General features: G+C 43.0%; 1 protein-coding gene and 1 long non-coding RNA gene across 9 annotated transcripts; one reads left to right on the forward strand and one right to left on the reverse strand.

The window, feature by feature from the left end:
* Nucleotides 1–33,391: 33,391 nt before the first annotated feature.
* On the reverse strand, nucleotides 33,392–78,641 carry LOC143442422 (uncharacterized). 7 transcript variants are annotated; one of them, XR_013110627.1, is made up of 6 exons: nucleotides 78,434–78,641; nucleotides 46,628–46,717; nucleotides 44,848–44,890; nucleotides 44,260–44,528; nucleotides 33,857–34,053; nucleotides 33,392–33,689 (listed from the first exon to the last, which is right to left on the reverse strand). It is a non-coding gene; the product is annotated as an uncharacterized LOC143442422 (long non-coding RNA). The 7 variants fall into 7 exon arrangements; XR_013110623.1 differs by adding an exon at nucleotides 51,037–51,239 and having other exon boundaries at nucleotides 33,392–34,053; XR_013110626.1 differs by having other exon boundaries at nucleotides 33,392–34,053; nucleotides 78,502–78,641.
* Nucleotides 78,642–79,957: 1,316 nt separating this feature from the next.
* On the forward strand, nucleotides 79,958–179,286 carry Ttc39b (tetratricopeptide repeat domain 39B). Of its 2 annotated transcripts, XM_034502828.2 has the most exons (20): nucleotides 79,958–80,150; nucleotides 104,603–104,637; nucleotides 128,074–128,175; nucleotides 135,200–135,307; nucleotides 136,989–137,120; nucleotides 138,170–138,246; nucleotides 142,860–142,927; nucleotides 146,004–146,068; nucleotides 151,148–151,253; nucleotides 152,171–152,236; nucleotides 153,287–153,395; nucleotides 154,135–154,202; nucleotides 154,288–154,347; nucleotides 155,981–156,142; nucleotides 157,484–157,575; nucleotides 158,762–158,888; nucleotides 161,383–161,491; nucleotides 166,058–166,175; nucleotides 168,351–168,467; nucleotides 172,040–179,286. In XM_034502828.2, the coding sequence occupies exons 1-20, from the start codon at nucleotides 80,109–80,111 to the stop codon at nucleotides 172,128–172,130; spliced, it is 1,854 nt and encodes a 617-aa protein (XP_034358719.1). In that variant the 5' UTR covers nucleotides 79,958–80,108; the 3' UTR covers nucleotides 172,131–179,286. The 2 variants fall into 2 exon arrangements, with proteins under 2 accessions (XP_034358719.1, XP_076790833.1); XM_076934718.1 differs by lacking the exons at nucleotides 79,958–80,150; nucleotides 104,603–104,637 and adding an exon at nucleotides 116,604–116,868.
* The last annotated feature ends 52,215 nt before the right edge of the window (nucleotides 179,287–231,501 follow it).

The following is a 231,501-nucleotide window of genomic DNA, read 5'->3' on the forward strand; positions in this document are numbered from 1 at the left end:
CGTGTGAAGAGTGAAAGTGAAAGGGGACCGCACAGAGATGTGGGGGAGTTCAAGAAAAGAAAATCGCACAGGAGAATGCAGAGTGTGTGCAGCCTCAAGCAGTGAGTGAAAGAGCAAAAGAGAAAGAAAACAGAGAGTGAGAAAGAAGAGAAACTAAGTCTTGAAAAACTGCCTGTCAGCTTGTACTCAATAAAGTAGTCTGTGTATATTTATTATGTGCCTTCCAGATATCCCTGCTTTCAGTTGAGAACTCTGATCCTGTGCTGAGGCTGGACCCCCACAGGAAAGGGTTAGGAGGTATGTCTTTGTTGGAGGAGGTATGTTAACTGAGGTGGGCTTTGGGTTTCAAATGCTCATCCTAGGCCCAGTATCACTCTCTCTGCCTCCAACTTGAGAATAAGATGTGTGGTGGTTTGAACAGAAATAGACTCATGTGTTTGAATGCTTGATCTATAGGGAGTGACCTTAATAGGAGGTATGGCCTTGTCAGAGTAGGTGTGGTCTTGTTGGAGGAAGTGAGTCACTGTGGGGGTGGGCTTTGGAGTTTCATATGATCAAACTAGGCCTAGTGTGAGAGTCTTCTGCTGCTGCCTTTGGATCAAGATGTAAATCAAGCCAGCCCCAATTAAATGGCTTCTTTTATAGGAGTTTGAAGTGGAAATTTTTGGTTTCTTTGGAGACTCAGTTGTGCCATGTGATGTTTTTCTGGAAGCTGTCTTATGAAAGGATGTTTTTGCTGAAGCAGACACATGGGAGAATGTTTTGCTGAGAACAAACACGTAGTGCTTTTCTGGAAGCTGCCTGGAAAAGAGCATGTGCTGTTTTGCTAGAGCAGATGCTGGAGAGAACATGTGATGTTTGGAAAGGGTATAAAAATATAACCCAACAGATAGTGGACGACATGGTGTGGTATTGATTCGCTTTTCTGTTCATTGTTTGTTATGATCTTCATAGAGACTTCATAGAGAGAAACGTACCAAAGAACTTCTGGTGGTGTTCCAGCAGCTTCTTGCTGCTTCCTGGGACTCAGGCCAATTGTCAGAGCTTCACAGTTTCATCTGTATTGAACTGCCTTTGCTGATTCATGAATGGTGTTTGTGAGTGGATCGAACTGCTGATATCCTGACAGTGCAAATTGGATCTGCCCTAAAGAACTATTTCTAAACAGATCCACATTCTCCTTTGCCCTATTAAGTTTTCCTTTTCACTACCTCTGGTGGGTGGTGGGCTAGAAGGGAGGTTAAACATTTAATAACCCTTATTAAAGAAGGTTATGAGCAATATAAGCTTGTATGAGTTGCCTTGGTTATGTTGTCCCTTCACATCAAGATGCTGAGCAAGATGCTGAGCTACTGTTCCACACCATGCTTGCCTGCCTGCTGCCATACTCCCTGCCATGATGGTCATGGACCAACCCTCCAAAACTGTAAGCAATTAAATGCTTTCGTTTCTAAGTTGCCTTAGTCATGGTATCTCTTCGCAGCAATAGAGCAGTAACTAAGGCACCGGCCAAAGTCCTAAGCATTTTTTTCTCGGACAATCTAGACATTCCCAGTCTTTGAAGACATACCCCACTCCCATACAGCTGCTCGGCACGCTCCATTGCTGAACCTTCCAGCTTTCTTCAATCCTGATTTTAAAAAGCATTGACTATCTACCTCCCTCATACCTGTTTCCACTGTCTTAATGGTTGTGGAGATTTGTAGTTTTCCTTCTCTTTGTTTTTTTTTCTACCAAACTCTAATAAAATGGTCCTCACTCTTCCTTCTAATTCCATTTTAAATTTTTACTTATTTATTTTAATTAAAGAGACTAAGAACACACAAAAGAACTTCCCATAACAACAGTCCTAGGTGAGGATTGTGCTGGCTGAGAGCAGACAAGTCTGTGACCCACTATGCTAATGAAGAATTCTAGTTCCTCAGAAACCATGTTGCTAAAAACAATCCTGATTTTAAAAGTCTTAGCAGCTAATTCTGGAGTGATGACTAAGCAGTTAAAAGCACATGTTGTTCTGGCCTAAGACCAGGGTTCTGTTCTTACCCACACAGTGGCTCACAACTATCTGTAACTTTATTTCCAGGGGATTTGATGTCCTCTTCTGACCTCTGCAGACACCAGGTATGTACGTGGTGTACACAGACAGACACATGCAGGTTAAATACTCACACCCAGAAAATAAAATAAATCTAAGAAAAGAATTAAGCTTGAACCTCGTTTTGCATCTCCATTCAATTAGAAAAGCAGCTGTGATTACAGCACGCATGGTCCAAAGCAATACCAGGACTATTTATTTGTATCATAGTTCTTTGTGCCCATTGATTAGTGTTGTTTCCTATGCTACTCCCAGGTTTCAACACCAATGAATGAAAAAAAAGAAATAAAAAGGAAAGGATATGGCTGCTCCCAAGTATAGGGAGGAGAAGGTTTATTGTAGATAAAAGGGAGAGTGTAGTTAGTTAGGGGCAGGGACATCTGGGAGAGTCCAGAGTGGACATGACCCTGAGCTGGGCCAAGTGGGGTTAGTGGGAGGAAAACAGAGAAGGGAAAGAGGGGAATCAGGTAGGTATAGCAGTCCAGAGGCCAAAGTTACAAGGGGAAAGGGTAACTAAAATGGTTCCCTCATAGAGGAAGAGGCAGCTTGGGGAAGGGCAATCCAGTCCCTGTGCTGGAGAAGTTTAGGGCAAGGGTTGGGGTATGCCAGCCAGGAGGGCCCTGTAACAGGTAGGGACTGAGGGATGCTGGAGCATCTGGTGGCCAGTGTCTGCTTTGGTATATTAAATAGGTGCCTCATCTATTTGTTCCAGATTTAAAACGTAACAGTTAGAAATGATAAAGGAAGAGCTTCAGGAGAGGAAGCTCTCAAGGAAATGGGTCTCAAAGATGGGACAGAGGTGGCCTACAGGTCTAGTGAAGAATTGGCTACATGCAGTATTATGAGGAGGAGACTGAAGGGAAGAACCTCCAAATGCCCCAACAAAGGGAATTCTGATTCAGCTTTTTAAGGAAGTGGTGAGGAGTTCCATACTATGAAACCAAACCAGGCCTATGCCAGTGGATCTCAGCATGGAGGAAAAGAACTAAATAGGACCACTAGCTTACACCGTGGTTACAAGAGGAGGAGCTGCATGTGCTTGGTTTTCTGGATGAGGCCTCTGAGCTCACATGCCAAAGCTGGGAGTTAGCATGCTTCCTGATCTTGGAGAACACCTGGGTTCCGTTTTGTTCCAAGCATTCATATGAAGGCTCACAAACACCTAACACTCTCTTCTGACTCTCATGAGCATCTGTATGCATGTGGTAAACATATATACATTCAGGCACACACACATGCATAAAGACATACACATGTACAGATGTGTATGTCCTTTTTTGAAAAACCTTATTTATTTATTTATTTATTTATTTATTTATTTATTTATATGAGTACATTGTCACTGTCTTTAGACATACCAGAAGAGACATTGGATCCCATTACAGATGGTTGTGAGCCACTATGTGGTTGCTGGGATTTGAACTCAGGACCTCCGGAAGGGCAGCCAGTGCTCTTAACCGCTGAGTCATCTCTCCAACCTGTGTATATCCCTTTTTAAAAAAGGGAATCTAAGACAATCCTCTGACAAAGCACTGTTCAGGTGGCTTTCTCACACACCTCTAAATAGCAGGTAACTACTCTATGTTTATATTTTCTTCTGCTGTGTTATACTTAAGGATGCAAAATGAAGACACGTTGGCTTGACATTTCTCCTAAAGACAGAAAGAAAAGAGTAGTAGAGTCCATGGGAAGAGAATTGTATCAACAGGGAGCCAGCAAAAGAGCCCATGGTTATGAAGGCAGGTTAGCAGAGTAATAATAGCCATTCCTATAAGAAGCAAGTTCTAAAGCCACCCAGAAGCCTGACACTAATTATAAGGCATTCTACCCAGCAGGTGGGAGACCTGACTCCAGCCTTCTTCTCTCTTCTGAGCAGTACTTCTCTTACAGCCTGAATAACTAAATAGATAGATATTTGCATAATGACTCTATTTTCTAAATTGCCCTAAAATATCTCCATAGTTCCTTGTTCTCTTACCACAGACATCTCAGCTCCATGGCTAATGTAAAAATAGGAATTAGCTGTGTCAAAAACTACCCGATATACTGTAAGATGTTGAGATTTCAGATTAGCAAGGACGGGGGAAGATGTGGTTAAAACTTACAGAATCAGAGAAAAATATCAGAAAATATTCTAGTTCTACTAAAAAATAGGGATGTTGGATATGTTGTCTGTGTGTGTGTGTGTGTGTGTGTGTGTCTGTGTGTCTGTGTGTGTGTGTAGGGGGAGGATATGGGGAAAGATGCAGTATTTTAAAGATAGGCTTGGACTAAGATGTCTGCATTCCATGATAGGAAGCTAGCCTGGAGTGGCCCAGAGTGAGCGGGAACCCGGAGCGAGTGGGGGCTGGAGCGAGAGGGAAAGGGAAAGAGGGGGAAAAAAGAAATAAAAATTATGAACAAAATATGGGAGAGCCTCATGACACTGTGTACAGACATAACCCTTGAATTATGAGCATAGAAGAAAAATACATACTGAAAGCATAAAGAATATTTTCAAGTCAAGTGTGGTGGGGCACACCTTTAATCCCAGTACTTGGTAGGCAGAGTCAGGCAGATCTCTGTGAGTTCGAGGCCAGCCTGGTTTAAAATGTGAGTTCAGGATAGTTAGGGCTACACAGAAAAACTCTGTCTTGAAAATCCAAAGGGAAAAAAAAATATTTTCAATAAAATTATAGAAGAACAATTTTCTAAACCCATGCAAGTAGAAGAGGTATACTAATACCAAATAAAGAAGATGATAAAAGAAACTCACCGCAACATACTGTAGTTGCGGCACTGAAAACAAGGCATTGAAAGCTGAAAGAAAGGTCAAGTCACTTATAAATGCAGATGCACCAGAATAACCAGATTGTTTGATAGAAACTTAAAGTATTATTTTAAATAATATTTAGATTTTTATTGGATAATATGAAATGCTTAACTTAGGTATAAATGTAATGAAATAATGTAAGAAGTATACACTGTAACTATAAAGTATCACTGACAGAAATTACAGATGTACAGAGGATACATGTATAATGGGCTGTTTTCCTCCTGGTCCCAAGCTCTCAGAATAACGACTCAGACTCAAAATATATTTACAAATACCTAGTCCATATAGCTAGGCTCATTTCCTGACTAGCTAATAATTTAAAATAACCCATGTATACTAAGCTACATTCTATCATGTGGCTGTCGGTTACCTCTGATCAGGTACCATGTTTCTGTCTATCCTCCTCAGGTCTTCCCAATGACTCTTCCCATAGCTGGCTCTATCCTAGCATTCTTTCTGCTTCAGGATGTCCCACCCTCTAGTCTACCCTTTCCTATAGGCCATAGGTTCTTAAATTGACAGGTGATGCAGCCATACAACACACAAGATAGTCTCTCAACAGATATGTATATGTTCAGACTGGATAGTCTTTTTGTTCTGTTTGTGTGTATATGTGTTTACATGTGTGGGGCATGTATGTTCGCATGTGGAAGCTTGAGGCTGATATTGGCAGTCTCCACCTTATTAACTGAGTCTCTCAGTTGAACCTGGAGCTTGCTGATATAGCTAACAGTCTAGCTGGCCAGTTTGCTCCAGGGATTTCTGTCTTTGCCTCTTGAGTGTTAGAATTACGGTGGGCCACCGTGTTACCCAGCATGGTGGATCTGAATTCTGGTCCATGATGACAGGAGACAGGCTTGGTCTGGGGCTTGTGGGAAGGAATGAGCATAGGGCACTGTGAAGGAAGGTTTTTGAGGTGATGAGATATTCCATGATTGTTTGTTTGTTTGTTTTTGTTTTTTCAAGATAGGGTCTCCCCCTGTAGTCCTGGCTGTCCTGGAACTCACTATGTAGACCATGGTGGCCTAGAACTCACAGAGATCTGCTTGTCTGTCTCTGCCTGTCTCTGCCTGTCTCTGCCTGCCTCTGCCTCTCTGCCTCTCTGCCTCTCCCTCTGCCTCTTGCCCCTGCCCCCTGCCTCTGCCTCCTGAGAGCTGGGGTTAAAAGCATACGCCACCATACATTCCATATCTTGATTTTGGTTGTAATTACAGGATTATATACTTAAGATGACATGTCATAGTATATAAATTATATGTTAGTAAAACTACTTTTAGGGAAGAGACAGTTGTACCTTTGCTAGTAGGAACAATTTTATTTCTGTAAAATAAAGTACCTTATAGCTTTTTGGGAAGGAGGGAAAAAGAACAGAAAAAAGGAAGAAAAACTGCCTTATCTTTGTTTATTAGTATGCAGAGTAAAATTCTATCGCATGCACTGGAAAGAAAGAGCTGTATTAGACAGAACGAGAGACTGAGCATGGTAACACTAACCTGGGGAGGTAATACCAAGCACTGGGGAGGTGGAGGAAGGGACCAGCAGTTTGAGGCTAGTTAGGGATACATAAGTCTCTGTTTCAGAAACCAAACCAAACCTGAACAAAATCAAAGAAATAGAGCAGCACAAAACCCACAAAGAGACATTTAACAGGAGTTGCTAGGCACCCCCCTCCACACTTGGAAGAGCCCCAGGAGAGAGCAGCCATGTAAGTGGGAATAAGCTGCATCCAGGCCTGGGTTGTCCTGGGAGGGTTCCTGAGGGACTGAACACACAGACCCAGATTCATAGCCTTTAAAAAATATGACCAAGAAAAGAAAATTTGGGAGGGAAGCCATTTTCCTGACAAGACTGAAATTCTCCTGGACTAAGTAGCTCTGCCCATGACATGTATCTTACTGGTTGTCTTGATGCTCGAGAGAACTCTTAACTCAGGGAAAACAGGATGGTCAGTTCTTCCTTCACAGACTCCAAATAGAACAACCAGTGAGCTAAAAGCATGAGCTAGCAATTAAGGAGGACACACCGAATCTGGTTTCCTCTTCTCACTTGACGGCATAATGCAGGTCCCAGGGGGAGATCTTGCATCTCTCAGCCAAGATCAGTTGTTTGTGGTGTCCAAGCTCGGCTCATGCTGGTGCCAGGCAAGGATGAGGTGTGCGCAGGGTAAAACAGATGATTATCAAAGAAATACTGTTTTCTCCGTTCCGAGGGACTATTTAGTACAGGATGTGGTTTGCGGCCTGAATAAGGCACTGAGTTATTATGGGTTGGCTCTCTCTCCTCCTCTCTCCTCTAAGCATTCTCTTTAATTACAGAAGATAGTAGTCGCCTTGGTGAGCTACCGTGAGATTTGAGGAGCAGGTATGTGGGCACCTAGCACAAGCCTTGTCCTGAGCGAGTGCCTAGGGAATAGTGAATGTTATCTGCAACAGCATCTGGAATAGCATACGTTGAATATTAAGTAGTAAACATCACATGTAAACAGCGAAATCTATGAGCAGTGACCTGTGACCTCTATAGAGGGAAGCTATTGCCATTACAGGACTAACCCCGAAAGGGTTGAGAAAGAGTCTCTTGCCTTCACTGGGAAAACAAATCGAGATTTCCAGTGAAGAGCCACAATGGTTATTCTCTGTCCTCGCATCCATTTCTGTTCTGGGTTCGCTTCCTCAAGCTCCCTTGCTGGCTGGCTCCCAGCTGAATTGGCCCACGTGGGCTCTGGCAGGTTCTCATTAAGCAAGAGGAGTGAGTTTCGGTATTTCTTTCCTGATGCTTCTCTGTATCCCTGCCATGTCTTTGGCAATGCCAGTATCCTTCCAGGATGATACATCTAGGCTGATTCTTGATGCTCTTTATTGCTTTATTAGCGACACCAGGTCTGTGATATTTAGTATAATGCTCATGGTTTCAGTGGTGGGAAAAGTCTTGGTCACCACTAGTTAGTAGCTCCTTCCTTTACGATTTCCTGCCTAGGGCAGTAATGGCTTTCTCTTGTTACAGATCTGCAGACAACGCAGTCCTTCCTGTGTTCTATTTAGTCTGTTTCCGTGATCCATATGGTGGACCCCTTCCTTAGAGTCTATGATGGGACCATCTGAGACATGCACAATTTTCTGTCAAGATTGTGACTCAGGGGTCTCCGAAGAGGTCACAAATTGTGATTATATGGCACTCCCACTGGGTAGCAAGGATCTAAAAAGGTATTACAATCTCTCCAGGAAAGCATTCTAGGGCCAGGACTTTGGGGGATAGAATTGTGGTGCTGTGCTCTGCCTCTCCTTTTGCTGTGTAGACACCACCGATATACAGCCTCGGGGAGGAGAAGGCAAAGTCTGGAACAGGAGTCCACAGTCCAAATTCCCTTTGAGGCAAAAGACTCGGCTGTGTGCCAGGCCCGAAGGAGAAAGCAGATCCTGGTCCAGTTTGGACTGAGTGCCAGGTGTGTGTGGGGGTGGGGTGTGGCGGTGGTGGGGGTGGGGCTTCTTCAAGAATCTTAATGTTACAGTTACATCTCCTTTAGGAGATGGCCTTCCCTATGGCCATCTTTAATGAAGCAACCCTCTGAGACACCCTTAACTTGTTCGTATTTCTTTATTGGTAGTGGGTTTTTGAATGCATATGTTTTATTAACATGGAGAGGCGATCTAAGTAACATGCTTAGATCCCCTAAGTATTACGTGTGATCCCCTAGTTGAGGGGCATGGTTATGTGATCCAAAGCAGTCTTGGAGGCAGGGAGCTTTACTTGTGCCTTCTCAAATCTCTGAGATTCCCAGATCTGAGCATGCTCCACCTCACCATGGCCGTCTGGTGGTACCCTCCACGTGCCCACAAATGGCTCAAAGTCCTGGTCCCAGGAGAGGGACTGTCTCCCCCCAGAAGTTTAAGTAATATGCAGTTGTTCTTGGTTTTGTTTCACATTTTCTATACACTGTAACAGGGCTGTAGGCAACACACAGGGGAGCAGGGAATCTTTCCCTCCCCAGTTCTGGCCCAAAGTGTTAGCATTCTGTCTAAATTCCACCCCACCGTTACCTGGCAACAGTCAGGTATGCTCCTCCCCACAGTTACAAAAGGGGTTCACTATAAAAGGGGCTGCTTGCACCCTCCTCCCTCTCTCTTGATCTCCTGCTCTCTTGCCTGCTTGCTTGCTCCCCCTCTGTCCCTTCACCCCTCCCCCTTCCCTTCCCCCTCTCTCCACGTGCTCATGCCAGCCTCTACTTCTCTACTCTCTCTCTGCCTCTACTACCCTCTTAACTCCCCTCCCGATGCCCTGAATAAACTCTATTCTATACTATACCCTGTGGCTGGTTCCTCACAGGGGGAAGAGATGCCTCGTCATGGGCCCGCTGAGACGTCCCCTTCCCCCATACCTCACCGCACACCCATAGAACGTATCTCATATCTCTTTATCTTTTTATAAATACATCAAAAAGTCTAAATAAACACACTTCCTTTTTTATCAATTTCTATCTCTTGGTTTCAGTCAAACGCTGAGCAGAGAACAGACCGGAGATTAAACAAAGCAACTACATAGCCACGATTGTGCCAGTGAAACTTTTCATGCTCACTAATAATTTTCCTGGAAATGTTAGTAACGTGAAGAAGAAAGAGCAAAAGCCCAAGTGGCAGAGAGAATCTGATAACACGTGATAAAAAAAATCAGTGTGGGAGAGTGGGAAGAGAGGCCCTCCCAGCATTACAAGAAATCCAAATAAGACATGCCCACACTGTTAAAGCTTGGCCACACAGGTTTGTAAGGTAATCTGGAAGGTCTTTGTGGTGGTTTGAATGATCATGTGTTTGACTGCTTGGGCTGCAGGTGGCGGCTGTTGGGAAGTGTGTGGCAATACTGGAATAAGTATGTCACCGCAGGCAGGCTCTGAAGTTTCAGTATACCCAAGGTATTCTGATTTGGCCCTCTCTCCTCCTACTTGCACATCAAGATGTGAGCTCACAGCCGTTCCTGCCTCCTGCTTTCATTCCACCGCTGTGGATTTAACCTCTGAAACCAGAAGTACTTTTCTTTGAAGTTTCCTTGGTACCTGATAGGCATTTTCTCTCCATCAGTCATGCAGATATAGGACAGATAAAAAGCAGATAAAGGCAGGGTTATTAGGAGGCAGCACTTGGGAGGGAGGAGGCCCGTGAGGTCACCCATCTAGGCTAAAGCAAGAGGTTTTTATAGAGCTTAGGCAGGAGTGATGAAGTGCCAGCTAGGAGCTGGGATGGTGCCCATACATTGTCAAAACCTGAGCCCCTGGGAGGGCACTTTTGGGTGGGTTGCTGGAAGGGTGGAGACAAGTAGTGATGGCGTGTTAGCCTAGAGTTTTCTCTAAGTGGGCGGGGGAGTTTTCTCTGTTTGGCAAGGTTGGGGAAAGAAGGGCAGAAAGGGGTTTCCCAGCTTGTACAGGGGATAAACAGGGGTTCCAGCCTAACAATACCTGCTCTCTGTGTGTGTGTGTGTGTGTGTTTCTTTCTTCCAAGTGGAAGAAAAGGAACAGATTTTGATTCAAAAGCAAGAGGAGTTTATTGTTCCAACATGCTGGGGTCATCCTGCATCCAAAGGAGAGGCGATGACTCCTTGTGGGCCGCCAGTCTTTATATAGTTTTCAGGGGTAGAATAGAGCAACAGCCACTAGGCACAATGTGATTGGCAGAACAGTGTGACTTTTAAACTGATTGGTTCTTAGGGAATGAGGTGGCAAGAGCTTTCCTTGTCTGTGGGGTTAGGGGGAGGCAACGATCAGTCTTCCCTGAGTGTGTCTACTGCTCTGGGCTTCTCTTATCTGCAGGTCGTCCCCCCTGTGGTCTTCCTAAGGAATATTGATCAGCCTCTCCATTCTGGAGGGAAGGGATGCCTACATGCTCTAAGGACCAGGACCACTCCCTTCTGGGAAGGGAGGGGACCTGGTAGAATTTTCCAAAGGCTCTGAGATGACCTCTTCAGTAGTTCACTGGTAGAGCTCAGGTTTAGCAAGTGTGAGGTTCTGGGTTCAAATTCCAACAGCCCCCAAATAAAACTCATATATATATACATATATATGCTAGGACCATACTGTTTAGTAGGGAGATTCTGCAGTTTCCATGATGTAACAGTAACAGCACTGGAGAGATTAATCTGTGTTGAGGAGGTAAGTAGCACCTGTTGACATTACAGAGAGTCTCCAGAGATGTCCACTTAGACAGAGATGACCACTCAGACAGAGACTGGAACCACACCCAAGTGTTCAGGAACCTGTGTCTAACCTCAAGTGTTCAGAACTTGTGTTTTTTGGGCTGGAGAGATGGCTTACTGGTTAAAAGCACTGACTGCTCTTCCAGAAGTCCTGAGTTCAATTCCCAGCAACCACATGATGGCTCACAACCATCTGTAATGGGATCCAATGCCCTCTTCTGGTGTGTCTGAAGATAGCAACAGAGTATTCACATTAAAAAAGAAAAGAAAAGAAAAAAACAAAAAAACAGAACTTGTGGTTTTAAAAGGCAGAAAACATATCCTGGTGTTTTGCTGTTTAAACCTGAAGTGGTGTCAGCAAGAATACAAGCTAGAGGAACCTCCACACTGTCCTTCCCTGTCATATACAAACCACACTGAAAGGCAGGCTAATGCCCAGCAGTCGGTGGCCAAGGATTTTGGATGGTTTTGTCTGGTTTTGTCTGGTTTTAACCTTACAGGTCTTTGCTTATATATATGGTTTCTGGTTTTGTGTTTTATGGGAGTTTTCTCTGTGTGCATCTCTGTGTCTATACATGTTTCTTATGCTTGTTCTTTGGCTCTTTTTTTTCCATTTTGTTCTATTTTGTTTTTATTTCATCATCATTATTAAATATGAATTATTATTATTATTAGACTTGAAAATAATAATATGAGAATTTTATAATAAAAGTGCTTTATTAAATATAGTTAGCTCAACAGGGTAGATTTCACAAATATGAAGAACATAAAACTGAAGGAAAAAACAACAAAGGGCTCAGGTTTTCAGGGTGTGTGGCAAGCACGTGGTAAACAGCCTTTTAATGACAGCTGCCCTTAGACAGTACTAACAAAAGTAGTATTCTGAAGTCAATTGCCACAGATAACAAGCCAGAAAAGCATCTCCTTTCACAGAGCATCCAAAGAGAAATGGGGCCAATGAGAAGGCTCCATGTGCTGGCTAATCTCAGGATACCAGCTAGGGTTCTCTGAAAGGGCATCTCAGTTGAGGGAGTGCGTCCATAAGATCTGGCTTTGGGGCATTTTCTTAATTAGTGATTGATGGTGCAGGGCCCAGCCCATTGTGGGTTCTATAAGAAAGCAGGCTAAGCAAGCCGCGTGGAGCAAGCCAGTAAGCAGCACTCCTCTATGGCCTCTGCATCAGCTTCTGCCTCCAGGTTCCTGCCCTGTTTGAGTTCCTGTCCTAAGTTCCTTGGATGATGAACAGTGATATGGAAGTATAAGCCAATTAAACACTTTCCTCCCCAACTTGCTTTTTGGTCATGGTGTTTTATTGCAGTGTTAGAAACCTTAACTAAGACAGTGGTGAAGGTACCTGTGGGCTTAAGTTTGATTCTTAGGACCTAATGGTGGATAGAGAATGGATACCTGCAAGCTGACCTCTGACTTCCACACATGCACTATGGCAGGAATGAACACACACACACACATACACACACACACTTCTTTGGCTGTTACTCTCCTAACCACTCACTGATTTAAGCATAATAATCCTTTATTTAATTGCTTGTTGCAAACATAGACATTTTGCACACCATCTTTTCAAAAAGAAATTACCTATTTTCTTATAATCATAATCATTTTTTGTCCCTTGTAAATCTGTTTCTCTCTTTCTCTGTCTTTGTGTGTCTCTCCATCTCTGTCTCTTTTTTTCACTCTCTCTATGATGCAGTTAGCAGAGTTATAGAGTCAAAGCCTTGACCTTGAAATCCTTAAGAGTCTGTGTTTGACCACTTTCCTCAAGTAGAGCATTCAAGGAGACAGGCAGAGAAAGATTTATTCAGTCTTGCCACTGTTAACCCACAGATGCAAGAAGAAAGGACATGGACCCGAGTCATGGCCAAATTAATTAATGTTAGCAATTGACTAAACAAGCCTTTTCTTTGTGTTCATAAGATTGTCTCTTCTTAAATGTGGGGTTCAAGAGATCAACATTGAACATAGGTAAGATAAGGGTTTTTATAGCTCAGCCACATTGGGAAGAGGAATAAACAAGGAAGTAGAGTGGCTCTCAAAACATGAATTTTAGGGTAAATAATGGGCGAGAGGTATATAAAATCAAGCAGTTGGTTCAGGATGGAGTCTAACTCTGGTTCCTCTTCCAGGATTGTCTGACAAATTCTCAGAGCTGTGTGGACTGTCTTCTTGGGAGAAAAGCTCTGCCTCTGGCTGGCACAAGGGCCACAATCTTTTTTCTCCCTGGGTGATGGTAGTGTATGTGTTGGGGGTGACCATGTCTCAGGAGTCTGATAGCCAAACAAGGAAGGAGCACAAAGTGTCTCCTTAGAACATCTCTCCTTCCAGATAGTTACTGTTCTGCATAGGACCCAACACTGGATCTTGGGCATGTGAAGCGAGTTCTGTAGCATTGCACTAACTCCTAGGCTTACTAGTCATCTGAATTCTCTTCTTTCAAGTGCTAAGTTGTTACACTTGCAGTAATGTAATGTGTATGTAGAATCTGCTTTTGCTAATAAGTATTAAGTCCTCACTTGGGCACTTGAAGTAACTAAAAGAGGCAAGCTGAGGCTGGAGAGATAGCTTGGCAGTGTCTGCTCTTCCAGAGGACAAGTTTTGATTCCTAGCAACCACAAGGCTGCTCATAACCTTCTGTAACTCCAGTTCCAAGGGGGAATCCCATCTTCTGGACTCTACAGGCACTCTGTAGACATGTGGTACAAAGATATACATGCAGGCAAAACCTATACACTTAAAATAAAAATAAATAAATCTAAAAAATGAAAAAGAGGAAGGGAAAGAGGAGAAAGATGAAGAAGGGGAGATGAAGAAGAGGAGGAAGAGGAAGAAAAAGAAGGAGATGGAGGAAGAGGAGAAGACAAGACTGGAATTTCTTCCTATATCTCTGCCTACATTGTGTGCCAGTTCTCTGGATGAAAGCACACAGATTAGTCATTGTCCTTTCCTTTCCTCTTGAGTCACCCTGAAGCCTAGAAAGAAAAAACCTGCAAGGATAAACAATCTTCGATCTAGATAGGGTCAATCCGTGAGGGTAAGCTTACCTGCTGGAATAAAAGCAATCATCTCATAGGACCTGGGTTGATGGCCATCAACAGATTAACAAATTACCAGACCTTGTACTATAAGATGGACAGGACTGAAGGACAGACAATGTGGTGGGTTGTTGCCCTGGTGCTGTTAATTCTGCTTAATTCTGATGTTAATTCTGCTTCCTCACGAGGGGCTGCCCCAATGATCACATACTCAGGTGATTTCATGTGAACCTTCTACCCGTTTTAACTGGTCAAATAAAGGCTAGAGCCTGTGAGTGGGCAGTGGAAGGGAAAGGAGGTTTTAGAGAGTAGAGGAAGAGAAGGAAACATCAGAGGAAAAGAGAAGGAGGAGGAATAGGTAGAAGGAAGATGGAGCAGAACCACATGGCCTGGAGAAGCTGCAAGTAGCAAGGGATTTCACAGCTGGGAATAGATCAGTGTAGTGGTAGATCAGCCCAATCTAGGTGTGTAGCTTATAAATATTATAACTGAGTTGTGTGTTTTTGCACAGGCTTATTGAGGTTGGAGATTTACTGCAACAAGACAAAGTAAAGAGAAACTTGAAGATAGTTTGGGCTTTTTTTTTTTTTTTTTTTTTTTACCCAGGGAAACCTCTGGTGTGGGAACTGGAGCCCACCGTCTGCTTACAGCCTAGAGTCACACAAGACAGAAGTGGGAGGGGTGAGAAGCAGACTGGAAAGTGCACGTTTTGGCTCATGATTGGCCATTGCTAGGGGTCCCCAGGGAGCAGTGAGATCAAGAATGTCAGGTGATGGGTAAGCATTTCACTTGGCTAGCCATTCCTGGGTGTCCATAGGGTGGGAGAGCAGAATCTAGAGAAAGAAGTTGCTTCGGTTTTAGAAACCAAATTACTATCATTTCAGAACTGTCACAATTTCCCCAAAATGGAGGGGCTTTGAAAGATGATGTGGCTTTGGTTAACATCCAGGACCATGTTGTAGAGGCAGATTTGAGCTAAAGATGGGGTGATAACGGGCAGGACCACACTTTGACCAGAACTAGATTATGCATACCCCTTGCTTATAAAGCACATGTCAGTACCCCTAAGATTTGGGGTCACTAGACCCCACTATTTATTCTTCTTCCTTTTTGATATCCTGAGGTCTGATGGCTGAGCCTAGCTTCTTGGGGTTGCTGGGGCCCTGACTTTTACTGTAAAAACTCTGGTAACTGTAAAATTACACAGAATTGTGTATCCTGTTGGAGCTGGAACAAACTTAAAGATGTATTTCAAGACCAGAATGTGTTGCACACCAGCTGTGGCCATACCTGGTTGGTTTCCCATAAACCATACCAGGAGTATATTTCCTTAGAGATATATCTGAGTTGGGTATTTCCAAACTATGTCAGCAATCCCTAGTTGCTGTCTGTCTGTCTGGTTGTATGTATATATGTATGTATGTATGTATGTATGTATGATGCATATATGTGTGTATGTATATATTTAGTAGCATTGAGAATTGAATCCTAGGCTTAGTGCATGCCAGGCAAGCACTTCATCCCTGAACTGTTTTCCCAACTCAAGTTTTACTTTTTATTTGAGACAGGATCTTAGATTCGGGATGGCCTTAAACCTAGACTGTAGCCCAGGCAGTCCCTTACAATCCTCTCAGATCACCCTGCTCAGTAGCTGGAATTATAAACCTGCACCAATGGCCTGACTTTGATAGCTGTGACTTCAAAATGTTTCTTAGTTTCATCCTGTTTGTTTGTTTGAGACACGGGCTCACTATGTAGCCTTGGCAAGCCTGGAATTCATAGAGGTCCACATGCCTCTGCCTCCTGAGTTCTGCAATTAAAGGCATGTACACCCGGCCTCTAATTTCATTCTTAATACATAACAACAGGTAAAGGAAAACTATTCAGTCTACATTTATGAACATTTTAGTGAAGAGAAATTCTCAAATTCAGCAGCTCCCAGAAGCAGGAAAAATTCAGAGCCTCCCTCTTCTCACCCCACAGAGTGTGGGCAGTGTACATGCATGCAGACAAAAACCAGACACATCATCCTGGAGTTAGCCTACTGGGGTGAGGCCTGCACCTTGAATTTGTTCTGATCAGTTGGCTGCATGTGACTGACACTCAGTTCTGTGGTTGGCTGAGACTCCACTATTTGTGACAAAAATAGACTTAAGTTGGGTTTTCAGTCTCCCTATTAAACTAGGTTCCAGTTTGCTATGGTAGGAGCTCCAAGTATGGAGGCAGCCTCAAGCCAAATTTAGTTAACACAATTTCATGTTATAAAACCACCCATGGATGTTGAATAACAAGTACAGCCTGAGGTGAGCTCACCAATAGCAAATTAGCATATACAAAATCTCAGTAGTGTCACCAGCCAGCTACAGTGATCATCTATGCATGGATGAGGTTTCAGGATAAGTAACTAAGGCTAAGCTAATGTGCTTCATTAATAGGTGAGCTCGAAGGGTTTCAAAGAAGAGAAAGGCAACTTGTAAGTCTCACTGGTAAGTCAAAAGCATCTTTAAATATCTCCAAGCTAAAATAAATGAGGATGGTGGGCACCTTTATAAAATGGAACAGTTATATGCCAAGCCCTGAAAGCATTATTAAATTGCATTCCTTATTGACTTTAGTGTAGGGAAAGGGGGGAAGGAGGCAGCAGGTTGTTATGGGCATAAAAATGAGATTACGGTGTGTTGGTCTGGGTTAGCACCTGACTTGGTGTTTTTCTTTCTTGCTTCCTCTTATTTTCCATTCTTTTCTTTCCTATTACTTTATTTCTCTCTCTTTTTTTTCTCCCTCCCTCCTGCCTTCTTCTCTTCCTTCCCTTGTTTGTAGCCAAAAGTGGACAGATCTCAACTGGCCTACCCACAGGGAGCCCATTAGCACAGGACTATCGTTCTATTGCTGATCACCTACATTTCAGAATTTCCTGGAACACGCAGTGTTGTTTTTGTAATATGAAAGCTGCCTTAGCTTTTAAAAAGCCAACGAAAAAGAACATCAGTCAATTCTCTGGACCCTGACATTTGAAGTCTGAACTAGGGAAAGTTTGGCCCTAGCAGAGAGCACAGTGGCAGAGACAGTCTTGATTTCAAGGGGAGCACAGTGGATTGTAAGGTCTGTAAGTTCCCACTGAGAACAGGTGGACTTTTATTAACTTGCAAATTAAGTGACTTTTCTGTTTGGTTGTCTGAGACTAATAACTGGGAAAACTGAATCTAAGTTAGAGAAAAACAATACTATCGTGTAAAAGGTTTGTTTAAAAGTTTTTTCCAGGCCTGGTGGCTCAGGCTGGTACCCCAGTCAGTACTTGGCTGGTAATGTGGGTGGAGCTTGGGGCCTCATGCTGGATCTGGGCTGTCACCAGACTCTTTAGCATAATTCTAGTTCCCTGAGAAACAGAGGTCCACGGATGGGAAGTCACCTTCCTCAATGTCTTGAGCATAGTTTGCCAGAAAGATGGGTGGACACTTTTGTGGCTTTCCACCATGTCAGAATTTATTAAATGGCAAATTCACAAACTACATCAGCTTCTTTGGCTGTGATTTGCCAAGTAGTTCTTTGATTTCTTTCAGAAGCTGGCTGTTGAAAAACAGACTGTTTTACACCAGTCCATGTTACTAATATTAACTTTTAAAGATTAATTTACAAAGACTATCACATTTTACACAGAAATTATATCTGTATGTGTACATATGTGTGTAGGTTATGTGGTGGTTATAGAGTTAAAGAGGCCACAGTAGAGTTCAAGGAGGTTTTTTATGTTTTGTTTTTTAAAGGCCTTCTTGAAGGCAGAGACAGAACACAGATACAGATACAAAGAGAATGATTACAGGAGATTAAATAAGATGCTGTGGATCTCCGTTAGAGTGCTGCTGGCGGTGAGCAGAGCTGAGCTGCAGCATCATGGGGTAAGCTAGCCACAGAGCCCCTTTGGGGGCCGGGGGAGATTCCTCGGAAGAGGTGCAAGACCACAGAGGTGAGGTGCACAACCAGGTCTGAATGGATGAATGGAAAGACAGACTGATACTAAATATAATTGGACTGAGTGAACTAGGTCAAACATTGGGGACTGAGTTGAGCTGAAGCCCCAAGTACAGCTGGACATTGTCTGTCTGTCTCTCGAGGTACATGGCTGTGGTCTTAAAGACGACCCTCTTGTCGTCCCTGGGTAGGCTGAAGCTTTACCTCAGACTCCGATATGTTGATGGCTCTTACCCAAAGTACAAAGAGACTCTGTGCCTCTCTCTTCAACTTTGCTTCCCAAACCTAACACCTGGGAAAGGTAACTTTAAGGAATCAGGTACTATGGGTCCTCTCCTCCTTTGTTGCTGGTCTCTCTGCCTCTAACCCAGGACCTGTGCTACCTTCTGATGATTCTCCCTGGACACTGAGACCTTTCTCTGTCTCTTCCAGTAATTTTGGTACTAGGTCAGAGGTTCCTCTGGGTTTCAGTCTGTTCCTTTGCTTGTGGGATTCAGGGACTGGAAGGGGAACCCGAGGATGTTATCTCCCCCTCCCTCTCTCCTCTTCCTCTAGGCCTACTTGAGTCATCACACTTTAGAATGGCTACTTCTCAGTTTCACTTGCCTGAATACGCACCCTGCTTAGTTGTCTTTTTTTTTGTAAAGTACTACACCCTGAGTGTGATGATCTACCCAGGAAGTTAATCTTCTATTTCATACTATCTGGCTACAACAATACTAACTGGATAATGGCAGTCAGTGGCTTGAAAGTGGTACCTTGGACTTTAAAATTCTTAGAGACATATAAGTTCATTCAGAGCAATGACATATCTAAGATTCCTTACATTTGGGCTCTCTTTTTTGTCTACGCTCAACTCCCTCTCTGTATCAATAATATAGAGTCACCTTCCGAATCCTGGTTAGAGGCAAAACACCCACACTTCTGGTGTGACCTTCTCTTCTGGAAGAACAACTCTGACCCCACTGACAATGCTTGTTAGATTTGGGTTGATGGAGACAACACAGAATAACTGAAGGGCTGTGATCTCTCCAATGAGACTGTGGGGTTTTGGGATCTTATAATATGGAAAAGGGTTCCCCTTGGGGGATGAAAGATTCCATGTGCAAGGTAGTTCACCTGCAGTCTGGAAGTGGCAGAGACCAGCATGTGGCTCTTATCAGAATATTCCACAGGCATTATCAGTCATGCCAATTTTCCTGTCCAGAGTGGCTCAGCCCAACCGAGGCTTTTAGGTAATTAACCCTTTGATGCTCCCTTCCTCCTTATTTCCCTTCAGTGGCCTTCAATTACTTATCCTTACCCCCTCAGAAACAGCCTCTTTGATCCTCTTCCCCTGCTCCTCTGGCCCCACTCACCAAAACTACCACACAGAGCCAGATTCCTCCTCTCCTCCCCTCCAGCACCCACTCCTTACTGCTCTCACCTTCCTCTCACCATTTTCCCTCTGCTATTGACTCAGAATCCAACCTTCACAGGTTTCCAAGACCCTTTCATTATCCACTATCCAGGTCTAATTCACACACCCACACACACCTCATCTCTCCTGGATCAATAAATGTGGTGTTGGCCTTAGCACACACCTTTAATCCAGGAGCTTCCTGTCTGAATATTATAAACAGGATTAAATAAAGTCAACCATAAATCAAGAGGCAGAGCAAGCAACCAGTTGACAGGGAGTGAACATAGGATTATTAAGAAAAAAAAAACACAGAAAGTAAGATGGAGTTGGGAGGACAGATAGAGAGACACACAGGAAGTAGAAGGAAGGGACATTGAGTTTGTAGGATTTTTTTTTGAGATAGAATGAGAGAGGGGCATTCCTTCTGGGATGTAGGCTGAGGAGGGGGGCAGCTGGCTGCTTTCTCTATTTCTCTGAGCTAGCAGGCTTTCACTCCATTGTATAGTTCCTAAGTCTTCATTGATAAAATTGAACAATTGTTGTTTTTGTTTAAAAAAACAACATGTTCCAAGACACTTATGTTGACATTTTCTTCTCTGCCATGCTTGAAAAAACAAAGCTTGTGTCTGTGCTTTGGCAGTGGTTTTGGGGTTTTTGTTTGTTTGTTTGTTTTGTTTTGTTTTTGTTATTGTTTTCCCCAGACTCTCAGTTCCCAGGATTCCCCACTATCACTGTGCTGGGGGTGCGGTGGTCCCCTATAGCAACCCTAAATGGTATTATTATCCAAACTCTGGAGATCTGGTATGCACATCCCTTTCTCACTTGCAGATCCAGGATATGGAAAAGGCTTCCCTTAAGGCAGTGATCTTAGATCTAAGAAATCACCTAGAGGGCTGATGAAAACCTGGTTTCCCTTATGAACTGCTTTACAGAGCCTTGCCACGGATAACAACCTAGATCTGAATTCAAAGGCAGGAAATCTGTTTACATACCCAATCAGTGTATCTCCTAATCCTCCCCAGACATCAGGAAAATGCTCCCCACACTTGAGAATGGCCTTTAGTCTCCTCAAAAGTACCTCATTAAAGTATCCCTTAAAAAATCTTTAATAAAGGGCGTCTTTAATAACCAGACAGCAAGCACAGAAAAAATCAGGTTAAATACCAATTAATTATAACCGAATCCAAGACAGCTGAACAGGAGGCCACCACGACCTTGCTTTTTAAGTATGGTCAAGAGAGACACTGGGTCAAACCTTGCCCTGACCCCATGAATTCTACTGGGACACTAAACAGCATGTACCATTAAGGGACATTGAGAATTAGACTGTTCTGAGTGGAGGCTAGCTGTTCCAAACGATAACTTTGAGCCAGGAGTCCTAATACCTAACTGTGCTGGTTAGTTTTATTGTCAACTTGACACAAGCTAGAGTTGTCCAGTAAAAGGAACCCTCAATTAAGAAAATGCTCTCACCAGATTGGTCTGTTGGCAAGCCTGTGGAACTTGATAAATGATTGGTGTGGGAGAGCCCAGCTCTCTGTGGGGCTGTGCGACCTCTGTGTAAGTGCTCTTGGTTGTATAAAGAAAAGGCTGAGCAAACCACGCAGGGAACAAGTCAGTAAGTAGCATTCCCCCAAGGTCTGTGACTCAGTTCCTGCCTCCAGGTTCCTGACTTGAGTTCCTGCTCTGACTTCCCTTTGTGGTGGAGTGTAAATAAACTTTCTCCTCCACAAGTTGCTTTTGGTCATGGTGTTTATCACAGAAATAGAAAGCCAACTAGAACACTAACCTTTTGGGGCTGGACATTGAAGATGCTACTGCCAAAGGACGAACCTAGAATAAGCATCACAGTTGCAGGTCGGTCAATATCTTTTCTTTTAGACTCATTCATCCTTAACTGAATACTCAGGACCGATGGCTTCATCCTTTGTCTTTTTTGTGGCGATGGATGACCTTATCTCCCAACCCTTTAAAACCTAGCCACTTTCCTGTGTCTGAAGACACATAAATTTTTATTCACTACCCTGTCTCCACTTTTAGGATGAGACATTCCATTCCTTGATGATATCGATTTCTTTTTAATCACACACAACCCATATGTGCAAACAGGGACTGGGAAGTTGGGGGAAAGTGGAGACAGAGGCTACAAAGATGACCGGGATTCAGACTCTGGAGACCAGCATCAAAGTGCAGATTTAACTTTATTGTTTATTACACAAGCTTTTATATAGCTTTTTAGGCAATTAGGGTATGTTTATGCACTCAAGGGCAAATAGAAGTGCAATCTGTGTTGTTTAGCCAAATATGATTCCGTTGTCCATGAGCCTGTAGGAGATAGTCCAATCTAATGGAGAGATTTCCATGAAGCAGAGGAAGCAGCCACTACCCTGGTCTTGGCTCACGGGTATTCGGGAAACATGTCAGACCATACACTGTGTACAGTGGATCAGGATTCTCCAAGGAGTCGCAGGAGCCTCTGGTGCTTTGTGCTCCGTTCCACTTCTTCCTCCACCGGGTTTATCTGCATACCCCCTACATCCAGATAAGGATTCTTCTCACCCTGATGCCTCTTTTTCACTCTCACAGCCTGTCAATCCCATGATCTGGGACACTGAGACTTTCTTGAGGACCATACATCACTCTCCTATAAAAACTCCTCTAAAGATCATTGTCCTGGTTAGGGGTGTTATTGATGTGATGAAACACTGTGACCAAAAGCAAACTGAGGAGGAAAGGAATTATTTGGCTTATACTTCCATATCACTGTTCATCATCAAAGGAAGTCAGGACAGAAACTCAAACAGGGCAGGATCTTGGAGGCAGGAGCTGAGGTGGAGGCCAAGGAGGGGTGCTGCTTACTGGCTTGTTTCCCTTGGCTTGCTCAGTCTACTTTAAAAAAGAACCCAGGCTGGGCAGTGGTGGCACATTCCTTTAATCCCAGCACTTGGGAGGCAGAGGCAGGCGGATTTCTGAGTTCGAGGCCAGCCTGGTCTACAGAGTGAGTCCCAGGACAGCCAGGGCTACATAGAGAAACCCTGTCTCGAAAAGCAAAAAAAAAAAAAAAAAAAAAAACAAACAAACCAGGATTACCAGCCCAGGGGTGGTCAAATGCATTATATAGGCTTGCCTATAGCTGGGGGCATTTTCTTATGTCAAGTTTTCTCCTCGTGGATGACTTTAGCTTGTGTCAGGTTGACACAAAATGTCCAACATAACCATCAACTTTCCCAACTGGTACAATATCCCTCTCCCTGTCAGAGCATTGCAGAGACTCCAACTAACCATGAACAAACTTCTCAATTCCAGTCTCCTCTACACTATGTTCATTCTGGCTTTCAACCATGCTCTGCCACACCTGGGCATACTTACTTGAAGTGGGGAAATACCTGAATTCTTCCTTAGAAGACACACCTGCCAAACCAATGTGATTATTGACCAGATGTTCTGAGGGAATTCTTTTGCTAGGTCACAATGTTTTTTTTAGAAATATTCCTTAAATTTGTTGTTGTTGTTGTTGTTGTTGTTGTTGTTGGTGGTGGTGGTGGTGGTGGTGGTGTGTGTGTGTGTGTGTGTGTGTGTGTGTGTGTGTGTGTTGGGGGAGTGGCTTTGTGTCTGTGCATGTGTATAGGCACACTTGTGCCATGGAACATGTGTGGATTTCAGAGAACTTTCTGGAGCCCGTTTTTTTTTCTTCCACTGTGGGCTTCAGGAATTGAATTCAGATTTGTGCAGCAAGCACTTTTACCCCTGAGCCATTTCACTGGCCTGGAATATTTCTTATACTGGACCAGAGTTTGACGAATGGCTGACTTCCTTCTGGTGGGATAATTTTGTATGCCAGGGCTCCTAGGCATTCCCGTGCCTTTGATGCCATGAGTACTTCAAAAACCCACCCTTTGACTAGCCATGACACAGCCAATCAAACTCCTTCTCTTTATCATCTACTTTTGATGAATATGTGTCTTCACTGTTTTTTAGCTTTGGTTCTTCTCTTGTCTTCTTGACACAGGTCTTGCCATATAGCCCAGACTTCCTTTGAACTCTCTGTCCTTCTGCCTCAGTTTCTCAAGTAGTTGGATGGCATGTATATCTGCTTCTTTTCTGTTGCTCTGATAGAACACCCTAAGAAATCAACTTAAGAAATAAAGGGCGTATTTTGGCTTATAGTTCTGGAGGAATACAGTCATTCATTATGGGGAGGCATATCTGTAGAAAGGTGAGAGAGAACAAGGAGCAGGATCAGGTTGTAAAAATATTAGCCCCATCTTCCTATGATATACTTTCTCCAGCAAGGTCCTTCCCCATCCCCAACCCCATGCCAGACAGGGTTTCTCTGTATAGCTCTGGCTATCTGGGAACTCACAGTGTAGATCAGACTACCCTTGAATTCACAGAGATCTGCTTACCTCTGCCTCTCTGGTGCTGGGATCAAAGGCATGTGCCACCACCACCCAGCAAGGCTTTATCTTCTAATACTTCTATAACCTATTGAACAGAACCACTAGCTAGAGACCAAATGTTCAAACACATAAGTCTATGGGAGACATTTCGTGTTTAAACCACGACATGTATGTGCCGCTACCTTTAGCTTCCTAATGGTTTTTCCAATCTTACTTTTGTCGGGTAATCATGGTTACCACTGGCAACCATCATACTAGTTATACCACTTAGAGACATGAAAACAAAAGCCGTTTCCTACGTCGGTGAAATCATTGGATTTCCCAATCATGTAGGCAAATCAGATATTTGTAGCTTGGGTACAAGTTAGTCTCTGTAGAGTTTATGCACTGTGAATGCCTTGGCCCCAGTTCAGATCAAATGAATCACACTGGAGTCAGGCACCAGTATTTTGAAAGAGCTTCCCAGACAATTCTTTCTGTGGCCAAGGTGGCAAAGTGGTGACTTACATCCTGTTAGCATCTTGCTACTATTTGGCTCAGGGATGAGCTTTTCTTAGTCATTTGGATACAGAACATAATGGTGGGACATATCTGGGAGCTTGCTCTCACCAGTGAAGTTCCAGGATCTGTGTTTGTTGCATGGCTGCTGCACATGGCATACACGTATTTTCATGTCGCTTGCCCATTTAGAGAAAGCTATTCATGTACTTCTTCCACAGATGCCTTTTTCACTAATTTCATAACCATGCTTCTCCCAAGTCCCTGATCATCTAGCCAAACCAGTGGCTACAGCCATGAATAAGTATGTAACCATACATCTGGCCATTTTACCTCTGACTATGCAAAATGTATGTCTATGTGAATTGCCTGGGGTTCTGCTCGCTGTGCTGCTTTCCCTTTGCCAGAGTCTTTGAGGGTAATTCCAGGAAGATGCTATAATACAACTGTCCACGTCTGGATTATTCCTGCCTAGAGTGGAGAACCAACAGTGAACCAGGCCCTTGCATTCTCTTCTACAAATCATGGAGCATCCTCCGTGAAGTCACAGATTCATGTCTATGTACAGAACGCCTTGTGACATAAGTAAGGAGCATAGACATTTAGACAGGTTTATGTAAGTTGTTTGTACCCTTAGGACCTGCTCAGGCCTGATCACATAATATACTATAATATAATAATATTATAATATAATATAATATACTTCCATTTTATAATGGATTGTTACTCTGCACCTCTGACTTTATGGCTTTCTGGGTCTTATGATTCAAACACGTGGCAATGCATTCCATGGAAAACACTGTGGCACCTGGGGTACACTAGTGTGTCATTCTGGAAACATTGTCTTGGGTAACTGTGATGGCTATTCTTGGTTGTCAACTTGACTACATTTGGAACTCACTAAAATTCACATGGCTGGGTACACCTGTGTGGGATTTCTTTTCCTCAAATCATTTGAAGTGGGAACGATCCACTTTTAATCTGTATCTTTTGAGGTGGGAAGATTGACCTTTAGTCTGGGCCACACATTCTGCTGGAAGCCTATATAAAGAAATGGAAAAGGGAAGACTGCTTTTTCTTGGCTTGACTTTCCTCTCTCTTGCTGAATAGTCTATTCCTTCACCAGCATCAGAGATTACTTCTTTTAGATTTTAGCATATACTGAAGACCAGCTGAGATACTCAGCCTTGTGGACTGAACAGCTACTAGATTCTTGGAATTTCCATTGGCAGACAGCCATTGTTGGGATTAGCTGGACCACAGCCTGAAAGCTACTCTAATAAATCCCCTTTCTATATCTATATATAGATGCATTTTATCAGATCTGCTCCTTTGGAGCCATGGTTCTCAACCTGTGGGTCCTAACCCCCTTGGGAATCACATGACCCTTTCACAGTGGTGGTATTTTAGATATCCTGCTTATCAGATATTTATATTACAGATCACAACAGCAGCAAAATCACAGCTATGAAGTAGCAAGAGAGGCCAGAGAAACATGTAGGTGCCCAAGTAGAGAGCATAGTAGGCCAGGACACAGAGAAATGAGGGCCAGATGGTTAGAAAGCAGGTACAGAGAAGTGACAGCTGAAGAATCAGATCCTAGAATTTGTAATTAAATTCTGTGGGTGCAGAAGCCCACAGAAACAAATGCTCTGTAGATGACTTAGGAGAGGACACTGCATGGAGGAGCGGAGAGACACACCAGCCAGTGAGGGATGTGTGTGCCCTGGGGTTGGCCTGCTCCTCTGCTTTCTGCCTTTCCTGCTAGGTCCAGCTCCCAGCTCCCATTTCCCAAAAAACTTACAGATCCTTCAACTGTAACTTGAAGATAAGAAATTTACAAAGTATAGAGGGAGACCAGAAAAACCAAACAGCTTGGAGCAGAGAAAAGAGAAATAGGGACCCTCTCCCCACTCCACATCACTTGCAGAATTTGTAAAGGTCCAAAATAAAGTTGGGATCCAGGGTGCCACATTTGAATTGATTATCTAAGGGATATTGAGGCCAGATTTTATTGCAAAAGTGAATTAAGTGTTCGGCCCTTTGGGTTGGATGCCAGTAGAAAAGCTGGAGGTTTTCTAAAACGCATCCCAAGGCAGAGCCAGAGGGTGTGGATGAGTTCCCATGGATGAGGAAGAGAGGAGGAGTCTAACCCTGTAGCTTAGAGCATCCCCTGCTTTCAGGAGGCCTGGAGGAGAAAGACACAAGCTGTTCAGTGGATCGTCATGAGGAGACTCAGTGCCTGGTATGTCGGCTATTGAGTGAGTGAGCCGAACGGTTAAAAATGAACTCAAAATTAGAGCCTCACTCAATGAAAAGGGTTGGAAGTGAGGTGGGTACCTCTGCCTCCAAGAGTATCAGAGACTTAGGGAAGCTTCTACACTGACTGAGAAGGATCACCCACCAATTGCTGGTGATGGATGGAGGTCAAGCAATCAGTGGACTGGAAGGTGGGTCTACTGTGGGTAAATAAAGCTCCTGGGTTTGTTCAGACCCCAAGGGGGAGCACTGACCCAAGAGGGTCTATTCATGCCATGGACCAATGTAATGATCTTGCAGTGAAAAGGTATCCTGGTGATCAGGGAGCCAAGGAATACCTCAAAAATCACACCAAACAACAGACCTCTTGCAAGAGAATTATTGGGGAAATGGGGAATCAAAAGGCTGCCTTTGAATGGGGATGAGAGAGAGAGAGAGAGAGAGAGAGAGAGAGAGAGAGAGAGAGAGAGAGAGAGAACATGGACTTTATGAGCATGGGTATGGAGCATGTGCATAAGAAAAATACATGGTGACATGGAAGACATGTCAGATTGGCCTTTAGTATTGATTGGCCTTTGGTAATGATGACTGAAGGTGAGGTGGGGGATGGGGAGCACCTGGTTGTGGAATGTGTATGTGTGTGTGTGGGGGGGGCTTCTAACACTGAGTAGGGAGCAGGATCCACTGGTGTGGACATTAGTGATTGTTGACTGACATTGCATTACAGGAACATTGTAAAGGGGAAAGACTGTATTAGTCTTTAGACAAAATACTGTGGCCAAAAGAGACTTGAGGAGAAAGGGCTTATTTTAGCTTAGGATTCTGGAGGGATAGAGTCATAATGGGTAGGAAGACATGGCCTGGGGTCAGGATAGGAACCAGCTGATCACATGCATCACACACCGGAAGCAGAGAGAATGTGAAGTGGATGAGGCTGTAAACCCACAAAGCCTGGCCTTAGTGATTCACTTCCTCCTTTAAGACTGTCTCCTAAAGATTCCATAACCCCTCTAATCAGTGCCACCCACCGAGAACCGAGTGTTCAAATACACCAGGAACATTTCTCATCCAAACCACCACAGTATCACAGTTTGTTTTCTTATTTATTTATTTGAAACAGGGTCTTAATATATAGTCCTAGCCTCCCTGAGACTCATTATGTACAATATTGTGGCTTCAAACTCATAAAGATCCACCTGCCTCCGCCTCCCCAGTGCTAGAATTAAAGGCGTGTACCACCATGCCTGGCCTGTCAGGATTGTTTTAAATTGTATGTTTATTCTCCTTTGTTTAGAGATTATTTGAGGCAGTTTCTAGTCTGGCTACAATAAAGGTGAAAATGTAGAAGGGTCAGAGAACCTTAAAATGCCACTGTGGGCGTGGCCCATGGAAATGCAGTAGAGCATGTGTTAATCCCAAAGACGGGAGGAGAAAGACCACTGACCCAAGCAATCCTGTCCATATTAGTTAAAGCAAATTTTTTTTTAATTCATGTCCACAGGCTGCCTCCCCCTAAGGCAAGGTTCCAGAGACCAGCCTTAGATGTGTAGAAGACAAGGCTTTTACAGTATAGGGGTAGGGGTTTCCAAATTGGTGGGCAAAATAGTCAGCATTACTGGAGCAGAGCAAATAAGTGAGTCCTAGTGACCTCTTGAAACAAAGTCATGGTTGTAAGGTGGGCACAGGCAGAACGAGGTAGTCACAGGTGGCCATACAAAGGCACAGCTGCTAGGTAGTTATAAACAACTTTCTGAAGTTGTTTATAACTATTAATATTTATATGCTATTCCTGGAACAAACAGTACAGAGCCATTTGTAATTAAGGTTACAGATGGGGAACAGCCCAACCCTCGAGGAACAAACAGAGGTTTGATTATAAACAGGAATGAACCCAGCGTATATTTACTATAAGGTGGCTTTTAAGCCTAAGGGGGAGGCGGGCTTGTTCTTCACATGTAGCTAGTACCCAGGCAACACAAGCTACTGCTAGCTGGACAACTCTATCTACCACAACATTTCTCTAAACAACAACATAAGAAATTACTTTTTAGGTCCCTGTCACTAAGTCTGACAACTTGAGTTTCAGCCCCATGGGCCCACGTGGTCTAAGGAGAGAACCAGTGCTGGTGGACTGCTTTCTGACCTCCGCATGGAGACACATGCACTCACATGTACACTAACTCACTCACTCACTCACTCACTCACTCACTCACTCACTCACTCAAGAGCACTTGCTGCTCTTCCAGAGGTCCTGAGTTCAATTCCCAGCAACCACATGGTGGCTCACAACCATCTGTAATGGGATCCAATACCCTCTTCTGGTGTGTCTGAAGACAGCTAGCTACAGTGTACTCACATAAAATACATAAATTAATTAATTAAAAAATATATCTTATGAAAATTGTTAGAAGCTGCCTCCTCCATTTCTGTGTTCACTGTTGATTTTAGTAGGGTTTAAATAATAGCAGGGCCTCCATTCTCCTTGTTCAGCTTCCAGACTTGTTTCCAAAGTCTTGGTAGTTTTACTTGTATTTCTCAGGTGAAATAAGAATTATGTTCCTATTTATGTTGAGTTTTCCAAACCAACAGACCACAAATACCTACTGAGAACCAGCTGGACTTGACTTGAAAAAAATGAGGCTTTCCGAAACTGGCTGGCCACACAGTTAAAGAGTCGTAACAATGTATTTATATTAAACACTAACCGCAAAAGTAAGTTCTGCTTTTGTTAGGCTCTCCATGCTTGCAAAGGTCAGCAGTAAGATTCTCTCTGCTGTAGCTGGGGACTGCTTGCTCACTCCTCACCCTGAGGAGTGCAGGTTGCTCCGGTGTTAATTAAAATTCTTTTGTGGTCTCTGCGAATGTTTGGATCTCAACCCTGATACTATAACACAGATGGCTTTGGAGAGATACTGGGCAGATGATTGTCCTGGCCTCTAGAACACACTCTATATTATTGATGAGGAGGGCTGAAGGAACCCAGGGCTCCATAGGGAAGAAACTTCCTAAGAGAAAGGGACAGGGAAGCACCCTGTGTCATTTCCTAGCATTGCAGAAAGCTGAAAATTCATGTTGTTAACAGGTCTTAGACTTTACCCCAGGGTCCTTCCAGCATCACAGCCCTGTAGAGGATGCTAAACCCTGCCTCTGCTATCAAAAACCAAATCAAACCAATTGTTCAAACAACTCTGAGCAATGAGAACCCAGGTCCTTTGTTATTTCAGGATGGCCTCTCGCTATATTGCCCAAACTGCTCTTGAACGCCTGATACAGGTGATCAGTCCTCGTCCACTGCCTGACTGTTCACCCAGCTCACAGCATATTTTAAGATACCAACTAGGAAGGATTTTACTGCTTCATCTGGGACCCCTTTGCTTTTTTTGTGGCAAACTTTTGTGGATGTTCTTATCATTATAATGCAATCCTTGGGCTGAGAATGTAGCTATGGCAAGGTGCTTGCATAGTATACCCAAAGTTCAGCCTCCTGTACCACATAATCAGGGGTTATAGCTGCATTCCTATAATTTCAAATTTGAGAGGTAGAGACGGAAGGAGCAGAAGTTCAAAGTCATTCTCAGTTATGTACTGAGTTCAAATCTGATCCACGATTTTTGTCTCAACAACCAAACAACCCACAAACAAAAATGTCTTGTTTTGGAGTTTGCATTTTTCTCTAGTGACCTATAATACATAGTCATACACTGGGGACAGAGCTGGAAGGTCTGCTGGGCTTTCTTCTTTGTTTTGTTCCGTGCTTATTTTTGTTAAGGTATAAGGTCAGGGATGCAGCTTCACTGTCATCTGCCACCACAGCTGGTTTATGGTGTGGGATCAGGAACTGAATTTACTCAGGGCAAACACATTGTCTCGCAATGAAGTGAGCAGAGATGTCATTGTTCACAGATGGTGACTAAGTCTGAGTCAACTGAGTGCCTCCTACTCCTGTGTGGTAATAGTTGTGCTTTTTTTTTTTTTTCCAACCCCCCTCAACCATGCCTCATGGGAATCTTAAAACAGTACAGGAGCATAGACATGTGTGTGGGCTGTACCTATGTATAGCAGTCTGTGTTTCTTGGTTAAGATTTTGTGAATCTGCCTTGAATGTATCTTGAAGGTGTTACCAGTAGGTTTAGAACACTCAGAAGAAACAATTCTAGCAAGGTATATTTTAACAAGGTGTATAGTGTATATTTGAAATCCCAGCACTCAGGAGGCTGAGGCAAAAGGAACCAAGAGTTCAAGGGCAACCTGGGCTCTTACAATGTATTGTAAGGCTATGTCTCATTAAAAAATAATAATAAATTGGGATGGGTGGGGTGGGTGAGAGAGGACTTAGCTGTTAGTCAACTAAGAACTACCCACGTTCCAAACTAGGTGCTTCTCCACTCCCTGCCCCCTTCAACGACTCCGTGCTAATGGGCTGTCCTCGTTAACAGCCAATGAGACAGATTTTACCATCATCACCTCTGTGGCCTGTCGCTTTAATTTTTCAAAGCCTACTTATTTTTTTCTTAAATTGAATTGTTTGTTATTGTTTTGTTTTTCAAAGATTTATTTATTTATTATTTTATGCATATGAGTACACTGTAGCTGTCTTCAGACACCCCAGAAGAGGGCATCAGATCACATTGTAGATGGTTGTAAGCCACACCATGTGGTTGCTGGGAATTGAACTTAGGACTATTTGGAAGAGCAGTCAGTGCTCTTAACCATTGAGCCATCTTTCCAGTCCCCTCAAAGCCTACTTTTAATGATGGTTCTTAAAGGCTTTAGCCTCCCTTATGACCCACCAGAGGTAGTGGAAAAGAAAGGATGGGAGTTGGGGGTAAGTGAATCTGTTCAGAAAGGTTCTTTGGACAACTCCCTTCTGTGTTGTCTGGAAATTAGCAGTTCAGTTCACAGGTGAGTGGTGGCAGCTCGATCCACTTGCAAATGCTTTCTGGATACACCAGCAGTCCAGTTTGATAGAGTCAGGATAGCAAACACAAATCAGCAGGAGAGACCAGCCTGTCTCAGGGAAGCAAGGTTCAGTGAAGATGCAAGATCAACAGGCATTGCACAGCTAGCTCTATAAGCAAGCCTAGCTCAGTCTCTGTCACTATCTGTGGAGTTCTTTTTATAGTCCCTCCAAACATCATGTGTCCTCCAAGGGTCTCACCTCAGCATGTGTGTCTGTCCCAGCTGACATCACTCGGCCTATCAGCTGAAGTCTGAGGAAGCAGCAAAAAAGCCATGGCACAGCACCAGAAGTTTTTTGGTGCATTTCTCTCTGTGGAGTCACAACAAATGGAGCTCAACTACACAATGTAAGGCAGATCAATACATGTGTGTTGTCAGCAAGGAATCCTTCATCACGTGTTCTTTCATGTGTTTGCTTTAGCAGAACGTCCTCTCTCCTGTGTCTGCTTCAGTGAAACATTCCTTCATGAGTCTGCCTTAGTCTTTCACCTGTGTCTACTTCAGGACAAAAATCTAACGCGCACCCCGGAGCCTTGCATCCGTGGGAGAGAAAGCACGAGACGCAGAGATCGGGTAGTTACTGCAAAACGAGGCTTTTTAATCTGTATCACACACGTGGAAAAACGCGGAAGGGCTGAGCTGTGGAAGGGGCCTGGCTTAAGTACAGTCTAGAGTGACGTATTCACTTCTGATTGGCTGTTCGCTCACCACCCAACATTCAGTGACTTTGGCACGCCTTTCTGCCTGGCAGCTGCGCAGATAATTGTTTACATCTGGAGAAGACACGAGGCTAGCGCCAACTTGGGGTGGCAGATTATATTGCGGCTCCTTACACAAAAACACTCCTGTCTGTGTTTGCCTCAGCAAAACACCATCCAACACAACCGACTCTCCAAAGAACCCTTAAGTTTCCACTTCAGTGGCCCTATTTTCCCATGCACATGCTCCTACCCCTGATTAAGCCTGCCATCATGACCTTGTCTACCACTGTCTCCATCCCTACTCAGAGGCAGCCATTTTTCACCCCCTATTACCTATAAATCTCTTGCATGAGGTCTGCTATGTGGTGTGATTTTTGTGTCTTTTATTGACTCCAATTGCTAAGATACTCTTTCACTTCAAAACCCTGTCATTAGTGGTTAGGGTTATGCTCTGCTATTCTAGAGGACCGTAGTTCAGTTCCTAGTACCCACACAAGGCACTTCATAACAGCCAAACCTCCAACCCCAGGGTATCTGATACCATCTTCTGGACTTTGAGAGCGTCTGCACTCATATATACATATAACCATCCCCCCCTCCGCATATAGACATAATAAAAATAAATATTTGTTTGTTTTGAGACAGGGTTTCTCTATGTAGCTCTGGGTGTCCTAGAACTCTGTGGGCCAGGCTGGCCTCTAACTCATCTGCCGGCTTCTGCCTCCTGAGTACTGGGAGTGCTGGGATTAAAGGCGTGCACCACTATGGCCCAACAATAAAACAAATAAGAGAGAGGAGAGATGGTGGTAATTCCAAAGACTTGAGAAGAAAGACCCCAGCCCAAATATATCGTCACAGCCAAATTTTAAAAAGCAAGCAATTCATTAAAGCAAGTATTTTAATTCATGTTCATGCCTCCCCCTAAGGCAGGGTTCAAGATGTCAGCCTTGGACATGTATAAGACAAGGGCTTTTATAGGTTAGGGATAGGGGTTTTCCAACAGGAGATTTGACAGACATTATAAATGGGGGGATGGTGGTTATAGAAGCAGAACACAACAAAGTGGTCATAACAACAGGTGGTTTTAATAACAAACAAAGGTAAGGGGTGCAAGATGGTCATAACAACTTTTTGAAACGAAGACATGGTTGCTATTTCCTAAGATGGAGTCAGGCTGGTTCATCAGTGTCTCAAGAGATGGGAACATGTTGTTCTTCTAGAAGACCTGGGTTAAATTCCCATTAGCCACATAGTGACTCCCAAACATATGTAACTCCAGTCCCAGGGGATCCCAGGCTCTCTTCACGTATCCATGGACACCAGGCAAGTACAGGATCATAAAAATGTATGCAGAAAAAATACACCTATAGATATTAAAAACTATTTTTAAAAATAAATAAGGTTAAAAAGATGGAAGAGATGATATTCTTTCAGTAATATATTCATTTTATAGCTAAACATATATTGTGATGCTAAACATTATAAAACTCTGTTTATGTTTTTTTACCCCCACTGGCATGGTGACACATACTTGTAATCCCAGCACTTAGAAGGTGAAGGCAGGAGAACCAGAAGTGTAAGGACATCTCAGCTACATGGGGAGTTTGAGACAATCTTGGTCTATGCAACTTGTTTATGCCTGATGCTTTCAGGAGTGGTTCCTCGTAGTGACCAAATGCACTGTCTTCCTTACATATTATCTTCAGCCAGCTTTTGGTAAAGTCTCTCCTGTTGGTAAACAATATCGTCTTTGAAGTGAGCTTATAGGTTGTATAACTGAAAGCTAAGTACAGAAGTTACAGGGGTGTTACATTTTTAGAGAACTGAGAGAACAGCAGAGTTACAGTGTTTGAAGAGGCCTCTTGCCTTGGACAAAGTCTCACTATGTATCCTAGTTGGTTTAGAAATTAGAGTGTAGACCTCAGACTCAGAGGTCTGGCTTCCTCTGCTTCCTAAGTGCTAAAATTAAAGGTATATGACACCATGCCCAGCCTAAAAATTTACTCTTACAAATATTTGCATTTGTGTTTCAAGTCATTTTTAATTTTTAAATATTGAGCTGAGTAGCCAGTTCTAAAATGATTCTTCCTTCTCACAGTTTTGGTGACTCCTACCCATATAGAATCAGATCTGATCCTACAGGATAGAATGGAACAAGCTAGAAAAGACAGTAATGTTGGAGGGCAGATAATAAAGTGTACCTGTAGCTTCTGCATTCTCTTAGATCACTTGCTCAGTACAAATCTAGCCACCCTCTGAGGATGGATGCTCAGAGGTCCCAGTGGAGGAGTCACTCAAAAGGGAAACTGAGGCTCCTTGTTGTGTGACTTCTCCTGAGGAGATGTGAACAAATGTCCACTTACCTCAGATAGTGCCCCATCAATAATAGACTGAAAAAAATTACTGCACCCAAGTCCAGCTTAATGGAATAGTAAGTTCTCTATGGTTATAAACAGCAGTGCGGTAAGGAGTTACTGGAGTATGGGTGACTCAAGGGTAACTGACCCACCAAAAGCCCGCCCCAGAATGATTGACAACTCACAAAACCTGCATCCATGGCATTCCCTACATAGCTCATAGGCAGGTGGGCTGATGGAAGAGTCTTTTTTTTTTTTTTCCCTCATCAACTGCTTAGGGCTTTTATAACTTTAGGGGAAGGACCTTCTGAGTCATGTAAGTTTCACGCCGGGCGGTGGTGGCGCACGCCTTTAATCCCAGCACTTGGGAGGCAGAGGCAGGTGGATTTCTGAGTTCGAGGCCAGCCTGGTCTACAGAGCGAGTTCCAGGACAGCCAGGGCTACACAGAGAAACCCTGTCTCGAAAAACCAAAACAAACAAACAAAAAAAAAAAAAAACCAAAAAAAAAAAAAGAAAAAAAGAAAAAAAAGTTTCAGGAACTGCCTGGACCTTGTAAGCTGTATGATTTTTCCTCCTCCCTAAAAGGAGGAAGATGTGTCATGGTAGGCAATGTGTCAGTTTAGATGAAATACCTATACAACACTATCCTTCTCTTGGCTCTTCTATTCTGTATGCCTTTTCCCTGCAATGTTCCTTAGGCTTGAAGGTAGTGATATAGTTGCCTGATTGTCCCCTTCATGGCTGAGTACTGAGCTATTATGCCAGAGCAATAGTCACTTATTCAGTTATTCTTAGGATCTTGATCAGTTATGAGTCTTTGTAGTATATTTTCCACTGGGGGGTGGGGGGGAAGTTTCCCTGCCATGACCAACTGAGGATGACAGCACTAATAATCTAAGGGCACAAACACAAATGTTTCAAAAGTAATTAAAAAGTCATATAATTCATATCCATCTAACAAAAGACTGGCAGCCACTTCCCCAGTGTGGCTTATAGTTGGAGGCCCAAAAAGGGAAAGCCATTTCCCTCTGCTCAAAAGAATGAATCAAAAGAGATGTGCCCTGTCTCCTCCCTAAAGAGTTAATCCAGTTGGGTAGGTTAATCACCTGGCCTACCCTCAGAAAGACTGATTCTCCTGGAGTCAAGATAAAGGAAAGATATTTTCTTTTCCCCAAATCACACCCACAGGGTGGCGGCTGTTCATGGAGTTGCAGCCCTGCAGCCAGTTAAGCCTGCCTGCTTTCTGAATCACTCAGGAAATCACAGCTTTCCCTTTTCCTTCTTTTCTGTGTCTTTCAGATGCTGGCCAGAGACCAGGAAAGCTTTCTCTGGGTTTTGTACTCTTCCCCAGAAGCCTCTCTGCCCGCATTGTGGCTGACCATCATGCTGGCTTATTAATTCCAACCACATGCCCTTTCCGCTTCCTTTTCTTCATCTCTTTTACTTGGGAAACTGGATTTGCAGCTGCCCTGTTTTTTTAGTTTTGTTTCTTTGTTTTTTTTTTTTTCTTCTTTAATCTAATAAAAATTACCCTTGACCTTTTTTTCTGAGGCAGTTCTTAATTTCTTTTATTAAATAGACTAAGAAACCCAAGAAGGGACCCTAATTCCCCTGGTTACATGTTAGCTCAGGTGGGACTCCTCAATATTTCCATGAATTCTATGACCCTCCCTGACATTTATATTATAGCATCAATCTTGGGTTATTTCCTGGAGTACAGATTTAAAATTCAATCCAAAAGCAGTTGGTTAAACCATAATAGTTATGCCACTATTGTTAGTATTCTGTCTAAACTCCACCTCCACAGTTACCTGGCAATAGCCAGTTATGCTCCTCCCCACTGTTACCTGGCAACCGCCAGGTAGGCCTGATCCACTATAAAAGGGGCTGCTTGCCCCCTCTTCACTCTCTTACTCTTAATCTCCTACTCTCTTACTCTTATCCTCTTACCCTCTTGTCTCTCTGTCCCCTACCCCCCTTCCTCTCTCTCCACGTGGTCATGGCCAGCCTCTACTTCTCTTCTCTCTTATCCTTCTACCTTCTTCTCCCACCTTTGCCCTATCTCCTGAATAAACCTTCTCCCCCTTGGAACCGTGTGGTCTGGAATGGTCTGTTCTGAACTGCGGTTGGATTTCTAACAACTAACAACTATCCCCCTAGTGAGCACATCCTGCCTGTCATGTGGGTAGCATTATGGTGCTAGTTTGTCTTAGTCGAAATTTTTATTACTGTGAAGAGATACCATGACCACATCAACTCTTATAAAGAAAACCATTTAATGGGGCTGGCTTATAGTTCAGAGGTTTAGTCCATCATCATCATGGCGGGAAGCATGGTAGTGCTCAGGCGGACATGGTGCTGGAGAAATAGTTCTACATCTGGATTCTCAGGCAACAGGAAGAAAACGTGAGGCACCAGGTCTGGCTTGAGCATCAGAAACCTCAAAGCCCACGGCCCTAATGACAGTGAGTCTCCTTCCAACAAGGTCCCATCTACGCCCAACTAAATCACACCTCCTAATAGTACCACTCCCTACAGGGGCCATTTTCATTCAAACCACCACATAGTTCTTCCCAGAAGGCTATGTAATGCCTTTCAGCATAACAAATCCAGTCATCAAAAATAGAGCTTGTAGAACAGTTCCAGCCTGAATTTTTCATGTCCTGCAGCTAGAGTATGTTCTTGTAGCTACTAGTGTCTTCTGGAATAAGAATTTACCATTTAGCTCTGGGCTGCAGTTAACAATAGTGGCAATAATTTTATAGTTTGAGTGTCCTTGGAGAGGCATCTCCAGCCAACAACTAAAAGGGATGTAAGGGTTTCACCAAGCAACCCCATAGCTCAGTGAACTTTCCCACCCACAAAACTTTAAACTCTTTTCCTTTCTGTTCTTCTGAAGAATGAAAAATTATAAAAAATCATTTTTATAGAATATATACATATATAGATGCTTTTTAAGATCTTTTAGGGACATGGAAACTTTTCTCTGAAACAAGCCAGGCCAGTTTCAGGAACTGGCTGTAAAGAATGAAAGTCATTCGGGTGGTAAAAACACAATGACAGGGCTGTGGCTCTACGGCTGGAGCTAGTGAGAAATAGTTAATAGATAGTTGACAGGGTAGGGCAGTGATATGGTAAAACCACATTTTTGAGAAAAATGATTGTACTGAGTAATTTCCATGGCTATTAACCATTCAGGGTGGGTTTCTCTGGAATGTTTCGCTATTCTTATGTTATGTATCCTTGGCAACCCCTCACCCCCTCCTCACTCCCCTGGTTTGTGGTTTTCCTCTTTAAAAGATCCCTTATGCCGCCACTCGAGGCTAAACCTTGCTCTTGAGAGAGAGCTTGTGGTTTGACCTTGATTGGCCAACTTCCTTAATAAAGCCTCTGCTGATTGCATCCAGGTATGGTTTCTTGTGATCTTTGGGTGGTCATGATTTCCTGAGACTTGAGGAAGGGTCTCCTGAGTTTGGGGGTCTTTACTTCCTGATGCTTTTACAAATCTTTAAGACACTCAAAGGTTTATGCTGTCTCTGTCTCTCTGTCTGTCTCTGTCTCTGTCTCTCTCTCTCTCTCTCTCTGCGTAGCAAGGTTAACACTTAATGAAAACACCACATCACTTGTATTGGTTGTTTCATCAAAAGCACACTATTAGGTACAGTGCTGTGTATCGGAGACAACACACCATCTAATATGACTCTACGCTCCAATCATTACACTTTTTCAATTGTAATGTTAACTATAGCTTCTTTGACCTCCAATCACTTTCTGTGAGCTGTCTGGCTTCCTCATCCTAGGGTGCTTCTTTACTCATGTTGGTTTCAGTGACAGGCTTCAGGCCAGAAACATGACCTTTCCCTGTCTGGTAGCCATAGTGGATGTTGAAAGGACTGTAGGTTGGGTGAGCAATCTTCACCCCTAACATACTTTGCTATGTACACCACAAACTCTGGAGGTATAGCTGCCTACACCAGGACAAGTCATGCTTTCTTCCTACATCCCTTCTTCATAGACGACTTCCAGGAACTGTTGCTCGGGTTCCAATGCAGCCCGGAACCTCATTAGCTTAATATTTGCCATTCACCGATTTCCCCCTAGAAACCACGTTGACACAAATCGTGCTGTATTTAACTGTGAATAGTAACCTAAACAGAATCTTGTCTACTTTGTCTTGTTCTCATCCTCTCTTGATGGCTTTAGCACTTTATGAAGCTGGTTTACATGCCAGCCTAAATCATTCACGTCTTCTAGAGCTGCCCTGCCTCAGAAAGATCACCTCTCACTGTGGGGCTCCAGAAACTAACGCTAAAGAACCAGAGATTCCTGGATGAACTCTTTTCCCAAGTCTTCTGTGAACATGATCCCCTCTGGCTAACTGAACGCCAAACACTACCTCTCCATGATGCCTTTCCTTCCACTGTCTTCCAGTCCCTGATACTTAGAGGGCCACAGCCATCAAAGTGTCTGAGTCAGTATATAAAGAGACTAGTTTTACTTATATTCTGTCAGTTTGGTGCCTTGGCCTCAAGGAGGGGTGTGCAGTTGGATTGCATCCTTCCTTGGCCTCAAGGAGAGGTGTGCAGTTGGATTGCATCCTTCCTCTGTTTTCTCAGCCTTGTCTGGCTCCACTCACCCTATGCCTCCAGCCTCAGGAGCCAAATGGTGAGATGCTCTCTCATTTCTTGTTTAAAATCGTTCACAGTTTAGCAGTCCAAGGGCCGAATGACCCTTAAATCATCATTGTTCTGTAGCAGGCCAAAGTTAATGACCCAATCTGGGTGCTGAATCACAGATTTTCTTTTCTCCTTCCTCTGTAGCAAAGGTTGGACCTGAGGGATCTCTCCTATAATTTTTAGCCCATTCTCTTGCTCCTTACTGTCTCATTCTTCCCTTGGGGTCCAAGTCTCTGCATCTCACAAGTGGCTCTTGTATAAACCTAACTTGAAATCTTCTCTTGCACTCTGCCCACTGTAGGAATCGGCAAGCCAAGACGCCCATCTTGTCCTTCTCCTTTTCAACTCTTCCTGCTAAATTAGAGCCCCATGGGGAAGACTATGTATTTATAGGAAAGATGAATGTAGCTAGAGTATTTCTCAAGAGCATGCTGTAGTTTTTCCATTATTCATTTCAGTATTTTAAAATGGCATTAATACAGCAATATCAGGCCAACAGAGTCAGCAGTTAAGGCCACATACTGCTCTTGCAGAGAATCTGAGTCTGGTTCCCAGCAACCATGTTGGCTGCTGGTAATTTCTTTAACTCCAGGTCCTGGGGATTGGATGGCCTCTTCAGGCCGCTGTGGGCATGGACTCATATTTACATAGTTCTGTTGTCTCACCCACATATATACACATAATAAAATATAACTAAAAATAAAAATAACAAGACAAAAAAGCAATAGGTGCTCATTTTATACTTTCATGAAAGAATACAGAAATACAGAGAATAAAACAAAGTACCTTAAGTCCTACGCCTGGAAGATGGCAGACAACTATAGCTGTCACCAGGCTTAGGTCATGTCACCAGGCTTAGGTCCTATCACCAGGCTTAGGTCCTATCACCAGGCTTAGGTCCTTGAAGGCATATGGTTTGGTTTCCTTCTGTCTTTCACATGACAGTGTCACAATTTTATAGAAAATACAGAACAAACCCAAGGAAATATGCACCTGTCAGTTAAACTGAGAGATAAAGGTTCCAAACCTCTCTTGGTGCCAGACATTAACCATTCCCCTCCCCAACATAGGATTCCTAGAGAAATTTCAATTCTTTGGGTTCCTTGTTTTAGAGTTTCTGTTTATAGTTACTTAGTAAGTGAAAAGCAATTAAATTGCCAGAAAATATTCTTATACTTAATGAAACCAAATAATGCCACATATAAATATTATTTTGGTCTACTTGAGGTTGAATAGGAGCCCTCCTGGGGACAAGGGGAAGATATATTGAAAATATGAGGACCAGATTTCTTTTTAAAATTGCATTTTGGGTCTGGTGAGATGATGCAGTGAGTAAAAGTACTTGCCACCAATCCTGGCACCTGCATTGATCGCTGAGACTCCTGAGATTTACATGGTAGAAGGAAAGACTTGATTTATGAAAGTCTCCTGACCTCCCTCCAAACACACACACACACACACACACACACACACACACACACACAAATTTAGAGTTTCATTCTCAAAAGCTGGGTGTGGAGGCGAATGCCTGGAATCTCAAAGTTGGGAGGAAGAAGCAGGAGGATCAGAAATCCAAGGCATATTTAGCTACATAGCAAGCTCAAGGCCAGCTTGGACTATATGAGGCCCTGGGCCCTGTCTCAAGAAGATAGGTAGGAAGGGAGATAGATAGATAGATAGATAGATAGATAGATAGATAGATAGAGCATGTAGTTTTTGCTACCCTGTTTTAAGCTCCAGGCTGACCACGCTAGCGGCCCTGCCCAGGATCTGTGGATGAAACACACACACACATTAACTTATTTTCAACCTGCCTTATTGGCTCAGTTGTTGGGTACGTCTAATCTCCCACTGCTGTTGTGCCCTGCCCAATACTCTTAGTTCAGCACCTCTTAATCTGCCCTCAGCTTCGGTTGCTCAGTTACCTTCAGTCTCAGCTCAACATCCTAAATCTGCCCTCAGTTGAGTTATGTTTCTAACCTCCTGCCTGGAGAAGGAGACTATGGCCACTCCACCCATGAACTCACAAGGCTGATCACCTTTTCTCCCTCCAAAGCATGGCAAAAATCTCTTTTTCCCCTGCATTTCTTAGCCTGCCTTGGGACCTGAAAGCCCCAGCTCTTTCCTTTGGCCTAGCAATTAGCCCCTGGGGAAGAGGACCACCTTCTACAGATAGATAGAAATCTAGCTTAATAGCTAGTTAGCTAGCTAGATTGATTGATTTTCATTCTCACAACTAGTGGGGAAATTGTCAGGCCTTAACTAATTCCAGCAACTTTACATAAAAGACTGTGGCTTCTTCTTGCATAGAGGATAGAGGCAGACATATGTCTCTTCATCAATGCTATCCCATAGTTTGATCATCTTGAAGAGAGAACTCCATTGGAAGCTTTTGCTTATGGATTCTTTCTTACCTCATTGAGGCAAATCAGCTTCAAAGTGACTAAAGACCTTAACATCAGACCTGAAACCCTAGACATAGGCAAGGGGTTTCTCTCGCAGTTGCTCAGGAAATAAGGCTCGCAATTGCCAGATTAGACCTGTGAAATTAAGATGCTTCTATACAGAAAAGGAAACTTTTCTGTGCAGAAAAGTAAAGCAATGACCTATAGAACAAGAGAAAATCATTGTGAGCTGCATATCTGCCAGAGGATTAATATCTAGAATATACTAAAAACCTCAAAGAACTAACTAAACAACAAGAAAGCAAGCAACTCAAGCAACAAGTGAGCTAGTGGACAGGCAGTTTTCAAAAGGAGAACTACAGATGACCAATAAATATGAAAAAGCCGTAAGAGAAATGTAAATAAAAACATTAAGATTCCATCTTGCTTCAGTCAGAATGATAATGATTAAGAAAATGAATAATGGAAACTACTGGTTAATATGTGACAAAAGAAACCGTTATACACTACTGGGGGAATACCAACTGCAAAAGTAACCTTTATTCGTCTGATGTAATTGTCATCTCCAAGGCTTACTGCCTCCATTTGCTAACCTAGGCCTAGTTCTAGAAGCTTCTAGCCTCTGTACAATCTAATCTAGACCTAGAACATTTTTAGCCTCTGAGACTTACTGCTGAATAAGCTCACCCTTTCTAGTTCTTTCTGATCTCTAGCTGGCTGGATCAACTCAGCTGTTCTGGATCAAACTCCTCTCTAAGCTGACTGATTCACTCTGACATCTCTCAGCTTCTCTGAGCTCTGCTTGTCTTCAAACTAACTCTCCAAGTTTGTTCTGGTCTTCTGGCTCCTTCTTATTCTCTGGTTTGTTCTGTCTTAACCTGTGTCTAGCTTGTTCTCTCTTCAACCTGTCTCTGTAAAACTCTCCTGGTAAAACTGCTTCCTCCCTCTCTGTGTACTACTCTCTTAAGTAGCCTCTCTTTTCTACCTGTTCTCATGAAAGCTGGGTATCCTATTCTGTCAAATCTTTCTCAGATTCGTCACTTTGTCTGCCTCTCAATTAGATGTCACTTTCAAACATGGCTGCTTTCTTCTACAAACGAACTTTACCTTCATTGTTTGGGATTCAAGGTGTGTGCTAAGAGTGTCTTATTTAAGCCAGAGTAGCCATGTTGCTGGATTAAAATTCCTCTAAAATCAACTAGTTCAGCCACTATGGAAATTAGGATGAAGGGTTTTTAAAAAAATTAATAGTAGATCGTCAATATGACCCAGCTAGGTCATTCCTTGGTAATTTCTCAGGGGACTCCAAGGAGACACATCACAGAGATATGTATGCATCAATATTTACTGCAACAGTGTACACAGTAGCTAAGTTATGGAACCACCAGTGGTGTTCAACCACAGAGGAGTGCTAAGAAAATGTGCCTTAACCACCCGATGCATTTCTATGTTAACAAGCAATGTCATTTGCCTGAAAGTCATTTGCAGTTGAAAACAATTGCATTAGTAAAAAGCCATTTGCAGAAAGACAAATTACATGTTTAGTCCCACTTGTGTTTCCTGGAGTTAGGTTTTATACAGAGACGTGAAATATGACTTGAGAGTAGAAGGAAAGCTGTCCGAGGGGACAAGGGAACCAACTGGAGAGGGAGGAACAAGAAAAAGATGAGTAGGAGGGGATTGTGGTGAACTATGCTCTCAACATATGACATATACAAAAGCATAACAACAAAAAGGAACACAGGCTAGAAATCCCAGAGACCCCAGGTGATCCTGAGGGACCCAGGTAATTCTGAGGGACCCAGGTGACCCTAAGGGACAGCAGACGTTTTGCCACACCCCTAGATACTAGGATCCTGACACAAGGCTGCAGCCCTCAATAGATTTGTGTCCTTCAGTCACATAAGGGCAATGCCCTTAGACCCACCACAGGTAGAAGAGGTCACATAGCCTCAAAACAGATCTCCCTATTAATGAGGTACCTAAAGGCCAGAAGGGGTTAGCCAATTAAACTTTCCTTCCTAGACACTCCTCCCTGCAAAAGGCATTTAACCTCAGGCCCATCCTGAGAAAACGGGGTACAATTTCTCATCTACTTTCCTCCATGACAATAAACATCTTAAAATCATGGACTGCTTCTTGTCATCGGAATCCTCCATGGGGAACAATGGAACAGGCCTTCACCTACAAAGCTGCCGTCTAATCTCCCACAGAAGACCTATCTTCCGCAGAAGACCTCTCTGCGTTCAAAGAAAGGATTAATTATTTTATTATTTATGTTCCCAGCCACAGCAACCACCAACCCAAGCAAGCTGCTGAAGACCGAGCCAAGCCAAATCGCTGCAACCAGCCAAGGACTTTCCCAGCGGGGCGCAGCCGAGGCATCTCTCCCCCCTCTCCCCTTTAGCCATGGGCCAGTTCAGTCCATGGGCCCCCACTTTATTCTCAGCTCTTTTGTGGCTTCCAGCGGTGCCTGGTTCCCCAAGAAAACCCACCTGGCACCGGTGTGGGGCGAGAGCGCAGTCAAACTTGCAGTCCCGTGTCCTGCCTCCCAGAGCAGCAGCCAGACCTGGGACCCCCACTTTACCCAACGTTCCACAGCACTCCATCCTCTCCAGCAGCTCTCACGTGCTTTCTGCCCCTTCCTCAGTGTTCCCAGAGTCTTGGATGGAGTAATGCATGTTTCCTTCATGGGTAAGCATTCAACAGGAACATGTTCTCAGGACTTTATTCATTTAAGTGTTTCTTTAGTTGCTAGTGCTCACTGCAATAAATAAATAAATAAATAAATAAGCAAGCAAGCTTCTCAGTTCAAAGATGAGAGCATCACTGACCTATGAACATAAACATAATTTGTAAGCAAGCAGTTTGATAAGCATATCATGCTCATTTAGTGTAATAACATGTAGTGGCAACACTCTCATTATGTTCTTTCCAGCCATGGGAAAGAACCTATTACCCTGTTAACCCAGGCGTACAGTGTCAGACACGAATTCCATCCTGTGCAGAAGACTTCAAGATTTGTTTATGTTTGTATGTATGAGTATTTTGCCCCTGTGTGTGTGTGCCCACCATATACATGCCTTGTTCCTGTAGACACCAGAAGAAGCTGTTGTATCTCTGGACCTGGAGGGATGGATAGGATAGTCACATGATATCATGTAGGTGCTGAGAATCAAACCCAGGTCCACTGCCAGTGGAGCAAGTGCTCTAAACCACTGAGACATCTCTCCAGTCCCGGCAGCAAGTTTTACATCCGTTTTTATAAATTAATTTAGTTTTACTTTTTAAAAAAAAAGATTTATTTATTTTATGTATATGAGTACACTGTAGCTGTCTCCAGACACAGCATTAAAAGGCATCAGACGCCATTACAGATGGCTGTGAACCTCCATGTGGTTGCTGGGAATTGAACTCAGAACCTCTGGATCTTAACTGCTGAACCATCTCTCCAGCCCCTAAATCCATTTTTTTTTAAAGCAGTTGTTTATTCCCAATAATACTTATGTTATCATTGTACCAGTGGGCATATTATCAGATAGATGAACAATATAACAAATAGGGACCACAGATGAATAACACTGTTGATGACAACTTTCTTCCAATTGCCCTATGTAGCACCTCTGGCATTATGACTAAGCAAGCCAGCTTATCCCACTTTAATTTCTCTACGTCCAGCAACTAGAGTATGTAAACACGTTGCTTAGTTACGAATGTACGTGGGTTCTTGGGAATAGTTAGTTTTACCTGTACTGCCTAATGTTATTTCTTGTAAAGATATTGGGGAACACACTGTTTCTTCATATTCATTCACTAGAAGAAAAATAGAATGTAGTCACATTGTAATTTTATACTGCTTGAAAGATTTTTCTGGGGTATATAAGCTATGGAAGGAAAAATAAAGTGTGTGTTGGAGCTTGTTCCATTTACCGACTGTGTGTATATATGTATATGTGTATATGTGTGTATGTGTGTGTGTGTGTGTGTGTGTGTGAAATGCTTGGAGCTTGCTTGTTGGAGATTTGCTCCATCCATTAAGTATGTGAATGTGTATATGTCTGTCTATAGATCTGTATGCATGCATGTGTGTATTACTTTGTGAGCGTGTGCGTGTGTGTGTGTGTGTGCGCGTGTGTGAATTTTCTCTTTTTCCTTTCCTTTCTTGCTGGCACTAAGAGTTAAAAGAGTTCTGAGGGTTTTTTTTTTTTTTTTTTTTTTTTTTTTTCTGAGTAATTTCTCTAATAGCTGGCTGACATACACAGCAGCCCCCAGTGGTCACTATCTGGACTGACCCTCATCAGCTTCTCTTAGTGCTGACTCCCCTACTCCCCAAAGTCAGCTGCATTTAGCACTGACCCCATCTGCTGACATCACACCTCGCTGCCTGCCTCAGTTTACCCGCTGGATGTCAAAACTGAGTTTTGACATTTCCACAAACTAATTTTACCTGAAAGGTGTGTGCTAAAGGCATGTCTGTATTTCAGGCAGAGGGATTAACCGTGTCTGGCATGTCTATGCTCCAGCCGGATCACACAGACTTCGCTCTTTCCATGTAATCTCCTGCCAGAGGATCCATGTTGCCGGATTAAAATTCTTCTACCATTGCTCAAAATTTCTCTTTAAACTTTCCTCATTTGTGTTTTTACTACTAGGAAGTGAATACACACTGAGATAATAATGTTAAAAATCAAATTTAGATTACAGACATTTCTTTGTCACCAAACAGCTTGAAAATTTTTAATCTGCTAGCCTATTTTTGGTTTTACATGTGTTACAACATGTCTTAGGGTTTTATTGTTGTGAAGAGACACCATGACCATGGCAACTCTTATAAAGAAAAACAGTCCACTGGGGCTGGCTTACAGTTCAGAGCTTTGGTCCATTATCGTCAAGGCGGGAAGCACAGCAGACCAACATTGTGCTGGAGAGATAGCTGGAGTTGTACATCTGAATCTGTGGATGGCAAGAGACAGCAACACTGGGCCTGGCTTGAGCTTCTCAAACCTGAAAGCTCACCCCCCCACCCCCACCCACACACACACACAGTGATATATTTATTTCCTCTAACAAGGCCACAGCTACTCCAACAAAGCCACAACTTCTAAGAGTGCCACCCCTATCAACCTATGGGGGCCATTTTTATTCAAACTACCACACAATACAACACCAGGTTTGACCAGCAGAAAATGATTTTTTAAAGACAATTTTAGAATTTGAGTTGTTCACCCCTGCCTATTGCAACTTAGTGTGGGACTCTGCTCAATGATCACTCAGAGACCCATGTCTTCCTTTGTCTTGTAGAAACAACATCTAGAACACATGGCCTCCTTTGTAATCTCTGGGAGAAAAGGACTCATCAGAATCTCTTAAAAGGAAGGTGGCTAGGAAATAATCTTCCACATGCCTCAAGGGTAAAAGACAGCATGCGTTTGGTCTAACATAGAAACGAGCTTTTTTTGTGTTTACTTTTGATTGATGGGTTGATTGATTGACTGACTGGTTGTGTGTCTATGTTTGGGCTCAAAGAGATCAGAGAACAACTTGCGGCAAATGATTCTCTCCTTGCACTATGTGTATCCTGGGAATTGAACTCAGTTCATTAGGCTTGTTGTTGTTCCCCACAAAACCATCTTGCTGGTCCTCATTGTGCCTTGTATCTTCTTTTATTGTTTAATTTGGGCACAGAGTCTTTGTGGGGGAAAAAAGGCTTGGGGATCCCAGGGTTCCTCCCGCCATGCTGTGGGTAGTCGGCTGGGAACTCTCTGGGTTCCTCCAGCTGGAAGTTGGGCCCGGCTGTTCATTAACTAAAAGCCTCTCCCTGGCTCCTCACGGTTCCTCATAGCGGCGCAGCCCCAACACAGGAGGAAGCCCTTGGTTTTCCTAAACTGGTTTATTCACATGGCAGATCATGGATGGATCTGGATGCATACCCCATAAACCCAGGATCGACCTGAGTTAAAAGGGGAGGGGAGAAGGGGGAGGGGCTGGGGAGGAATGTTTAATCGGCTCCACCTCTGGCCTTCAGGTACCTCATTAGTATGTAAATCTCTCTAGGGCCTGTTCGCGCCCTCCACCTGTGTACATGACTGAAGGGTGGAGGTGGAATGGAGATTAGACCTCGTGTTAGGCCCAACAAGTCTTGTTACTTTTCTTTAGCTGGTCTCAAAGTCCTGGTCTTGACTTTCATTAGCCTCCTAAGTAGCTGAGATTACATGTCTTCGTTATCATGCCTGACTTAAGCCCATAATTTTAGAACATAATTCTAGTAAGAATGATGACAGGTAAAATGCACTAAGCACTTCTATATTCTATTCTGCAAAGGAGAATTCATGAGCCATGTGTCACCTGGAGAAGAATGCCCCACCCACAATGTGGGCAGATGTTCCAAACAGACTGTGTGATTTACTCTTCCCAACATAATAGATATTGTTACTCCTATTGACTACAGTAAGTGATTAGAATGTAGTTCTTTTAAATGGTTTGCTAGGAGATATGAGGAGGGAGAGCTGAGGTTCTATTTGAACTCACTATTTGAAACCTAGATACTTACTTTCTGCTCTATTGTACCCTAATGAAGAAGTAGCCATCTGTAAAGCATGGAAGTGGAGTCAATAAACCAGCTAAAATTCCAGTGGGGGGAGGGGGGAGGAAAGCTGGGATGAGCATATATGGTATCACTAGCATCTAATTACAGCACCTAGGAATAGTATCTAATTACAGCAGAGGTAGGCTGATCTCTGTGGGTTTGAGGCCAGTCTAGTCTACAAAGAGAGTTTCAGACCAGTCAGGGCTACACAGTGAGATCCTGTTTCAAAATCAAATCAAACCAAACCACCCCCCAGGCCCTGAAAACGAACAAAACAAGATATATCTGTTGCTACTCGAAAGATCCTGGACAGACAGTGGAGACATATTTACAAGTGAGATCACATGGCTCAGATAGTGATCAACTGGGGGTGACATGACTCCCAGTCTCCTGATGGAGAGGGGTGTGTGCACCATGGTAAATGTAGGAAGATGTGTGTCATCTGGCAGATAGAAGCCCAGATTAGGAGATAGGCTGTTGATCTGGTTGGAGCTGTCGACTTGAGAAGCCTACGCAAAGATGACAGTTTGCAAAGGTGATGGCTATTATCCAGAGAGAAAATAACACAGAATAAGCAAAGGGTCAAGAAACTTGTATAGGAGATAAGTTTGGTGAGGGTGGGTATTGGATTCTGTAGTTTAGGGGAAGGAAGAAGAGGAAGAGGTCAGGGACAGAGTGCAGCCATCTGTTCTTTGCCTCTTTCTCTTCTTCAGTAAGTGGTCATGTTTGCAGGTTTCGTTATAATCTAACAGTGTTTAGCTTTGGACATTCTGTGGGATTCATGAATCTGGCACCCAATTTTAATCTCCAGAGGCCTTTAAAAACAGACATTAGGGCTGGAGCAATGGCTCAGAGGTTAAGAATACTGACTGCTCTTGTTGGGAACCACATGGTGGTTCCCAACCATCTGTAATGGGATCTAATGCCCTCTCTGTTTTGTCTGAAGACAGCGACAATGTACTCACATATATAAAATATTTAAATAAATCTTTAAAAAACCAACCAACCAACCAAACAAACAAACAAAAAAACAGGCATTAAAGATCTGAAAATGTGTTCAGTGGTAGAGTACTTACTTGCTTAGAGTATGGATTTCATCACTTGTACTACCAAGAGAAAACAAAACTGAAGTAAAAAAAAAATATTTGGACATATACAAAAAGGGTTAAAATGAAAAAATTCAAGGAAGATCATTTTGATGAAAGATGAATGTAAAACATTGAAGAAAGTCTGTCACCAGGAAGGAGAGACCAATTAGCAAACTGCTTCAGAACCAGAATTGGCAGACTGCAGCTTCTGAGTTATCTATCATCTGGACAAAACCCCCAGCTTCTCTGTCATCATATCCCTTTCTCTGCTGGTCCTTTGCTAATGCTTGTAGGGCTGGGATGTAGCCCAGCAGTCAAATGCTTTTTTAGAATGTAGGAAAACCCCAACTTGTAAGTTTAGCATAATAAGAAAAAACCAACAAGCCAGCCAGTCTTCAGGACTAGGGGTGTGGCCAAGCATAGAGCATGTGCTTAACATTATCCTAGGTTAATTCCCAACACCAAAAATAAAAGCCAGATCACCTTAGACAAATTAAATTTAGCAGTTTGTTTGAGAAAGGGGAGATCGTGCGCCCTGTGTCTCCCAGGATCAGCGAGAACCACCTAGCAACGTGGGCACAAGACACTTGACAGAAAAAGGAAGTGTCCAGAAATGGGTAGACAGGTTTCAGCTGGTTTGTGTGTGTGCACAAACAATGCTGACAGTCTGACAGGAGTCTTAGCTGTTCATCTCAACTATGCACAATGGCAGCGTTTGTCCAAGTCTAAATTCATAGTTAACTGCCCTGGGAAGTCTGGCTTAACTACATCAAAGCTATGACTTTCAAGCACTGTTGAAAGTGCTTTTCATTAGTCTGCCAATACGTGTGACAGACTGGATTTAAAATACCCTGAATGTAACAACAGTCAGACGTGGCTTTGGGAAGTGGACTGAAGACTCCAGTCTCGTTGATGTGTTCATTCATCTGTGGCAATAGATATATATGTGTATATATTGTTGTTGTTTTGTTTTGTTTTTTTTAAGACAGGGTTTCTCTATATAGCCCCAATTGTTCTAGAACTCACTCTGTAGACCAGGCTGGCCTCAAACTCAGAGATCTGCCTGCCTCTACCTCCTGAGTGCTGGGATTAAAGGCGTGCGCCACCACCACCTGGCATGTTGATTTATAATTTGATGGGATGTTGGGAGGTGATGGAAAGTCAGCAGGGTGAGACCTAGTGAAGAGAGGTTGCCCTTGAGGACTGAATCTTGTCCTTAGTCTCTTCCTAGCTTAGCTTTTCTGCCTCATGGCTATTGTGAAGCATGTAGCTTTGGTTAACCTGGAGCTGCATACAGTGATGATTCTGCTTCACTATAGTTTTAATGTAGACTGAGAAACCCAACTGACAGAAAAAGATGGCATCTTGTAGTTTGTGGCTATTTAAGTTGTTTTGGGTTGTTTTTTTTTTTTTTTTTTTTTTTTTTTTGCATTAGGATTGAGACCAGTATTAGTATTAGTATTAGTATTAGTATTAGTATTAGTATTAGTATTAGTATTAGTATTAGTCAGGGTTCTCTAGAGTCACAGGAATTATGGAATGTCTCTTTATATTAAGGGAATTTATTATGATGACTTATAGTCTGTAGTCCAACTAACCCAACAATGAGCTGTGAATGGGAAGTCCAAGAAACCATTAGCTCCTCAGTCCCAAAGGGCTAGTTGTTTCAGCTGGTCTTCTGTATAAGCTGGAATCCTGAAGAAGTAGGCTCCAACAGATGTGCTGGCAAGTAAGTGCAAGCAGGTGAAGAAGAATGAGTCGTCCTTCTCATGTCCTTCTCTTCCAATGTCCTTATGTAGGCCTTCAACACAGGGTATGGCTCAGATTAAAGGCATGTACCACCACTCCTGGATCTGGAACTTGCTTTGTCCCAGGCTGATCTTGAACTCAGAGATCTCCTGGGATCAAAGGTGTGTACTACCTTGCCTGTGCCTAAGCTTTTCATGGCCACTATGCCTTAAAATGTCCATGCCAAGATCCTGGACAGAAGCCTGTGTCTCCCAGCCTCAAGATCTGGATCTCAGGTGTGCCCTCCATTTCTGGATTGTAGTTCATTCCAGATGTAGTCAAGTTGACAACCAGGAATAGCCACCACAGACCAGAACCCACATATTCTACAGTTAAGTTCGTGACAATAGGCTGACAGTAAATCTCTCTTCCCTAAACTACTTATTTCAGGTATTTGACTCGGCAACAGAAAGCTAACAATGACATTGAATTAGCCTGGCACTTCAGTGGGTCAGGCCTCTGGGTGCTAAGGATCACAGGTATATAACCTAAGGGGAGGGAAGCCAGCTAGTAACCAGGTTACAGTTATGACAAAGCCTCTCTGCCACTGGCCCTGTGTACCATCTTTATTACTTGTCACTACTGATCGAAATTTTCAGACTCGACCCCAGTATCTTATCCATCCTTCCATCAACAGGTCCATCCCGGAGCTGTGATTACAGAAGACTCAATAGTGTGCTGAATGGCTGGGTAAAATGAGGAAGAGAGACCCAAGAGAAACTTCTCAGGGTAACGGAGGTCAAACTTAGTAGAAACGACAGTTTTTAATGATCTAATATAGCAGAAGCTGAAAAAAAATAGTATGGCTGGAGAGCCGGTCCCTTGGGTGGTTAGGAGTGTTTGATGCTCTTCCAGAGGACAAGCTGAGCTCCCAGCACTCATGTTGGGTAACTCACAACTGCCTTTTACTCCAGATCTAGGGAGCCCAACACCCTTTTCTGGCCTACTTGGGTACCCATAATGATACAGCATACACACATATAGGAGCACACACATCTGCACATAAGTAAAACTAAGTCTTAAAAATATTTTAGTTTGGACCTTACTGCGGTAAGCTACAAGAGCATAAACTAGATATTCATAGGAAAGGAGATGGAGCTAGTTTACTACTAAATTTATAATTTTCATGCGCTCTTCTGGCCTCTGAGAGTGCATGCATGCACATACAAGAGCAAGCCCCTCCCCCTTATGATAGTAGGGCTGGGGACATGGTTCAGTGGTAGGTGCTAGTTGTGTGAGTACAAAGGCCCAGTTTGGTTCCCCAGCACCTGGGGAGTAGAGTAGAATTGTATGTAGTGCTTAACTCTGGGTGTCTATTTCAAGACAGGTATTTTACTATAGTGTTGGGGGCCGACTTATAGAGAAAGCGGCTATCAGCTTTGCAGCCATCTTGAGCCATATACCCTGACATGAGACTTGGATTACAATAGCCTACAACACTGCGCACACTCCGATAATCTTGGTTTAGATACCTTGAGATTAAAGGTGCGTGAGATTAAAGGTGTGTGAGATTAAAGGTGTGTGACTTAAGAGTATGACTTAGAAGTATAGAGATCAGAGTTAGAGACAAGACCTAAGGGCATGATTAAAGGTGTAACTTAAAGGCGTGGCTTAGAAGTGAGACATATAAAAGGCAGAGACAGAACAGATCAGAATCAGACTGAGATCAGAGAATCAGACACATCAGACATTAGGTAGAAGACACTTGGCTCCAGACAGAATCAGACACAGTAGACAGAGGAGACAGAGAAGGAGACACTTAGAGGAAGAGAGACTGAAGAATAAACGGGATTGAATCACACCCTGTCTGGTCTCCATTCTTCGAGTCTGCCCTCACCCTCGCTCTTGCTGAACCCCTACCCGCAGACCCGAGCGGCAGCTTGGGCCGGGATACAGTGGCCGCCCAAACGTGGGTTGGCCCGGGCCTCAACATTTTGCCTGGGCTTCGACGTTTTTTGGCCGACCCAACGTGGGGCTAGTGTGGACCCCAACACTATAGGTATCTGAAAAGTTGGTCTATCTGTTTTCATGAGGTAGAAAAGCAAAATAAGGGCTGGAGAGATGGCTCAGCAGTTAAGAGCACTGACTGCTCTTCCAGAGGTCCCGAGTTCAATTCTCAGCAACCACATGGTGGCTCACAACCATCCATAATGAGATCTGACGCCCTCTTATAAGGTGTCTGAAGACAGCTACAGTGTACTTACATATAATAAATAAATAAAAACCTTTGGGCCAGAGGGAGCAGGGCTGGAGTGAGAAGGAGAAGAGAAGGGGAAAAAACAAATTTACTGAACTAGATTATCTTCCTTAAAATGGCTTCCAGTTTTAGTCTCTGCAATTGAACATCATATCTCTAATTTAGAGTTCTTTTCATTTTAGTTTAAAATAACACAAACAAATGCAGTGATTTCTTACAGTCATGAGTCTGGCTCAGAAATGGTTCTCTCATGAGGTTATAGTTAAGAGTTTGGCTTCAGTTCTTGACATCTTTAGGCTTGCCTAGGACTTCTGGGCTCTCTGGTGTGGCTATTGGCAGGCAATCTCAGTTTCCACTGGTGTTGGCTGGGAGCCATTTATCCCTGTGTTAGTTAGCATCTCTGTAGGCTGTCGGAGTGATCTAGCAACATGGCAGTTGGCTTCCTCCAGTGTAATGAGAGAGGGCTGAAGCAAGTGAATCAAAGTGCATAAATTGTGTGTGAGCGTATTTACTTCATCTCTTCTGCAGCCAGCATTAGAAACAATGTAGCACCACTTCTGCCTTTTCCTTGTGAGCACGTGTGGCCAGCTTTCAGGCATGTATACAAGCGCTGTACCACTGAGCTACCTGCTTACAACTTCTCTGTATTTAAACAGGTGGAAGTGTCACTGCAGTTTGAAGTATATAAATAACCAAAGGTAACAAACTGACCTAGGCTTTGCTTCACATAGTGGTTTGTGTGGCCAGAATGAGAACACTTGAAATACTCTCGGCAGTTTTTGAGTGTAGGTATGCTGTAACTGCAACTGCCACACTGACACAAAATCTGCTTGTTCCTAACTGGAATTTTACATCCTCTGATCAATACCTCCCCATATCTCTCCTCTACAGCCACACCAGAGCCTGCTGTCCACCACACCACTTTCTACTCCCTCCCGAGAGTATGAGAGTATGCTTATGTGCCGGGGGCTTATCCAGGCACCCAGGTACTGAGGCAGGCAACAAGGGGAGGTACAGTGTTGGTGATCGTGGCCAAACTTGTTTTACCTTTGGCAATTTCTATCAGTGATTGCATGGCCCAAAACTGCTTACTTTTGACAATTTCTGCCTTCTTTCACTCTTTGCTATTCTGTGGCCAAAAGCTGCTGGCTTCTGGCAATTTAACTCCTGCCTTAACTTGTAGTTTTTCAAGGACTCTCTATACTTCGTACTTGTAGACATGTCAAGGAAAAAAAAATTATAGACAGGCATATACATATATACATTTGATGGATGGGGCAGAGCCCCAAAAGCCACACTTTATTTTTTTCTCTCAGTCTTTCTATACCTTCTTAGAAAAAGATCTTTGTAAAATTACCTCATCGATAAAATGTTACACAAAAGGGGAGTTTCAGAAGGATGTCCATAGTGAGTCCAAAGCAGTGTTTCATTCTGTCAGCTCATTATAAGTTCAAAGCAACAGTTTCCCATGGCCTTGATTTATCACAGTGCACACCTGTGGCTTCATCCTTGGACCTGGCTTAGAATGAATACTTTTCCTTGATCACAAATCTGTTCCAAGCCTATTTCTCTTGAAATTTGTGAAAGCTCATTGTATTCCTTATTATGCAGCCTTTACTTACTAGTCTATGAGGGGGAGCACATTCTATTTCTTGATTTTAACTTTATTATATCTTTCTGGCAAAAACAAATAAAACCATCTCTTTAAACTTTCTTCCTAAAATTATTTAAATTCTATAAAGTCACTACTTCATCTAATCAGCATTTATTCATAAAAGTTCATCTTCGGGCTGGAGAGAGGGCTCAGTGGTTAAGAGCACTGACTGATCTTCCAGAGCTCCTGAGTTCAAATCCCAGCAACCACATGGTGGCTCATAACCATCTGTAATGAAATCTGATGCCTTCTTATGGTGTGTCTGAAGATAGCTACAGTATATTTACATATAATAAATAAATAAATAAATAAATAAATAAAGAACCTTTGGGTTGGAGCAAAAAGGGCCAGATCAAGAGGGAGAAGGGAAGGGGGAAAATAGTTCATTTTCTTGTCGATTTGCATGAAATTTGCCCAATAGGGTGGACTGATGCCCAGGAATTGCTAGGCTATGTAATAGTAGCAGAAAAGGTATATTAGTAGTGAGAAGCAATTTTGGGATGAAGTCTGTGGGGCTGTGCCTCTCCAGAGTGCACCCATAGCAGCCATGTAAAACAATGGGCCATCTCCAGGACACTCACTTACCTGCCATAGCCTTTCCTAGATGGCTTCTGTCACTTATGGGATTCATCTTTCTAACATTAAGTTATGCTGTTCATCTTTCTGTGTCTGGCTCATTAGGATAATGTCCTCTAGAGCAAGGCGTGTATTATATACAATGGGATTTCCCTTTTTCTGCACAGAGGATGAAGAAGTGAAATACAAGGATGATGTACCTCAGGTAAAAGGTCAGGTACCTTTTCAGGAAGTTTCAACTACATATACTTATGCTTGCATATTATTGACTAGATGTTAGTCATTGTAACTCTTAGGAAAACAAATCTGAAAAATATAAATCTCTATCTTGAGTGGCCCATATCCTGGCAATAGATAAACTTTCTATTGTTTATGAAGAAGAGGAGAATGATATAGGCACAAAAACTCCATTCTCTCTCACCCATCTTTAAGTTTTATTATCCAAAGAGTTGAACTCAAAATAGTATCTACCACATAGGATAAGTGACTTATAAATGAAATGTTCAAAACTTTAGTAATTATAGTTATGATGGTCAGTGCTAACCATTCGGAAGATGAACCTTTAGGCATGTCAGTAGGAAACTATCTTTGATTGTCTCAACTAAGATAGGACATTCTGCCCACTGTGGGAGGCATCATTCCCTAGGAAGGAGATTCTGGACTGCATAAAAGTAGAGGAAATGAACTGAGCAAGATGCATGTATTCTTTGCCCTTGCCTTCTGACTGTATGTAATGTGACCAGCTGTTTCAAGCTCCCAATGCCTTGACTTCTTCTCTAGGATGGACTTAAACTGTGAGCTAAAATAAACCCTTTCTGTCTTAGGTTGCTTTTGTCAGGATAGTTTATTGTAGTAACAGAAAAGAAATTAATCCAATAGTTAATGAGGCAATGTCTGGAGAAATACAGTGTTAGGTAATTTCATCATTGCAAAAACACTCAGGCAAACCAAAATGGCTTAAGCTGATCACTCAAAGGGGCTTTTTGTTTGGTTTTGAGACAAACTCTTGCTTTGTAACCGGGGCTGTTCTCAAACTTGCAATCCTTATGCCTCAGCCTCTTGGTTGCTGTGATTACAGGCATAAATCATGATGCTTGGCCTCAATATGGCTTTAATGCAGTGAAGGGACACAATAAACATATGTATGAAGCTGTTCTGGCATAACAGAATACTATTTACAGTAAAATAAAAAATAGATGGAATTTACTCTAAGATGATGATAAAAAATGTATGATTGTACATTCATAAGTCAGTAAAATACTTAAATATCAAGTATTATGCACTGAATATAATTATACGAGCTATGTTCTGTGGTTGGCAGTGTGGTGGGTTTGTTTATACCAGTGTGACTAAAAACACACATTGAACAACATGCATTGGGCTATTACATAACTATGATTATAGTATCTCTAGGCAATAAGTGTTTTTCATTTTGGAGTTATTATGCATGGGCGAATAATGCCAATCCCAGAATTTATGGGTTATTAAATAAAAATCCAGTGCCAGGTGTGGATCACCTCCCTATGAATACTGTTGGCCTCATGGACCATCAAAACTATATAGACACATATTATATACGAGTATGAAACGGACAAGGAACATATTTTTTATCTTTTGTTTTTGTTTTTGTTTTTTTGAGACAGGGTTTCTCTGTGTAGCCCTGGCTATCCTGGAACTCACTCTGTAGATCAGGCTGGCCTTGAACTCAGAAATCTGCCTGCCTCTGCCTCCCAAGTGCTAGGATTAAAGGTGTGCTTCACCACCGCTCGGCGGAACATATTTTTTTTAAAAAAAGAAAATTCTTAGGAGACCACTATATATATGGCTCATCACTAAGCAGCATGTCATTATGCAAGGCATGCATGCAGGCATGGGCTATAACTTTGTAACTGAGACTGCAAATCTCCTGTGACCACTGCAACGTCCTTTCAGTTATGTGCTTCTTTGAGTTTGCTTCGAATACAGTTACCTAGTTAGAAACAAGATTTTTCACTTTGCTTTGCACGTGACTAACTTATGTCTGGTGAGATTTGAAATGCATTGTGAACAGCCTCTAGGTTATGTGCTTAAAGGAATTGTGGGGTTTTTTTTCTCTCCACATACTTACCCTGTTTTACAGGCTGACGTATAGATATAACAGTGATAATCTGGTTTTGACTGTGTGGACAACAAGCCCCTGGAGGACACAAAGCAATGAACTCAGTATCAACTCCATTCAAACCTGAAGACCACAAGCCTTGACCTTGAGTCAGAAAATAGGAAATTCTGCCAGAGGTGTAGCTCCCTAGTTCAGCACGTCAGTGTCCCCTAAGTGCCCACAAGACCTGGATTCAGCTCCCAGTACCCCTACCATCACCACGTACACACACCACACTTGTGTTAATCTTATCACTTGATCTTAGCCAAGAAGTTGAGAAGCAATGCTAATATACTTAGAATTTATACTTTTGAAACTTGCAAAATTACGCTCTGTCAAACCAGTGTCTAAGGTAATATGTTGGAGGATACTATAGCTGGTTTTAAAGTCACCATTAGTTAGAATCACCTGCTTAGGGATCCTCACATGAAGAATTGTCCTGACTGCCCTAATTGATGCCAATTATGGGCAGCACCTTGTGGTAACAATACAGGCATCAGGCATGCACATAGCATGTATAGACTCATGTGAGTACACACACATACATATAAAAATAAAGAATAAATAAAACTAATACAGGAACCAGCAAGACAGTAATGCTGGTTCAAAGAAGCAAAGGAGAGACCCAAGTGTCCACATCCAATGTTATTTACTGTCACTGTTCTGAATTGTGAGGGTTAATCAGAGAGAGACACTGCAGGATGAGTTAAGGCCTGGCTGGCAGCAGGGAGATGCAGCCTCTGTGGACTGGAGATGGAGCAGCTATACAAAGGCTTATTTATTGGTGGTTACACAGAAAGAAGTTCTAGTTGAGTAAAACAAGTTCCTCATACCAAAGCCTCTGATCTGATCTATGTTTCGTAAAGGAAAACATCACACCCGGCAACTTTAGTCCTTATTGTGTACCATTTGTGGCACTCAGTAATGTAAGATGTTCCGGGTGTGCCAGGATCGTCATGTGACCAAAGTCATGCAAAGGCAGTAAAGCTCCTCCTGGAAAACTCTGTAAATCACAGAAAAACTTCTTCAAGGTCAGAGCACTTCTAGAAAACAACTATTCCTTCTGATGTTTACCCTGGATACAATGAAAACCAGCTATCTCGTTCTACTGTTTACCCTGGATGCAGTCGTTCTACTAAAACCCCACCATGGTCTACATGTATGAACACTTGGAGGCTGAATTCCCTGCTGTAATCTTCTGAGAGTTTGTGATTTGAGTAAATTACTGCCCTCAATAGGGCTATACCAATGCTGACCTCAGTAACAGCAATAACTCTTTCAACGGAGCATTTTAAACAGTTAACTTTGTTTGAAATTATGTCTGTTTATGTGAAATTATGTGAAATTATGTGGGTATGCCTGTGGAGGCCAGAAGAGGGTGCTAGACTCCCCTGCAGCTGGAGTTATACATGTTTGGGCGCCATCCAACATGGGTGGCAGGATCTGAACTCAGGTCTTGTGTATGAACAGCAAGCTCTCTTAACCACTGAGCCATCTCTCTAGGCCCTCAACAGAACATTCTCTCAAGATTTGTAATCTTCGCTTATCTGATAATTCTGAAATATTAAAAACCAAAACAGTACTGTAGGTCAATCCGTTTGAGGAGCAGCAGGATACCCCACTCCAAGCACACCATTTTGAAAGAGCAGTATTTGGAGAAGCAGAAATAAGAAATAATTTTGGCACTTGCTCACTTGCCTAAAGTCAAGACATAGATGTATGAAGAGTCCACTCTGCCTGCACCAAGGAAATAAAGACTAAATGCTGAAGACAAAACAGACCCTTCGCCTGGCCCAAAGTGTATTTATTACCCAGCCATTGCTTCCCAGTGGTTTCTCTATATTTACCTTTCCCTAGCAGTGCAGTCTTCATTTATTTGTCTTGACACTTTTTTGATTATGTACCGTAGGTCAGGTGCCATGATACATGGCATTAAGCCCAGCACTTGGGAGACAGATGTGAGCAGGTAGGTCGCTGTGAAAAGGCCAGCCTGGTCTACACAGTGAGACGCTGCTTCAAAATAAAACAAAATGTGAATCTCATTCTGGAGCTGGTGATGCAGCCCAGTGGTGAAGTGTCAGCTTAGCCTGTGTAAGGCCCCGGATTTGATCTTCATTACTGCGGTATCAATAAACTATCATTCTTTCCTTAGCACGATGACATATAAATCCGGATCCTCCACAACTCAGCCCTTAAGTGTTGTCCTGTCTCTATACTGCACAGTGCCACAAACTTCCTGTTTGTTTCTCTCTTCTATACCTGCACTTTGTCATCTAATTTTACAGGATCTGTGCCATGGAAAACTAGGATGAACAGATAAGGTAGGAAAAATTCCCAGCAACATGCTTCCTAGGGGAGGGGGTTGGGAAATGGGGTGCCGTGGAGGAGAGGTCAGGGCCTTACTATGCAACCTTGGCTGACCTGGAACTTGGAAAGATCTATCCCCCCTGTCCTTGACTCCTGAGCTGGGATTGCAGGCATTCGAGGACACAGCGAACCCCACCCTACATTTCTTACTTGTGTGTTTGCATATGTGTTTGCTTATCTTTGTGAGGTGAGATCTCAAAGACAAAGTACTGTGTCAAAGGCACGCGCACAGTGCTGCTTTTGATTCTTGATACCAAGCTGTTTTCCCTTGCCCACAGGACAGACAGGAAAGAGAGAATAGCATGCAAGGAGCCCATGTGCAGTGGACGGGAAAATAGCCTTCAAGGGGATTTTTTTCAGGGCTTTGATTTGGACTTCTACATTCTTAGAAGAGCATACAATTAAAACAAAAACAGAAGTTAGCCGGTGGACTTGGCCAAACATGCGTAGTAAATGCTCTTTGCCCTGCTATAGAAGGTTGGTTCTTTTAGCCTTGGCTAAGCAGCTGGGAGTTGGCCCTGTGTGGCTGGGAAGAGCCAGAGGTTGGGCCAGACTCCACCCCAGATTCTACTCCCCCACCCCCCAATCCCCACCCTCTTACCTTTACCCTGGTCCTGGATTTCTTCTCTCGGTTTCCACCTGCTATGGTCACCTGGACTCTGCTTTCTTTGAACTAATGAAGTACCTATGTTGGAGCTGCTTTCAAGCTAAAATCCCTTCACTGTTAGACTGACTTTGGGGAGGGGGGTGTCATTTACAGTAACTTTGGGTGCTTCTTTTCCCCCTTTTATTTCCTTTCCTTTTATTTCTAAGTGTGTAATTGTTAGCTGCAGGAGGGCTGGTCTAGGAGTATCTTAGATGTGACTGGCAATGTAGTGTCCAATATCTTTAGCCTGCTTTCTATTCTATTATTGCGTGCCTGTCTCTGTGTATCATATTATCAATATTGGTGATTGTTTTATTTTCTGACAGGGTCTCCCTATGTAGCCAATAGTGGCCTTGAACTCCTAATCATGTCTTGGCTTCCTAAATGCTCCATTACAGGAATGCTACCTTACCTGGCATTTTTCTCTTCCATACCAGCATGCAAACTTCATGAGGACTGAGTATTTTCTCTGATTTGGGGTCTATCAGTGTCTGTCATAGACATTCTTGGCCAGTCTTCTCTGAGCTGAGTTTTAGTCATCCTTTGTCGCTCTGTTCTGAGGACTGGCTGAGAATGCCTGTAATCCCAGGACTAGGGAGACCAACATATTAGCCAGGGCTCAGAAAGCCAAATCAAACCAAGGTATTTTTGAATTAGCTGGAACTGGGTAATAGTAATGTATAGCTTTTAATTCCAGTCCTGAGGTGGAGATGGGGAGAGGGGCATGCACAGAGGCAGGTGGATCTCTTGAGTTCAAGGCCAGCCTGGTCCACACAGTAAGTTCCAGGAATGCCAAGACTACACAGAGAAAACCTGTCTTGAATAATAAACAGGTAAATAATGAAAGGAAGAAAGAGAGAGAGAGAGAGAGAGAGAGAGAGAGAGAGAGAGAGAGAGAGAGAGAAAGAAAGAAAGAAAGAAAGAAAAAGAAAGGAAGAGCCAAAATGAAGCCTTGGCAACTGGAAACACCTCTAGGTATCAATACCAATACATCCATAACAGTGATTTGAACTGTCAACTTCTAACAGTGTCAATCAACTGAGCTCTCTCTCTCTTTTTTTTCAGCTGTTAGCAAGTGCACTTTGAAAAGGTGGAGAACCCATGAAGCCCAGTATAACTATGATTAAATCTGGACAGAAATCAGTTGCTTTTCTGAAAATATAGGATTGTATTTGTCTCTAAAATTCCTTCCCAGGGAGAGACATAAGCAACGTCTACTCCTTCTCTTAAGGTCCCAATGACAAACCAAGGCATGATTCCACTACCATTCTTTCTGGGGAACCAATGAGATTAATTGGCTTCCTTACATAGCATAGGTGAAGGAGGGTTACTTACAAGAGTGTGGGTGCTCCTCCCCAGCAGATCTGGAAAGCCTTTAAGCAGGACAGGAGCTTTATTATAGCCACATAAATGGAGCCCACCATTCCCAGATCTATATACTTTAGTCCCTACCCAAGCCATGTGCAATTCAGATAGAGACACATACAACAGATGTTGGGAACAGCTGGATACCCGGGTGAGGACCTGTGACTCTCCGAAATCCTCTATGAGAAGCTATAAACAGTCCACAAAATCAGCTGGGATGATCTTCTTCAAGCTGCCACAGCTGAATGTCTCAGGATGGTGGCTGTTTGGCTGGGAGAATAGTCCTGTACAACAACATCTTTTCTACTTTTAAAAATTGATGTGAGACCTCTGTAATGTAAAATCACTGTAAAAAAAATATTCATTTCTAAGTTGAGTGTGGCAGCACACACCCATCATCCCAACACTTGGGAGCTGAGGCATGAGGGTCAAGAGTTTAAGGCTGTATTCTTCACCTCAGAGTGAGTTCTAATCCTGTCTAAAAAGTGTACAGTTCAGCCAGCAGTGATGGCTCATTCCTTTAGTCCCAGCACTAGGGAGGCAGAGGCAGGCACATCTTTGAGTTTGAGGCCAGACTGGTCTACAGAGTGGATTCCAGGACAGTCATGGTTACACAGAGAAACCCTAAAATAGAGTACAATTTAATTCCACTTTGACATTTTCTTCAATTATTACTTTTTTCTAGTTTTTCTAGTTGTATCATCATGTACTAAGTAATCATTCCCCATTTTTCTCTTCCCCAGCCCAAGTATTATTTTCTGTTTTTATGAGTTTACCACTCCTAGATATTTTATTAAACACAATTTTACCTGTTTCAGGGGTTATTTATGCTGTAGTATGCATTAGTGTTTTAAGGTTGATGGATTATTTTCCACGGTATGATTATACCACATTTTTAAAATTTTATTTATGTATGTGAGTACACTGTCACTCTCCTTAGACACCAGAAGAGGGCATCGGATCCCATTACAGATGGTTGTGAGCCACCATGTGATTGCTGGGAATTGAGCTCAGGACCTCTGGCAGAGTAGTCAGTGCTCTTAACCACTGAGCCATCTCTCTAGCCTGAATATACCACATTTTTAGTCCAGTCAGCCACTGAAGGACCTTGAGTCTGTTCTATCATTCTGCAATTGTGAACAAGCGTGCTAGGAACACTCCTATTTGCTTGAACACCTGCTTTCAGTTCTTCCGGTTTTGCACCTAGGAACAAGTTACTGTCTCATGGAAAGCCTGTGTTTAGCTTACCCAAGGACTGCCCAACTGTTTCCCACGGTGCCTACACCATTTTTTATTCCTACCAGCAATTTCTCTATGCCCTTGCTAATGCCTTTGTCCCCCTGCTTTTTTTTTTTTTTTTTTTTTTTTTTTTTTGTTAAACTTAGTCATTCTGGTGGGTGTGAAATGCTACGTTAGTATAGTTTTAATTTCCTTAATGGCTAATGATGTATGCTATTTTTCATATGCTTGCTAGACATTTGTATAGCATGATTGGTGAATTATCAGTTCAGATCTTTTTCCACTTTTCAATTGGAGGTTCTAGCTAGGGAAAGATAATTCTCACACACACACACACACACACTTTTATGTGTTGATCTATATTTTACAATTTTACTGAATTTGGATTACTAGCTCTCATCATTTGTCTGTGGTGTCTTTCATTTTCTCCCTGTCTGATCGTGTCATCTCCGTGTCTGATTGTGTCATCTATGGCTATAGATGGCTTTCTTCTTTTCTCACTTGTGGGTCATTATGTTTTCGTTTATTGCCCTGGCTAGAGTTTCCAGCACAATGTTGAAAAGAGATGTTGAAAGAGAACATCCTAGTCTCTCAATTTTCTTGATGTCAGTAGAAAGAATTCAGTCTTTTGCCATTAAGGCTGGTAAGGTACCTGCCCTGACAGGGGAGAAGGCACTTTAAAGAGAGATACTTAGGATATCAGAACACTGAAACACTGTATCCCAAAGACTTAAAATTTCTCCAGGAATCTCATCTGGAAAGAGAAAAAAGCTGAAGTTAGGTACCAGCCTGAGGAGGAGCTTTCTTCTCTGAAAGAGATGCAATACAAGCTAACTGGACATCTTAGCTGTCCATGCTGCTTGCTTTCTACTTAAATCCAAACCTGGGGCCAGCGTCCTGGAGATGAACCTGGGAGGTGACACAGGCCCCCTCCTTATTTGTTCCTTTTCTAATGAGAACACATTGAATAAATTTCCTTTTTATGATTTTCCTTGTCATTTGTGTCTTTCCAATTGTCATGTTTAGGACAGGTTGTCCAGACCTGTTGTTGAGGTGTCCAGACTTGTACCCTAAAAATTCCAGTAACAGTTCTAATTATGGAGTTTTCACATATGGCTTTGATCATGTTGAAAATGTTTTCTCCTATTGCTAGTTTCTTGGATGTTTTATTTTTATATCATAAAAAGAGATCGGATTTTGTCAAATACTTTCCATGTGTTAAGTGAGATAATCATGCGCGTGTGTTTCACTCAATTCTTACTAGTGTGCTCATATCCTGTAGATTTATTTTTCGAGTAGTGAACCATCCTTGTATTCGTGGAATCAATTTCAACGTATTGCTTTAGTTTGCTAGTATTTTATTGAGAGGCTTTTGCATTTGTAATCACTAAAAATAAAAATATTTATCTTCTGCGTATAAAGAAGTATTGAGCTGAAGATAATTAATAAGCAGAACCCTTCCCCCTGTTTGCCTAAAAACAAGACAAGGCTTCACAAAGTCCAAGACCATAGTTAAAGTCATCTGTAACATTGTGTGTCTCACCCCACCCCCCACCCCCTGTCCACTTTGTTCACTTTGTTTCCCAAAATAATGTCTCTGAGACTTCTTATATATGAATAAATGCCTAGGCCAGCAACCTTGGCTTGTTCCCTGACTAGCTCATAATTTAATCATTCCATTATTCCATCCCAAGTGTGCCGCATGGCTGGTCAGGTTTATGCGCCCACAGAGCTCAGGGTGAACCTCTTGACTCAATTCCTGGAAATCCTCTCTCTGTACCCAAATTTCCACCTCTCTGTTTCCTGCCTAAGATACAGGCCAATAGCATTTTATTGACAGGCGATGCTTCCATACGGTAGGAGAGATTCTCTCTACACACGAGCCTTTCCGTCTTCCTCTTTTTCCTGTTTGATGCCTGGATATAAATCCCGCTTTACAGTGTTTGCTTATCAGAATGACACCAGAGGTTCTGCCGACAGCTTTAAAGTTTACCTTCTGACAGTGGCCCATCTCTGAAGTTTGGGACTACTCTTTCTGGATCCTGTCACTTCTCCAGCATGTACTGTTTGTTAGAATACACACCGTGTAAGGCAGCCTCCCAGGCCACTGCCCTGAGTGACTTTTCTCCCAGGCATGTGAGTAATCTCAATTCTTTTTTCTCTCATTAATTGCATTGCTTTTGAGGACGCTATCTCAGCTAGACGTTTATGAAGGTTGAGGATGAATTATAGCCCTCCTTGGCAATCTATAAGAGAAAGTGTTAATGGGTTTACAGTTTCAAAGGGTTGAATGTGTGATGAGAGCTAAAGACAGGGCTGAGAGAACAGTAGAGAGCTCAGATCCCCAAAAGGCAAGCAGGAGGCAGAGTGCACCAGGAACTTGAAACCTCAGCCTTCCCTGCCCCAACCTCAGTGACACTCCCCCCACCCCCCAACAAGGCCACACCTCCTAATCCTTCCTAAACAGCTCACCAACTGAGAGTAAGCATTCAAAGGCCAGGGCTTGTGTGGGTCATGCTCATGCAAACCATAACACCCCACTTGAGCTATGGTATCAGGACAGTGCTTCTATGTTCTTTTTCCTTTTCACTGTGATTTTGTTTGTTTGAAATCTTTGTTTTTGAAACTTTTGTTTCTAATCGTATTTGAAAATTCAGCCAAACTATCTTTTTTGTTGTTTTCATTTTGAGTGACGCACTTCCTTTGCAGCCCAAGTTTGCCTTGTATCTACCAGACAGCTCAGGCTGACGCCTCCTTTTCTTGCCTGGAATTACAAGTATGTACCACCTTACCTGACTTCAAAAAAGATCTTAAAGGTGTTTCTTATAAATTGGTAGTTTTAACTTGCAAAAACACAAAGAACAAAACAAGCTTTGTCTGTCACATACAGGCCAGATAAAATAAAGTGGAATAAAACAAGGTGATAAATAAAAAATTAAAATCAGAAAATAAGTCTTGAAAGCCGTTGCTTAGGTGTTCTCTGGCTGTACTGACCCATATTAATAGTGAAAACCCGTTCCTGGCTTCTGAGCTTGCTGGAAACTTTTGTTTTTCTTGGCACTTCAGCTAAGATGGTGAAAAAAAGACTTTTCAAAACAGCCCAGTGTGGTTGCTCACACCTACCATGCCAGCACTGGGGAGGCAGATGCAGGCAGATATCTGTGACTTGGAGGTGAGTGAAGTCTACATAGTGAAGCCTGTGAGAACTTATTGCAAAACAAAGCAAATCTACAGTAAAATAATAGTTCAAAGACTTAGGGCAAATGACCTAGAATGACCTGGAGATGTCTGTGTAATAATGACACATAAGTCAAGTCATTCATTGGTTTAAGAGAAGTGTATTTGCTTACTATCTTGTAATGTTTTTCAAGCATAATAGCTAAGAATAAGCTATTATGAGGGCCAGAGACATGGCTCAGTGGGTAAGAGCACTTGCTGTGCAAACACAGGGTCTGAATGTGAATCCCCAGGACATGTGAACAACTAGGCGTGGCTACATAAACCTGAAACTCCAGAGCTGAGGTAAGCAGGCAGATCCCAGGAGTTCCTAGTCAGGCACACACACACACACACACACACACACACCACACACACACACACACATATATATACACACACACAAACACACACACATAAACACAAACATACATAAACACAAATTCACACATACACACACACAAACACATAAACATGAGCACACACATATACAAATACACACACACACACCAGTGCATGCCTGGTTTAGAGGGTATGGCACGACTAATCTCTTACTCTTGCTTCCCTGTGGGCACATTGACACACAGATATGAAACACACACACATAATACAAACACACAAACACACACATGCATATAAACACACAAACACACATACACACACACACACACACACACACACACATGCCTGGCTTAGGGGGTACGGCATGACTAATCTCTTTCTCTTGCTTCCCTGTGAGCACATTGACACGCAGACATAACACACACACACATTCACAAATAATAACTTCTTGTATTTTGTTTTTTCTTAAGTCTTTGATTAGTTAACAGCATTTAATGATAAAGTAATTTATAGATTGATTTTTTTCTACAATTTTGTGATGCCGTACATTTGCTTTTAAAGTCTTTTAATCATTATTCTGGTTAAGTAAATGCTATTCTACAGTAATTTTCAAAATTGTTTTTTATCACATTTTAATTTGTGTTTGAGTGTGTACAACTTATGAGAGTTGGTTTTCTTCTTCCACCATGTGATCCCAGAGATTAAACTCAGGTTGTCAAGTTTGGCCTCAAAGCTATTTGTCCACTGATCCATTTCATAGACTCACACAGTAACCCTTTTAGCAAGTGTTTTAACTTTTTGCTTTATTTGACAATTTTTTTCAAGTCAAATTTTAAGTTAAGTCTTTTTTTTTTTCCCCCTTCCCCTCTCCCTCTTGCTCCAGCCCCACTTGCTCCGGGCCATCACTCGCTCTTATGAGGGCATCCAATCTCATTACAGATGGTTGTGAGACACCATGTGGTTGCTGGGATTTTAACTCATGACCTCTGGCAGAGCAATCAGTGCTCTTAACCACTGAGCCATCTCACCAGCCAGTCTTTTTCTTTAAATCTTAGGATTTTTCACTGGACCCTACGAATCTAAAAGGGATATTAAACCAACTAGGCTTATTTGAAATATTAACTTTAATGAGGAGTGTTATCAAATAAAAGATAATACTAAACTTTGAGCCGTAGCAATATGAACATCTTAGACATATGTGTTCTAAACATAAATGAGGTCCATAGCAGTCTAGAACGTATTTAATGCATACTGCCAGTCACAAATCCTGGTTAGTGTGCTAAAATGTGTGTCATAGAGACAGTCAGGTGTTCTTCATCAGAGTAGACTTAGCATCTGACTGCCTGGCTCATGCTGTCCTAAGGCTTGGTTATTCACAGAGACTGATTTTATTTTCCCTATAAAAGCATTTGGGATCATCGTCTTAATCACTGTTCTACTGTTGTGAAGAGACACCATGACCAAGGCAACTCTTATAGAAGAAAACGTTTGACTGGAGGCTTGCGGGGTAGTGTTGATCGTCATGGTGGGAAGCAGGTAGGACTGACTTTGTAGTAGTAGCAGCCTAGAGCTTTACATCCTGACCTATAGGCGGCAGGTAGAGGGTGGGAGGAGACACTGGGTTTGGTGAAACTTCAAAGCCTGTTCCCAGTGACACACTTCCTCTAACAAGGCCACACCTCCTAGTCCTTCTCAAGTCCCGCCACTCCCTGAAGACTAAGCATTCAAGTCTACGAGTCTCTGGGGGCCATTCTCATCCATATGGAGCTAAAGTGTTAAGGATTTTTATCAACTTGCTTTTTGCTTGGAACATTGATTTTTGTTCATTTTATTTCCCAGGCTTAAGGAGACTTTACTTTCCTGAAAACTGTCCACAATTTACAGCAATGTTGTAAGCATTAGTTTCGGTAAGCAGAATTCAAACATGTGCTCCCCTCCCACAAATTTTTAGTAACAGTATATGGAAATTTAGTTATTTACATCAGTGGAATTAACACTTATTTTCTTTCTGACAAAAGCCAATTGGAAATGCCAGCTGTACCATTAGAGTTTGATTAGCAGCCGCTGTCTCAGGGGCGACTAGATAACTTTAAGGAACTGAATTTGACTTCTTGGTGTCAATTAAAATCCCTTGGGACAATCTGTTATGTTAACTTGTACACTTACTTTATATGGTTGCCTCACAGGAGAGAATGTCACCTCCTGACAGCCATCTTCAGAATATTTTAAGGCCCCAACAAGAGAGGAATTCAGCCAGGTGCTGCAGATGAGGTGTGATGGAGAGCCCTTTGGTTTTCTACTTTCAAAAGGCTTTTAAAAGCCAACTCTGAGCCTCCTTATGGAAGATTCTAGCAAAGCAGATTGGCAATAATCTCTACCAATCGCTCCTTCTAGATGAATTTATGTAAATTCTCAGGCCAGGTTTAACATATTTGCAAACGATTATCTTGCTTTGATTATCTTTAATAAAAGAGGAAAATCGTTGAGTGTTTGGAAACAGTGAAAGTGTCCGTCTCGCCACGCCCAGCACCATATGTCAGACTCACATAGTGGCTGAAGATGAGTGAGCTCTGCCTTAGAGTTAAACCTTAGACTCCCAGAGTCTTAGTTTTTTAGACATGGAAAGTTACATAGTTTATTATTTTTTGTTTCATTTACTCATTATTTTTCTCTCTGTGTGGTTGTAAGTTTATATGTGTGAGTGTATTCATCTGTGGGTGTGCAAAGGCCAGAGATTTCAGGTTCTGCTCTGTAACTCTCTGATGTATTCCATTAAGACAGGGTCTCTCAGTGAACCTGGAGTCAGATTGACAGCTAGCATTCCCTGGTGATCCTCCTGTCTCCACCTTCACAGGGCTGGGGTCAGGAGCATGTGCATCAGTACACTAATATTTAAACAGGTGCAGGGATTTGAACTGAGGTTTGCCAACTTTAGTACCTCATTTTACATTTGATTTACACATGTAAACACCTGAAGGAATTGAAGCAGATTAGATTAAGGTCAATGTATTAATCCCCCCTTTTTTTTATTGCTATAATACAATGCCTGTGGCTGGCTCCCCCCCCCCCCCCCCCCCCCCGTAAAGAAAATGTTTATTTTAGCTAATAGTTCTGGAAGCCCGAAGGTCCAGTGCCCTCATCTGGTGATCGCTTTCATCCTGCTGAGAGGTGCTGAGCATTACAAGAGACCGGAAGCACTCACACACACACACACACACACACACACACACACACACACACACGTGTACTTTCTCTTAAAGCCACCACGATCCATTTATAAGGGTTTTGTTCTAAAGACCTAAGCTAACTCTAATCCGTTCCTGAAGCCCTATCTCTAAATACAATAGTCAGATTAAATCCCAGGCCTCAGAGCACCTCACAGTGGGGATTAAGTTTCAATTGTGAAGCCTGGGGTAGGGAGGGGAGGAATATACAAATTATCTTCAAATCACAGTAGTTAGAAAACAGAAACCTGGTTTTCCTGGGGCAGATGCAGACTGTTTGCAAGTGTTCTGCTGTCTAGGTAGGAATTGGACTGATTAGTTACAATGAGAGCTTAGATTCCCCTACCCTACATTGGTCAACAAAATCAAAGCTTATGAAAACGACACCGGGCATGGGGGTGTACCCCTTTAATTTCTGAGGCAAAGGCAAGTGGATACTTGTGAATGTGAGGTCCAGCCTGGTCTGCACAGAGAAGAATTCCAGAACAGCTGGGGCTATAAAAGAGACCCTGTCTCAAACAACAGCAAAAGTATAAGAAAATAAAATTGTTTCACTGAATCATATCAGAAATGACACAGTCTTACCACTTGGACTGTTTCTCCTATTTTGGAAGAACATCAAAGAGGATACTATGCACTGGATAACTTATAAATAATAGAAATTATTCATCAATATTTTAAAGACAGGGTGGTGGGTCATGTCTATAATTCCAGTGCTTGGGCAGCAGCAACAGGAATGTCATGAGACCAGGCTTGACTAAGTAGGCTAGCCAGGGCTATGGTGAGACACTATCTCACCTTCTGTTTCCTCCTCAAAAAAATTTTAGATGTTGACAAGTCTACAATCAAGGTGTTAGCACATATGGTGTCTGTCATTCACACTTCAATCCTTGCTCCGACCTCACAACCTCCTTAGTAAAGGCGGTGATCCCACCATGAGGGAAGGACCCACCTCTTAGTATCCTCCATGATGAACACTAGATATCAGAATAGAAAGTCTGGGGGACATCAAGATTCAGCCCATAGCACAACACAGAGCATTCTCCCTACGTTTCTTCCTGGATGGTTAGCTGGTAGCGTTCATCTGGAAGCCAGGTATGTCACCTATTCTTGAAGAGCATAGATTTCTTGCCATGCTCAAGAGCAGTGATTTTCACAGGGTGATTCTAGAGTTAACAGTGTCAGCGGAAACTGGCCCTCACTCCACACTTATCTAATCAGAAACCGTGGAACTTGGGCTGTGGCCCACGACCTGTCTTAACATGCTCTTCAGGTGCAGGCTCAAACTTGAGAACCCTCGCCTTAAAGACACTTGGGGCTTATTATTGAAGTGCTAAGGCAAAACTGATGTTAGAACACAGATGTTTCTATATGCCTGTCTTGCAGAAAAAGTTTGTATCATGACCCTCTTCTACGCTAGTGTAGAACCCGCAGCCCAGACAGATAGATGTGTGGTTAGTACTAGGCCTAAAAGATGCAAGCGAGAATACAATTGCTAAAAATGGATAGGGCCAACCAGGCATGGAGCTGTATTCCTGAAATCCTAGTTGAGACAGTACTTACACTCCCTTTGGGCAAGGGAGTGGAGGCTTATGAGCAAAGTCACACACTCAGGTGATTACTCCCTGACTGGATGAATGACGCATAGTTACTTCTCTTGCTGGGAGCATGCCTAATGTGTGTGGACCCTTAATTTTTTTATTTTTTGGTTTTTTGAGGCAGGGTTTCTCTGTGTAGCCCTGGCTGTCCTGGAACTCACTCTGTAGACCAGGCTGGCCTCGAACTCAGAAATCCACCTGCCTCTGCCTCCCGAGTGCTGGGATTAAAGCTGTGCACCACCACTGCCTGGCGTATGTGGACTCTTTATTGGCTTGACCAGTGATGTTCTCTAAGATGACCAGTCTCAATAAAGATGACCTCAGTACCCAGTTCTGGCTATAACTTCCCCCAGGTCACTGGGCAAGACAAGGCGATACTCCCGGCATTCCTCCTTTGGAACATCTACTTCTGACAACTCTTACTTTTCTTAACATACTTTCACTCATGTTTCTCACTCTTGCCCACATTTCCTGTTTCTTTTGAGAATGAGACAAAGCACTCTGAAGCCAGTGGCTTTGGTGACCATTGATTGCTTGGCACCCTGAGTTAGACTCACTAAAAGCTGAGACTTTGCTAAGATTTGGGAGGTTAAATCAAGAGGATCTGAGTTGTGGCTACCCTGGGCTACAAAGCAAGGTCCTGTATCAAATAATCAAACAAAGGGCTGGAGAGATGGCTCAGTGGTTAAGAATACTGGTTGCTCCTGCAGAGGGCCTGGGTTCAGTTCCTAGGACCCACATGGTACCTTACAAACACCAGTAAGTTTAGTTCCAGGGGCATCTGAGACCCTATTCTGACCTCCTCAGGCACCAGCATGCACATAGATGCAGACATGAAAAAGGTCAGACAAAGAAATACATAAATAAATCTAAAATAAAGATAAAGAAGAGGAAGAGGAAGGAGGAAGACGAAGGAAGAGAAAGAGGAGGAAAGAAAGATAAGAGATAATCAAAGAATTATCATAACTATGTATACATTGCCACAATGATGTCTTTTAAAAGATAAGAGTATTTTTCAGAATGTGGGAAATATTTGGAGTCGGGGGCAGTAAGGGACCCTAGCATATGAGGGCAAAGATATCAGAGAAGTCATAATAGAACAGAGAAAGAATTCTTAGGGAGACCTCCTCAAGAGAGAAACTGTGCAGCCCCAGAACTGCTTAAGTTACTTGTTCTGACTGACCATCAAGCATAAGTTCTAAACTGACTTCTCTCGATTGAGTGGGGAGTGGTCCATGCAGTAACACTTTGAATTAGGTTTATTTTGAAATCTTAGCGTAATAATGGCTTGCTGGAGATTGTTGTAGAAAATATTTAGTCTCAATCCAGGCCTTCTACTCGACTTTGACCATTTAGTTCCTGGATAAAAGACACACACGGCCTTTATATTTATAATAAGTCTTTATTAGCATTAAGGTTGGGCAGATATCCACCCTCTATGCTATTAGAATCTACTTTCCTATCCATAACTCTGAGTTATTACTATATTTCATCTGGGCTGCTCTTAACTCCAGTTGGCCAGTCCTTATGGCCATGTTTTCTTGACTCCTAACCCACGACATAACATCTTTCTCTACTCTCCACCTTCTCTCTCTCCTCAGACCCCAAGCCCAGGAACACCAAGCTCCACATAGCTCAGTCCTGCCCAGCTATAGGTTGTAGACATCTTTATTCACCAATCAGCAATAACTTGGGGGCAAGGTCACAAGACATTCAGACTCTCCTTTCTTGGGCAACCAGGCCTTGGGAGCCTGCACTTAGCATTACAATGCATAATAACAGACCAAACAGAGACAGCTACTGGTCCATCATTCATGCACTAGGAAGCTAAAGGATGGTAGTTCAGAGAGACTTGTGTGGCGGTTCCACAGTTCTCAGGAAACCCAACATTTTGTTCAAGTACCCAAACTTATGTCTTCCACTCTGATATTGCTTTATAGGACAATAGGACAGAAGCACCAACCACTGCTAGTGTTTTAGTTGATGAGAGGGAGGCATGGTAGAAGAGAAAGATGGGGTTCATTTTAAACAGCCTTTTTAGACGTCAACTGTAATATTTCTCATTGGTCAGCACTTGTATTTGACAGGTTATTTCTCCACTAGTGAAGTGAGCCACTTCAAGCCAGATTAGAATATATTAAAGGCAGGTATATTGGGAAGCTGCTCCTAGGTGGGTGAGTTCATTGTTCCCAAGGAAGGAGGCCAGGGAAGCTTATGTGGGGAGGTGGGGGAGGGAGAGAGAAGGGCATGCTTGCAGAAAAGAGAAGAAGGAGGAGAAGGGGGAGGCAGGGAGACAAATACCCAGATATGCTGTTTCTTCACCTTTCTCTTGGGAGGGAGGCAGGGTTGCATACAGCTCAGGCTGGCCTTGAACTTCTTATATAGCCAAGGACCATGGAATTCTTATGATGCTGCTTCCGCCTCCAGAGTGCTGGGTATACAGACCCATGCTACCATGTCCATCTTATGCAGTAGTTGGGATTGAACCCTGGCTTCCCTGCATACTAGGTGAACACTCTGCCAGCTTCCAGCCCCACACTAGTTGCAGAGAAGTCCTTGGAAATGAAAGCTTTTAGTAAGACCCTGTGCTGTCTTACATAAAAATCAGCTTCTCTTACTCATGGTTCAAAGGAAACATGGAGGACTGAAAGCAATGAACAGGGTGCTACAGATTTGCTCCTGTTTATTGGTCTTGTTTATGTTTCTTCAACACCATCTGGAAATCACATATTAATGAAGTGAGTCTTTGTATTGCTGCTTTTTCTTCTAAGGGTCTCCTCTAAGTGGGAAGGTGATGGGGGTGGGGGTGGGTGAAGAGGGAGGGAGGAGTCTGTTTAACATATCAAAGTGGACCTGGCCTCCAGGTTCTGTCAGCATCCCTCAGTCCCCACCTGTTACAGGGTGTGGCTGGCACACACTTCTACCTGAATTCTCCAGCCCAGGAGCTTCCCTTCTTCCACAAGCCCTTCCTTCTATATTTCAGACATTTGGTTACCCATGCCGTCTCTTTTGCTCCGTTTGTGCCTTTGGCCTCCTGGCTGCTATACTTGGTTTTCTTTTCCCCTCTCCCCACGTGATTCAGAGTTATTATCACTCTGGATGCTACCAGATCTGTCTGCTTTTGTCTATGCTCTCCCACATATTTGTAATATGCTTTCTCCTCCACCATACTTAGAAGTGTGGTGCCGTTTCCTTTCCTTTTTATTTCTTTTCTTCATTCACTTACTTTATGCTAAATCCTAAGTGTCTCACTTTTCATAATTTAAAAAAGTAGATGTTAAAGACATCTATTCTGTTTAGGAAATAGCATCTCCTGCCTGCTTGCCTGCCTGCCTGCCTGCCTGTAATTCCTGAGTGCTCACATTACAGGTGTGTGCTACCACACCCAGATCTAGCTCCTCCCTTGTGCAAATGCATGCACACTTGTGCGCAGAGGCCAGAGGATGACCTTGGCTGTCATTCAGGTGCCACCCATGTTGTTTTTGAAGACGTGGGCTTTCACTGACTCAGAACTTGACAGGTGTGCTAGGTGGGCCCCTGGGTTCTGCCTATCTTTGCCTTCTCAGCTGGGACTACAAATGCATGCCGGCCACAATGCCTGATATGTGAAAATTGGCTTCTGGGGATCCAACTCAAGTCCTGTGTTTACAAGGCAAAACCTTTACCTACAGAGCTATGGCCCCAAACCTAGCATTCCTTAATTCCCAGCATTATTATGCTAATTATAGGAATTAGCATTGCAAGGTCATAGCAGTAATTTTTATTGTACTATGAACATTTTATACTTCGTGCAATTGCCACTTATTAAGCATACAGCTTACATTATAGTGGAGGGGGTGTTACAGAGGGTCACAGAATTTAAGCAAGCGAACATGTACGTGGATGAAGTAGATTCAGGGAAGACTGGTAAGAGCCTTGAGGACAGCAGGGGGCGGGGCAGAGTGGCAGAGGGAGGGGCTGTTTTAGAAGGAGAAACTCTCCTCCAAGAACCCAGACAAACCCATCCATAAACATGATTTATCACAAGCACTTGCATAGATTTGGTCTACTCTTCCACCAGCGAAAATGTAGCTTGTATTTAAATCCAGCATCAGCAAAATCCCCACACCAGCCAAAGGTAAAGAGTCCATAAGTAGTGAGAATGAAACTGTCCCCAATATAAGATTAATTTTGAAAGAGAAACTTCTTTCAGTGTGTGTGGCTTTAAAATGAAAATATTTTTACAACGGTCTTGCTAACCCTTATGCTACATAAGCCAGGAAATGGTCTATCTGAGTAATCACACTTTCCTACCAGATCATAATGGTTCCTGGCAAGGAGAGTTCTGTTTATCAAATGAACCCATTCTAATTGTTCACAGGAAAGAACTGTTTTATGTTTATCATCTGTGATCTCATGAAGCTACTCATATGCTGAAAAAGAAAGCCGACCTCGGCTAAGAGCAAAAAGCCAGAGACTAGATGTTCCCGTGACTACAACACATTTATTACAATTGAAGCACAAATAGTTGACATGAATCAAGAACATATAGGACTTTAGGTTTAATCTCTGATCTATATATCCAGCAATCTTCCATGGAACCCAAGCTTATAAATAGAAAAAAAAATGTTTTAAAAAAATGAAACTTGATTCTTATTGTGACATAATTAGGTCTCTAATTACTGCCACATGTTTTGAAGTCTCTTGAACGCTAGAGGAGCTGAAAGCAACATGAAGATAACAAGCAAATGGGAGGGGAAGTCACAGACAAGATAATTTCCCATCAAAACAAACTATGTTAACTCAGGAAGCAATGACCTTTAAAAATGAGCATCAGGTATTGGTTCAGACAGGAAATCTAGCTTGCAGAAAGTGAAGCAGAAACAGGAGATAGAGGTAGGATGAGGTGGCTAAGAATGGACAGAAACTTTCATTGTTATTATGATGTTTTATAGGCACCAAATGACATCTAAGTTCTTTCTAGCCCCACATGTCTGTTTCTAAGCAACTTAAGAATGCATGTCTAATACCAGCTTCATATATATGTATATATTTAACTTTATATATCTATATGTAACTATAAAATTTACCCATTCTAAGAGTACAATATACTAATTTCCTTTTGAGTCAAGGTCTACGTAGCTCAGGATGGCCTCTAAATTGATATATAGCGGAAGATGACCTTGAACTTCTGACTTCCTTGTGTCTTCAAAGTTAGTTGAGATAAAAGGCATGTGCCACCACTCTGGGTCTCAGCAGTACTGGGATCTGTCCTCCATGCTAGTGGAGCATTTTCTTGCCTGAGCTACATCTCCAGCCAGCAAAGTGCTTAATTAGTGTCTGTCGTCTCAACCAAATCCATTCTTTTCCTTTATTTATAGGAGCTAGGAACTGTTACCAGCCCCAGTCACGACCTGTGTCCCAGCAAGCCAAGTTCAGTCACCCATATTGCCTAAACCAAATTAATAGTGAAAAGCAGAAAAGGGAGATTAATTCAATATGGCCACATTGAGAAGAGGGACAAAGAGATCTTGAACAACACACTTCCCACCTCCCCTTGCCCCAGGTCCATCTTGGAGAGGAAGATCCTGAAATGTAGTTAAGATTTCAGTAGAGCACCAGAGATATGTGAATCTGGGCAGTCCAGATCAAGGCTTGGTCTTGCCCATCCTTATTTTTGCAAAGTGGTCTGACAAGTTGTAAATCTCTTTATGAGGAAAATTTCCCTTCCAGCTGGCTCCTGCTTTAGGCCAGTGGTTTTCAACCTTCCTAAGGCTGTGACCCTTTACCACAGTTCCTTGTGTTGTGGTGACCCCTAACCATAAAAGTATTTTTGTTGTTACTTTATAACTGTAATTTTGCTACTGCTATGAATTGTAATGCAGATATCTGTGTCTTCTGATGGTCTTAGGCAACCCCTGTGAAAAGGTCATTCTACCACAGGATGAGAACTGCTGCAAAGGCTCTCTCTCCTTCCAGGATGACATTTCTGAAGGCAGTTCTGAGTTCTTGACATCCATTGCTTTGATAGTCTGAGAAACAATTAGAGGGCACACATGCTTGTTTGTTTGTTTGTTTGTTTTAAGGTAATCATCATCCCTGCCAGTCTGGATACAAAATGGTTACAAAGGTGTTACTAAAATTTTTAGGAGTCCCTTCATAGTAGGTAACTGATACTGAGGAAATCAAGGTCTCCTCTTGGGAGATTCTTAGTTTCATCAATAAGATAAATTTAAGAATGAAATTTAAGAATTGGAAGTTAGAAGACAATTTTGTTAGAGTTTTTAAAGACAAACAAACAAACGAAGGAACAAACAAAAACCCTCCAGGGCAGGCCAACTGAAAATCTCAGGTGCTTCTCAGAGGAGACAAAGAGAGAAGAAAAGAAAAAGAAACACTCTTTACGTCATCATGGAAGTGAGACACACGATGGGGAGGAGCTACCTGTAGAGAACATAGGCTTAGAAAAGAGAAGAAAAGGAAAGGTTGGCTTTTCTGAGTAACTCGGAACTCAGAAAAGTAGGCAGTCTCTGTAAGAGACTCTGTGTGTGTGTATGTGTGTGTGTGTGTGTGTGTGTGTGTGTGTGTGTGTGTGGTGTGGTGTGGTGTGGTGTGTCTGGGAAAGAAACGTGCATTATCTCATCAAAGAAAGAAACATTCCACTTACCTCTCTAACATGGCTTCAGGGGAGCATGCCTTTTAAGGGGTGGTGTCTTAGCCAGATGATTGACATACCTCACAGAAATGTCAGTTCTCCAACCAAATCAGATACTGTATCCTCTTGACCAAGAGGGGTCTTCCCTTAACTGGTCTTTACTGCTGCTGTGTCAGAGACACTTGGAGACAATAACATTATGAAGCTGGTATCAAGGATGCCAAGGTGACTCATGGGAAATGTGTGTTAATAGGCCTTCTTCTCTCAGCTAGTCTACTGAAATCCACAGGGAGGAAAAAGAGGGTTGGTTGTAGTTACAGAGAGACCCGCTGACAGCCAGGTGTTGCCGCCAGACTGCTGAGTTTCTGATTCTGGCATCATTGCTGTTTTACTTAGCAGTCCGACTCTAGGAAAGTGACTTAAACTCTGAGTTTCAATTTACTGGTCACTGTCCCTCTTCTTACAGTTCTTATGAGATCGAGTGAGACAAAACATACAAGGGCCCCGGCATAATCCTAGTATGTGATTAGTTCTCAATTAAAATTAGTTTCCTGTTTTTATGTTTACAGACCGACAAGCAGCATTTCATAAATCAGATACTGAGCATGTAAATGACTGCATACAACAAGGAGGGGTGGGAAGTAGCGATAGCAGAGATAGAAGTTTGGTGTCTGGGGACACCACAGAACAGGAAATTTTGGGGGTGCTCTAGATGAGAGGGTGTTTTGTAACACTTGTCACCAAATTACACACTTAGGGGAATTTAAAATAAAACTGATTTTCAACTCTAAGATATATAGTTTTAACTTTTTTTCCAGTTGGATCGCTCAATTATTTTGCAAGTCAGGATCAGGAATCAATTTCTAAACAGTCAACAGATACTAGGAAAGGCACAGGAAGCACCGTTCTAGGTCCTAGGGATACAGCATGGAAAAAGACAGCACCCCCATCTTCATGGATAATTCAAGCACAAATGACATCTATTTGTATTTACAAAAGGGTTGAGTGGGAGACGCTGTAGCTAGAATAACTCCGGCCGTATTGGGACATGTACAGGGCTCTGAGTTACTCTGAAGCCGTTGCTTTGCAAACACAGAGGCAAAACAGAACTCCTATCTCTTGGAGAGGATGTTCTTGACACAGCGACTTGGGCATGTGATGCGTCAGATGCCTCTAGGTGACCAGTGACCCGTGGCTGTCCTCTAGCTGCATCTGTTAGATGCTCTGTCCTCTGGGCGAAGTAAACGCTCTGGTTCCAGACCAAGGACCATGTGGACCACTAGCCTCAGAGGGAGCGCAGCCACGACCTTGAGTTGTCAGCTCTGCGCGCTTCAGTCTGGGCGCCAGGCTCCTGCCAATCCCCTAGGGAGGCCGGTACCCCAGAGGTCCTTTTCCCGAGCACCCGCAGACTCTGTGGGTGACTCCTCCCCACCGAACCTGGTTGGCTGCTCTCTAAGGGGGCCGCGTGTCGGGGCGGGGCTATCCGGCGAGGGGGCGGGGCATTAGCCTGGCATCCGCTTGGGTACTGGGTGCGCAGTGGATACCGCGGCGCCGGGGGCGGGGACAGCTCGGTCCAGTCGCTCCGGGCCGCCTGGTTCCTCCTCCACCAGCTCTGGGCTGAACCCAGAGCCCAGAAAAGAGTCGGTTCTGAGTTCCCTGTGGTTGTGCGGCCGCCGCGGAGGGGAACATGGCGCTCGTAGGCAGCCGAGTGGAATTGGACGCGGATGAGGTGCGAGGACAGGCAGAGCGGGCTGGTCTGGGCGCCAGCGGGCGTGGGAGGGATGCGGAGCCCCGCGGGGTCCGGGCTGGCACCGAGGGTGGGCAGAGCTGTCCTTCACGGCGAGGAGCGTCCCACGGGGCTAGGCAGAACAGCCCGGAGCCAGCCTGAACCTCCTTGGACCCTAGGGGCTTTTGCGGAACCGTTCTGGACCCGACTGTCGCTTTCTGTGGAAGTTCCGCGGGGGTGTCCGCCAGGCGAGTGGGTAGGGCTGCCTAGTCACCCCGGGGCTGTGGGCCGGAGCCTGAGCCCGGCGGCTGGGAAACGTCCCTTGTCCAGTATCGCCGGCGGCCTCGCCTATCTAGGCTACCGAAGTGACCTGCGGGGTCCTCGCGCGGCGCCGGGGTCTGAACGCTCCCGGGCGGGGGCGCCCGACCTGTTGATTCCAGCGCTTCCTTCAGCTGCTGGAAGCGCGCGCTCTGCTCTCAAGTTGAGGGTCAGGCTCCTGCCGTCTCTGCTGCCATTTTACCTGACTTGAATTTTTACAAGTCGCGGCCTGAGAAAGCTTTGGTTTCAAATGATGCAATAAATGGATGATGTGGAGAAGGCGAAAGAGTTAGGATTCCGTCTTTACTGCCAGAAGATCCTGGTAACGAATAAGTACTGTGCTTTAAATGTTGACCTTAAGAACCGACCGAAAACCGAAGGATGATCTTTAGGCTGACAGTTAAGGAGGCGAACCAAAGCTTCCTGAGGACCTGCCTTGCAGTGTGGGCCCCAGACCACACACCAGGGAACTAGCGCTTGCCCAGGGGTCATGGATGTTTTGCTGGCCCTTCTTAACTACACATAAGGCAGACAATGAGATAGCATTTTCTTACTATTTTCTTCTGTGACAACTTTTATTTATAGCTTTAGGCAGTTTTTTGGCATGACCTGTTGCCTGCTTCTTTTAATTTTACATCCCTAAATCTTTTCTGTAATCCAGGTAATACACTACTACAGTACTTTGACCATCTATCACCTCCTCAAGAGTTTCTAATGTTCCCTCTTGTGTATACATCAAATAGCCACAGTCTTGGCATGCTAGAGTCTATAGTACAGTCTCAATGGCTTATCCCAGGCTTGTCTCCAGCTGCTTCCCTGTCCCTAACCATTTAATTTATTTGTATTGAAAATGAAGGAACAGTCCTGAGCCTGGTGATAAAGGTCTGTAATCTCAGCACTCAGATGGTTGAGGCAGGAGAATTACAAATTCAAGGCTACCCAGGACTATGTGGTGAGTTCTAGGCACATAGAAAAATCCGCTAGCATGGATTTTTTTTTTTTCCTTCCCAAATAAAGAAAAAAAAAAAAAAAAATCAAGACCCAGAGCGGCTCCTAACTGTAGAGTGGTATTTCTGACTCTTGCTCGCTGGTGGAGAAATGCAGTCCATAACAGTAGATCTTAAATGGGACTTGCCTGGCATATTGAGACAAAGGTCATTCTGTGCCAACTGCCAATAAAACAAACTCCAGAGCTCATGTGGAAGTTAGGTGTCAGAGCAGCAGAGCGCCTGCCACAAAGACTTGAATACATGTTTGTTAAGTGAATGCATGACTGCAGAAAAGATATGGCTTCATCAGGCCTCAGTTTTTGCCTTATCACTGATTGACTGTAAGCTCCCATTTCATGCTAGGTGTTAATCTTAGGTGATGAACAAGGCACAAAGAAACTCTTTGTTCATGCCAAATCTACTTTTTATCCTCATGGTGGACAGGTATGTGGGCATAAGTTTATCCACTCTCTACTGAGTGCTTAAGTACTTACTCTGTGCTTACTTACATTTGGCTTCTCTTAGAGAGGGAAGGTACAGTTTTGAATTTCTAGACTCTCAGACAGGCCAGGGAGAGAAGTCATGTGTGAACCCACTTAGGGTGGATGAGGAGCTGTGCAGTAGGGTGTTGTAGGTAGTATTCTTGAAGTACTTGTGAAAAGTCCCTAATTGTAAGTGGATTAAAGAACTCTACCCCTCTGGACAGTGGTGGCACATGGCTCTTTAATCTCACAAGCTAGAAGACAGAGACAGGGGAATCTCTTGAGTTCAAGGCCAGCCTGGTGTATAGATCCTGTTCCAGGACAGCCTGGGCTCTGTTATAAAGAGAAACCCTGTCTGGAGGGTTGGTGGGTGGGGAGCTGTTAGGGGAGGAAGAAAGAAAAACCCAAAACAAGAACAAACAAACCAAAACAAACAAAAGAAGAACTCCGCCCTGAGTGTGGAAGGCTGTCAGGCTCACCAGGTGTGTGTGTAGACAGGAGGCAGCTTGCTTATCCAAGGTTTTCATACTCCGAGAGCACTTTGCTTTCTCCCTGACCATTATTTGATGTTTTTGGGAAGTAAAAAGGGACAAAGTGGGCTGGAGAGATGGCTCAGTGCTTAAGAGCACTCAGCACAGAAGTCCTGAGTTCAATTCCCAGCAACCACATGGTGACTCACAACCATTTGTAATGGGGTATGATGCCCTCTTCTGGTGTGTCTGAAGAGAGCAGTGGTGTACTCATATACATAAAATTAAGAGAGACACACAGAGAGAGACAGAGAGGGACAGAGGGAGAGAGACAAAGCATTGTAGCCAAGAAACTCTCATCTCGTTGCCCCACTTTTGTGTATGTGTGTGGGATTAATTTACAGCTGGTCATTCAGTCGTTAAAATGGCAAACATCTGATGTCTTAAGTGCCAAGCCAGTGCTGATTGAGAGATCTAGCCTTGCAAGACTGAAGGGGCCTTATCCTGAATGGTGACCTTGACAGATAAGTCACTCAGCCCCTGAGGGCTTATTCAGTTTCCTGGTCCTGAGGAGTTAGGCCTAGGGATATCTAAATGTTCTAGTGTGGAGGTTTTTTGGGGGTGGGGTGGGAGGGAGGTAGGGTAAGAAGGTGAGTGGGGTGGAATGGTAGGTGGGGAGGTAGATCCTTTTTGAGATCATGACTAATAACTGTGGGAATACTTTTTTTTCCTGAGTACCCACAGAAATGATCATGGTGAGGAAACATAGTAAGTATCCCTTGGGTGGATTTTGTTTTTGAAACAGATTTTTAAATGACTTTTTAAGGGGGAGCTGGAGAGATGGCTCAGTGGGCAAGAGCACTGGCTGCTCTTCCAGAGGACCCAGGTTTAATTCCTAGCACCCATACGGCAGCTCACAACTGTCTGTAACTTCAGTTCCAGAGGATCCAACACATTCACCCAGACAGACATGCAGGCAAAACACCAATCAGTGCTCATAAAATAAAAATAAATTTATTTAAAATGACTTTTTAGATTCTATAAAGAGAAGCATGGTTGCATTTTTTAAACTTATTTTTATGTACATTGGTGATTTCATAGAAATGAACCATTTGTCTATACACACACATATGAATTGCATTTCAAATTAAAAGTAATTCAGTAAATACAGTTGTGAGGTTATTATTAATAGCTTTAAATTTTGGATTTAATACTTACAGTTTTATTTAGTTATTCTGAAAGCATTATTGAGTAAGAAAATTAAGCCATATATATTCTCTTACACAATACATACATAACATGTTATTAAAATTTTATGGGCAGGTGCAAATGGGAAAACATCTACAAAAGCTACTTAAGGAAGTGATAATGAAGAAAAAACCTTAAGAAACGCTTAATCATGTGAAGAAATGGCGTATGGATGGTTTTCATGGCCTGTTCCATATGTTATTTTTTAAAGATGGAGTCTTGCTATGTATTGTGGCTGGCTAGGAACTTGACTTATAGACTAGGCTGGCCTCAAACACCCACATACTGCCTCTGCCTTCCCAGTACTGGGGTGACAGGCCTGTGACGCTGTGATCAGCTGATGGTGTTTTAGTAAAGCTGATTGGCACAATTGTTTTAGAACGATACTGAGAATCATTGAAGGGGAGGTAGTTAGTGTCCCAGAAGAGCACACAGCTTAGTAAATGATGGTTAGTTTACCCAGGTAACCAGTCCGCCTGTGGGTCAGGGTGGGATTCAGGTCGGATTCTATAATGTAGGCTCCAGAGCAAGGGTAGTAAGACTGAGGTGCATTCAGTATAGGGAACAGGGAATGCTGGCCACCCTAGCTTAGGGACTAGTTTAGGGTTCAAGAAGAGGTATTTTGGGGTGAACCAGGATCCAGCTTGGGTGGAAGTTAGTGTGGACTGGATTAGAGGGAGCATCTTGGGGGCTGATGCAGCAGAGGCAGGCTCCGATCCCGGGAGGCTTGCAGTGCCATCACACTAAGGAGCCTGGATTCTGTCTTATAGGTAATGCAGGTGTTTGTTGGCAGCTCCACACTCCCCTGCAGCAGCTCCACACTTCCCTGCAGCAGCTCCACACTCCCCTGCAGCAACTCTGGGGGTCCCTTAGTCTTTTAGGGACCTTAACTCAGGCAAACTCCGGAATCTTGGCTTTGACATAGAAAAGAGTTTCAAGGTGAGCCCCTGTGAAACAGAGATGGGTTTATCTAAAGTAGAAGGATGCTCGGGAAGGAGACTGTGGAATGGCCTCTCAGAGAGGAGTTGCAGTGGAGTAAAAGGTTTTAACCTAGACTTTAGGTGTGGGGATTAAGAGAAAGCTGCTCGAGCTACTTTTCAAGGGGTTGCAAAGAAGCCCCTCCTGGCTTCATAGATGATGCTGGGCTATCTCTCTGGAGATGCCTTGGATGGAGCTGTAATCTGATAAGGTGAACCTAGGAGTTACTGGGGGTCACATGAGGGATGACACTTTTTTCTTTTCTTTTTTCCTCTTTTCTCTTCTCTTCTCTACTTTCTTCTCCCCTCCCCATCTGTTTCCCTTCCCTTCTACCCTCCCCCTCCCCTCTTCCCTCCTCTTTTTCTTTTTTTTTTTTTTTTTTTTTTTTTTTTTTTTTTTTGGTATGAGCCATGGTCTCACTATATAGCTTTGGCTAGCTTGGAACTTGTTATGTAGACCAGGTTGGTCCCCAACTCATAGAAATCTACCTATTTGGCTGGAGAGATGGCTCAGCAGTTAAGAGCATTGAGGTCCTGAGTTCAATTCCCAGCAACCACATGGTGGCTCACAACCATCTGTAATGAGATTTGATACCCTCTTCTGGTGTGTCTGAAGATAGCTGCAGTGTACTCATATCAGTCAGTCAATCAATCAATCAATCAACCAACCAACCAACCAACCAACCAACCAACCAACCAACCAACCAACAATCAATCTTTAAAAAAAAAGAAAAAGAAGGGAAGAAAGAAGGAAAGAAAGAAATCCACCTGTCTGCCTTCTGAGTTCTGGAATTAAAGGAATGTACTGCTAGGCCTGGCTACACAACTCTTTTTTATTTTTTAATTAAATTGGACTTAATTACTTAATTAATTTTGTTTTGTTGAGACATGGTTTCTCTGTGTGCCTGGCTGTCCTGGAACACCGACTGTCTCCTGAGTGCTGGGATTAAAGGCACCTGCCACCACCACCCTACACACACCCCTTTTTTATTATAGTCATTGGTTAGATTTCTAGAAAATGGCAAGTGTATACAGTTGTGGAAGGAGAAAGGCCTGAAGCAAATGCTAATCTTCTGGAGTTTTTGGTTCTCAAGCAATGACAGGCTTTGATTCAACCACACTCCAAAGCGAAGCCTCCCTTTCCTTCCCAGGTCTTCCTACTTTTCTGTCCTCTTCAGATTGTGGGATTGGAGGCAGGAGGGGCAGGAGGCTGCTTCAACAGCCCCTGTGGGTTGGGATGAGGCCTGAAGTAGAGCGTGTGTGTGTGTGTGTGTGTGTGTGTGTGTGTGTGTGTGTGTGTGTGATGTTCGAGGTATGAGCCTGAATTGCAGGGCCTATGGGGAGAGCAAGGAGGAGGGCTTGGCTTGGGGCAGAGGTGTGGGAGAAGGAGTAGCCATGCAGTGGTAATTCAGGTTCCTGTTTAAGCTCAGGTTGGGCGGAGATGAGGGCATCTGAGCAGAGAAGAAAGGCTCTTTCCCATTCCTATTGGATGGGTGCTTATGCAGGGAAGGAAGCAAGCAGGGTAAACCCTGTGGCTCAGGAAGAGTCTCTGTACTGGGGGATCCTGGACTTAGGCTAGGCAGGTCTTCTGTAAACTGTAATGCAGTGGAAGGAAACGCTATCAGTCCAGTTCAGGTTACCAAGCCACCCACCTCCAGTTGCTGAGATGCTGGGTGTAGGATGTCCTTTGGAATCGTAGCTAGCCTTGGAGTGCATCTTTCTCAGCAGAACTTTCCTTGGTGTTCCCCACCCCTCCACAGACTTGGGTACCTCCCTTCCCTCTTGCACTGCTCTCTCCAGGTGGTTTCTGCCTTCTTGGTTTTCTGCCTTGGCCTGTTGCTAATTGTCTACAGCAAGAATCTGATACTGTGAATCCCGTGAGGCTCTTGGTTTCTGTGTTGCTGTCTATGGACAGTTAGTTCCCCCAACCTGCTCCTCTCCGGCCCAGTAGTGTGTCTTGATTGGAGTCTCCTGGAGTCTCTTCACATTCATGGCCACACTTGTGAGGTCCAGGCAGGGAGGAAGACAGGAGGAGAAAGCCCCCTGTTGTTAGCAGCTCTGTCAGAACTCCTTTTTCATCCCTGGGCCCAGTGAGTCTGGGCTCCCTCATACTGCCAGACCTCTGTACCACTGTGGCCAGGCAGCCATGTTGGTGAAGTCATCACAGTTCTCTGAAGGGACTCTTGAGGTGTGGGATACTTGGGAGTTCATAGTGCTATCATGAATCCTTAAACTCTACGTAAATACCTAAAGACCCCGTGTATGCATTTGTGGTGTGTGTGTGTAGCCGATGCTTTTTTTGCAGTGGACAAGTACCTTGGTCTTGATCCTATTATACTGGCACTTGCAAAGGGCCTACATATTTAAATTATCTTGGTAAATGATACACTGTCTATGTTAGTTGGATCTTACAGTAACTAATAAGTGGTACAGTCTGTCTTGAGTGGGAAGTGCTAGGGATGGGAAACTCCTCTCTGGGTGGGGCTCTGGAGGGTGGGACTGGGTGTGGCCAGATACCAGCTGGTACTGGGGACACAGAAGAGGGTATCTCACTGGGAGAAGGGTGAAGTTTTCATTTACAGGATGAATAAAGGTTAACCAGGTTTGGTGTGAAGGGAGTTCAGTATGGGTAGTCAGCGGGGTGTGGTTTTGAAGGTGTGTCCTGCCCCAGAGGAAAGGGAGGTCAAGACTTGGATTCCAGACTGGGACCTTGGGAAGGGCAGTGACTTAGATCTTGCCCCTTAATCCTTTGGGCCTTGGCTATTTTGGGGGTGGGTCTGGGGGTTGGTTCTTAATGGGTAGCAAGCAGTTTGAAATGCATGCTGTGTCTGTAAATTCTTTCCAGTTTTGACATCTGTCATCTAGAAGGTGACATTTGAACAGGGCTTCTTCAGAGGTTCAGAGGTGGAATTTTAGTGGCCATTGTAGGAGCTGAGGGCCTGAGGAAAGGCATGGTGGAAATGAAGCCATAGTTGGTGTGTGTGTATCTGTCTGTGGCAGAGAGCACTGGAGAACTGGCTGAGACTGGCCAGGTTTTGCCTTGAACCAGCTTAGCTGAGGTTTTTGCTTTTTGTTTTGTTGTTTGTTTGTTTTCGCTTTTCTCAAGTGGGGAGATGTGTGAATCTTTCTGTATCTGAGGATTTTACCTTTTTGAGGGGTAGAGTATATGGGGCTTTTTAGTTTTTTTTTTTTTTTTTGAGACAGGGTTTTTCTGTATAGCTCTGGCTGCCCCAGAACTCTGGAACTAGCCCCAAAGACCAGGCTGGCCTTGAACTGAGAGATCCACCTGCCTGTGCCAGGGCTGGGGTTGAAGGCATTCGCCACTACCAGGTCAGTACTGTAGATACTGTTAGCCTTCTACAGGGTTACTACAGAATGGGTTTCCTTGTACCAAGACATTAACTGAAGGTTCTTTATAAAATCCAGGGACAGTGAGCAGTGCTGACGGCACCCAAGAGGGGAAGTGGAAGGAAAGAGTGCTCTGAGCAGCCGTGCTTTATCCCAGCGAATGCAGTGTTGGAATGTACTTAGTACTCAGTACTTCAGTAATGTACCCAAGGCCTGACACAAGGGAGGCCAGGCCCAGAGCCCAGCTGCTGCTCCCTGCCCTTGGAAGCCAGCCTACTCACACAGAAGCCAGCAGGGCGCAGTCAGTGAGCACCTGGTGGACTGGTCAGTGGGATTCTGGGCAGGACTTTGAAATCAGGCCTCACTGTCTTCCTCCAGGACTCCTTGCTTCCTAGTCAGCCTCATATTGCCTACCATGTGAGAACCCGAGGGTAGTTTCCTGGGTGCTCAGTGGCCCGAGTCAGTGGGAGGAAAGAAGAAACCTTGGCTGTCCCTGCTGCAGCAGGGACTCATTCTGGCTCTGTCCCAGAGACTAAGAATCAGGTGACGAAACAGCCTGTGCACTTCCTCAGCAGTGTGTGACCCTGCCTGGGTCCCTGCTCACTAACCCCAGGTTGTAGTCCCAGGCTCTGGACCAGTCCTAGGAAATGGGATTGGGGACTGGGAAAATGAAAGTAAAGGACTCAGCAGTCGCTGTCGCTTCCTGTTTTCAAAACAAAACGAGAGCCCCGAAGGACAGTACAGTAGGGCGGAGAGAGGTCGCCAGTGTCCAAAAGAGCTTTCGCTCACACTGTAGAATATAACCGTAGTGCCAGCTACTTTGAAGGCCGAGGTAGGAGAATCCCTTGTGCCCAGGAACCCCAGGCTAGCTTAGCCTGGGCAGCAGAGTGAGTCCCTGTGCACCTTAGAAAGCTAAAGGAAGTGGTTGGTGAAAGATCAGAGTTGTTGGAGGCCAAGAAGGTTCACTCTACATTCAGTGCCTTTTGAAATAGGTCAGGAACCCGTGAGAGTTCCTCATGGGAGGCCCAACGCAGGTGTTACCCACCCCTGTCTCGTCTGTTTTGTAAGTAAAGTTTTATGGAAATAAACCATGGCTGTTTGTCTGTGGGTACTTTTGCAACCACACTTGAGTAGCAGGGACACAGGTCACATGCTAGTACTTAAGGACTCGTAGGGCCTTTGCTTGGCCCTTGTACTGAGTGATTTCTAGGGATATAGTTTATTCGTATATGTTGTGGAGCTTATGAATTACTTGCTTACTTCCTTCCCTATTAGATATCAGAACCTAGTTAAAACTAGTCTGTTTGCCACATCCTCTGAAGTGGCGTGTGCAAAACTGGAGGCGGGTGGAAGTGGGTTTGAATTCCTGCTTCTTGTAAGTTACTTAATCTCTTAATGTCTTGTAAATTACTCTCTCTGTGTCTTCATCTTAAGGAAAAACAGTTCATGTAAGATTGTTCGGAAGGTGTACAGTCTAATCAGAGCTCTAGCATCGGGTGTCAGTGCCAGCTCAAATGCTGGCTTCTGGCTCTGCCATCAAGAGTTCTCTCAGACCCTGCATGGCAGTCCTCCACTGGGGGAAGTCCCTTAGGACAATGCAGTTTCCTATTAGGTTAATTCCCAGGACTCCAGCTGGGTAAATGGTGTGGATTTATAGTCCCTAAGCTTTTCTAAGGGAGAAAAATGAACTCAAAGGGCCATCTGTTCTAGCTTGTCTGCCATGGAACAGTGTTAGCATTTGTCCGCAGGGGAAGTGGCATCCGTTCTTCCACTGATGCTGACAAATTGATGGTGGTGTAACCTCTGGTTGTTCTGGACCTTGTGTTGTGTTGCCCACTTTCCATTGGTGGGTGTCTGTGTTCTTACAGGGTTTTTGTGCAGCAAGCTTGTGAGGGACTAGGATGCAGGATGTTTACTGTTACTGGTTACTGTTGCCACTGGTCCTGAGATGGTAACCTCTGGAAAGCAGAGATTCACTTCTTACAGTTCTAGAGTATGAGATTGAAGATGGAGATGCCACATCTGGTGAGGACTTTCCTGCTGTGTCTTAACATGGCCCATGGCGACATATAGGGAGAGAGCTAACTCACTTGAATCAGTAACCCAATTTTCTCATCTTTTAAACAATGCAGGGTATTGAACTCGGCGCCTCATGTATGCAAGGCAAGCACTGTACCAACTAAGCCACATCCTCAGACTAATAACCCACTCTTACAATTACTAACCCACTACTGCCAGTAAGTGACCCTCTCCCACAATAGTAATTGACATTAACCCATTCATGAGGGGTTTCTTGTCTTAGTGTTCCATTGATGTGAAGAGACACCATGACCATGTGAGAGCAACCTATAAAAGGAAGCATTTAACTGGGAGCTTGCTTAATGGTTTAGAAGGTTAATCTGTAGGCTGTAGGTGAAGGGAGAGTTACTGGGCCTGGCATGGGCTTTGAAACCTCAAAGCTCACCACCAGTGAGTGACAGACCTCCTCCAATTAGGAGGTATGTTCTAATCCTTTCCAAATGTTTCCACTAACTGGGGACCAAGCACTCAAATATGAGTCTGTGGGGGCCATTCTCATTCAAACCACCACTGTCTCCAGTTTGTAATCACTTCCTAGAGATCTATCTTTCAAGATAATTTGAGTCGAGACTAAGTTTCCAGTGGTTGGACTCTGGAGAACCATCTTAATCAGTGGCAGTTACTGTATAAGAGGTCTCATGGTCCAAGGGTGGTCCTTCCTCAAGTCCACCTGTCTCCTTTGCAGTTCCCACACAGGTTAACAAGTCTTTGATCTTGTTCAACCCCTGCAGATGCTAGCCCTCCCACAGCTTCCCCTGCTGGCCCACAGCTACTTAGCAGTCTTGGCTGCCACAAAGGAGCAAGATTCTCCCTTTGACCCATTTCTTGTGAGATCCAGCCAGGATGAGGTGGAGGTGTCCTGGGGTTCAGCCAGAACTGAGGCCTTTCTTCCCAGAAGATTTTAGCAATTCCTTTTTTTTTTTTTTTTTTTTGGTTTTTCCAGACAGGGTTTCTCTGCTGGGATTAAAGGCCTGCGCCACCACCACGATTTTAGCAATTCCTAACAGCATGGTGTATCCTCTCAGCCGGGAGAGAGAAATTCCCTTCTTAGAGTCAGTCAGACTTTTCTGTTGCTGTGATAAAAATACTCAAACAGACAGACAGACCGGCAGGCAGACAGACAGCTTACGGAAGGAAGAGTTTGCTTGGTTAACCGTCTGAGAGGGTCATTCTCTTGTCATTTGCCTTTGGGTCCCTGTAGTGAGGTACATGTTATGGCCATGGGCAAGTGTTGCAGTCTCTAGAGAGGGTCTAGAATGGTGGATTGCTCCCCACTGCATCCCCAGTCATGTACTTCTTCCGTTTTCTACTTTTCATCGCCTCCCAGTAGTGTCTTCTTTGTCTGTCTCCATCAAGGATCAATCTATTGATTAGGTCAGATCCATAGGATCAGAACACTTCCTAAATGATCAGCAGCCAGAAGCCAAGCCCTAAAGTGAGGCTGTGGGGACATTTTGCATTCAAACCCTAATACCTGCATGACCGGCAGCATTAGCTCAGTACACACATTCTTACCCACGTTTACCAGATATGTCTGCAGTTTCAGCACTCAGGAGAGACAGGAGGATCAGGAGTTCAGGTCCTCCTCAGCTACTACACAGTTGAAGGACAACCTGGGTTACATGAGAACAAACTAACACCATCCACCTAGTCTTTTCACGCTGTGATTTACACATAGTAAACTTGGCTTCTTCCCTCCTTCATCACAGTGTAGAAATCTGATCTGATTTCCCCAGTGGTAGCTCACTCCTTTTTATGTATCTCTGTTTGCTGTGTGCCATTCTGGTGCTTCAGTCAGTGTTGTAGAGTGGGCTAGGCTGCAGTTAGAGCAGTACTGTTTTCAGTACTGCAGCTAGCCAGGTTGACCATGCTGGCCTCACATATTCATTTGCTGGTGGTAGTTTTAAGATGTACTTTGAGGGGGAAAGGTTCTTGTTTTAAAACTTAAACAGTAGTAAAGGTCCTTTTGGAGAACTGGCTCATGCTGGTTAACTTTATACCAGTCAGGTCATCTGGGAGAGGAAAGGAAATGCCAGTTAAGAAACTGCCTCCACTAGACTGGCCCGTACCAAAGTCTGTGGTGCATTTTCCTGATTAATGATTGCAATGGGAGTGCCCAGCCCACTGTAGACCATGCCACCCCTGGGCAGCTGGTTCTGGGTTGTGTATGAAAGCAGGCAGAGCAAGCCACAAGTGGAAGCCTTTCCTCCGTGGTCTCTGCTTCAGTTCCTGCCTTGACTTCTTTCAGTGATGGGCCATAACCTCTAAGCTATCATAAACCCTTTCCGTCTCGGAGTTGGATTAGTCAGTGTTTTATCACAGGACACAAGCTTAAGCCAGGGAAGCAAGGGAAAGGCCCACTAAGTCAGTTTCCTAACTCACAGCTTGACTCCTGTGGTAGGTATGGAACAGTCACAAGATGAACCCCATTGTGCTTTGGTCCAGAGAAGCTGTTAGACTCCATGCGTCTCCAGCCACTCTCTTGTTTCATATCAGTTGGGGTGCTTCTCGTGACTTTTCAAGAATAATGGAAAATAGGCTTTCCTATTTCCTCATCGTTCTTCAGTCTGAGTATGAAGTTAGTCTGCACTGGAATTGCACTGTACCAAGATGCTTATATTTAAGAATTGCTCTTGTGGGGCAGTGGTGGTGCACGCCTTTAATCCCAGCACTTGGGAGGCAGAGGCAGGTGGATTTCTGAGTTCGAGGCCAGCCTGGTCTACAGAGTGAGTTCCAGGACAGCCAGGATTACACAGAGAAACCCTGTGTCAAAAAAACAAAAACAACCCAAAACAACAACAACAACAACAACAACAACAAAAACCAGACACCCCCCCCCAAAAAAAAAACCAAAAAACAAAAAACAAAAAGAATTGCTCTTCCTGTTGCTGACTTTAGTCTCATTTAAAAAAATGTTAAGTGAATTTTGGTTTGGAATTAGGACAGAATTTCCAAATATTTCTGAAATGGCCTAAATACATAAAAAAAAAAAAAAAAAAAAACCACATATGCTGTGTTTTTATGTGGTGTTCCTTGCATTGACTGTTATAAAATCAAAATATTTAACTCTGAAAAATGCTGAAGGTGTGGGCTGGTGAGATGGTTCAGCGGTCAAGAGCACTGACTGCTCATGATGAGTTCAAATCCCAGCAACCACATGGTGGCTCACAACCATCCACAATGAGATCTGATGCCCTCTTATGGAGAAAGCTACAGTGTACTTACATGTAATGAATAAACAAACAAACCTTAAAGAAATGCTGAAGGTGTTTAGTATCCTACAGTATCAAATCTTCAGCCAACATTTAATTCTTTTTTTTGTTTGTTTGTTTTTTTTGTTTTTGTTTTTGTTTTTTTTTTTTTGAGACAGGGTTTCTCTGTGTAGCTCTGGCTATCCTGGAACTCACTCTGTAGACCAGGCTGGCCTTGAACTCAGAAATCCACCAGCCTCTGCCTCCCAAGTGCTGGGATTAAAGGTGTACACCACCACTGCCCGGCTCAACATTTGATTCTTTATAGAAAAATAAACATACTCCTTATTAGTATGCAAGTTCGCTTTCACCTTTATTCATTTTTTTTAAGTGTATGAGTTCTGTTTGAATGTATGTCTGTGCATCATGTAATGCCTGATGCCCTTAGAGTTCAGAAGAGCATCAGATCCCTTGGAACTGGAGTTTCAGATGGTTGTGAGCCACCATGTGGGTGCTGGGTATTGAACCGGGGTCCTCTGCAAGAGCAACAACTGTTCTTAATGCTGAGTCACTCTCCAGCCCCCTCATCCTTAATACATAGTAAAGAGTTGTCTATAAACAGGTTTTAAAAAATTACTTATTATCAATTAATGTTTAATTTATATTTCTATTTTGTATACCTGTGTATTTGGTGTTGCATAAACATTTCTTGGGTAAAAAGAAGTTAGAGAAAATTTAAGAAGTCTCCCATTTGAAAGTACACAAGCCCAGTTGTCTGTATATCACACTACAGTAGGTTAGATGTGAGTATTTTAAGGTTGTTTAAAGAACTCTTGTTCAAATGCTGAATACTACAAAGCCCTGGCTTTCAAGGGAGGTCACCGGAGACTGTCATCCTTTTGTAATCTTCTGAAGCAAGCAGAGGGCTTTGCACATGGGTTTAAAATAGCACCATGTCTCCAGAGGCCTGGCCTCAGCCTTCATCCTCCCTTCCCACCTTTCAGTGGCCCTTTCTCTGCCGTCAGCCATGGCTGTGGAGTCGTAGCTCCATTTTGGTCTTCTTTGCTATCACTGTGGCCCCCAAGTAAGACCCTATGCAATGGTCTTCTATGGCCCCACCGCCTGGCAGGTCATCCTGTAGATGTCCTTGCCTCTTGTTTCTTCCCAGTATACAGCCTTGCAGTGGCTGTCCATAGAAATTAGAAGAAAACCTCTCTTCTTGTGACCAGAGGAGTTGAGCTTTCTGCCTCCCTCCAGCGGTCTCTTGCCTTCTGCCACTTTTCCCTCTCAGTGCCAAGTTACTCCCTACCACAGGGCTCTTGTGTGAGTGCTTCCTAGTCTGGCTGACTCAGCCAGGCACCAATTCCTCAACTTCCCATCCTCACCACAGAGGTCAGATTTCCAAAGAGGCTGTGCTGGCTGGTTTTCTGTAAACATGGGCACAAAGCTGGAGTCATCGGAGTGGAGGGAGACTCAGTTGAGGAAACAGCTCCATGAGATCCAGTTAGAAACAAGGTTATAGGCCCACTTCTAGCTGAGTAAACCATGGGGAGCAAACCGGTAAGCAGCCCTCCAGGGCCTCTGCATCAGCTCCTGCCTCTAGGTTCCTGCCCTGTGTGAGTTCATGTTGTGACTTCCTTCAGTGATTGACTATAATGTAGAAGTGTAAACCAAATAAACCATTTCCTCCCCAACTTTCCTTTTGGTTTTGGTGTTTCATCACAGCAGTGGGAACCGTATAAGGCAGAAGCTTAGCTGGGCTTCTATCTTCAGATCAGCTGGGCCCTTACTGCAGAGCGTTTGTTTTCCCCTAGCTGTGGGTATCTGCACAATCTTGTTTGTTTATATCCTTTTTTGTTATCTGTCTTCTGTCTAATTTTCACTGCAGGAAGTAGCAGTTGCTGTAGGCCATTTAATGAGGAAGTCAGGTACTTGGAAGGGCTGTGGAGTGGTTGATCCAGGCTCCTGTTCATGCAGGACCCCCCAGGTCCACTTAGGGAAGGCCCTGGTGCTCTGGGCTCTGTCGCTTGGCTCTCCATCGCTGTCTCTTAAGGGAGGAAACGTTTGTTTTGGTTTCCATGTGTGGTCAGCTGGCCCAGGCCAGACAGAACATGCTAGTGGGAAGATGTGTTGGAGCAGCGATGCTGCTCTAGTGGTGACTGGGGGAGAGAGGACAGACGAGTTTCAGTATCTCCTCCAAGGGCACTTTCCCTCCACAAGCTCTTGCAGGCTCTACCACAGCCCAGGAGTCAGTACTTTAGTATTAGCAGCACTGTCAGCGAGGACCAGGCCTTCAACACGGGAGCCTTCCTCTGCGGCTGTTTAAGATACCAACCTTGACTGGGCCTAAGCCTTCATGGAACTCTGCAGTGAGCTAGAGTAAACACCCAGATACTGCTGGTGACATAGCCTGTTGTCACCTCCTCTGGACAGCAGGAAAAGCCAGAAAGGGGGGAGGAGGATGACTCCATCTCTCCAGACTGCCAGTGTATCCTGACAGAAGGGACCTGTGTTCTGTTTTGCTTTATTTTGTGTTTTCACTGTTTAGCCCTGGCTAGCCTAGACACTTAGGGTCCTCCTTCCCCCAGCCCCCACCTTCAGAGTCTGGGACTACAGATGTGTGCCACCATGTCCAGTATGCACTGGTGAATCTTAGCAGGTGGAACCTAATCCACACCCAGGCATTTGGAAGAGTTGAGAGATTAGCTAATGGCAAAGTGGGGAAGTCAGATTCAGGCAGCAGCAAACCAAGCACACTGTTGAAGTCCACTTGAGAGTGTACATTGGTGTGTCAGATATGAGAGCCAGGATTGGGAAAATAAAGTAAAGATATACCTCAGAGTCACAGGGTAAGAATTCAGACTCAGGATTTCTTATGGCGAGCAAGCACCAAGCAGTAGAGTTCTCTCAAGAGGGAAGGTTGTGAGAAGTTATCTGGACCATATTTGGGACAGTTTAAGTACCACAATGGTTAAGGACACTAAGTCTATTATAGAACATTGAAAACAGTCGGGGTCTTTGAGTCGCTGCTGATGGAAGATAAACAGCTTGTTGTGGTAGAACATCCTAGGCAGGGCTTGATGCTGTCTGTGCTCACTCTAGGCAGGTGGAAACAGGCTTGATGCTGTCTGTGCTCAGAGGCTGTTGCTAGATTGCTTCAGGAGCCTGCTGTGGCTAATGATTGCTTGTGATCTCAGAGGGGACAAGTCAGGATGGCACTGTCCTAGGTGCTGAGTCTAGGGGCACATTCGTCTGAGGAGTGTGGTAGTCACATGCGCTCACATGTTCTTCAAACACACTTTTACGTTAATTAACTACTCAGTTAGTTAAATCATTGTGCACAGAAGTCAGAGGACAGCCCGTGGGAGTCAGTTCTGTTGTTTTCACCATCTGGATCCGACTGGCTGAACTCAGATCTGCAGGTGTGGTGCGGATCGTTCTGATCTGTTGAGCCATCTTGCTGGCCCTCGCCTTAAACATTTTAGAAATTGCCAAACAAAAATAGTCACGGTGTAGTGGAGAAACGGGATGCTGTGTTAGATGATTGCAATCAGTACCACTTGAGGGGCAGGTGGCCTGAAGGATATTGAACCCCTGCTGTAGTGGGGTAGTACCTACTCATCTATACCTCAGAGTCACAGGGTAAGAATTCCGACCCTGGAATTCTTATGGCGAGCAAGCACCAAGCAGTAGAATTTTCTCAAGAGGGAAAGTTGTGAGAATGTACAAGTTATCTGGGCCATATTTGGGACAGTTTGAGTACCACAATGGTTAAGGATACTAAGTCTATTTTAGAATATGGGAACCAGTTGGGGTCTTTCAGTCCATGCTGATGAAAGACTCACTGTTGGAGTCTTTAGTGTTGAATACTGTAAAGAGGAGAGAAGAAAAGGAAGTTGACAGGAAGATAGTGATATAAAAATTCCAGATTAATGAAGGCAGGAGAGGCATGACAGCAGAGTGCAGTAGCTGGCTCTAGCCCAGAGCCTGTACTGCAGAATTAAAAAGTGCTGCAGAGGTGGGTCAGCTGACACATAGGGACTGGCATGAAGTGTAGTCTGACAGAGAACCAGGCTGCCTAAGAGGTAAACACAGGCTGCGGTATGTAGACCACACTGACCTGTAAAGTCCGACACACCTTACTGTCAGGTGCTTCAGAAAAATAAACTGTGTGGATAGCTAGACGGGAAGCAAGGGGAGGAGGTGTTGGGAGAGAAGGCAGAACAGGTTGTGAAACCAGTGTGGCAAAGTGTCAAAGATAGGAGAATTTGGGTAAGTAGCACACAGGCATGCCTTGTGCTAGTAACCTGGTGACTAGTGTGTAAGTTTGCAGTTCTTTCCAAATAATATTTTTTTGTTTGTTTGTTTGTTTTGTTTTTAAGTTGCCAGAATGACAAGGAACAGAGTGAGTGGCAGTGTTCTCTAGCCTTACTGTGCCTGTGCTTTCTCCTTGTGTGCTGGATCTGCTTCTTAAAGGAACAGTGTCCCTTTTTATAGAATTCAGATTGTTCATGCTCTGTGTGAGAGACATAGGTGTGCTTGTTGTGAACTTCCAATCACTCAGAAGTTAACATGGTCTTTCTCTTTACCATTCTTTCCCACCTACGTCAGAAGTAGCCCACTGTGCCTATCTATTATCACTTATTACCATACTTACAGGGTCTGCCTTACGATAGGTGGAATGCCATGCTGTGTCTTCCAGAACTGGGACTTTCATTTAATAAGTCTTAGAAGTAGTTTAAAATACTAAGTCTCTTGGTTCGGCTTGTTGTTCTCTGTGTGAAATTATTCCCCTGCCCTCCACTCCCAAACAAATAGTAGGCCGTAGCCTACTATGAACTATGGGTAGGTTTGGCCCTGGAAGACAGGGGTGTTGATATAAGTGATTTGCATGGTTTATTTTACAGCCATAAAAACATTAGCTAAGCTGGGTGGTGGTGGCACACGCCTTTAATCAGGAGGCAGAGGCAATCAGAGTTTGAGGCTTGTCTGGTCTACAAGAGTGAGTTCCAGGAGAGCCAAAGCTATACACAGAGAAACCCTGTCTCTGTAGAAAACAAAGATTTAACCAAGTGATGTCAATGAAAGTGAAATAATTTGCTCATCTCTGCTAAATAAATTCAGTACATACAGTTGTACCTTTTGTAAATACACTTCATTATAGTCTACGCACTGCAGTCCACATCTTTTCTATATCCTTTGACAATTTCATACGTGGCCATAAAGGCTCTTGATCATCTCCCCGCCAAATGTAGAGCACATTTTATGTCCATTCATACTCACCGCTCTGTGGAGTCACACTGTGTGCTCCTTTTTGGCAATTTAGTGTATTCGTTTTGTAGTAATTTTGATTCTGGGTGATTTGTTGTTTTTAAGTCCTTAGAACTTCTCCCTTAAGCTACAGTGTCTCCTCATACTTAACTTTCACTTTTAAAAACACACTAATCTGTGGGTAACGGGAGCTAATGGCTTGCTCTCCTACTCTTGAGAGCGACATCTGGTGGTTGGTTTATAATCTCCTCACTTCCCGTGCTTGTTGGAAATTCTGAGGAATCTTTCTGTGAGCGACTCCCTTTCTTGGTAGTCATGGCAGCCACTATGCAGGGTCAATCAGGTTGGTGGCACTGAAATCCACACACTCCCAGAAACCTGAGGTTTGATTGCGTGTTTGAGGAAGTTCTTTTTATTTTTTAAATTCTTTTTCCAAATTTACTGTAATTCCAAGAGTTAATGACTTTGAACGAGTGCCAGTCTCTGCTGGTAGTCGTCTTGGGGCTGGGTCCTAAAAAGATTTCGTGTGTCAGCCAAGGTCACACTGCTCACTGGCATGCAGAGGTCCTGTGAGTCTGTGCCCAGGAGTTAGGCTTTCCGTGCCGGAAGTCAACTGTGTAAGAAGGGGATGCAGGGGAAAGATTCTGAGGTGAAGGCATCTAAGAAGGGAAAAGAGATGGCAGTTAACATTTGGGAGTATGTGTTTGCTACAGACACACTCTCATCTGATTTTTTTTTCCCCTCCTTTCCAGGAGAGGCTCAGAATCTTGGGTATGATGATTCTAGCTCTGTCTTCAGGAGTCAGCCGACTCATTTCTGAGGATGAATATCCCATGAACTGTGTTGGTGGAGCCTGTTCTGAGTCAGACCTGTTTTCTATGCACTGTGTCACCAAAATCCTCCCAGAACTCCTGGGAGTGGGATGAGATTCCCAGCCTAGCACCAGGAAATGAAAGCTTAAAAGGGCTAGACTTGCTTCAGGTCAGGGTTCACACCCAGACAGGTCTATCTCCCAAGCTAACTTGTATTTTCACCATCCTCTACTGGCAGTATAACTAAGTCAGCGATGCATGTTTATTTACAGTGCTAGTTCTCTGTAGAGACAAACTTGCCCCATAGATGTTAGAGCACGTGATCGAGCATTGACCCATAGACTTTCCACAGAGCCCGGTACAGACCTGTAGGAGGCTGGGAGGGAGGGTAGGTGGGGCTCATGCCATCCTCTTGTGTTTACCTCAGTGGGCACCCAGTGCCCTCAACTCTCTGTAGGTATTATGAGTGTCCACCTGTGCCCCCAGATTGCCAGTGCTAACACTGGGATGGGCGGAAGGGGTTTGCTACAGTGAAGAAAAAGGGAAAGGGAGAGAGGCTAAGACAGAGCCTGGCTTGTGTCTGACCTTTCTGTCCTGAAATGATGGACCTCGGTGCAGAGGCAACGCACTTGACACACACCTTCCTCCAGGGTCATTAGGACCTCCAAACCACAGTCTCAGCAAGCCCTGCTAAATGACCTCTGTGCATGTTCCTGACAGTAACAGTTAAGATCAAGGTGGGAGGCTCCTCTGCTTATCAGCAGCTTTCTCCTTGATTGGTGGCGTGCCAGCTCCATGCCGAGGATGGGACAGCCGTGGATGGTTTCTGACATGTGCGACTGGAAAAGCATTTTTGGGTTTTGACTAATTTTTAAAAAATGAAGATCTTCACAATATTGTGTGTGATTCATGTCTAGGTGGCTTCAGTAACTGAATCATCTGAGTAAAATACAACTCATCAGAGTGAAGCAGCTACTTAGTCAAAATGAACTCATTTATTTGTTTATTTGATTTTTTTTATAGGTTTTTTTTTTTTTTTTTTTTATAAAGCTTTTTGAGACAGGGTCTTTCTGCAGAGCCTTGGCTGTCCTCGCTGTGTAGACCAGGTTGGCCTGGAACTCACAGAGATCCAACTGCTTCTGCCTCCTGAGTGCTGGCATTAAATGCCTGCAACACCATGGCTGTTTGTAGTTTCTCCACTTACTACAGAAAGTGCTTGATTGAATCATTCCCACAGGGATGACTTAACCTACAACCCCAGATTTTCATATCTGTGGGTTCTAAAAGCTATATGTTATTTGTAAAAATGAAGCTTTAAGCATCAAAAGGCTTTCTCGCCCAATGCTTGTAGTCTCAGCACTTGGAGGCTGAAGGGATGGGCCTGGTGGGCAGGAGCCTTGAGCTCCAGAGCTCCAGATCTGCCTAGACAATGCAGTGAAAGGTTGTATGATGGAAACAAACAAGCCAGACACAGTGGCTTTTAAGTTCTGAGTTGGAGGCCAGCCTGGTCCACATAGTAAATTTTAGGTCAGCCAGGGTGAAATCTTGTCTCAAAATCAAACCAAACCAACTCCACAGAACTTCCGTAGGTAATAAGAGAACACTTTCTGGGGGGTAACTAGAGAACGAGGCAGTGACGTCACCTTTTAAGAATGTGGACATCATATTCAATTAAAAATATCCAAGGCAAACTCTGTCTTCAGGTAGTGATGTTCCTGTTACTCGATTAGAATTCTGTTTTAGAGAGTGTTTGGTGTATTGAGTTAGGCATTTCCTGCCCATTTAGGTCTTGAATCTTCAGTCTTCCTACCTCAGTCTCTTGAGTGCCGAGATTAGAAATGTCTGCCACCACACATGAATTTAAAAATTTCCGAAGCCTGTTTTTATTAACTGAAAGAGTACCCCCCTCCCCCCACACACGCAAATGAAAGTTGGATTCAAAGATCTTGGTCAGCTGTGCTGTGTACTTTTTTCTTTTCTTTTCTTTTTTTCTTTTTCTTTTTTCTCTTTTTGGTTTTTCGAGACAGGGTTTCTCTGTGTAGCCCTGGCTGTCCTGGAACTCACTCTGTAGACCAGGCTGGCCTCGAACTCAGAAATCCTCCTGTCTCTGCCTCCTAAGTGCTGGGATCAAAGGCATGCACCACCACCGCCCGGCTGTGTCCTTTTTTCTTCTCTTCCTGTTAGTCTGCTCTAATTGAGAGTGAAGTTTGTAGCCTTTGACATCTGGGAAAGGTTGTATTTTGTTAACTGCCAGGCCTAGGAGCAGCTACAGATGGGGTTGGAGGTAGTCTCTGGAGTACTAGCTTTTATAGCTTGTTGATTAAGAGCTCTGTGGTTCAGTTCAGGCTCACATAGGACTTGGTTTGATTTTTTTTTTCCTTTTATTTATTTTTTTGAGATAGAATTTTGCTACATAGCCCTAGCTGACCTAAAACTCGCTTATATTGAAATGTTCTCATATTAGATAATAGAATTTAAGATGACTCAGAAGAAAACCAGAGAACAGTTTTGTTGGAGTTTGAGAGGGAAAACAAACAAAAACAGCAAAACACAGGGCAGGCTGCCAGTCAGAAGAAAGTCAAGCCGATTGAGTTAATGGAAGAATAGAGTTTGGTGTGTGTGTTCAGAGAGTGGGATGCCCAGAGCATCAGTCAAGCTGATTTAGGGTTTTTGGCTGGTATCTGGAAAGGAGACTGAAGGAGGAAGCTATGGTTGTGAGATAGAACTTGGAACCTCAGGCAGTCTTAGTGAGTTGTGGACGTCTGTTGTAGCTGTACCAAGATGTGCTCCTGTCTGGGAAAGTACATATCTCACTGATGGGAAGTTGTTACTCCCATTAAATTTTTTTTTTTTAAAGAAAAGGCTTAATTTTATTTATGTATCTAACTGTGTATGTACACATGGGTTCAAGGTGCCCACAGAGGCTCAAAGATGGTGTTGGAACCCTTGGAGCTGGGGTTACAGGTGGTTGTGAGCTCCCTGATGCTGAGAACCAAACCCAGGTCCTTGGCAGGAGTGGCACCCGAGGATGTTCTTGAGAGCTGAGCATCTCTCCGGCTTCACACTCATCTTTTAATACCTTTCAGGAGTATTGGACAGATTTCCTGAGGGTCTTTCCTTGTCCAAATGATGGACAGGCCCACATGGGTTAGCCCCTAAGGGAAGGGGAAACTATTTCTTTGATCTTGTAATATTACCTGGGTGACATGTACCACCCAGGGCTAGAGGTGCAACTCCGGTCCCATTCTTTTCACCCAAAGTCACAGAACAGAGCTGATTAAAGCGCATGAAAACAAAGCAGAAGAAATGCTTTACCAGGAGGACATGGTCTCTAAGTAGGCTTCCACATGCCCCGTACCTGCACTGCTATTGTTACTGTGTTGCCTGTGTATGAGCCGAGCCAATGCAAGGGGGTGTGTGTCAGAGAACAACCTCAGAGTTTTTTCTCTCCTTCTGTCTTTTGTGGGTTCTGGGGATTGAAACCAGGTTATGAGGCCTGCATGGTGAGCTCTGTCGGGGTCCCACCCTGCCAATTGCCAGCTGGCAGTCCCTGATGTTTCTGACCTTAATGCAGGGCAGTGTGGTGCTTCCTGCTTTCACTTGGTATTTTAAATCCCAAGGAGTGCAACTGTGATGTTTTCTCCTTACAATTAGTTATTTGCTAGGTAAACAAGGAAGATGATTGTAGACTGTAAGTATTGTGGACAAAATAAAACAGATGATGAGAAATTATAAGTTACTATTCTTGGTGACTTTAATTAGTGTGATCAAAGTCCTAACCTTGAGGAAATGACATTCTGTGGTAAAACCCAGTGATGGGAATCAGCCTGTGTCGGGGAGGGCCACACTGGTGGGAGACATAAATGAGGGTGGCGTGTTAGAGGACCAGAAAACAAAGATCTGTGTGGCTGAAGAGGAACGGGAGAGGGGCAGGCTGGAGGCGTGCTTAGAGGCAGGTGGACAGGGCTCTGATGGCTGCAGCAAGGAGCTGGGCTCAGTACAGTGAGAGCAATGTGTGTGCCTACTGAGGGAAAGGAGGGTGGATGGCTCTCCTGTTAAGGCCCAATGGAAGGTAGGAAGATAGAGAGCTCATGTGTGCACATGTGTGTGTTCTGTATGAGTCTGAGTGTGGATGTGAGATGGGGGAAGGGTAGGGAGGGGAAGGAGGGAGAAAAGGAAAGAGAATATGAATATTCTGGCTAGTTTTTTTTTTTTTAAGATTTATTTACTATTTTATGTGTGTACGTACATTGTCACTATCTTCAGACACACCAGCAGGAGGCATTGGATCCCATTACAGATGACTGTAAGCCATCATGTGGTTGCTGGGAATTGAATTCAGGACCTCTGGAAGAGCAGTCAGTGCTCCTAACTGCTGAGCCATCTATTTAACCTCTGTTTTGGCAAGTTTTATGTCAGTTTGACACAAGCTAGTCATGAGAGAGGAGGGATCCTTGGTTGAAAAAAAAAATGCCTCTATAATATTGGGCTGTAGGAAATATTAGACAATGCTTGTAGAGCATTTTCTTAGTTAATGATTGATGGGGGAGGCCCAGCCCTTTGGAGGTGGTGGTACCCATGGGCTGGTGGTCCTGGATTCAATAAGAAAGCAGGCTGAGCAAGCTATGGGGAGCAGGCCAGTAGGCAGCAGCCGTCCAGGGCCGTTGTGTCAGCTCCTGCTTTCCGATTCCTGGCCTGTGTGAGTTCCTGTCCTGACTTCCTTCAGTGATAAACAGTGATGTGGAAGTGTCAGCTGAATAAAGCCTTCCCTCTACAGGTTGCTTTGGTCATGATGTCTCATCACAGCAGTAGTGACTGTAACTAGGACAGGATAGGATGATAGGACAGCCTCCTGGCATGCAGCAAGCACAGCATGGTGATGGTTTAAGCCTAGCTCAGGAGCATAGCATTGGTGGGTAGATTTGAGATAAAGGCCAGAGAAAGGGAAGACTGATGTGGGCATGACCTGTTACTCATGGGATGTTCTTTGTCGGGGTGAATGAAACTGAGGAGAGAACAACGCTGAATGGAAGAAGCCACAATGGGTGACTTTGACATTGGGCTGAGTATTTTTACCAGTCTCAGTCACAGTAAAAGCAGGAAGAAATCTCACTTAAATTCACAGAGCTCTTCTGTGAGTGGTATTCCACTAGGATTGTTACTCTGCCCCCACTTCCCCAGCTGATCCTTTTCCCCTTCATAAACTTGTTTTTTCACAGGTGAAAGTCTCCATTCTTGAGAAACTCACTGTATTTTTTATTCCTTTCCAGGACATCTTTGAAGATGCCTTGGAGACCATCTCTAGGTAAGTAATAACATAATAAAAAAAAGTGAAGCTGGGCAGTGGTTATCCATGTCTTTAATCCCAGCACTCAGGAGGCAGAGGCAGGTGTGTATCTCTGTGAGTTCAAGGACAGCCTGGTTTACATAGTGAGTTCCAGGACAGACGGGGCTACATAGGGAAAAAGCCTCTCTAGAAAAACAAAAACAAAACAAACAAACAAAAAAGTGTGTCATAGTGAGAAATTAATGGTCCTTGTGTATGAAATGTCAATATTTCATTCTCAGTTTTTAAAATAGTGGCCACTATTGGGAAAAATGCCACCAGTCTATAACAAAAAAGTTAGGATGTAATTACACTTAGGATCTACCAAACATTCTCAACCATATTTAATTCTTGCATTGTTAGATAAAAGAATGCTTTCCAGCAAATGACTTTGTTTACAGCTAATGTTCTAAACATTTGTCTATATTATTTACATGATTAGCTTTATTATACATTGTTGCTTCTGCTTAGTATTTAATTTTAACTACATGTTTAAGTCTGAGTGCTTTTGTAATAATTTAAGATGATTAAATAGTATTAGATCAAGTAGGATACTGTAGCTAGCCACCTCTCCACTGTTAGACATTTAAGCTGTTATCGGTTTAAAAATAATTTTAAATTTTTTTTTTATCTTTTAGCTAGGAGGTGGTGGCACAGGATATACAGGTCCAGCACTTGGGAGGCAGAGACATGTGAATCTCTGAGTTTGAGGTCAGCCTGGTCTACAGAATGAGTTCTAGGATGGCCAGGGTTACACAGAGAAACCCTGTCTTGAAAAGCCAAACAAACATGAAAACCCCTACAGTTTTAAAAAAAGGACATGGAATTCTCTGGAACTGGAGTTAGGGATGGTTTTGAGTGGCAATATAAGTGTTGTGAATTGAACCTGGGTCTTCTGCAAGAGCAATAAGCGCTCTTAACCCCTGACCCATCTTTGCAGCACTAAAAAAGGTTTAAGTGATGTATGTTTTCATATATATAACTTTGTCACATGTTTGAATCATTTATGTTTGAATTATTTGGAAATAATTAAGAAATCAGATATAGGATTGCTGGCTTAAAAGGGACGAATAGGCATGCTTATTGCTGTTTACATATCTTAAAATACCAGTCTGTGGTAATTACCTTGAGCTTCGTAACAGAATGTAATACAGCTCACTGCGTGGCTTAAGCAACAGAAACTTAGAGTCTCGGTGTTTTGAACTTGGAGTCTGAGATTAAGGGTGTCAGTGTGACTGGGTTCTAGTGAGGCTGTGCTGTCTCCCACTTGTACAGGTTTGTCTTGCTCTGTCTTCACATGGTGGAGCACTGTTCCTGGAAGTCACCGATCTCATTGTGAGTGCCTCACTCCTCTGAATTTGAACATCTCCCATAGTCTGCATCTTAACTCTTACCACACTGAGGGTGAGACCTTCACTGGGAGAGAACATATACTTCAATCCCTAGCACTTTCAACAGAGTTTCTTCTGCTTATGTGGGTACCAGTTCTATGTGAGTGATGTAGGCTTCAGTATTAGCACCACAGAGTGTGACCTGAAGATTAATCACACTCTGTCCTAGTTAGGGTTACTACTGCTGTCATGAAACACCATGAGCAAAGCAACTTGTAGAGGAAAGGGTTTATTTCAGCTAAGGTCCATCACTGAGAGAAGTCAGGACAGGAACTCACGCACGGCAGGAACTTTGAGGCAGGAACTGACTCAAGCTGTGGAGGGGTGCTTGTTTACCAGCTTGCTCCCCATAGCTCGTTCTGCCTGCTTTCTTATAGAACACAGGATACCTGCCCAGGGATGGCACCACCCACAGTGGGCTGGGCCCTCCCCTATCAATCACTAATTAAGAAAATGCTTTACAGGCTTGCCTACAGCCCAGGACTATGGAGGCATTTTCTCAGTTGAGGTTCCTCCTTTTAGATGACTCTAGCTTCTGCCAGGTGGACCTAAAATTTCCATCATCCACTCCTTAAATGATACCTGTTTTGGTGTTTAAGTGCAAGACACTTATATACCTTCTTTGAATCTGTTTACTTTTGTCATTACTGTTTAGAGACAGAGGCTTATCTGGCCCTGGCTGGCTCTAAATCTTGATCTTTCTGTTTCAGCCTCTTGAGTGCTAGGATTACAGATATTACCACCAGCTTGGGTGTCTCTTATGTTCTTATGGATCTTAAATTATATACATCCTGATCTTCTATTTGCTGTAGTGTACTTAATACTTTTATGTTAGAACTGTAAATGTTTATTTTGTCCACAGGTTTTGATTTTTTTTGTTGTTGGTGTTGATTGCTAACAGAATGAACAGAAAAATGAACAGAAAAAGCCACTTTAATCCTAGTGAGGACTGGGAAAGCCCCTTTCATTTAGGAATGGCTTCAGAGTTGAAGATTTCCTGTGAAAGGAGCACAGAGAGTTCCCGTGCGCCCTGCACTGGCTTTCCTTATTAGTCATTTATTAACCAGCACATTATAGTTCCCATATTGAGTAACATGGACCACGCTAGAATTCAGATTGGGAATGATCCCTACATGGCTTACTGTGTGGGTGTTGTCTTTAGCCTGATGCTCTTGCCAAGTATTGAGAAATTTTAAGAGCTGGGGCACAGTAGGCTTCAGGTCACTGGCAGTATGCTAGCGAAGGAAATTAGGGGACTCCAGCCTCCCTCTTCCCTTTGTTCCTCCTGGCTCCCACAAGATGAATGGCCTTCCTTTACCCTGCACCTCTGCCCAGATGTACTGCCTTACTACAGACCTCAAGGTGATAAGGCAGACCAGCTGTGAAGTCAGCCTGCAAAGTATGAGCCCAGATTCCCTCTCCTCTCTGAAGTCACCTGAGTTTCAGCGTTTGTTACAGTACCAGGAAGCCAGCACTGGTCACTTGCACTAACTGCAGTCTGTCCATTGTTCTTATTTAGATTTCATGTAGTGTCCCTTCTTTCTCTTGTCTCCCCAACTATCATATCATGCTATATTTAGACAGCATTTCTCCTCTGGCTTTTCTAACACTGTCTGTCTGTCTGTCTAATCTATCTATTTCTTGAGAAAAGATCGAGCTATGTAGTCTTGGCTGGCACATGGACTGTATTGTTTGAGTAAATTTAAAGTGTTCATGAGTGTTGTGACTTGTGTGGCATGACGAGGGAAGCTTATAGGGGGATGTGGTCAGTCAGACCCATCTCATAACTTGTAGAGATCTGCCACACCTGTTACACGCATCTCCCCACGAGCTCTCTTGTGAGATTCTGTTTCTTGGTTGAACCATTTGCTGTGGCGTGTGTCTGTGGTTCACTCATGTCAAGCCATTCTTTCCCAGTCTTTGCACACACTCTTATGGTGGTACATGAAATAGTTTGTTCATAAATAACCTTGACACGGCATAGGAAGAGTATATAAAATGCTTTGGGCTGGGAATGCAGCCAAGTTGGGAAGAGTGTGCTTAGGACATGTAAAGCCTCGAGGTTTATCCCCGCAGTCAGTAAACTAGCAGTGGTGGTGCAAATTTGTATTTTCAGTACTTAAGAAGACTAAGTTCAAGATAAATCCTTGGCCATGTAGCAAGCTTGAGACTAGCCTAGGCTCCATGAAAAGCTATCTTGAAAAAAAAAAGTCTTTGGGGCAAGAGAGATAGTTGTGAATAAGGACATTTGCCACCAAGCCTGATAACCTGAGTTCATTCACCAGGAACCACACTCCTGAAAGTTGTCCTGGACATGCTTGTCTGTTGAGGCCCACATTCTGCCTCAATACTTTGCCTCAACACTTTTGGGGCTAAGTGCTCTGGTCAAGAGAGAGTGTGGCTCTTGGGGCAAGAGACTCGAAGAATGGAGACAAGACAGGGTGTGATTCAGTCTCTTCTATTTTCTCAAGTCTCTCCTTTATTGAGTCTCTTCTTGAAGGGAATTCTGAGGTATTTATATACACAAGCAGGAGAACACAGGTGAAAACATTTTACCACGTGCACCATACAGCTGAGGTCACTAAACAGCAAAACAAGCTATGTGGGATAAACAATATATTTATCAGAGTGTGCTTCAGCTGTTATAGGCTTTTGACAACCAAGTCTTTCATCAGGGTATATGGTTCCAGATGGCTGCAAAGTTGATCTAGCCGCTTTCTACTAAAGTCGGCTCCCAACACTTGTCTACAAGCATATAACAGTGGGTGTAGAAAGGACATGGGGCTGTTGATATAAGTGCTGTTGAATGGCTGCAGACTCCTGGCTTTGAGTAGTAGGGAATGGAGTAGGCATTTGGGGGCTTCTCCCTCTTGGATTGACTTTTCCTCATAACCACAGTGGATAATGGGACAGAGATCTGACCAAGCCAGCTCAGTCAGTCAACAGGTTCTCCAGGTCAGGAGCAAGGATTAAAAAGAAGAAAGACAATTAGACAACATTGTAGCATGACCCCAGCCAGTTCTGAGCCTGAGGCCAGTTTATTTTTCCCAATCTGCTTTTATACCATTTTAATTACATGCAAATAATAAGGTCAGTTCCAGGTCAAGGAACAAGCAGTACAGTAAACACAAATAGTCAAGGGACAAGCAAGACAATAAACAAAGTAACTGGTGGGTTTATCAGGATGATCAAGGTATCTGAGCCTATGTCCCTGTCCTAGCCCAGAATCAAGATTCTTGCCTGAAGCCTACTTCTTTGTTCTAGCCTAAAATTAGATTCCCACCTGAACTTACTTCCCTGTTATAGCCCAATGTCAAATTCCTGTCTGAAGCCCCCTTCCTTGTCCTGGCCCAAGATTCTTGCCAGGTGGCCCCAAAAGCTCTCCATAGAGATCTATCAGGAAAGTCAGTGGTTAATGAAAAATTTCTTATGGTAGTTAGAAAGAGTCTAGGGGGACGTAGCATATTTATCTTCAGACTGTTAGTGGGTTTAGTGTGTTTTCAGCAATGGTTTCTCATGCCATAGCACCCTGTCAAGAGTTGAATTAATCCTGATGCAGGAGTTTATAGGTGTTTCATGGAGTCCCAAGGATGCAGGAATGGTGATAGATGTGTTGATGGACAAGAACTTCTGAGAACCAGCCATGCTTGCAGAAGGTGAATTAGGTAGGTAGTTTTACCCAGGTGATTAGAAACTTACAATGGAAATAAATATTTTGTGGACACCTTTCCAGTCTTACACCTGGTCTTTTCAACCATAAGTTGTAGATGAGTATGGGATAACATAGGGCCATTCCCCCCCCCCCCCCCAATTTGGTGATTAATTGGTGGTAATGTGTTATTTTATCTATTTTAAGGTTTTAAGGGTGAATATTGGCAAATAATTGAAAGTATTTAACATTTTTTCATGTTGGCTTGGTTCAGCAGACACTCCTTCAGTGATGATGATCATGGTGGCTGCAGAGGTGAGCAGTGACTGGAAGTAAAGGAGCACATGAAATTCAGGCAGAGGGATTGGCTCCCATGGTGCCTTTAGTGACCCTGGGTCCAAGCGAAGAGCAAAAGCCTGCGTCTCTTTGTCTTTAAATGGGGAAGAGACAACTGGTCAAATGCACATTATTTTGTAAGGTCAGGGTGGTGGTTTGAATATGCTTGGCCCATGGGAAGTATTACTATTAGGAGGTGTGGCCTTGTTAGAGGAAGTGTGTCATTGTTTAGGTGAGCTTTGAGGATTCGGATTCGTCTTGTGCTTAAGCTTGGCCTAGTACGGAAGAGACCCTCCTCCTGGCTGCCTGCAGAAGAGAGTCTCTTTCTGGTTGCCTAAGGATCAAGATGTAGAACTCTTACCTTCTTCTCCAGTACCATGTCTGCCTGGACACTGTCATGCTTCCTACCACGATGATAATGGATTGAACCTCTGAAACTGTAAACCAACCCCAGTTAAATGGTGTCCTTTATAAACGCTACATTGGTCGTGGTGTCTCTTCACAGCAATGAAACCCTAACTAAGACAGGAAGTAGGCCCCCCATGAGCTTGGAGCCCTTATGCCCTAATTGCCCTCTAGAAGCCAGCCTTCTACCCTGGTGCCTGAGGATTAGGCTCCAACAGAGGAATTTTGGAGGCCCACAGATACTGAGACTGAAGCATACACTGTTGAGAAAATATACTCAAGAGAGAACATAAGGATTTGCAGCATATTAAAAAAAAAATTCCAGTCAAGAGATGGTTAAGTTGTTAAACTTAACTGTAAACTGCTCTTCCAGAGGACCTGGGTTCACTTCCCAACATCCACACAGCAGCTCAGAATCATCTGTAACTTCAGTGCCAAGTGCTCTAATGCCCTTCTGTGGGCACCAGATATACACGCAGCAAAACCCTAATGCACATAAAAATAAAAAGATTCCTGCCAGCACTGAGCACTTACCAAGCACAGGATAACTGCTGTGATTGTTCAAAGACTAACTAAAAGGGTCTTTAAATGTATGCTTTTTCACAAAATGACTTGTGGCTGGCTATGTTTGTCAACTCACATAGATAATTCACTAGCGCTCAATCTGATGATGCAAACACTATCGGGTGCTAAAGGAATCATTTCTGCCATTTCTCAACCATTGTCTGACTCAGCTCTTATTTGAGCTTTATGTAAATGGCCTGCCAATTAAGTGTTAGATAGTTCATTGCCTTTTAACTTCCACTGTCTTCCAGCTGCCTTCCCCTGACATGTTATCCATTTTCTTTTCTACCTTTGATAAATCAGTCACTTAAAATTACTAATACAACATTTAAAAGCAGATGATTGGGGATTTCATCCTTTGAAATGTGTCCCCATCACTATTTTGAGAGTTAATCAGTGTCTCTCTAACTCTTCCTCTCCCACCTCCTTCTTTCATTGTGCTCATAGAATAGCATGTATAGAACTCCTCAAAGACTCAGATACTGGGCTGAGCAGCATTTTTATGTGTGTAATTTAGTATTGTGTATCATATGCATGTAATAAGTCACTAGCGAATTAGGAAGTCACAGAGCTGAGAGCAGCTGAAGAGGTGGCAGGGAACTTACGTAACTTTCATTATTATGCAGTCACTTCATGGACGTGGAAGACAGCAGTTCTTAGCTGTAATCAGAATGGTCTGACTTTGCCTGCAGTGTCGATAGATGCCCTTCCAGCATTGTGTCCCACGTGTGTCAGGTAGAAGCTTTGGTTTCTATCTACTCTGGTGGACTTACCTGTGCTTTTGAGTACTTAATGAAAAGTTCTGCAGGTCAGAACCTCCCATTGATTAAAGGATTATTTGGCATTTAAAAACTGTGGGCCATCTAAAAGAAAATATGTCCAGAAGAATGTATGATTTGTGTAATTTTTGTAATAAAGTTAACCCCTTGTTTAGCTGTTTGAAGTGACACCTGTTCTTTCAATATGGCCTCTTGTGGCACCAGTACAGTGGTGCCATTTACAGACAGGTTGATCCTATATTTTCAACAGAGCGTAGTCACTAAAATAGTATATGGATGCTTTTCCACACAATTCCATGTAAGTAAATTATTTTCTAATACATACACCTTTACCCTGTGAAGTAACTGATTTGTAAGTATTTTGTTAACTTATAGATATAGAACAAGCTTCACAGATAAATGCCAGCCAGTGTTCAATAGATATTGAGAACGTACTACTGTTTTTATAGAACCATTATACCACCCAAGATGTGAGATATTTTGATTATTTTTATGCAGCCGCATAATGGCTCTAACATTAAAAAATATTTTTATAAAAGAAAAAAAATTCTACATTTAACAGACAAGAGAAAAGAACTTAATTTTGTATGTTTCCCCATTTCTGAGATTCCCTCTATCAGACCATGGATGAGAGATTACCTGCTTTGCATGGTGGGGGTGCTGGTACCACCTTTCTGCTCCTGCTCCAACTCCTCCTCCTCCTGCTCCTCCTCCTGCTCCTCCTCCTGCTCCTCTTCCTTATCCTCCTCTTCCTGCTTCTGTTCTTCCTCCTGTTCCTCCTCCTGCTCCTCCTCTTGTTCCTGCTCCTCCTCCTCCTTCACCAACTCTTCTCCCATATTAATTTTATGATTTTACAGGCTTAACATCTGTTGAGCACATTCTCTACATCATAAAGCTTTAAGCTAGTTTAGGGACCAAAGCTGGTGGCATATGGATAAAAAAAGTTATAGGAGCTGGGTGGTGGTGGCACACGCCTTTAATCCCAGCACTTGGGAGGCAGAGACAGGCAGATTTCTGAGTTCCAGGCCAGCCTGGTCTACAAAGTGAGTTCCAGGACAGCCAGGGCTACACAGAGAAACCCTGTCTCAAAAAAGCCACACACACACACACACACACACACACACACACACACACACACACACACACACACAAAGTTCTAGGAAGTCTCTAGGCTTCCCTTAGTTTCTGTTTGTTGTGTGATAAAATACATACTAAGGGAACTTACAAAAGAGTTTATTTTGGTACCCTTCCACAGGGGAAGTCCATAATAGTGCAAAAGGCATGGCAGCTGTAGCAGATAGCTGTCTGGTCATATCTTCAAACAGAAGCAGAAAAAAAAGAGAGTAAACTCTTAAAGCCCACCCCTACCCTAATCTCTTCAAACAGCACCGCCAGCTGGCTACTTTCTCCCTCAAACCACCACACCCTCCCTGACATCCTCCTCCAACCTAGTCCCGGCATCAGCACTGCTGGGGTGAAGGGTGCAAACACACATGCTTGTAATACCAGAGGAAAAATCCTAGGAAGTCTACTGTATAAACATTATGAGTAAACAGAGGCAAACGATTTTGTACTCATTGGTTAAAGAAGTATGTTTTACGTATGCCACCAATGGGGGGAAAAAAGAAGCATGCCACTTGCAACCATTCTGAGGAAATACTTATATAAGGCCATTTAAAGGAAAACTGAAGGCCGGGCCTGTATCTCAGTGATGGAGCGCTTACCTAGCCCTTGTGCAGGGCTCTGGGTTTAATTTCTAGTGTTCTCTCTCTCCTCCCTCCCTCCCTTTCTGCCCCCGCACCCCCTAAGCAGAGTCATCTAAACTCCATTTTAAGTTATCACACCTTTCAACGTTCTTAATCTTTAACCTTCCTCAGCTTCTGAGCATATCAGTTGGAGATGCTTAGAAACCTGTGTTCTCTGGCTGCTTAAAAGATTCCTGGAGTTATGTACATAGCCTACCTCTTAGAATTTTATAATTGTTATATTCTAATTGATTAAATGTATAAGAATTTATGCACATCAATTATTGTCACGAACCCCCCACGCTTGGGCACCAAACTGTTGCGCTTACTGGAGCCCGATGTTGGACGCCAAACTGTTGCAGCCCGTACTGCCCGTTCCGGTCCGAGGGTCAGGGTCTAGCGAGAGAGAGAGTGGGGATAAAGGGGAAGAGACGCGAAGAATGGAGACAAGACACAGATTCTGATCAAGTCTCGTTTATTGAAGGGAATTCGGAGCTATTTATAGGCTTTTGCCACGTGCCTTGTAGGCGCGTGGATACCACGTGCCTTGTAGGTGTTGATATGACGTAAGCCTTACAGGCGTCTATAGCGTGGACAGCACGTGCACCGCAATGCCTTGCAGGCGTGGATAGCACGTGTGCCTTACAGGCATGTATGGCGTAGATAGCACGTGGACAGCACGTGAACTGCATTGCCTTGTAGGCGTGACTACCATGTGCACCTTGCAGCTGGGGCCAGTAAACAGCAACACAAAATATGTGGGATATCAGAGTGTGCTTTAGCTGTTGTAGGCTATTGAAAACCAAATCTTTCGTCAGGGTATATGGTTCCAGATGGCTGCAAAGTTGATCTAGCCGCTTTCTGCTAAAGTCGGCTCCCAACAAATTATTCTCACATACATTATATTTACAAAATGTAGTTGAAATCTACATTTAAGTTTTGGTGTAGGAAAAAAAATATTAGTTGAAAGATTTTAATAATGATGACAGGTGAAGGTGTGAATTACACGGTACTGAGAATTTTGCAGTTGGATTGCTATGCTCCACCTCCCACGTTAACCTTCACAAGAGCAGGTTTCTAACGTGTTCTTTGGTGTCTGTAGTTCTTTTTGATAACATAGTATTGATTACATCTGATGAATATATAGCAGGAGAGTAGCAGTTGTGTTTGCTCTGCTCATCACACCATATAGTCCATAGTAGGTGCACAGATATATCAACTGTCATGTCATTATGTGTTCTAACTCTAGTGAGCATTTTTAGAAATCTGGGTGGTCGGGCCAACAAGATGGCTCAGTGGATAAAGGTGCTTGCTACAAATCCTGACTACCTTGAGCTCAGTCTTGGACCCACATGGTAGGAGAGAACTAACTCTTAAAGGTTGTCAGACCTTCATGTGCCCTGTGGCACTTGTGTCTTCCTCTTCCCCAACAAATAGTAAATAGATGTAGAATAAAAAGAAGTGCAGGTGGTTAGCCATAGGTCACATATATGGTCAAATAGTTATATTTCTTATGAAGAGATGCTATGTATCTAGGGAGAAAGGAAGCTGACCAGATATAGAAAGCTGATTCTGAGAACAGGTCATGATTGCTGGAAGAAGAGGAGATGGAGGTGCCTATAGGTTGGTCAGGACGCTGTAGACAATCACTCCTGAGTTTATACTCACACTGAGTAGAGCTGTTAGGGGTAACTTCCTTGGAGTCTTCTGTAAGTGACCCCAGTGAACTGATTTGGTCATCAAGCAAGACAAGACTGGAATGGTGTCTTTGTTTTGTCCTCAGTTTCTTCCCTGGGATGACTAGACATTTGTTCATGTCATCCCAGGAAAAGTCATGAATATGACGGTAATACAGACATTGCATGGAGAGCAATAGTATAAAAGGAGAAAACACAAGGTTGTTGAGTTGTGTCCATATGACAGGAAGGAGAGAATGTTCTAAGTTACAAATATTGGCAGTGATTATCTCTGGGTTATGGGCTTGTATCTGGTCTTAATCTTTTTTTTCTAGTTATTATTTATGATCTGGAAACACCAGCTTATTTTACTTGATAGTAACTTTTTTCTTTTCTGAGACAGTGTCTTATATAGCCTATGTTGTTCTGGAATTCATACAGTGGAGACTGACCTTAAAATCCTGATTCTCCTGCCTGCAAATCCCCAGTCAGGGATTACAGGTGTGTGACACCACATCCAGATACTACTTTTATAATCAGAAAAAAATAATGGGTCCCATAAGAAGACAGTTTCAGTTCCGATGTGAGCTGAGCTCTTGTTAGATGAAACCAAGTTACAGAAGGCCTTACTTCCCAGAGCCTTAGCTCTTCAAACCGAGACAGCCTAGGCCAGCTTCAGAATCTTGCTCATTTAGGCTCTCTGGAGTAGAGTTCTTTAAGGATGATGTTTTTGGTTTTGGATTAGCCAAATTCACTTCAAGAGCTGAGCTTGGTAACACATGCCTAAAAAAGCCAGCATTTGGGAAGAGGAGAGAGGCAGAAGGATCCTGAGTTCAGGCTAGCCTGGGCTACAGAGTAAGACTCCATGTCAATAATCAAAACACAAAGACAAAGCAACAACAACCAAAAAGCCACAACTCTAAACCCAAACACACTTGAAATAATATTTATCAGATGCCAACTTGAAATTGGCCTTTCCAGCAACCTTGATCTGACTGCCATGTGATAAGTGTTGGTCACTGAAATATCCCTGCTAGACTGAAAACTCTAGAGAAACCGATTTTTCCTTATTCCATGACCCTCAATTGTCTTTTAAGAAAGTCCATGGGTAAAAAAACATAAGTCATGTCTGGGAATAACAACCTGTTCTCACATTTTTCTTAAAATAAAGTAATTCCTGCTACTTCTTGATAGATGGAGAAATTCCTAGGTTAGGAGAGAAATCACCGAAGGTCCTACGGTTTTTATTAGCCCAGCCCATCTGTACCTGCCTTGCCTGCTCTTCTAGGATAATTAAACAGTGATGGATTAGGACTAGGCTGTGGCAGGGATTGGGGAAAAAAAATCTCCCAGCATCCCTTCCTGCGGAAGCAGCCGCCACAGTAGTGAGTGTAGCTGCCACTGTCACTGACAGGTCTTAAATTCACCCCTGCAGTGCTCCAGGAGGCTCCTGATGCAGCGGTAACTTCACTGCCAGGTCTGGCTATTGAAAGTCTCTTTGGAGACCTGGGAAAGAAGCAGACGTTGATGATTTCTGTTGGTTTTATATTAAGGAAGGACTCCTCTTTTAGTTGTTTTTTAAAAAAGATCTGGTAGAAGAGAGAGAAAGGCATCCTCACAGTGGAACCGTGTTCCTTCCTCTGAAGTTACAGCTGCCATAAGCTCGTGAGTATGTTGTATTTATTTAGCAGTTCCAGGGGGACATAATTACAAGGTCTTCTTTAAGTCTGTGAGGATTTATTTAAGGAAAGCTTTGGGTGGAAAAATCATACAGTTCGGTTTCATTAGAGACCTGCAGGTTTTGTTAGATGACATTGTCCTCTCAGCAGCTTCCTGTCAGGCTTGCCGGGTCTTCCCACGCCCCCTCCCTTTTTTTTTAATCTTCCTGAGGGTGAGTGCTGTAATTGCAGAAAGCCACATGTCTGTGTCTGTGCGCCTGCCTGTGCCGCAGAGGCTGTGGTCTTCCCAGTGCTTGGCTGGCTGACCATGGCTGGCTGACCGCTGCCTTGGCTAGCTGACCGATGCTGCAAGGTGTGCCCTGGGGCTCCCTGAGACTCCCACAGCAGAACAATGGCAGCGGGGGTGGGGGGGGTAGGCTCACTTGTGTTTGCTGTGTTTGTCTTAGGTCCTCTGCTGCCTTCTTCCTAGCATTTTGTCTTTCTATGGTAATTAAGGCTTTAAAGATGAATAAAGTGATGCTCATTCAGAAATAGCCCGTGCCCTGTATCCTAGACCTCCACCTCCTGCTGGGCGGTGTTGGCTTCAGCCTCCTCAGCAGATCAGAGCGGCTGTGAGTCCCCGGAAAGTGAGCCCTGCTTTATGACCTTTTTAAGTTGTGCACTGGAATCACTGCTGACTTGTATCTGTGTGACGCAGATCCTGAACTCAGAACTTCTGTCCTGAGTCATGGTGCCCCACTTTCCCTCTCTGGAATTCACCAGAGACTGCAACTGTTTCTTTGCTGGACTGGTGAATGCAACCTGAGCATCCTCTTAGCACAGGTTGATTTCAGATTCCTCTTGTGACCCCACACGTTCTTGATTGGGCTTTGTGAACATATCAGTTGGCCACTGATAGTCCACCCTGTGTCCTAAAACCAGGGTAAAGTGGGTTTTAGAAGTGATATATTCAGAGGTTGGTAGTCAAAATACTTTTAAACACCACCTGGTAGCAGTCATCTTTGTACATGTAATATGCCTGACTTAGGCTGACATAATATAGGAACTTTCCGAGTGCCAGTATTTGGTTGATTTCCTGCAGACTAAAAATAAATGAAGGATTTTTTAAAAAAAGAAAAAAAAATCTCTGCCACCTAGAGACCAAACATCTGTTGTTTTTATTTTTAAACATTTTGTCATACCTAAATGCAGCAACTTGAATTTAATTAGGAAGGGTTGTTAAATTTAGGACACTCTGCCTTTGAACTAGCAAAGAACATTCATTCATTCATTCATTCATTCATTTGTAAATGTTTGCATTAGTTGCTAAGCTTTTTTCAAGCCCTGGGGAGGTGATGCTGAAGAAAACACTGTATTTGGACTCCTGGAACAGATATTTCAAGCAGATAAAGGAGGCAGTTAAAAACTAATTACCAAGTTATTTCATTAGAGCTGTGGTGAGCTTTTCAGCTATGTAAACTACAGGCTACTTTTATGAGCAGCCTTATACGAGACACATAAATGATTGAAACTTGTGCTGCCCCAGATCTTTGGTCACAGAGCCTTTGAGTTCTTAGCTGGAGAGGGATGTTAGAAATCTCTTCATTGGTTCCATGGGCATGCAATAGACATGGTAAGTCTAGTGTTTAGATCAGAAAGAACTACTTTCTGCTTTGGTTGGTCCATTGGGGAAGGGAGGAAGGTTGGTCGTTATGTACATTCTGTGCTAGCATTTTCCAGTCTTAGGGAAGTCATAGAACTAGACCCTTCTTCAGAAGTCTCCTGTGCCAGGCCTAATGCCCTTCCTCCACTACTTCCCCTTTCTCCTCCTCTATTACTTTCTTTCATCCTCTTCTTTCCTTAAATTTATAGCAAGTATCCTGTCACAAATGAAGAAAATGACTCAGGTCAAACCCATTGCCCAGGGGCATCCAGGGTGCTGATTAGATTGACTTAGTGAAGCCCATGGCTCAGGGATATTCAGAGTGCTGATTGTAATGGCACAGTTTGTAAGCTGGTTAACCTGTGTTCCTTGGGGTGATTACATTGTGTCTCTTAGCTGGAGGTTGATTGGGGGGAGTCTCCCTGAATTTCCCCTCTGGTATAAGTTTCAGTGTGTTGCTGGATATCATGTACCATAAAAAGGAAGAAGTGATTACTTCCTTTGGCCCCAAGCCCAGATCTTCCATCATTTGCACTTGCTGTCTTGCTGGCTTCCATCCGTCCCTCCTTTTAGAGAGGCGAAGGCTGTGCATAGACGGACTGAGCTTCGGTGCTGGGCCAGGGAAAGACCTGCAAGAGGTTCATCTGAGAAAAGAAATGACCTTGGGAAGAAGCTAACATTTCTTACACTTCTTGTTCAGATTGCTGTCGAGTCCAGATAGCGGTCAACCTTAGCAGAGCTCCCAGAGTCCACAGCAATATGCCAGCTCCTGATGCAGTGATGAGGCAGAATGACTTCAACAGAGACATGCTAGCAGGTCTCCGTTGACCTGCCACAGTTTCTAGACGGCAACACTGCTTCTTGGTGGCAAGTGTGACAAAGACCTGGGAGCCCAGGGGATCTGTGAACACCACGTCCCCATGTAAGTTCCCTTTGTGCTTCCAGCTTGTCATGTACCTTCAACCCTGCAGCTTTGGCTAAGCTGGGTCTCTTCACCCTGCAGCTGAACAGTTCTTAGTTTAAACGCTAACAGTTTCTGCTGCTAGAGTTTGGTCTCTTAAAGCTTGAAGCTTCTTTGAACCTTGACTGCTGAGCTCATCCTAGGAATTGCCCACCCTCTGACACTCACATGTGTTTGCTGCCTCTGTACTGAAGGCATGAACACATTGGACAGGACAGGCCCGTGGGTGTTGGAGACTTTCCAGGCTGACACTCAGACATTAACCTAACTGCCATGTGGCCTTGGTGAGAGGTGACAAGTGCTGCTCTAATGAAGACTCTGTGCGTAGCATGTGGATTTGTGCAAATGTCACACATGGTTTTCTCTTCTTTTAATTTTTACTCAGTCCACAGGTGTGGACAGTCCTTAGTGACCATTCAGGTGGCACGAATGGATTTCTGTAGTGATTATGTTAGATTAGTGTACTATAGAATACATCATTTGAAATCATTACAGGTGACTGCACTTTAGAAGAAGACTATGGGGCTTAGAGTTGAATTTCACCTGTGATTGGGGTTGTGGCCATTATCTTATTAGACGGAGAGTAAGGCAGAATTTGAGCCTCTCAGTTACCCACAAACCAAGACCTAACACAAAACATTTACCTGCTGTTCACCTCCTTAATAGCTTCAGGTTTTTCTTCTCTTCTCTCCCTTCCCCTCTCTTCTTCCTTGTGCCCTTCTTTCTTTGCAGAAGCATCTAGTTATGGAAGGCATTCCATCTGAGCTTTGTATGGCAAACTGAAATATAGCGTATCAGCTAGGAGAGCATGGAAGTGGGGGGAAGAGTAAATGCTAGTACTTAGTTTCTTAAGCATTTATAAACTTCTCCTTCCATGCTGACACAGCCACCAGCACCTCTGCACCAATGCATTCCCGTGTTCACTTTATAAACTGCTCACCACAATTCAAACAACCAGTCAGAGAGCAGAGACGCAGATAGTCTGAGGCTTTTGGGTGGCCATTGTTTTCTCTCCCTCTCCTGGATTATGAGGTGAAGGAAAGGAAAACTTGTCTTTGCAATTGTTGTTTAAAGACACCCAATTATTCTTTGTTTCAGTTGTGAGGCTTCTCTTCTCTTCTCTTCTCTTCTCTTCTCTTCTCTTCTCTTCTCTTCTTTTAAAGTGCATAGCTTCTTTCCAGTTATCACTACATTGAAAACCTGCATTTGCTGTGCACCCTGCAAATATTTGCTTCTGTGTCGGGAGGGGCTTTGTAGTTGGCCAAACAGTGCTTTTTAGCAGCCTGTGCCCCAGGATTGCTGGAAACATTAGGCAGAGCTGCTGAGCACCAGGAATGCCCTGGTCTGTGTAATGGGAAGCTCTTGGTTCCCCTCGCTCAGTAACACCACCACGATTTACAACCCCTTACGTTTATTTCTGTGGTGTCTCAGTTTAAAAGGCAGTTTTGCAAATGGAGTGCATCTCATTAGACTGAGCTGGGAATTGTTTCCTGCTCTTGCTGAGACCTACCATCAAAACTGCTGACACACCTAGGAGAGCAATTCAGTTTTGCCCTGTTTCCCTCTACACCACCTCCCCTGTCTCCGGGATATTCTGGTGAGAAAGGATGAGCCAGAGATGAAGTAAATTTATTGCTGGGAGTGGGGAGGATATTTTTTTCCTATTTATTTGCCTTTCAGTTAAGAGATGGGCAGTGGGACTGGGAAGATGAAGCAGGAGCAGCTCAGAGCTCCGGCGGACATGCCGCCCTCTTGTAGTTTATTTCCAATAACACAGGAAATTTGATTTGCTCTGCCTAAGGACAGAAGTTGGAAAGGTCTAGATTTCTGCTCTTGGCAGTTTGCAGTGTCTTCCGGCAAGGAAAACAGCACTCCTTGGGGAATAGTGTCTTTTCAGGTCTGAACTGGTCTATACGCTATGTGAAAATGAACTTTTATTTTTCCCAAATGGTTTCACTTTTCTGTAAAGCCCCCATTCCCATCAGGAACAAAAAACAAACTGACATGGAGCCGGCATTGCTAAGTTGACTTTGTGATTGCCAGTGCTCTCTTTTGGAAGGGTGCTGGCTTGGGGAGTGGTGAGGGAGAGTCACGGCAAGTGAAATGAAACTCTGCTGCTGAATGAAACTCTTCTCTCCTTCCTGGGAGAAGCTGGAAGTGCTTGGGAGGAGCCCCTGTCCTGGGTAGGAACTGCCATCTTGTCTTTTAGCCCAGCTGTCCTTGTGTGTGGCTGTGTGGCTGTGTGGCTGTGTGGCTGTGTGGCTGTGTGGCTGTGTGGCTGTGTGGCTGTGTGGCTGTGGGGGTTGTGGAGGCCTGGAGCGGGTGGCTGTGGTAGTTGTTGGTACCTGTGGGGGCTTGTGAGTGGACATGGCCTTAATCCTGGGGTTTGAAGTTTTCTCTTGATATTGGTTGGCCCTCGAGAACCCTGGATGCTGAAGCTAGCCCGAAAAAAGCCTTATCTTGTAGTAATTCCAGACATAGAGAGAATGTGTAGTAATCTAATAAAGTGGAAAATTGAAAATTTTCTGAACGGCCTAAAATGATGTGGGAAAAACATTAGGAAGAGAACCTTGTGGCTCCCTCACCTGGGAGGGCTACAGGCGACACATGGCCGTTTCTGCCTATTGTTAGCTCCAGTTTGACTCTGTGTGGTATGCATGGGATGTTCAGTTTCCCTAAACCAGTATTGAATGTTTCTTTAGTGATTTGAGCCTAAGTATTCCTTCACTTGATTATGTAAACGATGCATGATCATGTCTGAAAATTTGGGAAAGATGAGGACAGGAACAAAGAATGGGAACCCGCCTGCCACGTCCTAGAGATGAGAGTGAGGAGTTTGGTTTTGGTTTAGGAGGTTTGGTAGTAAGTCTAGAGGAAGGCTATCCTGGATCACTCACTGCTCTCATACCTAATATTTTCTTATTTCAGGTTCAAACAAGTATGTTCTTATCACCCATGGCTTTGTCAGTTTTATTTTCTTGTAAGGCATCAGGGTGAGAAGGAGGGGGAAGCTACAGTGGTATTCTGAATGACCCTGGTAGCCATGGTGATAGGCAGGTGAGCTGTGGTGGAGGCTGAAGGTAAAGTGCTGTTCATTGACCTGTTGGCTGTCTGTGTTCTCCTTCCTTCCACCCTCCTCCGCCGGGCATCTTTGTTTCTGATTTAAAGGAAAATATTTATTTTTATTTGAATATATTTTCTGTGTCTGTGGTGTAAGCATAGCTGTAGACTGTAATGTACGCATAAAATTTTATCTGTTCCCATTCTATTCCTCAAATATTGACACAAAGACCTATTATACTTATTAACAAGCTGCAAGCCTAGGCTGGGCAGATCCTGAGCTATTTTAACCCTCTAAGTCTATTAATATCAGACAAATGCCCTGTTTCTTGCCCATCTGGTCTTGCTCTGCCTCACTCTGGTCCATGTGTGTTCTCATGTCTGCCCTCATGGCAACCTCATGGTGAATCCTCCAGGTCTCCATGTGGTCTCTCCACCTCTTCTCCTCCTGGTCTTTCCACTTCTCCCTGGCCCCGGTGGTGGCTGGGATTGGAAGTCCAGCCTTCCTGTTTCCTCTGCTCAGCTAATTGGCCAATCAACTCTTTACTGACCAATCAGAAGATGATGGAGAAGAGTGTTTACAAAACACTGAGACAGGTGATGCTTCCTAAAAATAACAATATCAAAGACTGGCCTGTACTCAACTCTCTGCCCATATACAAGTTGGCATTTGAATAATACAAGGATAATCTTTTTACAGTACACAAAAACATTCCTACACGCATGGGTTCTAGCAAGGACCAGTAAAGGATGTCAGATTCCCTGGAGCTGGAGTTACAGGCGCCGTCTGGATTCTGAGAATCTAACTTGGGTTCCTGGAAAAGCAGCAAGTGCTTTTAACAGCTGAGTTGTCGCTTCAGCTCCTCATTTTGATTAAAAAACATTTTGTTTATTTGTGTGCATGCCCATCACACCTGCTATAGTATGAGGGTCTGAGGACAACCTTCAGAAGTCAGTTTTCTCCTTTCACTGGGTAGGTTCTAGGGATCCAATTCAGGTTATCTATCAGGCCTGGTGGCAAGTGCCTTTACCCACTGAGCCCTCTTTGATTTTTTTTTTTTTTTTTGAGAGTCTCATGTAGCTCAGGCTACCATTAATTCACTGTGTAACAGTGGCTGTCCTAACTCCTGATCTTCCTGCCTCTGTTGTCCAAGCACCAGGGTTGCAGGTATGTGCTACCATGTCTGGCTTGTCTTCTTCTCTCTTGTCCTCTTTGTTAGAACCTGTCTCTTTCATTGATCACTGACCATGAGCTTGGCTGCTGGAAGAACTCATCTATTGGGCTTTCATATTTTATCTGTTAGCGTTTAAAATCATATGCTTACTTTGGAAAACAATTGGCAATTCTTCAGTATCAAATGTGGAATTATCATATGACCTAGTCTATTATGGTCACATAAAATTTATATGTGAACATTAATAACAGCAGTCTCCATGATGTACAAAAAGTAAAATGTTCCATATGTTATGAACAAATGAAATGATAACCAAATTGGGTCTATCTCTTCAATGGCATATTCCACAGTATTTGATATGGAAGATTGTTGTTCCTGTTCCATACAGCAGGAATGAATCTTGGAGACATGGGAAGTGGGAAAAGCCTGCCATACAAAACATCTACAGATGCAAAAAGATTCGAGTTTCTTAGAATTAGAGGTCATGAGGGTCGTGGAGAATGGTGGCGACTGGGTGGGTACCTTTGTGTGATGGGTGTTGTAAGTTAGGTTGTGGTGATAGCTGGATATCTTTGGAAATTATATCTCAAAAGTCTGTTCAAAACATTTTTAAAAATTAAAGTGTCCAAAACAATGCAATACAAAGGCATATTTTTCTTATTTATTAATACCCGTAGTTGAAAGATTGTGTGGCCTTTAAGTCACCGTCAATCAAATGAGTGGTTTTTTTTTTTTCCACTATTTGAAAACATACTTTCTAATGAGTATAGTAGTGTTTAAGATAAAAAGAAGCATTCAGGTAAATTTTAAAAGTTGTACTACTTGTGGTTGTACAGATTTTAAAATTATGGAACAATATAAAGTTTAGTGTTGTTCTTTTAAATACATGAATATCAGCACAGTGTTTATATACTGCTAACCTATATTGAAGGAAATAAGCAAAGCCTCAAATAAATCACTGTATAGTCAGCTTTCTATTACTTCAACACAACACCCAAGGTAGCCAATTCATATAGAGAAAAGTGTGTGTGTGGGCGGGTAGCAGCTGGACAGCGTATCATAATGGTAGCTTGTGTAGGAACATGGTCACATCCTGCACAGGGGTAGAAAGGGCATACCAGGCCTGTTCCTTTTGTAACATTGTTCACAGAAACTCAAAGGTTGGAGTTGAACTACCTGAGCACCCCTCAGGGATCTGACTCTCCCACAGGATCCACCTCCTAAGGGTCCACCATCTCCTTTCCTTTTGGAGAGGGCCAAGCAGACAGGAACATAGATGTAAAAATGTAATATTATGAAGAGCGTTTTTCAGATTTCAGTAATAATATAATGAAACCTGAATAAAGAAAGTCCAGCAAGACTTTCTGTGTAACTTTATAATTATGTGTGTCAAAATTGCATAAGGGAGAATGACAGTGTAATAAAAAGATCCCCAAGTACCAGTTAAGGAAGCAGAGGACTCAATTCTATTTGTCTCCACTTACTAGACAGCTGAGGTAATGGTAAGTGTGGGACATGCAGGTGGGATGGATATGTGCAATAAAAGTGTGTCGGAAACCAGGCAGAATGCATGGGAACTTGCTCTCGGTTAGGGGTTGCAGCATGGTGCGGTATTGCCCACAAATAACTGCAGCGCCCATGGACACGGCAGGCTCATTGGTAACAGGGAGATCATCCAGGTGATAAAATGCCTCCCAAAGCACTTGGGAAACTGAAGACAAAGTGTTGATAAGATTTATTAAACTCAAACTGCTTTATTTGTTTTATCACCAGCCCAGTGATAAAGCCATAGCATGTTCAGACATTGTGTAGCTGCAAGCTAGAGGTTTTAAAAAGATGTATTTATTTATGCATATGAATATTTTGCCTGCATGTATGTGCATGCATCATGTGTGTGCCCCATGTGAGCCTGGTGTTCACAAGGGTCAAAAGAGGGCGTTGGGTCCTCTGGGGACTGGAGCTATGGGTGGCTGTGAGCTTGAACTGCGTCCTCTCTAAGAGCAACAGGTTAACTGCTGAGTCATCTCTCCAGCGCCAATGTCACATTTTCTAGAATATAATCTTAATAGTAAGTGACCAGCCAAGCTAAGGCAAGCAGATCCCTGGAGGATGAATTCCTGCATGCCTGCTAGTGCTTTAGGATCTTGAGAGGACTTCAGTCTGCCTTTTATCTGGTTTCTGAGCTAACAAATGACTGGAGGGTGAGTTGTTGATTTCCTGTCTTTGGAGGAACAGGAATTGGGGGTGAGAGTTAAATGTAGTTCACACTGTACCCAAACCACACTCCAGCTAGAATGCATGCGAGCTGTGCTGTTTTTCTTCTTTGTACATCTGAAACATTTCTAGCATTGGAAAAAAATAGGGAAAAGGTAGGTTTTTGATGCTTGTTCGATGCCATGCTGAGAATGGTGAGTAGAAGGCAGGACTCTGCAGTGTCAGCACCCACAGCCCAGTGTCTTCCCTGAGTCTCTGGAGGCCCTCCTGATACATTGTTGGTATCCTTCTGAGAAGGCAATATATCCTGATTACTCTGCCAAGTAACTTTTCTACAGAGCAGTAGAAGAAACCACAGAGGGGAAGCTGGAGGAGAGATGGTGAGGAGCTGTAGGTAGAACTGTGCCTGTTGGCCCTTAGAATGAAGTTTGGCTCCTGCCAAAAAAGTGATGTGGCCTTGGTGGCATGCTATGACTGATCAGATCCCCAAAGCAGCCTTGCAGAAGGAAAGGGAGATGGGCAGACACGCATACCTCACTATTGATGTTTGTAATTGAGATGTGTTACAGAATCCACATCCTGAACCAGAGAAACAACTGATCCAAATACTGTCGATTAAAAGTGCAGGTTGTAGTTGTAGTATGATAGGCCTGTTGTGATATTAATGTAAAATTTAAAGCATAGACTTTCTGGGACTTTTGTGTGTGTATAAAAGCACACAGGGTGAGAAGATGTAATTTAAGTGTTTATAACCAGACCCAGGTCTGACTGCTTACCTAAGCCAACACTTAGGAAATAAGAGGCCGGTGGGAAGGAGATAGTTTTATTGAAGAGCAGGTATTCAGGGCCTGGCATGGGAGCATACACTTGCAACACCGGCACACAGGAGGCTGAGCCAAGCAAGGTTTATGTTCAGTGTCAGTCTGTCTTTATAAACAAACAAACAAACAAACCAGCAAACAAACAGTGGGGCTGCAGAGGTAGTCTGCTGGTTAAGAGCACTGGCTGCCCTTCCAAAGAGACCTGAGTTAGATTCCCACCACCTGCACAGCAGCTCGTAAACATCTGTAACTCTAGACTCAAGGGATATGACATCCACTTCTGGCTTTCTGGGTCACTAGGCTCTCACACGTGGTACACATGCAGGCAAAACACCCATACACACGCAAACTGCAACAAATGGAGCATCCTAAGAAGATGGGTAGCTGTTGCCTTAGAGCGCCATCTTATAAATATAGTAAATATTTTCATAATGTTCTAAGAAAATATCCATAGCTTTTCTTGGGGAAAAAAGTTCTGAGCCATGCTTGGTGGCTCATATCTGCAATCTGAACACTTGGGAGGCTGAAGTAAGAAGATTGTTATTATGAGTCTGAAGCCAGCCTGCTCCCCCTCCCCACTCCCCCAAGCTATGGAGACAGACCCTAACTAAAAACAAACCAAAACAAAAATCTGGAAGACTATACATATAAATGATCTGGGCCAAGCAGTGACACACTCACGATCCCAGCATCTGGTACACAGAGTCAGGAGGACCTGGAAATTTGAGACTACCCTGATCTACATAGTGAGTTCTAGGCTAGCCAGTACTGTATGTAGCCGGACCCTTCCTGTCCCTGCCCCTTTCCTCAAGGGGGAAAAAAAAAAAAAGAAAAAAAAGTTAAAGAAAAAGGATGCAAAAGATGAAGGCAGTGGGTCAGCAGTTTTTAACCTGTAGGTTTTGATCCCTTTGAGTGCATTGCATATCAGATATCTTGCATTTCAGATATTTACATTGCGATTCATAACAGTAGCAAAATTACAGTTATGAAGTAGCAACTAAATAATTTTATGGGGGGCGAGTGTCACCACAACATGAGGAACTGTATTAAAGGGTTGCAGCATTAGGAAGGTTGAGAAATATTGTTGTAGATGATTTTAATATATTTTATGTATGTTAAAATATAAGGAAAGTTGATGAATCTCCCAGTGGTTTTATTTCAGAAATGTTTAACACAAAATAGAATTGCGTTACTTGCTTTTCAAATTGAAGTAGAGGTGAGCCATACAAAATGACTGATAGATGTGTGTTATACTCTCACGTGTGCAGCCCTTTCTCACAGAACAAAGAACTACAATCTCACTGGTTTCAATCCACAGATCTCCATCAGACATGGCAACAAGCGGCTTTCACTTTGTACCGTGTGACACCAAACGGACCTCCAGACAGCTTGGAGCATCTGCTGTGGGAAGACCAGAAGGGTATGTGGGGACTGTTGGGGACTCAGGAGACTAAAACACCAGTGAGGTGGGGGTGGGCCTAGGCAGCTATGGAGTCCATTTGGCAAGTTAGAGAAGCAGATAGGTGCCAAAGGACTCAGTGGTATAGTAAGAGCAAAACGAAATCCAATTCTGGGGGCACAGGTTCTTGATTCTCAATAGTGTTATTTTGTGTACGTGCATGCGTGTGAGAATGAGCACCACAACACGTGTGTAGGGCAGAGGACAACATGCAGGAGTCAGCGCCTCTGTGTGGGTTCCTGGAATTGAACTCTGATCCTTAGGCTTGGCAGCAGAAACCTTTTACTGGCTTATCGTTAAACTTTGGTCTAATTTGTTTTGTTGTTTGTATGTGGAATTCGCTATGTAGCTGAAGATTACCTAGAATTCCTGATTCTTTTGCACAAAATTCTGAAATTACAGTTACAACACCTGACCCATAAAAGATTTTAAAACCTAACGTTGTGTTACTATTATTTTTCTTCCTTATATTTTTCACACGTCTTTGGCTTGAAAATACATTTTAAGAAACATCCATCCATTGTAGAAACTCAGTAGCTGCAGAAAGCACAAAGAGAATAATTGCAGAGCCTTCTGTTCTTCTTAGACTCACTAAACTGTTTTAATTGGGATCATATTACACTGTTCTGTAGTCTGCTTTTTTAACTTACACTATATTTTTCATTCCTAATAGGTGTGGATTACAATTACAGTATCATTTAATTGCCAATTATTGGCCTTTCAATTTGTTCTAGAATTAGCAGATTTCTGATGATCTAAGTTGGGTTTTTTGTCTTTTTTAAACTTATGTGTATGTGTGTGAGTGCACGTGCTCACACACATGTATATTTATATGCATGCATGTGTACCTTTGTGTGCATGAGTGTGGATGCTGCTGTGTTTCAGCATGTGTGTGGAGGTCAGAGGACACATGGACACACTCAGGAGTCAGTTCTTAGCCCTCTATTTGAAGCAAGATGTCTTTTGCTAACTGTTTTCTCCAGGCTGGCTGGCGACAAGCTTCTGTCTCCACTTCCTCTATCACCATAGCAACGCTGGGATTACGAGTTGCAGCATCTGGCTTATGTGGGTTCTAGGGTTATGAACTCATGCCTAGTGCTTTATCCGTTGAGCCATTTCCTTAGCCTTAGGTTGGCCTTGTATGAGTTACAGGCATTTTGTTAAAGTTGTGTTAATACCCATGAGAAAATACTTCGTATTCTTACTTATAAGCTTGTATAGCTTTGAAGTTTATATATCAGGTCTTCATGTTAGATTTCACATTTGGAATTAGCTATTTACAAGTGGGTCCATTATACTCACGAATTTGCCATTGTCAATATGGAGGAGGTTGAGGGGTGGAGATGAAGTTGGAAATAACTTGTAAGAATCTTAAAATTTTATTTTTCACATTGCTTTTTGAAATTCCAATGTCCTGGTTCATGGAACTTTTTTTTTTTCTAGAAAGAAATATTCCCTTCTTATAGTTATCCTTTAATTCTCTTGTTTCCTAGGCAACTAATGCATCAGCATTTATAAGGCTGTGTTTAAAAGCTGTAGTAAAATAAAAATAACTGAAAGTAATAAGAAGTAAGGTCACAGCTTGACTGAGGTTGTGGCCTAAGAATCTTAACTTGAAGCCCAGAACCACAAATGCTGTTTCTGGGAGACAACATGATATAAGAAGGGAAAGGATGAAGGGAGAGGGGCTGGGCAGAGGGACCTCGGGAGGAAGGGTTGCTGAGAGATTGCTCCAGCAAGAGCCACAGACATGGGGGCTGAGAGTGAAACAGCCGTAGACAAGGTAGACAAGGATTTCGGGGTGGGTAAGTTCTGTAATATGGTCTACATGGCAGATGTTCTCAAGTGGCGACGTGCATGGATGCCTGCTGGAAGGTGTTCTTCATATTTCATGGTCAGCTCTTGAAGAGGATGGAGGATGTTGGGGTGGGACTCAGGATTTGGTGATGGATGTCACCTCCTAGTTCTTGGGTAGAACGGGAAGGTGTGCTAACCATAATCACTTTTTGTTACTATAGAAACCACCTGAAGCAATCAACTTAGAAAGGTCTCTTTTGTTTCACAAACCACAAGTTCAGTGTTTCTAGTTGGGCCAGCCCCACTGCCGTTGGCTCTGTCACAGGGGACATGCTGTGGACGGAATGTGGAGAGCATGGCAGGGCAATATTGCCCTACATCATGGTCAGGGAAGGAACAGGAGGAGAATGCCAGGGGCACCACAGTTCCCTTTAAGGGTGTCTGTCCATCACCTAAAGATCTTCCACTTGAGCCCCACCTCTTAGAAAGTTTACCACCGCCAGATAATACACCTTTGGAGACTAACACTTTTAACTTTTAACTTTGGGGACATTCCAGATGCAAACTAGCAGAGAAGCCATGGTAGGATACAGAGAGAGGCTGAGGGTATGTTATTTCCTTTTTTAGTTTGCTTAAGTTAAAGTGAGTGAGATTTGTGCATCTGTCCGAGTCAGGAAGAAGAAAGCTTAGAGATGGACATCCAGGCAGATGTGGAGGTAGAACATGGGAAGTGCTGTAGAGAGATGCGTTTATTACGGTATTAACACTTGCAGATTTTGTAGCCTTAGCAATGTGCCCACCCTGTTGTATCAGAAGGTATTCTGCTGATGTCAGTGAAGCAACAGCCTTTTGGAGGTCTGGGAGTGTGGCTGGCATTAGTTAGATGGTCCAGGGAATAACCAGCTTACACCTGCTTGCTCTTTGGACTGCCCTGCCCCTCAAACACCTGTCTGCAGCTCCCAACAAGAGGGCAGGCAGTTGGGAGTTTGAGTCTCCATTTAACAAACTGGAGGCAGTAGATGTCATGTGAATTGATAGAGGTGCTGCAGCCAGGCATTGGTCGGACGGCAAGCATGGTGTTCTGCCCTCATCCAGGCAGCATACCTTTGGTGATTCTGTCTGTTCTGGTGATTGGTGTTCTTGTTTGTTTAGTCTCAGATCATTGTGATGGTTTCTTCTGATTCTCCTTCAGCCTGGAAATAAGAGGGGAGACGTCTTCCCATAGAAGAATCTGGATACCTAGAGAAGAACTGGCTCTGAAACTGTTGGATTTTGTATTTATTACCATATACTATATCTGTTAAAAACTAGTGTTTTTAAAGGGCGTGAGTGACAGACAGTTACAGATGAAGTTGGAAATAACTTGTAAGAATCTTACAAGTGTCAAGTGTCAAGCTTATCATCTCTAGTTTCTTGATAGACTAGTTGCTGAAGTAGTTGTGTTAAGCACTTTGGAAAAATGAGGGAAGACTCTTTGTTGGCCCACACTTTTCCCAGCAGATCAGCCTCTTACCGTAATTAGCGAGGAGACATGCTGTTAGGTCTTCACGCAGGCATTTTTTTATGGAAGTGGGCTGTTGGAAAGGTTGCTCGTTTTCAAATCTCAAGGATAAAGTGTATCATTATCTCTTTGATGTGTATTGTATTTAAGGAAATGCATCCTCCTTCATGAAAGCAAGAGTCTGAGCTCTCAGGCTAAAGAAATAGAGAAAAACCTTTTATAAATGTCTTTACTCTTGTAGCATGGATTCTGCTTCCACCCCATGTGGGTACCAAGCAGGCTAGTGTCAGTTATTAATGAAGGCTGCTTTGGGGGAAATTCCAGCACCATGAAGGAAATTATAGCCACCAAGGAGGTAAAATTCCAGAGACTGTTAGTAGGATGAGGCTCCCAAATGGCTAAGTCATTGGTTGTGGCAAATTTTGAGTGGAGGCTAGTGACTGCTCTCTGTAAAGAGTGCAGGGTAGAGGGAGCCCTGCTTGTCAAGACCATAGGTTCAGTTTTGCAGAGTTTAAAAGTTCTGGAGATTGCAGAGTAGTGTGGCTATACTGGGTATCCTGAACTGTGTTCTTTATAATATTTTATTACAATTTTATTTTATTATGCATTATTTTGTTATTTTTAAAAAAGAATGAAGGATAGATTGATCAAACCATTGAGCCCAACCTAGCTCCCCTTTTCCTGTTTAATTGATTAGTAGATAGCATGCTTGTGGGGGGAGGGACAACATGTGTTGCTCACAGGACAACCTCACCTATCTGTCCCTAGGAACCTTCCACCTTTGTGTGAAGGACCTCTTGCTGGGCTGGAGCTTCCCATGCAGGCTGGGCTAGTTGGCCTGCGAGCATTCAGGAACTTGCCTCTTTCCATCTTCTGCATCATCATTGCTAGGATTACAGGTGTGCTTCACCGCATCCTGCTTTTACATGGTTTCTGGGGATCCAAACTCAGGTCCTCAAGTTGGCAAGGCACATGCTTTGCTGACTGACCCATCTCTACAGCCTCTGTCATTGTGGATAAGAGGTCTCACCATGTTGTCCATGCTGGCCTTGAACTCTCAGCGGTGCCTCAGCTTTCTAATTTCTGTGGTTACAAGTGTGTGCCACCACACCTGGCTTCTTTGTATGAGAAGGTGATGGATACAACCATAACCCTTTGTGTTAGAGAGTAAAACATTTACCAGCACAGTTTCCCACATCCTCTGGGAAAGACCCTTTCTACGTTAAGAGCTCTGGAAGTGAAAGCAGGCCTTGGGTATGCGCCTCCCTTTCCCGCCCATTTCCCTCCTCCAGGTTGTTTTTGCTTCTTCCTAACTCATTGGGCATTTGCCCAAGACACTGAATTTCCTGCTTATCAGTACTCCCATCTTCACTAGTAGGCTAACCAGGGTAGTTCCCAGTATTTATTTGCTAAGGAGCTGTTTCAAAATCAGTGAATTGTTTCTGAGGCAAATCGGGCATTGCAAACATAGCAGCGCACTAATGAGATAGTGAAGAGCAGCTCACTGCACCCACGCTTAAATAAACGAGGATGGGCAGAAATAGCCGGAAAGCAGAACTAGTTTACAGGAACTTAAGACTAGACTAAGTTGCCCACTTCTGCTTCTGCTGCTTCTCCTTCTTCTCCTCCTCTTCTTCCTCTTCCTCCTCCTCCTTTTCCTTTTCCTCCTCTTTTCTATGTAGCCCCAGCTGTCCTGGAATGTCCTCAGTATGAGGCCAGATTGGCTGGAACCCACATCCCTACTTGCCTTGCTTCCCTAGCTCGGACCACAAGCTGTTCACCGCTACACCTTTTAGTTCTGAAAGATGCTAATTTTTACCTCATTCCTTTCAGTGTATTACTCAGCCACATTTTTATCCTTTTTTATATTTGCATTTTTGTCTTTTCTGGCTTTTGCAGCAGCAGCTGATATCTATTGAGCAAATATTGCTACATCTTCCTGCTTAGATTTTGACTAATTTATGTATGAGGGGATTATTAAAACAGGGGGGAGGGGTGGTGCAGAACCGCATAGAGAGAAGCCTGGGGCACACAGTGTCAAGGAAGGGAAAGAACTTTTATTTTGCTTTGTTTTTTAAGACAGTGTAGCCTTGGCTGGCCTGGAGCTTACTATGTAGACCAGGCTGGTTTCAAACTGAGAGACATCTGCCTGCCTCTGCCTTTCCAGTGCTGGGATTAAAGTCGTGCTCCACCACATCTGCTGGGGGACAGGACTTCTGAGACAATGCACTTGCCTTTGTTCTTAGAATAGAATCCACTTCCTCTGACACTATAGTTTCTGACTTTGGCCTAGTTTCTGTCATTTCTCTCATTGTCTTGCTTGCTGCATGTGCAGCATAGAATTCCTCCTCCCTCCAACCTAGATATTCCCATGAGTCATCCCACTGTGTAACAGTTAGGGAGCACCTTTCCATCACAATGATCATCAGGTCATTTCTGTGTATGACCTTTTCTCTGCCAATCCCTCATGTAGTTAGTGCCTTCTATGGGCACTTGTTTGTTGGTCAGTTCTCCTCAAAACAGCCCCAGGAAATAGATTACTGTGCTCCCATTTTACAGATAAGGAAGTTGAGACCCAGCTATGTTGTAGACAGAATTGGTGTTGTTAGAAAATGATGCCCCAGAACATAGACGTGATAGCGCGTTCCTGTAATCTTAGTACTTAGGAAGCCAAGACAAGTGGATTACCATCAGTTCTAGGCTGGTCTGGATTACTTAGTGAGTTTTAGGCCAGGACTACAGTTAAAAAGAATGAAAAGAAGGAAGATAAAGGAAATGGGAGACGGTCTAAAAGACATGGGTTCTGAAGCTTCTCCTTTGGTGGTCAGCATGTTAAAGCACTGTATTTTGGGTGTAATTTTCTTTTTCTGGTTCCTTTTGAAAGAACAGGGAGGAACTTCTTTGAAGTGCTCTGTCTGAAAAGGGAGATTATTCCAGAAGGAATGCAGTACTGTGTGAACCGCCCCCCCCCCCCCCCCCATATTCTCGCCACTTAGGAAGATGAACCAGAGGACAGAAGACTAGAGTGGACACTAACTACCTTGACCATCCAGGAGGATTTGTTGGGAAATGGAGTCCAGAGTTTCATGTCTATGATTATAGCACTGGAGGCTAGGGCAGGAGAACTGGGCCTTGAGGTCCAGGCCAGCCTGGGCTGTGGTGTGAGACCCCATTTCAAACAGCAAACCCCAGATACACAAAATCATTGGTTCTCTGTGGCTCTACTTTCCTCTCTCCTTTGCATAGGTTTATCTGCATTTTTTTTTTTTTTTTTTTTTTTTTTTGGTTTTTGAAGACAGGATTTTTCTGTGTAGCCCTGGCTGTCCTGTCTGTAGATCAGGCTGGCCTTGAACTCAGAAATCCACCTGCCTCTGCCTCCCAAGTGCTGGGATTAAAGGCTTGTGCCACCACTGCCTGGCCCTGCATTTCAGTCTTAATGAGGGCCGCTGGGCACCGGCTGTTCAGCCTTGCCATGCCTGTATGTGCACATACATGCCTTTTCCCCCGCCCACCCCTTTCTTATCAGCTAAGAGCATTGGCGTTACAGAGGATGAAGGAAGCTTCTTTGCTCTAGCACTGAGAAGTGGCAAAGGGGGAATTTCAACTGGTCTCCATCCCTACTCCTTGGGACAAGGTGCTAATAGTAAAAGTTATAAAAATCCTATGTCTTTTTCTTTTTTTCTTCAGTTCATCAGTCAAGGTGGATCTCAAGAGCGGCCTGGAGGAGTGTGCAGAGGCGCTGAACTTATTTCTAAGTAACAAATTCAAAGATGCCTTAGAGTTGCTTCGTCCATGGTAATTAACTCTTTCTCAATAGATACTGTATGTGCTTCTCTGATGTTGTATTTGTATGTTACTGTGTCTGCCCCAGTATGTATAAGCTAGTTTGAGTGAGACCCCTCCTATCAGTCAGCTTTAAACGAGTGTCTTCCTATTTAGTAGAAAATTCTGATGTTCACGCTCTAGCCTCCACACTTGCTCAGGTGTGGTTTTGGAGTGTCACTCCATGGTTTTGGAGTGTCACTGGCCAGCGTTTTCTTTGAAGCCAGGAGGGGAATAACTAAAGAAGCCCAATCACAGTGCCAAGATCAAATCTAAGAGAATAGGATGTGATCAGGGCTCCCTGTTGTCGTCATGGAAGTTACCAGCACTGGGCTTTCAGGCTTAGCAGCACCCTCGTCTGCCCGGCCTGCTCACTGGCCTCAGCTGTGCATGTGATGGATTTTGCAGAAATGATCTTGCAGTGGTCTCCAGACTCAGCTGCTAGGGCAAGACTTGATGCTGAAGTTGGGGAACCTGATCCCTCATGTCAAGCGGCCTTCGGTGTCCCTCAGTCTTCCTCGTCTTCTGGACCTCTGCTTCCTTCGCCATCTTCGGTCTGCCTGGCTTTGCCTCTCTTTAATCCTCTGGATTCTGACTCAGTGTCTCTGTGTCCTTTATTCTTTTTTAAACATCCCTCTTTCAACTCTATCGTGTGCTTATAAATATAAAATAGCATAAAAATAATTGATAGGTTTTGTAGTCTCTGACCTTTATGCATAGTTCATTGTTAAAATTCCTTTTTCTTGCCACATAAGGGTGAGGTTTGAACTGCCACTGATAACTGGAGTGGGTGGGCAGTGCCTTCATTGGGGACAGAGGCTCTTTTAGACTTTGCCTGAGGGGAATGAAAGGAACAACATTGCCTCAGGCTGTTGAGCCATCGTACTTAAACGCATTGCTATTTGAAGCATACACAGGTAAGAAAGAGGCTTTGAGAGGTGTCAGGCAGAGCCCAAGAGCCTGATAGCTCAGTTATTAGGAGCTTTCCTCAGGACTCTCAGATATTACTTCCTAAGGTTTACTTTGCTCAGGTCCCTGTGCGCACGACCTAATTTATTGCAAAAAATCTTGCTTCCTCTGGGCTTGGACTGGAGAGGAAAGAATAGGTTTAAAGGCACCCTTTCTCCATCTTACGTAAGAATTTCACCTTGCCTTTCCTTTCTCTCCACCTTAGATTTTCTCCCCCTCGACCCATTTCCTTTTTGAGATAAGGTTCATGTAGCTCAGGCTGGCCTCAAACTCTCAGATGTCCTTAGTTCTGGAGCTCCTGTTTCTGCTTCTCAGGATGCTAGGATCAGTTGTGTGTCACCAAGCCTCACTCATTTCAGACTTTAAGATGGTGCACTGCCCCTTATTTAGCTTGGGGGGGGGGAGCTTTTGAACTTTTCTAGGAAACTAGTCCAAAGGCTGCCCCCTTGTGCTCAATCAGGGAAAGGCATGTTGCCCACAGCACTTTATTCTACTGTGTGGGTTTAAATTGGTACTTGGGGTTTTAAAGCAGGCCTTTTAGATCTTGTATCATTTCAGTAACCATGGAGAAGTCGAGATACCCACAGTGAGGATTAGGTATTGTTGGTATCAGAAAAAGACCTGGGCTTTTGTGTCTTTCTTTTTCACCGTGCTGAGATGTACTCACTGGCTGTGTTCTTTCCAGGGCCAAGGAGAGCATGTACCACGCCCTGGGCTACAGTACCATTGTGGTGTTGCAGGCTGTCATGACCTTTGAGCAACAGGACATCCAGAATGGCATTTCTGCCATGAAGGACGCTTTGCAAACCTGCCAAAAGTATGACTGAGCAGTTTATATCTGAGCTAAAACAATTTCCTGCCTTCCTGCCATAGTGCCAAGTGAATGCAGCTTGTGAAGTAAGGAGCTTGTTTGAGGTTGGCCAGCACTATGGTACAGGACCTGAGCTTCAGAGTTTCTTGGCTAGTTCAGTTCTAAGCAGTGGAATTCAAGAAGTCCTACCTGGAGTTACAATATGGTTCCCGTTTAGCACCTGTACCCTCTGCTGGAATCCTGGGGCCTGAGCTATGGTAAAAGTCTGAGGGAGGCTTCAGAAGGGTTAGCAGAGAGCATCTTTCTAGTTGTTTAGCAGTAGGTTGGTTAAGAACTGAGACACATCGCTGGGCAGTGGTGGCGCATGCCTTTAATCCCAGCACTTGGGAGGCAGAGGCAGGCGGATTTCTGAGTTCGAGGCCAACCTGGTCTACAGAGTGAGTTCCAGGACAGCCAGGACTACACTGAGAAACTGTCTGGAAAAAAACAAAAAACAAAACAAAACAAAAAAAAAAAAACAAAACAAAAAAAGAACTGAGACACATCAAGTCAGGCAGGGAAGTTCTACATTCAGAAGGGAATTTTTATTTGCCTAAGCATGCATTTGGACACTTTTGGTTTGTCAAAATGAGAGGGTCAGTTTTAGGCTTTAGTCTGCATTTAGAAGGCCGTAGTGAAGGCTGTTATTTATACTGGTGAATTTTAATGTGGCTGAGATGAATCTTCATGTAATTTTGTTGTAAGTCTCGAATGAAGACTATTTTCCTAAATACACTTTAAGTGCACTTTTCACCATGGAGATACTTACCACAGGCATCCTGCTTTTATCCAGAAATAGGGGGGCTTTATATGCAGTGGGTGTGTGGGCTCATCTATACCATGCTACACCGTGCTCATGGTTGGCGGGTCAGGACTAGGCCCTGTGTATGGGAAGGAGGGAGGCCTGGCCTTGCAGAGGGACCAGGAGCTCCCTTTTGGTGACTTGTTGCTAAGATTGAAATGATCACCAGTGACAGCGGGCTTCTTCTGATGCTTTTCCCTTGTCTTCAATGCAGATACAGGAAGAAATGCACAGTTGTCGAGTCTTTCTCAAGTCTCCTTTCTCGAGGGTCACTGGAACAACTGAGTGAAGGTAAGAGTCCAGAGGCTTGGTCTTTCTCTCTTTTAGAGGCTAAGAGCCCCCAGACCATCTCTGAAGAATAGAGAATGAAGGAAGTAGATTTTCTCTTCCCAGCCTACCTTGGTCACTGGTTGACTTGTATATAAGGGGCACGTGCAGTTTATTTTTTCACTTCCTTTTTTTCTTTTTTGCAAGCATTGAACCACACATGTGTGCTACAATGTGATTTTGCCACACACCAGTGTGTGTAAATGCGTCTTACCTGTTTGGAGCTGTGCAGTTATGAATGGGATGGTACCTTGTACCATAATGTACTTGTTTTTTCCTCATTGAAGGACAGATGTATGGCTTTAATTTTTTTTTGCTGTTAGCAGATATTGCTGTTCTAAAATCCTTGTACATATATTTTTTGTGTATTCTTTCAAGTACTTTATGAGACAGTTCTCTAAAAGTAGAATCACTGGAACTAAGGCTTTATAATTTTACATTTATACTTATTGACATTTTTCCCTCAAAAAACTATATTCAACTATCGTTGGAGGGTTTCATTTTCTACAGACTATTAATGTTTTTCCAAGGTGAAAGCACTCTTTTGGTTTTCAGACAGGGTCTTCTTATGGACTCCTCCCTGGTCTGAAAGCACTGTTTAGATTAGGCTGACTTTGAACTCACAGAGATCCACTTGCCTTTGTCTCCCAAGTGCTGAGATTAAAGGTGTATCTGGATAATGTTTACATCTTTAAAAGTGACAGTGCTTATCTGCATAGCTTGATGAAAGATGTTTGGCTCATGGGCTTTACGGATAGCCAGGAGTCCAGGAACGCACTCAGTCAGCTAGCTGGGAGAAACATCCTTGTCAGTTGCTCCATATGCCCTCTAGGATGAGGGGAGAAGTAGCCCTAATCAGGTCTAAACAGAGGGGTGCTCCACTACCAAGGGGCATCCAGGAACTCTGTAGAGGCTGTGCCATCTCAGGAGAATTTGTGTTCATGTTGTCACTTTCAAGCCTGTTCTTTGGAAGAGATGGTTAGTGCAAACACTGGAGTAGCTGTGGCTGGGGAAAGTGAGCAGAGCTCTGGGGATGGCTGCCAGGCAGGGCAGTCCTAATGTCAAGTGTATATTGCACACACCCAGAGAGAGAGATCTGCCCTGGCGCTCCGTTTGTCCTGTAGGCATATTGTCAGCTTTGGGACATTGGTGAAGTTAGGCACATTTGAGTGATGTGAGCTTTGAGTGTTGATCACAGGAGAGGACTGTGTCATACATGTCCCATGTCTTTGGGACTTACTGAAAAAGAGTATCGTGTTGATTCAGCCATGGCAGAAACAGATGGTGTTTTGTTGGTTACTGTTGGCAGTTGCAACCTATCTTCTTTTTCATCAGAAACTGATCTCCAAGCATTCCTAAGAACAAGAGCAGGTACTAGTAGGCCTAAGGTGTTCCAGGGACAACCCAGGAGATGGAATTGGCTCTCCAGTATGACTCTTGCATTGCATTTTCCTTCCTGGGAATCCCATATGGCTTCTCCCCTGGTCCATTGACACCTGCTTCCCGTTTTCTTTGTGGCATGAAGGTGACATTGCAGAGTTTTAAACCTTAGTTTTAAGAGGGAGAACATGGTATTTTTGGTGAGTGTAAACAATTTTAAAACATAATAATGTTCTATTTTTTTTTTAAGTGTTCTCTGTGTGCCAGGCACCCTCTTGGTGCATTTCTTAGCATCAGCCCCCACCCCACCACCCATGTGTATAACTGATGTGCACAGAGAGAAAGGCCAAGGTGATCCAGCTGTCAGAACAGCATGGAAACTGGTCTTCTTTCCCTAAACCATGGTTCTTCCCGCTGTCCCCATGCTCTCCCGTGGGGTCTAGAAAACACCTTATATGGCTTATGGAAACATTGGCGATCATGTCTGGAAAGTCGACGACGCTGTGTTGGTTTTTTCTTGTTGACTTTAAACAGAGCAAGTTAGGAAATCTGGACTTTCTACTAATTATTGAACAATTAACTAGCCCATGTCTGTAGCTTATTCTGAACTATAAATATTTTTAGACCAGTACAGAAAGGCTGTGCTCAGCTAGCTTTTGAGTGTACCACAATTTTTTTCATGAACTAAGGAATTTACAGTTAGGGTATATGTTGGTGAAGAAATTACTCAGTGTGAGTCAGGCATAGTGAAGGAATAAAGCTAAATAAGTTAAGTTTCATGTTATTTCCAGTGCTTTTGGTTGTGAGGGCAACCTAAACAGACTTAGAGTTTGAAGGGTGTTTTAGTTTGCTTTCTATTGGTGTAATAAACATCATAACCAAAAGCAACTTGGGACGGGAGGGGAAGCCGAGGCAGGAACTGAAACAGAGACCATACCATGGAGGAACACTATGTACTGGCTTGCTCAGGCTAATTTCTTATACCACCCAGGACCACCTGCTGGGCCAATCCTACATCAAGAAAATGCTCTGCAGACAGTCTGATGGAGGTTAGTTTCTCCATCGAGTTTTCTCTCTGTAAATAACTAACTTACAATAGGTTGGCAAAAACCAAGCCAGAGCAACAGGGCGTGGCAGAACACTGTAGCTCTAGCATGATTTGTTTCCTGTTGGTAATTTTTGTTCACATGGCCCAGTTTCTAGCTGTGTTCAGAAATGAGTATCTACGTGGAGTTTCTCATGGACTTAGTGTGGAACACACTCTCTCCTCTCCTCCTGTGACTGGTGGCTGGTGCTGAATAGCTTCATGTCAGCTGACTTCAGAGAGTGCGCTGCTTTAGTGAGGTGCGAAGCTTAGGATGTGGAAAGAGAGTTAATAGGGAGAATACTTACATGGGAATTACAGAGTCCAATTCTCCCTGCTCTGTGCCAGGTCCTTTGTATTCCTCTCTAGTCTCTCTGCCTTTGGTCTAGTCACCCTTCTGTTCATTCTTGATAAGGACCTGCTGTTTAGCCTACTGGGTCAGGCCAGCTGTAGCATTCAGCACTGCCCCCGTGTCAGCCTGCTGCCCTTTCCTCCCTTCAGGTACCTCATGCTATAGCTGGAGGAGCCCGACTCCCCTTTTCAGAGGGTGCCTGCACTTTCTTGCCTTTCTGTCTTCTGGTCCTCTAACAGCACTGACCTTTCCCCAGGCCAGTCATCTGTTCTCAAGGTGGCCTTTGGCATTGATAACTGCAGATGGTTGTCACTTTGTAGCAGTTACCTAGGAAGAGGCTAGTCAGGTGGTGAAAATAATCTGCTAGTTTGAATTACCATGAAGGTACCCTCTGAGGCACACTCTGAGGGAAGGTGTCCTGGAGACTGGATCGTGACTGGTGGCAGTGCCAGGATGCCCATGGACAGCACCATGTCTTGGTGGTGTCCTCCACCCCATCTCCCCGTCTGTTTCTGAGGAACTTAACTGCATAGGTACTTCTCACAAATTGATCATATAAGTTGAGTCAGTATGAGAGAGCCTGTGGGTCATGTGTGTGAAAATGAAGGAACACATACATCTTATCTAGTTTGGTCAACAGTGTTCTCAGTGACGGTGTTGCCTCATCACTTGAATTAGAAAGGCCCTGTGCCTTCTCTGAGCCTTTACCAGGAAGCACAGATACGGGTCAAGAACAATAATGGTGAAAGTTGCCAGTATTCTTCAAAGCTGACTGTGTCTGGTAAATGCTACAGGCAATACTCATTTAATCCATTATTACTGGGCCATCTAAATGAGGAGAGCAGCAGAGAGGAAGGGCAAGCCTGCACAGCACCCTATACTAGCATGCAGCAGAATCTTTCCTCTAAGCTCAGTAGCTTAAATAACACACCTATTTGCATCCTGGGAAGAAAGGAATCTGATGATTTTGTTTATGTAGAAACATAAAGTTCTCTCTCCCCGATCTCTGCAAACATAGTGGACTGTCCAGGACACCAGGACATACTGGGTGGTGCAGACACTGCTAGGCTGGCATGGCTCTGGTAACTCCTTTTTGTGAGCACCCTGTGCTTGTGTTCAGGTGTGAGCTCACTGTAGCTTGGATTTTCTGTTGTTTCTAAGGAGCCCTGACTTGTGCACACAGGTCATAGTTTTTCTACATCTCTAGGAAGTGGCTGCTTTCTCTCTGATCATTGTCATGATGACCATGCCTTCATCTTTTGGAAGCTAGGATTTATAAGCTTCACTAACTCTTTCAGTCTGTATAACTGCTAGATGTTTGTGTTACTTTTTTTTTTTTTAAGGTAAGTTAGTTTTCTTCTCTCAAAAGGGCTTTAAATTTTGTTTCTCAGTCAGGCACAATGATTCATGCCTATAGTACCAAGAGGCTGAGACAGGAGGATTGCTATGAGTTGAAGGACAGTCTGGACTACTGAGTTTTAGAACTGCTTGGGCTCCATAGTGAGACCCTGTTGAGACAAACAGTTGGTTTTCTCCTCTTCTTGAGCCTCACTCTGCAGTTAACATTGGATAGAGCTGAAGATGACTCCTTTCAACAGTTCACACGATCCAGGATTATCCAGGAGCAATCATCCTGTTTCTCTGGAAGCATGGAAACAATCTAGGCCTTTGTGCCTCTCTTGGGCTTATTTATCTTTCACCCTTATCAGAATGTCTTAGAGGAATACTGTGTCCTAATATAATTGTGTTTGTTTTTAATAGAGGAAATGCATGCTGAAATCTGTTATGCCGAGTGTCTCCTGCAGAAAGCAGCACTCACGTTTGTGCAGGTAATAAACGTTCGGGTGAATCCCGGGGTTGGGTGGGAAGCCTGTCAGCAGTACACACAGAAGGTTAAATGTCGCTCAGCCCTTGTTAGCAGTAAGGCTTAGAGTGGTAATAAAAGATATTTGTGTCCCATCCCCCTACCCCTAAGGATTGCCTGAAAGAAGGCTCTGGAGAGCTGTATTCCCACTCAGATGTTCTTAGTGTCTACTTCAAATGGCTTTTAGGATTCTTCTTAGTGTGAGAGCAAAGAGGACTCCAGTTTGCACATGTGTACTGCAGGCAAGAGTTCCCCGGGCTGAGGCCGCCTCTTTAACCTCTGTATCAACTGTTTCTGCAACGCTCAGGTGCACATGCCGATCTGCTTTTTCCAAGGACCTTTCGTATTTTACTCACTCACCCCTTTAATCCTCATTCCCCTTCCTTGTTTAGGGTCTCACTATGTAGCCCTGGCTGGGTTGGAACTTGGGAAGATCACCTGTCCCTGCCTCCAAAGTGCTGGCCACTATGCCTGGCCAGAACAGTTTTTAAAAGTCAAGGAGTCATTTTGAGGTCCTAAGTTTCACCCTTTGCCTACATGTGCATGTGCCAATGCCTTTAGAAACTTGGATTTTACATTATGACCCGATGACAGTTATGTCCCAATGAGGGCGGGAGTAGAGATGATAAGCAGAAAATAGTCTCAAAGTTTTAAATTATTTTGAAGGTTTCTTCTCCATTTTTTTTTTTTGAGGTGTTAGTAGTGGTGGTACTTTTGTCCCCTGAAAGTTGACATGTTAGCTTAGATTCCAGTTCAGTAAAACTGAATCAGGGTAGTGTCCTATTCCCTGAAGTCCAGACAGCATTCTCACCATGCCAGTAACATCACAGCGTGAGTCAAGGAGGCCCCTACTTTTTTTCCTTATGTGTTTTCCAAGTGGGCATTTGACAACTTTTTTAGGTTACAACTTTGTTTTGTAACTGAGGATTTGAAATCCAACATCTTAGAGGTGTCCACTATTCCTTCATGTCTGCCAGGGGTTACTTCCCTGTATGTGTGCTTTGGCTGGGTAAGGATATGAAGCTCCACGCCTTTCTCCATGCCCCAGCTTCACCCTTCCTACGTGCTCCCACCATGAATCATGGCTTCTGCAGTGGTGTTCATTGGCTGTGGCTGCTGAAGGATCGGTTGTACAGCGGCTGAGTGACTGTCCCTGGTTTCTTACTTTTCGTTCATCCTGCATTCTGTGATTGAGTCTTACTTAGAAAGGAACCTCTGGCGTGTTATTTTCTGCTTCTGTATTTCATGGCTTTCGTGGACTCTGTCAGTGTTCTCTATCAGAATATCACAGATTGGGAAGGCGTTTCCAGGACTGTCCTCAGGTGCTACTGACCTTCTCTTGCCACAGGGGTCAACGTGGCTTCCCTCCCGCTCAGCTCCTTTCTTTTCTGCTTTGGTTGCTGTGTTAGCTCTCCTCTTCTTGCAGATGGCCCAGCATGGTCTTTAATGCTTCCTGGTGTGTCCAGTTGAGGTCTGCTTTACATAGACTTCAGGATCACTTTGCCTTCCTTCCCCGGGTCTGTCCTTATCCTTTCTTGCTTTTCTGGTTCTCCATGTCCCACTTTGTGTTTTCTTGACACCCCACGCATGCCTCCCACATGGCGCATGCCTAATCACTCATCACATCATGTTGCTTTTGCATTCAGGTGCCCATCACAAAATAAGCATTTGGTCAGTGTTTATTAAATCATGGAATGAAATAATCATTATTTTGATTTTAATCCAGCTCAAGAAATTTCTTTTTGGCTTGTATATAAACTTGTGTAAATATAAATATAAGATTTTTATTTATATTTTTAATATTTCAAAATATCCTAAATTTCTTAGTATCTTAAATATATAAAATTTAAATTTCTTAATATCTTAAAACAATTCCTAAATAATAATATAAACATTTGAGTTATATAGTGAGTTTTGTATTTATGGATTTGTATAAAAGTAGGAATGCTAAATATTTAAATAGCTAATGAGAATAGCAAGCTAAAAATAGGGTTTTTTGGTTTTGTTGTTTTGACTTCAGAAGTGTCTGTGAGCTTTAGATTAGCTAATCGCCTTAGGAGTGTAAGAGTGTGGGCCCGTCTGCTGTCAGCACCATTAACATACTGTTCTTCAGTTGGTTATTTGGTGTAATTTATTAGGAGACTCTCAGAATACTGATCCTAAAATTCCATTCATCTAGGCAAACTGCCTCAATTTCATGAGTGATAACCCTCAAGCACAGAGAAGCAAAATGGTTTTCTACCCCCAGATTCCATATTAGTGACAACCACTTAAGAATTTAGATCAATGACTTTTGGTCTGCAAATTTATATGAGTGAAATTTACAGTGTTGGGGCTAGAGAGATGGCTCAGGGGTTAAGAGCATTGACTGGTCTTCCAGAGGTCCTGAGTTCAATTCCCAGCAACCACACAATGGCTCACAACCATCTGTAATGTGATCTGATGCTCTCTTCTGATGTGTCTGAAGATAGCTACGAAAGACAGCTCATACAAATAAAATAAATAAATCTTTTTTTTTTTTTTTTTTTAATTTACAGTGTTAAGTAAACTTCTTATATAAGCATCACTGAAAGAAGAACTTTTATTCTCTGGGTGTGGTGGATGTGAAAGTTTGGCCTTAGAACAGAGTTGTGTAGCCAAGTGTTCTGGGTATCACTGAGCTCAGTGGATGATAGTGTCTATTGAAGTAGCTTTGGACTATATTTGGCCCCAAATTTTTGAAGATTATGTCCTTAGAAATACAAGGTAATAGAAGCTTTAAAAAATGTGTTTTCACTAACTTCAAACTTATAAGAAAATTACAAACTGGCACATTGCAAATGCGAAGCAAGAATCATGTATCAGATGCAGCCAGAATACAGTATGTGGGGCTGGGGAGCAAGCTTAGTGGTAGAGTGTTCCTTTACTCAGCATGCTCCAGGTTTTATTCACAGCAGCACACTCGTGCACACACCCATGCTCGCGCACTTCTCATTCCACAAATACATACTGTTTTACCTTTCCCCCTAAGTGCTCTAATTATTTAATTGTATTATTTTCAGGATGAAAATATGATCAACTTCATCAAAGGTGGACTCAAAATTAGAACAAGTTACCAAATATATAAGTAAGTTACAAAGTAAAATGTGACTGAAATTGAAATTAAATTCAATATTTTTGAAGCCAGGTTCTTATCCTATAGCCAGGTACCCTGAACTCTTGATTTTTCTGCCTCAGATTCCCAAGTGTTGGGATTTTTATTACTACCCTATTAAGATTGGCTTTTAAAGAGATTCTCTCCTAAGAATATTTGTATATTTGTATTTATATTGCTATTTTTATATTGTGTTCTTGAAGCAGGGTCTCACTATATAGCACAGGTTGGCTTTACAGCTCTCATTCTCCTGCCTCAGACTTTGGAGTGCTGGGATTACAAACACATGCCACTACATTTGGCTTGCTATAATATAAACTTTTTAAAATATCTACTATAATTTTATGTTTCTAGTTTTTGTGGTTACTGTAGTGATTGTAATGTCCTTCTTGGCTTATTACAATTAGCTTAGAGTTAACAGTGTGTAAAATGTACGAGTTTTGTAAAAACATAGTTTGCCATCCGTTGGCCTTTGTTCTAGCTTCCCTTCTGTTGCTGTGATAAAACACTCTGACTAAAAAGCAGCTTAGGGAGGAAAGAGCTTATTTGGCTCACATTCCAGGCCACAGTCCTTCACTGAGGAAGTGAGAGCAGGAACTCAAGCAAGAACTCAAGCAGAGACAGTGAAGAAACAGTGCTTGCCGGTTCATGTGTGGGCTCATGCTTAGCTTGCTTACACAGCCCAGGACCTGCCCAGGGAATGGTGCTGCCCACAGTGGACTGCAACTTCCTGCAGCAATTAGTAATCAAGACAATCTCCCACAGAATTCTTTCAGGCCAATCTGTCCTTGATAATCCCTCAGTTGAAACTCCCTTCTCAGGTGACTCTAGGCTGTGTCAAGATGTCCATTTATAGGACAGTCTTTTAAACTATTCTCATGGTGTGTCATAAGTATGTATCATTAAATGCATGATAAGTGTTGTTTTTTGTCTTACTATGTTCTGCTTATCAAATATTTGACATAATTTCTGTTCACTTTATGCTGATGAACTTCCTTTAGCATTTCATAGTATTAACTTTCAGCATTTTTCTTCTGTTTTTGTTGTTTTGAGAACGTGTTTATTTTGGCCTTACCTTCAAGGATGTTCCTGCTATGCATAGTTTTCTGAATGTTAGGGTGTTTCTTTTTTCAGCCCTTTAAAACCAGCATTCCATTGCATCAGTTCTTGCATTGTTTAGGATCTCAGCTGTTTGTGTAAGTGTTTCATATATTTAATATATCATTTTTTCCTCCCTCAACGTTTGTTTCTCCTGCATCTTTTTCTCACTCATTTCTTGCAAACCTCCAGTTACATACTGGTCAGCCTCATTGTGTTCAGTGAGTTACATACAGATCCACACCCACTTACTTACTTAGAGTAGATCTAACATGTAGGTCATCTTGGACCCACATTTCTATTTACTGCTTTTCTGTTGACTGTATGTCATGTTCTCATGTGGGATAATTTTAAAATCATATCCTAGATATTGATGTATTTGTAAAGATGCTAGATTCTGTCATCCTTTCTCTGACATGTGCCAAGCTCTCTTTTGGGAAGCAAAGCTCTGTTTTGTTTTAATTTGCTTAGACTCAGGCTCCAGATTCTTCCTGATGCAGGGACATTGCACCCGGACCCCTGCTATCCCGTTCCTGTTGCCTCTTGGACCTTCCCCCAGTCACATAGTTCTTGGATTAGCCGAGACTTCAGTGTTTTTGTGACATAGATTTTGGTTTCCCCATTAGTGTAGTTCTGTCATCTATGGAAATGTCCTTATATTCACTAGGACCCTCTCTGTCTTGGATTCTGTCTTTTAACCCAGGGAGACTATATGGCTTACTGATTGTGGTCTGTGGTCTCCATATGGCGTGGGGCATGCTTTCAGGCACATAGACACATAGATATAAAGTTAATTCATGAACTATTTCCTGCTTTCAGAAGGTGCCTACTGCTTGGTTTCCAAGCCTGCAGAAATGTTTTAAATATACTTTTTGTGTGTTTTTCAGGGTTTATAATTGTTATGTGTGGGAAAGCAAACCTAACATAAGCTTCCTAGCATCACTGGGAACGCATCCCACCACCAGAAGCAGAGCCTGATTAGTATTTTAAGAGGCGCTTTTTACCAGTACTCATTATGTAAACCTGGAATCCGCAAAAAAATAATCTTATAAGAGGGAGTAGATTTGGGAAACTCGTTATAATGTTTTTAGATTTCCTTTCAAAGTAATTTTTAGAAGATTAAAGAGTTGATTGCTTTCCCAATCATCAAAACTTTAAAAAGCTAATTTAAGTAGTCCTATGGTAGAGAGACATCTGCTTCAGTGCACTGACAGGGCTTTGATCATGAGAAGCCTCAGTGTGTTTGGGTGTGTGTGTTTGCATGTACTTCCACACACAGATGTTTGGTTAGAAGTTCATATTATACTGAATTCCTACTTATACATAATCTTTTCAAAATAATGGAGAAAGAGAAATATTTTAAGTGAATATTTTTTAAACTGTTAAAAGGTAAAAACCATTATTAATATAAAAATAAATTTCAGTAAGACTTAGTGTTTTAAAATATTTTTTCAGGAGACAGAGGCAGGCAGATCTCTGAGTTCAAGGCCAGCCTGGTTTACAGAATAAGTTCCAGAACAGTCAGGACTACACAGGGAAACCTTGTCTCAAAACAACAAAACAAAACAAATTTAAGTCATTAGAAAAGAACATAGGAAAATATTTTATGCTCTTAAAATTAAAAGCTTGGGGCTGGAGACATAGCTCAAAGGTTAAGAGGATTTGTTGATTTGTCACAGGACCAAAGTCTGTGTTTCAGCTCTTACACTGGGTGGCTAGCAAGTCCATGCAATTTCAGCTCCAAGCAATCATAGGCCACTTGGTTGTGACACATAGCACAGACACCACACACACACACACACACACACACACACACACACACACACACGTGCACGCACACACCAACAGCACACACATATATATACACACACACACACAAAGCGCACACACACACGCTAAAAATCTTAAAGAGTTAAGCTTTTAAACATATGTAATGTTTGATTTTGAAACAATTTGTTATTACTATAAATAATTTTCATATATCTTTTATTCAGACTCACAGATATAAGCTTCCTACAAAATAAAAAGCTCAATTATAGTTTAAAATCAGCCTTTAAACTTTAATTAAAAAATTTTATTCAGAGGTCTGGAATGGCTCTGGTTAAAAGTGCATATTGCTCTTTCAGTGGACTGGCGCTCAGTTCCTAGCACCCATATTAGGTGATGCACAATTTGTAACTTCCGGTCAAAGAGTTCCCATGCCTCATAGGTGATGCACAATTTGTAACTTCCGGTCAAAGAGTTCCCATGCCTCAGGCCTGTGAGTCCCTTGTTCTGGAGGGCATCCCACGATGATCTCCTGGCTGGGGACAGGGTGAGAGCAGAAAGGGTTCACTACTGTCTCTGCTGCTGCCTCCATGCCTCCATGTCTCCTGCAGGCCTGGTGCAGGAGGTCCGGGACAAAGGGCAGAGTGCGAGCAGTGAGGGAAGATTGCCTGCCCCTGCTCCTGCCTCTGCTCACTCACCCCTGTTGCCACCGGGTCACTCCTAGGTGCTGCACCTGTCTCTCCTCGCTGAGTGGCCCGGCCTGGCCCGGGCCGGGTCGATAAGAAGCTGGCTAGCTGACAAGGAGGCAGCTTGGTGTCCCAGGCAGGTGCTGGGAGACCAGATCTCCCCAAGTGTTACAGCTCTTGTGACAGAAACTCTGTCACAGACAGACACCAGGATGATTCTCGAGCACTTTACTTCCCCTAAATAGAGTCCTTATATACAGTTTCAGGGTGGGTCAGGGTCTGGCAGCAGATAACACCTATTGGCTTGGTCTGAGAGCTTAGAGACACCTCATCTGCATGTGGGAGAGCCTGAGGCCTGTGCCTCATGACTGATGGCCATAGACCTCTCTGTGGGAGGGGCTGTGGAGGCTGAAGCTAAATGAAAAGAACCAGGACCTGGGAGCAGAGCCCAACTCCTGCAGTCCAATAAGGGCCCAGGGTTCCAGCCTTATGTTCGACCAAGCACCCAGCTGCTTCTCACAGCCCACCACCCCACAGGGCCCTGTGGATGGTATTTTATGTCCTGCCACTGAGACACATCTTTGTTACTTTCTTGGTAACTGACTATTTCCCAATTCAGTAAACAATTAGCCCTAATTGCTAATTTACATGCCTTTGGTTATCTGTCTTCTGAAGATGATCTGTGGTCTGGGGATGTAGCTTAGTAGTAGAGTACTTTCCTAACGTGTGAGAACCTTGGGTTCAGTCACCACCGCCACTGCCACCGCCACCTCTTCCTCCTCTTCCTCTTCTTCCTCCTCTTCTTCCTCTTCCTCCTTCTCCTCCTCCACCACTACCACCTCTTCCTCCTCTTCTTCCTCTTCTTCCTCCTTCTCCTCCTCCACCACTACTACCTCTTCCTCTTCCTCCTCTTCTTCTTCCTCCTCCTCTTCCTCTTCTTCCTCCTCCTCCTCCACCACCATTACCACCACCACCACCACCACCACCGCTGCCGCCTCCTCCACCACCACTCCTCCTTTGCTTTTGCAAAGGGAAATGATAAGGCAGATGATACCATTGTGATCAGAGTAGTCTCATCAAGCTCTCAGGCATCTGCATGGAATTGAAATATTTTTGCCTATAGCATCTATGTTTGAGGGTAGAAGGCAGGGCAGTGAAGTGTGCACAGCAGCTGAGACCTGAACACTCCTGAAGTTTCCTGGCAGATGCTCCAGGGAAGCTGTTAGATGGAACCCTGAGGTTCTGAGGCTCCTAAGCTGAGCTTGCTGATAGTTGACACCCCTCCCCCCTCATACCATACTCAACACTGTAAAATGGGTGCTTTCTTTCTTCTTAGTGGGAGTTACTCTGTAGCCTGAGGAGCCGACTGGCTTAATGGGCATCTGTATTTGTGTAGTATTTTAGGTAATGACATTTATAGCAGACAAGGGTAACATTGGTTTGACGTTCCTTTGTCAGAGTCACGAGAAACTCATTCTCTACCCCTTCTTTTTTACTCCAGAGAGTGCCTTTCTATCCTGCACGTGATTCAGAAGAACAAGCATGAGCAGCACTTCTTCTATGAGTTTGAAGGAGGAGTCAAGCTTGGAACAGGGGCCTTTAATTTGGTAAGAAAGCAGTTATATAGTGTTGGGCTGTGGGGTGTGCATGGGCATGGGTCCTGTTGGGCTGAGTTGTGAGCCCCATGTCTCCCACCCCAAGGGGCTGGGGCCATGGCTCAGGGAAGCAGAGGCACAGGAATTCGACTGAGTTCACTCCACGCACGCTGTAAGAAGCCACAGGGCTCTACTCTGGGCGTGGCGTTTGGAGAACACAGTCTGAGACCCCCCATGAGACCTGAGCTCTTGAGTTGGGGATCGCTGAGGCCAGGAGGCAGCAGGTGATGGACTGGTTTCAAGCCCTTGGGCTCTCAGGTGCTGCTGAGAGGTTGTAAAAAGATCGAAAAGGGGCTGTATGGGCCGAAGGGAGCAGGGGGAGAAGATGAGTTCTGGCTACAGCCCTGTCCCTCAGGGGTGTCCCAGAAGGCGCCAGGCTGCTGTGACTGCCCACTTCTGTTAGTACAGGAGTATCACTCACATCACCTTAGGGTTGTACCTTCTAAGAAGGAAGCTGAAGGAAACTTTGCCTAAACCAGGCATGGAGGCTCATGTCTGTAATGCAGCACTTGAGTGGCAGGAAGGCACCGTGTAAGTTCAAGGCCAGCTTAAGCTACAGATGAGACCCTGTCTCAACAAACCAAAGCGAAATGGAAAGGAAGAAAGAAGCCTTGCCTTTCATGCGACTTCATTTCACAGAAGACCCAAGTCGCCGTTTAGAGGACCATGGAGAAAGCAGGCTTTATTTATTGTCTCCTTACTGAGTGCTAGTCAGTTTAGACTTGATTTGGCTACCAGGGCTTCTGAACAGGTTAGGGTTAACCACTGGGCAGCCTGCAGTCAGCCTCACACATCAGCTCACTCACGTGGGCTGTCTGTAGTCAGAGTCTAATGTGCAAGTGCACTTACATTTCTATTTTTCCTTACAGATGCTGTCTCTTTTACCAGCAAGAATCATCCGATTACTAGAATTTATTGGATTTTCTGGAAACAGGGTACCAATTTCATTTTGTCTTGATTTTGAAGAAGTTTCTGTTGTTCTCTGTTATAGTGGTCTTCTCCACCTAGCTTCTTTTCAAAAGACGTTCTCTCAAGAGTGCCTCTTTTCCTAGGTTTGAGATAAATACTCTCTCTTCCACAGAGCATTCCCTCAGACTTCCCCAATGAGGCTCAAGTGTTTCTAATATTCAGAATCATGTATTCATCTAGCTATTCACTAGCTATTCCCATAAAATTGTGAGTTCCTGTTCCACTTTCCCTGTGGAGTGGCCAGGTACACTGAGCTTGAATCTCAGTATGGTTTTCTGTGGTGCTGGGGATGAAACCCAGGCCTGGCTTTACTCATGCTTGGGTAAGCGCTTTACCATTGAGACAAGCTCCGGGCAGCTCAGGGTATAAATTGGAAATCAAAGAAATACAGCATTTCTTGGGAATGAGCAGTTTATTCCTCTCTGTAGAATCATATGATCAGTATGGATTAGTTTGATATTTGTTGCTATGATAAAACACTCTGAACAAAAACAATGTAGAGGAGCAAAGGGTTGATATTTCTCTTGTACTTCTAGGTTGCAGTCCATTGTTAAGGGACTTGAGGGTAGGAACTAAAGGCAGGAAGCTGGAGGAAGTTGCTATGAGGGAAGTCTGCTGACTTGCTGTCTGGCTTGCTTGTAGGCTCATGCTTAGCTGGCTTTCTTGAACAGCCCACCACTACCTGCGTAGGAATTGGTGCTACTCACAGTGGGCTGTCTTGCATCAAGCGTGATCCCCCAAAGACATTCAACAGACCAATTTGAACTAGGCAATTCTTTGGTGTGAGCTTTCCTCACAGATGACTCTAGGCTGTATAAACTAAAGCTGACTGGGACAGTTATGAAAGGATTTATCAGATTGTCTCATGCCAGTTTAAAATATGAAGTTTGTTTCTATTTAAATACTGCCATTATTCTAAGCTGGTGACAAAAACCTCAAGTTCATGGAGGGCAGGACATGAATGATGTGAATGAATGATGATTTTTCTCTCTCTGTGATGCATTTGCTCTCTGCAGGACCTGGGCCTTCTGCAGCTACGGGAAGGTGCATCGGGGAGCAGCATGCGGTCCCCGCTCTGTTGCCTTACAATCCTGGCTTTCCATACCTATATCTCCCTGATTCTTGGTAAGAGCTTGTAGTCTCTGTCTGCTTACTTTTGATTTTTTGATTTAAGATGGAAGATGGTGAGATTTATCATGGAGATCTTGGGCAGAGACAGTTGACCGATTGTTTTCACTGAGAAATTACAAAGTTACTTATATGCATGTATGTTCTTTATCTTGAGCCTATGAGCATTTTTTCTGCATGTGTGTCTGTGTACCACATGCATGGCTTGTACCCACAGAGGCCAGAGGAGGCATTAGACTTCCTCGTTCTGGAGTTACTGATGGTTGTGAGCTGACACGTGGGTGCTAAGAATTGAACTTGGCTTCTCTTTCAGAACAGCTAATGCTCTTCCTACTGAGCCATCACTCTAATGCCTCATAAAACATTTTAAACTCGATTCTTAGATAAGATTTATGCATTCAGTGGCTGTATTTTTTATCACATTCATGGTAGTATTTCCATTTTTTTTTCATTTTGTAGAAAATTCAATTTAGAGGTAATATAAGTTGCCTTGAAAAGTAGACATGTCACTGGGCGTCTAAGATAGCCACCTCCATTCTTAAGACTTGTCTGAGATAGCCACCTTAATTCCTAAGACTTGTTTGCCCTGGAGTTCTTTAAGCCATACCCTTCTCAGATGAAAATACAGGTTTATGTCATCCGTGAGTGTGTGCTGTGTATCAGTGAGAGTCGGGGAGTTGGTTGTCAATGCGCACTGTGTTTCCTGAGCACTGAGCAGTGTCTGTTCACTTTCTAGGTACAGGAGAAGTGAATGTTGTGGAAGCAGAGAGTCTCCTTGCACCGTTCCTTCAACAGTTCCCAAATGTATGCTCACTGTTCCATCGTCTGTGTCAGCCGTGACTCATAGCCGCCATTGTCTGTTGAAGTGTGTTCTTTCCTTTCTCCACAGGGCTCCCTCATACTGTTCTATCACGCCCGAATCGAGCTGCTGAAAGGCCACGCTGAAAAGGTAGCTGTGTCAGCAAGGGTTATTTAAGGGCAGTGTCTGTGTGGGAGGGTTGTGTCACACGGTCACTCAACATAGGTAAATTTGGTTATGTGGACTAACAAAAATAAATAGGAATGTGATTCTGAAAAGCTCAGCTTTTACTTTGTGCACATGTGTTTTCATACTTAGTAACTTACCTCAAAACATGTTTACACATATTGTGAAGTAGTTCATGGTGGAGTGTATAAAATATTTTTTAAAAGAGTGTATAAAATCATACATTTTATTATGGGCATCCCATTATCTATTTCTGCATTGATTTTGGAAGCTGTTTTTTTACCTATGATGCAACTATGCTGGTTCCTCATCAAAGGAACTAATTGATTAATTCTCTTAAAGCCAAAGAGAAGCGTGTGTGTATATGTGTGTGTGAGTGAAAGTGTGTGTGTGTATGTGTGTCTGTCTGTCTGTCTGTCTATGATATCTTTTCATACAAATAAGATCAAACTTTTTTCTATGTATATTAAACCCTAGATCTACCTTCCAACCATACATCTAAGTCTCATTTTGATGGCTGGGTTTCCCTTTTATGAGATGGCTGTTTTATACTTATTAATCTGCTATTGGTGACTGGCCACTAAACATTTCTGTGCACAAATATATCGATGTAGAATTCTGGGTCAGATGATGCTTGCATCTTTGATATATCTAGGCAAATTCCCTTTCTCGGGAATCTTTCAATGTAAATGTCTGTAAAGAAATGATGAACAGACTGGAGAGATGCCGCAGTGCTTACGAGCACTTGCTGTTCTTGCAGAGGACCCAGGTTCCCAGAACCCATATCATGTGGCTCATACCTGCCTATAACTTTACTTCCAAGGGATCTTCTGGCCTCTAGAGGCACCAGGCATGCATGTAGCATACATATATGGTGCAGGCACTCACTCACATGTACACATAAAAAATTAATCTTTAAAAGTATGAGAATCTATATTTCTAATGTTCTTTGTCAACTTGAGACATCTCGTCTAAGACATCTCATCCTTTAATTTTTTGCCCATGTGATGAGTGTAAAAAAAAAAAGAATTGAATTTTTTACTTAACTTTTTATCATTACTGTTATTATTTGTGCTGGTCAAATCTAGGGCCTTGTGTGTACTGGGCAAGTGCTTTACCACTAAGCTACATTCCTAGTGCAAACTTTCAAATTTAGTTAACCAGTTTATTAATTTGCTATATGTCTACTAGGTATTCTTTTTTCTTATTTGCCTAGTTACATCTTTACCAATCTTTCTGATAAGGGCTTAGTTAGCCTTTTGCTGATTATGGGATTTTGTTTAGTCTGTGTTTTGTCCAATAAAGATTCTTATGCTGTTATAGTCTGTTTTATGAAAGAATTTTGACATTTCTATCTTACTTGGAAATTGAGTTTCCTATTTCTGTGTTATAAAGTACAAGGCCCCCTCACAAAGTCAAATGAAGCAACAGTCTAACTGTATTGTCACATTAAGGAAGAGAACGTAACGGCATATTGAGTGGCTTGATGAGTAATGATTTTGTTCTTTTTGTACAAAGTGTTTTATGTATTTCTCCATTAGGTAATTGTCTCCTTGTCTAATATCTGGATGATCACCTTTATGCCATTGACTTATAGGCTCAAGAAACATTTCGAAAGTGCATTTCAGTTCAAGAAGAGTGGAAACAGTTTCACCATCTCTGTTATTGGGAATTAATGTGGATTTATATATACCAACAAAATTGGATGCAGGCGTATTACTATTCAGACCTACTTTGCAAAGAGAGTAAATGGTCCAAGGTAAGCACCCTGCTTTTCTCATGTCCTCTGCTTGCTACATGCCCATGGTGGTTTGTGATATAAGATTGATTTTTTTCAAGAATATGGCGTGGATGCTTTTCTCAGTTTAGAGGCTGGAGGAGGAAGAGGAAGAAGAAGAGGAAGAGGAGAAGGAGGGGTAGGAGGGGGAAGAGGAAGAAGAGGAAGAGGGTGGGATACCAACCATACTCCAGGCAGGATGTGGCTAGCATGTAATTGCAGACGCTGTCCTCAGCAGTCCAAGTTTTAAGCATCCTCCCGAGAGTGCTCGCCAACAAAGGCGTTTTACTGCCAGGATGGACTGAATGTCACAACCCTTGAGCATCAGTACTGACATCTTGGTGACTTTTGTAAACTTTTAGTACCCCAGCAATCAAGCTTTTGATAATAATTCAAGTTAATTCTGAGCCACTTTTGAGAAGTTGGGGGGAAGGGATCATGGCTTATTGTTCCACTGTCCATTTTCCCACTGCAATGGGTCCTGTAATAGAAGGATCACATTAACTGAAAAGTGTGGCCCTCTTCTGAAACAGATTTTGTTTTAATAGTTGCTGATACTTTTAAGCAGTTCTGAAAATCGTGCAATTGTGCAGATGTATCGGAGCACCTGGTTTCTTCCTTTTCCTTTGTTTTTGTTTTTTTTTTAAGGTAGAGTTTCACCTTGTAGCTCTAGCCTGGAGCTCACTTTGAATTACAGATTGAATTTATGGCCATCCTTCTGCATCAGCCTCCCAAGTGCTGGGATTGCATTACTTCACGTGGCACAGAGAACTAAAGCCCGTGCCTTTCGCATCTGTCTGTCTGTCTGTCTGTCTAATTAAAAATGTTCTTTTCATACAATGTATTTTTATCATAGTCCCCTCCCTACCACCCAACTTTATGTTCTCTCCAGTTCTCTTTTTAAACAAACAAATCCAAAAATCTAAAAAATAAAAATCAAAACACTCAAAGGATCAATAAACTGAAAATCTTAGAACAGATAACCCCCACCAACAAACCAACCAACCAGACCAAAGCCATGGGATTTGTTTTGTGTTAGCCAGCTTCTCCTAGGCAATGGCTGTGTCCTGCCTGAGTGTGGTTTGTATACCCAGTGACACTCCATTGCAGAAAACCAATTTTCTTTTTCCTAGCAATTACGAATAGCTTCTTGGTTAGGAGTGGGGCCCAAACCACTTACCCCTCTTAGTGCTGAGACCCTGGGGAGTCAGTTAGCCTTGGTAACACCTGTGCATTTTCTAGGTTACTTCTGGTTTGTGAGGTTAGAATGTCGTGTTCCTATGAGTGTTCTCTCACGAGCCCCTTGTCTTTTTTCCCCTCAAGGCAACATATGTGTTCTTGAAAGCTGCCATTTTGAGCATGCTTCCAGAGGAAGAAGTGGCAGCGACTAAGGAGAATGTAGTGTCTCTGTTCAGGTGAGCGTGACACTCTTTCTGCCATAGAGACACTGGGAGTGTTAAGACATAGCTGAGCCTTCCCTTCATGCTTCACTTCCTTAGTTTGTAATTTGTATACTCACTGGTGTGGACACACTTAGAATAATGCATTGAGCTTAGAGCCAGCATGGGTTCTTTAGCATGGTTTCAGAAACATTTGCTTGTCTGGGAATCATGAAAACATAGCATTACACTTGTTTTCTAGAATTAAGGTTTAGTTTCCAGGGCTTCGCACCTGCTCTGTCATGGAGTCTTTCAGTGATGTAATTGGATATTTTCTTGAATCCTTTCCCGGGGTTATGCATTCATAGAATTATGCATAAGAAGTGACCCCACAACAATGTAGTCTCTCCTCATCCATATGTTTAGATTTTGTGTGTGTGTGTTGTATGTACACATCATGTGTAGGCGCATACTGTACATGTGCAGAGGACAGAGGATGACATCAGGTGTCTCACTCTACACTCTCTGCCTTCTTCCCTCTAGACAGGGTGTCACTGAACCTGGAGCCAGACTGTTGGCCAGCAAGTCCTGGTGACCTTCCCACTTCACTGGGTTATAGGCATGTGCATGCACCAACTTGGGTTCCGAGCATTTGAACTCGGTTCTTCATGCTTTTGAGCTAGCATGCTGAGCCATCTCTCAGCCCAAAATTTCCTAGAACTTTGAAAATTTTGATTATTTACAAAGTAACCTGTTTGGTTAGCTTTCTCAAATGATGCATCTGGCTGGCTAACTTGAGACATACTATGTTGTAGCTCTGTGCATCAGCTGCACACAGTAACAGGAAGTGTGCTCCTTTATGCCCTTCCCTCTTGCTGCATAAATACTTCAAGCTCTTTTCTGCTTATTTATGGAAATTGACAATTTTATTCCCAGATTAGCCTGGACTGTGTTTGACAGATGTAAGACACTAACTAAGCAGAAGGAAATATGTCAGTTAGTGGCTCTCATGGAATTGTGCACCCATATTACCTGAATTCTGCATGTGTGTCACCATCCAGAGTGCCATCTCTACTCTAGGACTTCCGACTCGGGTCTGTGTATCGCCCAAAAATGTGCATTTGGAACGGTTTCCCAGCTGCTCCTGGCTGTGATGTAGTCTGAAAGCCTCAGTTGTGACTAATATGTGTGCTCACTGGCCTTTCCCTGGGGATCTTCACAGACAGGTCGATGGCTTGAAACAGAGAATCGCAGGGAAATCTCTCCCCACAGAGAAGTTCGCTGTAAGGAAGGCGCGGAGGTACTCCCCTGCCTCGGGTGCCCCAGGAAAGCTCGTCTTGCCAGCGCTGGTATCTGCTTTTATTTACTGTTTACATATTAGAGATAAATTCACTGTTGAGTGCATCAAGGGATATACTTACCTTTGGTTGTGAAGCTTATAGCTCAGTTAAAAACCATTATATATTTTTATATTTATACATAAACTAATTTTAAAATATTGAAACTTTTACCTGATATATTTTGACTAGTTAATATGTTCTAGACATTGTGATAAAGGCAACTTCAAAAAAAATCATTTTGAATAAAGTGGAATTGAATTACAAAACATCACAAATTCAATTTTACATTTTCTAATAGCTATGTGAAAAGTCAAAGAAAACCTTTAAAGCATACTTTGTTTAATCAGGGCATGGCGGCTTACACCTGTAATGCTAGCACTTTGGTAGCTGAGGCTGGAGAATTACTACACATTTGAAGCTAGCCTGGGCTACATAGTGAATTCCAGACCAGTGAGACCCTATCTTACAAAAGCAGCTGCTTTCTGCACCTCAAAAATATAATGTCTGAACCATGTAAACAAAACCATTTTGCCATTTTGATGTGGAATTGTAAATAAGGGAAAACTCATCCCTGAGCTGTGCCCTTATGTGACCATGGGTCTCCCACCTAAGAGGGGCCTCCTTTGGACCAGCCATGCTGTACTGTGGGAGCCTCAGGGCTGGAGGCTGCTCCCTCCTACTTGAGCTCACCCTCCTGTTTTGACAAACCCCTGTGAAAAACACAGTGTGACTTGAATTTTAAAAACATTGAGTGCAGACAGGCATCACGGTCTTCCTGTGTGGTTCTATGAACCTTTTTATTTAGGGGCTTAATCATTCTCCTTTGAATGCTATGTAACGGTTTCCCGTTTTTACTGACATAGGCATGCTACAATGAACATCATTTACATGTACATGTAATTCTCTAGGAATGTTTTCAAAGAAATGGAATTCTTAGTTAAAGGTCTCGTGTTAATGTTGGGTATATAATGCTAAATTTCTACCTTCTGCCCGCCCCCCCCCCAAAAAAAACCCCTGTATCAATTCAAATGACTGATAATCTTTCAATATGCATTTCTGCGCTGACACTTTGAGTGTCTTTATGCGTTGTTGTTCATGCCCTTCGGTTTCATTGGGTTATTCTTGTTTTGTTGCCAACTCTCAGGAGTTCTTCATGTATTTTAAGAGGAATAAGAATATAGCCCCTGACGGGGGTCAGATAGGAGCTAGCCTGCAGCTATCTTAGACCCAGGTGTTTCCCAGAGAACCCCAAGATTAGACTGACGGGTGAGATAGAGATGGGCCTGTGATCATGCTCTGATAGCAAGAACGCTGTGCTAAACCCCGAGGCTCCTAACCCCCACTCCAGGTGATGCCTCTGCTTAGTTAGCTTTAGCTCTGGGCCACATTCTTTTATGTATCAAGTGCTCTGCACCGGGGAGGTTTCTCTATGTCAAAGAACTTTCCAGAAACTTTACTGAGCCATTGTATTTCTTTGTCTACATTAGAACTTAGACAATGGTGCTTTTAACCACTGAAGGTTAGTGGGTGTGTAGTGACAAAGAATTGACTAGAAATGCTCATATCTGGGGTGGTTGCCACAGCCTGTTTCTCATAAAATTCTCAAACCAAGCTTGCTTCTCTCTTTGATAAATACTAAGTCAATAAGAAACTTTAAATCATCATCAGTTTAAAAATAACATTATTGAATTGTGCTCCTAGCTTCCAGGATCATAAAACAAACCTGACAGCATCATTTCCTGCCTCATGTCCATGGCCTGCTCTGCTAAGAGGACTCTCAAATAATAGCTGTCGTAACTTAAAATTCATCCTCATCATAGACCCTTCAAAATATGAACTGTGCTATCTGGTCATTAGAAAAATATTTTGAAGCAAAAACACATTTGCTTTTGATCCAAAAAAAATTCTCATGTGTTAGCCCATTAAATATAATCTGCAAGGAGGAGTCATTAGTTTACATTTCAGGAGCTGTCATTCAGCCATATGGCCTTTAAACAAGCACGCTTTCTGCATATTGGATCGCATTACTGGGCCGACACATGTTTTTAATGATATAAAAGAACCTGAGCCCAGTAAAATAAATATTCCAATGATCATTTCTAGCGATATGCTTGGAAACACTTCATGTAAACAAGTGGCAGACATTTTAAAATATTTCCCTTTACTTAAAAGTAACAACAGAAATTTACATTAAACAAAATTGTTCATGGTGTCAGTTTAAAATACTGTTTTACCTGCGTATCTATATTCTGTCCAAGAATTGTATGCTAGTAGATAATTAACAGGTGTTTGTTGAATGAATGAAATGAGTTTTTAGTAAGATTATAAGATAATATGCTTACTTACCTTAGAGCATAAAAGACAAAAGGATATAGTAAAACCAGGAAAAATTATGTCTCTGAATTCCAGATGAAGAAAGGGTAGAACAAACTCCCGAGTGTCCTGTTGATGTTTTTAGCAACACTTCATGTCGTAGCCCATGCTCTCTACCCTTCCTTCCTAGGAAATGATGTACGTCTGGAATGGCTTCTCCATAGTGGGCAAGAGGAAGGATCTTTGTGAAAGCCTCCTGGTGACTGTGGAGAAGGCTGAGGAGGCCTTACAAAGCCAAAGTAAGTGTGCAAGGCCCTCGCGTCTGCTCCCTTTCCTCTCCTGTTTCTCCCCGTGTTCATGTGCTTGCACTGATCTGTGTGCATCGCACGAGCGAGGCTGGTGCTTGTGCTTGTCATCAAGATAAACAGAGGACAGCACCTCTTGTCTTGAGAACATAGCTCTAAACAAAGGACGTGTGTCACAAACGATTGTGGTATAGGATGAGATCCCATTGTATGGTCTAGCCACATGGCCAGTGTTTAAAGGATCAGTCAGCATCTTTGTTTCTAAGGAGCAGCTCTTCTTAGTCTTTTTTTTTTTTTTTTTTCTTTTTTTTTTTTTTGCTACTGTAACAGGATGCCATAGCTTGGGTAATTTATGAAGAAAAAAAAGGATGTTTTCCACAGATGTGGAGACCAGCAGGTACAGGATCAAGGTGCTATGGCTGACAAGGACCTTTTTACTGCCCTGTAGCGTGGCAGAGGGCATGGTGTGGAGAGAGACGGAGGCACACAGCACACACCACCTCTCTCTCTTAAAGTTCCTACCTCTCAACACTGGTGCAGTAACAGTTAAATCTCAGTAGTTTTGAAGGGGGCACTCAAACAGTTAGTGCTACTGCACTGTGCCGTGAATGGCTCCGTTGCCTTATATTTAGGTCCACAATATATCCCGTCCTCTCTGGACACCATGGACACCAGGCATGCATGCGATGCACAGACAGAACACTCATGTGGAAAAAAACCAAAATCACACAGTAGCTAATCTAATGGATATAAGGTATCCTTTGCTATTTTATTGTGAAATTGTTTTAAAAAGAAAACTTTCCATTTTGTATGGAAATCGACACAACTGCAACATTTTGAAATTGAGATTAGGTGGACGTATGTTAGAGCTTACCTTTAACATAGGGTGTGGGGCTAGAGACAGATGGCTTATGTTTAAGTGGTTAAGAATTTTTACTACTCTTTTTTTTTGGGGGGGGGGGGTGTTGGTTTTTCAAGACAGGGTTTCTCTGTGTAGCCCTGGCTGTCCTGGAACTCACTCTGTAGACCAGGCTGGCCTTGAACTCAGAAATCTGCCTGCCTCTGCCTCCCAAGTGCTGGGATTAAAGGCGTGTGCCACCACTGCCCGGTGAATTTTTACTACTCTTGCAAAGGTCCCTGTTTCAATTCCCATCACCCATATGGTAGTTTATAACTGCCTGTTACTCCAGTTTCAGGGGATCTGATCTCCTCTTCTGGCCACAGTGTGCACTGGGCACGCAGGTGGTGGTACACATTACATGCAGGCAGAACACTCGTACACACAAAATAAATACTACTGTTTTTTTTAAATGGGATTCTATGAGATAGGCGTCTCCAAACAATTTAAAATTTTGAATGAATTCAGTAGTGCTCATTGTTGATCAGTGTCTTTGACTAATTTATTGATTTGCTCATTCAAACTCCCATAGCTGACATAGACTTAGAATGGGGGAAGAAAGATAGCTCTTGCTGTCATGGGAATTATATAGACTTAAGCCCACATGTCCACAAATTAAATGGATGAATGAATGTTTATGTGAAAACCGGAAAGTAAAGGAAACGCTTTTGCAGGGTTTTGTGAAAACAGTTGTAGGGTGCTCCCCTCCCCGCAGAAAACTAGCCAGCATTCCCCTTCCGTCCTCTGCTTCCCCAGACTCTGTATGGAGAGTCCCCAGCTTCTGTGATAGGCTGTTGTGTCCTCTCAACCCCCAAGAGTAGGTGCTTTGTCAATCACATTTGCGAATCAGCAGTGGCTTTTTCTCTGAACAGACTCTTTACACTCAGGTTGTTTTGCTCTCTCTTGACTGGGTGAAAAAGAAGAACTAAAGGAGTAATGCTTGAGTCTATGCTCATACATGGAAGTGCTTAGAAACCCAAGTCACTGTCTTTCTGTTTCTGTTTCTAATGGCATCTTCAGATGAGAGACCTGAGCAAGTTCTGGGTAATGAGCAGAGACTCCAGCAAATACACCAGGCTTGCCACAGTTCTGTCCCTCCATGTTTCTCCTCTGGGTGAAAGAACTTGTTATTTGTCAGGATCACCAGTTACTGAGATGAAGTTTATAGTGGTTTTTAGGACTGTTGTTCTATGCAGGAACGTTGTCTTCTCTGATCCCAAACTCCTGACTCTTAGTAATTAAGTTCCCGTTCTCCAGAGTGAGGGGTGGGGATCTGTGATTAGAAAATTAAGTTAGAAGCCTGAGGTTGTGGGGTCTTCCGCTCCAGCCCATATTAGATATCAAAATGTGGTCTGGTTTTGTGGCTCAAAATCAGGGTAGGAGGGTACTAGTGACCTACCATAGTGCCTGGCCACAGGAAGTGAAGGTTGGTCATCCACACAAGGGGCACAGCCTAGACACAAGAGCCCACTTGCAGGCATGCTTAGCATGGGTCAGCATGTGGTATTGATTTCTGTACCGATTTCTTTGGAAGTCTGAACAAATCTATCATGTACCCAGAAGTTGGCAGCAGATCCACTTTGTCTATTCTTGCAGTTAACTTGTGTGGTGACATCATATAGCAAACAGACTCAGTTACGTGAAGGGATTGCAGTCTGGTGGCCTTTCACGTTTCAGTCAGCGTCCACATTTCCTGCTTGGTGCATTGCAGCGAGTTTCTAAAATACGCAGCATAGATATTTTTGTAGTTTTCAAGTTTCCATCTTTCTTTGTCTGCCCACAGTTAGGACACTCAGCCGCCTCACTGTGCTGCACATAAGCTTGGCCATCGCTACCATGATTTAAAAACAAACAAATAAACAAACAAAAAAAAACAAAAGAAAGAAAACTTTTCAAACAGCTTTATTTCTGTGTGTGTGTGTGTGTGTGTGTGTGTGTGTGTGTGTAGGTCAGAGGACGTTTTGTGGCACTGGTACTTTTCTTCCACCATGTAGGTCCTTGGGATCAAACCCAGGTTGTCATGCTTAGAGGCAAGTGCTCTCACTCACAGAGCTGTATCACCAGCCTTGTTACAGTGATTTTTTTTTTAAGTTCCAGTTGAAGATAGAAACTGTTAAAATCTTCCTCTTTCATGAGACTTTGGATCTGAGTGATCATGTGACAGACAGTGTGCTGTGGTCAGAGGAAACTGTGGCTTTGCTTCTGAGGTTTTGTGCCGGATGTGGAATATGAACCCCTCTATCGCATTGATTCCCACAGAGTGACTTGACTGGTTTTTCAATGGTAGTTGTCTGTGGCACCTCAAAAACCATCTTTCATTGAGCAAGCAGATGTTGTCACAACACAAACTGTCAGAAACTGCTTCTCAAAGTTCAATAGGATACACAGTAGTGACACTAAAATCCAGTGTCCCAGTGTGGGTCTTAAGGCTTTGGGCTGCGGGCTGACTGACCTGCTTCTCGGCAGACATCTCTGAGAGAAGCATGGGTTGGGGCTGCAGGGAAAGGTAGCTCTAAGTAGTGGGAAAGGTTAGAGGTGTTGGTATCTGTGGGTTCTCTAGTGTCATGTCAGCACTTGACAGAAGTGAATCTCAAATGTTTAAACAGAAGTGAAGTGAGCCCCCTCTAGCTGGGTGAGTAGCATTGTTAACCTCCAATAGGTGAGGGTTTTACAAGCTGAAACACTGGCACGTGTCACTGGTGAGGCTTGAGACTTTCGGTGAGGACTTTCGGTGTCTAGTCAGTTCCCTTTACCACCCTTCCACACTGTTGTCACAGCCTGAGACGTGTAAATTAGCGTCTGTCTCAGAATGGCTTCTTCACATGTCACTCGCAAAAGAAAAAAAATCAGGAAAGCCTTCACGCATGGAACACGTGGCGTGGCTACCTTTGTCACAGAGCCACCGTACCATGTACCATACGATGTGGCTCACTCTGCTTAATACAGCCCAACTGAGCTGCAGATGATGAGGGCCCAGGCAGGCACAGGAAATCCTTGATATTCTCTAGGAGCATGGGAGTACGTGGGGGCTTTGGGTGCCTTTCCTGTGTTTCGGAATCATTTCGCAGCACAATTTCCCCCCAAAAGAACATAACCTGAGAGAACGGATAGGTTGTAAACATAATGATCTGGAAGAGAGGTTTCTGCTTCCTGCATTTTGAACGGGTGGGAGGCCATCTGCTTCTCCATATGGAAGCACTCTCCCCCCCTGCACGGGTGCCAGCAGAGCTAGGAGCCAAAACAACAGGAGGGACAGCCTGGCTCCTCCTCCTTTACCTCCGGGAGAATTAATGAAGCCCATTCTTTAAATAAAGAGTTCAGATTTCCAAATTGTCATAGCTAAGGCCACAAAATTCAGAATGATCACCTGAAAAATCTGCCCGTGAACACACCATAATAAAGCTGGTGAATGAGTGAGCTCAGAGTTCTTCTCAGGAGTGTTTGCATTGTGTAGTGAGTTAATAAACATGTTTTTGAACGGACCCCTAAAACCCAACATCAGTTAGTTTTCCTCTCAATTAGGATTTTTTTTTAAAGTATTTTTGGGCTGGAGGCGCAGGGCAGCCCAGAGTGTCTGCCTCGTACAGAGGAGGCTGTAGCGTCCATCCAGACACGACAGAAACAGTGAGCTTTACCCTTTTGTTTATGCTTCTTGTTTTAAGACTTGACTGACTACTCTGTGGATGACGAATGCTTGGTGAAATTACTGAAAGGATGCTGCCTCAAGAACTTACAGCGGCCCTTGCAAGCTGAGCTGTGTTTCAACCACATTGTAGAAAGGTAAGAGCCAGCCTGATGAGCACAGGTTGTGGCTTCAAGGGAATCTGTAGGACCAAGGGACGCGCCAAGCCTTTAACCTCATGAGCAAAGCTACGGTTTGCTTGGAATATGGCTTTACACATTTCCACTCAGTATTTAAAGATGAACGCAAAATGCAAACTTATAGGCAGGCTGACAGTCGCTAAGTGCAGGCAGTGAACTGCTGAGCCTGGTCTCTATCCCTCTGTGTGGTGTGTGGTGTGTGGTGTGTGGTGTGTGGTGTGTGGTGTGTGGTGTGTGGTGTGTGGTGTGTGGTGTGTGGTGTGTGGTGTGTGGTGTGTGGTGTGTGTGGTGGTGTGTGGTGTGTGGTGTGTGGTGTGTGGTGTGTGGTGTGTGGTGTGTGTGTGTGTGTGTGTGTGTGTGTGTGTGGGTGGGTGGGGTGGGGTGTGTGTGTGTCCTTGGCATGGAAGAAAGATGATAAATACACTCCTTATTTTTTCTCAAAGGGCGTGTCTTCTGTGTATGGTGATCTTTTTTTTTTTTTTTCCAGCAATGACAGTACTGTCCTGATACTTTATAGAGAATTGGAGCAAGGGTGAATGCCTGTCAGTAAACTGGTAGCCACTGTGTTGTCTAAAGGCTGTAACTACTCACTTTGCACAATGTGGACCCAGTAGCAGGGGTCTCTATTACTTTTCATAAAGAATCTTAGAAGCTGCATCTAATGTCAGATCTCCTGGTTTTTAAACATTGGCTCAATATTTTTGAAAAGACCGCAAGCCAAAAAGATGGAGGCCATCCAGTGTGCCCCTTGACGCCCTCTTTTCCATGTCACATGCCTTTCTTTCCATTAACAGCCACTTGGACTCCTTCCTTATGACAGAATTTATGAGAATGTAGGACACAGTATCTAGTTACCAAATACAGTAATTTGGAGAACATACTACAGAAGTGTATGTGCACTTCTAGTTTACTGGCGTTTTCATAATGTTCAAGGGCCAGCAACAAGAGTAACCGTGTGTGCCATTTGCTTCATTTAGTTGACTCTTCACAGGGAATCATTTACCTGTATGTTTTACAATGTTTGAATTGTGAAATCCCGTTGAGTGTGGTTAAGTTGAAGAAGACATCTCCCACACCACTTACCTCAGCTTCTTCTGCACAGTTCTTAGATCTCTGAGCAATGTCCATTTGAAATGCAGGTTTCCGTGAGGACTGGCCTCTTGGTTGTTAATTTCCAAAGAGACGTGTTTTGTCTTTACTTTATGTCAGGAGTACAGGCAAAACATCATCTCTGTCTTGTCCCTTGCCAGCAAGTGAATTTCTTCTAATCTCCTCTTTCCAAAGGATGGCTCCTATATTCCAAGCTTAAGCTCCAGCCACCAGCTTTCTATGGGTCTAGGGCATCATCTCCTGCATGGACATTGAGACACAAAGTCTCAGGTCTCTGCAGACTCCATGTCTATTTCCACACAACTGTCTTGCTCTTACTTCTCTTCGGCATCTAAGAGTAATTTTGGTTATAGCCTGTTAAACTGAAATTAATCTGACACAAAGCTGTACAAGTCAGCGAACAGTCAGAGTAGCCATTCAGAAAGGAAACTGTGGGGTATCATATTGCATTTTGTACTTTTGATAATGAGTATATTTTTATGCATGTATCCGCCACCAAAAGTGAAAAATCTATTATAGTTAGAATTATAGAAACTGTTCGCTCTAGATTTAAAACGCTATTTGTTTCTCAAGCGTTTTCCTGAACTTCCAGTTTTCATAGTGATGCTGAAACAAGACAACTAGCCACCTAGTCACTGACATTTTGAAGAATTCTAAGACTTAACTGTGAAGGAAATTGATGCTTATTACATACAAAACCAGTGCAACTTCCTTATCCCTAAATGTAGAATCACACGCTCATGAAGATGACCTTGCCGACTCTGGGTTCATCTTGTTGAAGGTCTTTGTGTACTGATTTACCTGAGAGGTTGTTCTATACCAGTGCTGGCCTTACCCTAAGGAGCAGAAGAGGAGTGTATGAAAGTGCACTTCATCCCATAGGTTGTTAAACGGCATAACTGAGGCAGCAGCCTTCCTCCAGTGATAGTCTTGGCGTTGTCTGGGAAATGAAGAATGATGTGTGTCTCAGGTGATGCTTTTGTGTTCTGTTAAGACTTAATTGATTTTCATTTGCTCTTTTAGTGAAAAGCTATTGAGGTACGACCACTATCTGGTGCCCTTCACGCTGTTTGAATTGGCATTTTTGTATAAAAGCCAAGGGGAAATTGACAAGGCCATAAAGGTCCTAGAAACTGCGAGGTGAGTACTAAAGGTGACTTGTCCTGGTAACCTGACTTGGGAGACATCAATGCCATCGCAGAAGCAGCAGGGACTTGGTATTTCTTAAAGCCACTGAGCTAATGCAGGCTCAGTGTGGTTGCTTTTGCTAATTTAGGCTTTTGCTAGAATTGTGCTGTTTGCTGCCTTAGTGCATTGCTCTGTGGCCACCTAGAGATGTGATTGTGTGCACCTAGCTAACTGACCAGTTCAGCTTATTCTTTCTGTATCAGGACTTGGCACACTTTTCTGCAAATGACCAAGCAGAAGATGTTTGGGCCTTAGAGTGGGTACTGGCTTTAGAGTAATAAGGAGTCCATCAACAGCACTTTCTCTATTGTATGCACCTGTAATGTGGAAGGGAAGCGAAGAATGGCTGTGTTCAGAACTGGTCTTTGGGTCAGTTTTCTGACCAACAACTATTGTCATATAAGTCACATCTGCCATTTCCTGAAGAGCTTCTGGTGATGTGGCGATCTTTCCCTTGCATTCATTTTTTTCTTCTATGGCAGATCTAAGTGTCTTTTGTCATTTCTGCTAGATAATGACTCAGACTAGTGGCCATGGTCACTCTCAGCAAGACAAAGCCCCGTAGTCTGTCTGGAGCAGTTGGGGCAGTGGAGAAAGAATATCATACAAACTCTAGGTCGGTTGAGTGTAGTAGCTCACATACCAGTGTAATCCCTACTATAATCCCAGGCAGTGGGAACATTGCCACAAGTGTGAGGCCAGCCTGGGCTACAAAGTGAGACCTTTAGTCAAAAAACAGGCAGGCAGGCAGGCAGACAGACAGACAGACCGACCGACCGACAGACAGTGAGATCTTGTGTTAAAAACAAACAAAACAAAAAACTAAAGCAAAAATTCTGGGTCGTCAATAGCTTAGTAGTCACTGGTTATTTTTTCCCACTCACTGGGTGCCTGTTATATGCCAGGTCAGTGAAGACCATAGAGTGGCTCCCGTGAGCTCACATGGATTCTTTGCAGGGTTAGCTGAAGGGAGACATCTGAGAATTGGGTGTATTCTGCCGAGATGTACAGTGTTGATCTGGGATACCTGGATGTTGAGTTGAGAGTCTTTGTAGGAGGAGACAGTGTAGTTGACACCTATGTAAGTAGGGTAGTTTTGCAAAGGTGGGTCACCAGGCCATCTTGCACAAGATATGGCCATGAATCCTCTGGGTGTGGTTAGTGGGTGGACAGTGGGTGGACAGTCGTGCTTTACACTAGCTAGGGGAACACCAGAGCAACAGGTTTTGGGGAAGAAAGAGGCACATTTCTCTGAGGGCTGCGGTACTTGAAGGTGGCTATAGGTTTCCACATGGAGGGCCGAGCTGGCCATGAGATGTGCAGCTGTTTTCAGGTCCATATGGACATGAACCAAAGTCCCCAGCACAGTGTGTGATAGCCAAAGCCATTGTTCCTGAGGTCATTAAGGGAAGCTACAGAGCTGGAGATGGAGGTCTCATACAGTGTCTGGAACATTCCAGTCTGGAGATTGAGCTGTAAGATTTGGACGCTTAAGATCTTAATATGATTAAGTGGACTTGAGAGGATGGTAGGTAAATTGTTGTTTAACTTCTACAGATGTCAATCTTTAATTAAAGTTGTTTCAAAACAGTGAAGTGCAACACGTGGCTCAGAGTTAGGAATGTGCCCATAAACCTGAAGACCATCTCTACTGAGTTGTCCCCTGACCTCCTCACAGGCTCTGTGGCATGCCTACCCCACCAATACATCTTACACACACTCAGTAATAACAACGGTAAAATCAGCATGAAATCTCTAAATTCACACAACTGGTTATCAGCTAAGAGCGTTCAAATAGGAGAAGGCAAACATTTCGAAGCAATGAGAACGGGCGTCAGTGAGTGAGGCTGCCAAACAGCTTAAGACCAGAACTATAGAGGTCACATGTGACCTTGACAGAGAGAAATGGGCTCGGCTACATATAAGATGCTAGGGATGTTAGCCGTGAACAGACTGGCACATGAAGGAAGACGCCTTAGGGACGTAGTGCCACCAAGTACTTCTTACGAGAGACATGGACAATGCAGGAAGAAGCCCCTTTTGCAGGTAACGTGCTGGGCATGAGAGCAGATGCCGTTTCAGCTGTGACGTCTGTCCAGCCTCAGATGAAGCTATGGGTGCGGCACAGTGAACACTGTTGGAACACAGTCAGTGCTACTGAGTACAGATGGAGCAGCAGGTGATGCTGCTCTTCTGCAGAAAGACAACTCTCTACCACCAAAAAAGCACACAGTGCCACCACAAAACCAGGCAGTACAAGTAGGGCAGCCATAAACGTGCTCGGTTCAGCATGGGCTTTTCAGAGTGGCCAGGTCTGGCCAGACACTGAGAAAATACTCAGTTATTCTTTGATAAATCTTAGTAACAGGTTTATTTTAATCTGTGAATATCAGAATATATCACACTCATCAAAGTTACCAAGAAAGTGTAAAAAAAAAAAAAAAAAAAAAAAAAAGGCAGTGAAGTGGGGAATAGAAAGAAACACTACTTGAGAGGAGTCATCAGCTGCCTGTCTGCCAGAGCAGTGTACAAAACCAGGAGGCCTAAACCGAAGCTGTCCTATTTACTTTGCCAGTTCCTAACAATTTCAGTGAGGAGAAGTCAACATGAATGATGTCCATGTCTTAGTTAGGGTTTTTGCTGCTGTGAGATGACTTACAAAGGAAAGCATTTAGTTGGGGATGGCTGACTGTTTCAGGGGTTTATGGCAGGAAGCATGGTGGCACCAGGCAGCCATGATGCTGGAGAAGTAGCTTGAGGCGTCCACACCCAGATCCATAGGCAACAGAAGGAGACAGACTGGGCTTGGCTTGAGCACTTTGAAACCTCAAAGCCCGCCACCAGTGACACACTTCCTCCAACAGGCCACACCTCCCAAGAGTGGCTCTCCCTGTGGGCCCATAGGGGCCTTTTCCATTCAAACCACCACAGTCTGATTTTTCAAGTAATCTTGAAAAGCCCCCTGCTTTTCCTGTTCATGGTTCTGGGGATTGATCCCAGAGTCTCTGTGTGCCAGGCGTGTTCTCTCCCACTGTGCTCATTCCTTGCCTCTCACTGTGTACCACTCTTGCCTTCTTGGCCCCTTCTGACACCGGTCTAATTGAGTCACCAGTGACAGAATCACCGAGAACTTACATGAAAACTGAAATAAATGGTTTTGGGGTCATGGGGAAACCCCATTGTTTTTGGGGTAGCTTTCTGTGGGTTTCAAGGTCTTTAAAAAGAATTTTAAAAGAATAAATTCTGTTGAATAAATGACTATGCTATAGTTGTAGTCTGGCAATTAGAATGTTCTGCTCAAAGCATGGCCTCTTAATCGTCACGAGGGAAGCTTCTGGAAACCAAGAATGCAGACTCACTGTTCACTTTGCCCCACAGAAAAAACCTGCTCTTTACTCCACTCCACTGATGCTGTTTAGAGTTAGAAAGTAATAGGAGACCCGAGGGAGGCAGAGGAAGGAAGGTGGCACCCCGCTGGACAGAATAGATGCTGACTGTACAACTTTATCACTCATTGCTTTCAGAAACAACTACAAAGATTACTCCTTGGAGTCCAGACTGCACTTCAGAATTCAAGCAGCTCTCCATCTCTGGAAGAAACCATCCTCCGACTGATCCAGAGCACGGATGCAGGACGGAGTCTTCCCCCAGTTAACATTGACTCTGGCTGTGGAGATCAGTCCTCGTGTCAAGGTGGAACCATGATCCTTCAAATAAGAAACAGAAAACCTGTTGTCAGGCACTCCCTGTCACCAGAGTGGCGTACTGTCGGTCTACATATTTTCCCCTATGGAATGACATTTAATACTATATAGAAATTTTTACATTCTGCCTTTAAAAAGAATTTCACATTAGATTTCAATTGAGGGATGTGAAGTCTTTTAAAAGACTGGCAGGTACAATAAAGCCTAGTTAGATTATTTATTTTTTTAATGTAAAAATTAATATTGTTCAAGTAGCAAATGGCTTTATCAGCTGAGCCATTTCTAGATTGGCTTGTCCTTTAAACTTCAGAGATATTTTACTGCTGTTTAAATCTCAGAGAGTAAATAAATGCCATATATATATATATATATATATATATATATATATATATATATATCAATCAGTGGGTTTCTGACAATTCTGGAAGAGGGAAGTGGAAGGCCCGAGGTGGGTAAAGTATTCTTAGGTAGAAGGGCTTGTATCTCAACAAGATGTTACAGTTGTAAGTTTCGGGATTTCCAGTCCTCTCATTGGTTGAAGGTGGTGGCATTTTTCAGAAACTATCCTGTATTTGAATGTACTCATATCAGATTCAATAATAGCGTTCAATCATATAGGCACATTTTTTATGTATCTAAGGGAAGAAAAAAGCTGTATTTTAGAACCCCTAACCTTAGCTCTGAAGCCTGGATTACAGACATTCATTATGTTTCTTACAGGAAGAAAAAATTCCTGTTGTTTCAAATGATACGTAAAATATCAGTGGTTTTTACAGTCATGATGCTGCTGACCCAATTCTGATGATTCCTTTTAAATGTCTGGGCTGCGTTTTGGTTCTTTGAGTAGGAAACAGAATCAGATCGTGAGCAGATGCCTTTCTGGAGTCCCCACACCTGTCAATCACCATTTGTGAATTAGAAAGAAGGTCCTCATTTTGTGAAATAGAAAAGGAACAGGTGGCTCTAAAGCTCTCTTTGAATTTTATAGCTCTGAGTCTGTGTATTAGACATTTTCAACAATGTTTAACATTAATCAAAACTCTTACCATTAGAATGTAGCTTTTTCAACCCCTTCCTCTCTTCCCAATCAATGGCCTATCAATAGTAGGTGTTACAGCTGAGGGCCAGATTCCACCCAGTGACAAAAAACAGTTAATGTGTCTATGAATCTGGGGTTTTATCTCATTTCTATTATTTCAAAGACCAGTAACTCCTCTAGATGGTAGATGGCTCCACCTTTCCTAGACAGAGCCCCAAGTTTGTATTTCAGAGTCCCTCTCTGTTGGTTAATAGCTAACAACATAAAGCAAGTAACTTACCCTTTCTAGGACTTGGGTTTTCTAGTGGGGGTGGCAAGGTAGCACTCACTGTCCGAGGCTCCAGGAGATGGTGCATTTGGTAGCTTTCTGTACACTGGGGAAGGTGGACATGTAAGAGTGAATCTGATAACTGTGCTCTTGTGCATGGATTACAGTATCTCTAGCATCCAGAGTCTTTGGTCTCTGCTCTACAATGAGATGAGTAAAGCATTCAGAACCTTTCCGGTTTATTCATTTATGCATTTAGCACTGACAGTGGCCCAGATGGTGGAGTTGCTCCTGCTGGCTGTCCCCTAGCAGTTCCGTCCCAGCAGGCATTGGTGTCATGTTACTTCAGGTGCCATTTCTTGATCAACATTGAGGAAGTGGGTTTTTTTTTTATTAATATACTTTGAGTCAGAGGACCATCCCTTCAGATAATATGAAGTCAAGTATTATATCTCATTAATATGAATTACACAACTAGCTACAGATAGAAGGGAAAATAAATTGTCATGAGCTGTAGAAATGTTTAGTAATTATATATACATCTTTGAAGAAAAGTTCTAAATTCTTTAAAAGAACTTTGGTAACATTATCTTTAAAACATAGTGTAGTCATACTATTGAAGAATGTGGTGGGGTGGTAGCACACACTGTTAATTCTAGCACTTGGGAGGCAGAGGTGGGCAGATCTCTTGAGTTCGAGACCATCCTGGTCTATATATTCAAAACCCAAACAAACAAAAAGAATACTCATATTTTGTGACAAACTATCAGAGCTCATTGTCTGTAAATTCTCATTCTGGTATAAAAGGAAAGAAAAATTAAGCTAAAAATGACTGTTTTAGGGACTGGAGGGTGGCCCAGCAGTTAGGGATCCTTTCTGCTTTTCAGAGGACCAGACGTTGTTTCCCAGCACCCACTTCATCCAGTTCTCAACTGTGACTCCAGAAGCTCTGACACTCATTCTGGCCTCTGTCGGCACCCAAGCATGCATGGCATGCATTCACGTAGAAACACACATACACAGAAGTAGACAGTGAATCTTTTTTTAAATGACCACTTTTACATTATCAAACAAATTTACTTGTACTATTATATTTTATTTTGTGGTTTTATTGCTCATATCCTCTCTGTCAGCAGTGTGGACCATCTATCCAGTGGCTTTATAAATAATACAATAGAATTAATACCACAGTACTTTATCTACTTTCTGTCATGTTCAAGATACTGTACGGGCACCAATTTCTTAGGATGTTTCTAAGAATCATCTTTTAAAATCTGTTATGATTTAGGATGTTTTGTGAAGCAAGTGCCTAAGAGACAACATTATCTAATCATCTTTTAGGGGCACAGGTTTTAGTAGGCTGGGTTTCCAGTGTGTCTGGTTGCCGTTTCTGTAGCTACCTGCAAAGGCGGTATTCTGATTGGTGTTTTGTAAATGTAAGGGTTGTATTTCAGAGCCTTGGGAAGGAAAGCCTGCTTTCTGCTGGACAGTTACTGGAAGGATAACTACACCGACCCCCGTGTATATTTGACCACTTGCTCTGCTTGCATATAGCTGTTACAGAGCAGACAGTTCAATGTCTTTCCACCTGGTGTCAGGACAAGAAGAAACACGTATGTAGGAGCTAAGGGTGATAAATTTCAGATTCCTGGGTATGAAGGACAAACTGCAGTCATTAGAGCAATCCAACAGGCTAACCAGCTCCTTGGGAAAGGAATGAATTCAGCAGTTCTGAGCTGCTGTCTTCTCTCCCTAGTGTCTCTCTGTCTGGGCTAGTTGAATTGTAGGTCAGCTCATTCTACATTTCTTTGATCAGAGTCAAAAATCTGAGGTGTGGGAAGGTAAAAAGCAGGTACCTCCTCTTCAAATAGAAGAGCACGTTCCTTGTTAGTCATTCTACTGTGATGGGCACTAAGAGTATCTGCTGTTTAAGTTCGTCATGGGTCTGGCTCATCTGTCCTGTGCTGTCTGTTCTGGGGAGATCCTTGTTAGTAGAGCCCCGCTCCTTGGACAGTAAAAATAACTGAAAAAGTCTTTATGATCAAGTGGGAAGTTAATTCTGGAATTATCCTGGTTAAGTCTTTTGACATTTTGCTTTTCCTATTTCTCTTTTCTTTAACCACCAGTTTGCCGTCCTTGTATTCCTGAGTTACCAGTTCTGGTGCATTCAGTTGGAACAGTTGGAATTAGTTAATGAAGTAATTGAAATCCTAAGCATTTGTGATTTATCGGGTCTAGAATTGATCCTAGAAAATTATGATGTCCTTTTTAGCCTTTGAACCTGTTGGGTCTTCGTTTCTTTGTCTGGTGCAATAGCCACTTGTCAGCTGTGGCTACTCCACTCTTGCAATGGCCATGGCCAGAGAACCTTTTTGCCTGCAGCAGTTCTTAAAGGTTTCCTGGGTTCTTGGCCCCTGGCATTCTGGCATTTACCTGCTGTCCTCTGTGACTGCCTATTCCTGTTACACCATCTTGTTTCAAATATCTCTCAGTAGTGTACTCTCTATGCTGTGTACTTGGCAGATGATGTAGCTCTGTGGCTTGTTTGAACACTGGTCTTACCCACCTCATGCCCATGTGAACTTCTTGTGTGCCATCTAAAAGCCCTTATTTTTAAGATTACTAGGTTAGTCTCATTTTAGAAACTATCTTTGCATGTCACAGCTGTTGGGGTTGTAGAAATATATGTAGATTTCATGAGTGAGACAATTTCTGAAAAGTTTGGTGAACCCTTGGTAGTACTTTTGCATTACCAAAATGTTAACATTGACTGACCCTCTTAGCTACCCCAATGTACTATTTAAAGATTGTTAGGCACAATTTATCCTCTTAGGGAGTAACATAAAAGGTGACTTAACTAAATTTAAATATTGTATGCCTTCCAATTGCCTATTGTGAATTATCTTGAGTGTGTGCCTAAGTGATATACATAATACAAGTTTTAATCTCTTTAAGCATCTTTTGATTAGATGCAGTGGTAGCTCTAATATATCAATAGACTGGTATAGGTGAGTAATATAAAATAACCCATATTGGCTAATCCTTCATGCCCTTTTAGGAGTGAAAGCGTTTCTCCAAGTTGCTTTCTTTCTTCCTCAGAACCCAATTGTCTACGTGCTTTCCTTTATGTATTAGATGGCTAGAACCCTGCCTCCCTAGTTAGTATTTTGGCATATTGTACATTTGCTGTTAGCTCTTGTTATTTTAGAATGTTGAACTTGAAATATAATGTCAAGGGCACATCAGACTTTATCACCGTGGAAAGTAGACTTCACATTGAATGGTTCTATCTGATCTGGACAGCTTTTTACATGGGGGACAATTTAAATCCATCCCAAAGCATCTATAAAACCTCATTGCTGCAGGAAGAAGCAACAAGAAGAGCTGGAGAAATGGCTCAGGGGTTAAGAGCACTGGCTGCTCTTCTAGAGGTCCTGAGTTCAATTCCCAGCAACCACATGGTGGCTCACAACCCTAATGGGAACTGATACCCTCTTCTGGTGTGTCTGAAGACAGCTACAGCGTACTTAAATAAATAAATAAATAAATAAATCTTTAAAAAGAAGCAGCAGCAGCAAGAAGAGCTATTCTGTGTATTAAGATGGCTGAGCAGGTTCTCAGCCTGAACCATGCAGAAGGATATGTAGATTTAGCCTCAGGGGACAGCTCAGCCTCATTGCCTTCTGATGGCACTATATACAGTGATAGGCTTAGCACAATATTGATGCAACAGGGCTTTGTGTGCAAAGATCAAAGCAAGAATGTCTGCACATGCCTACAGGTTGAATTTTATTTTGTTTTATTTTTTGTGGTGCTAGAAATGGAACTCTGAGGTCTGGAGTAGGCCTTGGAAGGGCTCTACACCTGAGCCACTTCCTCAGCCCCAGGTTGAATATTGAATAGGAAAAGTCAAGGTATGCTAATATCAAACTGAAACGCACAGTGCACCTTGTATGTTAGCCCCGTGGGTCTTAAGAAGTGTATAATTTAAAGGATAAATTTAGGGGTAAACTTAATTTTATTGCACATTAACTTTTTTTATTTAAAATTTTTTAAGGACTTTGAATTAAAAGTCTTCGTAGTTTGTGTACCAAAAGAAATTGTTTTCAGTGAAACAGAACTGATAATAACAGTATCTAAATAACTGAACATATTAAGAAATATTACATTTATTTAGGAAGGAATTGCATTACTCTGAGTTTGAAGTATACTCAGTTTGAAGGTGTGGCCCATTCTGCTTGAGGAATTTTACGTATATTCATCTTACTTCAGTCTTATCTTCGGGGGACCGGATACCTAGGCAGGTCACAGTTTTGGAGATAGTAAATGAGTAGAAATTATTTTCACAAATTCTTGTTTTTCCTGAAGTAATTTTTTTCCCCACAGTAGACAGATAAATGTTTCCGGTACAGCTCTCCCCTTACCCCACTCTTGTAGTTAAACCAAGGTTCCTGCACAGGCGCTAAGTAAGCATGAGCACACAGCCCAGGTGATTGGATTTTTAAGGCAGTGACTTGCACAAAGAGAGAGATTATTGTAAACATTTTAAACCTTGGGCTTTTGGTTCTGTTGGGTCCAGATTACCCAAGACTTACAGGCAGACCATGTATCAGCTGCTTGTGCTGTACAGGAAACCATGTGCTCCGTCGCTGTGCCACGGGAATTCCAGAGCCAGGTGTTCACTGTTTTCTTCATTTTTTTTCCTTTTGTTGACTGTTGGCATCTGAACACCTGAATATCAACTGTCTCTTTATAGATTACTATTTTAAAATATTTATTTCAGATGTTCATAGAATGCTCAATTTTTTGATGCAAGTTATTTACAAAGGCAAATATATATATATATTTAATAATTGAGATATATTATTTTATTGCACAACTTATTTTCCAAAGTAAATTTACTTTGTAGGTGTTTGTCTTTTAAGAAGAAAAAAAAATGTTTTTTTTTTTCTTTTGCCTCAAAATACAAATTGTAAAGCTGTCTTCTCTTCTGGTGTAGGTGACTCTTGTGGTAATGTTTGCTTTTCGCTTATTTTTGGATTAAGGAAAAGTAAGGCATTTGTGAAAGTTTGGACTTGCCAGTTGACTCATCGGACCTCCCATCTGTCCTTAGGATTCAGTGCCGTGCTGGTCAGACTTGGCAGTGTTTCCCTGCCTCAGTTTCCTCTCTTCATTGACTTGAGCCTGGTCTCTGGTACTCTGTTTTCAGCAATCAGTTTTGCAGAGGAAAGCCATCTTAGAAACTGAAGAGGTCAGAACTCTTTGTAAAGCAAACGTGTTATTAACATCTGTGCACTAATAAGTGGGATTAGGTTCAGGGCCTAGAGAGGAAAAGAGACCAGGTAGAACACATTCCATCATCCAGACGTGATGTAAACGTTTGATGTAAACGCTGTGTTCCCCATGACTTTTTATATGCTGATTTTATGTTAATGTGATCACCTGTGATGTGTAAGTGAGTGCAGATAAAGATTTAATTTTCAACATAAAGACAACAGTTCCTGTTTCTATTTTTACTATTGAGACAGCTTTGAAAACAGATGTCATATTAAAAATTGTATTTTTAAGTGGAAATAAATCGGTTTGAAAGTCAGTTTTCCTTTTCCTTCCTTTGTCCCTTACAGAAGCCTCTGTGTTATTAGATATATATTTAAGTTGCAGCTTATTTTCAGAGTTCTCTATTTTCATATTGCTGTAATCAGTTTACCTACAATGTGCAATTGAATTGTTATTTAAATAAAAACACTTGATGGGATTACATCTTCTTCTGCTTGGTCTACATGTGAAAGCTGGACACAGCATCCATCCTGCTGGCCCTTCATTGTCGTGATGTGGGCTTGACTTGTTTCTTGGCATGACTCCCTTTTTTCTCCTCCCAACCATATAGGCAGATATGAAGACCCCTTTTAAAGCCATTCTTGGCTGAGCCTTGGGCATGAAGTGAGAAGAGGGATGGATCATTTGCCCTGAGGGAAGGTTGTGGGCACTTTCACCTTTTATGTCTTTAGTAGCCCAGAGGATTAAACTAGCTGCTGACACATCCAGTTGAAGCTTTTGTTGTAGCAAAGTGGACACAGTACTGATCTTTGAAGAGCATTCGGGCTGACACTCAGCCCTCCTAGTCAGCTCAAAAATTTAGCTTGCAGTGTTGCATGGATTCTGGCAGAGCACGGGACTCCAGACCGAGGAAGACCATGCTGTACAGGCTACTGGTAACAGTTTCTCACTTCCCTCTGCTCTCTGTCCAGTGGGTGGCACAGAGGGGCCAGTGGATGCTGCATCCCCAGTGGATTTTTGTCACAGCCAGGTAAACCCAAACCAAAATAAAGCTTGGTTGCTTTATGGTGGACAGCAAGCAAACCTCCTTGTCCTCATGAGAGATTATCTTTGTCACACTGGGCAGGAAATAAATCAGAATTGTGCTCAGAAGGGAGAAGATATTTTACTTTTATCTTGAAAGTTGATCCAGATCTGAGCACTTTAAAAGGACAGCCTGGAGTAAAGCTAGTCCGTGCCTTTCTCTTGGAGGAGAAAAGGAGCGAAAAAGCCGGGATATAAAAATCGGTGGAAGATTCTTTCAGTGATAAGCAGAATACACTGTTAGAATGGAGCCATTTTAAGAACTTTTACTCTGCAGCAAGGAGCCATTTGTTTTCAGCAAGTAAGTAGAATGAGCTGGTAGTGGTTAGGAAAGGTAGTCCTAGGTGCCCAGTTAGAATTAAGTATATGGACAAGGGCAGAGCTGGAAGATTGGAGTTTATGGCTAAAATCTAGCCAAGATGTAATGACCGTCCAACCCCCCCCTAAAAAAAAAAAAAAAGTGATGACCGCCAGGACCTAGCAGAGGAAAACGGGTATGTCAGCCAAGATAGGAGATGTGGCTCCATAAGAAGGACGTTCAGGGAAGATTCTCTGTAAAAGCACAGCTCTCACCTCAAAGGGAAAAGAAATAGTTTATTCTGGAGCCAAATACCAGGGACCATGGTCCAGGAGCACAGACTTACCCCAAATTCCAAGTGTCAATGAGGTAGCAATTTTATGATCATCTTACAGTAACAGCAAAGAAAGTCAGTTATAAACAAAGACATTGGTGGACACATGAGGTAGGCAGGTTATAGAAAGATGGGGAGAACCCATCTCCATATGTGCTAGATGCTGTCAGACAACACACTTGGCCCTTTGATTACTAGAAAACTAGGTGGGTATCTCGTGTTAGTTTGTTTTGAATTCATTCCAAGGGTTTTTTTGTTTGTTTGTTTGTTTGTTTTTTAATTAATTTATTTTTTTTATCTGTTAGGATGTTAGATCCTACACAGATGTGGGCAAGGAAGAAGCTAAAGATGAGGCAAGATGAATTGTAATCAGGCTCTGAACTTACAACATTCCAGCCTCTCTGTAACAGTGCAGTTCTAATCAGCTGGCTGGCGATTTCTGGGAGCGCTTGTCCACACATGGAGAGTCAGTTTAGATGTAAAAGTTGAAGATCATTTAGCTGGATGAATATGGACAGTGTCAATAGTGACAGTGAAGTAGCCAGTGAACTCCAGAATCCTGGCAGTGGCAGTGGAGTGGCAGCATTTGTACTGCATCAGGCTCATCCCCACGTTGAAAGAACCTGAGGCTCCCCCACCCACTGGAAGGACAGTGTGGAAACTTATCACCAAGAGGCCTCCCCCACCCAGTCTCAGCACCCTTGATTGTCCACAGTAGTAAGTTTTCTCAATACATCTTATAGACCTCAGATAAGAAAGCTCCCACTCAAAGGCAGTATATCCTAAGGTGCTGTGTACAGCACTATTTTTGGTCAGCCTGTCAGGTATAACTACTGTTCACACAGTTGAGCTTCTGGGATCAGGAACTTGTATTTAAATTGGTTCCCATAGGGAGCTAGGGGGCACAGCTAAGGCAAGTCTGAACAGACTTGTCAGAAAATCACCTGCTGCAGACACGTGTCCCTCCTTAAGTAGATAGGAGAGCTTTGGGTAGCATCTCTTGGGACTACTGTTTTCTTAAGGGACACCCTGTGTTGGCTGGTCCTACATCAGCTTGACACCATCTAGAGTTCTCCATAAGATCTGGCTGTAAGGCTTTTTTTTTTTTTTTTTTTTTTTTTTTTAATTGATGGGGGAGGACCCAGCCCATTGTGTGTGGTGCCATTTCTCGGCTAGTGGTCCTGGATTCTATAAGAAAGCATTCTGAGCAAGCCATGGTGAGCAAGGCAGTTAAGCAGCATCCTTCCATGGTCTCTGCATCAGCTCCTGACTCAAGGTTGCTGCCCTGTTTGAGTTCCTGTCCTGGCTTCTTTCAGAGATGACTACAATGTTGAAGTGTAAACTCCAAAAGCCCTTTCCACTCCTGCTTTTTGGTCATGTTTCATTGCAGCATTAGACTAAGACACACCCCTTCCAAACCATTGTGCCATCCCCACTCTCCTACTTCCATCCACTCCTTCTTCTGAAACTGGCCTTCGGTGAGGCATCTAGGACCTCTGTCTCTTTTAGGGCTGATGCTTTTTCTGTTCCTTCTCAGCTTTCTTGTTCCCAGTCAGCACTTACCACTTCCACAATGCATGGAGCAGCCACAGTCAGCAGCTGAGGTTGAGTCTTTTCTCCCTTACTTAGAATCACATTCATTCTCTCACTACTAGCCTGGGAAGTGAGAGCCCAGTCCTAGTCTCTGCTCCTGGGCTCATACATGTACACATGCATTTGTGTGTGCGTGTTGTGTGTGTTTTCACTGTCAGATGATGTGCTTTGAGCTCAGTTTCCAGGTGATCAGAGCTGTCACCTAGGTGACTCAGACCTGACAGCACTCAGTGTCTGTGGTGCTTACACCTGGAGAGAGGCTACCCAGAGACATCAGCACACCTTCCTCAGTTCCTTTCCCTGTGGTTGCTTTGATTTTAAACATTGAAGGTTTGAACAGGGCTCCCCAGATCACCATGGCCACTCTAGTGTGAACCCGGCAGCCCTGACCTGGCCACACTTTGGATTCTGTACCACTGCTTTAGTCTGTTGGCAGGGACCTAGAGGAGCTCTGTGTACCATTTTTTTGAATCTGTGTGAGATCCTTCCTGGAATGTTGCTGCAATCCCCACTGTCTGCTGAGGGCCACTCAGCATACACTGAAATACCAGCAATTCTTTGTGCATATACATGTGTTTGTTTTTAATTTAGCATTTGTGTAAAGCTATTTTTTAAAAGCAGTAACTATCAAGTTTGAAAAGCACTTAATGTTTCCACTGGTCTTTTGAGGGAAAATCTTTTCTATGGGTTTACCATCCTATAAGGGAAGTTGAACAGCATGCCACAAGCATCCTTCTCCCCCGTTGCCTAAATTTAATAGAAGAAAAGCATGTGACAGGAGATGTAGAAAAACCACAGAAGCGCGTGTGATATTTTATCAGTAATTGGGACCTGGGCTTAATTATATATTCCATGTGCCCTTAAAGCCAAAGTGTGCCTATTAGATTGGCTAAAACAAACCACATGACTAGTACCAAGGCCACATTTTAAAAAACAAGGTCTGTTCATAAAACTTGGAGGGCCTTTGTCTGAGGTTTTGAAGACTCCCATATGTCTAAAAGATTCAGAGTGTCACTTGAGCTTTAAGCAGAAGGGGAAACCTAGCACAAAAATCTCAACTCTTCATTAAGAAAATTTGGCGAAATTGAACAAGACACAGCTGTGAGGGGGAAGATTTATAGGCATTTTAGCCCCACTTTGAAAGCCTCAGAATGTCTTTGGAGCAGAATGGAGCAAAATTGTCGGGAAATCTTGTTTTCTGAGCAACCAGTTATATCAACATTGCAACATGCCACCGCCACAGCCAGCATGCCAAAAATAACATGAAAGGAACGTCCACAGTCTATTCAGAACGAAGCCAGTAATTTTTGCTTTTGTGATCATTTCCAAGAATGTTCCTACCCAGATATTAAATGGAGAACAGGAAGGACTCACTCCAGCCCTGCAAGCTTTCATTTCATTTTTCCCTTTACTTCACTTGTTAATGATTTGTGTGAATATACTCTGAATAGTTTTAAAGAGAGCCCAAGGCCTTTAAATGATTTAGAGAGAGAGAGAGAGAGAGAGAGAGAGAGAGAAGACTGTGTTCTTTAGTTTCAGCTGATGTTCTGGGATTCTAACTATTTCTGGATCTGTCTTTCATTATCAACTGATAAATCTCAATTTTTCAAAAAAATAAAAATCCGTTTGGCTAATTTTGGGTAAAATGCAGGGATGGAACAAAAACCTCTTTCATTTGTCCATGGCATGGCTTTTCCAAAAAGAGGTTGGACTCCTTTATTCCCGGAAGACATGCTCTTACGTGATGGCTGTACAATGTTTGAACGGAGCCTCCTTTATATTTTCCCATATCTTTCCTTCATTCCCACAGTTCCCTTAAAAGGCACATCTAAGGACCAGGCAAACATTTATGATTCTTGCCAGTCTCGAAGGAACTGTGTCTGTCTGGACACTTTAGAGCTTGATCATTGCCTGAGATTATGCTTAGCCTTTATTCAGTATGAAAAAGAGCATACTCCCTCACAACCCTTCCTGACCCAGGTGACCTTTCTAAGGCCAAATCTGAGAAGGTTTCACCGCATGGAGACTTACTGTCAGAAAAATGAAGGCTTAAGTGGAAAGGGGCTTGTATTGGTTAATTTTCTGTTGCGGCCATAAAACACCCCAACCAAAAACAACCTAGGGAAGAATCACTGTGTTCTAGCTCACAGGCCAAGAGGGATAGAATCCTTATGGCAGGGAAGGCAAGGCAGGAAGCTGATTGATCACGGTTTCATCCACACACAGGAAGCTGAGAGAGAACAGGAAGTAGAGTGAGGTTGTAAACCTTCAAAGCCTGGCCCCAGTGATGATCTCACTTCAGCAAGGCATGTCTCCTAAGGGTTCTATGTTTCCTCCAAATAGTGCCTCCTCAGGGAGCAAGTGCTCAAATACATGAGCATGTGTGTGTGTGTGCATTTCTCATTCAAGCCACTACAGAGTTATGATATTTTCTGTTAGTGAAACTGTAGCCCTTGGAAAAGATGTAGGTCTCATACTTAGAAAAGATGGGGCCAGGCATGACTGCTCATGTCTGCAGCTCTAACAGGAGGCTGGAGCAGAATGATTACAATTTTGAGGTCAGCCTGAACTCCATACACAGTGAGACTTTATCTCAGAAAAGGGAAAGGAGGAGAAAACTAAAAGATGGAAGACGTGGAGGAAGAGGGGGAGAGGAGGAGAGCATCCCTGGGAAGACCTGGACAAAGATGGAGCTAGTTGGCATGGTGCTCTTTTAGCCACATTCACTGGAGTTGTCATCACCAGGACCAGACCCCATTCCTTAGCCATGGGCCATCAGCATCTGGAGGAAGGGCTACAGTGTGGCTTAGTGTAGTAACTCTCAGATTTTTTCATCTCAAAATTGCCCATCTACGAGAGAGAGTACAATGAACAGAAGTCAGCTTTGAGTATTATTGCTATTAAGCATCAAAGGAGGCAGTGGAGAGACAGCATTTCACATTCGTGCACCAGTCTGTACCTCCAAATGACCCCCCTCTTTCTCTCCACAAGAACTCTATGCCTTGAGACTCAGTTTACTTAGTTTACATAATAAAAAGTAAGTGCTCATGAGTTTTATGACTATCTAGGACTGCACACTCATTGGGTCAAATATGGGCAGTGAAGAAGTGACCCAAACTTTTGGGAAAATGGTACCAAAAGGTGAGGTATTGAGGGGAAGGAGCAAGGAGGAGAAATAAAGAAGACAAAAGCAAAATATAGGACCAGGAGGTTTTGCATAAGCTGATGGCTTATACCAAGCAAGTTTATTGAGGAATACAGCATCTTATATACTGTTCGTAAGGGGATAATGGGCCAAGGTCAGCAGAGACCTAAATCAAATAGTATTGGCAAACACACCATACCCCAGACACAGCTACCATAGCCCTTCATGGGAGAAAGCTGGGTTCCCAGGAACTTAAACCTCAACTCCTTCAAGGCTTTGACCCCAGTCCTAGACTGGACCTTGCCAAATCTGCCCCAGAACTAGAATACAGAATTACCGTTCATTTTGTCCCTTCACCAGGGCCTCTGAGAAAGCCTTGGATCTGTCTTGCTCCCAACAGAGGAGCACAGATTTTCAAAAGTGGATGTTGAAACCCCATGTTCTCTATTTGGTTAGAGAGCAACAAGCTAATGCCAGTCAACAGAATTTCTTGACATGTGTTTTTTTGTTGTTGTTTTTTGTTTTGTTTTGTTTTTTATGTCCAACTCATTGGGATATAGAAGACAAGCCAGGAGATGAAAACTATGGGGTGGCACATTTGGCTTTGGGATGATTCAAACAGGACAATGTTCCTTGTGGGCTGTATGCACACCTGGGTTGCATGCTTTGCACACGTATTGAACTTGAGGGAGGAGATGGGAAGGTGGGCCTGTGTCCCTTAGCAGATTAACTCTCCTTCCTGATGCCCTCTAGAGTCTTCCTTCTCCACAGCCTCCATCATCATTTTCTCAGAATATTCGAGATTATTTGCATGTCTCTTAAAAATCAATGCCTGAAACTGGTCCCAGTCTTAGACATCATAATGGGACTTTACCTCATTGCTTTCTCATTCATTTAACCGTAGAGTTGCTTTCCTGATTTTATTTGAATAATCTTTTGCCCTACAATAAAAGGTACTGTGTAATGACGCCAAAGAAAAACAGTTCCTGTTCTAAGGGCAGTGAATTTCCTCTTCCAGATGGTCTGTAGCAATCAGTCAGCTACCGCCCGGCCCCTCATCACCGCCTCCGTGCGCCCGCCATGCATGCTGCTGGCAATCCCTGGCTCTCCAGCTGCCTTAGCTCTTCTGGCAGTAGCACCTTCCTTGGGGAGGATGTGGAGAGGAAGCAAAGGCTGCCTCCTTTCCTGCCTTTGCTGGCTGTGTTGCTACAGCATGTCATCAGCCGCTCACATTTAAGCTGGCGGTTAGTGAGGTTGAGTTTCCAAGCGGCTGTCAGAAGAGTCGTGGAGGTCTTGCCTCTCTGGAGCTGTGGCTTGCTCACTCGTTTTGTGAGTGTCTTTGGATGTAACATAACGGAGAGAGTTTGCACTAGAATTTGTCTTACCAGTCACATATACAAGGTGTTTTGCATTAAGTTGGGGAGTTTCTAAAGACTTTCATTCCATACTCAAGTCTTAGACAGGCTTAGACCTTAGTTCCTGTTCGTGGTGAATAGTTGAGATAATTTTTGTTACATTGTTCCAAGTAAATGCTTTTTTCTTCTCTGCGATGTTTCATTTAGTAGTCAATTGTCAAAAGATACTGACCATGATTGAACATGTATCTACTCCAACAGGACTGTACAATTATAGGCAGATATACATTATCAAGAGGATGAAAATAGCCACTTATAGACGAAAACCTAAAATCAAACTGTTAGGACATCCCATTCTTTCTTCCAGGTCCACAGAACCCTGCAGTGGAAAGAGTTCCGGAAGTTGCAAGGCAATGGTGTCTGCTTCATTTGTGCCTCTGCATCTCCTCTTAGGATGATCTGACTGAGTTTATGTCTAGAACAGAAGCAACGGGGACACAAGAGCCTGAGGCTGTTTCCCTCTCAGCCTCTTCATTCCAGGAAGGTGCAGTAGCAGGGATGTGGAGGTTATGTCTGGGATTAAACACACCTTCATCCTGTGCCAACCTCCTCAGTTGGCCGGCAGTTGGCTCTACACAAGCTGGGGGTGTGAGCCCTCGAGGACATTTCTGGGTAGGTTTCTCTGAGATAGTGCACTTGGGCAATTTTAATCAGGTCACCTGGGGAGTATGACAGAAGGGCTGTATGACAACTGCACAAAAGCAGCAGCTCCCTGCAGGGTGAGAGGCTATGGCAAACATTTAAGGGGTGGGGGTAATTTCAGTAGATCTTGGCACTGTATTTAGTGTTGGAAGTCCTTGTTTTTCTTTTTAATTTAATTTTTTTGGCATGTTTTGCTTGCATGTATATATGTGGGCCATATGCTTGACTGGCAAGGTCAGAAGAGGGTATCAAATCCCCTGAAACTGGAATTACAGAGAGTTGTGAGCTGCCATGTGGGTGCTAGGAAATGAATCAGGGTCCTCTGGAAGAGTAGTGGGTGTTCTTAGTCACTGTGTCATCTCTTCGGCCCCAGAAGTCCTTTTTAGAAAGCACTTTTCAATGTATGTTCTGGAAGCAACTCTGAGAGAAGAGTGGGCAGGCTGTTGGGAGGGAGTTGTTTCCTAGTTAGCTCCCCTCCAGAGACACTAGTGGCTTCTATCACCAGGCTTTCTCACAGTGACTGAAGGCAGATGAGGAATACGTGGGTGAGGTGTGACTTTCTGTGGCATCCGCGGTTTTCTCTGGGGATGCTGATGGCTCCAGTCTCTAGTGTGAACTGTTGGGTGACCTGAGGTGAGATTGTGCTCCCGTTGGGACCACTCAGAGGTTTGTGCTTATGGTCTGTCTCTTTCTAGCCTGGGACTCCTTTGACTGTGGGACCTTGGATCTGGCCACAGAGCAAGAAAGTACACCATTAAGCCAAAAAGCTAACTTCCCAGCTAGAGGAGTGTTAGGCTTATCATGGAAGATCATGGCAACATCTGCTTTAGACTCTCCTGTAGTGGGTCAGTGAGCTGGCACTGTGGATGAATCTGAGAACCTGAGTTAGATCCTGGAGTCTACATAAAAAGTAGACGCAGTGATCTGTGAGTGTAATCTCCATACTCTTACGGAAATATGGGAGGCAGAGATGGGAGAATTGCTGGGAATGTCACAGGCTTGCTGGCCTGGAGAGAGTTGCATGGCTGAGACAAGAGACCTAGCCTCAGCAAGGTGGATGAGATGGAAAGGGAGTTGACCTTTAGAAATCTGTCATCTGACCTCTACTCTTGCACTGTGCCCTGCACTCACATCACACATACGCACAAGCATGCACACACATGCACACATGTATGCACATGCATGTATAAACGCATAGGAAATATTTAAAGCAACATAAAATATCTGTGACACTTGATTCTTGTGCAGCAGAACTCTGTGCTCCTTGTATAGCCTTCAAGACTATTTGAGCTGCACTGTGGGTATCTGGATTCAACCCCTGGCCCTTCCTTGTGAACTGGATCACAGGCACCTTGCCTTCCTGTGTCTGCTTCACATGCTTGGCAGTCATCATTTTCCTGGAGGAGTCCTTTGCCCTCAGCTCTTAGTTAAGTTCTCATTAATTGAGTCCTGTCATCGTCTCTCCGGAAGTTGAAGTATCTAGTTAGTCCCTGGATAAGAAACAAGAGTTTTGGGTAGAAAAGGTATAGACTTTTCTGGGAGATGCAGAGACTTGTATGAAAGCAGAGCCTGTACTTCATATAGGAATTCAAAGATAAAATGTGGTGAATGATGGCGTCCATTTTTCTCAAATCACCCCTACAATAAAAACACTGGTACCGTACAAGCCAGTTCAACAAAAAATCTCCTATGGGTCCGTTTTGAGGCTAAAACATGAGTTCAGTCACAGAGCTCAAAGTGTGCTGTTTTTATTCCCATAAGAACTGGGGGTACGGTGGTGGGGGTCTTGTTTCAGCAGCTCCGGGACTCAGTTTATGGGTATTGTGTAGATGTAAACGATATGGCATTAATTTTTAAAGTTTGATTTTAGATTAAATAAAGAATATGTAGAGTATGAGAATTGTCTCTTGATCTAATAAAATAGCTCAAATAATTAAAATACAAAACCAAAACAAAAGCCCTCCCCCAAGACCCAAAACTAACCCTCCTGCACTCCATCCCCACCAGCAACAAAACCAGAACCAGAGCCACTGGTGGGGTGGAATAAGCAAGAAAACTGAGGGGTTAGGAAAGTTAGAAGCTCCTTGCTCATGAGCAAATGAAACAGAAAGCTACCAAACCTTGGAAAACCTTGCTGTATCCAAAAGAAACGACAGGAAAAATGGAACAAAATTGAGAGTCCTTTCACAGGGTCACCCGAGACCATTGGAAACCACAGATATTTACATTACAATTAATAACAGCCCCAAAATTTTAGTTATGAAATAGCAATGAAACTAATTTTAGAGCTGGGGTCACCACAACATGAGGATCTATATTTAAAAGGGCACAGGATTAGGAAGTTTGAGAACCACTGTGCTATGTGAAAAAGAAAACACATAAAAATCCCATCTGTCCTATGATTTGGTCGATATGAAATGTCCACAATAGAAAAGTAGCTTCGTGCTTGCCTGGGAGAGTGAACCTTCATGTGATTTAATAGACACTGGGTTTCTTTTGGGGCAATGACATATTTTGGTGTTAGATAGTGGTGATGGTTGTATAACTGCCTGACTATACTAAGAGCCTCTGAGTTGTACATTTTCTGTTTTGTGTTGCTCTAACAAATTACTGGAGGCATGGCTGCTTTATAAAGAAAAGAGGTTTTGGATTCATAATTCTGGTAGCTGTAGAGTCAAAATAGATAGCACGATGCTGCATTACATCTGGAAGGAGAAGCAGAAAGGGAAGCATTTGCATCAGAAAGGATGTGCGTACACAAGGAAGCAAGAGGGTTTATTCTTTTATTTAATGACCTGCAATTATTACATGAATTTCAGGCATGACCTCTTAAAATTTATCTCTTTTCTATGGGGCCTCACTGGCAACTGAGCTTAGGTTTTAGAATATCCAAACCACAGGATGTTGTGTCTTTGTAAAGAGATACTAGAGAAACAGTTGGAGTCATCCATCAAAATAAATTTGGATGAACTATTTCATCACAACATGTAAGACACATGTGAACAGTGACCTTCTCTAAAGCTAGTGATGTCTCTTCATGTAAGGAAATACCAGCCGACTCTAATTCTAGAATATATATACTAGACTCTATTATAGAAAAATGTTTATATGTTAAATGCCATAAAATTGAACAGTAATAATGTGGAGGCATATTTTTCTTTATTGTGTCTGTAGTGAAGTTTAAAAATGTTGGCATCTTGATAGAGCAAACATTCTAAGGCTGGTAGGAGAAAGATTCATGGGGGGCTGGAGAGATGGCTCAGTGGTTAAGAGCACTGACTGCTCTTGCAGAGGTTGTGAGTTCAATTCCCAGCAACCACATGGTGGCTCACAACCATCTGTAATGGGAACTGATGCCCTCTTCTGGTGAGTCTGAAGAGAGCCACAGTGTACTCATATACATAAAATAAATAGATAGATAAATAAATAATAAAGCTATGCATGAATATATAAGAAATATAAATTACTATTAACATGATAAAAGTTAAAGTTTAAACTGAGAGATCTTCCTTCCTTCTGTGATTTTGCTTCACAGACAAGGTGTGTTTGCTGGTTTGTTTCACGCCCAGCACATTTGAAAACAAGACGTGAGTCTAGACTTCTAATTAAAATGTTGGAACAGGAGGATTTGTCTCTACGGATATTGGGTGCCACCTGATTTAGATATCTCAGTTGGTAAAGTGCTTCTAACAAAAAATGAGGATCTGATTTCCATCTCTGTCCTCAGGTAAAAGCTGGTGAGCTGGTGTACCGGTGAGTGTGTGTGTGTGTGTGTGTGTGTTGGTGTGTGTGTTTTGGGGGCCGGGGGCAGTCTGGCAAGATGGTTCAGTGGTTAAGAGCACTGGTTGTTCCATCCCTAGCGCTCCTAGGGATGCTTTATTAGAGTTGGTGCTTTATTACGAGCTACTAACAACTACTTCCTGCCTTCCTCAATCCATGCACATTTGTGTCTATGTCATCTCAAACATACCCCGGCTACAGGGAAATTTAACTCTCTATTAAAAATGACCCAGGAAAACAATTCCTTTCTTACGTATGGAACATTACTTTATTCACAAGTAATCATTTATTATCTTGTTTTGGCACTACCTCAGTGTGAATAAATAGACCATGTCTTTCTACACAGCAAATAAAATGTCAGCATCTTGTGTAACTTAGGTAATTCTGAGCCAGGGGTTCTGGGAGGATGCTGCAGTGACCAGTGACGGAGTATGCGAACATCTACACAGAGTTCAGGGCAAGCAAGAGTTGGCCTTTTGTCTCTCTCTTCCCTGCTGCCTAGCTCAGGCTGAATCAGGATAATAAGGCTGTTCTATCAGAAATCTGTGCTAATTAGCCACAATTTCTCAACATCCTTGGACTGCTTTTGAACACTAATTACTGGGAACCAGAGAGTGTAAGAAAATCCACACCCTGCGGACACCTAGTTAATACACACCCCTCTATCAGGTGAGGATGGGACAGGCCATTTAATTTCCCCAAAGAGAATCCTTTGGCTTTTCCCCTCCTCGTCTTTTAAGTTTTTCCTTTCCTAACAGCTTTGTTAATTTAGGTTAAGTGGTTTGGTTACCATGGAAACCAGTATTCCTCTCAGGCTGATTGTGTCAAAGGCATCATTAATCTGTTTTCTCAACTGCCTCTTCCTCATCCATCTAATTGCAGCACCCCCTCCTCCCCCTCCCTTTGGCTGACATCATTTTGGACATTTTTAGGACACCATATGTGAGATTCAGCACAATTTATATTCTATTCAAATTCTGTATCACTACATTAATTGTCGTATTCCCACTGCAAAGCAGCACTGCGGCTCCCCAGGTGGGTACCACGGGTCTCCGTGGGCGAAGGGGAAGGCTCTGGTACTGTTGGTCTCAGGTGCAGCTGAATGTCCCGCATAAAGGAGGCTTTTGAAGCCGTGCCCCTTCCGCCTTCTCCCCTCTTTAGTTTTCTATTTCCAAAACAGGTCCTAAATAATTAATCATGATGTTTTTTTCTGGGAGCCATGGTCTTTGAAAGAGTAAGGAGCCTATCCTACTGGGATTATGTAGGGGAGGGATAGCTTGGGGAGCAGGCTGGCCACCAACCTACTGAGGTGGCTTTGGTCCAGCGGTGGGCATACAGGGCTCATTAACTTGTTTAGTCCTCTCGGGAACACTGCAGGAACAAAGTGCTGTGTCTGTTTGCCGCGGTGTCCAGTTTTACTCAGCTCACCTCTACAGCGCTGATACACGGACAATTCTCAACCCATTTGTTCCATTCCAGTCTGTGCGCATCTTCCTTACACACCTGTATCCTTGTGTAAGTTTGCTAGCTAACAATTCCCTGCCCATCAGTAGAATGGGTGGACTAGCGCCACAGCGGGTGGCACATGACCCATCCACTCTGCTTCTGTCTCTTTGCCCTTAATGAATTTGGACAATTGTTGGTTTTACCACGTTGCTTTCAGGAAAGCCAGATCTTATCTTTTCCCTATCTGGTTACCATTTTTATGGGTGGTGATGAAAAGGTTGAAACTAAGTTCGAACACATAACATTTTGTATATAAATCTTGTAGTAGAATGAAAACTTCATTTTATAACAATATATATCATAACAGTTAAATTAAATCCCTTTACATTTTTGGTGTGGTTCTCACTTCTGAAGGTTTACATTTTGTTTTTTTCTCCTGAGACAAAATTCATTTTCAAATGAATTTTGGCAGTGACAATTTTGAATGAGACAAAATAAAATAAGACTATTTTATCATTTTAAAAAAGTTTTAAATTCCATTTACTTATTTATTGTATAAGCATGTGGAGAAGGTGACAGGTGCATACAATGACACCCGTGTGGAGGTCAGAGGGCAACTTGCAGGAGTTGGCTCTCTCCTCCCACTGTGTGTATCCCAGGAATCTATCTCATCTTGTCAAGTCTCCATCTCACCAGTCCTCAGCCACTTATTACAGCCCATATTTCATTTAATTATAGTTAATTTGAAAGTATGTCTCTTCCAACACGAGCTATTTAAATCACATCTCTTATCCTTCTGCCCAGCAGAGTGTCTGACACATCACATTTAGTCAGAGGATTTGTTGGATAAGTGAATGTTGACTTAGGACTAAAACAATATTGATGCAAGGCTAAATCAGTTTACAATAGTTAAGAATATCCAGTGGTCTTAACTGTCAACAATGGTGGCAGAACAGATAAGATTCAACACATTGACTCCTTAAGAAGGATTCCTATTTAAGGCCAAAGGAATGACGTAGTATATAAAAAAAATTTTTTTAAAGTGGGGCTATGGTCATGATTTATGCATCTATTGTTTAAGTTGAACAAATTTGGTGGCACCAAGTGGGATGGGAGACTCCAGTGGCTCTCGGTTTGGGGCTCTGATTTCTGGGAGGAGGCCGACAACGTGTTTGCCGGCTTTCCTATGTTTGCCAGTGAGAGTTGGGACCATAGAAGAGCTGACTTGAACTTAACAAATTTAAACTAGTAACAATGAAGAACCTTTTGGAGTAACACACAAAGAAGGTCATGGTCTTCTTATCAGATGGCTGAATCTTTAATGTAAAGTGTCCAGTATCTTCTGGTCTAAGCAAGACGGTTTCTTTGGCAAGGCTGTTAAGTGTTGCAGATAAATAAGGAAAATAGAACATTCGAGTACTTAAGAATTTATAGCAAATGGAAGCAAAACTCAGATTTGTGAGAAAAGTTTAATATTTTAATTAGGAGAAATCAAGACTGTTTTGTGAAGCTAGGAAATTACTCATTTCCTCTCTGACTTTTGCTGTGTATGTATGTATGCTGCTGGAGATTGAACATAGAGCCCACATGTGAGGCAAATGTTCCCAAGTCCTCTTTCTACTTTTTGTTGTGATAGGGTTGCCCAGGCTGGCTTTGATCCTTCTACCTCAGCTTCTCAAGTAGTTGGAATTCTAGGTCTGAGCCACTAGGTTTGGCTTTTAATTTTTACAATTTATTTTACTGAACACTCTTTTTATATTTATTTATTTTATGTGTATGAGTGTTTTACTAACATGTATGTCTATGTACCATGTATCTGCCTGGTTGGTGCCCTTGGTGGTCAGAAGAAGGTTTTGGATCCTCTGGAGCTAGAGTTATACCCATATTATGGATGAACTGCTGTGTGGGTACTAGGAATCAAAGCCAGGTCCTCTGCGAGAAGTGTGCCTTTTTACCCGCATAGTGGCTATGAGGTTATCTTGAACTTACACAAGTCATTAAAAGAGATGTCTCCCTGTCCTCTCTCACAGTTTTACTGTTAGACACGATGGAGGGGGTAAAAAGCTGTCAAAAGAAGGTCTTTAGTCAACTCTAGACCTAAGGCCCCTATGCCATCTACCGTGTAATTAACCACAGCATGCGTCTAGCAGTCGTGGCTGGGAACTTCTAGTTTTCCCACGAGATAGGAGAGACGCATCCATAGCAGTGCTGTTGGAATCCAATACAAGCAACCTTATTACCCAGAGGCCCAACGACAGAGAGAGAACATCCGCCATGTGCTTACTGAACTGTTCTCTTTGTATTTCCCCTTGGTGGAAACAAACAACTTCCTAGAAATAGTCTCTTTGAGAAGAAACTTTGGAGGACATTAACAATTTCTCTGTAGACAGAGCTATAATTCAAAAAGGCATATTAGTATATGGGACAAAGGTTGATTTTCAATATTTGTGAAGGTTGAGTTCACAGACAGGATAAATAACCCCTAAGTTATTATTTAAGAAAAATCCTTTTGAAATGTCCTCATTGATTCATGGGGCATACACAGATAATTCTTGGAATGAAGACAGTGTGTAGGATTACGGGATTTATTCTGTGTGTTTGCTATGAAGATGAAATAGGGTTTGGGAATTATTGTGCCCAGACGCAAATTAAGTAAGCTCTGAGGATGAAAAGGAATGTTTAAAACGTACCCTGCATGACATTTTAGGTAATAAAGCATTGGGGCCAGATGGATACGCAGCTGTATTGCATGGAACTTACAGCTATAAATTACTTTTGATTTTAGAGAGGTTTATAAACAGACCCCAGGAACTGCAGAAACGCCCCTGCTTCCAATTGCACTGGCAAGAAAAAGAAATGTGTAGGCTGTAAACTCAGTTTTTTTTTATTTTAATTCTAACCCAAAATGGTGACTCTTAGATTTATAAACTGCTAAGTGGTATTTGCCTTTCCACGTATGTTTATTTTATAGGGGTTTCCCATTGGGTATTTATCACCTTATTAATATTGCAAATACTGTACCTGACCTTTGAGAAATAAGTACAGATAAAGCCTCCCCCACTACTAAACTGAAGAGCTGAAAAAGAAGGTTTTGTATTGTTTCAAATTATGAGATGAACCAGAATCCAGGCAGAATATATGTGACCTTTTCATTTCTGCATATTCTTGGAATAGTTACACATATGTGAAACTACCTGCTACCCTACATACAAGAGATACTGTGATGTTAGCCTCATATACCACAGGAGCTGAACATTTCTCATAACAGTTAGACTCACCACACTTAGGGAAACCCAGAGCTGCCTTGTCTGACCAGGGAGTTGCAGTTTATGGCCTTTCCTGATGTGCATTCACTAGCCAACCCAGGATCATTTTCATTTGTACCTGAAGCTGGTTAATCTTGATGGCTTATGTGATGGGATCTAGAATCAAGTATGAGAGCCACCTCTGGGTGGATCTATGAAGGCATTTCAGGAACGGAATAACTAAAGGAGAACATTCTTCCTCAGAGAGGGTGGCATCTTCAGCCAGCTGGCCCAGACTCGAGGAGGTCTAAGAAAGAGGGGGTTCTTTCTTTCTGCCTTTGCTTCTTGTGGTGAACGCATCTACTGCTGCTGCTGTTTCCCACTGGCATCAGACTCTGTCTCCTTTACCTTTCAGTACGTACAGACTGAAGAACAACATTCTCTGGAAATCCTCCTGTCTCAACACCAGATGGGCGTGTTGAGACATTCAGTGCTGTGTACCAAGCAACCTACAGGTGCTTGCCCTTTTCAATATGCAGATGGCTACTGTGTAAGTCCTTTCACTATGCACGAGCATGCACATGAACACAGACACAGATGCACACAGACACACACACACACACACACACACACACACACACACACAGAGAGAGAGAGAGAGAGAGAGAGAGAGAGAGAGAGAGAGAGAGATAGGGTGATCAACTTTAGACAATAATCAATCAGTATAGTGAAGACTGGATAAGGAGCCACCATCTAGGGTGCCAGTGGAACACACATTTATTGGTGTCTGTGAGAATGTTCCTGGAGACTAATTGAATGAGGAGGAGGTATCCCGAATATGGGTGATACCAGCTGCACTGGGGTCCTAGACTAAATCAAAAAGGGAAAAGGAGACATACTGACAGGGTTTAAGTGTTCCATTTAGTTTACAGCCTCACTGACATTTGTTGTTGTTTTCTTAACGAATGACATTCCAACTCTTTGAGATAGATTATCAATATAGTTTTTTTTTTCCTCCCCAAATTCAATTCTTTATTTAGGTAACAAGTGGATTATGACTACCACACTAAAACATCCTAATATCAATGGGAGGTGTAGTTTTAATTTGTACTTTTCTGATGGCTCATGATATTGAGGTTTTTTTTTTTTTTTTTTTAATGTTTACTGGCCATCTGTAGTTGAGCTGTTGAGAGCGTCTGTTCATGTCGTTAGCTTATTCTACGGGTGGGTTACGTTTGTGTTTTGCTTTTGGAGTTCTTTCTCTATTGTAGATATCAATCCTCTGTCAGACACAGAGCTAGCTATAATTCCCCTTCTCGGCAGACTCTCTCCTCACTTTTGGTTCCTTTGCAGCTCAGAAGCCTTTCGATGTTACTAAGTCCCAATTTCTTGATTGTTGCTTTATTTCCTGAGTGACTAGGGTCCTAGTCACAAAATGTTTGCCTATGCCTGGGTTTTAAATCATTTTTCCTTTAGCAGTTTAGAGAGTTCCCGGTCTCAAAGTGGAGTCTTCGATCCACTTGGAGTTGATTTTGTGTGAGGTGAGACATAGGCTCTAGTTTTATTTTTCTGCATGTGGACATCCAATTTGCCCAGCACCATCTGATGAGTTGGTCCTTTCCGATGTATGTTTTTGGAATGTTTGCTTCAGGTGACTGTAGCTGGTAGGTTTATAACTGGTCTAAGGGTCTGGTTTGGTGCTAGTCCCAGGTTAGTGAGGCATAGCTGCTCTCTCTGGAGCTTTCCAGTGCCTTTGGCTGTTGCTGTAGCTCTGCGTGGAAGCTAAAATCATGTAGTGACACTTCTAAAACTGTCCCTTCTGCTCAGGATGGTCTTGACTACCCAGGGTCTTTTCTGCGTCCATATGAATTTTTTTGTTTGTTTTTCTGTTGGTTTGTTTTTCATGTTTAGAATGCTTTATCTTTGCCTTTGCTCGAGTGTCTCAGCTCCTCCAGCCCCTTCATGGGCAGACGTGTCCTTGCCTTGATCTGGTCTATTGCTGGGACTCCATGGGGCTTTCAGCTGGGCTTATGCTCTTTATTTCCACCTGATTGATTTTTCTTCCCTTGGTTTTTCATGTTTCCAATGTTACTGCATTGGGATTTACACATCTGAGGTTATTTTGTTGCCTTAAAAAAAAAAAAAAACCAACCAAACAACAACAAAAAAAAAAAAACAGACCATATCCTTTCAGTTGGAGTATTTGCAGTGCTCAAGTGGGACTTAGATGTGGTACAGTTGAGGGACATAGTTCAGGAAATAAGTTTTTAGTCCAGGAGCTCAGGGTGCATGGTGTAAATTTTACATTATTTCCTGATTACTTAACTGTGAGAATGACAGTGCCCTCTGGATAGGACCACTATGCAAATGCTGTGGTAGAGAACTGACAGCTCTGTGACCTTTGACCTCAGCAATAGACAACCAAGGACAGAGTGGAATGTTTGGATTTTAGTTGATAAGGTTAGGATTGGTGTGTGTGTGTGTGGGGGGGGGTGAGGCAGGAGAGGACAAGGAGAAGCATTAAATCAATTTTGAAAAGAGAAACAAAATCCAAGTGGGGAAAGTAGCTGGGAAGGGGAAAGTGTACAGACTGACAGGCTTTAGAGATTGTTACAGTTAGGAAGTAAAGAGGGGGCATGGGTGAGAGAATGAGGAAGAGACACAGTGTCTTAGGCTTTTACTGTTGTGACGAAACACCATGACCATGGCAATTTTTTTTTTTTTTTTTTTTTTTTTTTGGTTTTTCGAGACAGGGTTTCTCTGTGTAGCCCTGGCTGTCCTGGAACTCACTCGGTAGACCAGGCTAGCCTCGAACTCAGAAATCCGCCTGCCTCTGCCTCCCAAGTGCTGGGATTAAAGGCGTGCGCCACCACCGCCCGGCAAGACCATGGCAATTCTTATACAGGAAAACCTTTAATTGGGACTGGCTTACAGTTCAGAGGGTTTGTCATTACGGCGGGAAGCGTGTCGATGACGGCATGCAGGCAGGCATGGTGCTGGAGAGGTAGCTGAGAGTTCTGGATCCACAGGCAGCAGGAAGAGAGAGTGACACTGGGCCTGGCTTGAGCTTCTGAAACATCTAAGCCCATCCCAAAGACACCCTCCCTCCAATCAGAGCACACCTTTTCCAACAAGACCACACCTCCCTAAGGTGCTACTCTCTAAGGATCTATGGGTGGAGATTAAATAATAAAAACCAGCTGGATAGTGGGGACATACACTTTAATTCAAGCACTTGGGAGGCATAGGCAGGTATATCTCTGAGTTCAAGATCAGTCTGTTCTACAGAGTGAGTTACAGGGCAGCCAGGGCTCTGGTAGAAACCTTGTCTTGAAAAACCCAAACCAAACAAAACCAAAATAATAGAAACTGAGGAATAAAAAGGACACTTACAAATGACTTGCTGGCACAGCTGCACTGAGGTGAAAGGTGATGCTCTCAGATACCTAGAAGGCTCTATTTGAGGGTGTGCTGGGTAGAGACCAGGGCAGAGGCCTTTGGTCTCTGCAGCCTCTATGTTGTATGAGACTCTATGGGGGAATGGAGGCTGTAAGTCTTTTCTTGGTAGTTCCCTTGGAGCCCTGAACTCCAGTGTGGCCTCTTGGTCCTGTGTGTGAGGAGCTTACTTCCCTTGCAGGTTGCCAGCTTAATTGGTGCTGATTGGGGAGTGCTTGCAAAAGTGCCTCAAAAGCTCTTACTGCATGCATCTTTTGAGATAATCATGTACTTTGTGTCTTTGGGTCTATTTATGGAATGTATTGCATTAATTGATTTGCCTATATCAAACCATCATTGACTCTCTCAAATGAAGTCAACTCAATCATGAGGAATGATATCTTTGAGGTGTTCTTCAATTTCGTTTGCAAGTATTTTAATAAGAAGTTTTTGCATCTATGTTTATCAGAGAGAATTATCTATAATTTTCTTTTCGTTTGTGTATGTTTATCTTTTAAAATACTTATTTTACCTTTAACTAAGTGTGTGTGTGTGTGCATACATGCACTCACATGTACACTTAAATGCATGCTAGCTCCCTCAGGGGCCAGAACCATTGGATCCCTTGGAGCTGGAGTTACAGAGAGTTGTGAGCTGACTCTGTGTGGGTGCTGGGAAGAAGTTCCAGTTCTCTGAAGAAGTAGGAAGCTCTATCAACTGCTGAGCCATCTCTGTAACTACTTTATCTGGGTTTGATATCAGGATAATATGAGGCTTGTAGAAGAAGCTTGGTAGTGTTCCTCTGTCCCTTTTACTTTACGGACTATTTTATGAAGCGCTGTGTTGATCCTTCCTTGAAGAGCGGTAGAATTCAGCAGTGAGTCCATACAGACTTGAGCTTTCCTTATTTGAGATGTAAAACCTTTTACTAATTGAATCTTGCTGCTCATGATAGCCTTGTTGAAATGATCGCTCTCATCCTTGTTTAGTTTTGACTGGCCATAGACATCTAGAAATATACCCACTTCTTTTAGATGTTCCAATTTGCCTGAATATATAAGGGTATATTTAATGATTTTCCTGAATTCTACTAAAATCTGGTGTTATCTTACTTTTCAGCTATAATCTTGTTAATTTCAGTCTTGTCTAACTTTGGTTAGTTTGGCTAAAGGTGTGCCAATTTTGGTTCTCTTTTCAAAGAATCAACTCTTTCTTTCATTAATATTTTCATATTAACTTTCACTTTCATTAATTTTTGACTGTATTTATTTCTGCCTAGTGACTTGGGGTTTGACTGGTTCTTGTTTTTCCAAGGACCTAAGGCACATTATTGTTATTGAGTTTCAAACACTCTAATTTTTTTAATGCAGGCACTCATAGCTATAAAATTCCCTCTTTCAGACAGCCTTCATTTGTGTGCCATAGGTTGGAGGGTATTGTGTTAATTTGACTCTAGGAATTAAAAAGGATTCTTCTTTTGATATTTTCAGCGACCCATTCGCTATTCTTTGGTGTGTTGTTCATCTCTGCATATTCTGTAGTTCCTCTTGCTGTAGATTTGTAGATTTATTTCATCAATAGAATTCAAGAAATTATTTCAATTTTCCTGTGTCTGCTAGCCTTGTGTACTATTGCGTGGTCTATTTCTAGAGGAAGTCCCACAGTCTGCTAAGGGAAATATATATTCTATAGTGTTTGGATGAGATGTTCTGTGAGTGTCTATTAGATACTTTTGTGATCACATGGATCAGCCAGCACAGATGTCCTGATGTCCTGCCCATTGATGTAAGCGGGGTATTGCAGTCACCTATATTATTGTGTTGGGATTAATCTGTGTCTTTACATCTGGAAGCAGCTATTTTATAAGATTAGGTGAACTTGTGCTTTGAATTATAATGTTCTCTTAATAGAGTCTTTCCTTAAGTAAGTCCTCATCTTTTCCGACTGGCTTTCAATTGATGTCTAGTGGGTCAGATATTAGAACAGTGACCTCTCTGCTTATGCCCTGGTTCCTTTGCTTGTAGCACCTTTCTGATCTTCTCATTCTGAAGTGTAGGTGTTTTCCTTCATGTCAATCAATCGATGGATCCTGTTTTTAAATTCAATCCACTTGCCTGTGTCTTTTGATTGAGAAATTGAGACCAATGATATTTAGAGTTTTAACTGAAAGGTGTGTATTATTTCCTGCCTTTTCTTAATTTTGTAGTGTTTATATTTTCCTATTCCTATTTTCTTTCTTTTTAAAAAATTATTTATTTACTGTGTGAGTGCTCTATCTGCATGTACACCTGCACACCAGAAGAGGACATCAGATCATATTATAGATGGTTATGAGCCACCATATGGTTACAGGGAATTGAACTCAGGATGTCTGGAAGAGCAGCCAGTGCTCTTAACTGCTAAGCCATCTCTCCAGCCCCCCACTTTCTTAATTATTGTGCCATGGTTTATTCTTTCCCAGAACCTAAGAGTCTGGCTCCAGACATGTTTCACGTTACTGAATACTACAATGATTCCTATTCAGAGTTTTTTGTTTGTTTGTTTGTTGTTTTTGTTTTGTTTTGTTTTTTCAGTGGAGAGCTATTCTGCCAGCCAGGTTTTAGTCAATAATCCTGACACTGGCTATGGGGTTTCCTGGGTGGTGGTTGGTGAGCTGCTGAGTTGCTGTCTATACAAAGGTTTTACATATGTGTGTGTGTGTGTGTGTGTGTGTGTGTGTACAAACACACACTTGGTTTTTTAAGATAGCATTTCTCTGTGTAGCTCTAGATGTCTTGGAACTCAATCTGTAGACTAGGCTGGCCTCGAACACACAGAGATCTGACTGCCTTTTCCTCCCATATTAAAGGTATGTAATACCATCACCCAGCAAAATATATAATATTTTTATTAATTTTTGGAGAAGTGTTTTTTGATCACATTCACCTGTACCCCCTCCCTGATCTACCTCATACCTCCTATTCTCGTCTAACTTTGTGCCCCACCCCCACCTAAATAACCCACTGAATCGAATTTTGCTGTTTCCATACTCATGCAGGACCATCGACTGGAGTGCTGTGTCTACCAGAGGCCACACCCTTAGATAACACTGACTTTCTATTCCCCCAGAAACCACCACTGTTAATAGCTCCTCAGTTAGGGCTCTCCACTCCAGGTTAGAATACCGACTAGGTTGATCCTATGCAGGTCTCATGTAGTGATCACTGTAACTGTGCAGTCATGACGGCGGTCGCCCTGTCTTCTCCAGAAGGGACAGTTTCATTTTGCTTCTTCCAAACTTCTGGTTGTAAAATCTTCCTGCTGCCTCTTTTGCAATGGTTTCTGAACCTTGGGGGTGGTGGTAATATAAATGTCTCATTTATGCCTGAGCACCCCACAGACACTTTTCTGAGGTCTGCAATAGTCTATGGTCATAGAGATTTTGAATTTGAGGGCAGTTTAGCAAAAGCAGGTATGTTTACGCCTGGGGTTTCAGCAGACTCTTTTAAAGGTTATCCTTCTGTTGCTTTGTTCTTTGTAAGATGGTGCCGAGAAGAGAAGGTTTTAACACACATAACTTTAATCTCATTGTTTCCTCACTGTTTTCTTGTTGGGGCTGGTCTGGTGCTGCTATGATTAATATGCTAAATACTAGCCTCCAGGATCTGGTTGACCCCCTGACAAGGAGATCCTCACATATGCCAAGTGATGCTATGTAAACCCCCTCTCCTCAATTTAAAGTTAATTGGTTAATGAAAGGGTAGAGCCCGTGATGTGATTGGACAGTAGGGGGAGAAAGGTGGGGCTTGAGGACTGAGTAAGGGGTCCCAGAAGAGATCAAAGGAGGAAGGAAAGAGACAAGAGGAGAAGGTCACCATGGGGCCAGATGGATCATGAGCACATGGCCAGGAGAAATAGCAAGAACCAAGGGATACATGGTTGGGATGTAAGTTAGAAAAGCTCCAAATCTGCCCAACCTAGGCTCACAGCTTGTAAATAAAATACCTGGACTGTGTGTCTCTTATACGAGCTAGCTAGAATAAATAATTCTATTTAAAATTTCTCCTTAAAATGTTGTAAGAATGTAGTGCTGATTTCCTGAGGCTCTCTGTCTCAAGTGTGGCTTAGTTAATGCCTCTCATTAAGAGTAGAGAGCCACCTCCGATGGTCAGTTTCTCTTCGATGGACTCTGGTTTTATTCCCATGTTCTTCTTCATAAAGTTTCCATTTTATGTTGCTGTGAGACTACAGATTTCCAGCCATCACTTTCCTCTTCAATAGCTGCTGTCAAAATGTCTGCAGTTAGTTGCTTCCCCCCTCAGTCTTTCTCTTAAACATCTACTCACAGGTGTATGGTTTAGGTTGTTCCTCTGAACTGCTTACTGATAATGTCTCTGCAGTGTTCAACAGTGCCCTTAGGCTTGAACATCCCCACAGTCCATCCCAAATACAGTTATCCTTTGAAGAGATGATTGTAATCTAAGATTCTAAGACTTCTGTTCTCATGTCTCATCTCGCCCCTTTGGAGAAAAGCATCATCCATCCTTTTGATTTTGATTCAGAACTTGAGGGAAGGACATGCCCTGCCAAATCCCCACCCTGCTTCACCATTATATCCCAAGTAGCAGGGCCCACAATATGCAGACAGAATTCCAGCTTCTTGCTCCTGCTCTGCAAAGGTAATTCTTGGTTACCTGAATGAGCAGTGGTTTTCAATGTCAGTTCAGTAAAGTGTCGAAACTCAGTAAGACTCCCAAGGAAGTAGCTTTCTTTTCCTATTTTGACATTGGATTCTCAAAACCAAATCGTCAAATCTGAGGTCTGACGCTAAGTGAGACCACCACAGCTCCCTACAGCATTGCTAGGACAGGGCACCGAACAGGAGCACAGCCTGTGGCTTTCTTACCTTGCCTCTCCTGGCATGTCTTCTGCCATGGTTTCATTGTGAAATGTTCTTCACAGGCTCATGTACTTAAATCTTTAGCTCTCAGCCTTTGGGGGGCTCTGGAAGCTTGGGGACATTGAAACTCATGGCAGAGGTTAGATGTAGGTCACTAGAGGGTAGGCCTTTGAGTGTTAAAGCCCAATCTCACTTCAGGCCTTACTTTCTGCCCCTCGATTCACCATGTTCCCATCACCATGATCACAGTTGTCTCAGTGGCCATTGCTTTCCTGATTCTGATGCACTATATCCCTCGAAGCCAAACTCTTAAATAACCTAGCCTTCTTTAATTCGCTTCTGTGAGGGATTTTAGTCACAGTGGTATAAAAGCAACTCATAAAGCCTCCCTGTCCTAAGTAAGCTGAGACGAAGGTGTCTGGGTACCCACTGACCTTATCCCATCATGTCTTTGATGCAGCTTCTGCCATATGAGATGAGAGTGTGGGGGGTGTGGCCCTAGAGCTTCCAGATGTTCTTGCCTGGGATAGAGGTTGTGCAACCCAAACTGGGAATAAAATACAGGTGGCCTGGCCCTCCTTGGAATCCTGTAGCCCCAGACTGAGAGGTGAAAAAGGGTGTGGCCTGTGTTCTTATCTTCGCCAGCCTCCAATTCTGAGCAGAGTGTGGGTAGATGTGCAACATCACCAGCTTTCACTCCTTGGTAGATTTTCTTGACTAAATATTTCTCCATTTGTTGTATGCACTTAGATGTTTGCTAAAGGCTGGGCAGCGGTGGCGCACACCTTTAATCCCAGCACTTGGGAGGCAGAGGCAGTCGGATTTCTGAGTTTGAGGCCAGCCTGATCTACAGAGTGAGTTCCAGGACAGCCAGAACTACACAGAGAAACCCTGTCTCGAAAAACAAAACAAAACAAACAAAACAAGAGGTTTGCTAAACATTAAGTTAAAAATCTTTTTTTTTTTTTGGCAGCTATAGTTATTTTCTTGGGGAGGTTTGCATTGGCCCCGACAATGCTAATTTGAAGCTCAGTTCCCCCTTTCTACTGCCCATTCAGATGCTCCAGGGTCTCTGGAGTGCCCTCATTTCACTAATGCTGTGCATTCTGTTGACTGGATTTCCCCCTCTGTGCTGGGTTGAACCCAGGGCTTCACACACATTAGAAAAGCTGTAGCCCCAGCTTGGTCTTAAGATTCTTACTGTGCTTCTCTATATGTTTTAACACAAACTTTTTGTCTGAAATGAGAAAAAGGGCTTTTGAGGAAAGAAACACATTCTTCATTTGTTTCTTGTTGACTGGGAAGAAAAGCAAACAAAAAGCCTACCACACTCTCTCCTTTTGGTTGTGGTTCCTTAGAAGGAAAGGTGCATGGTAAAATCTCCACACACATGTTAATGACAGATGCCTTGGCAAGCACACTGGTGGTTTCAGTGGTGGGACATTGGTTAATTGTTCTGTGTTTTGAATGTAACAAGATGTACCTGCTCTGTGCAGGACTGATCCTGTTGAACAGACCTGCAGTCCATGGATTTACAGTGTGAGGCTCTCAGGGAAGGCCACGTAAACCTTGTAACCCCAGGAATAGAAAAGGGAGGGGTTTATTGCAATGTCTTTGTCCTGTGAAAATGATTCCTAATGTTAAATATTCACTAATAGGGCCAGAAATCCAGAACCATGTTGGATGTCTCAAACTTTGTCCTGCCTGTCCTAAAAACCTTAACTCGGCCTGAGACCTCAGATTTAATGGTTGTGTTTTGAGAACCCAATGTCAAAATAGGATAAGAAAGCTACTTCCTTGGGAGTCCTAATGAGATTCTACATTTTCCCCGAACTGACATTGAAAACCACTGCTCATTCAGGTAACCAAGAATTACCTTTGCTGAGCAGGGAGCAAGAAGCTAGAACTCTGTCTGCACACGGTGGGTCCTGCTACTTGGGAATGGGATGAGGAGACATTTTCAAAGAATTGACAACTTAGCTTCAGGTCCCTTGTTTTGCTTGTTTGTTTCTTTTTCTGAAAACTAAATTTGCCTCAAGTTAATTTCTTGGGAGCCATTTTTTTATTATATGCAATGTTTTTAGGAGGTGGAATTAAAAGGTAAAAATATTTAAGCTCTAATATTTTCGGGCGCCTGAGTGTTTTGTGACTTTTCCCAAGGAGACATGAACATACACCACTGGGCTCTAATGACGGGTCTGTGCTGAACTAGAGTTTATTGGGTTACTTCATAGGAGCTGAGTGACTCAAGGATGGCTGCATCGAAAGTCCATCAGCTTGAGAACCCCATTCCTGAGCTGCAGTGGGCAGTCTCTTCTCTCCTGAGCCCTTTCCTTTGCTTGGAGTCCTTCCTCCTTCCAGGAGGCAATGGTTCTTTTCAGAAGAGCCATAGATGCTGAGGAGAAAGACAAATTACTGAGAGTTGGGGGAAGCAAACAACCTCCCAACCAGGAGATCTCATGCTTTTATTCTCTTACGAGCACCCTTTCCATGCAGAAAGCTTCTCTCCATATTTATATTAAACTTATAAACCAAAGGAAATTTGAAAACTATACACAATATAAGACAAACGGGAAACCAACCCAGTTTTATTCATTTCTTTAGTATGTTTTCTTCAGGTCTTTTCTTTGGATGTGTGACTTTTTCTGTCATGTTTTCAAGTAATTCTGTGCAGAGCTGAAGCCTCTCCAGTTCCAGGATTCATCTGAGGTAGGCAATTCGTTTACACTTGTTTGGAAAACCAAGGCAGGAATCCACCTGTGCTGCCTAATTATGCAAACAAGCTGGATTAACAGAAACTCAGTCAATGATGTGTGAAACCTTAACAGAAGCATGCAGGAAAAAAACTGCCTACTCTGGGCAACTTTTCAGTGGGATTTGAGAAAGGAAACTGAGACCAAGAGCCTCTAGCACTCGGGTGCACTTATCCATCCCCGGGTAAGTGTTAACATTTTGATGCCTGTTTCCTGGGTTATAAAGAGGGGTAGATAGACTAACCCTTCTCTGGCTTCCAGACACAACAGCCACCGTCAGCTACAAACACGACTGTACTGGTTTGTTCTTATTGCTTCGATAGGACACTACACTGGAAAGGTTTTTGTTGTTTTTCAGTTTACAGCTTGTAATCCATCTGTAAGGGAAGAAAGGGCAGGAACTCAGAACAGGAACTTGGAGGCAGGAACTGAAGCAGATGCTGCCCCCTGGCTAGTTCCCATGGCTTTCCCCGTTTGCTTTCTCATAAACTCCAGGACCAGCTGCCTAGGCAAGGCACTGATCACAGTGAGCCGGACCTCCATATCAATCATTAATCAAGAAAATGTCCCAAAGGCTTGCCCATGGGCAATCTGATGGAGTAATTTTCTCGATTGAGGTTTCTCTTCCTAGAGAATCCTAGCTCATGTCAAGGTGGCAAAAACCAACCGAAGCAAAACAAAACCCAGAGTAAGTATTGGTGGTTTGACTGTTTCCATGCCCCCCCCCCCATTATATATGATAGAATTCCATGTGAACAGTGATGGTTCCCCGTGCACTAACATGTATTGTGCAGAATTGTTAATCCAGTTTGCATTAGAGCGTATCTTCTTCCACAAATAATGTTAACATTAATGGTTCTGCTCCCAGCATATTGACCAAGAGTTTTAAAAGCATTCCAGTCTTTATTTGTGTCCATGTCACAGTGGATCCTATGACCTATCTGGGATCTGAGAGTTCAACACCAGGAATTCGAACAGCGTAGGGCGGCTCCAGTAGTTAGCTTCTGGTTGTCTTCCTTTTTCTCACTGTGCACTTGCTGGCACAGCATAAAAACAGCAACCTTGGGAAACAACTGTAGGGACATTTGTTTCTCGCCACTGTGCTCAGGGCCTGCTCTTTCAGACTAAGAATTGAAGTGACTTGTCCAAATAAATGTAGCTGTTCACAGTGGAACCAGGCCCAAGGTTTCTGAATATACCACTATCCTGCAGCCTTGAGTCAATGTATTGGCCAAAAAATGGTTTCCTCCGTAAAAAGCTCCTTACCTGTCTCTTTTCACCCAGACTAACCTGTTTGTCTTTTCTTGGGCTCTTTCTGGAATGTGGAGACCTTGTTAGCACATGCATGCTCTCTCTGCCACTCTGCCGGCCCCAGGAGTGTTTCTCCCCACCCCTCCGCCCCCTTAATGTTAGCATTGGCAAGATGGGATGTTTAAATAAGAAGATGGTGAGGAAATGTGGGACTGTTCTTCTGTGGACCAGATGCTGCCTTTCCTGTCTTAGGGGACAGGGCTGGCTCTTGAGAGAACCACAGCCACCAGCTCTTTGTGCTTAGTGGGAGATGGTGGCCAGCAGCAGGTTAAGTGACTGTCAAATCCCAAAGAGCCAAGAGATTTGCTGTCTGTACAGAGATTTCTTTTTCTTTTCCGGTTTTAAAGGACAAGTTCTCACTCATGGCTGGCCTGGAATTTACTATGCAGTCCAGAATGGCCTTGAAATTTACTTCAATCCTCCTGCCTCAGCATTCTGAACACATGGGATCGCAGCGCAGGTGTGAGTCACTGACCCAGCTCTGTCCAGAGATTTCTGATTGGAGTGTGTGCGTGTGTGTGTGTGTGTGTGTGTGTGTGTGTGTGTGTGTGTGTAGTCTCTACAACCAGCATATCCAGCAGAGTAATGAGCAGCAGGCACTCCGGGTCAGCATGACTAAGTAGCTGGTATAGGTTCAAACTGTGGGAGTCTGACCCTGAGTAGTTTAGGCATATTAAAGCAGTGCATAATTTGGTGAAAACTTTCCTTGGTTATATGTGCACAATGAAGCCCACGTAAATCTCCTTGAGGAACAAAGTGAGCTAAATAAAGATTGTACATGACTACATTGAAATCCTTTGTAAAGTACATGTGACACATCCATAGAGATGAGTTCTGTAGATTGGCTGAGAAAACCAAGCTCATGACAGGAGTCTTGGGGAGGACCTGGTGTGGTCTCCAGCTCACTATAGCACAAAGGTCCCTGTGCTATTAATCACATCTGCTTCCAGAACTCTGGGCAGGTAGCAGGTTGTACATCCTTCCCTTTGAAGGAACAACCCTGTGTATTTAACATTCCAGGTTCCCTAGTGTTTATGAGCACAAAGACCTCTGTGCCTCCTCCAGGGGCATCTTTACCTGGTTATTGGTTCTTAATTGCTGGGCACTTGTTCAGTCAGGTCTCAGTGCGCCTTCAACTATCTCCTTTTCTTTTTCTTTTTTTTCGGGGGGGGGGGGTGTGTGTCCTAATTTATCCTTGCAAAGCCCTCTGGATAAAATCTCATTTAATACAAATTATTAGGACAAATGGTCTTCAATGGCCAGTGCTGTCACCGCCTGGGGTCTGCCATTATTTCCTTACCTCTGACTTCTAATTCACACGCTCTCCTCAGCCCTTTGGATAAGCTTCTCGGAGCCCTGTAGGCTCAGGTAGACCTCTCCCACAGGCAGTTTCCCACCTGAGCCCTCTCATAACCACGACTCCATCCTGCGTGCCAGGTGGGCACCATCCACCACACCCCTATGTGTTATTCTCACCTTGCCTTCTTCTCTGCCCTTCCTTCCGAGCCGGCTGCAGTGTTGCATGCTCCTCAGTAGGTGGCAACCTTCACAAACAGAAGTTAGGCAATTTCTCAGCTGCCAGAATAGTTACCTCAGCTGCTCTTGCTCACTAATTAGCGATGCTTGCTTCCTCTGAGCTGCAGAAGCATCCCCACTATTATTGTCCTGGGGGTGCAAGGGGTAATATGAGTTATTTGAGTGACCCCACTTTCCCATCATCCTATGCTTAGACCAGAAATTGGGGGAAATCATGCTCTTCACTGTTTGCTTTCAAAAATAGGAAAGACTCCTCTCTCCATGAAGTATTTTCAGCTTTGGTACAGAATTTTTCTTTTGAAGGGGCGATAATGGTCTTTATCATCAAAGTAATGAAAAGGAGAAAATATTTTTTAAAACATAAGGCTACTCTGCTACTTGTAAACAAATGGAAAAAAAAAAAACTTACGTACATTATTGGAGATTCTGTCTCCGGTTAGCAAGAACATTGGAAGGTTGGTGACTGTGAAATGGGAAAATCAGTGAGAGATATTTGGTACTTGGGAATTTTCTGAAACAATCAAGGGCCTTATGGTTTAGGCCAGTCTGAGGTCACATCTACAGGCCACTCTTAGGTCACAACTACAATTTACTCTGAGGTCACACCTACAGGCCACTCTGAGGTCACACCTACAGGCCACTCTGAAGTTACACTTACAGTCTACTCTGAGGTCACACCTACAGGCTACCCTTTAATTCTATATCTTCACTTTCTGTTGACAGGTACTGAAGGTATCTGAGTAGGAAAGTGGGTGCACTTCCTTTTCTTACTCCCCCCACCCCCAGAAGATTGGTACCAATGTTCTGAACAATTCTGGTATCCATTTTACCTCCAGGGATGAGTTTTTCTAGCGCCACCCAACCTAGGCCACTTGCCCTCCAGACTGTCTTCAGCAAGAGATCAGATTAGGGGGAAGGAACAAGACTGGCTTTCAGCAAAGGAAACATCTACTTCTAAGCATACACTGTAATCTTCCAAGAGCACTGTGGGAAATCTTGTTCTCGTTTTAACAATGTTCCTTTCTTGGTGTTAGTTTAGAGCCACGGCAATGGAGTGATAGCTATTCTGGGGCCACTCCATGGATGCGAGGTTCTATATGCTTTTTGTATTTCTGTGTTGCACATGCACTGTTTAGCATGTGACTCTCACATTATCTGAGAAGTTAGTGTGTTACACGTCCCTCCCCCCATCTAATGTCTTTCCAGGCAGGTTTAGACTATTATTTCATTTGTTCCTTGAATCAAAGACAATTTATTCCTGAGAATATTTGTGTCTAATCTGAGAAGAGGTGATTCCTGTGGTCCCTGCACACCTAGTGTATGCAGCAATGGACCTTTGGTTTCTGTATGACAACAGACCTCAGGACTAGAAACCTAGTTTCTTCTTGTTAAGATAAAACTGATTGGCCTATTGAAAGTAGTTGTAAGTGGACTTTTAGGGTGCTGAAAATATTCTATAATGTGTATATCATTGTCAGTTGTAACTAATGTAGCACCTTGGGTCAGAATTACCCTTGTGAAGAGACTGCATCTCAGGTAAGGGTCTGTAAAGGGAAGATTTTTGGGCTTTCTTCACAGTTTGCTGTGGGAATTTGTTATAACCATTAAAACTGATGTGGAAAAAGAACTTTAAAAAATATTTTAAAATGATGTATATATGTGTGGTTGTGTGTGTGTGTGTGTGTGTGTGTGTGTGAGTGCAGTGCCTAGAGAAGCCAGAAGGGAGTGTTGGACCCACTCCCTGGAGCTACAGTTACAGACAACTGTGAACCAACAAATGTGGGCACCAGGAACCACAGTTGCATGAGGTACATGGTTTTAACCTCTAAGCCGTCTCCAGTTCAACATTTTTTTTTAAGTTGAGCAATAACCAAAATAAAAATAAAGGAAAAGGAACAGTGCATAGTCTAAAACAAAATCCAGTGTGTGTGTGTGTGTGTGAATCTGTCCTAAGAACATCCACACATGTACTACTCTATGTGTGTGCTTTAATGATTAGAATAGTCAACATTAGTATTTGGTGAGAGGACCTCTTTCTTTTCGGCCCCTTGGTCCTGGCAAGTTCCGAGTTATGATCTGCTGAAGGCTCTTTACACTGGAATTTGTGGGGGCTGATGTGCGTATTTATTGAGAATGGGCCATAAATATATTTCTATATAAAACAATGCGGACAAGCCTTACAACACTAAGCAACTTTTCTTAATTTTCAGTATTGCAAAAGAAATGGTCAGAACTCTGAGCACATGAGGCAAGGCAGTGGAATCTCTCTGTCACCTCTGTTTCTTCATCTCTGCCTATCCTTCAGCTAGTCTGACACTGTCTAGGTGATGAGGGATGACATTTTGTGTCACAATCCTTACTGTCATTTGTGATCTCTCTTCCCGTGTGTGTGTTCTTGCCCAGCGTTCTCTAGCTAATTATACTCATTTGTACTTTAGGGTTGCTTATATATCAAAACAACACAGGCACACACACACACACACACACACACACACACACACACACACACCATCTGTCAAACAGGACTATAGAACTGACAAGACGGGCTGGAGAGAAGATTCAGAGGTTATGAACACACACAGACACACACACACACACACACACACACACACACACACACACACACACACTGTTCTTACAGAGGCCTCAAGTTTGATTCCCAGCACAAATATTAGGTGCTTTACATCTGCCTGTAACTCCAGCTCTGGGGCATCTGTTGACCTCTTCTGGCCTCTACAGGAACTACACTCATGCATACATACCTACACCCACACACAGTGTTCATAATACAAAACAAAACAAAACAAAACAAAACAAAACAAAACGGTTCAATAAATACCTGTTGTGCTGGCTGGTCTTAAGTTAACTTGACACAGACTAGCATTATCTGAAAGGAGGGAACTTTAACTGAGAAAATGCTTCCATAAGATCTGGTGGTAAGGTGTTTTCTTAATTAGTGATTGATGTGGGAATGCCCAGTCTATTGTGGGTGGGCCATCCCTAGACTGGTGGTCCTGGGTTCTATAAGAAAGCAGGGCTGAGCAAGCCATGGAGGGCAAGCCAGTAAGCAGCACTCCTCCATGACCTTTGTATCAGGTCTTGCCTCTATTTGAATTCCTGTTTTGAGTTTTGTCAGTGATGAACAGTACTGTGGAAGTGTAAGCCCAATAAACCCTTCCTCCCTAACTTACTCTTTAGTCATGGTGTTTCACTGCAGCAATAGAAACCCTAACAAAGACACCTAGCATTTACCAGACAATGAGAACAGAGATTATTTACCACAGGCAGAAGTAATGGTTAAAAACTGTTATGTCTATAAATGTTTTGATGTTAATTTTTCCTTTTTCATCTCTTATTTTATTAATTTGGCTGTTCTCTGGCTTGTTTGTCTAAGAGCTTGATGTGTATATGTATGTGTGTGTGTATCTGTAGATATCACATCTTTGTTCTCTGCACAGAGAATCACACATTGATTCTCTGTATATACACTGAGTCTGCCTTTCACTGGTTTCCACCCTGACTTTTATTAGTCTTTGTAACCTAGCCTTTGAAGGTTTGAGCTGTTCTTGCTTTTCTAGGAGCTTGAGGTGCATCATTAGGTTATTTATTTGAGCTCTTTCAGAATTTTTTTTTTTTTTAGTGAAAACATTTGTATTTATAAATTTTTCTCAGAATTGTATCTGATGCACCCCAGAGGTCCAGGTAAGTTGTGCTTTCATTTTCTTTGGTGATAGAAATTACTCTTAATTTCCTTAATGACTCATTGGTCATTCAAAAGAGCATTGTTCAGTATCAAAATAGTACTGTCCTTTCTGTGGTTTCTCTTGCTATTGATTCCTACTTTTATTGTATTATGATAAGATACAATAAATTATTTCTGTTCTTTGATATATTGTCAAGACTTACTTTGTGGCCTAGAATGTGGTCTATTTTAGAGAAAAATTTATGGGATGAAAAAAAGAATGTGCATTCCATATTTATTAAATGGGATATTTTGTAGATATTTGTTAAATGCATTTCATCTAGGCTATGGATTAACTCTGAAGTTTTTTTGTTGCTGTTTCAACTTGAATGACAATGGAGTATTGAGTCACCTACTCTTTATTGTACCGATCTGACCTCTTATGACCATTAGTGTTTGTTATGTCAAATTAGAAGCCCATGCTTATTGCACATATTTTTACAGTTATTATATATTTTGAGGAATTATTTTTTTATCAACACATAATGGTTCTAATTATCTCTTGTGAGTGATTTTGGGCTGAAGTCTGTTTTAGCAGATATCAGAATAGTTACTCTAATCTGTCCTTGGGTTCCATTTGCTGGATAAATTGATTTCTGTATTTTTAAACTTTCAATCTGTGTCTTTGCCAGAAAAGCACATTTCTTGAATTCCATTTTCTTTGGTCTGGTCTGCTGGAGACTAATATAAATATAAAGGCTCAGTCTAAAGTAATGTCTGCCTGTCACCATCAGTACCGTTTAGCATTCATTTCCCAATGATAACAACTTCTTTTTCCACTTGCTTAATGCCACAATTAGGCTATTTAGCCTATAATTCTGGGATGAGTCCTTTGGGTTTCTGCGCAGGTTTTCAGTCTTAGCATCAATGCTAGCACCAAAGTGATTTCTATTCCTTCTGATATGAAGAGATAATATCTCAGGTTTGAGCCATTTTTCCACTAGCATGGATAACTTTGGAGCCAAACAGTTTACAAGGATCCCTGCCCCTCATACGGTCAGAGCTTTGAGCAAAGCACGCCACATCAATTGGGAACTTCTGTTCCTCTGGTATAAAAATTGCCACAGGACTTTCGTAGCCACAGGAAAATCATTGTGGTAGTTATCTCTAATAAATGTATTCACATTTTTCTTCAGTCTATGCTGCTGCAGCCTAGAAGATGCAGATTTTGGAATTCCAAATAGGACTTCTTCAAATTCTAAAAAACCCTACACCCACACAGATCATCTGTAAGTAGAGTTAATTTTAGTTTAGAGAGCTCAGAAGAATAGAATTTAGTTGAAGTCAGTTAGAATTAGATTGAATTTGAATTGATTCATGTATTGAATCAGAAAGGGATTTAACTGAGCGGAAAAGGATCTGAGTAGAGAATGAGCTATGCAGAGGTCGGGCTTTATAAAGACTGAGTTCTGCAGAGGATGAATTGGGTAGCTTGGTAGAGATTTGGCTGAACAGGGAACAGAGTCACCTGACACATATCAAACATTTCAGAGCCTCTGTTAATTGCTCAAAAATTCTTTTCAGCATGCCTATTTGGGTCATCTCTTGACTTTTTTTGTGGAAAGGCTTATCCACAAGGTATCCTCCTTGGTTATTCCCCCTCTCCTTTCAGTCTTTCCTTCTCCCATTCATTTTAAAACCACAAAGAAGTCAGTTTCCCCTTTCCCTTAGAACAGAAGAGTTTTCAACTCTTCTTTGGCAGCCAGGGTGTTTTTTCTTCTTCTTCTCCTTTTCTCTTTCTCCTTCTCCTTCTCCTTCTCCTTCTCTTTCTCCTTCTCCTTCTCCTTCTCCTTCTTCTCCTCCTCCTCTTCCTCTTCCTTCTCTTCCTCCTCCTTCTCCTTCTCCTCCTTCTTTTTCTCCTTCCTCCTCCTCCTCCTCCTCCTCCTCCTCTTCCTCCTCCTCCTCCTCCTCCTCCTCCTCCTTCTTCTTTCTGTTCTGATAAAATACCCAGATAAAAGCTAAGTAAGGGAGAACAGGCTTATTTTGGCTCATAGTTCAAGAGTAGACCACATAGCAGGGAAATCAAGGTAGCAGATCTTGAAGCAGTTGGCTGTACTGCATGGACAATCAGATTAGGAAACAGCGATGGTGGCATGGTCAGCTGGCTTTCTTTTGCCATTTTGTACCACCTAAGATTTTAAGATCCTCTGCCCAGAGAATGATGCCACTCACAGGACGGTTGGTCCCATATCAGTGAGCATAATCAAGATAATCCATCACAGGCAAGCCCACAGGTCCTCAGATAATTCTATAGCCTGCCAAGTTGACAATGACATTTCACAGACATGTGAACTCAAGTGTTCAACATAAACTTAGCAAGCATGTGCTAGAGATTACTCTATCCTAGAAAGGTCTGAGAAAATTGCTAAGACCATATGCTTTTCCCTACTTATTGAATTACCTTAGTGGGACTAATGACTTATGAAATGCTTCTCTTTCTTCTTTTTGTTTGCCAAATCACCAAAACTGTTGGCATATGCTTACATGAACAATAAAGAGGAAAACTTATTCCTCACTCATTTTCCCATGCTAAGATATACAGTAATTCCTCATAGGTAGTTTCATCTTCTGCAGTTGAGCTACTTGAAGTCAACTGATATTTAATACTAAATATTCAATGGAAAAAATTCTAACAATAAATGTCATGATTTATTTATTTATTTATCTATTTATTTATCATGGTACTAGAGGTTGAGCCCAAGGCATTGTGCTAATACTTCTAAATTTTAAAAAGCCTGCTGTTCTATGGAGTGTGTTGATGTTCTGGATCCTCCTTGCTTGGGACATAGGTTATCCCTTTACCTTTATTATATGCTGCTATACTGTGCTTCAATGCATGCATTGTGTGTGTGGGGGGAAAGTACTTTGTATGAGGATGGTACTATGTGTGGTTCAGGCATGTGCTGAGAACATTGAACCATAGACCCCAAAGATAAGGGAGACTTTTGTAACTGTAAATCAGCATGCACTCTTGTAAAGTCTTATAACTCTGATGTTATTTGATCAAAGTGGCAGGGACAATTTACTTTAATAGAAGTGTGTCAAATCAACCTTGATGAAAACCTACTGCTGTTTGAAACATGACTGGTTAAAAATTTCTACAAACAGACATTACAAATTACCAATTTATTTGGTAAACCTTCAAGCAGCCACAATGGCATTGGGTCTAATTTTCAGACAATTGAGATAACAGACACTTGATTTGTATTAAGTACAGGTATAAAAGATGCAGAAGGCATAGCCTTTCCCTTCAGGAAGTTGAGAACCTTATTCATGAAATTAGACTAAATAAAAACAGAAACGCTTGGGCTACTAGAGTGTATTTGAGGACTGAATCCTGGGATAAAGCTCCACATTGTCAGCTTTGGGGAAGGCAGGTATGTTCTGATCTGTTACACTTAAACCTGTAGGAGCAGCCTGAACTTCAACTGTACTTGAGGAAGAAGTGTTGGATATAGCAGAGGAAGGCAGAAGGGCTTGGGAAGGCTAAGAGTTATGGAAATGGGTTGAATGGGGAGAGGACTAGTAAGAGTCCATATAGAAGAGCTTCCTCTTTCTTCCTCTCTCCTTCCCTTCCTTCCTCTTCAGGGTCTTGCTATATAGCTGAGGCTGGCCCTGAACATGTAATCTTCTTCCCCTAGTCCCTCTGATTGGGGGTGGTTATGGGCATGTGTCACCATATCTGTCTTGAGGAGTATTTCTTGATATGTTTAGTTTAGTGAGTTAGGGTGGATTAGATTTGAGTTCTAGGGGTGAAAGACTACTTAGTCTCCCAGGCAGAGGAGAGGATATGTTTATCCACAGAAAACAGAAGATGGAATTATCTATGAATACATTTCAACTTATTGCAGAGTGACCATTTGCTCGAAAGCATTTGTAATTCTTTCTCAGCAGAAACGGGGTGGGGAGCTGTTACAGTTGGATCTGTGGTATCCCCCAAACACCATTTGTTGTATCTGTGATACTATTCAGAGGCAGTGGGGCCTTTAAGAGTCTAGTAGATGAAGTAAGCCATTGAGTCGCTATCTTGAAGGGGACATTGGACCCCAGGCTCTTTGAGTTTCTTGTCTTCCCTTTCTGGCTGCTATGCTTCCTGACATGGTATATTGTGCCACCACAGGACCACACCGCACACAGAGACTTCTGAAACTGAGCTACAGTAAACTTTCTTCCTTTAAAGCTGATCAGGTATTTTGTCACAGAGACCGAAAGCTCCCTAACACAGGGAAAGTTTGTACATTTTCAATGATACTGTTATAAATGGGAAAAGTAAGTACTTGAGATTATGTATTTTGTATAAATAAGGATTAAAAATTAAACTTGTTATTACTGCTAACATTGTTTGTTTTGCTGAGTTGCCGGCCTTTTATGAACCAAAGCCCACATGGCATATTTTCTCTTTAAGAAGAGACTTCTTATTTTCATCGTCCATGGTGCCGTATTACTTAAGGGCATTTTAGGAAGAACATTATTAGCGTGGTTGATTGTGGAAGTTGCAGAGAAGGTGCTGATGACGTCAGAGGCCACCATCAATGAGTGAGGAAGGAAGCCTCTCGAGTGTGTTGCTGTGGCAGAAGGACTGAATATGGTTCAGAAAACCCTGATGAATGAGAGGCAACAGATGCTCAGGATACAGGCAAGCCCATGTTTGGCACCCCTGCACCATCTCTTTCCATTCTTCTTTCCAGATCCTCCCTCATTTTGCAAAATCCCCAGTTCTCTCTGCGGTAAAACCCACTCCTGGTCTAATATTAGAGATACCGCCCTCTTCCCCATCTGTCTTTTACATTTTTTTCCTTGCAGTCATCTATTAGGCTTTCTTCTGGGCTGGAAATAGTTCCAGGATGTAGATGGTGGGTAAAGTAAAAAACAACCCTCTCCCCAAACCAGATCACTTCCGTTGACATTGACTTGAAAGCAACGGAAGGGAGTACAAATTAGATTCTACAAACTGGTGTTTAGAATTATTGTAAGTTATTTTTATGCGTTTTAATCATACTATCTGTAGTGTGATAAAAGGCTTTTAAGATATATTTTTCTGTCAAATAACAACTATGAAATGATACATTATTTAGAATTCACTGGGGGAGAGGAAGGTGATGTGGAGTTGCTGTAGGTGGATGCTGTGTGTCTGGGTGATGATTATGTATAGAGGGATGGTCTGATAGCTTTGTCATTTCTATACAAGAGGTCTTTTATTTTTAAAGGATTAGAGTGATCCTACAATTTAGTTTCAGTCTTTCAAAAGAGACAGCAGAATAAGGAGGCTGCGTACCATCGGAGGAGCCAAGCTGCAGGAAGGACTTTTGGATTGATTTGACCTTCAGAGCCTCTCAGCACTTTGCGCAAACAGCACCCTGTGTCCTTCTAACAAATGAAAATGCATCCTTAAGGATAAATGCTCTGGATATAGAAATATGGAGCTGATACAATGTCGTGGTGATATATGGGCTGGTGACTGAATGCACACCTAGAAGACTACAGGTCTTGTACTTACAGGTCAAAAAACAACCTTGGATGGATGGCGTCTGTGTGTGCTTTCCTATGGAACAAGAAACTGGCCTTGGTTTTGACTCAGGACAATGTCCAGGTTCCCAGGCAGTCACCTGTACCCATGGTTTAGACTAAGTAGAAGGGCTCCAGGTCCTGGTGCTGTCCCTTGTGCCCACTCATTTCCACTACTAAAGAGTATTGGCCAGAGATGCTGTTATGATGGTTTTCTGAGAGCCCATCTCACCTGTCCGACCTGTGCAGCGACTCCCTCCTGCAGCCTCGACCCACTGTCTAGGGCTGAATGGTCTAGAGTAGCCTCCCTTTTCACCGCTCAGAGCGTGACCCACTGTTTTGATATGGTTAGAGTAGGAAGCCTGAGGATGAACAAGCAGAGGTCTAGACTGCAAAGGTGTAAGGCCCAGGCTTACCGAAGACAAAGAAAAGTGGTAGTCAGCACTGGCTGTGAGCTCACGTGAGAAAATTTTATGGAGCGCTCTCTATGGCCTGGACGCAATAGGCCTGCAGCTCTCACGTGGCAGTCTAATGTGGACGTTTTCATTGGTTGTTACCATTGGGGCACATTTAGGTTGGCCTGCAGTCCCCCTATTATTTGCCTAGGACTACCTAGGACCCATTCAGTCACGAAGTACTTCAAAGATGTTAGAGGCGGAAGAGTTCTGAACCAAGCAGGCTTCTGTGTGGGATCATGGCTTACAACATGGCCTGGAGAGAGTAAGGGGATCCGAGGAAACTTCTGAAAGCAGTTCTGAGGTGAGTCTTGAAGTCAGGCTAGGATTTAACAATTTCACGGGTGGGACAACATCTTTTGAGAAGTTTCCTTTCAACAACAACTACATTAAAAAACAATTGTAGAGATTTAATAGTATATAGATTTTTCTAAACAGTTTAGACTTTAGAAGGTGCCTAGTTCATAAATGTCAAGTATTTTTTTAGCATCTGCCCTAAATTTAGCTTTTTTTTTTTTTTTACTTTTGCGTTTGGCTTAGCAGAGACATTACTTTGGTTGTCATCTGCCTATAGCGTGTGTGGTGGTCTGAATGAAAACGGCCCCCATAGACTCACAGGGAGTGGCATTATTGGAGGTGTGGCCTTGTTGCACGAAGTGTGTCACTAGGGGTGGGCTTTGAGGTTTCTTTCTCCCTGCTGCCTGCCAATCCAGATGTAGAACTCTCAGCTACCTCTTTACCACCATGTCTGCCTGAGTGCTGCCATGCTTCCTGCATGACAATAAAGAACCAAACCTCTGAAACTGTAAGCCAGCCCCAATTAAACGTTTTCTTAATAAGAGTTGCTTTGGTCATGGTGTCTCTTCACAGCAATAGAAACCCGGAGACAGAATGTCATTTTATACCTCTTGGTTTACACACACACACACACACACACACACACACACACACACACACACACGCCCCTGGAATTTATCAGTTAACATTTAGCCTGTTTCTGTTCTGTATTTTGGGTAACTGATCGCACTCTCTTGACAAGACTCTTGAAAACCTGAAAATTTCAAGTATGTATCTTACTTCTAATAAGACTACAAGTTTTTTTTGTTTGTTTGTTTTAGGCCTTGAAACCATTTTGTTCAATTGTGTCTAAAAATTATAGAGAGGAAGAATACTGTTTCTTTTATTTTTGAGGCACAGAACAAAAGCTTCACATCTTATATGGTGGCCATGTGGTATACATCAAGTGCCCAGTTTACAAACTCTAATATAGAACATATTTGAAAAGACTCCCAGCTAATCCACACTGAGAATATTTATGCACTTTTGGGGGGATTTTGGCATGGGTGTTCCTTTTCCGGAACAGGTGGTGAAGCTAAATTTGTTTGGTGTGCTCGACACACTTGGAGCCTCACACTGGAGCCGGCAGTGGCTGTAATGAGCAGTTCTTCTTTGTGTTTACTGGGGGGTTGGGACTTTCTCTGCGGTACTGAGTTTCTGTTTCTGCTCCCAGGCAGGCTGGGAACAGTTCCTGGCCTGCATCCTTCCACAGGGACAAAAAGCTGGAGTTGATGTGGTCTGGAGACTATGGCTCAGCTGTGATGTGGCCCCAGCGCCATCACTGGGTCAGAATTGATTCCAGAATCCATTCAGGTCTGCAGAAATAGAAGCAATGCTTCCAATCTCTTCATGTTTATTGAAAGGGCATCCTCACAGTTTTGGGGTATCACACAGCGGCCGAGAAGGGGATGGTTAGAGCATGTACCGAAATGTAGCTCAAAAGCACTGGGGAACGTGTGGTGTGAGCCTTACTTGCTGGACTTGAAAGCATCTCAAGTCTAAAACCAAATGATTCTGATTGTTTTTTGTTTTGTTTTGTTTTTTTTTTGTTTTGTTTTGTTTTTTAATTATGTGTACATATATTGTGGAGAACATTGTGTCAATGTGTCTTGTTGACGTGAGCATGGCCGGGTCAAGGGCCCCAATGCCTCAGTCCAATGGGTGTGGCAAAGCCTTTCTGTGGTCCAAGTGTGGATGTTGATAGTGTGGGCAGAAAATTTCTACCCGAAAGTGGCATTTACAGCCCCAAGACTGCTATAGGTATACAGAGACTGCTTCTACTGAGATTAGTTAAACTTGCCTCATTGTTCAGCTGTATGTATCACTCTGCCCTCTTGTTCACGTGTATGTAATAACCCATGTCTTTGTTCAGCTGTATGCAACAGTCCTGTCTCCCTGCTCAGCTGAATACATACAATAAACACGTTGGGCTTCCAGGAGGTTGTTGCTTTTCTCTACAAGCTTTCCTGAGTCTGTGTGTCTGCTTTTCTCTTTTCCAGTCTGTCCTATCTTGTCATTCCTCTGCCCCTGTACTCAAAGTTCTCAGACCCAAGCTGAGCAAGAATTTGGCAATATATGGCTGTAGGCGCATGCACACAGAGGTCAGAGAAGAACATTGAGTGCCCTGCTGCATCACCTTCTGCCTCCTTTACCTAAGTCGGATTTCTCACTGAAGCTGAAGCTAGCTTGGTTGGTAGCCAGCAAACCCCAACAATCCTCTTGTCAACAGGCCCAGCCGTACTGTGGGTACAGTTGTAGGCCTGTGTGGCCATGTCCAGCTTTTTAAATGAGTGCTTGGAATTTGAACTCAGGTCCTCTGGGCGGCGTAGCAAGCACACCTACCCACTGAGCTCTCACTTATGCCCTCAATTTGTGTTTGTTTTACCAAGCGAAAATGAATCTCCCTCAAGAAGCTTTGTGCTGGAAAGAGAGGTTTTTTTTTGTTTTTTTTTTTTTTTCTGAGAGGAAACAGCACTTGCTCAAGTCCTTGAGACTCCCAGACTTTCCCAACGCCTTTGATGAGCCAGGTGAGGAGTGTCCACAATCACAAGTGTGATGCTGGCCAGGGTCACTGGTTTTCAGTTAACACCACAGTTGCTTGTTCCCACAGCAAATCCAAATCCAGCCCCCAGCAGCGGCTGTCAGGATTGCTTTCCTACTGTCCAGTTCTGTGCGATGACTCTTGGTCTTCCAGATGCTGACAGTGTTTCCATCCAGGACCAGGAGACCCAGGCTTTCAACACAGTATGGCACAGGCTTTTCCTGCCTTAGAGTTAAAATTAACGTACAAATGATGCCTCACCTGGTGACAGCCTGTGTTACATTATCTCTTTGGGGGTGGTAGACAATGCTAATGTCAGGAAGGGACTAGCCAGGGTTCACAGAGACTTTTTGGGCTAAAAGAGCACACACACACACACACACACACACACACACGCACACATTTATTAGCAGTGTGAGCTAGATAATGAATCAATTATGTTTTGGGCTGTTGTAACAAAGGCCAAAGCCCAGTGGTTTCAATGGGATGGTTTCTTCTCTACTACAAGATGGAGTATGCACTCAGGTGAGTGTGCCAACTTTTACGTCATTTAGTTTACATTTTCTTACCTTTATTCTGTAGCTACTGTTTCATGGTCTAAAATGACTGTTCCAGCTTTCTCAAGCAAGTCCACATCCCAGCTAGCGTCGGGTGAAGGAGAGAGGCCCTGACTGAATGGTTCCTGTTGGTTGAATGCTGGCCCCTGTCCCAATCCACATGTTGAACCCTTCACAAAGATGTGTGCTAATAGGAAAGCAAGGAATAGTGGACCACACAGGGTCAAGACAGCGCCAACCAGTGTGAGAAGGGCCAAGGAGGGCACAAGAGGGTCTCTTGTCTCAGATTGGCATACAAGCTGCTGGGCTCCAAGACTGCCACTGAACTTCTGGATAACAATTATAACCGTACTCTTCTGAAATGTTTCCCATCCCATATTTTGTGAAATGACTTAATGAGAGATGGTGAACCTCGTTCAAAAATTTAAACAGAAAGTACCAAACCAGGTTCTGTTGCTCACATCTCTAATCCTGGCACTCAGGAGGTGGAGGAGGATGATTGCTGTGAATCTGAGGCCAGCCTGGGCTAAAGAGTATGTTCCAGGCAGTTTGGGCTACAGTGTGAAACCCTGTCTCAAAAAAAAAAAAAAAAAAAAAAAAAAAAAAAAAAATCAAACCAGTAAACAGCAACTAGAGAACACAAGGAGTAAAAGATTTTACAGTTACTTTAGCTGTGTGTCTCTGGCAGCTGGACAGGGAGCCCAATTGGTACAGTGTGGAAAAAACCCTGGGTTTGATCCCCAGCACCTTATAAACTGGGGGTGCACACCTATATAGCCTTACCACTAGGAAGTTGAACAGGAGGGTCAAAAGTGTAAGGCCATACTCAACTACTAGTTTGAAGCCAGCCTGAGCAGCATGGAACTTGGTCTCAATTTCTGCCTCTGTGTGTGTGTGTGTGTGTGTGTGTGTGTGTGCGCACACACACATGCACGCACATGCTCGTGGGGAGAGAGAGAGAGAGAGAGAAAGAGAGAGAGAGAGAGAGAGAGAGAGAGAGAGAGAAAGAGAGAGAGAAAGTGTGTGTGTTACTGGGGAATGGTATAAACGCTCTTCTTATTGTAGGATATGGTCAAAAGAAGTTTGAAAGCTCATAGGTCTTGTGTAAGTATCTCAATGTTATCACTGCGAATATGTTCACCTGTGGTTTGCTTATGTTTGCCCTTGATTTGATTAAGGCTGTGATGACAAGGAGACAGGCTTTGATAATCTACATTTCCCTTTACAAGACGGGTTATTCCATCTCAGGTTGGATGGTGCAATTAGTTCTGCTCACAGGTAACTATGGAACATGGACAGTAGGCCTGACACTGTGCAAGGTGATGTAGGGCCGCGCTACTCTCCAGAGAACTTAGTGATGAGGCTCTTGGGTATAAACCAAAGGACTCCTAAGTCCTACTACAGAAATACTTGCACATATGTGTTTACTGCAGGATTCATAATAGCTAGGAAATGCACCAGCCACATGTCCACTACCATGAGCAGAAAAGAGAAATATGGTACATATACACAATAGAATTTTATTAGCTGTAAAATGAATGAAATGGTGATATTTTCAGAAAAATGGAAATAAATATCTTAAGCAAAGTATTTTAGACTAAGGAAGAAAAATAACATGGTTTATCACATATGTAGATTCTAGACTTTAATTTTCACTTATTTGTATACATAGTATATGTATGGAAAACCGTGATAGAGGAAGACAAGGTCTTAAGAATGTGTTGGGGAAGGGAAAAATAAAGGAAAAAAGAATGTAGTCTGTGAGTGTAACGTGGAAACTGAAGGGTGGCTCATGAGAGGTAATGGGTACTGCAAGAAGGGGGACAGGTATAAAGGAAGAGATTCACCAAACACAAGGAGTGTATGGCAATCATGTGATGAAACTCATTATTTTGTATATTAATTTAAAAAGAAAATTAATGCAAAATTGACAAGTGAAGTAGTGGTGAGAGTCACATGCAATGGGCCAGTTTGACTCCATAAACTGATCATTCCAAAGACCACTGACTTCGATTCAATCATCACAAATTGACTTTCAGATTCTGATACACAGGTAGATAGTTAACAATCTTGTTTTATTCTGAGGGAGGATCCTGATGTGTGGCAAAGGATACTCACTATGCCCTGTTTGGTTTCTTAAGTGTCCTAATAATTGACTCTTTTCTTAGTTATTGGCCAGTGGGGGATGTATAGGGACTGAAATGATGCTGTTACTTTATTTCTTTCCTAATATTAACTTTAAAAAAATTTAAAAGTATTTTTAAAGTTAATAAAACTTTTTTTTAACATTTTTAAAAAAAAAATGAGTTTAAAAAACTCATTTTTAAAAAGTTAATATTAGGAAAGAAATAAAATGAGCAGTGGGGTGTGCACTCCTGTAATCCCAGCATTTAAGTAAGTAGATACAGGAAGATCAAGAAGTTCAAAGCTAGTTTTTGCAGCAGAATTCAAGGCCAGACAGAACTACCTGAGACCTAGTCTCCAGAAAAAAAGAAGAAGAATGAGAGTTGGGTGTGTAGTTCAGTGATGGTGTTTCCTAACAATGAGCTTTTAGGCTCAATCCCTAGTTCTGCAAATAAACAAACAAAAACAAAATTTAGGATTCCAGTGTGAAATATTTGCCAAGTAGTTGACACCACTGATATATATATATATATATATATATTACTTTACATTTCTGAAGAATATTAGACTTAGCTTGCAGTGTCTGCAAGAGCTTAACCTGAAGAGCTTCAGACTCCAGCAAAGGACAAAGACTAGCACTTTGACTTACCTGTGAATGTACACAGTTCAGCCATATCCTCCTCTGATGCTGTCACTGGGACAAGAGTCAAGGAAGACTAACCTGCACTTGAAAGAAGTATCTCTGTGTGTGTGCGCGCGTGTGCGTATGTCATGTGTGTATTCTATTTAGTTATTTAGGCAAACTTTCCAAGGACAGGAAATTTATCAAACATTAAGTGTTTCCTGGTGACATGCTCAAACAGTTCACTGTAATTGACTAGCGTTCCTCTTTTAACTCTGACAATAATTTTATTGTCCAGTTCCTGTTTTATATACAAGGCAGCTGCTATCTGAAGACAGTGCTTAGCTTGTCCAGATTCACCAAAGTCATTTCCAAGACTGGGCCCAGGTCACAGGAGGGCAAAGTCTCAGTATTTAAACTTTATCCCACTCAGCATTCCTGTGTGTTCCCTTTATGGTCTGCTGGGATGCTCTGTGACATTTGTGCATAGGCTAGGTAATCATTTTTCAGAATCCCAATGTCAGAAGAGACTTTCTATCATGAGACTGTTTGTGTAATGACTGAATTATTCTGAACTGATTCAGATGGCCAGCTGCCTCCAGGTTCATTCTATTAAAATTAGCTTTGCATATTTCTATCCTATCCTCAGGAAGACTCATATTTTAATCTCTTCAAAATTCCGGGGGAAAAAAAAACCAGATCATTTTCTTGCCAGTAAGAATCTTTTAGTTTAGTCAAAGCAAGTTGTGATTTCTGGTGCTCCTGCCTCATTAGCTCCTCCAGATGGTGCATGTAAACATGGCAGGAGCTGCAAACTGTGTGAAGGCCGGAATGTAAATTAAGAAATAAGTATTCATTGCAATTTGTATGACAAATGGAAAGGCCGTACAGCGAAACAGTGTACTGCTTGATTGATTTCACCCCATTACTCCAGGGATTCTCTAGAGACTATTTTCAGAAATAAAGTCCCCATTTTGAGAAGGTCAGTTCTCAGGGCATTGTTTAAGGACGCTGCTGGGCAGCGCCGATGGCCAGGCTCACGGCTCCTACACTATCTCTGGCCTCCATGATCTTTGGGCTGAGCTCAGGTCTTCAAGAAGTATGAGATGCAGACAAACAGTATTTAAAGATTTGGGGTTTAGAGGCTGGAGAGATGGCTTTGTGGTTAAGGACATTGACTGTTCTTCCAGAGGCTCTGGGTTCGATTCCCATGAACCTCTGTGGTTGCTCAGCCATCTATAACTCCTGTTTCAGAGGATCTCATGCCTTCTTTTGGCCTCCAAGGGCACCAGGCATGCATGTAGTACACCTAAAGGCAAAACACTCTTACATGTACAAATGTTGGGGGCAGTTATTTGAGAGGAAATAAGAAATTGATCAGAAGCATTCCCATACCCTGCAAGGGAAACTGCATTTTCTGTTACCTGCTGGAAGGATAGTCGATGGTGGCTCTCTGCTTCTTGCCCAACCAAGGTCACACACCTGAGCAGCCACATCTATTGACCAATCATTGCAGGAGGATGAAGGGTCATTCCTTCATTGCACCTTTCACTTTCTTCCCATTCAGGGAAGCTGGGAATGGCCACCCTAGCTCCAGAGTACCTCATGGGACTGACTGAGGGCTTTGTTGCAATTTAATTGCCGTTTGACTTTCTGCTCAGTTATTTATCTATTTATTTTTGTGATATTGGGGATTGAATCGAGGGCTCCACATACATGCTAGACAACCACTCTACCACTGAGCCCTCTTCCCAAATTTTAATAATAGTTGAGCTCTCAACATAAGAAACAACAACATAAAGAGGAAGAGAAAGCACTACCCCCACCTCACCCCCAACCTGAAGTCTAAGTAATACAAGCTTTGCTGGATTGAATGTTGGCATTTTAGACATATTATTTATCTTTTTTTGCTCTTTACTTTTCTCATCTATTGGCTCTCCTCCTAAAGGCATCAGGAGTAGAGCATTTTAAAAGACAACAGTCTCGATCACATCAGTGTTGGGATGGTTAGATTAACCTTGCAGCATCTGTCTTTTTGTAAAACTTAGTAGTATTTTCCAGACACAATACAACGACTATTTTTATTCACACTTCCTCTAGTTGTTTTAGTTTTATGTTTTAGCCTGCACAAACACTAATTATTTTGGTTAATATATCTATACCATGGTGAGGGTCATGGACAGTCTCCAAACCATTGCAAAGGTGGATGTAAGTATTAGAGGGCAGAAGTCTGAGAACCATCTAGGCAGAAAGAAAACGGACTCTGGACAAGATGTGGTTATCTTAGTCAGTTCAGGTGTTGAGTGTTCTAGCACTTTGCAAGCTGAGGCAGGAAGACCATCAGTTCAAAGCTAGCCTAGACTTCATAGAGAGGTCAAGGCTAGCCGGACTACAAAAGGAGACTCCAACTCAAAAAAGAAGGTGCTATACTTAATAGGCAAATAGTAGTTTTGCATATTTGTGGGTACAAAGGGACATTCCAAACCATGTATCAGTAAGTAGTAGCTGATCCATGTATATCCCTCAAACATTTGTTATTTCTTGGTGTTGGAGACATTGGAAAACCTCCCTCCTATTTGCTTCCCTTCGCTATTGTTTTATTGAATCTAAATTTCATGTAGCCCAGCCAAGCCTCAAACTTGATATATAGCTGAGGCTGTCCTTGAACTCCTGATCTTCCTGACTCTACCATCCTGGTGCTAGGGTTCCAGGTGTTCATGACTCTTGTGAGATTTTTCTGGAGGAATGTGAACAAATATTTATTTACCTCAGATAGGGGATGCTAAATTAATAGTTCCACAAGAGTCTAATGGCACATTAACGGATATGTTGGATTTATTTACAGAGGATGAATGACTCAAAGGCAGCCGCATGATCCACAGGCCCACCTCAGTGTGATGCACTCATGGAAATCACATTCCCAGAGTTCCCTGTCTTGTGAAACTGGGACCTTTCCGTTTTCTGAGACCTGTAAATTTCCTTTGCTTCCTGAGTCTTAGGGGGTCCCCTTCTACGGGAAGGAATGCTTTAATTAGAAGGAAAATGTTATGCAACAGCTATTATGCACAGCTTCTATTGGCTCTTTTTGCAATATTTAATCAATTGCTGTCAATCATAACTATCCTATGGTTTGATAGAATATTAGAAGTTCTTTGTTCTATCTAATGCTAACTCCTGTACTGCTTAGCCGTCTTATCTCCATCTTCATTTCTTCGTCCTTCCCAGACTATGCAACACATTGGTGAGTCTCACTCTTTAGCTTCCGCATAGAAGCAAGAACATCTCTTTCTGCGACTAATAATTCCACGTAACACAATGTCCTGTAGTCTCATTCACATTACTGTTAATTGCATTAACAATTGTAATGCAAGTAATGGATGATTGCATTTCATCCTTTTTTGTGGCTGAAAAATAATCCACTGTGTGTATATGCCTAGGTTGATTCTATATGTCGACCACTGTAAATAGTGTTATGATAAGTATTTGAGTATAGCTGTCTCTCTGACATATCTCTGACATATGGGGGATATGCTCTTGGGTCACATGCTAGTGCCACTTCTTCATGAAAGAGATTGCCATGTTTCTATAATGGCTGAGTTACACTGCATTCCCAGGAACAGTGAAGGAGTTGACTCCCACCACGTCCTCACTAGCATTTATTATTTTTGTCCCTTTGATAAGAGTCGATCTAACTGGAGTGTAACAAATTTTGTTGTAATTTTGATTTGCATTTCTTTGAACAATTAGTGATGTTGAATATTTTTTCATTTGTTTTCTTGACAGTTGTGTATCCTCCTTTGAGAAATATCTATTCAGGTCATTTGCTTATTTAAACATCTACTTATTTTTCCTTGTGTCTTCTGGATATTTATCCTTTGTCAGATCAAGTTTACAATTTTTTTTTCTTGTCTGTAGGCTGTTTCTTCACTGTATCAACAATTGCCTTTTCTTCTTCACAGTGCTTGGAATTGAATCAGGGTTTTGCACAGATTAGGCAAATAGTTTATCATGAAACTATAATCTTTTGGTTTTTTGAGACAGGGTCTTCCTACATAGGTCAGGCTGGCCCCAAATTCATGCTCTTTTGAAGTGGAAACTTTTAATTTTTTTGAAAGTTAGTTATGTCAAATGATGGTTTGTGGGGCACACAGGTGAAAGGATGTTTTGCTATAGCAAACACATGAAAGGACCTGTGATGAAGGAAGATAATATGACTCCACGGACAGTGGGAGAGTGTGTGCTTTTACTCCCACAGACATTGGGAGAGGAGCACTGGGCATTGGTTTGGTTTGCTCCACCTTGTTATTCTTCGTTAAAGACACACATGTATTGGTTCACCTTACATATCATTGTTGAGTTCAACTTGTGGTAAGGCAGCCGTTGACAGAAACTCACCAAAGAACTGGTCGTGAGGTTCCTGCTGCAGCTTGCCGCTTCTGTGGCCTCACCTCAGGACAGTTGTGGAGCCTGGTGATTGCCAGTTAGTGCCTGGTGTCTGCTTGCTGAAAGGACTGGACTGTAGCTGCTGGTTTATACCTGGTGTCTGCTTGCCTAGAGGACTGGTCTGCATATTTGGTGTTTGCTATGGGACTGGACTGCTGCCAAAGAAGATCGAGCTCACCCTCAAAGAACTATTGCTGAACAGGTCCACTTCCCCCATATCCTAATAACTTTATACTCCCACTGCTGGGTTAGTGGGCTAGAGGAGAAATTGAGCCCTTATTAAAGTAGGTTGTAGAAAACTTATGCCTATAGTCCTGTTGCCTCTACTGCATTCTGACATTTCAGGTATGTGCTCCATTACTTCTTTTGAGTGTGATGGAAATTAATTTGCCAGTTGTCTGTTTTCTGTCCTGCTCTGTTAAAGTTACAGCCCAAATACTTTTGTCCAGAGTAATGTTCTGAATTATTTCTTTTGTTTTCTTCTGGTAGTTTTCATATCTTGTATTTAAGTTTTTAACCCACTTTTAGTTCTTTTCGTTGCTTATGGCTTAGTTATCGTGGTAATTCTTGCAATGAGTTTAATGAACACTGTTTACTGAAGACTTTCCTAGTGTGTGCTTTTACTGCCTTTGTTGAGATGAGAGACTATAAACGCACACACTGATTTTCCAGTTCTCTAGCACGCTCCGCATGGGCCTGGGCACTGTCTTAATGCTTCTGATCTGTCATTTGGATCAATGTGGTTTTATAGCATGTTTTGAAATCAGTTATTATAATGCTTCTAACTTTGTTCATTTTGTTTCAGTGTTGCCCTGGCTACTCGGGGTCTTCTGTGGTTCTACACAAGTTTTAGGAATGTTTTTCCTTCTTATATTTCTGAATATATTGTCATTGGATTTTGGTAGAAATTACATTGAATCTCTAGATCTCTTTGGGTAGGAGAGTCAAGAAAACTGATGACTATCAAAAACATCCTTTTGTGGCCAAACATCTTGAAGATATAGTTAGATCATTTCCGCTTTAAAGGAAGGAAATAAGGAGAAGGGGGATTTCTAAGCCTTGGATGGTCCCATAAAAAATGAACACAGAGTGGGGGGGATCTGATGGTGGAGAGGGGGTAGTGGGGGGTGTTAGGTGCAGGCACTACCTCATAGAAGCATGAGGAGGGGGGATGGGAAAGGAGGTTTCTGGGTGGTGGGAGGAAGTGGGGTAAGGGGATAAAATCTGAAAGGTAAATATAATACCCAATTTTTTAAAAAAGATGAAAAAAAGGGGGAGAAGGAGAAAAAAGAGAAAAAAAGTAAGAAAAAATAGGAGATGTAATAATATAAAGGGAAGGATTTAGAAATTTAGGAGGCAATTTATGTTCATGGAAACAGCAACATAGAAGCTAGAAAATCACACCCTCATAGAAGCACAAGGAGGGGGGATGGGATAAGGGGTTCCTGGGTGGTGGGGAGAATGGGATAAGGGGATA

This window comes from Arvicanthis niloticus, chromosome 5, assembly GCF_011762505.2.
Source record: "Arvicanthis niloticus isolate mArvNil1 chromosome 5, mArvNil1.pat.X, whole genome shotgun sequence".
Taxonomy (NCBI): domain Eukaryota; kingdom Metazoa; phylum Chordata; class Mammalia; order Rodentia; family Muridae; genus Arvicanthis; species Arvicanthis niloticus.

Coding starts and splice junctions, on each gene's coding strand:
- Ttc39b (XM_034502828.2), top strand. CDS start 80,109: ATGGCGCTCGTAGGCAGCCGAGTGGAATTGGACGCGGATGAG. Junction 142,928..146,003: donor CAGCACTCACGTTTGTGCAG/GTAATAAACGTT, acceptor TATTATTTTCAG/GATGAAAATATGATCAACTT. Junction 154,348..155,980: donor TGAAAGGCCACGCTGAAAAG/GTAGCTGTGTCA, acceptor ATTGACTTATAG/GCTCAAGAAACATTTCGAAA.